The 215,584-nt window shown below is 41.5% G+C and overlaps 1 protein-coding gene across 5 annotated transcripts; it reads left to right on the top strand.

Moving 5' to 3' along the window:
* Positions 1-13,992: 13,992 nt before the first annotated feature.
* enox2 (ecto-NOX disulfide-thiol exchanger 2) lies at positions 13,993-211,534 on the top strand. 5 transcript variants are annotated; one of them, XM_086133080.1, is made up of 17 exons: positions 13,993-14,164; positions 44,669-44,750; positions 58,851-59,145; positions 104,904-105,050; positions 138,370-138,501; positions 156,840-156,995; positions 167,800-168,006; positions 173,166-173,399; positions 176,913-177,125; positions 180,021-180,127; positions 186,718-186,832; positions 193,557-193,744; positions 195,297-195,428; positions 204,444-204,500; positions 206,017-206,113; positions 206,996-207,081; positions 210,955-211,534. In XM_086133080.1, the coding sequence occupies exons 5-17, from the start codon at positions 138,384-138,386 to the stop codon at positions 211,084-211,086; spliced, it is 1,842 nt and encodes a 613-aa protein (XP_085989206.1). In that variant the 5' UTR covers positions 13,993-14,164; positions 44,669-44,750; positions 58,851-59,145; positions 104,904-105,050; positions 138,370-138,383; the 3' UTR covers positions 211,087-211,534. The 5 variants fall into 5 exon arrangements, with proteins under 5 accessions (XP_085989206.1, XP_085989181.1, XP_085989171.1 ...); XM_086133055.1 differs by having other exon boundaries at positions 58,851-59,020; XM_086133065.1 differs by lacking the exon at positions 13,993-14,164 and adding an exon at positions 58,210-58,324 and having other exon boundaries at positions 44,693-44,750; positions 58,851-59,020.
* The last annotated feature ends 4,050 nt before the right edge of the window (positions 211,535-215,584 follow it).

The following is a 215,584-nucleotide window of genomic DNA, read 5'->3' on the forward strand; positions in this document are numbered from 1 at the left end:
GAGATGCGGCTTCCCGAGTCTGCGCCTGCAGCGCATGACGTCACGGTAGAATTTTCAAATAAACAAATCGCATGTGCTTTTTTCCCCCTCAATGATAAGCAATGCCGGTCTTTTTACATGTGCATCTCGATAAATCTGAATATTGTTGGAGACTTTATTATTGTAGTTCAATTCAAACGAGTGAATCTATAATATGCATGTGCCGGTACTTTCTGATTGACCAAAATGATATTTTGCTGAATTCCTCCAATGGTGAACCCAAAATGCAGCACCGCAGGGGTTCATTCACAACTTCCAAGTACCATCATCATGAGTAATATTGAATATTTTCTGTAGTAGGGCAAAATGATAATCAAAAGCGAGACACATTCCATTTCTAAAAAGTACATCTAATATTTTTGCAAGCCACCCTAACACTGTACGTCATTACCCCTGTTCAAATAACAGATTTCTGTGACAAAGCTTTGACCTTGTTAAATGATTTCAAAATTGATCTCACCATTAACATGACCAAAAACGTGTTCAACTCAACTGGGGAAAAAATCTTTTGAGAGGAGATGTAAAAATAAACAGATATCATGTGGTTGCACAAGTGGGTACTCCCTTGGTAGAACTGGGGATGTAGCTGAGTTCAAAATTAACTAGTCACATACATTATTTATTTATGTATGTGTGTATTCATTTATATATTTTGTTATTTCACAGAAGCCTGACATGTTTTTGCTCACGATGACTGCTATTTGGAACTGTTCATAATTTCTTTGGTGTTGGCTGACGTCCCAGTTCCAGCCGAACAAAAACAGCCCCAAAGCATGACCCTGCCACTGCAGGTGTGAGGTTGTGGTGATGATGAGCACTGCCAGTAATTTGGTGATTTGGATTTTCTGTCAATTTCTTGGTGGCCTAATCTGCTTTGTGAGCCGATAATCCATCCTGCACATTAATTTCCTCCAGCCCGCCGATCCATTTGGGAGTCAGTAAATGATGTGCCTTGGCAAAACCTAAATTTATTATTGCCTCTTCATACAGGTGTACTATAGAACACTAATGCAGTCCATTATATTATACAGTATAGCACTGAGTGCACTAACTTTGTTCCCAAGGTTGTCGCCAAGTTGCAATAATTTAATACCAAAAGTAACAATAATATAATAAAAGAAAAAAACACCACTGCACTTATATTACACCTAGTCTGTACAAAATTAGATGTTAAAGAGATATAAGGTAATGGCTAAAAGCTTGCTGGGAAAGCCTCTGTGCAAAGGTAAAGTCAGCATCAGTCTGCCAAGTAGTGAATAAGTTCCAAATAAGAGCACTAACAGAAAGTACCATGGTAGCTGATTAAATGTTGCTAAGTTTCATAAATATTCCTTGGAAAGTGTCTTATCATGTACAGCTTATTTTTGTCTTCGTTGACCATTTTAACTCTTTATGTACACCTATGGGGTGAGACGGTGGTTGACTGGTTAGCATGTCTGCCTTCCAGTGCAGAGGTCATAGTTTTGAATCTGGCCCCGGCCTTCCTGTAAGGAGTTTGCATGTTCTCCCTGTGCCTGCGTGGGTTTTCTCCGGGAACTCCAGTTTCCTCCCACTTTCCAAACACTAACTACTCTATCTACAAGTTGTTGGAGTAGACAGTCAGGAATAAATATAGCACAGCAAAGTAATTGAAATCCGTGCCAATCATCGTTATGACACATTCAAGCCAGTGGTGACGCGTGTAGGATCTTTTGAAGGGTCGTTTGTCATCTTTAAATGTCAGAAAATGCTGTGTTGTAGCGTGTGTATGTACTTGATCGAGACAAAAACTTTAAACCCTTGGATTAACCAACAAATGTGAGCAATTTGCTGGCTTTTCCAGCTGCACGGTTAGCAACGAGTGACAGCTGCGGAGACACAGACGGCGGCAGAGTCATTTGTACAGTCAGCACTTCAACGGCAAGAGTAAGGGGAAATGTCTCTCACAGTTATTTAGGACATTAATCAATTTATTAGCAAATTCTTGATTTAAACTCTTACTGTGAAAATGATGAGTGTTTGTATGAATTACGATAGTTTCAATATGTTGTGCATATTGGGTTAAAGATGGGGGGGGGGGTTTTCAGAAGCTGATTCTTTATTATTTGTGTGTCAGCATGGGCTGAGGATGCTCTATATTTGTGCGCAGAATACACACAAATCAGTGGTGATGTGCGGTCAGGGCGGTGCTGTTAAGATGTTAACTATATTTTGTTCACTGAATTGATTTCTGCAATGATTCTGAGGGATTGTACCACGCAGGTGACATCGAAAACATCCACCACACACGTCCACAGAGCACTGAATCTGTCTGCACCTCGATCAAATCCACTAAAAACCTCTTACACCGATTACGGTTCCGGAAGAGTCCAGGTTATAGTTCCAGCCATGTCAACCCAATCGATGCTGCATGGGATGGCACGATGAAAAACCTCCTCTGTTCTCAATGGTTGTCTGATTGTCTTAATTGAGTTGGAGCACTAATACGCCTAACCTCCACCAGGAGATGCCCGTCTAGGTCACAAAACCTATTTGTAATAAGTAAATAAGAGTCGTAACTTAATTTTTTTCCCCCCATATCCTGACACCTTCCCCTGGAGTTCAAGTCTTCTCGGGTCTTTACATCCAACTTAAGGTTTCCGAGCTGGGCATACTGGTGGAGTTGGCACGAAGGCTCGATTACTGCAATGCCCTTTACTTTGGAGTCAGCCAGTCCTCCATTAAGCGCCTTCAGCTGGTCCAGAATGCCGCTGCTCGCCTCCTGACTGGTACTCGTAAGAGGAAGCACATAACTCCTACTTTGGCATCCCTTCACTGGCTCCCCATACATTTTAGAGTTATTTTCAAGATCCTCTTATTTGTTTTCAAATTTCTGAATAATCTTGCGCCACCTTACCTCTCTGAGCTCATCCGCCCTTACACACCTGTGGACCAGACATGATTAGAAGTACCAAGAACTAAAGTGAGGCTCAGAGGGGATCGAGCCTTTTCCGTTGCTTTGTCCCTCTCTCTGGAATGACCTCCCACTGAACATTCGGCAAGCCTCCTCGCTGCCCATCTTCAAAACTCACTTGTATTCTTTGGCATTCGACTCAGCATGACTTAGATTTGTTCTTGGTTTTACTGTTTGGTACTTTCTACCGTCTTTATTACCGATTTCTTTTACTGTTTATTGTATATGTTAAATTGCTCCATGTACAGCACTTTGTATGCAGCGATGGCTGTTTGAAAGTGCTCGAGAAATACAGTTGAGTTGAGTTGAGTTGAAGGTCTCGCAGGGCTACTCTGTGACCCATCTGGCCACCATCGAGGCAGGCCCCAGTTTGGAAAAGTCGCCGCCTCTCATCTGCGTGCAACCGACCTCCACCAAGCAGCAGTGGTTCTTCTTTCAATGGCTTGACTGGTTCTGTGGTCTTGATTGCAGGGTAAGTGGGTCTCGTTGAGCGATCGCCTCTTGCGATCGCTGAGGGTCTCGGATGACACTTGCCTGTGCTCCTGCCCGTGTTCCCGGCATCTCTCCCTCATGCGGTTGTCCAGACGAATGGCCAAACTAAAGAGTTACTCTAGGTTACTGGCGTTGTGAACCGCCAACTCATTCTTTAGGGAGGCACACACTGTCCGTGGCGTAAAATGCTGCGTGGCATGCAGTCGTCAAAATCACTTGCCGCAGCTAATATACAAAACTGATGGAGTAGTCAGCAACGGACTGCCTACCATGCTGACAAACTAACAATTGTCGTCTGGCCTGCTTTCCCCGAACCGGGTGGTGAAACATGTGACGAAACTCAGCAAGAAAATCGAGGGAAGGAGGACTGACAACTGGCTTGGCCAGTTAATAGATTACAGACAAATGCAACTTTTGACTATCATGGGAGTAGGTGGAGGGTTGCTGGTCAAAAATCAAACTACAATGATGAAATACAAGGCGAGAAGCTCTGAGGCAAAAAGTCAAAAACGTCTTGGATAAACAGTTACACTGGAAATAAAGTTGTGAGCGAAGGTGAATAATCCAACAGCCAGTTGTCAACGTAGCTCAGCTTTGAAAGGCAGCAAGATAATGATGTTTAGAGGCAGGTGTGGCTCCGGAGGGAACACACACCTGTCAACCTCGGCTAATAGCTGCAATTATAAATGATTACGATTCCCCTTACAAAGCAACAAAACCCCATACAACGGCTTAGCGCGCGTGCGCACATCATGCTTTATCAATCCGACCATACGCTGCGATGAAAAAAAAATATGATTGAGGATTACTTTTGCTGGTTTGCCGTGACAATAGTAGCGATCGATGACGGCATTGTCGTTGGCCACCAGCAGGTGAGACGATCTGGATTAGAGCCAAAATGGTCTTTGTGAGATCGGTTCACAATTTTTTATTTTTTCCCCCCGTATAAAAGTTGTAATACATGATTTGAAATGATTTTTTAAAAACGTATAAAATACAGGGAAAATGTACAGGTTGACAGGTATGGGAACACACTCCAGTTCCGCCAGAGACTGAAAAAACAAACAGGACAGGATCATGCGCCACACAATTGACCTCCTTTTATGTTGTCTAAAATGTTGTCATAGTTTTTGTCACGCTAGATTAGACTTGCCATGGCACTAAAATGAAGTTGTGCCTGTTTTTTTTGTTCAAACGCAGGGGCGCTAATCAACTAAAATGCAGCCCCAGTACTGAAAATGAGTCCCACACCGGCCCTGAGCAGTGCTGTGTTTGTGCCAAACCTACCTTTCGATATTGTGTTCAAAACAAAAGGTTTTGAACTTTGGACCAAAAAAATGGTTTCATCTCACCTTAAATATTCGCCCAAAAGTCATCTGGGGAAGGCGCCAGCCCTCCCACGACCCCCATTAGGACAAGCCCTACAGAAAGTGGATGGATGGATCTTTTTTCATCAACTCATTATGGCTTGATATGGCTCCTGATAGGTAAAAGGTTCCCCACGCATGATTTAAAGGGCACAAGCCGCTAATCAGACATTCTACCTTTAAAAGTTACACTGATGTACCTTTTATTTGTGACAAGCGCAACCCAGTAACACTTTCCTCTGGCATTCTTTCACACGAGCAATTATCTCCTTCTCAGCGGTTCGTGTTTTGTAACTTTGTCTTGCCGACAATTAGTCAGCTATCCCATAAAAAGCTTCTATCCTGGGAGCGCGAATGTGTTCATGGAATCATCTAGCAGCATATTCTGGTGCAACTGTGTGATCCACAGGTGGCCACATTCATCATGCTACTGACGTTTTTGTCGGAAATAAAGATGTAAAAAGCATATTGATTCAATCCACTGCATTCCTTGTGATCTTTGCAGACGCCCTCAAGGGTCAACGAGGCGTCTTCACTGATTGGATGTAGGATCAGCGGCAGTTAAAGGGCACAAAACAATCTGGGCCAATGCTGGTAATAAACGGCACTCTGTTGTTCAACACCTCTCACAATGGTGGGAAATGAACATTAGCGATGAAATTGATAAACATCTGCCATGAAAATTCCTGCTATATAAGGGAAATCTGCGGGGGGGTTTCGCGATCGTAATTTATGAGTTTTTTACAGTCAGTGTGCTTACTGTAAATGCCCTGGAATGGGGGAAAGAAGAGCCACAGCCGCCTAGGCGCTTGACGGCTGTTCATTCAATTCTGGGGCAACAGTAAAACTCACACATACAATGAGCATACTCATGCAAAAATTGCTGCCAACCACAGCTCAGAGCACAGCCACACACAGACCCGATGATGTCACATGGCACCCCACCAGGCCCCTCCTCTTAAAGGCACATGCATGTATCGAACAGACACCACAATAACCACAAGGTTTACTATGCATTTTAGACTTGCAATTGCTTTTGTTTTTTTGGTTTTCTGGGGGGGATCCAAACACATTTAAATATGTGTTTCAATAAAGGTAACTGTGTATTGCTGTTTAAAGGTGTTTAAAGTGTGTGGGAGGGGTAAAAATGTTGACATTTCAGACTACAAGAACTCCACTTGGAACTTGAGAAACATGCAAGAGTCTGTCTTGGTCTGCATTTGCAAAATGTAGTCTTCTGTGGAATCAAACCTGCAGTAACTCACATTTAAAGCCACCATGTATCAAAATTAAATGAAACCAAGGTTGTTTTTACAGCGATTTTCTTCTTTTACACTTGTATGCTTTTTATGAATACAAAACAGTCATTCATTCATTTTCCGATCCGCTTTATCCTCACAAGGGTCGCGGTGGGTGCTGGAGCCTATCCCAGCCGTCTTCGGGCAGTAGGCGGGGGACACCCTGAACCGGTTGTCAACCAATCGCAAATACAAAACATATTCAAAACAAAAAAAACATTACTTGGCTCTAGCAAGGCTGTATTATCAAGATTCTCTTACCATCATTTCCAACAGCCAAAAAGTAGTTCATGTTTCACTGCTATGAAAAGATGGTCTTTGTTTTCTTCCCGAACATTTTCTCATCTCCACATTTAATCTTTGGAGTATGTACGGTATTCATTTACATATGACTCGTGTATTTATTTCACAACGAGATTGAAGTAATCTCATTTTCTGAACAATTTAAGTATGAATAATGAATAACAAGTCAGATGAGCACAAAACTTGCTTATCGGATTCTTTTAATTTGCAAGATTTGTCACAGATGAGTCATGTCCTGCCCACCAAAAAAATGATTCAGTAAAATGAAAGCTTACGAGTGCAACTACAAAAATTGCCGCGAGAATGGAACAGACGCCAAAATGCACAGTAAAACAATAATTGCCTGCATGCTGCAGATGACCCCCACCCCCTTTCATTTATATGAAGTCCTAGGATATTATGCTGGCACTGCACATCCAAGTGCAGTCAGTGAATGCGGCAATATGACAACTTTATCATTGTTTTTTTAAAAAATGTTTTATGCATGCGTTCAGAGAGTGTAAATTGAATTCATAGTCTGAACCTGTTGTTGTGTCCACTTGTGTTTTCTGGTCACAGAGACAGCAAACAGTGCGGAGCACTGTGTTCTATTGCGCTGCAGGCTCATGACAAAGGATATAAGGAAACAATCTTTTGCCGGAATGCGTGCTGGCACAATCAGTACGAAGACTGCCCACACGCACGGTATAGAAATACGCACTGTACAGAACACTCACTTCCCATAACGTTCAGACGTTGGCGTCTTGAAAGGAAAACTGGATACATTTAATTCAGACTTACCGGTATATCTTGCGCTCTTATTGGTTTCTCTTTGTTGGTTTTGGACAAAGAACAAATCCGCACACATGCAGGCAAGAGGATATTTTAGAAGCCCCATTTACAATGGTTGGGAAAATATCCACCACCCTTCCACACACACACGCGCGCACACACATACACTCAATAGTTTGGTTAATCGACAGAATTTACGATATTTCCATCCGAGCCATTATCTCTCACTGTCACACAGCATTGTCAAATCCGTCCATAAATAACAAAAAACAGTTTTGTATCGTTTGAACCCACGTTGCAAACACTGATTTATGTAATAGCAACAAAAAACAGAATTTGAGGTTGTTTGCAACCTTTTGATTGGTACTGATCTCTCTCTCTCAATCTCTCTCTCTCTCTCTCTCTCTCTATATATATATATATATATACTGTATAGGGGTATAATTGGGATAATATATTTGGATCAGGAAATCAATTTGGATTTATAAATATTGAATCATCCTTTTTTTTTAGCGAAATGACATATCGACAGTCGAAATTAATTCATACGTGTGTACCCCACAAAATAAGAACAAGAAACTGATTGCTTCATACCCTCTCGAACTGAGCCGGACCATTTTGAATCAAATCGTCATCCCACTGAATCAAATTGAATCAAATCATGACACTTCGAGCCGTCCTTGAATCGCATCACACCCCATATATTAAGATACGTATTCCTGAATCACCGTTTATTGGAGAGATCCGCATCCGTCATATACAGTACATATAACCTTAAGGTCTTGTTCTTCAACTCAGAATCTGGATTGAATTATTGTGATGTTGCAGAAGGTCATTTTTCCACTGTGCATGGGGAATTTCAGTTTGGTGGGAGTTGAAGCTAATGCAAGTCGTATCATAACTTCATCTTGCACTCATTCCTGATCATTTTTGATACATATTATTATTGTTGTTTTTGTGGTTAACGTTTGTGCTGTGATTTTCCTGTGTTTTGAAACCGGTGCAGGCCTCCACAAAATGGTGCACGTCTTGTTTTACGTGCACGGAACGAAGGCGTTCCCGGAGAAGGAAGTGTTAAATGGGTGCCGCAGCCGTGATGCATTCTCCTGCCTGACGTTGGCCCTGAGGCGAGCGTTCAAAGGGAGCTGCGAGTGATGGGAATGCGACGCGAAGGCTGTGCAGTTACATGAACAACTGGAGCCATGCCGCAGTCAATTCATACACTCCCTGTACAATCAAATGGCTTTTCTTAGTTGAGCGTTCAATGCACACACAATACAGTTTGATCGCTGTTTGGGTCATATCTTTCTGTTTGAACAACAATTGCGAATATCTGGGGATACGCTGTACTTGGAGGCAGGGCTCCATTGGGATGAGTGTATTTTTTTTTCCCACGAAAATAGTTCAAGCTCCTGTCAGCGAGTGTCAGTTTCTTCATTTACACTTAAAATGCTTTTTCGAACATTGGCCTACATTTAGCATAGCGATGCTTTCCACGTTTGGGCAAAATGGAGCATACAGAAACACAATGCCTGCGATTGGCTGGCAAGCGGTTCAGGCTGTTCCCCGCCTCCTGCCTGAAGATGGCTGGGATCGGCTGAGGCACCCCCCGCGCGACCTTTGTGAGGATAAAACGGATCGGAAAATGGATGGATGGATGACAAAACACAATGTTCGCCATTGGTCTCATTCTTTTTTAGTACCAGCTCTTTTGGCTTTGGTGTACTTTTGTTGTTTGAAAAAAAATGTCTTTCCCATGTTCGCATTTATCAGCACATCGTCCACGATTACCCACATCGCCTAAAGACAGTCATAATCCTATGTTCTGGGACTTGGATGCCGCACATTCACTAATTTTACAGTAGCACAGTATCTGCCTGCTGCATTTTGTTCAAACATAGTCACTATGTAAAAAAAAAAAGAAACATTATCACTGGCAGATGAAAGCTACAATTGGGTCAAAAACTACTGCATTCACTCTTCATCTGTTTGAGAGAAACATTAAGTCCACTTTATAGTCTTGCCTTAACTATAAGCAATGTGGAAGTCAACAAAACAGGAGGATGCCAAGTTTGCCTGGCAACCGTTAGGTCTCCCTCCCTCCCCCACCCCAAATATGAATGCAAATGAAAGAATCAGCTCATATTTTTGATCTTATTTTAATTACTGCCAGTTTCACACGTTTGTTGTCTTGTATGCAAAGCAGGAAATCCTGATTCCTGGCAGATGAATAGTCACCTGCCAAAAGACGCAGCCATCTCTGCGAATGTGCTTGTGAATATTGAAGATGGAATCAAATGGTTTGATCAGCCGCCATACACGACCACATGAGTTTCATACATATGATCGGCTTCTCGGCCACGAAATGGTATATTTCACAATTATTCAACCTTGTCAATTACTGTATTCACTATCAGATTAGAAACCAGATGGCCTGTGAATAAAAGTAAATATATACCCCCAGATATAAAGGATTATTACTTTTTATCTTCTTAACAAAGTGGTGGCTTTATTATGCATCCATCCATCCATTATCTGAAACCACTTAATGCACACTAGGGTCGCGGGCGTGCTGGAATCTATCCCAGCCGTCTTCGGGCAGTAGGTGGGGGGGGAACAGGTTGCCAGTCAATCGCTGGGCACACATAGACAAACAACCATCCGCGCTCACACTCACACCATGGGACGATTTAAAGTGTTCCATTAACCTGCCACGCATGTTTTGGGATATTTGGGAGGAATCCAGAGTCCCTGGAGAAAACCCACGCAGGCACGGGGAGAAGATGCAAACTCCACACAGGAAAGACGCAGCCGGAATCGAACCCTGCACCTCTGCACTGTGAGACAGACATGCTAACCATTCAAGCACTGTGCCGCCCGTAGTTTTATTCATACAGCATATTTTTTATTTGGAAAAATATGACATGATTCCCTTAATTGTATATATACCCTATGTCTTTGTTGGATTTGTACTGGTTTGTTGCCTGTGCTGTTGGACAAAAGTAATAAGAATGAAGTTACAAAAAAAGTCTTAAAATTTGAAGCTTATTTTTTTATCCATGAAGGAAACCTTTTTAATATAAATACAAATATTTTGTGTCATGATTTTTTTTCTGTTGGAAAATATATAATATAAAATATTCATTATGCTTTTTTTTCTTGATTAGGTTATTTTACTATGAAATTATGACTTTATTGAATTTATCCAACATTACTTTTTGGAAATCCTTCCACTCAGACACTTTGCAAAACTAATCAAAGTACTTTTTTTTTTCGCTAGGAGAGATAGTCATCCCTATAGAATACTGGGCGCTGAGTCCAATACCTAATCAAAGCCACCTATTATAAGAGGTTGCTATGCTACCATACCTACCTTATGCGGCTCACCGACGACGTGATGAGATTCGAGTGGTTTTGACACTTGAATGCATTCCACAAATCCTCACAGTGTGCGCTTGAAAAAAAAAATACCGGTACTTGGGAAGCAAAAGAGTGGATTATCAAATGAGGGGTTGTGGTGAAAGAGACTGGCGGACAGCAAACAAGCATATTGGATGCCTGCAGAAGGGCTGATATTGAATTGACTGACATGTTTTCCCTGGTCCACAGCAACTTACAGTTTGGAGCTCATCTCCATTTTCATGTAGCGTGAGGAGTTTTCCCCTCCAGGCTGTGTGGCCGAAACCTGCTTTGACATAAGTTTGGAAACATGCTTCCAATCATGAGGGTCATATACTTTCATTTTTGGCACACATTAGGGAAACACGTGTTTTGCTATATTCACGCCGAGGAACAGTTATGATTTATAGTTGCTTAATTTGACACATTTTTTTCTGAAATTAGGAACAGGAACAAGTTGGGAGAAACTTGAGGAAGTAATGTGAACAGAATTAATCGTTCATCGTTAAACCTTTACTAACTGTACATGAAATGTATTTCAGATACAAGAATACAAGTGTTGAAAAAAAGTTAAACACTGTAATCTACAATAAAACTTGAAATAAAATTACTGAGCCTTTAATGAGATGTGACTGATGCAAATCCAGAGGCGAGCCAGAGAGATGACTATTTTCATAGAAAGGCTAAATGCAGCCAACTTTTATTTGTGTACACTAGTACTTTTACAAAATGTGACCATGTTGAATGTGACCAAGCAAATCTATTGCCCCAGGACTCAACTTGCCTCGGGGCTGAAGACCAGCATATCGACAAGCTCCACCAACATGGTTCTGTTAATAGGCTTGGAGAAATGACTTTTGTGTATTTTCAATTTATTTTGGCTACATGAGCATTATTTTGCACCTTTTGTGATCTTCAGAGGTCGGGATTTCGTCAATACAGACGGAGCGTCTGTCAATCTGGCACTGATGGACGCCTATTTTGCTGACGAATGAGTAATAATAACAAACTTGTCAGTCACTGGGTCAGTACCGAGGACCTTCCCATTTTGCTTACAACTGACCGAAACACCATTTCGTATTTCGCATGTTTGTTGGGGGGTGAATATGCATTTTAAGACCGCATTGGCCATATATGGAAACGTGTCATGTGCGGCTCGACGGCAGGCTGGACACCTCCGCAATTGCCCGCTTTCTGATCATTTCTATTCTGCTCTTATGTGTCCTTTGAAGCTGGAAAATCATGAAGCAAATTTCATGCTTCTCTGTTCTTGAAAGAAAAATGTCTTTACAGCCATTACCACAAATACTTTGTTCAAAAAATATTTTTTCAACAAAATGTAGGTATTCAGTGTTGCACATAAACACTGTTCCTGCCTCTTTGTGGCTCTCTTACCAGCAGGATTAGAAAACAGAGAAAACATTTTCTACTGTAGTTGTGTCAAAAGAAAAAGATAACTGTCTCTTATAGTTTTGCACCGAAAATGGGCAGGCATTTCTTTGCAGCCGCGAGCCTGATTGTATTGCAACTGTATCTTTGGCAAACTGTATCTCTCGTTTCTCTGAAAGTGCTTGTCCTCTCTCTCGTGTATTAAACGTTGGCATTTTTCCTGTTACAGCTTCCAAAAGGAAATTGTCATCACATCAGAAACAATGCCCAGTCCAATCGTTTTTTTTTTCTCACCCAGTAGCCACACAATCCTTTCCCCAATGTCCCCAATGTAACATGCTGACATGCCTTGTGAAAATGCTGACAGCGCTTAAACAAAAATAAGGAACCATCAGCAGCGTTTTTCATGAAGTATCATGTACAGTATTGCACTAATGTGCTTTTGTTGAAAAAGTCTGAAAAAGAAGCAAGCAAAACACAAGCATGTGATACAACTTGAGTCTCATGTTGCGTCAAGCATCTAATTTGGGGAAACCTGCTGTGAATCAGGTAATAGGACGTTCCCCCACCAACAGAGAGAGACACACTAACTAGGATAATAGCGCATTGGAGGATATTCATTTCTCATTATGTACTAGATCAGTTTAGTTTTTTGTTTAGTTTTTTTAACCCCCCCACCCCCACTACTTTCGCTGATTCTCTGATTCTGTTTTTGATATTGCACCCCAATAATGTGCATACAGTATAGCATTTGTCCTCAATATGGTGGCAGGTCAGCTGAATTTTTTATGATGGTAGGAGTCTGGAAAAGATTAATTTTATATCATACATATTGGAACAATAGTACGAATTTTATTTGACTGAAGACTTTTCCCGTACTCAACAAAATTACCCAAAATACTGTTAAACACAAGTATAAGACAAACCTGTAAAATACATGAATAAATAAATAAAATAAAAAGTACTTGATGTCGTTGTAATAATAAAATAAAACATTGACAAATAAAGAACAGCACATATAAATGCAACATTTTTGTATTTATTTTACTCGATAATTGGCTAATTGATTTGTAAATAATATGAGTGAAATAAACCATTTCACATAACCATGTGTCTTTTTGAAGTCACTGCTGATGTGGTACACTCGCTTGACTTGCCAGTGGGAAACATGGAAACAGCTCCCACTCAGTGATGGTGTGAATGGTGGTTTGTTTCTATGTGTGCCCTGCGACTGAATGGCGACCAGTCCCGAACTGGGATAGTCTGCCTGAAGTCAGCTGGGATAGGCTCCAGAAACCCTGTGACCCTGTACAGGATAAGCTGTGTTGAAAATGGATAGCTGTCTCTTTTTAAAAATAAAGTAATTGATTATTTGATATATTGTAAATAATCCATAAGAATATAGCAATACAAAACAATTTAACATGTACATTATTTAGCATAGTGTTTGTTTGATTAATTGATTTATTATTAATATTAAAACATGTAAAAACAGTATTACATTTACATTGTGAACATGTTTGTATTTATATATATGAAAGATTTGTTGGTTGATAAATTAGTAGTATTAAGTTAAAGATATTTGTACGATAAAAATAATTGACCATTATCACATGTACTTGATTAAATATTTGTGAAATGTAGTTCATATAAATTTGATACATAACGCTTTTACTGGTACAGTACATTAAATTGAATGTATATAAAAATAATTGGTTAATTATTTTTAATAAATATAGATAATTATTATGTTGTCAAAAATACCTATTTTAAATGCAATTTTTGTATTTTTATCTTGTGATTGAATGATTTGACCCATCTATCCGTTTTAATAACCAAAAGTTGACTTTGAACTCAAGTTTGCCCAGCCGTGCAAAAAGCCGGTCAAAATATGCTATACTCTTACTTTGAAAATGAACGGCTACTTTCTTATTTTGAAAGTAAACGGAATAGAAGAACGTCAACAGACGCACGTGTTCACCTCTCGCTTGCCGTATTTCCTTCCGCCGCTGTTGACACATGAATGATTGCTAACTGGACGCTTTGCCTTGGATACCCTTACAAATACATTTTAACAAGAGATCAAGTTAAAAAAATGTTCAGCCCTCGAATGGATACTTCTGAGGAGTCGTCACGGATTAGATAGCATCAAATACGGCGCCATTCGCCGCCAGGTACTTTGCAACTTATTTTCTTTGCACTCCAATCTAGTGCTACGTGATTAGCTTCTCGTACACTTGCAGTTGTTATGGAAGTTCACCATAAGGTTGACAGTTTCATCTGTGTACAGGGGTGCATTTATATTGCAAATAACACTGCTGGTGTTTTTTGTGTTCACTTTCGTTCAAATATAGTATTCCTTGTCGTTGCATTTTAAGTCACTCTGCGAGGGTTCAGGAACGACGCCGCTAAATTCAGTCAATATAAATAGCATGGAGTATCAAAACAGTGCATTTCTCCTTACCTTTAAATCTTAGCTGTCTAACAATAAAATGTTTCGAAATCCTTCATGAGGTTGCGGAACAAAAACAAAGTGAGATGACGTTAGGGACCGTCTGCAAAATGTTTGTACTGCATGAGTCGTTCAAATGTTTAACAGCCGTCTTTGTTTATGATTTTTACGGTTTCCATCAATCCAATCATCCATATTCTAGATCTCTTGTTCCCCTCATGTAGGTGGATAAACTGAAGCCTATTACTGCTGACTTTGGGTGAATGGCAGAGTATGCAGCAGAATGGTCGCCAGCCAATAGCAAGCCACATGAAGAAACAACCAAACAACACACTCACATTCACACCTGTGGATAGTTTAGAGCAGGGGTGTCAAACATACGGCCCAATAAAAAAATTCAAAGCACAATCCCAGTGCCCAAAATTCCCCATGTGTGGATAAAATCACTGCTAAACCTAGATCAGCGGGAATACACTTTGGACTATGAAAGCCATTTAACAAACTGTCCTGAGCACATTCAGAAGTTAATTGAGAAGTAACTGACGGTATCAATAAAAAGTGGCCGTTGTTGTCTTTCTACAGGCAATTTATTCGAAATAGCATATCGTCACTGGTCAATACGACCTCTTTTTGTCAATAATTTTGTCAAGAGTGGGCCCGTCTGTTGCGAAATGTTAATCTTTCATCGGCTGAATTCCCCTGAGCCCTCATTTGGCCTGCCTTTCACCTTTCATTCATTCAAACAGACAGGTGCACGGCCACAATTCCCACTGGGTGATCTGAATGTGACTCAGGCTGCTGTGGAGGTCACGGTACATTGACACGTGTCCATTTTGACTAGTTGCTCAAAAGGTAATTTATACGTATGCTTTCAACAATGAGGTGTTTTAGCACAAGTTTAGGACACTATTGTTATCACATAGTGTCACCTTCATGAGCGAACACTACCAACATATGTCTTGTTTGTCTGTTTCTTTGGTTTTTACCCCAGTATTGTACCAGTGAGATGAACCATGAAATTAATTAAATACAGTTACTTGCACATGAGGCTCACAAAGCAGACATTAATATGTAAATATGCTTAATTTGCAAGAAACCTTACGCAATATCTAGAAAATTAGATGACGGTGTCATTCTGCAAATATGTTTCTGTTGCGCCACATATGTGACTGTGAGGTGTCGTGGGTTGACTTTATTATAGTTTCATTTTAGTTTGGCTGGCGACCTGTTCAGGGTGTACCCCACCTGCCGCCCGAGGACATCTTTGTGAGGGTACGCGGTTTGGAAAATAGATGGGTAGTTTAGTTTCACAGTGAACCCCTTCATTTTGAGATTTACTCTGAGTTTTTGTTTTTGTCTGGGACACCTAATGCTACATTCATGCTGTATTAAGGGCAACCGTGGAAATTACGTTTCAGGCCCCCCGTCGATGAAACGGGATAGAACTGAGGCAATGTGGGGGGATGGGAATGGGCAAACATAACAGGCTGCGAATGCTGCGGAAGCCCGGACAAATTTCATTGTCCTTTACCGTTTTGTCACGGTTCTCTCAGCAAGCGAGGGCATATGGTCGCGAATCCTGGTGTGCTATTCTACAGTCTGACATGGTGTGCGCAGTCTTTGTATAAAGTCTTGCCAAGCAGGGGAGCTTGTATGTAGAAAGCCTTGAAAGAAATTGAAAACCAGCTCATCAACCCTTGATTAGAATGTGAGAAACGTGATGTACACTTTCAGAAAATGACAGCGCGGGAGAAAACGTATGGGCGTTTGTGGGAAAACGCAGTCCGAACTTTAGTGCGGTTCTAAGGCTTCAGAGACTCAGCAGCCCCTGCCCCCCATGGGCTACCGCAAATACCAAGATAGTGAGAAAACCTACCAAGCTTGAATACGAACGAATGCCAAAATACGACAAAAGTGCAAATGGGGCTGCTTTTGGCTGCCGGGAACATCGCGTACATGTAGTATAAAGCATGGTATCAAATATAGTATAAGTATTCACCAAGAAACTCACCCTATTCACACTTCCCAAGTTGCCGTCCAAAGTTCGGGATTGCATTTGGCTGTAGGAATTGACTGCTGATCAGCTATGTACTGTATGTAATGTGGAGTAAGTGACCATCTAAAGATAAGAGTCGTTTGCGATGATGAGAGTCTCTTGGAAAAGCCATGGTTTATATTTTGACAGCTTGTAGCATGTCAACGTCTTTGCTATGAATGCACTATTGGTAGTTATCAACATTTCTTTTGGCTGGGCCACCCATTCATTACTCACAAGTTTTGCTACTGGTGTTGTGGTGGTTCCCTCATCTATGTGGGTCGTAAATGTTTTCTGTATCGTGGTCGACTAAAATAAACGTAAAAACAACAATAAAGATATGTGAAAATATGTATTTGGGCTGGCAGGGTTTCATTTTGTGCTGAAACAAGCAGTGAACCTGCTGCTAGTGCTCTGTCAGTGTACTTTAGTTCCACTACTTGAATTAGAACACACTCTGTCAACAAGCTACTAACGTCATCATATGAACCAAAAAATTGTATCCTTTTATCTGAAGAATGTTTTCAATCAATCATTTTAATGAATTTGAGATACAACAGAGACACTTCCTTCGACTTGAGCTTGATTTAAGTCATGTAATAACGATATCAAGATTTGTCATGTCAGCAGGTATTGCTTCAGGAATCCGCTTGTTTGAATGATCCACCAGTTGTGCGCTTCCGTGACTTTGTGTATGGAGTCTGCCCATGCCAGCGTGCTCTTGAGCCGCTGCTCAATTGACTCCTTTGTCTTGTTCCGATTAAAGATGTGTGGCACAATTAGAAAAGTGGGTTGTTATGTCGCGGCATTGCAAACAAAAACTAAGTAAAAGCAAAATATGATTGGACATTAATTGCATTCCATCATAAAGGAATAATCAACTTCCTCTTGTGCTGGCGACGTGGTGCGGCAACTCCATCTGGATATTGAGTGGCTTGGATAAGGCTGTGTTAAACCAATTTTGCCAGCCAAAATAATGACTTTCCTGCATCCTTTTTCTGGTTCAATCCATCCGACTAAACTTTGGAGCTTGAGGCGTTTTGCTAAATGAGGCTTTTTTTCATTTGGGATGGCATTGAGAATATTTGTATTGTACACAACAAAATTATTTCTGCCCTCAATGCTGGTGAGGAAAGGTGACATTTCTCACTATGCGATGTTTTATTGAGCCTCCTGGGTTTTTGGACGGGTGGGGGTGATGCCGGATAAGAAAAGGCAGGCGGTGCCTGGATGGTGATTTTCGAGTGAAACAAACACAGTTTTGAGGAGTTGGATTCGACGCATTGAAAAGTTGTTTTTTTTTGTTATTTCTGAATTACAGTCATAGCTGACGCTGTGTTCTCTCAGCAAACTAATTGAGACAGACTGTGACGCAGAAACTCAGCTGGAGTCCATTTTGCCTCACTTGTTTCAAGACATTAATCAACAATCAATTACACACAACAATACTTTAAAAAAAAACACAGTGAATACTCTTTAGTGTTTTCCAGAGTCCAGTAATGTAAAAAAAAAAAGGTGCAACAATTAAAAAAGGTTGTCTTGTCAAGCCTTACCCCGTGGGACATGTTGTCTCATGCGTGAATAACTAGTTTGTGAAGATGTATGTTTGAGGGGGTTTTTTTTTTTTTTTGCTTTTAGTGGAGTGCCAGTTTGAGATCGAAACTGCTGTTCTATAAGATTGCATGCCACAGGCTGCGCTGATATGAAAGTTGTTGTTTTTTTTGTTTGTTTGTTTTTTACACGGAAGCATTTGAAACTTGTTTTATTGTATAACCTGCACAAAGTCCGCTCGCACAACACCACAGTTGAGGGTCTGTGGAGATAGCTGGTTACCCAGTGAATATATTAACTTCTGAAGAACTCGCCCAAACACACTTTAAGCCTTTTTGTCTTCATGAGACAATTGCTTGTCCAAAGCGAATTGAGGTCGATCTCATTTTGCAACTTTTAAAGTCCAGGGACATGTTCAATCCTGGTCAACCAGCCCCTTGTTCTTGTGATTACATAGCAATTTAGTCTGACCGAAACACTGCTGAAACAGCCATGCCCTGGGGTTGTCTTTTCCACGATGTGGCATTCAGTAGCAGCCTTGCCACCTTATCCCAGTGGACTCTAATCATATGTGATAGCTCCGATAGGTGTGAACTAAATTCATTTCATAGCCCAGTAATTTAGGGAACTACAATCACATTGACAAATATATGTGTGTGGGGGGGGGGGGGGGTGTACATCACTGAATCTCAGTGGGGGGGAAAAAATGATCGTAGACCCAATGTTAGATTTGAGACGTTTATGTATTTTAATGTTCTCGGGAAAGATAGCAGTGTGAGTTACTGCCTCTGAAATGATGTTATTACATTAACACATGTGAGGCTGTGCTCGGTGCTGTGCTATTTGGCAAATGGCCTCTCAAGGCTGTGCTTTAGTTGTCATCGGATTTTCGCTTTTGTTTTGTCAACTGGATCATTGTCTCATTGTGTTGCAGCCATTTAATCACCAGTCAAAACAACATGTGGACGCCATTTGAATGAGATCTCTGTTGCAGGAGGTTGCCACGTTTTCCGCACACTCTTATTTGGTTCGTATGATTCTTCTCAAAGCCACAAAAACAATAGCGCTTTATGAGCAACTACACAAGTGAAACACTGAAACATCACCCCCCCCCCCCCGCCCCCAACTGGCTAGATCCACCCTCGGTGCTGTCACTGTGACTTTTTGATGAAAGATAGCTTCTGAGTTGCTGCCAAGGCGTTTGAAAAGACTCCAAGCCCTAAAACCAGGATGGCTGCAGCGGGTGAGACATCTGGATAAATGTGTGAAAGGATTTGACTGCTTTTCCCGAATCAGAGGAAACGCTGGAATCAGATGAAGCACTGTAAAAACTTGAATCCATCTGCCAGGGCCCCCAAAAATGCTTCTTCGGAGATATATAATAAATAATATTTACTGAAGAACATTAGAATTATAAACTGCATGAAATTATAAATCAGAATCAGAATCATCTTTATTGGCCAAGTATGTAGAACACACAAGGAATTTGTCTCCGGTATAACACGCTGCATCATCGTAAACAACAAATCATTGAAAATGATCATGTGTGATTGCTTGCTGATTAAAGTCAAAGCGTTGAGTTGAGTCCATGTTTCATCACATTAACTGGCGCTAATGAGTTGGCTGTCATTGAAGGCTGTGACTGTTTTTTGATGATTATGAGGATTTTAATGAAAAACAATGTCTCCTTCACCAAGCCAAATAAAGCGGGGTACACACATACTGATAATCTGTCCGAATTTTCCCTGTCTTGCAAATCTGTTCCGAAAATGGTCAGAGTTCGACCAAGCCACTCACTCCGTGATCGTGACATGAAATGGAACAAGATCGTTTTGTTGCTGGACACAAACAGAGGAGCAACTCGCTGGCATCGGGCTGAATCCTTGTACCTCCAAAATCATCACTTTTTAAGAGACGCCCAAAATGGCATTTTTGGTTCATATTGCATCGACAAAGAGAGCACGCCATTTTCAACACTCTGCTTTCTGGGGTAGATTTGTGGGAAAAATTATGACATTTACCAGTCTGAGGTTTTGGCCGAGGCCAGCAAACTGTTTGCGTTGAGTGTTTGATTCACGTCTCTCAAAAGTTATTCATCCAAATAAAAATCACAAGGAGAAAAATACAATTGCTGTCTATCTTTGTATTGCGACAGACATCTGGTTGGTGGGCGGAGACTCAAGTTTTTTAGTCGCGGTATTGTATAATCTCCTTTTTTTTTCCTCCGTCACCTTGTTCATGGTCACTCACATTTTAAAATTTGGTGTGTGTCCCTTGCAGGTGTCGAGTTAGTCACATACAAATTAGTTCAATGTTCAAAATGCAGTTAGACACACTCTCGACAAGGCAATCTTGTCAGACTCCCTTGTCACTATCGAGTAGTACATCCATCTATCTTTTGTCTAGAGCATTTATAGTGTTCAGGGTCACTGAAAAATCTGTTGCCTATTCCAGCCGAGACGGGAAAAGTAAACCCTTGAGCGATGATCTGTCAATCACTGGACAGACACTAAAGCTGTGCCTACACTGTATGATTTAGAAGTGTTGTAAACCGCACGGCTTAGAAATCAACACTAGTGATTGAAGTGCTCACACTACATCCTGCAGGTGTCTGTAGCATGTGTTTCATAATTTTTATGGACCATAGAAGGGAGGTAGAGTACATATTTGGAAAGAACCCACCCAAGACCTTTTAAACTCTTGGGGCTGCTGCATTCTGCACATTGCTGCCGAAGCTTATCTGGACTATACCATTGAATCAATCATTGAAATTATGTCAAATCAAAATTACCGGTAATGTAAATTCTTCCAAACATAAACAGCAATGCAGGAAATATCATAAGTGTGTATACAGGATCATTCTGTCTAAGGACTACAAGTCCTTGAAGTATCACAGTTTTAACAGATAATTCAGAGCAATGCAAAGACGCAGCGAACGAATTACAATAAATGAAACAGAATTATATGTACTATCCTCTTGCATTGTGTTGGCGTAATCCTGTCAGCGATCAAACAACCCAAAGACAATGAAAAGCATGAACATTTTGGCAAATGCGTAACGTTATATTGTCACACACATCTGAATAATTTATAGACCCCGGCACCCCTCCTCCATCCCTCCCCAAAGTAACATTATCATGTTCTGGATATGTCAAATTGAAACATTTGGATACTTCAAATTCCGACGTAGCATCTGTTGTCAAAATAATTCAAGGTCTTTCAAACGTCATTGTTTGTGATGCTGGCCTTGGCCTCAACAGAGAAAGGATAGACAACTGTGAGGAGGAGAATTGCGAGTGACACGACGCATGAAAGGATCTGAATTCCATCTGGCCTGACCTTCTGATCAATTCACTTTCTTAGTGCCGCCGACCTAGAGAGAGCCGCACTCCTTTTCCACATTAATAAAGACGACACCAAAGCTGCTACTGCGCTGGACCGTCAATACCTTTAACACCCTCATCAATTTATACAGTTAATAGTTTCTTTGTTGAAGGGTTTCGGGGGGACAAATATTATAGTGGTTGTCGGTCTTTCAGAAATGTGGACAGACATTTGATGTTTGGTGACACCTGATCAGGTGAATGATGAAAGACAGCGCCTCTTTATGGAGTCCACTTATTGTATTCTTGCATAGATTTAGTCAACCGTAATCACATTAGATTACAGCATTTGGTCCCTCCATCACGAACTGTGCACCCTGCAATGTCAACTAAAATCCTTTTTACAACACCGGTCGCAAAAATGAAATCAACCAATAATTTAATGTAAAACCATAAAACACTGCGCACAAATAACACAGCAATATAGCAGCCAACCGCTTGGTGAATAGATGCTAAAGTACAAACTGCTCAAACATTAGATGGACTCAAATACATCAGCTGGGATGTGTTTCCGCTCCACTGCTGCCCATTAAAAAAAACCCAAAACAAACAAACAAAAAAATCAATTTTCTATCTATCGATCTATCAATCTATCGTTTGATAGATTGATAGAAAATTGATGGATGGATAAAATATTTTTTTCCATCATAAGGATTTGCCTAAGACATGTAGTCAAGTCAACAGTATTTATAGAGCACTTTCAAACAGCCATCGCTGCATACAAAGTGCTGTACATGAAGCAATTTAACATGCACAATAAACAGTAAGACAAATCGGTAATAAAGGCGTATGTAAGGTAATGTAGCTACTAGGTATTATTTCAAATGATGTACAATTTTTCAGAACATCCTTTTCATTAAATTGTTGGCAGTTTATGATGGTCTGCCAATCTTCTACTGTAGCCTGAAACTTGAGGTCGCCTATAGAGCTTCATTTATTCATTCTAATTAGTGATCGCCCCTGGAAGGCTTGTCTCTTTGGGGTTGATCGGATTCTATGTGGACTCCTCTTAAGACTTGTCTCCACGGACTACTGTTCTCCTCCGCCTCTGCTGTTTTTCCTCACTGACATGCTCTGCAATTACATCACCAGTATCTGCTCATCATTCCAGCAAATAGAAACAGCATTTAAAGGCATTTGCTGACAAAAGTGAGATAGAAAAACAATGCCAAGGAGTTCATGCTTTAGCGTGTGCTTTGTACTACAAGGTGAAAATCCCCAATTCCGAAAATGGGAAGCTGATCTTGGAGTTCATTATGTGGCTCCGGGGACTTGATCATTGCATCAATATTCACACTCCATCTCCATGTTGGAAATATTCTTGGACTATTTCAATGCTACAGAGATAATATTGCAGCGTATTCATCCATCCATCTATCCATTTTCTGATCATCTTTATCCTCACAATGGTCGCGGGGCGTGCTGGAGTCTATCCCATCTGTGTTCGGGCAGTAGGTGGGGTACACCCTGACCAGGTTGCCAGCCAATCGCAGCGCACACAGAGACAAACAACAATTCACGCTCACAATTTAGGACAATTTAGATCAACCTCAACCATCAACCACAGATGAATATCACAAAAAAGCCCGGTGGTCCAGTGGTTAGCGCGTCAACCTCACAGTGCAGAGGTACCGGGTTCAATTTCAGCTCCGGCCTCCCTGTGTGGAGTTTGCATGTTCTCCCTGGGCCTGCATGGGTTTTCTCCGGGTACTCTGGTTTCCTCCCACATTCCAAAAACATGCATGGCAGGCTGGTTGAACACTCTAAATTGTCCCTAGGTCTGAGTGTGAGCGTGGATGGTTGTTCGTCTCTGTGTGCCCTGTGATTGGCTGGCAAGCGGTTCAGGGTGTCCCCCAGCCTACTGCCCGGAGACGGCTGGGATAGGCTCCAGCACGCCCTGCGACCTTTGTGAGGATAAAGCGGTTCAGAAAATGGATGGATGGATGGCCACAGGGGCCCCCCAGAGTTGAGTAACTGATAGAGTATAGACAAACTCAAAGTTATCATGTTTAAAAGTTTCATTTACCGGTAGTTGTATGCTTGATTGACCTCGAACGCGTGTGTTCATACAACTTTAGAGCACACAGAAAAAGGGCCAACTTGAGCTGAGGCCTTGTTCACTGATAGTACAAACAGGAAGGTTCAACTTCGGGTGGGCAGCACGATAAGATGCCCTTGAGTATGTTACAGTGTCTCAATTCATGCGAAATATACCCATTGAATTCACAAGGTATCCATTGTTTGTACCGAGAGATGTTTTGGCCTCTGAGGGGAGTATCGGTGGGCTGGGCTGAGAGGCGTGACATGTAAATGAAGAAGGGAGTGTTTTTCCTGATATATCACTTGTAATTTGCATACACGATGAATAAAAAGCCGGCAGAGGCTGCAGAGGTCAGGTGTCAGTTGAGAAGCGCACACAGAGTGGCTTCAAAGGAAGCTGCGCCTCCTGCCGGCAGCAAAGACTCTTCCTGAGTCTGTTTGTTCAACTGTCAGAGCGAACCTCTCTGACAGTAACGCTTGTTGCAAAACCAGAGGCGACGCTGGGACACAAATTGTCAATATTCCTCCTCGGTTGAAAAGAAGAAAATGACTCGATGTCATTCCGATTGAAGGTCATTTTGTGAGGTTTGCTGTTTGTGGACTGGCTTTTCACATTCCTAATGACATTCGCCTGCCCACACACCTTGCCATGCAGTTAAGGCTGGATTCTTTTGTGGAAACGAAATTCCCAAAGGCGATCAAGTCAAAACTGTCCTTTGTTAAAGTGAAGGACAAGGGAGAAAACAACCTTTTTTAGTTGGAATATATTCCATCTGTTCCCAGAAGCTCTGCCGCTTCCCTCTCAGGCTGTTGTGGGATTCAGCAGCCGTGGTGTCATTTTAAATTGCCTGTTGCCTACAAACTAACTAAAGGGGGGGGAGGAAGATGTAAGCTGAATGTCAAATAGATCGCTCCAACTGGACCCAGTTCCTTCATGTGGGTGCAAGCGCAAATTGGTAGAACCCAGCTCATTTGATTTTTCTGCAGTGCAAGTGGCCTATTCCATCTCTTAAAACGACATTTTTTAGAAAGAAAAAACAAACCCTAAGCAAAAATGCAAGTCTCTACAGAGTAGATTCTTTGGATGAAAGTCTTGAGGCTATACCTCTTAATCAATGCTTTAATAAATGGGAGATTTCGCAAATTCCCCCCGATTTCCATTCGGCAAGACGTTTTAGACAATTCTATGCTTTGAACTTTTGCAATATTTTACCAAGTAGGGTGGTATCGGGATTCCCCAATCACATTTTTTTGCCCCTGAGTCCAAGTCACTTGATTTTGATAATCTGCAGATACCAAGTCCAAATCCAATACCTCTGAAATGGAATGAAGAAGAAAAAAGAAAAAAAATGTTCCACATACAGCACATTTGACAATAAAGTTTGTATCCAATCCAATCCAATCTAATCCAAAAGACTAAATCCAAAGATGATGCCTTTGTATATGGCTGTTGTTCAAAGCAAGTAAAGAACTCAAATATTTTATTCTTGACTTAAGAATTTAATAAAATCTAAAAATACTTTTCAGCCCACACCAATAAAGTACGTGATCCGCCCTGATTTCCAATCATGTCCATCAACCAGGACAACCCTACACTTCAGACAAATAAACTGTCATCAGGAGACCACTGTGAAGTGCCTAAATTGGGTTTTGAGAAATGATCCCTCTAATTTTACATGTTTCTGAGCATTCACACAGGATTCCAAAGCATTCTTTGGACCACCTTGAGCAACATCCTTTGACATATCTATGAATGTACTCGTAATGCCCCTTACTCGCCGCAGGCAAAGGCAAAGCTGCCAGTGGCCATCTTACATTGCCACTCGCTAAGAGCGCCTAACTTGAAAACATTTATTTTCTGTGGCGTTTACACATTATTTTCTGTGTTTTCAGTGGAAAAAACAAACAACAGAAGCTGACAACATAAAATGGCTTTGGCCGCGAGGGGCCAATTGCTTGTCCATTCATGTATGTCTGTGGCCGGCCTGTCAAAAACATGAGATCATAACATGTTAAATGATGTGAGTACTTACAAACTTCCATCCATCCATCCATTTTCTGATCCGCTTTATCCTCACAAGGGTTGCGGGGCGCACCGGAGCCTATCCCAGCCGTCTTCAGGCAGTAGGCGGGGGACACCCTGAACCGGTTGCCAGCCAATCGCAGGGCACACAGAGACGGACATCAGCGTTCACACTCACACCTAGGGACAATTTAGAGTGTTCAACCAGCCTGCCATGCAGGTTTTTGGAATGTGGGAGGAAACCAGAGTACCCGGAGAAAACCCATGCAGGCATGTAGAGAACATGCAAACTCCACACAGGAAGGCCGGATCGAACCCATGACCCCTGCACTGTGAGGTTGACGCGCTAACCACTGGACCACCGGGCCATACTTAAAAAATAATATATCAAAATAAAACATATTGAATAGATATTTGTGGCACAAATAACACCCCCCCCCCCCTCTAACTTTTACATTTTATTGTTGCACACAGGTCGTTTTAAGCATAATTAACTCATTACAATTTGGCCAGATATGGTCCCGCATTGTCGACTCATAAATAATGGAAAACGTGTTGTTTAATAAAACACCAACATTTTTAGTCACCTGAACTCTGAAACGCATGACAGAACTTCATTTAAGGGGATTGTAAAATACCTCCGTGTTTGAGCTTCTTGAATGGAGCGAGGTACGAGTTACTTTCAGCGTCTCAGTGGTGAATTTGAATGGATTCGTGTCAATGTATGGTAGAACAACTGAGTGTGCACCCTCAGTCACGTTACTGAAACTGTAGGAAGTGAAAATGGTGTCCTGTTTGTAGATTCAATCGAAGTGGAAGTGAAGGAATGAGTGTAGAAATGTAATGTATGTGCCCGCGCAAGCGTCACCGTGGCCTTGTGTTGCACAGACATTATTGACGTAGCCGCTTTGTCACACGACATGTGCCAAATACATTTTTCAGATTACTTACAGTATATGAGGAGAATATGAAAATACAAAATGTAAATACAGCACAGGTTGAATTTTTTCTTTCTTTCTGTGCTGCATACATTTGCTGTGTGCCGAGATGATGAGGGCAGTGCACAATTGCCCACATGCGTAGCTTTGAGGGACCGTTCATTTTGAACCCCATTTCATCCTTCCCAGTCGATTCATTCCATTTTCATATGGAAGAAGGCAGACAATTCTGTGACCGGCTGATAAGTTGGTTGATGGGTGGGTAGCAGTTATTTGTACACAAACAATGAAAACATCTATACTTCATGTGATTTCCCCTTTATGACTTGCTTAAATCCGGCCCGAACGGTCGAGAGCAGCTTTGACTGTACACGATAAAACACAGCAACAAAACACTTGAGAGCTGGAGAAATACTTTGGAGTGGAATGTTCATCAAGCTCCCAGGTTATTACCGGAAAAAGCTATTTGACAACTTGAGATTGGGCTTGCTTATGCGATCTGCTGGGAGTGAAGAGGATATGATCTGTTTTTGGGGTTTTTTTTGAGGGTGGGGGTCCCCCCTGTTAACCGTGAAGACGTTTTACAGTCCAAGACAAATTGCCGTCAATTTCTAATTCGGCGTAATAATGGTGCCATTTTCCGTCAAGTGCCGAGCGCATCACTCCGCTACTTTTCCTACCTCCCTGTTGGTATTTACTTGCCCTACCACTTGATTCCTGTACAAGGGGAAGAAAGCTTCCTCTCCATGTGCTGGGGCAATAGTAGGTTCATTGATTGGTGCACTAGATGTTGATTGCTTTTTTTGTGAAATTTGTTGAGGCTAGCAACCTCCTTGGAACAATTTCTGCATCTGTGTCGACTCCTCTGAACATCTGTCAAGAACGTGGAACTAAAAGCACAATATTTTTTGACGTGTCTTGAGAACACGTAACTTGAAAATATGTTTTTTGGGGGGTGGGAAATACCAATTAAGCTTGACACATGTAATATAATTCAGTAAATATTACTGTAAATTATACAGATGGTGCTTGCCCAATTTTCTCAAATACCTTACTTTTAGAATACTTTGCAATGCCGCCATGCGTCAACACTGACATTACAATTGATGGGTGAGGTGAATATCTTGTTTGAGAAGGATCTGACTGAATGTGTTAGATTTGGTAGATAGTGTGCTTTCTTCCTCTAAGTTTGACGTGTTGAAAGCAGGGAAAATTGGTAGTCTTGAGGCTAGATGTTAGAAGGGATGTAACAATAACAGCAATATTGTGATGTGGTGATATTAAAAGTGCCACAATTTACTTGTCATGTTACGATATTAAAAGCAGCACGGCGCTGACATCACTTTTCGACGATACCTTGCGCCGCTGAGCCACTTCGTCACTGCTTCAAAAAACACAATGTTGTGCTTTTTATTGATTTATGTATTATTATTATTATTATTTTTGCAATATCATGAACTTTTTTAGACAGTATCATGAGCTTTTTTATAATGTTGCCAACCTCCCCACAATATCATGATAATTATCGCATTGTGACGTTTGGACATCTTTACATCAGATGGTAGGTGGCTCGTAAGGATGTAACAAAATATATCAAATAGATGAATTGACATTCAAACCCTGCAACAGATCATTTCAGAGTCATCGTTTCCTATGGGAAAAAAAACAACAAAACATGTTTTGAAATGAGACCATGGGATTTCTTTATTCTCTGCTTAACTCAACAACATCATGCCCATTCAGACTGAGACTGGCCGAAAAAAAATGTTGGTTTAACTCGGACAGATTGCCAGTTCACTACAGGGCTAACACATTGGGAGCATGAACAGAAGCTCCCATCTTCTGAGGCGTGGGAAGCAAAAATTGCTCCTGACAGTATCTGAGTACCAGAACTTAAAATGCAAGCGATGAAAATGTCAGAATTTCTCTCTTTTTTTTTTCCTTTCTGTGATGTTAGTAGCTAATTACAACAGCTTCGGCTCCGATCACTGCCTCCATTCTCTTGTACATTGAAAAGAAGTACTGATGATTAGATAGCGGCTTGGCTCAGAGCGCCTACACGCACTCCAGCACTCACTGCAACACCAACACGTGGCAATCACATGTATTCGAGATTTCCAGCCACTTCAAACACAACAGGGAAATTATATATTTTTTGAACAGTGAGCTCATGTTAAATGAAAAAAAAACTATATCTCTCCGTTCTGTCCGTCATAAATTGTGTCCGTGCCAGCAAACTCCTAATTTCCTGATGTTGTTTGTGATAACCTGTCGTCACTTCTGAAATACAGCCCCCCATTTCCTCACTTGGACAGGAAAGTGAAGCCTCACTTTGGACTGACTTCAACCCTCGCGCCATATAACATCATAGCCCGTACCAAAGTGTAGCATCTCCATTTTGTGTTGTTTTCCACTCAGTCTGCTTCTATTGCTCGTTCCTAAAGTTCAAGCACGATGACTGACGTGCCAACGATGAAAAGCAATGATATGTAAACAATTATTCCCACATTGGTCCAAATTAATGATACGTGTCTCATTTGACACATGATCCTTCAAGGGGCATTTCAATCTACATCTTGCTGTATATTTTGGTTTTCCTCTCAGATAAATTACGGCCTTTCCCAAAGTGTGATTGTTTTACTGATAAATTGGACTATGACAATGCTTCGCAAGTACCTGCACTCTTTTATTGAGGGGCGAGGGGAGGGGCTGTTTAGTCCAGTGACACATTCATTTCAAATTGGTGACTTGTTCATTACTGTTAAACACTCTCTGAAATAAAATATTGCTGCCTTCAAACGACATTCCCGTGCCAGTAATGAGGGAAAGGCCATCAGTGGCTGGAGCTCTTTGAGTCTTATAATTGCACTGTCATTTACGGGGAACGTAATATCATTTAAAATTCCAAACTATTACACAGAGATCCCGCAAAAGGGCTGTATCAGAGATTTTGAGAGACCCCACTCAAACCAGCTTTGTTTTTTTACGCAGAGCCCAGAGCATGTGGGATATTGATGCAATTGTGTGTGCTGTGTCACTGCTGTATGACAATGGCAATTGCTTTTAACACAACCAAGTGGGAGGAGCGACTGTAAACAGGTGTTACCTAGGTGTTAAACTTCACATCCACAAACCACTACCCCATATTCACTATTTACACTGGCATTCTGCGGCTTTATTACAGCTCTATACTACCTCCGTTTTCTGCGTGTGCTGTTTGTACAGATCGATGACAAATGCCGATAAATTGAACTATGCCGCTCAGTCTTTATTTTAATGATGAATGATAAAATTCTTCGGGTAATTGAGTTGCATCGCAGATGTGCCCCACCGATTCCACGCATATGTAGGAAGGCCCTGCAAATATTATGAATTCATATTACAGAACCCAGTTGCGGATAGCAAAAAAAATACAAAAGTTAACTGACACTCCTCAATCCCAAATCACTTTTTTTTAACGTGTTTTAGCCTGCATCATTACCCTTAAAAATAAATGGCTTACAGGTTATTTGATTTAAAAACAAAAAACATCACTCGTGTACATGCTCATGCGGTGAAGACTCCCTGGAACTACTCAGTCAAGATGTATCGATTCAACAATATACCCTTGACTCCTTTTCCCATTAGCCAGTGCTTAGGCCGTTACAGCAGTCCTGGGTACGACGTTAAACTGCATCCAACTGGTCCTCCAGGTTGGGGGTTGGGCGTGAGGTTAACAACCTCACCCTGTAAAACAAAACCTGTTACAGAAACGACGAGAGGAAGCCATTCCGGTAAACCACGGCGAAGAAGAGACGGCACATCCTTGGATGTATCTATGACGGGGCCAGGTGAAATCCAGCAGGAAGCCCGACCCCTGATGACCCCGATCTTTGGAACCAAAACCAACACCAGAGTAGGCACCTGGAATGTGCGCACAATGTTCCAGTCTGGTCGCATGGACCAGGTGCTGAAGAATATGAGGGACTATCGCCTGGACATCTTAGGCGTTAGTGAAATGAGGTGGACGGGGCAAGGGCGTCTCGTGGTTGATGGAGCAACTTTTCTGTACTCTGGGAAGCAAGACCACCATTCCCATGGAGTCGGCATCATCCTCTCCAATAGTGCAGCAAAAGCATTGATTGGATGGAAGCCGGTGAATGAACGGATTATTACAGCAAGGCTCTACACCAGATATGCCAAAGTAACCATCGTACAAGTCTATGCCCCAACCGAAGCTGCCTCAGCGGACGATAAAGACACCTTCTACAACCAGCTCCAGACCGTGCTTGAGGAGATCCCCAGACATGACATCAAAATGCTGATTGGAGACTTCAACGCAAAACTTGATAATGACAGAAGGTGCCTGAATGCCACAGTTGGACCACATGGGTCTGCAGGCTCCACGAACGACAACGGGGAGAGACTGTTGATGCTAACCAGTACCAACGGCCTCAGCATTGGCAACACCTTTTTTGAGCACAAGCGGATCCACAAAGTAACCTGGGTTTCACCTGGTGGCGGGACCCAGAACGAACTGGACTACATCTGCATCAACACAAGGTGGCGCTCGTCATTGCTCGACGTTCGCTCCCACAGAGGTGCAGGTGGGTTCAGACCACTTCCTTGTGGTGAGTAAAATCAAGCTGAAGCTGAAGAAGGTGAAAAAGGTGCAGCCCAAGAGACCTTACGCAGTGGACAAGCTAAAGGATAACAACATCTCAGAAAGCTTCTGTGAGGAGTTGAGTAGGAAGCTCAAGGTATCACAACACCTTGCAAACATTGAGGAGCAGTGGAGTATGTTCTCTTGTGCCATTGCTGAAACTGCAGAAGCAGTTATCGGCAGAAAGAGGGGTACCAACAAAGAGAGATGGATAACAGACAACACCTGGAAGTTGATTGATGAAAGGAAAGTGGCCAAGATAAAAAGAGAACAAAAGAGGAGGCTCCGGAGCTGGAGGATGGAAGACGAGGAGTACAGGCGCTTGGACAGGGCAGTGAAGAAGAGTTGCAGGAAGGATAAAAGACAGTGGCTAGAAGAGAAAGCAAGAGAGGCACAGGAAGCAGCCGAGAACAACAACACGACGACCCTATACAAGATCGTGCGGGAGCTAACCAACTCCAGGAGCAGCTCTAACGTGCCAATCAGGAGCAAGGATGGCAGGACACTTCTAAGCGACGAGGAGCAAGAAGCAAGATGGCTGGAACACTTCAGGGAGGTTCTCAACCAACCAATGCCTCCCGTGCTCTTCAATTTCGATCAAGAGACACCAGCTCCAGCTCTAAATATTACATCGAAAGAGATATCCGAGACTGAGGTTGCCAGAGCAATCAAGGGCCTTAAGAACAACAAGGCACCGGGACTCGATGAGGTAGCTGCCGAGATGTTGAAACACGGCCAAGACGCTGTTGTGGAGAGCCTTACCCACCTGTTCAACCTGATTTGGCATGCTGAAGAGGTTCCTGCCGACTGGAGACGTGGGGTCATTGTCACGCTTCCTAAGAAGGGAAACCTCGCAGACTGCAATAACTGGCGGGGCATTACACTGCTGTCAATCCCCAGCAAGGTATTCTGCAGTGTCCTGCTACATCGCCTTAAAGATGAAGTGGATAACATCTTGAGGGAAGAGCAAGCCGGTTTCAGGAAGGGAAGGTCTTGCGCCGAACAGATCTTTACCCTTCGAAACATCATAGAGCAATGCCAAGAACTTCAGACACCACTCATGATCAACTATATCGATTTCAAGAAAGCCTTCGACAGCATCCACCGGGAGTCACTGTGGCAGATCGTCCAGCTGTATGGTGTACCCCTCAAGTACATCAACATATTCAGGTCATTGTACCACAACTCAACCTGTTGTGTCAAAACCAACAGTGGCACAACTGATGATTTTGACATTGTCACTGGTGTAAGACAGGGTTGCATTCTGTCACCCCTACTCTTCATCATCATAATTGACTTTGTGATGAGGAAGTCCATCACAGGGGAAAAAGTTGGTATCAAGTGGGGAGGGAGCAGACTAGCTGACCTGGAATTTGCAGATGATTTGGCTCTTTTAAGTCACACCCAGCCCGCACTCCAGGAGTTGACCAACAATCTGCATGAGCACGGAGTTAAGGTCGGTTTACGAATTAGCCAGGAAAAGACCAAGGCCATGGCCGTCGGACAGCACCAACACCTTCAACCACTCACTCTACACCAACATGACATAGAGTACATTGACAGCTTCACATATCTTGGGAGTAACATCTCAAATACAGGTGGTGTGGAGAAAGACGTCAACAGTAGACTTGGTAAAGCTGCGGGAGTGTTCCAACGCCTCCGCAACATCTGGTCATCGAAAGCCATCACTACGACCACCAAGCTACGCCTCTATATGTCAGTGGTTATCCCAACAGCGATTTACGCCTGTGAGACATGGATGAAGACAGCCAACATTACCAACAAGTTAGATGTCTTTCATCGGCGTTGCCTGAGATCCATCCTGAGGATCTCATGGAGAGACCACATCACCAACGAGGAGGTGATGAAGAGGGCAGGAGTGGCTGAACTGTCAGACATTGTCTCTGAAAGGAGAAGGAAAATGATCGGCCACGTACTCCGGCTGCCAAGAGAGAGACCGGCAAGTGTGGCCATGGACTGGATGCCAGAGGGTGGAAAGAGGAAGAGAGGTAGGCCAAAGAAGACGTGGAGACAGACTGCCAAAGAAGACCTCAGTGAGATGGGTGTCAGCTGGCATGGAGCAAGAAGGGTCGCCAGTGACCGGAACAAATGGAGGAGGCTCGTCGCCCAATGTTCCAAATAGGAGCGGGCGGAACTAACTAACTAACTAACTAACTAAGGCCGTTACAGACAGCACATGAAAATATGTGAATCGTTTTTGTTTTTCTTGACCTAAAAGCTGGAGACAAAAACAAAACAAAAAAAACCATGAAAACAAATTGCTTTTTTTTTTTCTTCTTCTTTGCGGCGGGGGTTGAATGTCAAGCCACAGAAAAAGCAAAACATACAGTCAATGCTTTGGCACTCTGAATTCCAGAAATTCTAGATGGGCATTCAAGTTTCCAGTGTACCTGTACATGAAGTATATAACACTTCATACCCATGATCATCCCTTTGAAACTACACGATATTGACATATGACATGAGTCACATTAGCATTCAAATATCAACTTCAAAACACCCGCAAGCACAGGCTCAAACAGCACTGCCATCCAGCCAGTGCTGCATTGCAGCACTGAGGCCACCGTGTTATTGTCGGCACTCGGTTCACTCGTATTTAGCAGGTCAACATTAATTTGATATGTTAGCCTTACAAGCAGTAAATGTTCCCGATGCCGAGCTGGTGGAGCCTGTCATTAGTTCCCTCCTCTGGGAGAGTCCGAAAAAGACTTGCTGTTCACCATGGGAACGTCGCTGTCTTTTTCCAAACTCTCGGGGGCTCTGCTGCTTCTGGGTAGCCCCTGTATTAATTATATAAATAGGCTGACAGTCGAGCAGTACTAGGGGGTCTAATGGGCCCGGCCTCTGTGTGGTGAGGTGCTGTGGCGGCTCGTTGTCCCCACAATTCACATTGGCCTCAGCAGATGGGCATGTGACCTGACAACAATGTTTGTACATTGATACGGAGGTGGCGTCGTTTTGTTAAGCCCCTCTTAATCCCAATAAGAGCTGAAGATGAGAGTTCAACATATCTATAATTCTTGTTCACCTTACACCCTTTGTTCATATGAAGTGAAAACAAAAACACAAAAGTTGGAGTTCAAATTATCATCATGTAAGGGAGGAGAGACTTCTACTCAGTTCGCATTACCAATGATGATGAAGAGTATGAAGAGAACTCGAAATTAAACTTAGTCAGGGTCAAATTGTGGTCAAAGGTGTTGGCTCACACAAGCACTTTTTAAAGGGAAGGTCGTGTCAAAAATGTTCTCTAACTCACCTGTTTAATGTTCTTTGCATTATGCATGTTTACATACGTCAGATGCTAAAATGCAAAATAAAACACAAATACTCTGTTCATTATGAAATATAACTAAATGTGCATGTGTGTCAAGTTGAACAGCAAGGTTAATTGAGCTTAATTTAGCTAGAAGTGTTATTTGATAGTGGAACATTGGCCTGAAACATTTCATCGACACGTTCACATCAAGAGGCAGAGCATGTAAACCTCTTGTTTTTCCATGTGCTAAAATGTCCTCATGCATTCCTTGTTGTGGAGTGCTGTCCTCCCTAAAAAAAACCCCAAAAAACAACATTATTTTTTTTTACCTAACTTGTAGAGTAGCTACCTGCTTTTATGCAGTGGTTCTTTACTTTCGCGGACTTATATGAATCGAAATCATCTCACAAAATTAAGTGATGGTAAAATCCTGGAATGTTTGACACCTTTACAGTAGGATTAGAAGTATGTCATGAATGATGGCTCTTCTTTCATGGTTTTAAGAGCAACTGTTTCAGATCCAGTGCCACCTGTTGGCGTAATATTGTAATTAGAGTTAAAAAAATAACACTAAACTTACTGAAATGATCCTCTGCTGCTCAAGACATTAACAGCAATTCAATTAATGAAATACAATAATAATAATAATAATAATAGATTTTATTTATAAGCGCCTTTCAAGACACCCAAGGACACTTTACAATAACAAAAAACACAAAACAATACGGGTTGAGCAGCGGCAGCCAAAACGCGCCAGCGTTCACTCAACCCGAAAGTCAGAAAGAAACAAGGGAGGGAGAGGGGGAGAAAAAAACCCCACGCTCGAACTACCCTCATTTGAGGATAATTTGAGTGAGGCAAAAAACTCCTGCACAAGCATATGACAGTTACAACAGGTCACAAGACATAAATAATTCGCGCATTAGTCAAGAAACGGCATCGTGAACAGATTTGAAATAGCCCGTAGTGTCTGCCCAAGTCTTTACGCGAAGATGGGTAAGCAGAATTGTTCTCTAGTTTTTGTTTGCGATGTGGAATGCTGCTGATCTCCAACAACGTATGCACGCGCCCTCTGGCATTCGGTCATCGGCACGGTATGTAAATTAAGTCCAACACACCCAATGCTGACTTCGTTAGCATGCCGTGGAAAGCATAAGAGCTCATGACCAGGTGACAGTGTTCCTCTGTAAAGAACTTCCTGTTCTCTATGTGTCTGTGAGACGTCTTCAAGGATTAAGTGTGTAATTTTACTATTCACTGTTATAATATTGTCAACTTCAACAATCAAGAATATTATCGTGACTTGACTGCAGTTAAAAAAGGCTTTTGATTGGCTCCTCAGTCTGTGAGTCAATCTGTATTAGTCTTTCCATCGTACTCATTTTCAAAGAGCAAAGTGGTCCATTTAACAATAAGTCTTTGTATCAATTGATCACTGTTAGAGGAATCTATGAACAGAATGATATCATGTTTAAAGTTGCATTTAATTTGGGCCTGTCTAGACGTCTTGTGTATTTAGCGCCCCTCAAATGTCTGTGCGCAAGGGTGTCGGGACCCGAGTATTCTACGAGGTCCACAGGGAGTCGTCTTACAGTTTGGGAGTAAACAGTTTAGGAAAGAAGTGTTTTAGACCATCAAAGGTCATCTGCGAAGTCTGCGACTTGTTTATTCATGGGAGAAGGTGTTATAGTATCTGTGGTTCAAAGCTTGACAAAACTTAATCACATCTCCGACCGAGGGGCCGGACTTGGGGTGTGGTGTGCAAATATCGGGGGCAGTGTCTTTCCTGGCTTTTGCATATGTAAACAATAAAAGACAGACGATGAACACAAGGGTCTTTGAGTGTGATTGCGGATCAACTGCCCGCCGTTCGCTCTGAGAGATCCGCTCCCATTGGGCTGCACCAACAACCTTCCCTGAGTCGAGTTTTTCTGTTTAAACTTGTCCGGGTATAACTCTGACAATCGCCCACCTCAAAAACCTTAAAGTTGAAAATATTACGCTTTGCCTACATCAGGCATGTCCAGCTCCAGTCCTCGTGGGCCGCTGTGGTACCCGTTTTCCATGGCTCCCTGCTGCAACACATCTGATCCCAAGGATCAGCTCATCAGCATGCTCTGAAGAAGCAGGAGACCGATCCTCATCATTGGAATCAGCTGTGTCGCAGCAGGGACAAATGGAAAACAGGCAGGACAGCAGTCCTCCAGGACCAACTTTGGACACCCTAGGTCTACATGATGGTTGTGGACCGGCAGTTATCATCACGGTGAGCAAACTATTGTCTTAGATTTTATCAAGTTTGGTTACCTGCACATATTTTTACCTTGATAACATGGTCAAGTGTGTCAATTTGTGAACGAAGCAACATTATTGATGAGTGTTTGCCGTGTCTTTTATTGTCTGCATTCATCCAACCTTGTCCCCAACCTGTCGTGTTCATGCAACCATTTCTTGTAGCCCAAAAAAAAAAAAATAAATAGGAGGAGGTTTATCTGGGTTGGCAGGCCGGGTCTCCATCACCATGCTAATGGAGACTGCAGCTCATAGCAGATAAGACGCCCCAAGACAAAAAAGCACCACACCTCGACCACCGCTCACAACAATGGGGAAAGGACTAATAATATTTGACAGTTTGCCCCAGTTTAATTTGAATTTTTGTCCCGGACTTAGGTATATTCCCTGCGAGTATCAAGAGCGCATCTGTCACGTTCCGCACGAAGCAGGAAAAGGGAACTGCTTCGTACGTAACGGAGAAAACGAGAATAAGTGGATCCCCAAAAGAGCAGACACCGACAAGGACTTCGTCAAAACAAAAATATTTATTACAAACAAAAATCCCGCCTAATAAACAACAGAAAACGCTGGTCAAAGAACGATAGCCAGGAAAGGAAAAACGCGACAACAGAAAACGCTGGTAAAAAACGAGAACCAGGAAAATAAGAAAACACGACAACAGAAAACGCTTGCAAAAACCGGCAAGGAACGTATGTTAATACAAAAACTAGATCAAGCACGATAATACAATGATTCCCTTGGGACGACGAAAATGTAACTAACCGCGAATGGTATCGAATAATAATTTGTGAAACATGGGCAACAGCAGTGGCACGGCATGTAATACTCCGGCAGTGATTTGACTGTCGGAGCGCCTAGATATAGCAGGTGCAATCTCTGGCAAATAGGCAGCAGGTGTGCAGGCGGCAGAAGTGAACGCGTGCCACCTGCTGCCGAATACGGATCATGACAGCATCTTTGGAGAATCAAACAGTGATAGGGTTAGCAAATAACAGGTACAATTTAGGCTAATGCCCCTTTTTTTGTCCTTTGTGGTTGCAGTAAATCGTTTGATGCAAGCTCAACTGAAATATGATGAGGTCTTGCAAGATTTCAAAGTCACTCACAGTATGATGACATCAACATGGGTTTTACATGTGACTTTAGTTTAGTTTAGCTTCTTGTTGCTTTCAAGCTTAACTTGTAGCAGACGTGTGCACATTTAAGCATGACGTCTTTGATCCACTGGTGAAAAGGACACTTTGATTCACTCCTCTTTCATCTATAACTGCTTCAGACAACAACGTGTATGCAGGAAAGTGGCCAAGATTGCACAATTGTCTCTGTCTAATGTGTTGTCTTGTATTATTTTGTCATTTTATGTTAACTTTTCTTTTGATGGCGGCGCGGGCACCCGCAGCGGCTCCTCTTGTTGTATGTTGTCTTGAGAGGGAAGAAATTACATAATTCACATTCGACAATAAAGTTGTACTTGATACTTGATAATGGCTTATTTTTCCACAAAATTGTGTTCGATTTCCAAATCGTGTGACCTTCAAATAATAATTATTATAATCTCAAGATGTCGGCTATCCACAGTAGGCAGTTTTGCATTGCACGGTGTTTAAGATGAGTCATCCAGGCCGTTGCCTCGAATATAAAGTTAAGATTTATTCATTTAATCTCAGGTAGGATCAGTAGTAATGTATATTTAACGCAGGAGGGGACTAGAGAGGCATCCTTTTGGTAGCAAATCATGATTTATAGAGCTGGTTCCGGGCTAGATGCTTATCTGTCCAATTGGACTGGGCTCAGGCATCTTCAGTAGTTCTTACTCTCTCCAGTATCTGAATTGCTCGAAAGATCGGTGCATAAGCATTAAAAGAACAGGCCATTTGCATTTCGACATCAAATGACAAAAACTGCTGCAGAAAAGAGAAGTGGTAAGAGAAACACTGAACTGTACTGCATGTTTTTTGTTTTGTTTATCCTTTTTCTTTCTTTTTTTTTACGTTTTTGTGTTTGCGCTTGTCTTGCAATAAATTAACTTTGACATAGTGGCCTGAGATAATAGCAAGAGGGAATTGCTGAGCCTGATGCTGTACTTTGGGAGCAGTACAAGTCATTTCATGCCAGCAGACCACTTAATAGCTCTGGCTGATGTAGACAGAGTTTGAAAATCCATGCGTCAATTGTGCCAGAAGTACAGAAGTCTTTTTAGCCACTGCAGGACAAGGAAGCTAATACAGCGCCAGCTCAATTGGCAAAGCCTTTTACAGAGAGTCAAATTTGGAGTTTGACCAAAAATGTCTTCAATGATATGCTGCCAATGTCATACACATTTTGGACCTCCAACTGTCATAGTACTGAGCACCTCACTTGAACCGCATTGCTGTCTGTATTATGGAGTCGACTAAGTTGGCACTAAGAGACGAATGTCCACTGCAAGATACCATAAACTAAATACTCATTTAAACCAGTAAGGACTGGTGGTGTCCAAGTATTTAGGCTTAATGTTTTTTTTAGTAAGTTTCCATTATGTTGAGATTTCCATGGGATTGTCAATCTGTGCCAGTTTAGAGCAGCTTTTTGTAAACAAAAAGACATTTGTTTGGAGATATGATTGGTGTTGTGCTTTTCTGTACTATATGTTTGGCGAGGAGTACTAAGTGATGATGTAGACAGCCAGATTCGCTGATCGCACTAGCCCACGACAGGTTTACTGCTGTACTGTATGCCTGGTGATAATGTGCTATTTAAATCAGGATATACTGTATTGTATTGTCACTTGTAAGAAAAAAGTAGAGTATTCTTTCTTATTTCTTCTTTCTACCCACAATCTTGCTGCTGTAGACTGTAAATTTCCCCAGTGTGGGACAAATAAAGGATATCTTATCTTATCTTAAAGGTTTTAACATTTACGGTAGTTGGGTTCGCTTAGCTGTTTTTCTATGCGCTCTGCAGTCGGCTGCCGACCCCTTGAAGTTAGCTGGATCGGCTCGAGCACAGCATTTTTTCCGTGTTGACTTCGCTTTTGTGAAGCACATTGAGTTGTCTTGTGTCGGAAATGTGCTCTATAAATAAGGCTGCCTTGCTTTGCCTTGCCGAATGAGGAAAAGCAGTAAAGAAAATAGATGGATGGATTTTCTGAGTGTTCACAAAAAAAAAAAAGGAGTCGTCCCGTGCCATTATTTCTGCAAAATTTTTAATAGATAGTCTTTACTTCTAAGCAGCTCATAGGGCTTATCGGGGTCGGAAGAGAAATGAGGTAATTAGCTGAAGTCTGAGGAATCTGCTTTGAAGATACTTCTGTGTTTCATGGCAGGGCTTGCACTCTGGTCAGGTCTTGGAGAGGTCACACTGGATTATCTGAATCATACCTGCTCATAACATGATAATGTTACAGTTGATGGCAATCAACTTTCAGGCTTCCACTTTGGATAGATCGCCATCGAAAACAGAGTTGTCTAAAGTAGCAGTACTTTACTATGCGCATTGTATTGTGCTCTCCCACCTGATTTAAGTACATCTGACAGCAAGAACTGAGCCCAATCGACAGCCATTTACAGTATTTTGATTTTACGCTACAGTCAAAGAGTTGCCACTAATTTCAACGGCATTAATGGTAATTAATAGATATAATAGGTTTGACTTTTTTGAGAAGGCGGAGGCTGATTTTAATCACCTTTCAGACTCAGACCTCTTTGTCCTACTTTGCTTAATGAACATTATACACATTAATGGCAGGAACGTGATTCTAATCCACTCTATTATAACAATTAGCACCAACGAGTCCATCCAAAATTCATTTTTCAACAGTACCCCTTCTCTCTGTCCACATGTGCAAAAGAGGAATTGATTCGTCAATTACAGATTTAGTATGTTATCCACAATGTACTTTGGTAATTTTAAATGTTGATATGGCTTTCATTTCTGCCGACTGCATGTGTTGTGGATCGCGACACTCCACCACAGAAAAAAGCATAACATCTTTGCAGTACAGTACTTCATTGACGGATGTAAAGAACAACTGCTAATGGTTTTAAAACCACTCAGCACTGTATTTTGTATACATTGTATTTTTAAAACGTTTTTTTTGTATTTACCTCTGTGGCCGTTGGCCATGGTATGGAGACTCATTTTTAATGGGGCAAAATGGACACTGGAGTCTAATTGCATCTTCAACTGCTAAGGCATAGCAACAGAATGAGCATCTCTAGCATCTGATGCTGTAGCATCTGTATTTATTTATGTATTTATTAAAGTTATTTTCAGCCGGATATGCTCAGTTGATATAATGACAAATCTAGTACTAAACCCAAAATTAGTAATTGTAACTTTGGGCAGTGTAAGTTTGAAAGCAAGTAAAGCTGAGAGGAAGTGTCAATTTTATCAGCCATTTTAAAATTTTGTCTGTTTTAGGCCCGTTTCTGTTGCGCTTGTTTTTTTTTTCATTTAATTTTTATTTTTTTTACATGTAATCAACCACATCTGATGTTTATTTAGTCAAGTTTTAGTTGACTGTAAATTGAGCATTTTAGTCATTAATTTACATTTACAGCAATTTACACTGGAGAACCCAAGAACCTTTTTCTTCTTTGGAAAATGATGAATTATGCATTAAATGACTGCTACAGGTTCAGTGAACACCAAAATATATGTTTTTTTCAAATATTCAATGCTTTCATCCTAATTTAGGATTAGGGCCAAATCTGACCCTTTGGGATTTAAGGGCAGCATTTGAGTAGCAGAATTTATAGGGGCCAAATATTACCCTGTGGGTTCTCCAGGGTTAAAAAAACTAAAACTAAAAATAAAAAACCTGCTGATTGGTGATCAGCTCCAAAATCCTGATCGTGTAGTCTAGTCTGCATTGGTTATTTTGTTGTACGTACTGTATGCATGTATTGATGTAATCCATTGCAGTTGCATCAAAAATTCTGAACCTTCTGTAAATAGCTTTTTCTCAATATATTCTTATTTCAAGATAGGAAATGGTACTCTATTCATCCTCGAGCTATGTAAAATTGTTTTTGTGCTCAGCATTTTTCAGCTGTGCTTACACGATGGGGGATGCACTCTTTGCCCTCACTCAGCCCCTCTGGCCTCCGTGTCCTTAATATGATACATTTTGAGTAGCATCGTTTGCGACATGTTGCTTTCCAGTTCCTTGATTTATAATATCCCCTACTCTTAAAGGGAGAAAAAAAGAGAAAATGTTGGTTCTGGTCACTCTATAAAAAAAGGTGTCTTGATAAGCTTATTTTGTTGAATGCAAGGAGGTGGACATTTATGACAAACAATTCGATGAGCTAATCTTGAAGAAATGCACATAGCAGGCACATGACTGCTACTAATTGTAGCGTTTGGCTTTATATGCAGCACAGATGCACTTGACTGTACTGTTGTGACCGTATAGTTACAGGACAGACCCAGTTGGACAAGGTGGTTTGAGTTTGCCCTTTTACATCACAAGCTAGATTGTGATGCATTGGAGAAGATTTAATTTGAGAGGTTTCACAAAAAAAAAAGATGGTGTTTGCCTGTCAATTAGTATCGCAGCCATCTCGTTTTGGTTGTTGTTGTTCTGGACCTAACTGTACAGTTTTACTGTACGCTATTAAATTGGCAGATTCCTGATGAAAGAGCTGTTTTAGAAATTGTAATTGTGGGCATAAAGATGGATGAAACATGTTTCTTCAAACTGAAGCCACCAAGCATATTGCGTGTTGAGTCCATGAATGTACGAAATGTAGAAATGTATCATCACATTACAGTCAGTCTGCGTTGAAATGCATGAGAAGGAATATGATACAGAGCAATTTAGTTGTCATGCATCCATGGGAATATGGCTGAGCAAGAACCGCAAGCTTTCTTTTCTTTGGCCCCGTGTGGGAGATAAGGCCCTTTATCACATAGATAAGTATGCAGGCTAAGGGAGCAAGCACTCCATGAAAGAAAAAGGTAGACAAGAGCTGCCTCTTAAGTCGCAATGACTTCTTGTGATGTTGCTATGATTAATCCAAGGCCGCACTATTTCTGGAGTTATGTGGATCCCGCTGTAGAGACGGAAAGATGAACAGGCCTACTGGGGCTACTATGCTAGGCTGTCATACTCCTCCGTCACTATAGGGGCTGCTTGACTCTGACAAATCTCGTTGAAACAGAGGTAGCGTTTCTCTAATCACAGCAAGACATGTGTGTCTGCTTGCATTCCACTCATCGAGATGACTAATGCAGACAAACGTTTGGGTAAATTCACACAAGAATGCATGCAAAACAAAATGAAGTTGGTGTGACCCCAAAAGAAAAATTACATCGACCGTCATCATGGTCTCGTTGCACCGCATCTTCGACGGTCCGTCAAAATACGCGAAAGCAGTCTGAAGTGTAGAAAGGATTTGGCACTGAACTACTTCCCTTAACTGTGCTAAATCACATAGAGGTCAGATGCGGTCTGATATTACAAGTCAAAGGTGGGCAATTCATTTTTCAAAATCTGCCATGTGGAAAAACTGAAAACCGTTGCAGAAGGCACGCCAGCATGCAAACAAAATTATGTTCATTTAATGGCTTTCCTTTTTTCTATGTATAAAGCAGTAAATTGGGGCACCACTTCTATAGCCCTGTTATAGCTTCTTGTAATTACAAAATTAAAATTGAAAACTGAGGAAAAAAATTACTTGACGTTTGACTTCCTAAATGCTGCAGAGACTGTGGACAGGCCGGATGTCACCCGCAGGCCCGACTTCGCAAGAAGTGCTGTAAATCTTTACATTCATCCATAAAAATGAGCTCCGTTGGAAAAAAAACTGAGGTGCTCATCTGGGAACCTCACCAACATATTTATGTGCACCCATTTATCACCCGTCATACTCTTTTTGTAGATTTTAGTTGTTTAGAATTAATTTCCCTCACATTCAACAGCTCTTAAATTTTACTTTCAAATGTAATTGTGCACTCTTCATAATACAGTAAATGTAACACACACATACAGGTTTTAGAATTGTCCTTGATACTGATTTCTGTATATAACGGTATTAAGTACAGCGTACACTTTTCATATTCAGACTGTCAAGTTCCATTTCTAGGAGCCGTTAAGACGAGACCATTTGAACCAAGATGGTGTTTTGCCTTGTTGAGGAGGCTGAACACAAACCTTTGTAATATTTTTAAAAGTTTTTTGTCAAATACAGCATATTTTAGAAAAAAAAAACCCCAATCACACTGAGGTCTTGCAAATGTTTGAGTACAGCTAGCCCTGACCCGGAAGATGGAAATCCGTGAGTGATGTTGGAGGATAGTTTCCTCCTAAAAAAAATGAGCACATTTGCGAATGCCGTACTACGACTATACCGGGGTTGAATGTACCATTCATTCATGAGTAGCAGAACACAGGGTTATTAACTTGGGACCAAAGTCTACAGTATCAAATTGTTAACCCAGTAGAATATTAAACATATGCTTTGGGTGAAGAGATAAAGCAGTGTGCAAAGGACATTTTTAGGGGTGGTCTGAGATTTTTTTTTTTGAAAGCATAAAGAACCTCCCAGTCGGTGTTACAGGCTGTAGGGCCGCTATGAGCATACTTGGGTGAGGTTTGGGGAGAAGTGTGACCTTCTTAGTGGTCCGAGAGCTGTGTTGGCAGGGTGTGACTGATGCAGATTATCATTGTCAGAGAAAGCCAATTACTGCGGTCATCATATCACCCTTCAGCGGCCCTCTCGGTGGAATGAAATGCATTACAGTATTCTTGTGCCAGCGTTTTTGTGTTTTCCCTGCGCTGATCCCCCAGTTGGAGTGCTAATAGCGCCGTCACTGGGACCCTCGGGGGGTCGTGCTTTACGGAGGAGTCGAAGAATTACATCCTCTTTTTTTTTTTTTTTTTTTTCCCTGTGAAGCTAGTCAAGACAAAGCCCGTTTATTGTGACACTCGAGCGTCCTTGGATGACTGAATAGCAAACACACGGCATTGCAGAGTTGTTGTGTACGAGAATATCTTTTCCGTCTTTTATGAAATGAACAAACGGCTGCTCATCAGAAGCTTTGCTTTCTTTCAGAAACAGGCCAAAGAAGCTGAAATCACACAAGACAACTGTGACCCAGCCATGTACGAAGACTACACAGCGAGCAGAGCCACAAGTAAGAGGCCAGGGTGCGTGTTTGTTCTCGGGGTTAGTTCTGCATGAAAACTGCAGCTTTTTCATGGGCAGCGGGGGTGCCGTATTGGGTATGCTGAGGTAAAACAGACGGTGCCGCTCTGGTTTAAAGCTTTTGTTAGCAAACTTCGCTGTTTCCCACACTGCTAGAAAAGTGTCTAATATCACCTCTGTCCAATGAAAAGCATCCATTCCCCAGTTATTTTGAAAGGTTCTTACTATAGAAGGAGTCTTTGTTTCTCCCCCGCAATTCAAGCAGTTCCCATTTGGGGTGTTGCAGCCATCTCGTTACGTTACCTCTGTGTACCGCGTCCTTGACGCATAACTTTCCCGCCAGACGCACAGTTCCAAATGATGTGCGTTTTTGGGACGCAAGGAAATTTCTCAGTCCAAAAAAAAAAAAAAACCTGCGGTGAATATTTTTTTCCAGCAACGATCGCAGTTTGATAATCGCCGCCATTGATGTTTTGATCTCGCGTCAAGTAATCTCGCGTGACGAGATTGGCGAGATCGGCCGTCACCTCATGGAAAGCAGACGATTGCCAAGTTGTGTAACGTTAAAACAAGCGTTGAGAAAGTTTAGAGAAGCAGCTAAAGTTAGATAGGTTTTTGCGACAATAAGTTGACTTTGAGAAAGTCTTGCATCATTGTAAGCAGAGTAAAGAGAGGAGAATTTATGAACTCAAAGACTTGAACCATGGGATGAAATAAGAACCTACTGCTCAACAAATCTTGTATGCCTGAATTATTTACATTTTTGCAGCATTTGTTTATAAGAAATAAACCTATTATCAATGAATATTGTTGTTTGTGTTATTATCAAATGCAATTGAATAAGTAAGTAGACCATTTCAGAATTCGAAAGAGCTTTGCATGGACAAGAGTAATGCTTTGCCGCCATTTTGTGGTATCTAGAGGAAATGAGAAACCTTTTTGGAGGCTTGTGGATTATGTTTGCAGGGCCCAGTGCCTATCCCTCGAGAATAGTGAGGGAACAGTGTACGTTTTTATTTTATATATTTTTTGGGACAGTAATGATCTGCTAATTGGGCCTACTTGACTGTTCAAAACAAGCAGTGTCAGAACAGATTTATTTTGCGATTGAATCGCCACTCTGCATTAAATACAAAATACTAAATAATTTGAGTGCAAACGGGATTTAGTAAAGTGTTAACGTGATCCTCATCAGAAAAAACAAAAACAAAAAAAAAACCGACAATGCAGTGCTTGATGTTTTCCAAGAAAAGAGAAGAAGGTGGTCTCAGACAGTGTGATGGATTTAAAAAAATGAGATGGGAAGCTTTTAAGGCGCCCTTTTTTGTTGGTCATTGCTCGATGACTGTGTCCTCTCCCATTACTCTTATGTAGCGCAATATGGTGGCGATAACGAGCGCTCAGCCTGATGCTCGGCCTTTCCTCCTCTCCTCCTCCCTTCTAGCCCGCTCGGTTCGCTCTCTTGCAGCCTGCTGCTTTCTTCTCACTTTTATGCCGCACACTTTCTCCACTGTTTGCCTTCACCGGGTCAGGTTTAATTAGCCGCCTGTCAGTTTGCTTTCCTCTGCTGCTGAAGGCATGAGGATTTTAGACTTATTTCAGGTCAGTCTGTGCAAAGCTATTGAGCATGTGTCTTTATAAATTATTCCTTGAATTTAGAAAAACAATTTTGCATCACAAGCCCGTTTTGTGAGGATTAAGCTTGCCATTAGTGATGCGTACGTTCAACATTTGACTCCATTTTCATGATCCATGAACATTTGAAGTTTAAGAATGTTTTTAATTGGATAGTATCGTTGTGTAAATGTTTTAAACTCTTGTTTGCATGCCAGTGTCATACGGCATATTGGACTACAAGAACAATGAACAATCACTTAATATATATATATATATATATATATATATATATATATATATATATATATCACTTATATTTGATATATTTAAACAAATAATACCAACAAAGAAGGTTTTTCATGTTCAGTGATGAACAATCCTGCATTCTTTAACTGCCAGATGGACATCTTTGTTCAGGTTACACTCTCGATTCAAATTAATCAGGTCAGTCAATAAATGATAATAATAATAATGCATTTTATTTGTATAGCGCTTTAAAAAAACACTCAAAGGCACTTTACATAGTAAAAGACAATAAATAAATAAAAAAAGAACAGGAACAACAAGACAATCATAATATTAAAAGCTATAAACATGCAACTGTGTGTAAAGAAATGATGAGAGATTATATTGAACAAATTATTGTGTATTACAGGTTAAAAGCAGAACTGAACAGGTGGGTTTTAATGCTTTTGAGTCCTTGAGTGTGTCTGAGGTGATGAGGGAGAGAATTCCAGAGGGAGGGGGCGGCTATAGAGAAGGCTCTGTCTCTCCAGGTCCGGTGCTTGGTTTGGATGGGAGGGGTGAGGAGGTTGGCACGGGCGGGTCTAAAATGGCAGGTAGGGGTGTGGTAGTGAAGCAGGTCAGTGAAGTAGGAGGGGGCAAGGTCGCAAAGGGTCTTGAAGGTGATGAGGAGAATTTTAAACTGGATCCGTTGTTGGATGGGGAGCCATGGGTATACGCGACGCTATTCTATGATGTGCTGTGCTATGCTATGCTATGCTCGAGTATGGTAAAATGCTTTCTTACTAAGGGCAGTCAACTCATAATTATGCACTATGAATTAGTGGTTCATGCGCTTGACTTGAGTGCAGGTGGGTGGTTTTAGTCCCAGGGTGTCATGGAGTTAAGGCCGGGGTGTCGTGGAGCGAATCCCGGGGCAGCGTGGAGCAAGCACCAGACAATTCAAATTCTATGATCGAATCTGATATCATTGTCATGCTGATGGGAGTGAACATTCAGCAGTGATTGTGATCCATAGACTGTAGGATAACGCATAAAGACTGTACAAAACATCGTTTCAAAGCTTTAAGATCATTGAACTCTTGTATGTAGAGCATGCATGGAATTGAAATGAAAAAAGAGGCTTCTTTGTAATAGTTGAAAGACTTTGCAAAACCCAATGACTTACTGTTTTTTTTAATAGAAATAAAATATTATGATCTTGTGATTATTGAACATATATCTCAATAGTATAGGTACTGTATTTTCCACACTATAAGGCACACCTAAAAACAAAAAGGAATTTTCTCAAAAGCCGACAGTCAATATTCTGATTTCTTGGACGTAGTACAGTGTCAGGCACAATGATCGGACACATTTGTAGGTTAAATAAAAGGCAAATAAAGTAAAGAAACAAAAAAGTGCTTTTATTTTCAAAAAGTACATATAATGCCATTTTTTCCCATACAATGCCATTTTGCTTTGTTTCTTTATAATGCGATTGGTTTTCATTTCTTTTTCAGTTGCTGCCATGAATTGGACTGGTGAGCATCGCACTTTCATTGTGGAAACGTTTATCAAAACACACGAATTTGTAACTGCAACACGAGCGTTCCGTTTTCACTTCAATCTTGGTAGACATGATCCCATACGAGCTCAAAACCCGATCTTGTTATCGGTTACCAACTTCGGAGCTACTGGATCTGGATTGAAACGAAAATCAATCGGTGGACCTCGCACCGCCAGAACTCCACTTAATTTTTAAAACATAATGAAACAGAATGGCATTAGAAGCGGGGGGATTACTTTCTCACATAGGGACAGGAAGGTTTGGATTTTTTTTTGTCGAAATCAAATGGCCATTTAGAAACTGTATTTTGTAATTGCTTGGGTTGTCTCTGTGTGATATTCAATTTGGTTGGATGTGCTGAAACCTTTGTGTGTGATAAATATGCTAAGAACACAGAGATCCGGAAGGGGGCAAATACTTTTTCACGACACTGTACAGTACAAGTAGCTATATATGCAGGTCTGTGTGTTGAGGTAAAGTAAGATACGGTGAATGAAGAAATGCAGTTAGAGTGTCACATTGTAATGGTTCAGTGAAGAGGAGCTGTCAATAGCCGAAGCACGTCCACAAATAGTCTTGTTCCTGTTATATTTCACTCTGTATTTGCAAAGGCTATACATGGCAGCCGTCTTGCCAAGATGATCTCCTTTTTTGCAAAGTCCAAAGTGTTTCCACAGAAACGAACGCATTGCTTCGTCTCAAAAATCTCCTCCCTCGCTGCCATGATCAATGTTGAACCATCATTTTGTATTCTACCACTGATCACTTTAGCTCTGCTTGATACTTTGCACATTGTCTCACAGTTGTCACTGGGTGGTACCGCACTACGGTTCAATTACATTACAAAATGTCCTTCCATACCTATTTGTCATGTCCTTGTTCATGATGATACTAATGCAGCGTGTTATACCGAAGACAAATTCCTTGTGTGTTCGACATACTTGGCCAATAAAGATGATTCTGATTCTGATTCTGATTATAATCTACGTTATGGCTTGACATAAATTTCAGACCGAAAAATGAACATAAAGTTTTTAAAATTAATATTCAAACCTGCATAAAAATTAAAAAGGCATTATGAATTGAGACTATATATATTTTAAATGGTGTTAATTATATCGACTCAGAGGATAAAAGTGGTGCAGAAAACAGATAGATGGATGGATATTGATTCAATCAATCAATAACAATGTGTCTGTGTGGCCAGCATCGATGTGCACTCCTCCGTTGCCTTATCGATGCAGCAAGATTGCGTGGCAGATACACCGATTAAATAGATGTGTCGTTGCACCCCTAATATATGTATATGTATAGATTAAAATATATATACGGTATATAAGTGTGTGTGTGTGTGTGTGTACCCCCATATATACAGTATATATTAGAGTTGTCAGTTTAGCGCGTTTTTATTGGCATTAATTTAAATGAATTTTAACGGGATTAAATTTTTTCTCACGAGATTAACGCGGGACACGTCACAGCGGATGTTACGTTGCTCTATAAATAAACCAGAAACAAAACAACAAGCGCGCTGCATAGGTCCACGCACTTTGTTTTGCCAGCCACGGCAGCGCGAGACACCGGAAACGGATACTTAAAGAGTTTATGAATGGAAAGTTTACTTTTAAAAAGTTGCCAGATTGCTCCACTGACAAGACCAAAGTTACCTGTATCATACAGGTATACGATGTATGCCACTGACGCGATTGTTACTTGTTTGGAACTATTTTGTGTGGAAGGTTACAGTGTTCCGTGTCCATATAAATAGAGCGGGTGGAGCTTCTCTGTGTTCGTCTGACAGTGACAGTGCGCTGAGGCACGTCGAGAGTTCAGCTCGTGGCAGCGGCCTAGCGAAAATAAAACGTCTCCAGTGTTGTCATCGAACCAAGTGTAGTCATCCGAAATGATGTCTACACAAAACCATAGAGAGACTTGCGCGCAAGAAGGACCAACAGAATCAACATAGCCTGACTGATGTGTTCAAAGCAAACTTGAGAAAAACTAATTATGCAACCATGGCTTAAATCCACTATAGGCTGAGTACTAGTTTACCGTAGATGTGCACTTTATAATGTTATATTGCTCTGTTTTGATTCCATAAAAAGAGCTGTTAAAGCAGCTGTTGTGTGACAAAATATTTTTTTCACTGTTTTTGATGGACAGTAATATTGTGTGAGAGATTATGTGCTCCAAGTGAAAAATGTTCATGTAAAATCGAAAATCGAAATTGTTATTTCAGTAAATATTTGCATTTTGCACATAGAAAGCTGATTCATGATTCCATGTTGATGAGAGCATTAAAATGGGGAAAAATAGGACAAAAAAATATAAAATGAAATTCAGAAACGATCAAAAATGCGTGAGTAATCACAATTAATTTTTTTGTGAATTTGAGTGAATTATGACAGTTGCATTTTTAATTAGATTAAATATTTTATATTTCAAGTTTTTCTTCATAGTCTCCTTTGTCATAGTCTCCTTCCACCCAATGCCCCCCCCCCCTCCATGAACTGGAATACTCTATCTGCTAATATTCGTTTGCCTCTGTCAAGTGCTATTGTATTTTTTAAATTGTATTTATTTTTAACTTTTTGTTTTTTTTAGCTGTTTATTTATTGTTTGTTTGTTGTGTTTTCTGTCTGTTGTGCAGTTCTGCATTGCTCTTTTGTATTTCCTCTGTGGGACCCAGTTGCAAACGAGATGTTCCATCTCATTCATGCGGGGGTTTATCCCACATGAATAAACAATTTTCATCATCCAATAATTTGTTTGTGTTTGTTTAAAAACAAACACATGTAGAGTCGACCTTGAAAAAATAATCACACTCTACATTGCAATATTGTGGGGAAAATAGTTGGAGTCATCTGACTTTTCAAAACAACTTTATGGTTTATAAAGGGCACTGTGACTGACTGTTGACCAGTCCAGGCTATAGTATGTATTTCACCTGAAGTCAGCTGTAACAGGCTCGAGCTCCTCGCAATCCTAAATGGCATAAATGGAGGAAAGAATTGAGTTTTTCAAGGTTTTAAGGCGTCAGCAGTTTGACCTTGGAATCGGTTGTTTCTGTTTCCATTTTTTCCCAATGAGAAAATATTCAATATATGAACCCCCCCATGAGCTTCTTGGATTGGACTGACACAACTGGTTTGTGGCATGGCCAAATCACACAGCTGCATGTTGTTTGTATGGCAATATTTGAATGCAGCTTGGTCATACGGTGACAATAAACAGTTTTCCACAAGGCAGTAATTGTGCTGTACATATCTATGGCTCTGACTGCTGAGGCAGCGTAGGTTGTTGTTGCTGTTGTTTTGCACTCTTGCTTGAGAGCCATTTGCCTCAATATTCAGGCTGAGGGGCAGCCTCTCTCGGAAGGGAGGGCCTCCTTTTAGGATTTTGCGTAATCCTGTTTCCAGGACAGAGATCCTGCTGTCACCAAAGAGCTGGAGCAACTCTCTGGTCTCTCACATCGCAAAAAGTGTGCCAAACATGGTGCCGCAGTTCAAAACACATTAGCTGCAGTTCCTTTTTATGGCGCCTTGTTATTGTGCCACAACTCATTAAATTTCACCCCGTCGGGCCTGCGTGCCGGACACTGCGAAGCCTGTTTAATGAGATGTGACTTAAGCCAGGGAGTCACCTCAACCTTTTCCCTGTCTGGATGATCTTCTATCTGCCATTCGTCAATATGCGGGGGACGCGACTAGGCATGGGTCTGTAATTACGTAAGGAAAGATTTAGGATAATAGAGGTCAAAATGGAACAGACGTGTATTTCTCCATGGCTCCAAGGGGAACAAATGTAATTTTTCACCTGAGCAACAAACACAGCAGTCATCGATCTGAAAACGGACGACAAATACCACTGCAGTCTGTTTCGAACCAGCAGAAGGTTCCCAAATTAACCCCTGCCTTCTTCCACTGGAAGGGGCATATTGATACAGCACTCCACACTTAATACGTTAAATGTGAGCTGTGTGATTTGGCAAAGGACTCTTCAAAAGGCAGGGGAAAAAAGACATCTTGGAGGGAAGGAAATGAATAAAAGTACATCCTAGTTAAGAAAGAGGCTTCCCTTTCACTCGTCAGCACGGCACTCACAGATGAGGCCGCGCTTCCATGTAATATGCAGTAATTCTTTCTGAATTATTCATTCACCCAGCATTCCCTGTTAAGGCAACAAATGGGTTAAGCACCAGATGAGATCCAAGTGGGTCAACTGTATATATGTTTCTGCTTTAAAGTGTAAAGTACAGTGTGTCAGCCCTCTCATCTGTTCGCATGCTTAAAACGTCAAAAATATGCTGTCCGCTTTATAAAACTCAAATAGAATAAAACAACTTACCCTTTGATGACACATTGCAGAGGCGATGTGTAAAAGGATGTCGAGAGGGAGGCTTGGTGAAAGCAATCCACCTCATGCGTCATGCTTTGTTAACTCTCAGAAACGTGTTCAAATAAGTTACAATGGAGTAATAATTTGAGTCCTCATCATTTAGTTTTAAGGCGTCCACTGCGTGATAGGATGCAGAACAGCTCAAGGACGACTGCAGCACATGACGAACTTGCCCATATTTTGCACTGGTTGCTAAGCGACTAAACAAGTAGCCTGGTGCCTCTTCCTGTGAATTTGGCAAAGTCGACTGCAACTGGGCAATATATATTTGTCACTCCTGGAGTAGAAAGCCCAGGCTTTGTTTATAATACGTCAGAGCAAGAGTTGTTAATCCTAGAGGTGTGTGTGTGTGTGTGTGTGTGTGTGTGTGGCTATGCTATAGTCTGTTTTAAGATAACATTATTATTGTTTGACATGCTAAAACGACACAATACAGTACTGTCATTTCCAATCAACCTGCTATCTTCAAATAGTCACAATGCGGTATTTTGTCCTGCGTACGAGAGTTGGAGACACTCCCTGAAGATTTCTGGGAGTTTTCAGTGCACGTAATACACTAAAATAACGTTTTTTGTGGTTGTCACTCAGAAATTAGACCATTTCTCTTATTCAATGCACTGAGATACCGTATTGACCCGAATATAAGACGGCCCTGATTATAAGACGACCCCCTCTTTTTCAAGACTCAAGTTTGAAAAAAGACTTTTTGAACACCAAATTAATTTTTATACAGAAAATAATTACAGTACATCTGAAACAAATGATTATAACAATATATTTGAGAGAAAAAGCGTGTTATTTTGCCTAATTCAAATCTAAAACGCAATCACATTCGTAAATGAATGGCTTCTGGGTTTTTTAAATGTAAATTACACCATAACTTCTCAGCTGCCAGTTAACCTGGCCAACCTTTGACCCTCTTTTCTCCAGATTGTCACTATGTTTCTCCATTTTCTGTTATCTCGTCTATTATTTTCTTCTCTTTTCCTTCTAACTGCTATTTTTTATTTTTCTTCTTCGTGCTACCGCTATTTTTATTTTTATTCTTATTCTTCGTGGCAGGGGTTCACTTTGGCCTCGGGAGTCAAGTTCAGCATTCGTTTCATTGATATCTGGCGCCACCCAGCGTCGTGAATAGGTATAATGTCTAGACCCCGAATATAAGATGACCCCCACTTTTATTATTTCAATGCAAAAAACACCGTCTTATATTCGGACCAAGACGGTATTGTCAAGTGATGCCACCAAAGTTAAACATTTTCATTTTGTTATACGCCTGCCAATTCATGTGCTGCCAGCCTCTGCAGCATTGATTCGTGCCGTTGCACGATAACAGTACATACACAATGAATTTGGTTGGTTGACGTCGCACTGCACATTGCAGTGTGAAAAGTCTACAAAGTCTAACTGCCAATTTTCAGCTCGCAAATGTAGCATCAAAGCCATGATTTTTCCTGTGTGGAAGGCAATGCCGGAAAGGCAGTATGGGATGTGACAACGTAAACACTTGATACTCACCTTTGCTGCTGCTGGTTGAAAGCACTTGTCCTTGTCCAATCGTATTTTTTACATCACATCAAATGCTGGCAGTGATTTAATTACCTGATTGCAGAAAGCTTGCTTTGCTGCGTTTTGTTTGAAAGTGAAAAGGCAGTTAAATGTTCAATCTTCTGTTACTGTGATGTGACTATTCCATGGAAGCTCTGTAAAAGATACTCTACATGTAGCCCAATTTTACTGAGCAGCCAGCACAAAGGACTAATGTCCTTTTCTCACAGTGAAACTTCATTTCTTCTTTTTGCCATCACTCGTATTATGTGTTGGCGTCACACAAATTAGTGGGGAGTCATAGGACACATACAGTAAGTAATTTTTCCCCATTGGTTAAAACCACAAAGGATGAATAAAAAAAAAAATACAGCATGCATTGCACCGAAATTGCTGGCTTTGTCGGCCATTTTCATGTAAACACCAAACACGTCTTTCATTATCCTAATGACCAGCGTGGAGCTAGGGCATGCCACAAAGCAAATAGCTACTCAACATTTGCGACATCGCCACTTAAAGCACATTTTTTAAGGCAACAGCAAGACAGCGAGTCATTTTTCTGTGCCGTTATTGGATACTTGTGGAGCGCTCTCCAGAAAAAGAGGTTACCCCTCTCTTTTCATATTACAAATGAATGGTGCCTGTGCAAAGCCACCACTTTTCCATTATCAGAAGCAAACGCCAGTAACACCGCAACCACCACTGGAACTGGTGGAATTTAAAAGTACATTTTCCATTATATGTCCCTTGTGGTTCTTTGGAGGTATATTTTTCATGATCAGTTTGTTCCCTTTGCAAATGTGTGACTTTTAAAATGTTTGAATTTGAAAATGTCACAGTAATGTTTACAATACAGTAAATCACTTGATCTACTGCTGCTTTTCTTTTGTTGTTGTTTATTGCTCATCCACGATGACGTATCCTCCCCACACTCAAGGCAAGCACTGTATTTGACCAAAAAAAAAAAAAAAAGGATAGTACGGAGTGGGGCGTGTAACCAGTCCAAGCACCCACAGATGAACCTCAAAGCAAGCTTTCATCTTCTGAGTCAAATTAGTGTTGTATTGGACTGCTTTTGCTACACTTAACAGGCCGCACAGAAGCGCCGTTGTCAAAAGAAAATCTAGACGTCATTCCCGAGGGCCCCGGGAATTGAATGAGTGCAGGCACAGACTGTTATTCGTTACTGCCGCCTGACAAGGGTAATTGAATTTTTGTTCCCCCCTGCAAAACAGTCAGTTTATTGATGACAAGTTTTTTTTTTCAGATTAAAACATGCACTGGCAATTGTTGGCGTTGCGTTTTTTTTTCCACCTTACTATGCAGATACAGTGGAACCTCCAAAATCACCCCCCCCCCCCCCCCCCTAAAAGTGGTACGAGTTTGGGTATCAAGATATCAGAGATGAACAACACCCTCTTTCCACAACATAGTTTTATTTATTTATTTTTTTACAGCTCTGTCAGTTAATTTCACTGCCTCGATAATGTTTCATGGCATTTTGAAATCTGGAAGTAATGGATTCGCTTAATTTCTTGAAAAGTTGTTAAATTAGAACAACTGGGAAGTTAATCAATTTTTTTTGCGATTTGATTGTGTTCCATTTGGTAGATACCACAACTACGCAGCGATGTGTGTTCCATGTTTCCTTTCTTCCCCCTCAGTTAATCCATTTAAGAGGGCATGTTAGAATGCACCCTTGTCCGTCGAAAATATTGCAAAAGCAAAAGATGTCATCCAAATGTGTCAGATGTGTTCCTCACGTTGTCGTGATAGCTCTGAAGTGTTTCCAGGCATTCTCTGCATAAACTTGCATGAAATGAGCCTGACAACCCTTGCTTTGATTCAGCCTATCCCGTGAGTGTGTCTATTTAAAAAAAACGTGCGGCTCATATGAAATATTTGTATTCAATAAGATGTCTGGGGGGCATGACTGAAGGGGTTAGCTTTACCGTCTCGAGCAAGGGGGATTGTTGGTTTGACCCTCACTTCCCCTTGGACTTTTTTCAAAAGTAGCCTTCGAAATCATACTCAACCGGCTGCTGGCGTTATGTGAATATCAACTTTGCCGCTGTGGAACTGAAAGGCAAACATATTTCTTTTGATTTTACACATTACAAAGTGGAGCATATCATCCCTTAGGTGTCTCTGTTGACTTGCGAGTTCTAAACTGTATTCACCCTTAAGGGAGTGTTGCAAAATGAATTAATTTGTTCTTGTACTCTCGCCAACTTTTATATAGCAGGCTAAAATTTTGTGTAACATTCTTATCTGTCATATATGTAAAAAAAAAAAAAAGACTGAATAATAATAAAATAAAGTCAAATTATTCCCCATTTAAAGACCTCTGACAGACACTTAATGGGGAGAGAACAGTTTCTCGGCATGCTTACATCCTCTGTTATTTTCATTGTAGTCATTAAGTGTTATGCTTCATTTGGGTACAGTTTATGCCATTTTAGTTAGCAGCTGCACTCGCAACGGCATCGCATTTTCTGAAGGTATGGCTGTTTCGACAACACTATCAGTCTTTGTTCTATGTAAGCGAGGACCCAATTATAAAACAGGCTCACATTTATCATTCAATGTATGATTTTCTCTTTGTCAAAACAGAGGGAAAAACATCGATGCTATCAACTATTGGAGGCTTGAGCTCACTTTTTTTTCTTTGTCTACATTGCAATCTCCAACCCATATTTCTCGCCGTTTTAACCGCCGATCACTTTGGTGGAGAGAAACACATTTTTGTTTGCCAAGCACATTTCATGATTTTTTTTGTGAAACTGTACTTTTTTGAAGTGGGAGCTCTTTTCCACTTTGGAGTGAGGTGTGGAAATCGCAGCAGTATTCTGGCCTTCAGCAAAAGTGTATATTTACCTTGGAAAATGAGTGCGCTATCTGGCATCAGTGGTAGGAGACCTTTTGGTGTGGCAGAGGGCAGAATAATTTGATTCTCAGTTTGTCCAAGGTTTTTTGACTTGAACTGTGGACCCTCCATTTGTACATTAATATTTATACGGTTTAGTGTTTTTCTCCTGTGTGTGTGCGTGTGTGTGTGTGTGTGTGTGTGTGCGCGCGCGTGTGTGTGTGCATTTTGAATAGTTCATTTGCAAGCGTCTGGACATTTTCATTCTAGTCGTTAGCCACTTTGCTTTCAGCTGCATTGTGTTATGTTAGCATCTAGCAGCCAGACAGTAAGCAAAAAAGAGCTTGTGTTGAAAAAAATAAATACCCGTACATGCAGCACCATTTCTTTGTACCTTTTGGTTGTGCTCGCGTGAATTAGTGAGTGTGGTCATACCAGGCGGGTAGAAGCTTGGAGCATTTTGCTACCTTAACTCTTTGTTTGCGTGATGTCAACATTGGAGCTAAATGCTTGCAATGAGAGCTTGCCGGTCAACCGTCGAATTGCAACACTGCTGAGGTCGTACCCGTTGGATTGCACCAATAGTTTCAGGGGGAAAAAATATTTTTGGAGTCAAAATTGTCCTGCAACTGGCTGGCGACTCGTTCATGGTGTGGATGTGTGGATTGACCAACAGTCTATCGATTTTTGAAAAGTATGAAATTTACCAAAATTGCAACCTATGACAAAATGTATTTTGTCAACAGTACATGTAAATTGAGTTACAAGCGTAGTCATGGAATAAATTAATACACGCAAGTCAAGCTCCCATTGTGATTTTATTTTTTTTTCCAAGTGCCAGTTCTTGTTTTGGTGTCAATATGTACAACAAAATTCCTTTCCAATGGCAAAACTTGATTGCAGTGTCCTAGCTCCATAGTACTTGCTCTCAAAAAAAGAACTTGGGTTAACCATTAATATAAAGTCATCTTTAGACTTCTACACAGTTTGTGTAGACTAACACAGTGATTCGCAGTTGGTATGCCTTGGAAAATCATGCAATTTCACTTAATTGGTCCCAAAATGATCTATTTGCCAATACTGTAATGGATCATTGTCGGTCTATCCATGATTAGAAACGTATAGTGACAGGGAGAACAATTAAATGCTCCCCCGTAGGATGTCAGAAGGTACATTATTGACTTGTGTATACACTTTTTGTAATTTGTTTTGTTGGGTGGAGTGCAGTGAGATTTTTCTCATCACAAAATGTGCCTTGGCTCCATAATGTTTGGGAAACACTGCTCTGACAGCGTTGAAGTGATCATCCGCAGGCTGCTGATCCCCCAGGTGGCAGCGCGAGGTACGACTGCCCCTTGATAGCATGTTAAAAGTTTGAAAATAATGTCGTCTTTTGTTTTTGTTTTCTTTTTTTCACCGTTTTACACGTACACATTGAGGTTGTTATTTTATTTTATTTTACTTTTTTCACGCTAGCGTCTTCTCGCCGGATGGAGGGATGCGAAGCTCTCTCTTTCTCCCTCTCGCTCTCTCTCACGCGCGCGTACACGTACACGTACACGCACACACATCCTATCCAGAGAGTTCAGTCTTTGAGGGGGAGGGCTTCCGCGCATCATTCTCTTCAGCCGCTTTAAGAGCCTCTGTCGCCGGCGTCTTGTCCTGCACTCGCTCACGCTCTCCCCACCCCCCGCCCGTGGATGTGGACGAACTGGAACCGAAGCACGTCGTTGTCGTGAGGGCGGGACGTGCGTTTAAAGACGAGAGAGAGAGAGAGAAAGAGAGAGAGGACGGGTCGGGGGGGGGGATGAAAAAATAAAAAGAAGTCTCTTTCTGTGTGCGGTGTGGCTGCTGTGCGGTCATTGCAGACCAGCCTGCGGAGCAGCGCGGACCGGAGCGAAGAGGGGACGACGAATCGCGTCTCCATCCCGGGATTTATTGACAGCAAGGGGACGGACGACCGCATACAGAAAGAGGGGTGGAAAACAAAATCGCATCTCGGAGCCGCTTTGGACAATGTTTCTGTTGCAGTACACAGGTACATGTTGACAACTTTTCAAATTTTTTTGTTCCAGTGTAGCCCCCAGGTGACTTATGCGGGGGTAGCCGCTCCGACTGCACCGCTTCTGGGCACGTTTGGTCGCTGTGATCTGCGATCGCCATGTGGGTCCTCTAACTGCTTGTCTTTATTTCTTAGTGTTTTGTTGTGTTCTATCGGCTGTTTAGCAGATGCGTTATGTTATGATAATCCTGTTTTTTGTGTGAACTACAGTATTATCTTGATTGACATTGCAGTCTTGGCTAATGCATGAACTGTAGATCCGTGGTGTGGGTTTGTTTTTCACACCTAGTATTAGATGTTGCCTGGTTGCATTGTGATGCTCAAATGTCTGACTCATATTTCCTATTCATGGATCGACCCGATTCTTGTTTGTGTTGTGTGGCCTCACAGGATCTAATTAGCGGCCTTACTGTTTTGAAGTGCTCCCATTAACCTGCTCAACTGTGTTCATCTTCCTGTGTTTATACTTTACTAGACTTCCTGCAGCGTTGTTGGCCGATGAGCGTTTAGGGAAAAAGTGCATCCCCTGCTATCTGTGCTTGGCTACCTCTTGAATGAAAATGTTGGCTGTGCTCATACCTTTTGAAATTAATCTACCTTCCTTAAACATCCCACAGCAAGTTCTGATGAAATTGTCTTGCTGTCCCTCTGTAGACATTTTTGACTTCTTTCTTGGTCTGTCGTTGGACAAAGCTCCCACTTGGATTCATTGCAGAGACGCATAAATATGTGGTTAAGTGGTTCTAGTTTCTATACTTTTTGACTTGATGTACCCGAGATTTCTCAGAAAAGTGATTCCCTTCTAGTTCTGGCATTGCAACAAAATTGCAAAAGTTGTCTTTTGAATATACATTTCACTTGTGTTTATACCTTTTGGGAGTTTATCTATCGCAGATGTACCACAGCAGTGTTCAGCTAAAACGGTGTGCGGTCTAGTCGTGGAATTGTTTTATTGGCTCACAATAGAAAAGTTTTCACTTTTTGGCAACATGCCACTCATTTTTATGAAATCATAACTGATGCAGGGGTTTATTGCTGTGACTCATAGAAATTGCTTGAAAAGTGGTTCACTGTTTATGCTTTTGGAGGTAATGTATGTCAGGCATCCCATTGCCCTAAAAGTGTTCAGGTTATCTGTGGTGTCGTGAAAAAATTAAAATAAAACTGATCTGATTGTGACTTCTTGAATGAACATCCTGTCTGTGTTTGTGCCTTTGGTGCTCATCAACCTGCGATGTCTCACAGCATTGTTGGTCGTTTGACTTTGATTGTCTTGGCAATGAGATTCTATCTTTCAAAGTTCACACTTTGGTTTATTGCTGTTACTCGCAGTGGTCGTGGTCTGAAAAGGGGTTCCTGTGTTTCTAATTTCAAAGTTAATCGACCCCAGACATCCCTGATTCTTGTTGGTTTGGATGAATGTGATGCTGTGTCACACCACTCCTTTTATCAATCTTTGCTTGAACTACAGCTTAAATTTCACTCACTTGTTTACTGTTTTGTTGCTCTTTTCAGTGTAATCAAAGTGCACAATTGACTTTATTGCCGTTATTCGCAGAAATGGCTTGAAATGTGCTTTCCTGCAATCTTGTGCGAGTGATAAAACTCATCCATTTCGTAATCAGCCTCACATGACCAACAGCATTGTTGGCCTACAAATATGGGAGGTCTGGTGGGCCTATTCAACTGTCCTTCAATGGCTATCCAGGGTCGAAACACTGGTTTTGTCCCCGGAGAAATTTTGTGAATCAATAACTTCATTTGTGGAGTAACTATTTTGCTATTTTGAGGAATATTTTATTATTATATATATATTTTTTAGGTTAATCCCAGGGACCTAAAAACGTTGTTTTATGAATAAAAATATGACAATATAACAACTGAACAATTGATTTACTTTTTTTTAATGTATTCAACTGTATGTATTTCTTAAATTCATGTTGTATATAGCAATAAAATGTATTTCATGTCTTGAAAAAAATTTGGTGGGCCCATTTCAAACACAAATATAAGTTTCAGTTCATTGTGTAATGTTGACAACCTTTATTGTGCAGAAGTCAAAATCAAAACTCAGGACTGTTGTGAAAAATTAATATCATTACTAGTATAAATATTTGATACTGTATTACCATATTGGCCCGAATATAAGACGGTGTTTTTTGCATTGAAATAAGACTGAAAAAGTGGGGGTCGTCTTATATTCGGGGTCTAGACATTATGCCTATTCACGATGCAAGATAGCGCCAGATATCATTGAAGCGAATGCTGAACTTGACTCCCCAGGCCAAAGCGAAACCCTGTCACGAAGAATAAAAATAAAAATACCGGTAGCACAAAGAAGAACATAAAAATAGCGGTAAGAAAGAAAAGAGAAGAAAATAATAGAAGAGATAACATAAAATGGAGAAACGTAGCGACAATCTGGAGAAAAGTGGGTCGAAGATCGACCAGGTTAACCGGCAGCTGAGGAGAAGTTATGATGTAATTTACATTTCAAAAATCAGAAGCCATTCATTTACAATAGTGTTTGCACTTTAGTTTACATATTTAAATCTTCAGATATTAAGATTTGAATGAGGCAAAATAACATGCTTTTTCTCTCAAATATATTGTTAGAATCATTTGTTTCAGATGTACTGTAATTATTTTCTGTATAAAAATTAATTTGGTGTTCAAAAAGTCTTTTTCAAACTTGAGTCTTGAAAAAGAGGGGGTCGTCTTACAATCAGGGCCGTCTTGTATTCGGGCCAATACGGTAATGTGCATTTATTGATCACTCGTTCTGGCTACCGTACACCATAACGGAACTTAATTTCTTTCTGGTTTCCGGTTCTGTTTAGCAAGTTGGATTTTCTCTCCAGAGTCCAAATACTTTTTAATAGCAACACCGCAAAGTGTTTAGCCACACTAGTTAACCAGCCGAGCCACTCATTGCTAGCTTGCTGATGCCACGTGAATAGCACTGAGCTTGCCTCGACCTCTGACTACTCACGTGTTGGTGACGTGAGCATGTCCACAATGAAGCTTTTTGGGAGTGTCTCAGCGGTTCATCTATTGGAAAACCTTCAAAGTCTGTGGTTCTCCGGTTTGCTACTTACTGTGTTTTGATGGGGCACAAAATGCAAATTATGACTTGCAAACCATGATGCAAAACCACTTACTTGGAGCTTTGAGATATGTACATTAGTTACACCTTAAATTTGACGTTAGTATGGTTGACTGTAGTGCCTTTGGCAGCATGCCTGTCTCCTTTCAAAGTAATCAAAGCTCCATGTTGAGTTTAATGCTGTTTCTGCCAAGAAGTCTCTCTTCTTCACTACCTCTCAAATAAAAGATTTCTCTGAGTGCCTTTGTGCGACCGACAGGAAGAGCAAAAGGCGAACGGCCCTCTATCCGGTTTGATCAATCAGCATCTATTAGCTGGCCTTTAATGGTATGAGGGAGCGAGTGGAAGGGGGTTGTTGCTTTTTAAAAGTTGCACTGTGCTTGTTCGAGAGGGAGCGCTTAAATATTTCATCTCTGGCAGAGAACGATAGCGCCGCAGAACAAATGAGTGCTGAATGCAGAGCGGATGACTGGCTGGAGCCTGCAATGTCAGGAGACTTGACAGCTTTGGGAAAATGTGCACATTGTAATGGGTTGATTCCTGACGACTTGTGTTTTCTAAAGTATAGTCTGTCAGTTGCGGCTGTCTAGAGGAATTATGAAAGCAACCGGCATGAAGACAACAACTATCATGGTTACCTCAGCGAGTTGACATCACTTGTTTTAAAGCTGGGTTGGGCAACCTAAGGCCGGTGGTCCAGCTGAAGTACTTAACCTGCACTGGTCACCAGCTAATCACAGGCAGTCTGACTTCATTACTGTGAAAACGTCAGACATTTTAATTGCCTTGGCACCATGTGAAGAGACCAGCAGATTCTGTACCAAAAAATAAAACAAATACATGTGGTGTCACATCATGTACAGAACAGACAGATGAAAAATTCTCCATGAATCACTAGTAATTTGACTTTACAGTGTCACTCGCCGTCATTAAAACCTCTTCATATTGGTTATTTGACGTTGAAACCAAGTATACTCTGCTGAAAATAAGCCTCAAGGGTAAATCAGCTTTTTGTTTTTACCCAGGTTGTTGATGTTAAAGGTGATTTGTGATCAAAATGGATGTATGTGTTTTAAAGGACTGTACAGACGCTGAATAGGAATACAGCGACTGTTATTAATGTTGGCTGTTTAGCTACTCACTTTTTCCAGGAGGTCGAAGACAACACAGGGAATGTGAATCTGGGAAAATAAAGTGAAGATACAAGGTTTCCATTTGGACAGCAACAATATGACAGAAACTAGTCCAATGTGTTGCTTTTCTAATTAAAGCAGTTTACCTCAAGCTGAGTCCATGGTCAGCAGTTCGGTGTTGACTCATGCAGGATCTGCAGTTTGTCTCAATGCCTCAGTCGCATAAATAAGACGTTTGATGTGGATGAGATTCGCCAAGTTGCTGGAAACATCATGACTCAGTTCAGTGTCTGTGACTTGAATTAATCAAAGGTAGACATTCATGACCTGGTGCACCTACAGAGGACTTTTTCTATTTGCTGAAATGGCACCACTGATGCACAGAAGCGCATTTTCTCATCAATCCCGGATAAGTTATAACAATCTATGTGAGGTAGCAAGTGAGCTAAGGACTCCACTTCCCTTCACACGCCAGCAGTCAAAGGCTCTTTAGGTAATAATTTGATTGTTTTCTTTTTGCCTCACCACTCTTGAATCTCCTTAGCATGCTAATGCAAAGTAATGATTGCTGTTTATTTCTGTACCTATTGCTCACTTGGATATGCCCCACAGCAAGTCTGCTGTACAATTGTTTTCTAATGAATAACACAGGCCGTGCCGATGTCTCACCAACATCAAATGGGAGACGAAGTATAATAGCCGGAGTTGGAAGATCCCTCTGAGGATCAGCGAGCTGGTTTGTGGCAGCTCTTTTCAACCTGCCATATGGAATCTGAGTCGCTAAGAGAGCTTGACAGCGCGCTGACAAGAACTGCAAAGTGTATCGGTGATACAGCTCAAACTCTTCATGCCTTAATCGTTTTCTTGATAAGCAACCAGGCAGGGAACCTTGAAATTGGAGCTAAGGACCCCGCAAGTTGAGGAGCTCCGCAAGAGACTTAGTCAGCCGTCAGCCTGATTCTGTGAAGCAGTGAGGTGGGGTGGCGGCCGCTTTCCTTGCCTGCTGAGTTAAACCCTTCTGACAGTCCCTTTGAGCCCAGCACAGTAAAGTGTTCTGAAGACAGCGGATTACACCGTTCATTGGGTTACAAGTGTCCAACATTTTATCACCAACTCCCCCGAAAAAGGCCAGTCCCAAACTCAAGGTCCGAGGGCCACATTCGGCCCTCCACACCATTCATTTTTGTTGGCCCGCAAAAGCTCACCAGAATTTTTCAAAAGTAACTGAACAAATTCTATTAATTATGGATACTAGTGTTTTATTAATCCAGTGTAGCTTAGCTTCTCCCTAGCAGATGTCCTGGCATCGTTGTATAAACACAACGGCAAGCTGAATCGATATAAGCTCCCTTGGGCTCTTAAAATGTCACAAAAGCCAAAATAAATGTCAATAAAAGGGTCTTTATAGAAGAATTCAGACTGGTGAAACTGTTACTGTTGTACTTATCTGTATCCTTTATTTCCTAAAAAGAAAGCTAGTCATGTTTCCCTTTCCTGAAAAGAAATCATTTGTTTAATATTGAACTACCGGAAAGTTATTAAATATGCTTGACTTCTCCTTTAAGACATTACATATACTATTAATTAAAGTTTTATGATGGTGACAGACTGTGCAGCGAATTATTCCAAATCAAGTTTGTCTGGCTGGGGAATTTTACGTAACAGATAAGATTTATACCATTTTTGTTTGGGCTGTTTGACAAAATGGTGCTCTATGGGATCACTTTTGTGTTATCTTGTTGCAGTGGCTAAAAAACAGTCTATGATGGATTGTGACCGATTCTCAAGGTACCGATGTGACTTGTTCTGAATGGGGAAATCCAGTTAAAGGCAGTGCTGTTTGGGTAATTTGGCATTTATGAGGCATTGATTTAGAGTAGTCACATTTTATGCTAAGCATTGCGATAAGAGTCGCCACACTTTATGCAAACCACTGCAGTCTAGTTCACAGGATTGTTTTTACAAAAACAATTCTTCACATTTAGCTGTAAATGAATACTTTGTAGCTTCTAAATCACGGCACCGCCTGCATATTAATGGTGTGTGAATACACATGGTTTGGATTTTGCTGTATTAGACATGTTGTCTGTAAAAAGTGTACAGCGTTCAGTGTGCTTCGGATAGAACACAGAGGATGACACTCCTCATGTTTGACTACTAATAAATCTCCCTTCTGCTCACTTGTGGGTGGCGATCAACTTTTATGGGCTGTAAACTAAAAGGACCCTTCAAAACATGAATGAATGTGGCAGGTATGTCAGGGAAGAATGGATGTACAGTACAACTATACGTTTATTTTGTTTTGTTTTTTCTTTATCGAACCGAATATATCTCGCAGAAGTCGTCCTTAACTCATTCACTCCCAAAGACGTTTTTAAACGTCTTTTCAGACTTGGTCCAGAATTGGCTGGTACTGAATGAGTTAATGGAGAACTGTGAATCTTCGCTTGTCAATCAAATTTAATCTAAAAGTTCACGTAAAAATAAATAAATAAACGACCTCACAGAAAAACGCATAGCGTCTTATCAATGAACCACTTTGTGCTTAGGATAGTGTTGTACTCGCTATCATCCATTGTGCAGGCATGTACTTGTATATGCGCTTCCCAGTGTGTCCCACTTTGGTAGTAATATTTTTTTTGTCTACCTGGCAGGGTTCCATTCCCAAGAGATGTTTTGTGCTATCGTATGCCAGCAACTTTAACCAAAGCAGTTGGACAAGAAATACTATGATGGATCACCGCGGGGATTCAGGACACCGCTGATGTACAATGGGGAAGTCACCGGTGCTTGCCACTGCTACAAATAATTCTTTAATGCTTTAATCTTGGGTGATGAATGGACCCACTGAGTTTTTATTCACCGTTTGAGCCCAGTTTTCGACTTTGAATATAACAACTAGACATTGCCCGTATTGTTGGCATTAGAGTGGACATTTATCAGTATTGCTGCACCCCTCATAACGGGTAATTATAACACCCAGGTGTCTGGTGTTCATAGCACCACACCCTTGAAATACACCAGACCTGGCTCTGGCTTTTACAACCAGCTCACTCCTTGCGCTTTCTAATGAGGTGTCTAACAGTGTTCTATCACCAGGCAATCTGAGCTGCGCTTCAGCCCACTTGACACCAAAGTCAGGTCTGTTTGGCAAGTGTGAGTGTGCGGTTGAGTGCTCAAGTTTGCATTTCTTCTCTGGCAGGCTTGGAAGAAGTGGGCTGTGGCCCAATGAGATTGGTCAAGCACATACTTGTGTGCGACATTCATGTGCCATCAAATTACTATTACGCGATTGTTTCTTGCAAGTTAAGATAATCGCCATCTTCCATTTTAGGAATAAACACTTATTGGAAATACGGGCAGTCATCTAATATAGATATGCCATGCAATTATTGTAACACGCTCTAGAAATAATCTGGTCAAGTCCATTGTATTTATAATCACGAACATATGTGATATCTCCTCTTGTCAGTTATTGATAAACGGCACCTTGCACAATAGAAATAAGGAGTAATCCAGGAGCAAAAAAAGTCCACAGCATTGCTGCCATGGGCACTTTCATGTGCTTGGCTTGTCCTATAATTAATGTGGTTCCTCCACACAGTTATTGATTTGTAGTTGTTTATTTTTGTTATGTATTTATTGGTACATACATAAACAATATAATAACATAACCAGTAACATAGGAAGAAAGTGTTCAGATGAGATCATAAATCCCAAAATAGAGTTGATAAAAATGGTTTGTGAGTATGTGTTGTTATTGATGATACAGTAACCGCCAATTTACACTATAGAAATAAACAGAGTGACCGCTTATAACCACTGCCTTGAACTATAGAAATAAACAGAACAAGAATTGATCTTTTCAAAAAGTCCACAACATGGTTGGCTCATGCACTTTCATATGCTTGGCTAAGTAATAATATAATTAGTGCTGTCAAGCGATTAAAAAAGTGTGTGATTAATTAATTAGGTCTGTAATTAATTAATGTAATTCATCTACCTGTATATTTTAATCTCATCTAAAAATTACTGAGAAAACCCCCATTTTCATTTTAAATTCGTTACATTATTGAGGCAGATCAAAAGGTAAAAGAAAAAGTGGCATTATAAAGTATCCATCCATCCATCCATTTTCCGAACCGCTTGATCCTCACTAGGGTCGCGGGGGGTGCTGGAGCCTATCCCAGCTGTCCTCGGGCAGTAGGCGGGGGACACCCTGAATCGGTTGCCAGCCAATCGCAGGGCACACAGAGACGAACAACCATCCACGCTCACATTCACACCTAGGGACAATCTAGAGCGTTCAATCAGCCTGCCATGCATGTTTTTGGAATGTGGGAGGAAACCGGAGTACCCGGAGAAAACCCACGCAGGCCCGGGGAGAACATGCAAACTCCACACAGGGAGGCCGGAGCTGGAATTGAACTCAGGGTGTCCCCCGCCTCTGCACTGTGAAGTCGACGTGCTAACCACTGGACTACCGGGCCGCCCGGCATTATAAAGTATTTTATTGTTTTTCAGCAGACTTGGACAGATGCAGTCCTAGCCATTTACTTTCTGCTGTATTTGAGACTAGCCAAAGTCCTACCTGCAACCTTTAGTTTCGACCACAAGGGGGAATATCACTGTTTTGTTTGTTTTTGTAAATCTCTAAAATACAAATAAAATAGAACATCAGGTCCTTAAAACGTGCTTTGGTTAACATCAAAAACGGTAAGAACAATTTTCTGAGCAATACAATTACTCAACACTGAACTTGCTTCAGATAATAAACAATAAATAAAACAGACCCTTAAATCACAGTGCTGTAAGTTAGCACTTCAGAAATAACACTGTTCATCATGACAAACTTAAAGTGCTGAAATAAACATCAATCACTTCTAGTAGCCTACAGAGGACCCATCAACTATGCCTCATACGTGGGGTGTTCTGGAGTTTAGTTTGCCGAAGAGATTTGCCATGTATGGCTCGCTCGCTATATCGCTAACACTTTCGGTGCTAACGTTAGCTGTGGCTCCACTCGCGACTGGGTGCTTTGCATTGATGTGGGAGGCTAAATTTGAGCTGCTTCGGTGGTAAGCAAACTCCTTCTTACAAATTAGGCACAACACTCTACCTTTATCAATTGTGTCGTCAGGGCGTTTTTGGAATGTACATTTTCCATTCATCGTGGCGAGAACTCTCACATGCTGTTCCATTTTCACCTCTCTACTGCTTCTGATACCTTGGGAAATCCTTGTCATAATATACAACTAGATCCTCCTGGCTTGAAGGACAAGTCCCCCCCAAAGGGTAATATACTCAACATTTCTTCCATGGAGAGAATTGCGAAAGCGGACACTGTGATCCTGCGGGCTGGACCGGCGAACATGGGGAGTCTGGAGATTTTGCTTGTTTGGAGAGCAGCCATCAGTCTGCTCCAACTGAGACCCAGAGCAGGCAGATTTCCGTCCCTTTTACAGTGGGCTGAAGAAATGGATCAGGCAGAAAACAAGACACGGAAACAAAATGGTATGGGAATGAATGGCTGTGGCTGTAACAAAGACTGCATTCTTAACAGAGGAGGGCGGTTGTGTATGCTGTCTGGTTTTTGGGGTAGTTTCAGGCCAAAACCGCAGCAGGGGGCCATTTTATTTTGTATTACAGCCTTCAAGGCCCATAAATACAGGGTGTCTGCTGATCCTTAAAACCGTCTGAAATTTAATTTTCCCAAATTTCCGTCTTCCTTTTTTTTAATTGTCACTTGAACCTCAAATCTGTTGTTGAGATGTCTTAAAAAGGCCGCGGACACAATAAAAAGGGTTGTTATCTTTTATTTGGAAAGATTTTGATGAAAGAGTTACAACTGTTTTGCAGTTGTAACAAAACCTTGATCAGAATGACCTCTACGTTTAGTGTATTTGTTTTTGGCAAAATGCTTGCTTTGGTTTTCCTTTTCAGACAGTATATATAGCATGCTATCGTTTTTTTCACTTTGTCACAGAGCCCAAATAGTTCGCTCCATTTTTTTTGTTCCACCTCCAGTTGTGTAACACCATGGCAGCAGTGTGCTACACAAAAAGATGAAAAAGAAACACAAAGTAAGAGAAAGAAGAACACACAGCCGAAGAGACGGTGATGGCTTTCACTTACATGATCGACTTCCTTAAACCTCACATACCACCCATATACTTGGTACGTAGAACATTTGGCTCGTTAAGTTTGTCTGTTCAAACACATCCCCTCATATTTTGAACCATCTGTTTGACCTTCGGGAGGAAGGAACATGGGAGGCAACCTTTCGCCTGACACATTCTGTGGAAAGTTTTTTTTTTTTTAAATAATTCCACAAACAAGATCATGACACTGTCAATGTGCAGAAACCTTCATAGCTATGGGGTGAGATAAATAAGCTCTGTGGAAGGTTCAAGCTCAAAAGAAGCTCTGTGCCACTTGCATGTTCATAGCAATGAGGTTTTGCTCACGTAACGCTCAGCAAATCTTACAGTTAGCCAGTGTTACCCCCCCTCCATGCCACTTCTTTGGAAAGTACTTAGGAGGAGATGATCCAGTGCCGGTTTGGAATGGGGGTGCAATTGAAGTGTTCTTTGAAATTATAGCTGTACTTTGGAGTGCTAGAATGCCGTCTGATGTCAACGTTTGGTTCAACTTACCAACCTCACGATGTTCTGCCTTGGTGGCTTTGAAGGAATGATATGTAATCGTCTGTAATGGTCCTTCACTTTTAATTCTCATGCATTTCCTATACCTTTTATCATGCGGAAGGTAATGCCTAGTTTTCCGAAAGCAAAGCAAGCAACGGAACAATTTGTAAATTCCACAACAAAAGGCGCAGTTGCCCCAGATTCAGAGTTTCTTGTCATGCTAACCACCACTGTGTTGCCCTAGTTCATATTGTGGAAAGTCTTTTTTGGAGTATAGTATTGCTCATCTTGACACTGTGAGATGACTTCATTCTGTCCGGTTCCAGCACAACGCACATTTTTCTTCCTATCCAATGTCTCGGACAGTATACAGTCGGTGTACAGTCATACCTTCAGAAAACCTTCAGTTTTAATTCGTTGTGTGAACACATTCAAAACTCTCTCCCCACTGAAATGAATACAAATGTCATTAATCTGTTCTTGACTACGCAAAAAAAAAAAAAGTTTGTAATGCTCAATAAGAAAAATGGCACTATATAATATTGTACTTTCTAAACGCATAGAGTAATTACATAATTGAGTATAAGAAATGAGAAAAGTTTTGCTGCTTTTTTTTTTCTTCAATTCAGACATTGTTCTGCTCCTCTTGGTGTGCGCGCCTCGACTACCTGGTGGCAGTAAAATCATCCTTAGATTAGATTTTACACATACCTGAACACCTTGATTGGATTAGTATATGATTTGCACTTTATGCAGAATCGATGACGGCTGTAATCTCATAATTTGCCGATCGATCAATGACATCATTAATCAAATCCGCCAAATAAGACATTACTGCAAACACCTCATACACTCCATGGATGTTGTGTGCTGCCATCCCTGATAAGACAATGTTTCTCAGCATTTTTCAGCAAAAATAGAAAAAAAATTGGCCAAGTGATAGCTAATATCTCGAAACCTTATCAATTCGGCCACTCGCATCTCAACGCGCCACTGCACCTGGTTTCATTTTCTCACCATAGTTCAAAGGAAACATAGAGAAGGAACTATGTACTTAGTGCATGAAGGGAAATTTACTCAAGCCCAGTGCATTATGAAGTGCATTATACACATACGCATTCATGTTATTCTTGCAACTAAATCTTTAATGTCATACTGGTCTTGGCTCGCTCCTTTGAACTGGTCAGTTTAATTATAGTGCACAAGTGCAGAGATAGCCAAGCTAATGCTACATAATATCAATAAGCAAATAGTTTGCTGTTAGAGTGGAACATCGAACGTCAAACCTAAGCCATATTGGAATACTGTTGTGTGGAAATAATGGAATTACAAGTAGTCTGTTCCACATTTAAACCGTTATAAAGAGTTGGTGAGGACAGTTTTGGTCAAATTCGATTTTGCTGAGTGTTGGGGTATTTGACTTGGAGGTTCCGTTGTATGAAAAAATGTAATTAAAATTAAATTAAATCATGAAAGTGATTTAGTAAAAGTTTAATCGGCTACTAATTATAGCTTAAAAACTGAGTTCCATCCAGAACCTTTGAGTCTAAATCCGGACTACTTTTTACATTTGACTGAGAATATGTTAAATAAAAAATAGAAATAAAAATCACAATACGTGTGGTTCATCTCACTTGCCAGGAATAGTTTCCCCCAGCACATTTCCATGTTTCACATTGCAGTGTTTATTCATCCACAGCCCACACCACTTCCACTTCCCTTTGGCCGCCGTTCACTTCAACGCAGTTCTTTCAAAGATCTGCCCTACAGGCTGAATGCCAGTCATCGGCGAGCCTGTGGCCTTAAGGACACACACTGACAACAGCTGAATTAACGTCATGGCACTGAACGCAGCCATTACAGACAGCAAGGTAATTGGATTTACAAATCAGCTGTGGCTCTGGATTTGCAGTGGCACTGGGCTGGATGGGTCATATTTCAGAGACTTGCGTGCATTTTGTCACAGGAGGCTTTTGTTGGTAATGAGAAAGTGGCGCATGGGTGTGTCTCCTTTTGTCCAGTGCCATCATCATATGACAGGAGATTTGTAAGGATGTTTTGGCCCCTTACAATCAGTGGCGGTTCTGGGGGGGGGGGGCAACGGGGGCCAGTGCCCCTGTAGCACCGATTCTGGCCCCCCCTGTGGCCCCCCCTCCGAGCGCAGATTACGCAGTCGTGCCCAGTCGCCGACGCGAAAGGTGGAACCAAAGTGCGTGATTTAACATTCTAGTCGGACCCTTTAGTGTGCTGCACCATTTAAAAATGAGCGGGAAAATGAGAAGCAGTCCGCAGAGAAGGAAATTACCACGACACGAGTGCTATTTGCGCGCGTGTGTGTGTGTGCGTGCGTGTGTGTGCGCGTGTGTGCGTGTGCGTGCGTGTGTGTGCGCGTGTGTGCACGCGTGTTTGTGTGTGTGTGTGTGTGTGTGTGTGTAAATTTTTTAGTCTCCCTTTTTATTTTTATTTTTATTTAACAGGATCAATATATAAGACATTGCCTTTTAAAATTTGGATAATTATATGCATGTAAAACATCTAGCTTCAGTGTATTTGCAATTTTTGTCCCCGGCAGGCTGGTACCATATCATCCCCTGGCTTGAATATTCTCAACAGACGTATTGTTACGCTTGCAGACATTTTAGCCCTCCTAATACTGTTTTTTTCTCATCACTGTAATGTTATGACTACAATTTCAAAGTCTGAAGAAATAAAAAGTCAAATAAGATTTCGAATTTGTCTTTTTAGCCCTGGGTTGAATGTGCCCCCCCCCCCCCCCCCCCCATCAAAACCCCTGGCCCCAGCCCGGCCCCCTCAGTGAAATTGATCCAGAACCGCCCCTGCTTACAATTGAGACTGCGTTAGTGATGACAATCCTTCATTATAACATATTGCTCTTTATTGTCAATGTGAGAATGACCATGTTCAGTATAACAAATGACAATCATACGAGGATTCATAGAGGTCGAGCTCTGCCTGGCATCGCAAAAGACCATGAGTAATTGAGGTGAAAATGTTTTGCCGATAGATGCTCCAATGTAGTGGCAAAGCATTATTTTTATCTAAATGAAGCTCCAGCATAGTTCTTTGCAACCAATTTGCCACAGACCGGCGGAAAACACCGTCAGTCTAAAATAAATGAAACTCCTCAGCTCACTTCAATCTGGTTCTTTGGCACCAAGGTGCTACAAGATGGCAGCAAAGCACTGCATTAGTCTAAATGTAGCTCACTAGCTCACCTCAGTATTGCTTTTTGGCATAGAGCTCCCATGAGAGGGCGATGGAACGCTGCTTTAGTCTAAATGAAGCTCTTCAACTCACTTCAACATAGTTCCTTGGCACCAAGATGGCGGTGAAGCAATCCTTTCATTGCTTTGGCTTGAGCACAAAAACGGAAGACTTTTAAGCAAATTAAAAAAAACATCATCTTTATTGGCCAAGTGTGTAAAACATGCAAGGAATATGTCTCCAGTAGTATAGGCTACACTAGTATTGCAATAACAAGCAGCTACGATAAACAAAGACACTAATGGGTAAGTATCAAGAGACTTTCAGTAATGTAAGGGTACCATTGTGCAGTCGTACCACCCAATGACAGCTGAGCGGCAATGTGCAGACTCATCGAGCAGAGATAAAGTGATCAGTGGTGCAATACAACGGCATGACCGTTGTGCAGTTGGTGCAGATATCTGTGATAATGTGAATTTGCCAATAGCGGGAAATATACTACAAATGAAACTAAACACACTACTTTCGCTTTAAGTATCCAGCAGCAATAGAAAATACCCTGCAGCATGGAAATCAAAGCTTGCTCAAGGTTCACAGGACATGAACCATACCGTGTTGAAGTGTTTTGAGTATGCGTCACATTTGGTTAATGTAATAAGACCTCTGGTGCGATTGCTCTGATAGTGACCGGTTCGAGTGAACAAATCTCCGAGTGAAAACCAAAAAAGTGAAGCCTAAATGAAGCCGCTTACACCTAATGTCCAGTGTCCACAGATGTAGTTGGGTTCAATTCAGCTCAAAATCATGCAAAGCACATGGAGAACATCCTAATAGGAAGATTGGGACCAAGATTCTGAACTGTGAGGCAGACGTACGAACCACTAAGGTAATCGCGCTGCCTCTTATCACCAATTGGAAAACTTGTGATGTGTCAAGCTCGGCGAGAACTTTTGTTGGGTTTTGATTTGGTGTATTGTGATTCGCTGTTGTTAGTTTAAAGACAGGAGTTAATCGGTCTCAAAGCTTAAATTTGATGTAGGTTGTGTTATGTTGTGTTTGACTAAATTTCCAATTCACAAGGGCGTGATATTGACACGAGAACAGTCATTCAATTCAGTTGAAGTTGCTCTTTTCCATGCAGTTTGTTTGTCATTGAAGTCAAAACAACGTAATAAATCAATGGTGTGGTGTGTATGCGCATGAGTGTAGTAGAAACAAGTCAATCCATTTCACCGACCTAATCTGTGAAAGTTGAAGCAAAGCACAGGTTATTTGTCATCCTCTCCAAGCTTGTCCCAGCAGAAGTCCTCGAGCTAGATCGATAGGAAGATTAATTATTGTCCAACTTGAGGGCTGCACCACCTCACCTCAATTTTTCCAAGCCTCCTGTGAATGCTTTCTCTTTTCCTGATGAGTGTTGAGCTCTGGCTTGTTAGTGCAGTCCTTGGACCGAAGCTGTGCTGTGAGAAAATTGGACGGGGGGGGGGGGGGGGGGGGGCTCCAGAGGCTGCATGCTGAGGCGCAGCGGCTTTGCAGCACAGCTCACCATCACCCAGAAATGGCCTCATTGCTCCCCAATTTAAGGTATTAGGTTAAGTGTTCTCCAAGTTATCAGCCCAATTTCTCTTGGTATGAACAATTGCTTTGTGTGGAGTGGCCACGCGTGTCGTATTGGTGTTGGGAGTCTTTACTCGTAATTAGTCAAAAGGCCGGTTGATTCATTTCACTTGCCATTTTCACTGAATGATAATAGCATTTTTGTGTCGCTGCTGTGACACCAAGTCAGGGCCTCAGTGAGCGCATTCCCCAATAATAGCCTACCAACCACAGCAAGCACTTTGTCACGGCAGCTACATTCCTCCCTCTTATTTGTGTTCAAATGTTTCTTCTTGGCTTTAGATCTCATCCTTGTGGACATTATCTTGAGACTATTATTCCCTGCAATTTTCTGGAGTGCCCCAGAACACCACTGTTGGCTGACTTCCAAGTTGCCCAAATTTCAAAGTGTTTTTTTTTTCTTTCACAAAGACAATAGTACACAGTACTGTATACACCGCGTTACAAATGATGCAAATTCTGGTTCTCTCTTATTTGTGGCATTTGTGAACTGCCTCGCTTACCCTCATAGACCATTTGCATAAGGATGCCTCAAAAGTTCTCAATTGGGTTGATCGTCCACAACATGTTGTTTAACCTTCAGGTTACTAGACTTTAGACTAAAGTTGTCTTTCTATTTCTGTGAAGTGCATTTAGAGCGTGTATAACTTCGTTAGAAGGGACATACATGGCTGACATGAGTATGGTAATTGTAGTTTAGTTTAGCTTTTGACCCGGATTATTTCCACTAAACCATTTTAGTGGCATTTGGCTGTGAAGGTTTCACTGAATAATGAATAAAAGAATGGAACTGACAGGTCTGTATCTAGCATTTGGATTAGAAGGCAACAATATAAAAAGAACAGCACACACCACTTGCACTAAGGGGCTGGGTTTGTTTTAGTGCTATTGCTATTTAAATAGGGGAGGCCCACTCTGTGGATCTCGTGTTTGGCATGTTTTCACTCCCCTAATCCTCAAATAGACCGCATAATTAACAGTGAAATGACTGGATAGGCCACAGTCCTGCTGCTAATGGAAAGGAGGCATTTTATTTACTCAATATAGTCCTTGTTTCCCGATGCTGGCCTTGGTCCGAATGTCAGTGTTACTCTAGCACTTTTCGTTGTCGAGGATGTGTCAGATGTCTACTGGCACTCCAGCAGATGCAAGCATTCTCAGGTGTGATTAATCCCTTGTCCTTCTCTTGTCGCTTAATCGTCATCGAGCGATCGGACAGAAGTGCTGAAAGTTCTGGCATTAGTCACCCACAACCTAACATATATCATCTGCTAAAGACTGAGTAATCCTCAAACTAAATGAATTTGAGTTTTTGTATGGTATGGCCTGTCAATCATTTCCAGGTTGACAAATCCTTGCCCAAGAAGTATGATTACCCTCCAAACTGGAACACAATAACGCTGATGCTGATTTTCTTCCAAGTTGTACTAATTTCTAACCAAAAGTGGTCATTTTCCTGCTCGTAATTAGCAATTATGCTTGGAAATAAAAGCAACTGTACACGTTGTACGATTTGTGTTCAAATATTTGTTGATGAAAGCGTACCTTAGATGCTATTCATTAGTCCATCTTTGGGGTATTCCATAATGAGTAAGCATTAAGCTAGCGAGACTTTCAGAAATTCACAATGTGTCATTCCCCTTTTTTCTGCTTAGCTTGACAAATGTCAACTGAGCGTTTCAATAAACAGCTTGAAGCCTCTTTTTTTTTAAACAGTTCCCGATCTGCCAATGTGCTGCTTGTTTCAAAGTGAGTTGAGTTCACTGCGACCAGACGACGCTCATATCTCAAAGTTTCAATCACAAGTCAAAGCAAAAAGAAAAAAAAAGCCAATTGACAGCTCGTATCTCAAGGCAATACAGAGGAACCTCAATTTACGAATGATGCGGTTGATGATCAATTCGGTTTTCAAACTTCCGACTTCCAAATTGCTCACTATTTTAGGTTCATACACACTCTTGGCCTGGCTGCGGAAGGCTCGATTCTGCTTTTTCCTATGCCTTGAATACATCATCGGCTGTTGAAAGCTCCTCAGGACAGTGTTCTTCCAAGACCTATTCGTGAAAGTGCTGCATGTTTCTTAGTGTGAAGCCTGGTCCTGTTTCGTTTAACACAAAAACTATTATCTGCTGGATGGATGGCAACAAGTGGATCTTCTTCTTCTCCTTTCGGCTTGTCCCTTTTCAGGGGTTGCCACAGCGAGTCATTAATTTCCATCTTTCCCTGTTCCCTGCATCTTCTACTCTGACTCCAACTACCTGCATGTCTTCCCTCACTGCATCCATGAATTTCCTCTTTGGCCTTCCTCTCTGTCTCCTACCTGGTAGCTCCAACTCTAACATTCTCCTACAAATATATCCGCTGTCCCTCCTCTGTACATGTCCAAACCATCTCAGTCTGGCCTCTGTATTTTTTTCTCCAAACTTTCCTGTCTGAGTTGTCCCTCTGATGACCTCATTTCTGATCCTGTCCATCCTTGTCACTCCTAAAGAGAATCTCAGCATCTTTAACTCAGCCACCTCTAACTTTGCCTCCTGTCTTTTGCCTATTGCCTATTCAGACAGATGGCAACAAGTGGATACACAGGTTAATTCTACTTCCTTCTATTGTTTGGGCAAAGCATATTTAATTGTTGCCTGTCACGCTACATCACCGGCATAGATAGATGGACCAAAAAAAAAAAACCCACAACAATTTTTACTCAAATAGCAATTTTCATATTTCAAATCACTGGGATTGGTTAGACCCTGAGTGAGATGAATGGACTCCTTCTTACAATGCGTCTGAGAATTGTACTGTTAAGTAAGCATTTTTATGAGCTATTCTCATCAAGGGAGGAATAAAAGTTTACCTATTCTGCAAGTATTTACAACAGCAGCACATTTTAATCATGACTTTACAAGCACCGTTGCCTTTGACCATGCAAACAATACACTGTCTGTGCTATGTGCACGTTACGTTCCTTTGTACTGGTTGTCTGATTGTCACATACATTATTTAGATGTCCCACGGTGCCTGCGGGTTAACAAAGCAGCGGGGAAATAACAGCCTAGCCCCATGGTAGATGTGTTACTGTGTACAGCCGGCTGCCCAAATCTCCCCTGGAGCAATATTTTGACAAAGGCTTTTTGAAGAGCTGTGCTGTCAGCCCCCTGACCAGACACTCATTAGCCAGCTCTGCCGCCCCAAAAATACGCTGGATGAAGACACAATACACTTGTGGCTTCATTCAGGGGGAAAAGTGTTTGTTCAGTGAGAGAAAACAATGTGACACTCCTACTTAACGTAATTCCTCCGTTGAGGCTGGCCACCAATTAGTTACAAGATACAAAATCCCTATATGGATGCCTCGCTTCCCATTCGAAAAGTATCTTGTCATTTCAATTGCTGCATTGTCTGGCTTCTTTTTATAGAAGTGCCGACATACGGTATTTCGAGATCAAAAACGACATCTGATTGTATTTTGTTTATGGCCTAGAAGTGTTTTGCAAATATTTACTGCAACGATGATTTGAATACTATGTTAGTATGTGTTAATGATCGACAACACTGCATTTTGACATCCGAATTCAAAGAAACACAGCTTTATCATGGATCGAGGACCACCCATTTCATTTTCCCTTGTGTAGACCAGGTGTGATGACATAAATGCTGCCTATTTACGGCAATTTTTTAACATTTTTATTTTACATACAGTTTGAAGTTTTGGTGTCGGGGTTATTGAATGCGTTCACTGGAGTGACAGTAACGTGTTCATCTGCTTGCAAGTGAGGTAATTGGTTTAGAGCAGTGGTGTCAAACATACGGCCCGCGGGCCGGAACCGGCCCGCAAGGAGGTTTGATCAGGAACGCAGTATAATTTTAAAGTGAAAAAATGCACAAAAGACTCGGAATTAATATTTTTAATAGGGTGAAATTCATGGAATATCCGCTAGGTGGACACACTGTTTTGATCAGAGGAAAAGACAACATTGTTTTGATCAGAGAAGTAGACAACAGCAGCCTCAATCTGTCACTGAGACAGACCCAACAAAGCAGACGCTATCAAGGACATGTGAATACTTTATTCTTTACACATATTACAGCACTCTCCTTAGTTTGTAAGGTGTAGGCCGGGATTTACATTTACATTTTTTATACTCGTGTAAATGGTTTAAAAATTCCTTTATTTATAAATCTCGTTTAATCTTAAAAATGCATCACTATATTTTTCAATACTAATTACTTGTTAAAGTTTTGTGCCTTTGTACAGTCAGTGGGATTAGTTGCAATGCATACATGTGAATGATGAAAGTAAATTGCACATTTGTCAAAGGAAATCTTAGGTGCTTCATGAAATGTTTTGTAAAAGATATGTTCATTAAATTTCAACATTTTCCACGTGTTCTTGTGCTTCTTTAGACCAAAATAAAGGAAACACATATTATGGTATAATTTTTAATGGCACTTGACATCTACCGAGGCCGTATGTGGCCCACAATGTGAAATGAGTTTGACACCCCTGGTTTAGTGTCGTGGACTGGGCGGCTGTCCAGCACTTGCACTTGGAAGACCGCTGGTTTCATTCCCACCTCCCTAACAAGGCTTGTGTCTCCTCGCTGTGGGGTCGTAATGGAATATCTTTTCTGTCTCTCCACTGCAGACATATTGTCTAAAAGCTGGTGCTTGTAAGGCACGAGGGCAAGCAGCAAAAAAAAAAAGCTCAAGCGAGGTGGCTCATGAGTAGTTTATAAATAGAGACTCATGGATGATTTATACTTCTTGCCTTGCTGGGAATTCACTGCATGTGACTCCATCAGTGCACATCTGAGAGATGAATCGAAGACAAAGTTGCCTCAGCATGACTTTTCCAATTTTAGACGCAATTGTTTATTCAGTTAAGGTTTTTTTTTTTTCTCCTCTCATGTCAAAAAGCATCCTGCCTGACAACCACAAGGCTTAAGGATATTGTGTTCAGCTTTCTTGTGTTATAATTCCAAAGGCTCTGATGAACACAGGTCATATTTAGCTTTAAAGTGGCACTTTGAGTTATGAAATGCTAAACTCACTTATTTTTCATGAAACGGGCTGTCATTCAGACATTTTTTCTTCTTGCTTTGAATTGTGAGCAAAAAATTACAAATATGATAGGCAGGCCTGAGGATTTCACGGTAACAATCGTTACCAGTAGCATGTTGTTTCCATGGGATCATTTTTACGGTATTGAAAAATCGTTTCCCATAAAAATTACCGCTCACTGGTTGACTGTACTCGATCGAATCTCTCCTGTGTGACCAATCACTGTGCCTGTATGTGTGTTTGTGGTGTGGTGTGAGTGTTTTTCTTCGATTTTACTGTTGTTTTGTTAAGTGTGTGTGTGGAGGGGGGGGGGGGCAGGAAACTTTATGTGCGCAAGCGGGTTGCTATTTTAGACCGCGCGCTCATAAAGCGCGCGGGTGTCTCAGCGCACCGATGACTGATTGAGATGGCGGCGAAAAAAACCGCCGAAAGGTGTTTACTTGTGACGTTTAAAAAAAATGTGACGTTTAAGAAATGGGACTGCCAGTCGGATTTTTCATACGAATCATCCAAAGAAAGGCATATCACTAAGCTCACCTGTGATGTACGCACAAAACAGGAAAGAGAGATTTGACGGGAGGCACGATTCCGAGGCAAGTACTTGAAGTTGGTCGTTCGCTCTAAAGGCTAATACCAAAAGGCGCAATGCAATGTCTGTTGAATTCAAGCAAAAATGTGGCAAAAATGGGATAGTTCTTTCACTTCTGTTCCATTATGTGATTACAGCATGTTATCGTAATGTAACATACAGGCCACATTGTAACATGAAAGAGTCCTTTTTTTACTTATTGAAAAAGACATTGCAGTAATTTTTTGTTGTTCCCGTTGGGAGGCCTGAATGAGTGACATTGTCGTTCAGTTCAGTGGGGAAAGATGATTTGAGAAGTGTCTTGAGGTAGGACAGTGATCACTGAACACAATCAACTTGTATCTGAAGGCACCACTGTATGTAGTTCTGTGTGTGTGTGTGTGTGTGTGTGTGTGTGTGTGTGTGTGTGTGTGTGTGTGTGTGTGTGTGTGTGTGTGCGTGCGTGTGTGTGTATACGTGTGTATATATTAAAAAAAAAAATCCTCGTCTCACCCCTCATTCAGCTCGGGTCCTCTACCAGAGGCCAGGAAGCTTGAGGGTTCTGCGCAATATCCTTGCTGTTCCCAGTACTGCACATTTCTGGACTGAGATGTCCGATGTTGTTCCCGGCATCTGTTGCAACCACTCATCTAGTTTGGGGGTCACTGCCCCGAGTGCTCCGACCACCACAGGCACGACTGTCACCTTTACCTTCCAGGCTCTCTCCAGCTCATCTCTGAGCCCTTGGTATTTCTCCAGTTTCTCGTGTTCCTTCTTTCTGATGTTTCCATCACTTGGGACCGCTACATCCACTACAACGGCTTTCCTCTGCCCTTTATCTATGATCACGATATCTGGTTGGTTCGCCATTACCATCTTGTCAGTCTGGATCTGGAAGTCCCACAGGATCTTCGCTCTGTCATTCTCCACCACCTTCGGAGGTGTTTCCCATTTTGTCCTTGGGGTTTCCAGTCCATACTCCGCACAGATGTTTCGGTAGACTATGCCAGCCACCTGGTTATGGCGTTCCATGTAGGCTTTCCCTGCCAGCATCTTACACCCTGCAGTTATGTGTTGGATCGTCTCAGGTGCCTCTTTGCACAACCTACACCTTGGGTCTTGTCTGGTGTGGTATATCTGGGCCTCAATGGCTCTGGTGCTCAGGGCCTGCTCCTGAGCAGCCAGGATGAGTGCCTCTGTGCTGTCCTTCAGGCCGGCCCTCTCGAGCCACTGATAGGACTTCTTGAGATCAGCCACTTCAGTTATGGTCCGGTGGTACATCCCGTGTAGGGGCTTGTCCTCCCATGATGGTCCCTCTTCCAGCTCTCTTCCCCATTGTCTGAGACATTCTCTGAGTACGTCATCCGTTGGAGCCTTCTCCTTGATGTATTCATGGAGCTTGGATGTTTCATTCTGGACAGTGGCTCTCACACTCACTAGTCCTCCGGCCTCCTTCCTTTCGGCATGCGTACAGTCTCAGGGTGCTGGATTTGCATGGTTAGGAGCTTTCGGGTCTTAACGTCCGTGGTGTGAATCTCTTCCTTTGGCCACCTTATTATTCCTGCAGGGTATCTGATCACTGGCAGGGCATAGCTGTTTATTGCCCGGGTCTTATTCTTGCCATTGAGCTGGCTTCTTAGGACTTGCCTCACTCGCTGGAGGTATTTGGCCGTAGCCGCTTTCCTTGTTGCCAGTTCGAGGTTGCCATTGGCTTGTGGTATACCGAGGTACTTGTAGCTGTCCTCAATGTCTGCTATTGTTCCTTCAGGGAGTGAGACCCCTTCAGTGCGGACTACCTTTCCTCTCTTAGTCACCATCCGACTACATTTCTCAAGCCCGAATGACATCCTGATGTCGCTGCTGTAGATCCTGGTTGTGTGGATCAGGGAATCTATGTCCCTATCGCATACAGCTTTATGTCATCCATGTAGAGGAGGTGACTGATCGTAGCTCCATTTCTGAGGCGGTATCCATAGCCTGTCTTGGTGAGTACTTGGCTATGGGGGTTCAGTCCTATGCAGAACAGCAGTGGGGAGAGTGCATCACCTTGGTATATGCCACATTTGATGGACACTTGGGTAAGTGGCTTTGGCTTCAAGTGTGGTTTTCCACATCCTCATCGAGTTCGCAACGAAGGCTCTTAGGGTCCTGTTCACCTTATACAACTCCAAGCATTCAGTGATCCATGTATGTGGCATCGAGTCATAGGCTTTCTTGTAATCAATTCAGGCTGTGCACAGGTTGGTATGGCGGGACCTGCAGTCTTGTGCAACTGTTCTGTCAACCAGGAGCTGATGTTTGGCTCCTCTGGTATCTCTACCAATGCCCTTCTGTGCTTCGCTCATGATATTGATCCATGTGTCCACTTATCTTAGCCGCAATGATGCCTGACATGAGCTTCCATGTTGTGGAGAGACAGGTTATTGGCCGATAGTTGGATGGTCCTGCACCCTTTGAGGGATCCTTCATGATCAGGATCGTTCACCCTTCCGTTTGCCATCCTGGGTGAGTCCCATCCCTCAGCAACTGGTTCATTTGTGCTGCTAGGCGCTCATGGAGTGTTGTGAGTTTCTTTAGCCAGTAGGTGTGGACCATGTCTGCATTCATTGGGGCTTGCCTCCCAATCTCTGGTATGACCTCCTCCTCTGATCTGGCAGCCTGGGGCCCTTCACCATGGAACCTGCATTGTACCTCATCAATTTCAAGTTGTGACAGCAGTTGCCGTTTGTGGATGTTGGAACACTGAGCTACTAGTTGTTTGGTGGTAAACCGTGACTGTGGGTTTCGAAGTAACCATTTAGCCCACATTCTCTGCATGTAACCCCTCTGACTAGGGTTGCTTGAGTAGTAGCATTCCAACAGAGCCATGTTATCGCATCTCGCCCATCTCCGCTTTGTTCCAGTAGCCCATGTTTCATCAAGGTGCTCTGGTTCCCCAGCACCTGAATCCAGGCGACGTCTGAGCCGGCATGTCGTTCTTTTTATTGTCTCTCATCATTGTATGAGGTAGGCATTAGCGTGAAGGATCTTGCCCAAGGACCCACACTGGATGGTGTTATGTGCTCATTTTTGCCCCAAGCGGGATTCGAACCACCATCCCCCGTATGCCAAACCGACGCCTTACCAACTGAGCTATCCAGCCGCTATATATACATACACACACACACACACATATATATATATATATTAGAGCTGTCAAACGATTGAAATATTTAATCTAATTAAAAACGCAACTGTCATAATTAGCTCAAATGAACTAAAAATTAATCGTGATTACTCATGTATTTTTTATCGTTTCTGAATTTCCTTTTATATTTTTTGTCCTATTTTTGACCCTTTTAATGTTCTCATCAACAAGGAATCATGAATCAGTTTTCTATGTGCAAAATGCAAATATTTACTGAAATAACAATTTCGATTTTCAATTTTACATGAACATTTTTCACTTTATTTACACATAATCTCTCACACAATATTACTGTCAATCAATAACAGTGAAAAAAATATTTTGTCACACAACAGCTGCTTTAACGGCTCTTTTTATGGAATCAAAACGGAGCAATATAAAATTATAAAGTGCACATCTAAGGTAAACTAGTACTCAGCCTATAGTGAGTGGATTTAAGGCATGGTTGCATACTTCATTTTTCTCAAGTTTGCTTTCAACACAGCAGTCAGGCTATGTTGATTCTGTTGGTCTCTCTATGGTTTTGTGTAGACATCATTTCGGATGACTACACTTGGTTCGATGACAACACTGGAGACGTTTTATTTTCAGTGTGGTCGCTACCACAGCACAGCTGAACTCTCGAATGCCTCAGCGCACCGTTGCTGTCAGACGAACACAGAGAAGCTCCACCTGCTTTCTTTATATGGACGTGGAACACGGTAACCTTCCACACAAAATAGTTCCAAACAAGTAACAATCGCGTCAGTGGCATACATCGAACTCAACGTAATGCCTGCTCTTTATTCACCAGAGGCTCATCAACCTAGTCTCTTATTTCTCTCCCGAAACAGTGTCCTCTCCCGCTTGGTGTAATTTAGCCTTCTCCGCAACGTACAATTTCTGTTCATAGCTTGTAATGGAGGCTCTCGCTGGCAATGCGTAGTGGAGTCATTAGACGCAATGCGAATGATTTCAGCTTGAGTCGAGCTGTGGACAATGTTGACAGGCTTGCATGTAGTAGCCATACATTTAGCTATGGCTTCAGCAAATTTGTTCTTCGTCGTGTTATCCATTTTTTTCGCTTTGAAATGATCCATAGCTGTCTGTCTGAGACGAGGGTGCGGAGTACTCACGTCAGCTGTGTGCTTGGCCATTAAGTGGTATTTCAGACTTGACGTGCTATGATGATAGCTCACTTTACGACTGCAAAACATACAGGTAACTTTGGTCTTGTAAGTGGGACTATCTGGCAACTTTTTAAAAGTAAACTTTTCATTCATTAACTCTTTAAATATCCGTTTTCGGTGTCTCTCGCTGCCGTGGCTGGCAAAACAAACATGTGTGTGGACCTGTGCAGCGCGCTTGTTGTTTTGTTTCTGGTTTATTTATAGAGCAACGTAACATCCACTGTGACGTGTGCCGCATTAATCTCGCGAGAAAAAATTTAATCCCGTTAAAATTAATTTAAATTAATGCCAATAAAAACGCGCTAAACTGATAGCCCTAATATATATATATATATATACACACATACAAATATGTAGTATGATTTTATATATTCTATTGAAGCCCTAACAAGCACATGTATTTAGTTACTTTTGAATTGATTAATTTAGTATGTTATAAAGCCGATTATTATTGCACTGGTATTAAATGTGAACATGTGTGTCACGATGTAGTGTGACCGCTCTTCTAAACTGCTCATTTTAAGTGCGCGTTTATTTGTAAACATTTTTTACTGTGTCGAGAAAATTGGGCTTTTTTTTTTTTCAAGAGAGTTCCTGGTGCACAGTCAGCTTGTTGACTGCATTGTTAGAAGAGGGTCATATTGATTGGAAAGGAGATTGAAATTGATTGAGATGGAAAGTGAAATCAGTGAATCACAGCCATAAAAATGATGTTCCCGCAGAGCAACGGTATGGTTAATGAATTCTGAGAGCTAATATCCTTTCATGGCAATATGGGGATATCTTTTCCCCTCATTTTGCTTGATGTAATAGTTCCAGTAGAAGATTTGCGGTGTGCTTTGTGCTTTACAAAAAGAAATGGGGCAGACTGGATGCCGAATCGCTTCCTGTTATGAAATTGTGGATGCTCACAACTAAATAAGGACTGTGATTGAAATTCTGAAGATATGATAAACATGAACAAAAATATTGTGGTTTGGTGGTAATGCAGTTCAAGCTCTAAAACAGGCGGGTCAAATTTACGGCCCACGGGTCAGAGGGAGGTTGGATCAGGCCTGCAGGATCATTTAAAAGTGAAAAAATGCATAAAAGACACTGAATGAATATTTTTAATCGGGTTACAATTCATGTAGTATCCGCGAGGGGACACACTGTTTTGATCAGAGTAGAAGATAACATTGTTTTCATCAGAGAAGAAGACAACAGCAGCCTCAGTCTGTCACTGAGACAGACCCAACACAGCAGACGCTATCAATGAATACTTTATTCTTTACACATTTAATACCACTCTCTTTAGTTTGTCAGGTGTAGGCAGGGATTAAATTTAGATTTTATATGCACATGTTGCAATGGTTTAAAAATTCCTTTCTTTATAAATCTCGTTTAATCTTAAAGTGCATTACTATATTTTTCAATACCAATTACTTGTTAAAGTTTTGCGCCTTTGTACAATCAGTGGGATCAGTTGCAATGCATATATGCGAATGATAAAAGTAAATTGCACATTTGTCAAAGGAAATCTTAGGTGCTTCATGAAATGTTTTGTAAAAGATATGTTCATTAAATTTGGACATTTTCCGAATGTTCTTGTGCTTCTTTAGACCAAAACAAAGGAAAGATGTGTTATTTTGGTTATTTATACCAGAGTATGGTATCATTTTAATGGTCCAGCCCACTTGACATCTACCAAGCCCCTATGTGGCCCACAATGTGAAATGAGTTTGACACCCCTGCTCTAAAATGTAAGACTGACATGTTTGGGTAGACAACATTTTTGTCTGGTGTCACACCGAAATTTCAAAAAAAAAAAAAAAAAGATTTCCTCAGAAAAAAAAAAAAGTTCAGGAGTACAAGTGCTTATTTCACTACCCTTCATACCACTGCGTTAGTTAGCTATTATCTGCCTCCGTAGCAAGAATATTTTACAGTCTACCAGTACATTACTTCATTACTATATTATTTTGTACATTACACTATATCCAATCTCTTTTTCGTCAATGGACGCTACAGCTTCGTGTTTGCTTTCAAAACTTAGCTTGTAGCAGACGTGTGCACATTTTCAGCATGACGTCTCTGATCCACTGGTGAAAGGACACTTTGATCCTCTCCTCTTTCATCTATAACTGCTTCAGACAACAAAGTGTATGCAGAAAAGTGGTGAAGATTGCACGACTGTCTGTGTCCTATGTGTTGTGTTGTGTTATTTTTGTTAATTTGACTTCAAAATGGCGCCGCGTGAGTGGCTGCCTTTCCAGCAGCTCCTATATTTTGTTGTTCTACTTCTTCCTTTCATAACTTTGCTGCTGTGAATCGGGAATTTCTCCATTGCGAGACTAATAAAGGTTTTCTTATCTTTTCTTATCTTATCTCCAATTGTAGATATGCTAACTGTTGTATCTGGTTGCAAACGTTCATTTCAAAGCAGCATTATACTAGTAAAACAGAATTTGTCGACAGTGGACTTGTTGTACAGTAAATGTGATATCATATCTCACTACTGTCTCTTTGTAACCATAATGTGCATATCCTTCCTCTCCTAAGATTAATAAATAAACAGATAAATAAATAAATAATGGCATCATTTTACCCAAGTGCTTGAAAAAAATCCCCAAAGAGCTGGCCTTTACAAAATGAGAAAAGTCGTCAGGGCCAAGACAGCCGAAACAGAAAAAATGGGAATTGGAGAAAACTTTGTTTTTGGAATTCAGCTCCATAAAAATAGTGCATATGTGCACGGAGAGCAGAGCTCTGACTTTTAATGCAGTTTTTAGCGAGTGTTACGGCTCTGGGCTAGTCAACCTGGCTGTAGCAGTGCCGTGTGTACGTGCATGGGCTTTGGCCTCTCTCCAAAAATGAGCAGCGCATTCGTCAATCAGCTATATTCCATCAACTTGATGTACTTAGCAGTGTCAATAATTTAGATCAACATCCAAGTGGGATCTTATATGAGTGTTGTGGCATTTGGGGTGAACAATGAGAATCGATTTGTGAGAGACCTGTTCATTTTTACAGCCTATTTGGAATGTTTTTTGGTAACATTGGCGCACTCTGGTTAAAGGTGCAAGATGTACGTTACAACTGTAGAAATAACACGTTTCCAAAGCATGGTGGTGGAATTTAATAGTGTGTGTTGCAGTAACTTGACTCGTACTGTATAACAGATGAAATTGTCCGAAACGTTCCTAGAAAATTATTTGAAGAGTGGGAACCCTGAGATGATAAGATAATGTTTAAAACTCCACAGGGGCCCCGTTTACAAATGTGGTGAGGCTCCACTTGTTTGTTCAACAGAGAGACTGTTTGCATGTCTTGGTATGAGCTGTCCCTTTGGTTCGCAACAGTGCAAAGGACAAGTGGGCCCAGTAGTTGACTCTAAACTATCCGTGTAAACAACTGGAAACTTTCCGCAAAATTGCCGATATATCCATTATTTTTTTTTTTGACAGGACAAACGAAGCATCTATTTTATCTGAGGAAATATGGTGATGTAGAATTGCCCCCAAAATTGAACAGTTTGGAGTTCACTGACAAATCGGTCATAAATAAGCCTCAAAATCTATCTGGTATTCTCATGTCCTCCACCTAATGTCATGTTGTGTTCTTTTGATAGTGAATCAATTTCAAGTGAGTCAACTGTGCCTCTGCTAGTCAAGTAGTTCACCCAATTTTGCCAACCATTCACACGATTGAAAAAATGAATTATACAAAACCTACATTTCATACTTATTAGTGCTTTTTTATTTCCTGCTTTTATTGATGAATGTTAAGACTTTTTTTTTCATTGTGTTGGTTGAGTGAGCTCCCCAGGGCATGGTCGCTTTCACTGTTGCTTTATAAGTGTGATCTACGAACTGACTAATTGCCTCGGTCCTGATGGCATCCATGACCGGGCCATTTACTCTGGAAAGGTCATTTCCTTTTCGTCGTGGTCCCCAAGTACCAATGAGTGTGAGTCACAGCTTCAGATGAGTTTCCATACTGCACATGATGAATTTCCCCAATATTAGCGTTACGTTTTGACTGTATATGGTAAATGGCGCTCGCTTGTCCCTTGGCAGAGAGTCTGGAATGCGCAAACAGCTGTGAATATACAATTGCTTTTAGGCGTAGGCCAGGTCACACTGGAAAGATTTGAACATGTTCGCCCAAGTGCTTACAGGAAGTGACTCGGAGCATTTTTGAGTTCTTATACTTAATTTGGATTCAAGTGGAGAAGAACTAGTTGACACGTGAATAAAATTGTTGGTAACCTTCTGTAAAAGATAGAATAAGCCCTCAATGGTCACTGAAATACTAAATAAGGGACTTGAGTATTTAGGCCCATTCGTCATGAACAAACTGCTCTGGCTATCTTGGGTGTGAAGCCTGCATTCACCACACTGTTTTTCTTCTTTCAGTTTATTCTGCGGACGTTCACTCTGCATTTAGACTTGATGTTTTCAGAATAGTCTGGTGTGTTTTATTCTTAGCCATTCTTTGATATATTTAGCTCTGTGCTTTCTCAGTCTATATCCTGTTGGATCACAAAATACCTTGAGGTTACTGACACCGGGGAGCTCAGTGCGCTCAAGAATGACTTGATAGACTTGAGAAGGCATTGAAGATTCAGGACACGCTGTGCCACGTCCAGTAAAGCAGGCCCTGAACATAATATCCGTGTTTCATCCGAGCTATATTCAGTTTGTCAACATGTGGATGTCATCTGAACTCATGAGGGTCAATAAGTGTGTACTCGTAACAGCTTAACTTGGACCTTTTTGAATGTCACGCACAGTTTCTTATGAAGGCACAGCAATATGATTTCCAGCCATTCGCAGTTCACCAAAGGACAACGTGATATGTCCTCAGTTTATTATTATTATTTTTAATACAGTCCAGATTTCTATTGCATACCATGAAAAATCATGTTTAATATGATATTTTATGTAATGTGGTACAAATTTATTTTTTCTTCACCAAGGTTGGCCCGTCAAACGATTCTGTTATGGAAATTTCCGAGGACAGGTTGCAAGGTGATCAGGTAATCATGCCCTTTTCTTTGGCAGCCTGCGGTTCATTCCTCGAGGCTATTCTCAAATGCTACTTTCTAAGTAACCGTAAACAACTATAAATTATGATCATGGGGCGGATCATGTTTAATAATGTGCCGTCAGTTGTCAGAAGACCATTTATACTGCATTCTGCACATCTGCTTGCTTACTTTATCCAGGCTTTATTCCATCCATCTGACTTGGGGCAAAAGGCAAAGTACACTTTGGATTGGTGGCCAGTCAATCGTCACTTGGAGACAAAAAAACGTTTACACTCGCATTCACACCTATTCACACCAATTTCGAGTCCTCATCGAACCCGTTTTTGGAGTGTGGGTGAAAGCAGGAGTACCTGGTGAAAGCCCACACAAGTGCGGGGGTAGTATGCCCACTCCAGGCTCAAACACAGAACCTCATAACTGTTAGTTTTACGTGCTGACCACTCGACAAAAATGCTGTCCACTATTATTATAATACTGTAGAAAATATTTCAAGACAACAGATTCATAGTTTGAACTTTTCATCCAGTCTGTTAACCTTTGCTAAGAACAGTAACGAATCAGCCGAAGGAAACGGCACACATTCAAGCACATTCCATCAAGACTTATTAGATATTGCCTGCCCCATTTTCCACATCCTAACATGTGGAGCTTTGCGTACAAAAGACAATCTTTAGTCATACATGAGTGAGCTAATGAAGCCGGTGGCAGAAAATGTCAAGCCTCATTGTTTGATGCTGCTTGTTGTTTTGTCACACACAGCAAAACATAGCGAAGGTGTTTGTGACAAAGAGGCTTCTCGACTGCCAGGAGTCATTATTCAGTCAAGCAAGTGACGCCACGCTATTCGAGTGACGAGTGAGAAAGTCGGCGGGAATCTATTCTATGAGCTGCCATTTTAAAATGTGCGGCATAAATAAGGCGAATCCCTACTGGGACAGCGGAGCACAACACAACATCTTTGTTTGACTTCAGGGAGGCCAGGGAGCGGTGGGGGTCACAATAGGTTATGCTCAGTCAAGTAAATACCCACTTAGGAACAAACTGATGTCTGTGATTTATTCATAAAAGCCTTGGTTTTTTTTCACTGATGCATGCTAAAGTGCAGCTCCGGCTCATCTAAGCAAAGAGAGAGCGCAGCCAAAAGGGTAAAGTCAATCACAATTTTAATGTGACCTTTGGTGTAAACTTTTCTTCCCAAGAAAGACATTTGAAGATGAATAATAGTGTGCTCAAAACTGCATACAGATCAAACATGACAACAAGGTGAAGTTGCTTTCACTCTTTATGGAATAGGCTGCCTTATTATGATGTGAGGCTAAACTATGTTGCCATTTTTTCTAATATGTTCTGTTTCGCAAAGGTCCACAGAACGGGTGGATGTAAAAAGTTACATTGATGAGATTGGTTAAACTAAGTTACTCATCAGCAATCTAATGTTTAGCCTAATATTACATAATTACCAAGTTATTAATGTCTAAGCTAACATAATTTGCCTTACCATAAAGGCTGAGAAGTAACTTTATTCTGAATGAGAGCTTTATGTCTCTGACACTTAAAATCTTTATTTTTGCTTTGAATGTGATTTGAAAGATTATCTCATATGCTTCGCAAGGGGATTTGATGGAGCCAATGACGGTGCTGTGGTTCATTTACTTGACTGCGGTGTTGGTTCTCTTCCCACTCATTGATCACGCAAATGCAAGTAAATAGTTGTGTGTATCTTTATGTGTCGTGTGGTTGAGTGGCGGCCAGTTCAGGGTGTCGTCTGCCTTGAATGGATGCAAAATATTCACATGGTAAGTCTTGGGATCATCCAAACCAGGAAGAAAAGTTCTGTAATGTCACATAGTGAACTTGTCTGATGATTCAGTCCAGAATGTAACATTGGACTTCCGTCCATCCATCCATTTTCTGATCGGCTTTATCCTCACGAGGGTCACGGGGCATGCTGGAGCCTATCCCAGCTGTCTTCAGGCAGTAGACCGGGGACACCCTGAACCGGTTGCCTGCCACTCGCAGGGCATACATAAACAAAACAAACATTTGCACTCACATTCACAACTATTTGGACAATATAGAGTATTCAATCGGCCTGCCGTGCATGTTTTTGGAATGTGGGAGGAAACCTGAGTACCCATAGAAAGCCCAAGCAGGCATGGGAAGAATATACAAACTCCACACAGGAAGGACGGTGCTGGAATCGAACCCGATACCTCTGCACTGTGATGTCGACGCGCGAACCACTTGACCAACATTTGTCAATTTATTTATTTATTTATTTATTTATTCATTCATTCATTCAAATTATTTGCAAAGTTTAATGGACTAGATGGAATTAACTCATTCGCTGCCAATTTATTATTTTTCAATGGGGAGAAGTGGGAGCGTGTCTAATCCTCCTCCTTTGTAAATTTAAAACTCGTAAACAACTTTACGGATGCACAAATACTAATAAATGACATTGATAGCGGACAATTTTAGACATGAGCTCAGCTTAGGTTGTGAATCCACTGGGAGAAACAGCTGCATTTTGCGCAACGTACCTGATTTTTACTGCTGATTAGAAAAAAAAAAAAAAGGCAGAATCTTTTTATTTTTCTCATGAAAGGAGAGAATTTATTCTTTCATTTGTTAGATTTAATGAATCATTTCACACAATAGCCTGTGGGTGTTGAAAATGTCCGAATTCTCTAAAATGGCTGGAAGAAGGTTCAAATTTTGGTTATATGAAGCCAAGTTATGCATATGAATATATGTCAAGTAGAATTTTTGTAAATTAACAATGCTGCTGCTGATGGTGGACTCATCTAGTAATTAAACAAATGTCTTTATTTCACCTAACTTCCAATATTTATTCTCCTGTTGTCGGGGCTAATGTATTGGGGGGTTAAAAATCAAAAGGAAAATTGACAAGCCATGCAACTGTAATCACCGAGATTTCCTATTCAAACTTCAATTTTTTTTAAAGTCCAGTTTTATAGTAGAAACCACCTTTTATACAGACTGTGGCTCGATTGCGATAATTTGATACACTGATACGTGAAAAGACTCACCTTCAAAGTAATTAACACTTATTTGCATTGTTGAAACTGCTGACAGCTCCCAGCTCATGACCTCCACCTCTCCTCTGGCCGATGTTTCCAGCAACAGCGGCAACATCTCATTTTGTGCTACACCACCCCACCCCCACCCGCGCCAAATATCTGACAGACACATTTGCATGCTAAATGTTGGCCATTGGCTGAGTATTAAGCTGCTGGAAAGCCAAGGACTTTGTAAATAAATAAAAGCATTAATGACAAGCATGTGTTTTTACTTCAAGTCGAGATATGTAACATGCCCAGAAAATGAAATTGCAGTCGAATGCTCGGAGGTGATAATTATGTGCCAAAAGTTTCAGCAAGAAGACTGATGGCGAGTAAAAACAGTCGTCGTCCAAACTAAATCTACAGTTGCTGACATTTACATCTGTCATGGCCTCTGAGCAGTCGTTTTAAATAACCGCATTAACAATGGAAAACAGTAGCATCACGTGTTTGATCATGCAGAGTGTGGCGTCGATCATCGCACATTATCATCCCACTTCAAAGCTTCCCGTAACACAATTCAGTCTGAAACGTCATGCAGAATGACAAATAGCCATCTGTTCATTATTTCCTCCTGATCCGTACGGGAAAATACAGCCCCAAAATAGCATCAAACGGGCCGAGCCAGCGTTTGAACGTGGGCGTCTGAAGCACTCACTTGTATCCTTACTCAGGGGGTCTGAGGCTTTTGGATACCGATCCAGACTGACTTCATTTCAAGGTGGGGAAGGCGAGGATGCCGCAAGCATGCCGCAAACAATACAGACAGCAAAGGAGTTCTTTTTTTTTTTAACGCATTAATTGACACACAAGGGAATAAAACGTCTCATCTGCTCTCCTTGAAGCTCTCCCTTGCTAAGGTGTGGGCCTGTTTTTTGAAGTCGGACTACAGCTTTGCAGCTCATGGTCAGGAAAAGACTGCTTCGAATAGATGCCGTACTCTATTTGGGCACCATTTAGAGCTAATTAAGACTAGAACTCCCCTTTACTTTGAGTACTTGAGGAATCAGATGGTTTTGGACTCCCAACGCCCCTTGATTGTTCCCCGAGAAAACAAAACCACAGATTAAATATAAAGCAACGTTTCCAAAGTTATTTTCCTAAAACGTTCAGTGCTATGCTGCATAACGACACAGTGATATAACCGTAGCCAACATAATCTTACTCCATCCAAATTGTTGGTTTTTGGATATGACTAAATATAGTGCATGGATTGAAGTGTCTTTCAAAGGCTTCTTAAGAAGAAGAGCACAGATGGTGAGGGCCGAGAACCACTCGGTTAATGACACCTCAGTTCTCTCCTGTGTGTTGTTTCGAAGAATTTATACGCCCAAACTATGACAATGAGCGTGACCGTGTAAGCTGACATGACCTTATCAACCGTTGTGCCATCTCATTAACACATAGCCACTTATTCACTTGCAGAAAGGGCACATGCCCCTGGCAGCTGAAAGCGGATTAAACTGCCACCGCAAAGATTTTGAGTACGTTTAGATGACTGGGGAGCATTGGAAATGAGATTTAAAAGAATTAACCTTCAGCGTTTCATCTGAGTTAATGACAGATGAAGTCTAAGGGGAAATTCTTTCTGTTTACATGTGGACATGGCAGGATGGCATTGCGCTAGTCGACTTACAAACGCGTCAACATGCAAATTACAGCAAAGGTATTGACCGTATTTACTGTTCGGCATTTCCTCAAATAGTTGCTAGGATGAGTCATTCACTTTTGATGTACAAATTAAAGTCCAGTGCAAGTTGACCAACCAGGAACAACATGGGTAGATAACACAAATTATGTCAACTCATAAACATTATTGTGCATATACAGACATTAAATAGTTGTAAACTATGTTATTAAAAAAAAAAATCCTCGTCTCACCCCTCGGGTGGTGTCCGTCCCTCATTCAGCTCGGGTCCTCTACCAGAGGCCAGGAAGCTTGAGGGTTCTGCGCAGTATCCTTGCTGTTCCCAGCACTGCACATTTCTGGACTGAGATGTCCGATGTTGTTCCCGGGATCTGTTGCAACCACTCATCTAGTTTGGGGGTCACTGCCCCGAGTGCTCCGAGCACCACAGGCACGACTGTCACCTTTACCTTCCAGCTCCTCTCTGAGCCCTTGGTATTTCTCGAGTTTCTCGTGTTCCTTCTTTCTGATGTTTCCATCACTCGGACCGCTACATCCACGACAACGGCTTTCCTCTGCCCTTGATCTATGATCACGATATCTGGTTGGTTCGCCGTTACTACACACATATACCTATATATATATATATATATCTATATATACTGTATATATACACACACAGTGATAATCTTACAGTTTACCCCCAGCGAGTCCCAGGGACTCGCTGATCAGAAAAGTATGAATCCCATTATGCATTTAGAGAATCCCAAATTTCGAATTCTGAAATGGTCTACTTATTCAATCGCATTTGATAATAACACAAACAACAACAATATACATTGATAATAGGTTTATTTCTTATAAAAAATGCTGCAAAAATTTAATGAATTCAGATTTGCTGAGAAATAGGTTCTTATTTCATCCCATGGTTCAGTCTTTAAGTTCATAAACTCTCCTCTCTTTACTCTGCTTCCAATGATGCAAGACTTTCTCAAAGTCAACTTATTATCGCAAAAAAACTATCCAACTTTAGCTGCTTCCTCAGTGATATCTCCGTAATAAACTTTCACAACACTTGTTCGCAACACTTGTTTTAACGTTACACAACTTGGCAATTGTCTGCTTTCCGCGAGGTTGAAGGCCGATCTCCCCAATCTCCCCTATGAGAACGGAAATCTCATCACGCGAGATTACTTAACGAGATCAAAACAACAATGGTGACGATTGTCGAACTGCGACACTGCGTTGCTGGAAAAAAAGATGTACCGTAGGTTGTTTTTTTTGTTTGTTTTGACTGAGAAATTTTCTTGCGTCCCAAAAACGCACGTAATTTGGAACTGTGTGTCCCGCGGGAAAATTATGCGTCTAGGACGCAGGACACTGATCAATATAAAAATTTGTTTTGTTTTTTTAAATGCATTAGAAAAATCTCAGCCTCCACTTTGATATATGCCTGACCGCATGTGTAGTCCCTCAGCCACTTGTAAAAATCCAGAATGTTATACATCAGAATTGCAAATGTTAATGTGCGAATTTGCATTGTGGGTTTGCATTTTGACCTTTGTCAGTTGCAATGTTCTGATTACTTATGCCAATATATTTATATATATATCTGGTGTTTGTGTACAATGTTGAGAAGCATTTACAACTACTAAATAAGATATTCAGATGCCATCATCTTTTCCAAATGTCACTATATCAGGGAATAGATTAACCTTTCGCCAAAAATATGAACAGAATTCTTTCGACATACTTAGCCTCCTATGAAAGACATCAGCAGCTGCTGCATTTTTTTTCCCCGTAGACCCAATAGTTAATTAGAATGTTCCTCTTCAATAACAATATTGGTGTGGGAGAGGTTTCATGTCCTGCATTTTATTGCATCGTTGAATCTTAATCTATCATATGTAGGTTGACTTTTACGGAGAACGATGATGCAGTATTTCCACCCATCCATCCAAGTCTGAAGACAAGATGGATGTAAACAACATTTTGGGGTGTCGATGTCAATGTCTGGTCTTCTTTAAAGACCTGACTCCACATAGATTCTCAGACAACATGTGGTCAGTCTCTATGCTTTAAATTTGGTCATGTGCCTCAGCTGCTGTTTTTAGGTAGCGATACAGTTAACGGTCAGGTGTCAAGTAAACCTAGCCAACCATCTTTTGAGTAATACTTGGGGCTAAAACTATTTCAAGAGTACCGTTGTTGTTGTTTTTTTTTTTAACACAACCCACCCGGGTTTATAGTCACCCATAGCGACACGCTTAACAACAAAAATGCTTTTGTTCATCAATCTCCGGCGAGTGACGTCATTTACAGATTGCCGAGTCGCCCATCAGCCATTGTAATGCATTGTTGATTGGCCAGTTAACTGCTGTTTGCGATTGTTATCGAGTTATTCGGCGAAATGCCTCGGTGCTGAGCGCTGATGCACTGTTTACATTCAGGCAAACCGTTGTTTGAGTGACCAAAAAGAAAAGAATAGGGCAAAATTGGAACAAAGCGAATGAAATTCACGCCGATGTCAACTAGCATTCTTTGTTGCCTGTTTTCTTAACCGAATTTGCAAAAAAAGGTAGGTGTGCTAATCAATGAATAACTCTGTCTGTTGTTTATGAAAACGTTTGATTCAAAGTATTAGTACATGGATGTAATCCTGTACGAAAACATTGAAACTATATGAGTCAATGGATGGAATCCTCTGTAACGGTTTTCAACAATGCTGCTGATATAATGTGAGTAGTGGCTGACAACGCAACAGCAACAGAACTACCTTCACAATGACAATGTAGGACACCAACCCACAATGACTTGTGCTCTCAGTGCTAGTTTGAATACATGGACCAAGTAGGTAATCCCATCGTACGCAATTTACAGCACGGCACAGCCTCGAATTGCAAACAATAATGCTTGGCTAATAACCGCAGGCTACAATAGCTTACTGTTCTTCCAATCCCGATGGGTCTCATCTTCACTCCATGTCCGGCCGTTCAGGCACAACATTTTCCACATCCTGAGCATCTGGCTCCTACATATATGATCCAACATCATCACATCTTGCCAACAGCTTCTTTGTCCTCCAACTCACGTTGATCCCCTCAGAGAAGTTTGAAACGTTGCTTTCTGAATCGATGTCTGGCTGGCTTTGTACACTTTCTAGAATGAGCCCCACGATTGTTGTCTTAAATTGACGCCACATCTCCGGGTTGGCACTCGTCAGGATCTCACTTCGCTAAAACAATTATCCATCCATCCATCCATTTTCCGAACCGCTTGATCCTCACTAGGGTCGCGGGGGGTGCTGGAGCCTATCCCAGCCATCTCCGGGCAGTAGGCGGGACACCCTGAATCAGTTGCCAGCCAATCGCAGGGCACACAGAGACGAACAACCATCCACGCCCACACTCACACCTAGGGACAATTTAGAGCGTCCAATCAGCCTGACATGCATGTTTTTTTTTTGTTTTTTTTTGGAATGTGGGAGGAAACCGGAGCACCCGGAGAAAACCCACGCAGGCCCGGGGAGAACATGCAAACTCCACACAGGGAGGCCGGAGCTGGAATCGAACCCGGTACCTCTGCACTGTGAAGCCGACGTGCTAACCACTGGACTACCGGGCCGCCCCTAAAGCAATTACTTTGTCTAATTTACAAAATAGAAAATGATTTTTTTCATGTACTGTATTATTAAAGGGATTTTGTTTAATTGCTTGTAACATAAAAATATTTCATTTAGGATTTTCTAGAATTTGTGAGGTCATTTAAAAAAAATCCCAAACGGAATATTTTTTACCTCTAACTATTCTTTGTGTCTTTGCACTCACGTAATTACAATAACTATTTTTTCCCCCTGATGGGAGACGTCTACAGTATCGAGGGAGGCATTCCTATGTCTTTAGTAAATGGCCTGTCTGCTGACGAACTGGTGGCAGAGCATCTTTATTTTAAGTAATATGGTATGCTGTTGCATACTCGCTCTCGTAATGGTTAAAATATTTTCAGCCTAGCCATGATCTTTATTTCATCGGTAATCTTTCAGGTGACTGGAGGCTAATTTTAGCGCTGCCAGCTGTCATCCGGCACGGACTGTCACTGTCACTGACTGTACTGTGATCCGTGGCAGCCGGTCTTCTTATCAGAGGAAGGCTTGTGACCCGCATTCCTAATGTATGTGAAATGCTTTGGCTTTTGAATCCGATACCAAAAGACTCGGATGCTACGCTGGACCACATGTAATGGAATCATGGCAGAAGTTGGAACCTGGAGTGACAATGAATCACAATACACTATGTTATCACAGTTTATTGTTCAATATGTTTGCGTTGACATACAGGATACATAAGTTCAGCTGTTCTAGCAGGCCTTTTCCTGCCATTCGTGTCGTCACATCTTACAACACAGCACAATAGTTTGCAGAAAGCTTCCACAGCACCAGATCTAATTGTTGAAAGTTATCACAGTCCAGAGGAGCGTACGAAAGAATTTCAGAGGGGTTAAATGTACCTTGGAACCCAGTGAACAATCATGACATTACCAAAATCTGAATGTCCCTCCAAAATTGAGGAAAGAACAAGAATACTGGTCAAGGAAGCTGCCAAGTGGACCACAGAAACATTGAATGAGCTGCAGGAATTTCCGGCAAGTAATGGCCGTTTCGTACAAGTGACAACAACTTCCCTTTCCCTTCGTAAATCTGATCAATGGGGCATTGTGGCAAGATTTTATCTCACAAGGAAATCGATCCAAAATTGGCTACATTTTGCAAGATACTCACTTGAAATCTCAAAAACATGTAAGAAAATGTGTTATGGTCCAATGAAACCTAAATGTAACTTTTTTGGCTGTAATCTCAGCAAGTATGTTTAGCACACACACAATACTACCCATCACCAATAGAACACCCACGCCACAGTGAAGCATGATGGTGGCAACACTGTTTTTCTTAAGATTAAACTGGGGTATTAGTCAAGGTGAGGGAAAACTGTTCCAAAGACTTGTCAGTGTTACCACAAAACTGCCAGCGTTCCGTTCGAAAACATAAGCACAGTCCTACTAGAACAGATGAACTTTATTTGGGGTTTATTTGAGGCGTTTTAAATGGAAGCAGTTGTGTGCTGACACCCATTTAACATTCAGTTCTGAACACAGCCACATCCTAAGTTATAAGTGTGCACAATTGTGCTAAGACATTATCTCAGTTTTTTAAAATTGCATTCTGCAGGTTTTGGGTAACATTGATGGTGGAAAAAAGCTTTGAAATGATTTCTCTAACAATTTTTTTTAATTATCATTCAAAAAAACAACTTGCATTTAACTTGGGGTGTGTAGACTTTTTATATCCACCCTCGTAATGCAAGATCTAGTCAGATGAGCAAATGTACTTCAGATGGTTAATATTTTAATGGTTTTCGTTCAAACCAATGACCCCACATGGCTTCTGATAACTTCTATAGTTTTATGTTCATCCCTACTGAACCACTTACCCTGTTTCCCTGTACGATCTGCATTATTCATGCCGTACAATTGAGTTTATAGGCTCTTAAGAGTACGATTCAAGTGTGGAAGGAAATAGAAAGGCGAAAGAATCTTAGCAGCACACTAAGTAAAGCTCCGGAAGGTTTCATCTACACCGGCAGCCAGTGTGCCATGAAGTCATTATTATTAAAGTGTAACTTCACCCGCAGGTTGGAGTGCTGCATGATTTTACAGAAAGGATGTGAGTGAGAAGGGAGGGTTCTGCATGCGCTGTTAATAGTTGTGGTTCCTAAGTCCTTGCCAGACACAAGAAACCTTCAGGACCTCTGACTGTTTGTCGTATATCATTGTTGAAAGGCTACATGCTGACCTCTAACGAGTTGCACTGTTTTCTCATTTGGTTCTGGCACGACCAATTACTTTAGATGTAGTGAATTTTGACCGGGCTTACACAAACACCTTCATTTTATTGTCTTTTTATTTTTATTTTTTAATCATCCGTTGGCATGTAGGGAATTGGTGGTCTTGCCTGTATTTTAAACCGTAAGTGTTAAAGACCAATTATTCACAACTATATTAGCGTGCCGTGAGAAATCATTATCCAGTTTTACACCAGTGGTCCAAATATTCTTTTTTTATTTACTGCAAATAATGTATCTATGCCTGCCGCATATAGTGACAGGCAGTACTATTAAATGGTCTTTTACTAGCTGGCAGAAGGTACAATTAACCTGTGTATTCACCTATACCTGTTACCACTCAGACAGCAGAGTAATAGTTTTGTGTTCAACTAAAAGAGAGAAAGAGAGAGAGAGAGATATCTCCAGGTCATATTAAATTAAAAAAAAAAAAAAGGTTGGCAGGTTGGCAAACGTGTATTATATTATTATTGCTATAGACAGCTGGCATCTTCCCTCTCTGGGGACCAGGCTGATTTTATACAAAATAATAATACTCTCCTTTCTAAACCGAACAACCTCAACTACCTCCCATTCCCTCTGATCCCCCACCACACACACACACACACACACACACGCTTGTTGAATGTGTTTATAGGCTCAATTTGTCATGGTGGATCAAAACATGACCCTTGCCTCTGCGACGTTTATACATTTTCTCTCCTGGAGAAAGCTTGTTGGTGAATTGACAGCAAAAATGAAAACTGCTGTGGCTTACACCAGGGTCTGTATGAAGTTATTATTATTTTCTTTTTACTGAGGTTGCAAATTGCTTCTTTTTTAAGTGGTTGATCAATCAAGGTCAAATTGAGTCCAAAGCAGGGATCTTTGTTTAATAATAAAGGAACTTGTCTGTACGGAATCGGATGTACTGATCAAATTTTACTTAACTCGATGTGGTATGAAGTTTGTGGTGAAAAAAAGAACGTTTTGAAGCTAGCATCTAACACATCTCTGGAAATGAAACAAATACAGCATATGAAAAAAAGATGTCAGTGTATGCTGCATTTTTTTACATAAACCACATTAGCAAAAAGTATTTCCAACATTAAACATTGAAATTTACATCCAACATTTTTTTCTCAATTCACATTGGGTTTTTTTTTTTTTTTTTTGTTTGTTTTTCAAACACCATCAGCCAAACTTGTTACAGCTTGCCGACCTAACACGCACCCACTTGTGCATACTGTATAACTTCTGCATTGACCCTAAAAGCAAGCAGGAAAGTCGCCATTGTTACTATGAAACTGCGCTGAGTCCTTCAAAAGTTGTGCAGGTTCGATGACAAGTTTTCTCAAACTAATCAGAGTTCTGTGTCAGCGCCTAGTTAACCGATAGTGCCTGTTTGGGTTGTTTCTGCGAGACCATCGAAGGAAGAACAACAAATGTGAGTGCGAAAAAAATGCCCATGAATTTTTCATGAGCCACTCTCTGCAGGACTTTGCTGTGAATTATGAAGGCTTACATTGAACTCAAAAGTGCTGATATATGGAAGCATTCACGACGCAAAGATTCATTAGTGATCTCCAAGTGGATCGCTTCACTCATTACTGAAGTAGGCTTTCTCATTTATTGCATGGCATGGATTTAGTTGGTGTAAAGAATGATTTAGTGAGCAAAATAAAAAAGCCTCAGAATAAATTGGGCTCGTTATTGTTTCAGGGAGCACTCTCCTCTTCCAATGCATCCACAATAATGAATATGTACTGTATAAGTTCATAACATATTCATGCGTTGACCTGTCATTTAAAATGGGATGAGGCCACCAAACATCACGTAGTGCTTTTATGCCGCCTCTTTTGATTTCAGAGCTCAAGGCGGTGTACCTTTTGTAACAGGAATGACATTTTTTTGCGCGGGGAAAAAAAATCATATAACAATAATAATTAAGGCAGAATGCAGCAATAAATCATCCCTCACACCCATTTCTTTTTCACTGTGAATCATTTAGCTGATCATTCAACAATCACACCATGCTCCACCCACATAAATATCTTGAATAGCTCCTTTTGATTGGTCTTATTTGGATGAATTTCCCAGTCGCTCTTGTCGTTCATCCAAGTGGGAGCCATGGAATTCGCAATTCATGACTGCTACAAACCAAAATGGCTTACTTCCCATTCAAATTTGGGCATACATCCTTGCGACTTTTCTATGGACCCTATTAAAACTCATTCAATACCAGCCATTTTCAGACCCGTATAAAAAAAAAAAAAGACTTTCAGTCTTGGAAAAAAAATATTGGAAAAAAGAAAACCTACGTTCATGGGATTGAATGTGTGAAGTCTGAAAATACATAAATAAATATGTCTTTGGGAGTGAATGAGTTAAGATAGACATGTCCTGTCAATTTAATGTTAATTGGTTGAATTGGTGCTGGGACACAGTGAATCATGGGGCCCAGCTCTAACCTTCTCCGAGTAAACATCACCACCACAGGCCTGAGGATTTTTCCTTGGATCACCTAATGGGAAACCACTGTAACTAATTTTGGGTTTCGTAAACGTTCACCTTGGGAACCCATTTTTCTATTTTGACTGATATTCATAATCAAGAATTCTGTTATCCAAAAGTATAATATTTAAAGGGTAACTGTTTGAAAACTAAGCACCGACAATGAACATACATCAGCAGCTGTGTACTCCAGGTTTATTCAATAAAATAAATGGATCAAAATGTTTTAACACTTTTATTGTGCTCATATTGCATCATGAATACAGCGTACCACAATATCAGAGTATTTTTTTCCAGTCTCACACTGCAAAGATTAATTTACTGGTAATCATTAATACATCTATTACTGTAAAATACTACGGCCATCAGAAACACATACAGGTATGTATACACAATACTTCAGTCCTGGCTATATATCATGGGCCACGAGTAAACCTGACACTGTTAACATGATTATACATGTGTGTTTGTGTGTGTACTATTTCTGTAAACATAAACATATCAATGGCTCCTGAGCACTTTTATTAATACAAAAGCATGTAATAGGAATTGAATGATTAAAATCATGTGATGAATCATGAAAAAACAAACAAACAACTTATTACTATATACAGTCATATCGTATTGACAAGGCTTGACGTCCTCTTTGCAACCCCAAGACGTTGTCACTGTGTAATCTACTATCAATTTGACCAAAGAATCCACCATACATCATCGTTAGGCCTTACCGACAGTTATTCGTACACCTTGTGACGAATGTTTTATTCATAAAGTCACCATGTCTACAACGAGTAAATTATAGAATAACTAAGACTGTTTCATAATGTTTTTTCATAGCGATGAGCTTTTAGATTTAATGCCCAACTTCAATACTTGCCTCAGAATCGTGCCTCCCTTCAAAACTCTTTCTTCCCATTTCTTAAATGTCATAAGTAAAGCACCTTTCGGTGTTTTTTTTTCGCCGCCATCTGAATCCGTCATCGGCGCGCTCAGACACCAGCGCGCTTTCTCAGCTCGCGGACTAAAATAGCAACCTGCATGCGCACATAAAACGCACATAAAAATCCAATCTATGAGAAAACATTGCAAAAAACAAAACAAAACTGGGTGCTGGAACGCAAAGCCGAACTGGGACTATGCAGAGGGCGACTGTCGTTTTAAATTGTAATATCACCAATCGACATTAGATGTCAGACATGTCTTAGTTGTGCTCATACTGCCTTACATTATGTGAGTTGGTATGATATATTTTGTATTCTTGGAATGGTATGCAGGACAAACATATTCCCTCAATAATGCCAACATTATAAGGGAGTTTATTTCTTTTTGTGAGGAAAAATTTACACAATGAGTTCTTGCACTTAATGTTGGTTTCTTGTTGAGCTGTATTCGTGCCGTCCTTGGATGGTCATTTTTATGCAAAAGATGACTAATCCAGCATTTCTCACAATCCGGCAGATCACACAGCTGTTCTGTGACATTTAATGTTGGCAAGAATGGCAGCTGCACTGAACAGCTAGCCAGCATTAATTACATGACACACGGGTGAAAAATATCCTGCAAACAGATAAAACGCAATAAAAGTGACATGAGATGTGTGGAGTTACCGACAGCACATTGTTTTCATCCATTTCCAAAAAGTAACGCTTTGCGCACACAGCTGGAGTGGCTCCTACCTGGAAGGTTGAACAATGTGTCAGTCTGGTGACATAGCATGGTACGTACAATATTGGAGAATACTTATGAGTACCGATACTGTACTGTATTGGTATTGTTGCATCTATAAGTGAAATTATGTGTTAAAAAAACAGAGAAAATCACCTTTGGTGAGTGCATCTGGAATGTATGACTATCACCAGTTTGTCAATCCCAAGATGAATCTCACCATTGCTTGTTTACTGTCGCAGTCAGTATATGGAAGTATCAATGTTTGAGTGGACTTCCCACGCTTGTCATTTTTCCATGTCGGCCTACATTTATTTATTAACGCGGTGCCTTTCTTTTGCTCTCGTAGGACTCAATGCTCTGCCCTTTGAAGCGGCCGCCAACAACGACCCCCTGCACTTCAACAGCTCCAGCGGCTCACTGGTGACTGAGTGTCCACCTTTAGAAAACACGTCCGAAAACAGCAAGAAGCGGAAGCGAGCCAGCCTGCCTGCAGGTATTGACACTGACTCAACCACGGCAGGTTTTTACATCAAATCTTGTGTGCTTGTTGAATTGCAAATGCAGCGTTGTCTTCCCCCCCGCATACTTCGCCAATGTTAAATCACCGGAATGGGAATTGTTACCTAATGCGATGATTTGTATCACTATGGCGGAAAAGAGCAGTTTAGTCTGCTCGTTGCTTGGTGTGTCCTCTGGCTCAGCTTGTCTATCCATCTCTGAGCGCTCTGTCAAGAGTGTGCCTGACTGACTGTCTGTTGCCATGCCAACTACGCCTGCCAATCAACACGGCGGCAACCGTTTTTGCTTTCCTCACACTAACACCAACTGACCTTGCATATGCTTGTTTGTGTGTCTACTCACATGGCGTTTGCGCCGCCATAATTATTTTGCATTTCAGATTAACCAAAGTTTGCCCCGCCTGCCCTCGCGTTAAAATGAGACTTTCTAATGACAAGTTAATGAACTGCTTTTGCGCATCCAAAAAAGTATCCTTGAGACTAGGAGGTGCCGATCCTTATTATTTCTCTGCTTTTCTTTCTCGTGGTAATTCCCTTTCCGTGGAATCCAAATAATTGGAAAATGTACCATAACAAAAAGACTCTAAGTGTCCTAATAGTTAATTTAAGTCAACAGCCGAGGTCAACAATGAAGCCACTTCTACATGAAATCACATTGACTCTTTAAACACCGGTGAAGATAAACAATTTCTATGTTTTTTGTAATGTCACCAAAGAAGAATAAATACAATGATAACCCTAGAAGAGGAAATAGAATTCATTACCGGCACATGGAAAAAGGTCTGGATGCTCAGTATAATCAATCCAACCCTGTTCAGAATCACTTATCCTCATTAGCAAAATTATATCTATCAATCTGAAACATTTTTTGTACAGTAATTAAACTCACAAAATAATTTTACCAAGTAGATGTAAATTGCATCCATCCATCCATTTTCAGTAGCATTTTCATCATTAGTATGGCAGGTAAGCTGGAGTTTGTTCCGGCCGATTTAAAGCGAGAGGCAGGCAACACTCTGGACTGGTTGGCAGGCAGGCTCAAGACACATTGAGAGAAGCAGCTATTCACGCTCACATTCACGCCTCTTATGGATCATTTTGAGTTTTGAATTAGTCTAACATGATTGTTTTTAGAATTTGGGAGGAATCCGGACTATCCAGAGAACATTTACACACAGAAGGCCTGAGCCGAGATTTAAACCCATAACCTCAGAACTGTGAGGTGGACGTGCCAACCATTGGTCCAACATGCTGCCAAACTGTTGATTTTCCTTAACAGGGGGTGGGGGGGGCTTGACCTTTTAACCTACTCTCTACTGTACTTGGCTATCCCTGCCCTTTAAATAACATGTTTAGTCTTAAAAAATTGGCTCAGCATAGAAATGACCTGAGAAGCTTTCCATGTCTCTCAGGCAGACGTAGGTCTGAGGGTCTTCAACATGTTTGTTTTTGCTGCGCTGAGTGTCTGTTAAAGGTCAAGAAGTTAAGGATGTTATAAAGCATTCCTACGAATGACGCATTCACTTTGCACCAAAAGTGTTCCACATTTGACACAATGTAACATATTCAAAGCATGACTTGTGTAGCTCGGCTGTCTCAATATGCTTTTCATAGTTTCAATGCATATGGAAATGTCAGTGTTGTTAAACAAGCAGCGACTTCTTCAGCACAACTGTTGTTTCTCTTCTGCTCTCACACATGCCAATCCAAACACTGTTGGCATAACCGCCCACATTTCTGTTACCCCTCAGCCTTTGTGAGGCAGCAAACGCCTGAATGTGTTTATCAATCTATCTTTGATGCACGGCGTCAGTCAAGGCAGCAGTATTTGTATAGTGCGCGCCAAGCGCAAAGGCAATTCACAGCGCTCAACAGCGATATGAAATATAAAGCATACATATGCTTATTTACACTAAAATACCTTAGATTAAGGATATAAAATATCAAATTGAATAAGAGGTTTAATTTGTCTGGAGAGAACTCAGAGACTCATACTAGAAGACTCAAAAAAAAAGGTAATTACAGTTGAAACATTTGTTTCAAATCCCTTCTGGTGTCCATCCATCACAAACCTGCTTTAACTGTACATCAGGTCATCACAGTGTTTTTTTTCTTCTTCTTTCCACAACAACAAGGCGCTCTCAAGAAACAACACTAAATCCCTGGTCCATACACTTGCTGTCACATTTTACTTTTCTCTTGTATTCCCCTCATTTTTCCTCCTTTGTTTCTATGGCATGTGCACACTCTGGGGAAACAATGAGGCACTCTAAAGCAGCCATGCCAACACGAAGCCCCGGTACACACACCGGCAGTCACATCAGATTTATTTATTTATTTTTATTAATGATTATTTCCTATGCTCTTCCACTGTTTCCTCCTTAATGTGCGCCTACTCATGGTCAACCACAAGGCGTTCTCAAGCGCCCACGCCAATGCACACACTCATGGTCAAAGCTCCAAAATCTTTGGTAAACTGAAATGATTTGAAACCATGTACAGTAATGCCTCGCTATTTCGTGGTTCGTTTATCGCGGCTTCAGTGCATCGCGGATTTAAAAAAAAAAATATATATATATATATATATATATATTTTTTTTTTTTTGGGGGGGGGGAGTACAGGACTGTATATGTTGCTCTATGTGACTCGCTGTTGTTTTGCAGCTTCTCGCGGGCCGTTTGCGGACTTAATTTTTTAAAAAAATTTTTAACCTGTATATGTTTATTGGTCGCTACGTCACGGATTTTCGTTTATTGCGGGTGGTTTTGGTCCTCATTAACCGCGATAAACGAGGCATTACTGTCATGCCATATCGCCAAAATTCAATATTGTCTGCAGGAGTTGTCAGTCTAGTCAATCTCACATGTCGAATATTATGAATATGTGGAATATAATGAACTTTGAAACACTAAGTTAAATGAGGATAACTTGGGCATGACTCCACCGACTGCCATTAACAATTATTTAGCTTGTTAAGGGATGGACACACCTCCATCCATCCAACCATTTTCAGGAGCACTTCACATTAGGGTTGCGGGTGAGTTGGATCCTATAACAACTTATTACTGGTAAGCAAGACATGAGGTACACCTCATACTGATTGTTAATGGCACAAAAACATGTAGCATACGCACATGATATTTACTTGGCTGTGATTTACCTCTGGTTTAGAGTTACAGCAGGTGTTTTTTTGAATGTGTTAATCTGTTGTCTGGTCAGATGCGGATCGTGGCATACATCAACCAACAAGTGTATTGTGATTGGCAGTGATGGGGTGCATTGCTTGCAGATATGAGGATCTGTAGGTGTCCCATTTCCCCTGTTCTTTTTTTCTGTTTTCACTGCCGTGACACATTTCTCAACTGTGGAAAAAAAACTTGGATTATATCACTTGAAGCATGCAGTGTAAATCCTGCCTAAGTGAGTTGGACAACTTTCCTCCTCCTCTTAAATAATGCACGTTGGCCAAATAGCTTTTAGGTATAATGCAATGAATCCCTCAGTAGTTTATACATCATCCTGTCACATCATGTTCAAGTCATGGCCTTCGTATAGTTACTTTTTACTGTCTGCCCTGGAATCTGATGAAGAGTGACATGTCGTTTCTTACGTAACGGTATTTGTCTCACGGGAGATGATATATTCCGAGTCTCCGAGGAGGTTTTATGCTAGTGTATTCCCCCCCTGTGGAGTATAAGGTCAGTCTTTTTTTTTTTAACATGTCATTTCTTCGATTTAACTCTATACAAGAATTTTAGGCGTAAGATAACCTATCACGTCTCGCATTTGACGATACTGCCTTCTCACAGGCTGCCTCGTGTGTCTGACACACACAAGCTGGGCGGTCTCAGCTGCTGATAGAGCTCATTAACATCCATGATGATTTCGTCTCCTTGAGGGACCCCTAATGGATAGATTTTTCTCATTACTCTTGATTTTGCGCTTCATAATCCGTGTTGCTTGTGTGTTTGTGTTTGCATGCGTGTACGCAAACATCCTTAACAGCGCACGCTTTTCGAAACAACATTGCTCAGCTGCAATTTCACTTCATTAAATTAGGGGTAAATTTAAGAGCGCAACAAAACAAACGACTTGTCTGATGCAGCCCTTGAGGAATTTGCCTCATTTCAGACGTAATGTTTCCCTGCTGATAGATTATTTACAGTGTTTCAGCGAGACAGCCAAGACAACACAAACACAGATGTCCTCACATCCTGCGAGTGGCAATGGTTTACGCCTTGACATCCAAAGTTGAACGCCTTGATTTAAGCTCATAAAATTTGCCGCACGTCACTAGACCTGATTTGAGCCAGCATCAAAGTATGACCGCTCCGCCCCCAGAAAAAAGAATGGTGGTGACAAAAGAAGTAAGCCAAAAAGACTCTTGTGGTACTGCATGGACGTTTCTTCAAAATTAAGCAGACTAAACACATTTTCATTTTTACTATATTAACTTTTAAATGTGATAGCCCACGCATAGCGAGGAAAAAAAAATCGGACTATTCTTATCGTGTGAGGTGGACTTGAGATGACCAACACAGCACCCCAAACACATGACGATATCTCGTGTCTGTCTGCCCTGTCCTATCAATTGATTGACGCATCCCTCGGTGACTTCTGTCTCTACAGTCTCTCACGGGCGAATAAGTTAAGAAGTAGGAATTCAAAAGTACAATAGAGGCACAAGATGGGGATGATTTTCCAAAAGTTACTTTAAAGTATCCTGTAGTTCTACTGTCAAGTCTTGCAGACACTTTAACACTTATGACAAAAAGGGTTTTGTTTAGTTTTTGTTGTTGTTTTTTTCTTTTATCACTGCAAACTCTACCTTCAAAAATTTGTAGCATGTTTAAAGAGTGATTTATTGTTTTTAATATATTTGCCGATTACCTTTTGCTTTTACATGTCTTCCAGTTAAAAATGCTCCAAGCGATTTTAGACATGGCACACACAATTAGCAAGCTGAAGCAAAGTGACAACTCAAAAGTTCTTGACCAGGTTATTTGGACATTTATGCACACAAATTCAATGTGTGTGTGCGTGTGTGTGTGTGTGTGGTTTGTGAAAGTGAAGCTTCTAGCTATTTTAAAAGTTCTATTTTAAAAGCCCCTTTTTTTTTTTGGTTTCTGAATTCATGCTCTTTCTGAATGTCCACAAAGCAAGGTTCACCTCGGGGGTTCGCGGGCACACGGCGAGGACCCTCCGCGTCTGATTTGATCATGCTTACTACGCAGCCAGAGATGCTCATTTTCCTTGCAGACCTGCTGAGCACTCACTGCAGGTGGTGAGCCAAGGCTGATTTCCAGACCCGCAGCAGACTGATAGATACAACTGAATACAAATCCGTCAATTTGCAAGTGTTCTTGTATATGTTCATGACCAAGTAATAGTTGCGCTGCTCAAGTCAGTGGAAGGAAAACGTAATTTAGTTATAATCATGCTGATTACAATCATGATCACGCGTAAACATAGCATGAAAATATTACATCTAAATATAGTAAGGGTGGGCAATATACATCGTTCTCAATATTATCGTCAGAGTTGATTTCACGATGTGCAATTTTACATTTTGGAAACGATTTATTGTCACTTCAGATGTATATGCAAAACGGCTACATTTATTTCTCTTACCGTCTGTGTTAAGGACTGTCCACAAATGACAAATCACCCATATAGCAAATAAAATATAGATACTTTTTCATTGTGACTAGACCTTTGCATGCTACACGTCAAACTTTCCAGATGTCTCTAACTGAGGTAAAACGGGATTAAATTGATCTGAATCTGAAATATTCACAAATTTCATTGGAAACACCCTATTCCTAAATATTGCCATAGAATATTGATAATCTTTTTAAACGCAAATGCAGATTAATAGTATTTTACCGTTATTGAGTTTTGGGGGGAAAATAAATAAATAAATCATATCGCCCACCCCTAAAACAGAGCGCAATATATATATATGTGTGTGTGTGCGTGTGTGTGTGTGTGTGTGTGTGAATGTGTATGCGTGCATGTGTGAGAATGTGTGTTTGCGTGTGCGCATATGTGTATGTGTCGTAAAGTGTGGAAGAAGGAATTGCGCAATGTCATAGGGATGTCGAGCCTTTTAGAGGAATGGAACACATACTAGAAATTACCCAGCAGAGACTGATGTTTAGAAATTAAAAATACATGTAAATCTAAATCCCTGATGTTGTATTTCACTACTATTTACTGGATTTCCTTTACGTGATAAAATAAATGCAGATTTTCACAAATAAGCAAATCTCGTCAAGTCATGCTGCAAACATAAGATGTCCGCAAATTTGTGCAAATGTTTGGTTGTATTTCCTTATCTTCTTGTTGCAACATATCGTGTACTTTCTTCCTGATCGTGAATTTTTTTGGGGGTTTTTTTGGGTGGTGATGTTAAAGCACACATCTTAAAGTCAAATTTCTTGACCTTCTAGCAGCATTTCATGAAATGTATTTTCATGACTATGACACCACTTGTCTTCTCATTTGTGCGCGGTTTGGGTCAAATGTCTTGGTTGTTCAACAGCAAGCAGTCACTGTCTTGAATTAAGAAGCTCAAATCCATCAAAGTATCACTGTACTGTTATGGAGCTTCTCATTTTTGTACATTTTGGGGCAAATGTCTACATTTTCCAGTAGCATATATCATGAGCAGTATTGATGAGAGAGAAATGTATTTTCATTGAGTGACATCAGATTTTTAACTGTGCTGCGATATAACTTATCACATATCGGGTCAAAATTATTCTCGGTTTCGCAAAATAAGACCACCACTCCCTGTCCCAAAACAGAACCAGTCTTTCAAGCCATATACCACAACGCTAGGCTCAGGAATGGAGAGAGCTGGCGTATTTCATGTTAGCCTGTCCACCTGTTGAGGTGAATTACGATGTTTGTCTGACTCCCGCTTTTTTTTTTTTGCACTGAATCAAACATAATCGACCATCACCATTGAATCCACAAATAACATGAATTATTATTATTAATATTTTCAACACGGACACCCACGTGATTATTGCTCTTTCCTGAACCCTCACGATAAAGACCCTTTAAAAAAAATAATAATAAAAACAATCGATCAATAAATGAATAGGCTGCCTTGCTGACAACTGACCCCGGGATGTCCGAAATGTTTGTATGCACATTCACAGCAACAGCAGACCAGACAACCAGTGATATACAGGCTCGGGGACCTTGAGACAACACTGGCTGCCGGGTTCAACAGTTCATATCCAGAAGAAAAACAAAGCATGAAAGGCTATCCAAAAGCTGCTTTTTTGCCTGGCGCAAAAGGCCACAATGAACTCAAGTCCACACTATGGGTTTGATAGATTGTACATATAAAATGGCACTTAGCACGCCGACTTCACAGTGCAGAGGTACCGGGTTCAATTCCAGCTCCGGCCTCCCTGTGTGGAGTTTGCATGTTCTCCCCGGGCCTGCGTGGGTTTTCTCCGGGTACTCCGGTTTCCTCCTACATTCTAAAGACATGCTTGTCAGGCTGATTGAACACTCCAAATTGTCCCTAGGTGTGAGTGTGGATGTGCATGGTTGTTCGTCTCTGTGTGCCCTGCGATTGGCTGGCAACCAATTCAGGGTGTCCCCCGCCTACTGCCCGAAGATGGCTGGGATAGGCTCCAGCACCCCCCCGCTACCCTAGTGAGGATGAAGTGGTTCGGAAGATGAATGAATGAATGAATGTTTTCTTTTGGCATCACTGTGAAAAAGTGGTTTGTACATTTGTCTCACAGTTCTGAGGTGCAGGGTTAGAATCTGGGTTCCTTGATACTTTGACTTCCTTCTACATTTCAAAAGTATGCAAACAAATTGGGGAAAAAAAGTGGACCGGTTTAACCAAATCGATAACAAGAATTGGTCGATGAGAAATTTTTACCCGAGGCATTGCACGCCATCCAGACCGACATTTCCACATGACCTTTTCACAGTCTATTCGTACCCTCACTTGACACTGCAGTCAGCAAGATCTTACCTGTTAGGGGCACATCTCGTTAGGTGGCATCACAGTGATTATGTTTGGTTCGTGTTTATATACTGGGCGCACTTCTTGTTGCACTTCTTGGTCCCCAATGAGTGGGATACTCATTGCGGACCAAGTTTGGCAACAATAGTGACTGGAAATTGGGATATAGGATGCCCGACAGGATTATTCAATGGCAAAGTCGTATAGGAAAATCAAATCTAAAATGATTTAATGGTGATAGTTCTCGATAGGACACCACATTGGCTCGGGCTGGCCCTGATTATTGGCCACGCGAGAAAAATGAATTACAGAAGCACAACTCACCCACCAGTGACACTGAAAGGAGACATTTGCAGATCATTACACTCCCACCTCTTTCTTCCTTTCTTCCTTTCTTTCTTTCTTTTTGTGCAGGTGATCCAAACAAAAGAGTTGTTGTCGGCGCTGATTGTTCATTGTTAGCACACTATTGTTGCAAGGTCAGAAATGCACCGAATGAAATGCCAGTTTAATAACATGATTTGCAACATCAACCAAGTGATATTTATAATGATAATATATAATTATGCAAATACAGTTGCACCCGGGAAACTGATTGTGACCCTCAACTCTGATATTATGAATCCACTTTTAAGTTTTGCATTCTGACTCCCTTTTAATCAAATATGCAGTATGCAAGAACCGGCCGCCGGCATCCTGAGTGCTGTCTTGATGGTGATGGAGGAGTGGAGGAGGGATTTAAAATGCATAGCAGACTGCATGTAGGGCTCTGCCTCTCGCCTCCTTATTCATTTGAGGATTCGTGTGTGCATATTTGTGTGTGCGCCATGACCCAAGAGTTAACTTGTCTGCACTTTTGCACTAACAGCGATTAAGAATGTACATTGACTGACTCGCCAGTGCGTGTAGTCAATCTCTTTTCACAACATTCAAATACTTGCTTTCCTTTGGATGTGTTGTCCCCCAACTGATAAATCCCCCCCCCCCAGTTGTGTTCGTCTGATTGTTGGTTAATCACATCATGAAGCAGTTGAGCGTAAATGGAGTGCACTAGTTATTTTGCAATCGATATTCGATGTCTGAAGAACATAACAGCGACATACACACCGGAGTTTTAAATCAACACCCACCAAATGTGGGTTAAAATTACTAGCCAGTCCGGCTGGTGGTGCTTGAGGCAATTGTTTTGGTATTTCTGCCTTATTTTTGTGAAGCCACTTGTACTGGTGTCTGGGAACATTTTTTTTTTTTGAATGTCAGTTCATTTTTATGAGTGTCAGGTTTCACAAGACATCCAAAAGAAACCCAACTTAACATACAGGGGAATAAACACTTTATTTGGCAACCCGAGCCAAGAACTACATAAAAAAACGATTATGAAGTTGTTCATTTTTGCAACAGTGAACTTTTATTTTGAACTTTGAAGTTGTGTTGCATTGAAAATGAACTTCCCCGAGCCACATGAATTGTAGAGCAGTGCAGAGCAATGTTGGGCAGTTACCGTATTTTCACGACCATTCGACGCACCGTATGGTTGGGCGCAGTCTCATTAATGGGTGCTATTTCTGTATTTTACACATAGACAAAACGCACTGTATTATTGGGCGCAATTTTAAAGTGGTAAAACATACGCCAGCTTAAACATACGGCATGCATGCGCGCACGCTAAAAACATGTTAGCTTGAAGCATACGGTAGCATGCCAAGACATACAGATACAAGCTAAAAACACGTTTTTAAAAAGGCAACGGAAAACTGAGTTCCGTTGTATTTTATTTAGCCATCGTACAATGTACTCACGTTTTTCGATCAATCATCACCCAGAAATTCATCAAAGTCCTCATCCTCTGTATCAGAATTGAACAATTGTGCAAGTACCGGTAATCCATCAAAAACGCCGTGTTCCCTCTCGTTGTCAGTCACTCTCATTGCCATGTGGCTCCACAGAAATGATGCCGGCTTTGCCAAAAACTCGAACAACAGTGCAAGCAGACACGTTCGTCCAAGCAGCCACAATCCATTCGCAAATTGTGGCGTAACTCGCCCGGCGCTGCCTCTCACTCTTTGTAAAGTTGTGTTTGCCATCGATCATTCATTGTTCCCATGCCGTTCGCAACTTTACTTTGAACGCCCGGTTGATGCCGATGTCCAGCGGTTGGAGTTCTTTAGTCAAGCCTCCGGGAATAACGGCAAGCTCAGAGTTCATTTGCTTGACTTGGTTTTTCACCGCTGCTGTGAGATGGGCACGCATGCCAAAATCATAACCGATGGCTTGAAGTTTGAACTGAGCTTCGTAGGCGTGTCTCTTTGTAGAATTTATTTTCGGGGGTTCTTAGAAACCAAAACCGAAGTTGTTTTGCAACAATGCACATAGCCACACTCTATACAGGTGTTGGTACCTGCTTGGGGCGTACCTTTAGCGTCCACATACACGCCGACCCTTCACTGATTGGCCGACTTCTTTGCCGCATGCCTGTCCACAGTCACTTCCGCCTTTTCTCTATATAAACAGCGTGTCGGCTGTCAGTCAGGTTTTGGAACTCAGCGCATAGACAAGACGCTCCGCAACATAAGGCGTCCTGTCCATTTTGGAGAAAATTTTAGACTTTTAATGGCGCCTTATAGTCGCGAAAATACGGTAATTTTGCAAGACTGTTGGGGGGCACCCGGGCTCTACTTTGCCCAGGTCTGGTCTAAAATGCAACCAGTGAGAGAAACGAACAGAGATGGTGCGAGGGATGGAGATAACAGCCGAGCTGAAGTTTAAAAGAAGAAAATAAATTGGCTTGTGGAAATTTTAATTGGCTGGAAATTTTAAAAGTCACCAGCCACAGAACAGAATTGGCTGGTGATCAGGAAAGTTAACTTAGAACATTGGGACACATACACATTCTTCTTCTTCTCAATTCATTTTTTACACCAAGCAGTACAGTTTGACATTTAATGGGGGTTTTTTCTCCATTTTCCACTGTATCGTAAGTGAAGGATCTGTGGTACCTTTTGGCACCCTTCTATTGGGTACACAACCCAAGTGATACCATACCTTAATGGGTATTACCTGTTGTTAACTCTGTTCACCCTCTGTGCGGCCTTTTACAGTATAGGGGTGTCTTAAAGCATGAGCAACCAAAGAAAACAAGCAGTTGTTAGGCTATTTTTTTTTTTGCATTGAGTTGCAAGGAAAAACTTGAGATGTGGTGGCCATGAGCAGCAGCCTGTACGTGGAAAAAAAATCTTCAAAACAGAGGCTATGAGTATTTTTATGCCTTTCCCACATGATGATTACTGTCAAAGTAAACATAAAACACAGAAAATTCCACATTGTGTTAAAACAACCACATATTTTTGCATTTAAGTCCACTAGTGTAATGCTAGTGCAAAATGGGACACACCATAGGCAGCCTAACAAATAACGGCTACGTGTCTGTGTTAGAACACTTTAAGATCAACTCAACTCAACTTTGTTTGCAGAGCACATGACAGCAACTGTCGCTGCATACAAAGTTCTGTAAATGGAAAAAAAAGAAAAGTCACACAACGGCAAACATGGACTGAGTCTCAATGCTGAGTCAGAAGCCTCCAAAATAAAAATGTGTTTTAAGATGAGTTTTAAAGATGGGCAGAGAGGGGCCTTGCTTAAAATTTAATGAGAGGTCATTCCAAACAGAGTGACCGGCAACGGAAAAGGCTCAATCCCCTCTGAGCCTCTGCTTAGTCCTCGATACCTGCAGTAGCATCTGGTACCCTGACCTGAGGCATTTGGCAGATGCTTCGGGGTGGAGGAGCTCAGAGGTAAACAATGCCTATTTGAACCCAAACGGTTCACCGACATGTCGACCGACAATGTAACAATACTAACAGGTATGTATTATTTGTCATTTGCGAAAACCCCGAAGATGACTGCAGTTTACTCAGTCGTCCAGTAGTTGAGAACCTCTTATTTATTCCACTTTCCCCCTTCAGCACTTGAGTAACTAAAAACCCCCGGCCACTTGTCGCTGCATTTTGTCATAGGAAACCTTTGTATTCAAATACTGTCAGCAACACGCAAAAGCATCCCGTTGTTATATCGAAGAGGCCAAACCAAAGCAACAAAAAAAATCAAGAGAGACAATGTAGTAAATGTTTGACTTTTATTTTCTTCTTCTTCCTTTGTCGCTTCTGTGTGCACTGCCGCGGTCAAAGATTTATTGCCACTTCACCCCATCTTGCAGCGCCTACAAACATGTGAGAGCTTAATAATGAATGGTGCCCGAAGGCACTGGGTGGACTCTCACTGAGGCTAATGGCGAAGCCTGCAGGCAGACCCCAGCTCTCCATGCTGTAACGTTAAAAAAGTGCATTTTGCCCCAAGTTGTTTGATTACAGCAGAACACGAGGATGTTGTTGTGCCTACATCCTATTATTACGGTACCTTGAGGCAAGCGCTGCTACAATGTTGAGGAGATGAGCAGAATAGAATAAAAAGTCCTTGAATATTTTTTCAAGTTTCCTCCTTCTGCCTTACAGACGCGACAAAGTAAACGGAATGGAAGTATAATCTTCCATTACGTTCTTCATCATTGCCGCTTCAAATTAACCTTATAAGGGCTTTTTACACGTCCAAATTTTCATCCCATCATCTTCAAACATTGAGAGTTGCAATGGAGAAAGTGCCAAAAGTCGAAGTTCACCTGTGACAAAAAAATATTGTGACAATATACAAAAACTACAAAGCCATAATCGTCCAAACGTTATCTGAAAGTCCTTTCCAGATCTTTCCGAAAGCCGTTCATTTGGCACAGGTTAATGTGATTGCTGTCCACTTCAGTTTTAAAAATTTAATTTAAAGCAACGCAAAACTATCTTCCTTTTTGGTGGGCGGGTTGAAAATATAAATGAGAGATTGCTCACTGATATTTTGTCCAAAGTTGGGTTTTCTCTGAGTACTCTGGCTTCTTCCTACAATCCAAAACCACACGTTAAGTTATTTGAATACTCCAAATCAGGAGTGCCCATCATGTAGATCATGAGCTACAGGTAGCCGGAAAGGGAGTCTTGGCAGTTGTCATGGCATTAACTCCATCACTGACGGCCTTCCCAGTTTTATACTATTGATAAAGCTGCCTGTCAATTACATGAAATGAAAAAGAAACCCACCTATCATTCATCGAAATTTGCTACTTGATTGACATGCAGGACAGCTCATCATACACCATACACTAATATAAATTGTTCGTAGAAAGAATGCTAAATACATTTTGAAATAAATAAATAGATGAAGTAGGTTGATCATTTGGACTTGGTCATTTTGTAAATCGCTCGCATGATGAAAAAGTGAGTGCACCCCTGCTCCAAATGATCTCTCGTTGTGAATCTGAATGTAGATTCTCTTGTGTCCCCCGCCATTGGCTGGCTGCGAAACCGAGATGTTTGTTCCCTTCCTCTTGCTCCAAATCTGCTGGATTAGGCTCCCGATCACCTGCCACCCTAATCAGAATAAGAGGCATAAAAAATGGGTACATTGATTATGTCAAATCTTACATTTTTATGGCCTTGCGGGTATTGGGAAATTGAAGTTTTACTCTAATTGATAATGACAATGACATGCAATCAATATTCGGTTACGGTCAAAATTATGGTTTCTCAAACAGTCAGGATAACCCGTTTACATGAATCACTCCCTTTTACATGGCGATTGGTATTTGCCAATTCAAACGGCGACGCACGGACAATATCATGACGCAAAACCAGTAGATGTCATTTTCGCTTCTTTCTTTCTACCGTCAACAAAAGACATTTTCTTCGTGTCACTCACCATAGTAATAAAGCATCGCTTTCCTCCTCCCTCCAAAAATGTGGTTCTGTGCTACGGCTGGTTTGAAGAAGAAAAAATGTCATGCATATTACCCTCAAAGTTTGACCAAAATCCAAATTTCATACTTTAATTAATTGATAGAGTCGTGTGTGTCCCAGTTGGGTTGTCTTCGTCTGAAGCCCATGACAACTAAATAGGGCACTAATTGTATTACTCTACGAAACTACTGACAGTGATTATTTTCATACAGCTTATGCCACTAAGTTCATACACCCAAACAAGGAAATGTTGTTCAACGTTTAATTGCAGATGGATTTTTATCTTTTGTTCACCGTATAATCATTTCAACGTCAAGAGGTGGCCTTTGATGGGTAGTTTGTCTACAGCACATCCCCGGGCATGTTTTAAAAGCTGGCATTTCGTCTCGTCGCAGGCACGTAGGAACAGAAACAACAAAATTAGAGCGACCCAGGCACAGTGGGTTCAATGACAGATGTAAAAAAAGAAAAAGATAAAAGCCAAGAAGTGGTCTCATCTAATGTCTGTATTTGTCAAACAGCATTAAGACACCAAGGGAAATGCTCGTTTCAAGGGTTGGCGTTTGATTTCTTTTCACAGCAGGCAAACAATGTTTTTCCTACCAAGCTTGAACAAAACATAACAACTACATCGACTTTTAAACTTGAGGCAATTTTAGAAAAGGCATTAAGCATTTTTTTTTTCACAATAGAATGTCTTAATTAAATGTTTGTGACATGCTATTGTCAAAATCATCCTATGGAAGGAATACATCCTCTGCCTCTCATTTTTGGACATCGTTGTTGTTTTCCGACGCAATGATTTATGAGAACTGCAACAATCTTTTCCCACCTAACCCTTTGACAAAGGTATGTGGTTTTAAGATTATTTCCCTGACAAAACTCAGCGTCTCCCCTGAATATACTTGCGAAATGTCTCTGCATTCCTGTTTCTTGTCAGTGTCTGTACTCAAAATCCCCAGTTTTTCTTTTTAACAACTTACCATTGATTCCTGTCTTTCCCTCTGTCAACTGTATCTCCTGATGGGCTTTAGCTGGACCACACTAGCTGCTTCTTTCTTCTTGCCTGATGCCCATGTCAGAAAATCTGTTATTCCCGCTTATGCCATCTTTGTCGTTCTGCAGCCATGCTTTAACACCCCCACATAGTAGTACAAACGTTCAAGATCCAAATCGTCTTTGAACCTTCTGTGTCTGGATTTGGATGCTGTTTATGCAAAATAGTGATCGGGAGTGGTTTATTCCAAATGTTGTATGCCATGTTAGAGTCGGTTACGGGCGTGCCGCATTCAAGCATCAACTCAAGGCCACCGCCTCATCCATTAAAGATTGTTCTGCAAGCAAAGCCCTGTCCAATTTGGCTCAAGCCGTGATGGGAAGAGGCTCACGGAAAGGGCCGTCAGCGCATGTGTACCTCATGGCTTTAGTCGACCGTGGCGCCATTAGGAACAGGATAACCTATTGAACACACTGCTATGACCTCAGCGCCGACAGATTTACGAGAGCCGCGATTCATTCAGTGACTGTAGAGGTCCGCGCCATATCTCACATGTGTTCAGTCAGATCTTGCATTAGAGAACATAAGCACTCATGCGATTTGGAATGACGTGACAGTGAATGTACCTGGATGTACTTACAACCATTAGAGCTCAGATACACAACTTCATGTCCTTCACATCCTATCTATTTTTTTTGTGCGTGTCCGAAATAAAAGACTGTACTGTGATTCTTGAACCGGCCTAAGAATCCCTTTGTCTTCCGTTTGCTCATGATTCAACAAAAATGACAAAGAACTACCGTATTTTCTGCACCATAAGACCTTCAATGAATGGCCTATTTTTAAATTGGTTTCATATATAGGGTGCACCGCATTATAAGGCACATAGAATAGAAGCTACAGTAGAAGCTGCGGTTGTGAATTGAATTGAATTGAATTGCTTTTATTGTCATTACACGTTCGTTGTGTTATGCATTCCCGAGATGCAGCTAGGCTGAAGGGAATACAATACAATACTGTTTTTTTATATAGCGGTTTCACAACCACTGCAGCTCTAACAAAGCACTTTCCAGAACATGTTGAATACTGTCTAAGAAATTATATTTATCCATATACGAAGCATATCGGATGAAAAGGCAAATTGTTGGCTTTTAGGTGCCCCTAAAAGCGGAAGATATGGTCATTGAAATTACTCTGAGAATATCCTTGATATAAAAAATAAATAAATAAACCAACAACAACAAAACACCAAAAAGTGTAAAATTGTAAGAGTTTTTCTATTATATTTTAAGCCTTGATATAAAGTGCTTGAAATTGTTAGTCATAGCGTGTCAAAAATCGTTATTTTAAGAAGTATAGATAAAACGAGATGAAACCACAAGTTTTTGTTGTTCTCTTAAGTGTGTGTATACCATTTTTTAATGTTAGCAAGTGAGAGTAATTTCTTTGTTTTACATTTTGAATAGGACTACAGTTTGAGAATCACTCTTTTTGTGACATGAATAGTTAATCAGGCCTTTGTTGACTTTCAGCAAAATCGCGAGGATACTCAAATGTGGGACGATCAAGGCGCTGGTACCCTGCTTTACTCTAGTTTGCACATCGTCATATACAATATAATGTTGTCGGACTGTGTTTTTTATAGTTTTATTTTAGCGCCAAAGATCTCAGCAGTTGCCCAAAAAAATGTTGCTGCTTCTTTAGTTTTTATGAATTTGTGACCAGTTGTCCTACAACTTCCCCACTCAGAACAGAAACTGCACTCAAATTGTGTGTCGGAAAGCACTAGAAATATTCATAAGCTGTCCCGTGGGATACATTTTGGTGATATATTAAAACTAGGGGTGGCTTGTTTCAACATAAACATGAACAAATACTGTAAGTCCCTTGCGGGCCAAACAGTACTTGTTTTAAAATGCAATGCAATGATCCAACAAATGTTTACTATTACATATGCTGATCATGTAAACTCCTTAATGCCTTGGTGTGGGTGAACTGAGTTAAAAATAGTTACCACCCGTGTGTCTGTGCTTTAGGCATGGTATTACTTGGGTTGTATACTCAATAATAGCAGGGTGAAAAAAAAACCCAGTACGGATCCTTCACTTCATTTGAGGTACTGTTCACAACATTTGACACTGGAAAATTGAAAACACAATGTGAAACTCTAGTGCTTAGTGTCAACTACTTTGGGACATTTGATTGCATTTTCTTGCTCATCTTGTTGGACTTTTTAAAATGGTTCATCCGACGTTTAATTCAGGTCTGAACATGCTGTGTGATGTAGTAGTAGTAGTTGTAGTAGGCATGCTAAAGTCTGTCGTGCCATTTCAGGATGAGCATTAAAAATCCATATTACGCACAGGTGACGCGTTTCTTTAGTCAGGCAAATAAGTCAGTCATACCTGAAGTCTTTTCATGTCACAACATTGCTCTGCAGCAGCCTTTCGTGTGACAGTCGAAAGTGGGCGCTCCAGATAAAGATGGCTGGTAAGTTCACTGAGCTGTTGACATTTCCTCACAGCAACTGCTCCACTTCTAATTGGTTTGTGAAGATAAGATGCCCGTATTGTAATTGGCAGCTGCTGATAAGATGCTGTCAGTGGCGTGGCGAGGTGACGACAGCTCGGGCGTCATTGGGCCGCCGGGGCTAAATCCATGGACTCAACCTTGTTCGACATTGACATTGTGGCAAGATTTTGGCACACCAATCTTTCCACACTAAAACCAAATCCTTTTTTGTTTTGGGGGCAGGGGATGGGCAGCAGAAGAGAATAGAATAATAGAGCATCACTGTCACAGGTGCAAATCAAAATCAGTCAGGTCGTTAAAACAAATATGATCGCATTTTATCATATTTGAAATTCAAGGGCAGACTGTTTTTTTTTCTTACTGTATAATACAGACCAATGTACAGCATAGACCAGTGGGGTTCTTAACCTCGTTAGATGTACCAAACCCAACCAGTTCATATGCACATTCACTGAAATATATATATATATTTCATATTTTCAAGACATTAAAAATGCATTTATTAAAAACAGAATTTTTTAATTGTGCACAAAATGAACGAGCCAGTGATGGCCAAGCGGGCATGTCATAACAAACTAACTAATTTCCCGCAGCACTGATTGGACAAGCAATGTAATGTGATCATCTGCAGCCATTGATGGCCAGGCGGGCGTGTCATAACTAATTGACATGTTGAGTCGGCTGTGTCTTAACCTCCATGGCAGAGGCTCTGTCGAACCCCTGAGGCTGAGTCACCAAACCCATAGGGTTCGATCGAACCCAGGTATCGATCTTTCATATAATTTATACAGTCAAACTCCGTTCAAACATTTTTCGCCGAAGGAAATAATGGGTCAAACCGTCAAACCTTTATTTAACAGTTTTAACTGTTAAACAATTGTAAAAGAATAAGTCAACCACTGTTCAGTTTAAGACAATAAAACAGACTTGACCTTCACGACGCAGATTTAATGCAGACGTGGCTTGCACATTCACACATCTAGCTGTACAAATTATTCCAACATTTTTTATGCTGCTTGTAATCATCGGGAGGATTGTGGGTGAGTGGGGAAAGTAGCCCGGCACAGAACTGTTAGGCAATTCAAATAACTAGTTCACCCTATTGCTGAAATGAAACATCCATCCATCCAGTTAGCACCCCTTGTCTGCGTCAAGAGAGACTTCATCCAGCTCTTCCGGGGAGCTCCTGAGGCGTTCCTTGGCCAATGGAGGCGTAGTCTCTCCTGCATGTCTTGTGTCGTCCTTGGGGCCTGCTCCCAGTGGGATGTCCCCGAACTTCTCATCAGGGAGTGGTCTTGGAGGCATCCTAACCAGATGCCTGTGCCGATACCTCATCTCCATGTAAAGGAGCTCTAGGCTCAGCCCTTACCAGATGACCAACCTTCTCACCCTATTTTTGAAGGAGGAAACTGAAATGAACTGCTTCGATCTGTGATCTTGTTCTTTCAGTCACACCCCAGAACAGAGATAAAACATGTTGAGGAAGACTCGAAATTATTTATGAGTGTGAATATGCATATGAATGATTGTTTGTCTAAATGCACCCTGCAAGTGATTGGCTGTGGACCAGTTCCCCGCCTGCTGCCTGAAGACAGCTGGGATAGCCTTCAGCATGCCTGCGACCTTAGTGAGGATAAGTGGATCAGATAATGGATTGATGTTGATCACGGAAAAATTTAATATGACGTCTTTCTCTTCGGGTATTCGCTTTAAAGTAATGGTACTCATTAAGTTTTGAAATTAATTAAGGCTGTCCACTTCCATAGTGTTTAAGTGACTGAGCCGTGATGTAATGTGTTGTTCCTGCCGCAGACTAATTCATTAACACTTTGCCATTAGACGTTTCCAGCTGCGACCATCAAAGACTCGATATGGTATTACCTAGCCGCTATGACAGCTATGCAAACAAGACAGAAAATCCGTCTCTTTTTTTTTCCCCATGTTCATATTGGGGAGAGCACAAGAGATAAAATACAGCTATTCCTCTCTCAGAATGTCAAGCTATCCTTAAGGCATTGATCGACGCGTTGAATTGGTGTGACTTGCATAGAGTGGTAGGTTGAGCTGTTGTCAGAGTTTTTTTACCCGGACAAAGTTAAACAAATGACTCGACACACAGGGAAGGTTGTCTTTCTTATCGACGGATGCGGATCTCGAAGAGCGAACGACGGTAGTTGCTCCGTGATCACATTTAGAGATCCTTGTGCTCCTGTCAGACTTTTATTGTTTACATATGCAAAATACTGTAGAAGAAATACACGGCCGTCGATATTTGCATACCACGCCCCTAGTTCGGCCCCTCGGTAGTGATTTGATTACCTTGGTTTAAGCTTTAAACCACATACAGGTATACGTTGACACCTTCCAATCTGGTCTTACAACGAATCAACAAGTTGTCGACTTCGCAGATGACAAATGTCCGCCTGGGCACGACACCCGTTCCCAAACCGTCTTTTGATGTTCTACAACCCTTGTTCCTAAATTGTTTATTCCCACTTCGTGACCGAGTTTAGCCTCCCTTCTTCCATCTGTTCGCCCCCTTGCTTTAGCATGATTACTGTGGACTTCAAAGAGCCCTCCGCCCAAACGGCCGACACCTTCGCGCACAGGCATTTGGGGGGCGCTAAATACGCACCCAAACGTCTAGACGTGCCCAAATTAAATGAAACTTTAAACATGATACCATTTTGCTCGTAGATTTCTCGATCAGCTGTATAGTGACATCTTGTTAAACAACGATTCCTATAAGAGTGAAGATGGACACAAGATGCCAAAGTTCCTGAAAATAGTGACAATAGCTGGAAGCTTCAAGCATTCTCTTTATTTCGTTTTTCATTGTTCAGACTTTTCTTGCTCTTGTCATAACCATGGATTTTAAAGCAATAATATGCATGTTTTCTCCTTCATATCCTCTTGCGGGGAGGGACAATGAAGGACATTATTACTGACAGCAGCCAGGAAGAAATTAATCAGACGCTTAGAATACTTCATACTTGGCCCCTCCGGAGAGAGGGAGCGGCAGGGTTTTTTTTTTTTTTTTTTTTTTTTTTTTGCCTGTAGATGACATTTTATTCCAGACTTTTTCAGACAGTGTTATGAACAAAGACACTTCTTTTAAAATGAAACCAGCGTCGGTTGGAATGTATAAAATACTTGTCGGACCATGACAAGTAGGCATTTCGTGTCACGACCTTTTCACACTGACTAGCAACCAGGTCTGAGCCAAGGTATAACATGGTTTTAAAAAGTAACGGTTTCAAAACCTCTAAAACCTTCCACCAGCTCCACTTCCAATTGTTTGTTTGATGAGTTTTGAGTCCCACAACCTTTGGGCTCTTTTGAGAAATGTTCATGGCTTGGTAAAAGAAGGAAATGCAAAGCGTGTTAATGAAGAGTGACTGCTTGTGCAGGCAATAATGTACTTCTAATATGAGTTAATATATCCCCAAGCGCCACCCTATCACTCTTCAACAAATTCTCTTCAACCAGCTATGAGTGTGAGCGTCTCTCCAATTGGTGAAACAAATACTATGGACTTGCTACCAAGGCAAGTTAACATGGCTAAGCAAGGCTTATAACATCAGCTCATTTCCGCGTTGACGATATTTCACAAAGTGGAGAAGAGCAGAAGAGTAGCGACTCATTTTCTGAGAAAAAAAAATGCTTTTACTGTTGTTTTACATTTCAAATAGTCCATTGTTTAGTTTCTTTTCATGTTTATGAATGTATCAAATATTCTTTGTTGTATCAAAATAGAATGGATTGCATTAATTGGGAAAAAAAAGAATACATTTTAGAACTGGTTGTTATCCAATCAGAAATCAGGTACTGGCCCATCACTGTTTGCAAAAAGGTGAAACAAGGCAGAAAAAGTAAGCGTGAAGCATAATTTTTAAATAGTTTATTTACGTGACCTTTATTTGTCCAGTAGCTCTTTTGAGAACAGTTTCTCATTTACCATGACCAGGCTAAGAGGCAGTCACATACCAGTGATAAGAGCAAAACAATAAAACCAACATCAAGTGTACCATAAAACATCATAAAGACATGAACACAATACACGACACAAGCTACACTTCGGGTCTTGCTTTCTGCTATTCACATTCTGATCGAGCATATCTCCAAGGCCAGGAAATTGCCAGGTCCATATCAGTATCTTTTCCACAGAACAACACCATGAAAAGAAGGACAGAAGAATTGATTGCAGTGTTGAACCTTCACACACCCAGTTCTGGCTTTCTGCTATTCCCTTTCACAAAGACACCGTCTTGCCTCTGATATCACTACGGAAGGCAGGAATTTGCCTGATCACAGTCTTCCCATTGGGTGTCATTACCTTTCACAGTGAACAGTGAAACGAAAAGCGCGGGAGAAATTTCTACAGGTACACTTCAGACCACTGTGGCAGCCTTCCACTATTACGTTTCACACTGGCAAATGTGCCACCTTGTCATTACTGTCTTGTTGAATGAAGGCTATCACCATCTAAAAGGTAAATGTTATGCTTTATGATATCCTTAGCCCCTTTTGGTAAATTTGCAATCTTACAGCCTTGTTCCTGCAGGAAAACACAGATCTCCTAGAAATAAGATTTTCTTGGACATATTGACTGTATCACACGTGGGATCAATTATATCGCACAGCTGTTCTGATTGCCGCTCTCTGTCGACATTGCCGCACTGTTCAGGATTAGCTGCATTATTTGGGCAGCAAATGTGAAATTCTTATCGTTTTCCCTATCTGACACGCTGCTGGCCAGCGATGCTCTCAACCTTAATCCTTTGTGTGGAAGAAAATAGTCAGGACATTTTGGGTGGGGATAGCTAAGGAAACACCAGGATGACCTCATGGTGATGTGTTTTGCTACTATAATGCATCACAGGCTTTTATGGAGACACTTGTTACTGTGAAGTAGAAAGCACGGTCCAAATGTATCTTCTAATTTCACCCAAAACACACACAAAATGTGTTATTGTTGTGTTTTAGAATAAAATGTAATTTCTCGCTTGTCATCGGGCTTATGCCCAGAATTGAATGAACGATGAAAGCAAATTTCATCAGTGGTATTTTTAACAGTTAGCTGTGCTGATTTCATGTGTTTTTTTGGGGGTTTTGTTTTATAACTTAATTTTGGAGATTTATTTTTGTCATTTTTAATGATATTTGTGGACTAAACAGTGATGGAATAATAATGATCTTAATATGCTAACTTTCCTTTAACGCTTTATACTGTTTCATTTAATCAGGCAGTTACCACAGATTTGAGATATACAGTGATCCCTCGCTATTTCGCGGTTGGTTTATGGCGGCGTCAGTGCATCGCAGATTTTTTCAAACATATTCTGTGTGCCTTGCGATTGGCTGGCAACCGATTCAGGGTGTCCCCCGCCTACTGCCCAGAGACAGCTGGGATAGGCTCCAGCACCCCCTGCGACCCTCGTGAGGATCAAACGGTTCAAAAGATGAATGAATGAATGAATATTAATAATATTTCTTTAAGTCCGCAAAAAGTCTGCAAAAGGTCCGCGAGAAGCAGCGAAAGTCAGCAAAACAACAGCGAGTCACATAGAGCAGTATATACACTACTACATGTATATGTTTACTGTATTTTGTTATTCATAAACTAACCTACCTTATACATCCTCTTGTTTCTTGTTTTATGTTGAGAGGGAAGAAATTTCATCCGTGCTGTATGCACATTTCACAATAAAGTTGTATCCAATCCAATCCAATGTTTAAATCTATTAGCATACTGTACAGCATTAAGTCATGTTAAGTACTTCAAAATGTACTTCTACATGCATGTATACCATTAAATTTGGCCTTATAAATATTATGTACTGTACATGTACCTATATGGAGGGGGGGGGGGGGGGGGGTGGTTGCTACTTCGCGGATTATCACAGGTGGTTTTGGTCCCCATTAACCGCGATAAATGAGGGATTGCTGTACTGTAAAATCTTGTGAATGAGACACATTTTTTTCCACGTAAAATGATCTACAATACTGTTTTTGTCCATCTTTTTTTACCCCTTGCTGTCTCCTGAACATTACATCACAGTTTCTCAGGGCTACGGTAACAACCAATCAGGGCTCAGCTTCAGGTGTTTCTTCACCTTTATCAAACTAGACTTCATTAAGTGCAACCTCAAGTGCGCTTTAACAACATGACGTGCCTTTTATGTACAAGTACATTTTGCTTTTATTGAAATGATTTTGAAGCTTGTCAGATATTGACCAAAAGCAATCATCCCAGCCAGTCTACTTGGACGACGGCGGCGGCGTACTGGTACAAATTGCTCATGATAAGTCAAGTTGCAGGCTAATGCATAATAGATGAGTGAGACTTGATGAATATAGAATGCGCGCGCACACGTCTCATTTCGTTAAGATTCATGTTTATCTAAATTCACTGCCATGTCAGGCCCACTTCTGCAGTGAGGTTTGAAGTCTCTATAGATATGAAAGTTTAACACTCCCAATAATTTTCCTTTTTCCATTAGTGCAAATGCAGTATGTCGTGTTTCAAATTCCCGCTGCTGTGGGATCGTTCAGCGCTCCGAGGAAACTTAGCAATTACTTTTTGGAAGTCACTTTCATTCCCGTTCTTATTAGACACGGTAATACTTTGCAGCCAGCAGTTGGACTTCAGTGAACATGTGCAAATGTTTGACAAGAAAAAATGTGAATTCCAAAATCAGACATGTTAACGTGCACATATATAAAAATGAACAGTTAATATTGTCAAAGAAAACATCCAACCAGCGTTTCTGTCAACTGTCAGCCTTAATCCAATAGATCAGTGGTTCTTAACCTTGTTAGAGGTACTGAACCCAACTAGTTCATATGCACATTCATCGAACCCTTCATCTGTGTAAAAATAAATAAAAATTAAATAAATTCACCATGTAAAAAATTTGTTCATTTAAAACTGAAAAAAAGTAAATACAATTTCGGGACATAAGTATACGTTTTTTTTAAATTGTGCACAAAATGAACCGTGCATGACGTACAATCACGATAGTCACACTTTGACTCCTGAGCAAACTAAATTTGCCACAGCACTGACTGGATAAGCAATGTTATGTGATCATCTGCCGCCAGTGATGGCCAAGCGGGCGTATCATAACTAATTGACATGTTGAGTTGGGTGTGCCTTAACCTTCACGGCAGAGGCTCCGTCGAACCCCTTAGACCGATTCACCGAACCCCTTGGGTTCAATCGAACCCAATTTAAGAACCACTGCCATCGACAAAGGTCACACGCTCACAGTCCTTTTCCACCTTCCACCGGCCTCACCCTGGTCTCACTCATCCAATCACAAACAAAAGATACCTTCGTCATACCACAGACAGTCGAATCTAATTTTTAAAAACAAAAACATTTTTTAAAAATCTCTTGAAACAATCAATGTTACACAACTGCAGGTTTGCTGAAAAACATTATTGCAAAACATTACGCCTCAATTTTTTTCTTTTTTGTTTGTTTACTACTGTTATGTTTTAGAGGCATTCTAACAGGGGGTTTGGCGATTGTTGAAAGCAATGTTCGTGACAGAATTTTTTTTTTTCGTTAGGTGAGGTGATGAATCATTGCAAGGCGTCTACTAGAGTAGAGACTACTATTGGAGAAATTACAGTATGTATGGTTATAGTACAGCTGCTGCGCGTTTAATATTTCAATACTGCCTTTGAATTACATCACTAATGAGACAAAAATGCTAGAAACAAAAAACAAATTAAATGGAATACTTGATTGATTCTTGGTTGGCTGGAAAGTAAATGAAGCCAAAGTGAAATGTCTGCTTGATGTCATATGATTCTATATGCAAGTGATTACATTTACCACATAAATTGTTTTCGCACAATCATTTCGCACCGTCGACTTGTAACGATGCAATTGCCTTATTAGCTCACGTCTCGCATCTCCCTGCTGTGTGTGTGTGCGCGCATGTGTGTGTGTGTGTGTCCCATTGCCCTTATTTACTAATACCATTAAACATATTTCAAATTCACTGCCACACCTCTTGCACATTTACCCACTCTACCAGAGTGAAATAGATACATTATTTGCACATTTCGAAAAAACGAGGAGGCATTTCTCCCGCTCGCCAAATGAAATTTGTGGGATCAGTCGTTGTTGTTTTTAAACATAAAACACAGACCCATTTGCTTTTATTGGGTTCATTTAATCTCATTTAAAGTAGGAAAGTCAGAAATATATCTGTTTCTCTCTTCACTTGTGTTGCCCCAATTGTTGAATTTTTCATCATAAAGTGCAGTTAACAGCATTGAAGTGGAGTTCACGTTTAAAGTATTTCACTATCGCACACTCGGTTCTGGAGGATTAACTTTTGAACGGAGGCACTGAGAAGTCTATTAGACTCTGTCTCTTTGAGGTGACATATTTAGATGCCACGTGTCGTGTTTGACAGCAGGCAAACCCCAAATGGTGTGGCATTTACTGCTGTGATGTTTGCTGAATCTTAATCCTTAGAAAAAATGGCTGCACTACAGGTGGCGGAATTAATCTGATCCACTGAAGGAATTTGTCAGTTTACCTTTTTAACACAAGTCCATTGTACAGAACATGGATGGATAGAAGGGAGGAAAGGATGGACAGATGGATGGATGGCAAGATAGATAGGCAGCCTTATGATGGGGCGGCCGCTGAAAGCCTACCATCGATGCGACAGTAAGAACATGCAGGAAGGTGGAACTTAAAGAGCAACTCATGCCACCGCCGCGTGTAAGAAGACAGATCAAGTGAAGTAACAATCCTGGAATGCGCTGATGACTGCATCGACGGTGACTATACGTGATGGCACGGTAAGGCCTTGCGGGAAGGCATGACTTAGAGAAGGGAAAGCCACCTCACAATGGAAGAATCCATATCGACTGAGGTTGTGATATTTGAAAAAAAAAATCTATGTAGAATCTAAAAATCAAATATCTAAACAATATTTTACTGACCTCAAACTCTACATTGCATTCGTCTTTTCGGGCTGCCAGTCCTTGAAATGGGCTGATCAAACGGTGATTGAAAGACAACCAATGATGCGACAGTACTACCATGCGGGAAGGCGAGATTGAAAGTGAAAAGAAAGCCAGACCACAGTTGAAAAAGAAAAAAACATCCGCTCGGCCTCCGTACCAAAAAAACGTGACTTGGCCAGTCATTTTCCGGAATCGAGCACCCACACAAGGTATCCTTTGTGTTCATGACTCAGACTACCTTTGCTTCTCGTGAAGCAAGCATCACCCTGTGCATTCATATCAAGTATTTCATAATCTACAGCATTGCTTGTTTTGTGTGTCTGTTGAGTGTGACTGCTAAAAAGGCTACCGGCACTTTGATAGAAGAAGGTGACATCCACGATAGAATTCAAGGAAGAACTCGACACTCGTGCAAGCATGGCCACTCATTTTCATTCTCGTTAAAAAAAATAAATAAATAAATCACGGAAGCTGAATGTGCTAACGAAACAGAAATCAACAGTGGGACATCAACCCGAACAGGGGGGATTCCCGTTCCAAAGAATTTACTTCCTCTCCCCTGCTCTCTGCTTTCCATACACCAATAAGTGTCTTCAGTAAAGCTAAAAGTGATGTTCGGTATTCATTCATCCCTTTCATTGGTCATTTAGATGTATTTCACATTATTTTCTATATGTAAAACTGTAGCTATTCTCTGTAAAGGTTTTTGGGAGTCTGGAAATGGATTCATTGGCTTTTCATTATTCCTCATAGAATCTGGTTTTCAGCAGTTTTTTTCAAATGTACGGTATGAATTACAAGAACTGAGGTTCTACTGTCATGTAAAAATATTTTGAGTTTCTGAGAAAAAAAACAACAACAAAACAAAACAACAAACACCAAATGCCCAACTCAAAGCATACTCGGCTTGTCTAATTAGGCAAATTTGTCAGCTTCTTTCTTAGGAATCACATCATTAGAGGTCACTTAATATCGTCTTTTTTTTAAATGCCTTAAAAAATCACGTAATAATGCAAGCGTATTTTTATTTTTCACACTTTTTCTCTCACACCTTGCAGCAAGCTCATCAAGCAGCTTGATTGCATTCAATAGGCACGCTGACAAGCGTTTCATTTTCCTCGCAGGTACAGCCCGCTTGTTATTTGTCACGACGGCATCACATTGTTTGTCTTTGTATCGACGCGACCAGGGTCACAGCTCTGTTTTTCCTTCTTTTCACACTCCTCCTTATCTCCTGTTTTTTTTTTCCCCTGGTCTGCCTCCTTCTATCACAGAATCACTTCCTGTCTGGCACCTCTCTCTAGCCTGATAAGAAGCCAAAGAGTCACACTCTTGTCCGGCAACGGATGTTCCTCCTTGACAACACTGGCATCTAACACTGTTCCAAGGCCATAATAATAAACCCTGATTAGGCAATCATTTTTCTTTGTAAAACTCATCACGGCTCAAATGGACAGTGTATCGTTTTAATCGTAAGGTTTAAACAATCAAGTCTCAAGTCCTAAAATTTGCAACTTAACTCTGATCAGGTCTTGTCTTTGAATTCCCGTCAACCTTTTTCATGGGAACAAATGCATTTCCATACATTGGATCAGAAAAAATGAGAAATAGGTGTTTTCAGTTATGAGCCACAGAAAAACTTAAACGTACAGTATGTATGAAATGTATTTCTCAAGGCCCCGCGGTGCATGCTTGTTATTGGACAGCGTTATGATAGTCTGTCTACTGAATTCATCGAAACAGTGGGAAGCATTGTCCTTTTTTTTCCAATTGGTGGCTTTTCAGCCTACAAAAGAACACAAAAAGTGAAGAAGTCCCCATTGTATGGCGGAATAATGACTCAGAATGCACCCAGCTACAATTAAAGTTGTTTTCCAGTTTTTCATTGTACACTCCATCTGTCTTCTCATCCGCTTCGTGTTCGGCGGCGGCGCTACGTTACGCACTAATTACAGATTTTTCTAGCATCTACTTAGCGGTAATGACTGTCATCAAGTCCCCGTACTCAAGCGGTGTTTTGAAATCCAATGCAAAGAGCTCTCATCCACTCGCTCTGACTATGTTTTGTGTCTTGTCTATTAACCTCGTCGACATCCTTTCCTCGCTGTCCCTCATCTTTCAATTGACCTCCTCAGGTGTATGAGTAAACCAGTAGTTAGCTATTTAAACCGTGTGAATCTTGCATTAATGGCCCATGGCGGCCATCTGCCTACATTTGGCGCTTTCAGCCAATGGGCCTGAAAATGACTCTCCAACTTCAACTGCCCGCCGTGGGAGCTTCCAGGCCATAACCCCGGAGAGCAGAACCAAACGCTTTTATTTGTTGTGGCGAGAATGTGCTCTAAGCGGTTTCATGACGGTGCCAACAAAGAGGCTCGCGCAGTAGGGATTCTCTCACATCAGGTTCCTTTACACACTTTCTGATCGAAGTTACATGTGTGCTATGAGTTCTGGGCTGCGTGTTTGCCATTCAGGCAGGCATCCTGCCTTAGTTCTACGTTTGATAACGCTCTTGTTGGTTAGTTCCTCTGCAATGGAACAAAGCCCTGACTCCTGCCCCCAAGGTCATTTCCAAACCCCCAGTGACTGACACTCCAAGCAGTCTGTATGAGTGTATGTGTGTGTGTGTGAGAGAGAGAGAGAGAGAGAGAGAATATATAATACAGTATTCCCCCGCTATATCACCATTCATTATTGGCATGCCTCTATTTCTCTCACATTTTTTTCAGTGATCATATTCTTGGTGGTTTGTCGCATTGTGAACACATGAACACAATGAACACTACAAGGACTTACTCAGTGTCATATTTTCTTTGTCTGAAGAATTGGTGGCTAGTATCGACACCCTCCACACCTTAAAATTAAGGCCGGTATCAGGCCGATACCGAAACCTGGTTTTGGTATTTGCCCATTCTTTTGTCTCATCTGTACATTTTCTGCTTGCAGGGTTTTTTTTCTTTTTTTGTCTCTTCAAACACATGATGGTTGTGTTTTCAAAATGTTTCAATAAGTTTGATTGATGTGAATGTGAGTGGGAATGGTTGTCTGTCTCTATGTGATTGACTCGCGACCAGTTCAGAGTGTAGTTGTTGTTAGCCCAAATTCAGTTGGGCTTGCTCCCCACGAATCTCAGCAGGATAAACGGGAAGTGAAAATGGATGAATAGATGCTTGCTATCGGACAGCGCTGTTAGATAGATGAGATTCAGTGTTTAATTTATTGAAGTATGTATTTTTTATGGCTGTATGATTCAGTGTTTTGTTTGATTTATTTATTTGATGTAGGCTTGTTATATTAGTAGAAATTGGATAACCGTCCCAGTACATTTGGTCTCTCTAAGCTTCTTCTATATCAATGCGACATCTGCTCATTGACAGTCTTGTAGCTTGTTAAATTCATGCTGTTGACTTGCCTTTGGCCACACTCCTCATTGAAGATCCAGTTGAACAAAGCATGGTTTCCCCTAAAAAAGATTTTGTTCCGTCATGGATTTTTGACCAACAGAAAAAACAGAAGTTGAGATCACTTCTTTCATTTGTTTTTTCTTGTATCACGGAACAATGACGATGAATGCATCCAGCATCTATCCAAGTTGTTTTCCATTTTGTTTTGTGGACCCCATCTGTCATCTCAACCACTTAATTGGCCCAAGGGCATTAGTGTCCCTAGGAGTGGAACATTTCCGGAAAAATCAATGGGGATTTTTGGAAACTTTCCTTATTAGAGAACAGCGAGTTTTGCAAAAATAATGAAAACAGTGAACATCAAAAGTATGAAGCAGGTCATATTAATTTCACCGTTAAAGGTTGCAGCGCATTTTAGGCTCATCCTGAAATGTCTTTCCAAAGGCAATTATCCTTAACTTTTTATGAGTAGGGTGTAGGTGGCAAATAAGAGCTCTCAGCTTGCTGAACGGCCAATCCGGGGTGTACGCTTTTTGCCTGAGTTACCAGTGCTTCAGAAAACGGATAAGAGGTCTTGGGTCCCAGTGGTCCAGAAGCCATCACCATTCCAAGCGTATTCACCCTCGCTGATGTGCAGCCAATTGATTGTGTGATTGTGAAGTGTGGTAAAAGCTGCCGGAAATAGTCTTGTGGCAATCCCCTTTTCCTCTTGATTTCCCTGCCACTACCAAATTGTCGTCTTTGTCATTATCCTCCTCATGGTGGCGAGAGAATGTTTTTCGACAAACGCGTTGTATGCACTGCATCCTGCCTCTGTTGAACACACATAGCTTTGGCTGTCCGTGTGTGGCCGCGGGGCGACCAGGGGCCACTTTGGCTCTCGCAGCGATTTGCGGCTCCATCAGCTGGACAGAGGGCGAACAGAGGAGATTGTGAAAGGTGCTTTCGAGCGGTGAAATGGACCGCGGTCGCCGGCTCAGCACACGTGATGCATTCACTGTGATGTAATTGCAGGCTTGCCGTTTCAGGGGACGTTATTTATACAAACCTTTGTGATTTCCCACAGTTTGAGCTGCCAATCCTCACTTGTGCCCAGCGCCTCGATAATCGCACTTTGACACCAGGTGAAAGTTGACTGTCAAGATTATCACCACATGTGAAACCAGTCCATGTTCATTTCCAGTGCCGGAAAATTATGTGTGCGGACCGCGGTGAGATGGATTTGAAAAAAAAGTGCGTTCTGAGTGAGGCGGTGGGTCCTTGGCAGCCTGCACTCACCTCTCCCCTAACAGAAGAGAATGTGATTTAAAATGCCATGACAACAACTTTCTACCTGTCGTGGTGCATACTGTCCTCCAGGGGAATTTAGTAAGACAAAAAACATCAGAATCAGAATCAGAATCATCTTTATTTGCCAAGTATGTAGAACATACAAGGAATTTGTCTCCGGTATAACACGCTGCATTAGTATCATCGTAAACAACAAATCATTGAACCATTTTAGAGTAACCAGTAGCAGTATTTGTAGTACAAGAAGAGTGACTACGTCAGTGACTGTTTAAGGAGTTAATGGCTAGAGGGAAGAAGCTGTTTAAGTGTCTACTGGATTTGGTGCGCATGGATCTGTAGCGTCTGCCTGAGGGGAGTAGCTGGAAAAGGTGGTGGGCAGGGTGCGGGGGATCCAGGAGGATTTTCCGTGCCCTTGTCTTGATTCTTGCAGTGTGCAAGTCCTCAAGAGTGGGTAGGGCGGTGCCAACGATTTTTTCCGCCGTCCTAACTGTCCGTTGAAGTCGGATTTTGTCCTTTTTTGTGGCGGCCCCAAACCAAACCGTGATGGAAGAACACAGGATTGATTCGATGTGAGATTACTTGCATCCTCAATGTGTTTTTAGTCTTCTTCTAGCCTTAATTTTTATTAATTGGTGAGAGAGATCGATTGATTGATCAATAGACAAAAATGGACAACATTTCTGTGCAACTGTCGTCACAGGAACATTGAGCTGGAGGGAGATGGTCTTAAAGCCTTGGCATTTAAGGTGCTTGTCGATCATGTTTTTTTTTTTCTAATCTAATGAGACAACTCTCTCCGTCGCTTCCTCCGGTCCACGTTTAGTGTGGTACCCACCATCGCACCAGACCGCACCGTGACTTCTTGTCACCCCTAAAATAGGCCAACAAAGTGATTACAAGTTTGAAGAAGCCTGTGATACTAATTATAGGGCACACCTTGATTGAACATGTCCGTTTTCTAGAATCACCGTCGTTTTTGACCAGGCGTGTTTCATGAGTTTGTTTTTCATATTTCTGTTGAACCACAATTCAACAGCAATATCTGATTAAGTAAATTTTCAAAACATTTTCATTTACCGTATTTTCCACACTAAAAGACGCACGAGATTATGAGGTGCACCTTCAGTGAATGGCCTATTTAGAATTTTTTTTATACATTGGGCGCACCGCATTATAAGACACAATCTATTACTTTTATCCGAGGTGTACCAAGAATTTTTATGACATGAGGAAAATCAAATTGAGTCAACAAGTTTGTTGAATTGATGTGTGACGGACGAATAATGTCCTGAAGCAAAATGGAGTGCATTACTAGGCTGCTTTTTGATTGAGTCTCAAAAGGTTTGCTCATGTCCAACATCCCGTCAGATATGGGAAGTTGAGCTACGTCCTCGGGGCAGAGTTATTCTGCTCCTTTCGACATTGGCATGGAAACTGCAGTTTCGAACAGTCAGAGCTTTTCCAATCTCTCAACACTTATTACCACAAAAACAATAAACTGTTCATTGTCACCATAGTCAAATATATTTTGTCTTGTTTTTTTAAATATAGCCTTTTCAAAGTGAAATATTGTAATGGCCCAGTGCAAATTTGGTATTAAACTTATCACATTTTGAAAACTATTTTTTTTTCCAGATAAAAATAGAATTGTGAAAGTTATAAATGTTTACTTACTTGATGTAGAATGGACTTCATGGCAAAATAATGCCGTTGCCCAATTAAAATTTTTGTTTTTCTTATTTAGAAATGTATTTTCTTTGTCATTTTTCAGATAATAATACATAGTAAAGAATAGACATTTGTGATTTTACTTTTAGAAACACAAAAAAGTATCGCCATTGTAAAACATGAACAGTGACTCCAAATTGTATTCTGTTTAAATGTGTCATTTATGCATGTTTTTCACAAAGTATAACCTGCATGGTGGATTTCATTACTACACAGTGAAAAGCACATGCATGGCTTGAGGGCATTTTTCTTATGTGGGGTGGGGGGGTGTCAAAGTTTTGTATATGCGCTTCTCAATGTATACTGTCATGTTTGCAGAAATTGTTGTGGTATGATTTATTACTTTTGTCTGACTATCAAGTTACAGTAAATGTAGTTGAAACTCAAGATGGTCACGTAGTAGTGCTTAAAATTTTCATCTGATTTCCCACTAAATTCCATTAGCATCATCCGGTAGGGTTGTAACATGTTCTCCTCGCACACTGACCTGTAGTGTTTGTGTCTCTCCTCAGAGGGGATTCATAACATGACCATGGAGTCCAACTCAATATCGATGCCCATGTCAGACCCCAACGCATGGGCCACCGCCATGAACAACCTGGGAATGCCTCCGATGGGTATCACCGGACAGCCTATCATGCCAGGTATGCGGCTTCATTTTGTTTTTTAAGGATTCCCAACTTGTGCTATTTGTTGGCATTTGTCAGTTAAATAAGCATGTGTCTTTCTTTAAAGTGGACAAAGCCGATTTTTAATGCAGGAGCTTTGCCTGAGCTGCTTCGTTCCCCGTCATCGAAGTTGCAATTATTTTTAATTGACTTGTCCCCAAGGCTATTTTCTATTGAAGATAAAGCACCAAAGAGTATTTAAAAACGGATTAGGGGACTCTAAAGAAGAAAATACAGCCTTAAAAATGAATGACTCGGCTGTCTTGTTTGTTGTGAGTTTGTGAACGACTACATTTTTTTTTAACAGTCTTGTAAAAAGAGCTGCTCTTCCTTGAGTTGCTCTCGAGGTCAGAGCACTTTCATTTTCCATCGTTGGGAGTGGAGTGAGTTCATTTCCTGTGTGGTTGCATTGGTCATGGTGTGAATGTTAACAAATTGCTGAGTCATCTAAAATGCTTTTGCCATCCTACAACGAAACCTTCCAAGGCTGCCAGTTTTGCTTTTAACGTTTAGGACATTCACACGTTTTACATAAACATGCATTTAATTCTTTAAGCACACCATGCATGTAAAACACTACTTTTTGATCAAGCATATGGCTGCTAGCTATTAACTGACTCCAGAAGCTAACAACAGTTAGAAACAACTGACATTGACAGGTTTCAAGATCACAGACAGTTTTTCTTTTCGCAAGGAAATTTTGAACATGCTCAAAATATCAAGCATATGGCTGCTAGCTATTAACTAACTCCAGAAGCTAACAACAGTTAGCAACAAAAGACATTGACAGGTTTAAAGGTCACAGACAGTTTTTCATGTCGCAAGGAATTTTTAACATGCTCAAAATTTCCTTGCAACAAGAAAAAAACTGTTCCTGAACGTTAAAACTGTTTGCGGCTGTAGGTGGCCTTCAACGAAGCCGAATTGAAAAACAACATAAATTGTAACTTAATTTAAGGCTCAATCGCCCAGCCCCAACATCGGTACAAAAACCTATCAAAATAAATGAAGAGCAGTGGGACCGAATGTCACATTTAATGTAAGCCAGCATGTTGACTTCCCTATACAGAAGACTCCTCTCAACTTCAAGGCCTTGTGTGTGTGTGTGTGTGTGTGTGTGTGTGTGTGTGTGTGTGTGTGTGTGTGTGTGTGTGTGTGTGTGTGTGTGTGTGTGTGTGTGTGTGTGTGTGTGTGGGTGGGTGTGGGTGTGTGCGTGTGTGTGCGTGTGTGTGCGTGTGTGTGCGCGTGTGTGCGCGTGTGTGCGCGTGTGTGTGCGTGTGTGTGCGCGTGTGTGCGCGTGTGTGTGCGTGTGTGTGTGTGCATGCAGGAAAACTTCCAAACTTGAAATTGTGGTCCAAACGCATGTTTGTGAATGACATTAGCGGTGACTCTAAACTACATCATTAAGCCTCGCCACTGCAGCAGCATGCTCAAGCACGATGCATGATCCTGCACACCTGAATGGAGTGGAGCAATTAGCAGTGTAATGAGCAACACCTGTTTTTTATTTATTTATTTTTTTGTGTGTTTTTAACAGCCAAATAAAAATGGCCACTAAAACTATTATGTGGACACCTGGCACGGCAGTGGGTTTCCTTTCAGGGGCTGTTTCAGTTTGTATGTAGTCAGGTGATCCAAATAAATTTCCTACACGTTTCCCATGTCCCATGCTGTCATTAGCTGAGTTTATTTTATGTTCCTAGTGGCCACGGCAGCCCGGTTTGGCCAAAATGTTTGGCCATTTTTTCTTCTGTAATCAGGTTTTGTAGCAAGACCTATAAATGGAGAATATGGGGGAAAAAAATGGATGTCCAAAATTCCACTTTCCTCTGTGTTTTGAGCAATGACGGGAGGAAACCGCTGGTGTCGGGAGAGTACTGTACATATTATTGGTTTCATAGTATAATTGCCAAAGTCATTGATCATTCATTATTGTTTCAGAGAGCAAGAACAAACCCAGTTCAACAAATAAGAAGAGTTATTTTTGTGGACTATCATATCTTGGATCATGGCAAATATACACCATCATAAATTTAGCAATGACAACAAATGCCTTAACGTGTGCTTTGTTGTCAACCAATGTGAGTTTACCCTCATAATGTGTCCCGTGAACCTTGGAAGACTCTAACAATGTATTGTTTTCAAAGTCTTGTTAAGAATAGCCAGGCACAAAGCCTCGATGTAAGCTAAGTAGCTACCGTGGTGCCTCAGTGTGCCCTCGGGGGGTCCTGCTAAAATGCCTTTTTTTTTTCTTAATTTGCGGCGCCGTAGGATGCAACTATTTCTTCTTGAAAAGGGATGAAAGTCGGAGCAAGAGTACATTCAAAGTATGCTTTTTATAAACACTACACAGATAATGGAAAGGAACATTTTTAATTTAATAAAATTTGGAATTTAGTGTTTATAGAGCCATTGCCAACTGTCAGCCTGTAAAAAACTTCTATGCATGCGTTTTGGTTGGCTGGTTGGCCAGCTCGCTGGATGGATGGATGGATACAAATTAAGGCCTCCCTCTTAATACACATTTATCCCAGTTTGCAGTTCAGTAAAAACAAAGTATTCGTTTGAATCAAGAGTCTTCTGGGAGAGGTTCTAGCTTTCATGTGTCCATGAATAGGCTGGATGGCTTTTCTAAGAATGGGTTTTATTGGGTTTCTCTTGTAAATCCAACTTGTCGCGGACACACGTCACAATTCAGAAAGGCGTAATTATGCTTGAGTACGAGCATATTATGTTCACACCCACACAATCCAGACAAGAGTGCTAATCAGGCAAAATTAGATGTCCTATTCTGGGATCTGCATGCATTCACGCAGTGTCGTGCAGCAAGTCAAGAAGACACAAATTGGCATATGAAACGTGAGCAGTGATGGATGTTCTCACCTGCTGAACATTCTGCGCACATACAAAAACAAATCAATATTTTCCCTACTGTGGGGTCTCAAAAAGATCTCCATTCATATCGACAAACTCTGGGCCCATTGTGGCTATTCAGAAGATAAAATGAGATGTATTTCAACCTATTTCAACCGTCGTCAAATAATAATGTCTTTATGCTTGGTGAAGCAGAATGTGTCTTATTATTTGCAATATTTTTGGTTCCGGTTCAATAATTGTATGGTACACTTCAGCTGTCAAATATTTTAAAAAATTGAATATTCTACCAATTATCCTATTGATTAATAGCGTAATCACATCACAATAGATTTTACATTATTAAATACAGTCACCTGCCCATGAGTTGCTGGTATTATTCTGTCCGCGTGGGATGACCATCCTCGCGTTGTACCGTAGTGTTTGTAAAATTGAGTGTGTATGGCTTTAAAAGGTTGGGCCTGGCCCAGTGAGTGACATGGGTATCAGTGGATGAGAGTGTAAAATTGGCTTGAGTTTTTCGATTAAACTTAGCAGCCCTAATTTTATGTTGTATGAGTCATTGTAAGTGTGACCTACAGTGTTTGTTCGCAGACCTTGTACAGTATTTGTCCCCCCAGGAATCTGCTGAAAAAAAGTGTTGTATACACAGAGAACAAATCTTGATTCCACGGCTTGAAAGTTGATTTTTTTGCAGGCATTAAAAAAATAAAAAATACCTGAAATGACTAGTTATAAAGAAAATAAACTATTTTCGGACATTTTGTGCAAAACCAAAAGACTGTGGAACATTGTGGTTATAAAATAATCAACATCGGTATTCTCTTTGTACCTCTCGGGCAGATTTATTGAATACTAATAACAATAATGAGAATAAAAATAATAATAGATTGTCTTTACTTATAAAGTGCAAAACATTGCACCAAACTGCGTTTGACGCACAGCAAGTGAGATTAGAGCAAATATTCAAAGTGTAAATTAGCCACTTGACCTGGATACTGCATACAGCATCATAATAAATGTAATTAATTCAACCACGGATAATTTATGATGTGCAGCAGTGATCTGACATAATCTTGAGGAGACATCTCCGTTCTGTGACGTCATCTTAACTGGATGTCTTGAAATGAAGAGAATGAAAAGAGTCGCCTCATTTCCCCATAATAATTCCACCACCTCCCACATCACTCCTCTGTCGTCATAAGCTGATGAGCCCCTGCACGTTGTATCGTATTTACTTCCGTCACCATTGCTGCGTGTCATCGTCCTTTTCCTTGTGCCGCTCAATGTTGTACTGTGTGCGCATGCGTGGCACATCAAGGATACCTTCAGTTAAAATTAGGGGGCATTTGATTTGTAATGTACATGAGAACAAAGAGCGGATTTAACAAAAAATCTGAAGTGGGAATCATATCCTGCCACAACCGAACCGCCACATTTCGTGTAAATCGAATATTCTGCACTTTGCCCTTATGTATTGTTTTGTGTTTTTTGTTATTGTAAAGTGTCCTTGGGTGTCTTGAAAGGCGCTTATAAATAAAATCTATTATTATTATTATTATTATTATTTTCACGGACCGCTTTCAATTCTGCGGAGAGCTTTGAAATCCACGATCGCAGGATTGCGTCTTCCAGTGGGGGCTATTAGATACTGCATTCTGTGCTTCTACTCAGTACATCTCTTCCTTGCAAGACAAGCAAGAAAGACCACTCTGTGTTTACTTGTGTTTAGCACAGTAATAATATAATATAATAGTAATACGTATTTTGCCACAATATAGAGGTCTATTTTAATGCTGGAGAAATTAACCTTGAACAAAGATTCTGCCATCCAAACACAAAATGGTACTTCCTCCTGTGCCTTTTAAAATCAATAAAGGCAAATCCACTTACAAATCACAACTTGTAATCAATCATTTATATTAGAGGCAATAATTCACCACCCATGTTGTTGTTTCTAGTATTGATCCCCAGGATGAAAATATAATTAAGAAAAGATTGATAATCCTACTTAATGTTATGTATATTGGATACCATACCTGCTGTCCGCACACTCCTGTGCGCCTACATTGCCGATAGACATTTTCTCAACCGCATCTCAACCCACATGCACACGCACGCACACACACCCATGCAATCCCAAACCACCGTTGTGACTTTGAACTAATCCAGGTGGATTGCCTATCGATTCTCTATGACTGAACATCATATTTTCTTTTCACCTCTAAACACCCGTGAGACAATTCACTGTTCTTTTCCATTTTCTCTCTTTAAAGTGTGTCTTGCGTTTACTGCTTTCATGTATACACCTTTCAAGTTGCTTTTCTCATTCATTACAGGACACCCAACTGCGTTCAATTTCATCCGCTGTGAGCTGAGAATTATACATATACAGTATATATATATATATATATTTTTTTTCTTGTTCTTCTTCTTCTTTAACGGCGCCTCCGGCCAAGCGCATGTGTCCAGTCAGACAGCTAAATAAACAGACCACCTTGGGCAAAGCCTCCAATACACTTCAGCTTTTACAAAGCAGGCAATGATGACAGTTTTATTCCTGAGGATGGGGTTCCCAGCATTTGTGTCTGTGAGGAGGTTTAGAGCACATGTTTTCATGACTGAAGTGTTTGGATAGAGGAGGAGACTGGAGTCAGGCCAGCGGCAGCAATGGATGAGGTGCAGCTCAGTAAATGTTGTTCTTCCATGTCAGGATTATGACGGTGGTGTAAATGTGAAGTCGGTTTGCTGTTTGGTGCTTGATTACCGGTGTTAGGAGTGATGAGGTCTTGGCAGATTTTTTTTTGTTTGGTGGTCCAGTGGTTAGCGCGTCAACCATACAGTGCGGAGGTCATGGGTTTGATCCCACCTCCCGCCTCCCCGTGTGGAGTTTGCATGTTCTCCCCGGGCCTGCGTGGGTTTTCTCCGGGTCCTCCGGTTTCCTCCCACGTTCCAAAAACATGCATGGCAGGCTGATTGGGCACTCAAAATTTGTCTGTGTGTGCCTCGCGATTGGCTGGCAACCGGTTCAGGGTGTCCCCCGACGGGAGAAAGCTGGTGTGTCTGAGGCAGGCAAGTGGTGAAAACAAGAAAAGAAGTGTGGAAAAAATATATAAGTGAATGTTATTCATTCATTTATTTAATTATTGAATGTGAGTGCAAGTATGGTGGCAGTAAAATTAACTCACCACACAAGCAGCAGCAGTTGGGCAGATAGTGAACAATTCTTCACAAAAGATGCTTCAAGCTCTGAATTGCCACTCTCAGTTCAAGTACACACACTTGTATTTAAAACAATGACGTACTTTAGCTTTACCTTACAACAATCGTTTAAACCTGATCCTGACATACACTGCAAAATACCATGGATAGGCTAACGAATTGCATTAATGTCATGATTTTCTAACAGTTGAAGCCATGGCTGTCCGAGCAATGGTGAAGCAACACATGTAGACAGACAATATAACAATACTCAGAGGCAGGTGTTCCCTATCCCTTTAAATGACTAATATTACTGCAGCTTACTGAATCAGTAGTCAAACTCTTCTTAGTATGCGTCTGTATCATACGAACAGAGTGTGGCTGAAGTGCATCCTTACAGGGCCCCAACACATACTTAATTATGTAATTACACTGCCTTCTTCACATTCTCTTTTAACTGATTTTTGGTCGGGCAGGAAAAGATTAATGGCATTTCACTTCATTTCAATTGGGAAAATTGATTTAATATTCAATTACACAGCAGTATATAATCACGAGTTTGGTAATGATCGTAATGATGGTAAGATATACTTGTACCAAACACAATGTTGAAACAATGACTCCGCAATTGCCTTTCCTTCTCTTTTGTGTAGTGCAGGGGTGCCCAAACTTTGTGGATTGGATAAACGTTATTGTCAAATGTACTGTATGTGTTTTGGACCGAAGGTCGACTTTTCGATCAACCAACCTCCCGCGATCATCCCGTTACCGCGCACACACATACACACGCACGCCAGTGGTGAGCAATAGCCTGACACGGAGGCATGCGATAAACTTTTGCGGCCTGTTAACTATCGTAGCTCCCACGTACCGTTTTAAAGTGCTTCCCTTGGCCCTCTAGATTCCTGTTCTTTGCCCGTGCCTTCGGTGAATTGTACACGAAACAAACTCTGAATGAGAATAATGATAACGATGAAAGAAAGCGCAACAGCTCTGATCACAAGCTGCAATTGCAGACTGCTGAGCGCTAACAACTTCCGGTGACGCGTAGGTTAAAAATTTACCTTCTTTATTTTTATTTTATTTTTTTTTATACTTTTTGTGAAAATTAGTTAGGGGACTGATAGGTTGATTAGGGTGCAGTCTACATGAACACAAAAAAAGATATTACTAACATGCACAAAGACACGCAAATGATTGTTTTTTTCTCCTCGACAACCCTAGAGATCGACTTGGGACCAGTCCGCAATCTACCAGTCGATCGCGATCGACGTAATGGGCACCCCTGGTGTAGTTAATGGAAGAAATGTGCTTTAAGTGCAGGTACATTACATGTCTAAAGCACTGTTAAGGCGGTGAATGGAAATCCTCGAATGTTATGCTCAAATGTCAAAACCTCACAAAGTAGAAGCAGGATTTTCATCAGACAGATATGTGATGTCGCTCCCAGTTGTATTCAAAATGTAGTCAATGTCGAGGCTTTTTAAAAACTCTTCTTGTTCAGCCGAGTGTCAGCACATGTAGTGAGGAAAACTTTTCAAAACGGAAAAAGAGAGTGGGTTGACGAGGTTGAAAGAGAAGCTGACAATCCACTAATAAAGGTGGCAGCAGAAGTCTTGTAGAAAGAGAACAGAATAATATAACACTCAAGGTCAAAATGGAAAATGCAAGGCTTGTCTGTGTCGTATTGTGTTCAGTAACATGGAATGGTTGAGGAGTCGTATTGATGTATGCCTTGTCGTCATCGTTGTTGCAGCTGCAATCTTCTGACTGTAGATAACTTTTTTTCTTTTCTTGTCAGAACCCGTTTGAGGAAATTGCTTTTATTTGACAAACTGTGTGTAGATTGAATACAAATGGTGGTTTATAGCATTTTGAGAAGCTACAAACAATAAAGTCGAGTGGCTCCTCGTAGAGCAGCTTTCTGCATTTATGCAATCTTTTAGAAAGTTCAAACTGTCAAGGTCAGGGGTCGGCAACCCAAAATGTTGAAAGAGCCATGTAGCACAAAAAAAACCCCAAAAAACAAATATGCACATACACTGCATACACTGCATACACTGGGGGGGACAATCTGGCTTTGTCGCCGTCAAGGCTATAGCAAGACCTGTTTAAGTTACGTGTTTGAAGTAACGTTTGTTTCCGTGTGTTGCATGCAAAACGTTTTTGTGGCCAAACTCACACTTGTGCTCATGTAGTCAAAGCAATCACTTTCAAATGTATTTGCTGGCACAGTAACCAGAAACATGGAATAGTGGCCTTGTCATTCTCAAAGCTGGAACGCAGGACTCTGACAAAGAGGTGACCTTGTAACTATTGTTCGTTGAAAACTGATGCTTAAAATAGAATTCAATTATGATTAAATTATGAACGAATCGAATCATAAATATTTTAATGTACCGTATTTTCCACGCTAGAAGGCGCACTGGATTATGAGGCGCACCTTCAATGAATGGCCTGTTTTGTAATTTTTTTTTCATACATTGGGCGCACCGGATTATAAGACGCAATCTACAATGCATCCACTAGATGGAGCTACGCTCGAGGAAACGCCAACAGAACGATCAGATGTCAGTCAAACTTTATTTAATAAAGCAGCTACACAGTTCACTTCACCAACAGCAAGTTATAACATTGACTCGTTAACGTTGAACTCTCTTGCCGCTGCTCTATTTCCGTGTTCAACTGCGTAACCGATCGCCTTAAGTTTGAACTCTGTGTTGTCAGCATGTCTTGAGCAAGGAGCCATTTTGGGGTCGAAATATTACCATAATGACCATACACAAGGCGCGCTGTGAGCTTTTAAGAAAATGGAAGGCTTTCAGGTGTGCCTTTTAGTGCGAGAAATACGGTAGTGAAAAATATCGTCAATTCCATGACAATGACACAAGTGGTTCACCGATAGAGAGATAAAGTCCATGGGAAAGTCAAGCTTCCAAACCGTTTGTATGCATAACTGGTTATAGGATCAGTGAGAGCCAACATCTGGTTCCAACATCTATGACATCTGACATCAAGAAGATATCCTCTTCCAGCAGCAGTCCTCATTATTCGCCCTTCCTTCACCCTGTGTCCACTGAGGCATATCCAGACGTCAAGTAGAACCAGATGTCCATCTATACTATAGATTGTGTTCTACAGTTCCACAGGCTTTGTACCCAAGGGTCATTTAAGTATTGCTTTGCTGGTCCGCTACCAGCAACTGAATCAGCTTCAAAGCATACGCGGACAACCAACCACATCTCTTTAACGCGGCTGGAGTTCTGGAACGCCATTCCTATTGATGGTTCTTCATTATATCTTCATTGTTTTATAGATGTACTTTGGTACACAAGCAAAGCTCTTTCAAAGTGACTGATATGGTCATACTTCTTGGTTCTAGTCAGGACCCAAGCAGCCGTGTTCTGGATGTACTTCAGATGTCTTCTAGTTCTTTTACAAAGTCATGGGAGATTGTAGTCTAACCCTCTATGTTTTGCAGTGAGAAATTCAAGTTTTCTCTTCATTTATTGCTTTGTTTGTTTGTTTTGGGAGGAAGCAAAGACAATAACATCAGTCTTGCCTGAGTTTCGAAAGACATTTATTTGGCATCCACACAGTGTTCGGTTGAAAGCAAAAACAGAGAGAGTTCAAAGGCCCATATTTATCTGCATCGTTGTTCATGCTTGTGGCAGCAGGCAAAGATTGAACAAAAGGAGTTCCGGATCGGACCCTTGTGGGATCTCACAAACCATTGTCATCAGGTATACAATTGGGAAGTCAACATTTAAATATCCAAACCATCTTGCACTGTATGCTATACAACATGTAGTGTCCGCTTTTACAGAAATTATTTGATATTTTCTAAGATGTGTGGGTTTAACAAAATTATACTGCACACACAAACTCCCGTTCCCCGTGGCAGAACTATTTTCATTTTTAGACAAATATATATTTGCAAGTTTATCAGGCTTCATTTAGATGCAGATGCGTATGCTCAAATGCACTGCGGAGACGAGATAAGCAGGCTCCAGGGATAAACGATTGTTCCTTGAATAAACAACTACTCCTTTGTCTTCTGCATCCTACTTGTCCTCATCCCCTCCCCGCCGTGCGCGCACACATATAAAAAAACACACTCACTCGTGCTGGAGTGAAATATATGTCAAGCCTCATAACGCATCAGCCAACTGCCATTCCTGAAAATGAATGTGGAGCACAATGTGGGGGTTTTTTGTCACTCACCTGGATTAACATCACACATTATCTGGGAGGTCATTGCTTTGCCGTAAGCACATTTCCCATCCTTGGATGGACTGCGGTGTCCCTTTCTGCTGACTGCCTGGGAGCAGCATTGGGATGGTGCCAAGAGGTTTAGGCAGAGTGTGGAGGCGGACAGAGTGGAGAGGCAAAGACTTCGCATATCAGGCGTGTGTATGCTTGAAAATAGAAATGGAGGGCTGGGTTTAGAGATGCTAAAATGAGATTCATGGCAACCCTTTCCTTTCATGAAGGGTGTTTTGGGGTTATTTCCATCAACCAGTAAGCACACTTCAATCCACTTCAGTCAATTGATTTGCGCATCTATTGTTAAAAGTGATGAGGACTCCAAAGTACTATAACAGGTTGTTGGCTCACCTCTGCTACCAGTACCAGCTGGCAAAGGGCAGTGATCTAAAACATGCAGTGACCAAGTCGTGAAGTGACTTAATTTTTTAATTCGACTCAAACTATCATCATCATGAAACCTGTATTACTTAAGGTCAAATGTAATCTTCTGGGGACATTGCTGGCCTCATAGTTATGCGGTCCTGGGCTCGAATCTGGAGTTAATTGTAGGCTCTACATCACAGGTGTCAAATTCCAGTCCTGCATGTTTTAGATGTTTCCCTGCTCCAATTTACCTGATTCAAATGATCAGCTCATCACCAAGCTGTCCAGGAACCTGATAACGACCATCATCATTTAAATCAGGTATGTTGGAGGAGGAAAGAAAAATCGGCGTGCCCAAGTGCGGTCCTCGAGAGCCTCTATCCAGTTTGTTTTAGATGTCTCCCTCGTCCAACACACCTGATTCAAATGATTAGGATCATTATCAGGCTCCGGCATGGCTTGCTGATGAGGTCACTGTCTGAGTCTGTTCCTCAAACAAGGGCTTCAGACTTTGAACGATGCCCTTCCGTGGGTCTTAGATCTGAGTCACCATTTTACTAACAGGCCTGTATCATAAAGACCTACGAGTTGATAGGGGTCAATATGTTAAAAGACGATCTGCTCAGTAAAAGAGACTGAGACGGGACGAGTTTTATGAATGAATAGAAACTACCTTAGAATCGATGCTGAAGCACACAGTGCCGATGCACAGCCTCTAAAACCATTGTAATGTGGTCTCTTTCTGGTTCTCGACAGCAAACGGGTTGCTGATTTTTGCATTCATTGTGAGTTATGAATAGTTTTTTGTTTTTGATTTTTTTTGGAAAACCCAAAAGGAGAGTCTTGCTTTAATCAATACTGCTGGAGATGAAAGCGTGCATTCACGCTCATATTTTCTCATGAGAGAGAAAAAGATGGACTCTGGCAATGTTTTGGGGTTGTGAAATATTAAGTTTTCACTGCCATTAACATCCATCCATCCATTGTCTAATCCGCTTATCCTCACAAGGGTCGCGTGCGTGCTGGAGCCTCTCCCAGCCAGCAGTAGACGGGGTTCACCCTGAACTGGTTGCCAGCCAATCGCAGGGCACACATGGACAAACAACCAATCACACCTGGCGATAATTTAGAGTGCTCCATTAACCTGCCATGCATGCTTTTGGAATGTAGGAGAAAACACACGCACGCACGCACGCACGCACAGGGAGAGCATGCAAACTCCACACAGGAAGGCCGTAGCCGGAATCGAACCCTGCACCTCTGCACTGTGAGGCGAATGCGCTAACTGGTCGACCACGTGCCACCTATCATTAACCTAAAGAATCAAATTCAGCTCAGATTCAAAGATAAAAGCCTAGTTTAACTTTGAATGATTGAGTTGAAGAAAGTTGTAATTTTGTTCTCTCAGAATTCATGGACCATGAACGAAAACATCAGTGTTGTCCTGGTTGTGCTGTAGGAAGTTGTCTGCCATCCAGGACATCAAATACCCTTTAAAGGAGAGTCAATTGGGCTGTGGTCATCTGGGGAAACGCAAATATAAAGATGAGTGTCATCGTAGTTTTCTGTATTTGAACACATTTAAAAACACATGTTCACAAAGTGCTATGCGAGTCCAATAATGCACAACAAGCACAATTAAGACAACAAAGAAAAAGTAAGACGCACGCGTGGAGTAAATCCCTGAGATGCTAACCGAGCAGAAGTCCCAAAAGGTTCAATTTTTTGGGTAAAAACACGATGCAGTACCAATGCATTTCTGTGGCGGACTACTCTGGAATCAAACATTAAGCTAAATCAGCTCACTTACTAAACGTAGCACTTGGTGGAAACATTGTATTTTATTCTTCTCAACTTGGAAGTAAAAGCTATGCGATCAAAAAGGTAAGAAAAAGGTCAACTGGTTTCCTTTTCGAGAAGATTGACACAATGGAATCGCTTTCTTTTGAGCGACTCGGCTGTTGCCTGCGAGCAGGAAGAGAGAAAAATGAAGACGGGCGTGTTGGTATAGAAACGTAGTGATCGTGTCAGAGATTGAGAGAAGCATATTACAAACCCTGCTGGTGGTCCAGGTGGCAGGGCCATCGCGCCTCATTACAGAATATTATACCGAAAGCGCCCGTGTCGTTCCCGACTGCCACCTGTTCCGAGGAGCATTTACATCAGGGACGGACAGACGAGGAGAAATGAGTGGGAGGTGCGAGAAACGTTTCTGGCCAGAAGCCTCGCACAAATCTTTTCATATTTCACGAATGATTGATGGTCTGCTCCCAATGTAATTATGTTGAACAAACCGCCAGTCAGTGGAGGAATGAGTGGTCGAAAGATGTGCAACGTCGAGCTCTTGATGAAACGCGGTCGATCGTGTGTGAGGAAGATGTTGTTGGCAGAGAACACGAGAAAGCGCAGTCTGAAGCGCAAAGATAAGACAAGTTAAAAGGATGATCAGACACATTTATGTTTTGCTGTGGGTGGACCCCTGGCTTCTTCTTCTGGTTCTTGTGGTTCCATAGGAAGACCTCCTCTGAATGTCCCTGTGGTCTTTCCACCAGCAAAAAGATGTCAAGCTTCTCTTATGAGTTATGAAAATGCATCATTGACAGTGCAGTGTTGAAGGAATACTGCCAACAACTAGTGGCCTCCTGTTCAGTTTAGTGTTGTGTATTTTGGAGTAATATTAAGTAGCGCTACAACTAATATTTTAATGATCGATTGGTCTGTAGATTATTTTGTTAATTAATCAATGACTCGGATTTTTTTTTAAAGTTTTAATTTCCATCCCTTGACTGAAAAAAGGACATTATTTCAAATTGGCATACATGAATTAAGATTACGCTAGTGGATTGGTTTGTAACATGTCAGAACAACTCAAATCGGGGCAGAAAAAATTTAACTTGGCAAAAGTGTTGATTTTTTTTTTTTCAAAGCAAGAGCAAACGTTTGTAAATGTTTTTTTTTAATATACTGTATATATTTTGATTCAACACAAAGACAGTAAGTCCTTACATGGGGTATTACAGAAATCTGAGATGTAATTCAACTGGGTCTTGCAATGAGTAATTAATTATCAAAGATATTATTTATTTGTTTGATCATCAGTTAATCGATTAAATGTTCCAGGTGTAATCTTAAACAATACTACATTTTATGCTAACACCTTTGTCCATGCTCAAATATGTTTACAATGTAGTAGGGCAGCGGCTATCAAATATTTTTAGAATGGATTATTCAGCCGATTATCCCATTGATTTATCGCGTGATCAGATAAACATGGATTTTGAATTATTCATCACCAAAATGTGTATGTGAGGTGCCCGTTTTACTGTTGTGCACTTGGGGCCGCAGTCCTCGCGTTCTCGCAGCAATAATATCGGTGACTTTGAGTGTGTGTGGCTTGAAAAGGTGGGGGCCGGTCTGGTGAATGTCATGGGAATCTGAAAATTAGCGTGCTGAATTGGCTATTGTGAGCCCAGGTTCGCAACTGGCTGTTAACTGGCTAACTGCATCGTGTTGAGTTCCTGAGAATGTCGCAGTTCTTGTATGGATGTGTTCATTACATGTTTAGTTTGTTGGGGGCATCCCAAAGCACAATTACTTCACATTGATTCCTTGTGTTGGCGATATAAATAGTCTTCAGTGTCTGTAGCGGACACATTGCACTTCATCTTTAGTGTGAAATGATCCCAAACATTGGACATGCTGTCTTCTACCTGACAGTGTATTTCGACACGAGGGGTGCGCGGGTGCACAAGGCTAAAGATCCATCTGGAAAACTGATCACTTCAAAGCTGTGAGCCTGAGTTGTTGCTTCACATTTTTTGTACCGTATTTTCACGACCATTCGGCGCACCGTGTTGTTGGGCGCAGTCTCAGTAAGGGGTGCTATTTCTGTATTTGACACATACACAAAGCGCACTGCATTATTGGGCGCAGCCAGGCATGGTAAAACATACGCCATCTTAAACGTACGGCATGCATGCACGCACGCTAAAAACACGTTTTTAAAAAGGCAATGGAAGCAAAACTGAGTTCGGTTGTACTTTATTTCGCCAATTTTACAATGTACTCACGCGACTGGTACCTGCTAGGGGCGTGCCTTTAGCGTCTTCTTACACGCCCACCCTTCACTCATTGGCGACTGGTACCTGCGAGGGGCGTGCCTTTAGCGTCCTCTTACACGCCCACCCTTCACTCATTAGCGACTGGTACCTGCTAGGGACGGGCCTTTAGCGTCCTCTTACACGCCCACTCTTCACTCATTGGCGGACTTCCGCATGCCTGTCGTCACTCACGCCGCCTTTTCTCTATATAAACAGCGTGTCGGGCAGACGTGCTCTCAGTCAGGCTTTGGAACTCGGCGCATACACTAGACGCTCCGCATTATAAGGCGTCCTGTCCATTCTGGAGAAAATTTAAGACTTTTAATGGCGCCTTATAGTCGTGAAAATACGGTAATTGAATTATTCGATGATCCTCTCCGCCCTGCACCGTGTTAACCAAATGTGTTTTGCTAAGTGTAAATGTGTTTCAAATATGTGGGAGTGGTGAAATTATGGATTGAAAAATCGACAGTGGTACATGGGAAAGCGGTTCGAACACTCGTGTGGCAATTATAGTTTTATTACACAATGTGTAGTGGCTTTTTTTTTGTACTTGACAACAACCCCTTAATATATTCAGAAATAAAAACTAAACTAAAACAAAGCATTTTATGATAATCCAATGAACACTAACAAGCACGCTCTAAAAACGAACACAAAAATTACTGAATTCCAAAAATGTCAAATAAAATAAATAAATAATGATACAATAAAAAACATTTATATAGTGCTTGCACACCAGCTGCAGCTCTTTACAGAACATCCATCCATTGTATAACATAAAACATCAACAATAATCCTTTTTGATTGACTTGATTGTCAAATGTAATAACGAAAGATCCAAAACTCGTCTCACCGTTGAGGTATTTACCTGATATTCCTATATTTTCTGAGCCGTCTATTTGAGGGAGGGAGACATTTCTTTTTGTAATATAAATGCATTCATCAATCTAATATACTTTTCTAAATTGCCTAATAAAAGGAGCCGCTATTTGGGAGACATCTGGTTTAAATGGCCAGTCTCAAACTGCTTCATTGCTATTTGTGTGCTCTGCGCTGACATCTGGGTATTGCTATGTACTCATTTGTCACATTTCTCAGCATTTCGGCTGAGTGACATGTCGGTTACAGAGGGAATAGCAATGGGTTTTGCTTGACATCCCATATTAGCATGAAAACTGAATAGTTTGACATGATTAATCCGTAAATTTCAGTAAATGACAACCCGCTTCGTCTGGTGAAAGGCTGTATAAACACAACTCTCCGATAAACAGTAAGTATGTGATGTGCACGTTTTGTCATTCAGTACGGCGTAATAAGTATGGAGGGAATAATAACAATTGTGATAATAGTATGCAAGTGATGAAACATATCCTGGAGCTGTACCACACAAATGGAAACGAGGGACCTTGTTGGGAGACAAATCAACGTTATTACCCGCTGCAGCGCACCGCACTTGATTGACACCAAATGTGGCGCACCTTCCTCAAGGTGGCGCGACGCATTGTCCCGATGCACTCTTGCTTTCTGTTCGATAATGTGTTGAAATATAATTTGCAGTCTTTCCTTCATGTTACTTGGGTCTCTTTCAAATCAATTCAAAGGGATTTATTGGCAAAGCGCCCTTGCCTGATGCAATTTGCGCACTACTCTATTTCTCTCCACTCATTATTGCAACTTGTTTTATAACTTGCGTATTTATTACATCCTCGCTGGCTCCAGGGATCTATTCCAAGTCTGCACCTTTAATGTGCTAATGCCTCTATTCTCCAACTCCCTTCATTTATAAGGAATTATAGGATCTATTTCCATTTAGTGCTGTATATGTAACTTGGCCTGCATGGGATTTACCGCACGTCCAAATGAGTCTGCTTGGAAATGGAAGCGATATATTTGCCATTGTTATCGTACAAATAGTAAAAATGTTATCGTTGAGTCCTTGAATATATCTGTCACAGTCCTGCTAAAGTCACGTCATGGAAAATACAGCATGCGTGAATACAATTATGAGACTTTGAGAAATGTGATGGGTTTTCCAAAGAATTTCAATTATTTTGTACAATAGGCTGTACTGTGTTAAATTCATACATTAATAAAATATGCATTTTTTTTCTAAAATACATTTTATGTAATAAGTGCTGTCAGGGCAGGCTGGAGGGGGTGGGAGGGACTGTCCATCATAGCTTTTAGCTTAGCTAGCATCCTCCTGTTGCCCACCTCCTCGAGAGTGTCTATGGAGCAGCCCAGGACAGAACTGGCCCTCCTGACCAGTCGCTCCACTCTCTTTCTGTCCCGGGCCGAGATACTGCCTGACCAGCAGACAATGCCATAATGGATGGCCGAAGCCACCACTGAGTTTTCGAAAGTCATAAGGAGTGAACCCCAATCGACCTCAGTTTCCTGAGTAGGAAGAGTCGGCTCTGTCCTTTCCTAATCAGGGCGTCCGTGTTAGTAGACCAGTGCAGTTTATTGTTTAGAAGAACACCTAGGTACTTGTAGGAGGTCACCCTCTCTATGTCCATACCCTGGATGTTCATCTGTGCAGGTGAGGACTGTTTCCTGCAGAAATTCACGACCAACTCCTTCGTTTTCCTAGGGTTGATGTGTGTGTGTGATGTTAGTTTCTCAAATATGATTAACCCAATTAATTGTAAATACATTCATAATTATGCTTTGTTTGAAGAAATATGTTTTAAATATGATGCTTTTTTCAAATATTGTGAATAATAATGTAGACATAATTGTATTTCTTAATGAGGCTGTTTTTGCCCTGGTGTTATCAAATATTTATGATTCAATAAAATGATCAAATATCACATCAAAGATCAAAAATGTATATGTTGCTTTCTATTTATAAGTATTGAATATAAAACTTAAAAGAAGGAAAGTAACTTTTATTCACAGTTTTTTTTTGTTCTTTTATGCCGCTCAAGGTCCCCTGATAAATCGTCGCAAGAAAGTCAATGATACAGTTTAGTATAAAATAAAATATACAGTAACTCTAAAATTTGCATTGACAATGAAGTGTCAAATTATAAACACAGATGACTGTTGGAAGTAGACGATGCAGCAAAAAAGCTTTCTTTGAAGAGGTACCCAAATAGCAGTTGCAAGCAGTTGGATTTCAACTCGATGCCAGTCATAGCATTAAGTGCACCTGCGTAATCGAATGAGCTGCATGAAAAATATTGCCTGCTGACACTGCTCCTTTTGTACTGACAATAGTGAAGAGTTTGTTATTGTGGTTGGAGTTTGTACCGGAAGAACTCAAAACTCCTAACAGCAGCAACAGCAGTGGAAGGTGTCATACAGGGGGACTCACCCGGCTAACGTTTTAATAATGAATATCATTTACGGCATTATTTAGTCATGAGTGGGACTAACCACACAATCAATTCACAATGATTTTTTTTAAACTGGAAGGAAAAATGTGATCAACATATGATGAAGTGTGACTGTGTGAGGAATTGCTGCAAGAGCTGATCCCAGCGTCTTCCTTCCTGCCAGACTTCGACCCCAGCCTCGGGATGATGGCCGGAATCACCCCCATTAATCCCTTGATGCCCGCCTTGGGCATGGTGCCCGCGCCCCTGTCGCACGACGTGCCCGTCGTCAAGGAGATTATCCACTGCAAGAGCTGCACTCTCTTCCCCCCCAACCCCAGTAAGTTCCGATTCTTGACGATGATTTGAATGTAACAATGTTCCAAAACACAAACTTTATATTGAACTTGCCAAATACATCACATTTACAAACATTTGACCTTGAAGCATTGCCTTGTGACTGACATGGTGCTTGTGGTTTTTTCGCCTCGGCCTCCAGAGGGCAGTGTGGTACACACATGCAATTAATGCATGTGCAGTAAATGATAGCAAGAGTACAATTACCTGTGATGGTTATTTCCGAAGCCCATCTACGGCTTTTCGCATGATGTGTCAGCTTTATGCCAGCCGACCTTTGTAAAATGAACACGCTACGTTTTTAATATCGCTGGGATCGGGCCGAAACCTTGAACCTCTAAAGTAGTCATTTTTAGGAGACCCCAAAAAGGGCATGTTTGCTCAATCATTCACATTGCATCATCAAAGAAAGTAAGCCGTTCTCAACACTTCAGAGTGCCCAATAATTTGTAAAAAAAAAAAAAAAAAAAAGACCCACATGTGTTTCCAATGAGACGCCAGTGATATACATGTGATTCTTGGTATTGTTGTTAGTTTTACAGTTGTATAGTAAACCTCAACTGGGAGTGTCACAAAGTAGTATAAGTCAGGCTTGTAAAGTGGTATCAGTGTCATGGTATCAGAGCAGGCCTTGTTTGTTCTTTAGTGCACATTTTTACCTTCCAAGTATAAGACTAGATCTAGATCTAGTCAAACTAAAAGGAACTACACACCCTTTAACAATACGTAACAGACAGGAAATCGTTTGTCAAGCTACTCTCAGTTTCATTCTAGTCAGTGTGTGAGTCACCTCTACAAAGTACATTGAAGTGAAAATAATTTGTGAATGTAAATTGAAACCGTTTTTCATCAAGACTGTTGCTGATGTCTGCGATTGGCTGGCAACCGATTCAGGGTCTCCCCCGCCTACTGCCCGAAGACAGCTGGGATAGGCTCCAGCAGCCCCCGCGACCCTAGTGAGGATCAAGCGGTTCGGAAAATGAATGAATGAATGAATGAATGTTGCTGATGTCCTATCAATGGCTAAAGAGGGCTGGCCTGAAGGACAGCACAGAGGCACTCATGCTCAGGAGCAGGCCCTGAGCACCAGAGCCATCGAGGCCCAGATATACCACACCAGACAGGACCCAAGGTGTAGGTTGTGCAAAGAGGCACCTGAGACGATCCAACACATAACTGCAGGGTGTAAGATGCTGGCAGGGAAAGCCTACATGGAACGCCATAACCAGGTGGCTGGCATAGTCTACCGAAACATCTGTGCGGAGTATGGACTGGAAACCCCAAGGTCAAAATGGGAAACACCTCCGAAGGTGGTGGAGAATGACAGAGCGAAGATCCTGTGGGACTTCCAGATCCAGACTGACAAGATGGTAATGGCGAACCAACCAGATATCGTGATCATAGATAAAGGTTAGAGGAAAGCCGTTGTAGTGGATGTAGCGGTCCCAAGTGATGGAAACATCAGAAAGAAGGAATACGAGAAACTCGAGAAATACCAAGGGCTCAGAGAGGAGCTGGAGAGAGCCTGGAAGGTAAAGGTGACAGTCGTGCCTGTGGTGGTCGGAGCACTCGGGGCAGTGACCCCCAAACTAGATGAGTGGTTGCAGTATATACACTGTATAAACGGTATATACTCATAACCAGAAATTTAATGTCAGTTACAATTTTTTTTAATAGTGTATTTTTAAGGGAAAACATTTTTCAAGCAAGTAACGTGCTCTTCCACAAAAACTGCCTGGTTTGAAAAAACATGCTTAACTTTTTTTTTTATATATATATAGTTAATGCAAATGCAGTTTTGTGAAGCCCCAGTACAAAAATATTTTGTGTGGATGTGAAGGACTATTTAGTCATCAAATGCACGAGAAAAAAAGATAATGGGTTGAGTTCCAACTTGAGCAGTTATTCTAAGAGATAAAATGTGTGAGCAGCAGGCTCTTTCAGCATCAAGTCAGCCCATAATGAGGGTTCACAGTCACACACAAAAGCAAGCTTGTAATACTTTTAGGTCACATTTGTTTATTCAGACTACAAGTGTGAAGCGCCATTTATCTCCCCCATTATTTCGAGTCACAACGGTGGCACTGTCACTGGTTAGCACCTTGGCTCCATTTTCAGAAGAAAATTTTGCTCATCGGGGCTTCTGATTGTGGTCTTCAAGGAGATAAAAGCTATTGATAGTGTCACATTTGAGAGATTAGCTCAGTCAACACAAATAGCGGCATCATGGTAAACTGCTTTTGGGAGGTTGCTGTAGTTTGGTGGGGGGAAAAAAGTGACTTATGAAAGTCTTGCTTCGCTTCTTTACAACAGCGATTATGCTCGGATCAGTTAAAAAACTCAAAAAATCTGCTTGTGCCTCAAGCCAGAGTCTTTTTCTGATCTATATGTGGTTTTATTTATGATCTTTGTTTTTTGGGTCCTATTTTCTGTTTTTCCTCCCACCTTGCTATTTTTTTTTCTGCCTCGCCTCACATCTCGCAAGATGTCACGTAAAGCACTTAATCTCCCGGCGAGCCGACGAAGAAGCCGACATCCGTAGAAACAGATGATAGGGTTGGTTTTCGACAAGAAAGCCAAGTTTCTGCTCTCAATTTGACTTTTAAGCCAGCACGGATGGTTTTTATACTTCAAATGATGTATGGTTCATCTTTTACTCTTCATTGTACCAATAATGTGGTAAAAAATAAAAATAAAAAAATTGCATGGTGTGTTTTGCAAGACTGTACAGTAGGAATGCGCATCCATCCAATAAAAGAGAACAATATCGCTTTTTTTGTTGTTGTTTTTGAATGATACAATGCGCTATGATAAATGCGATTGCGACATGGTATTTCGAGACACTAGCCAGTCTGTAAATAAACCTGTACTAGTTAAAGGTAACACCAAATAAACAAGAATGTTGTTTCATTGGAATTTATCTTACAACCAACTCAGCTTTACTGATTCCAAAACATAGACATTAAGTATGAAACATGTCTGTTTTCACATTAAAAACCTGCCGCTGTGATTGTTCCGTATAAAGAACAACTGTATGCACAACCGAAAGCTTTTGCCAAAGGCTTACATGTTCTTTTTCAAAAATATCAGCTGGTGTGCTTGTTGTATGGCAGCAAGACATTTCTCTGCATGCTCTCGATAATATATGAAATAGAATAGCGGGGGTTGCGCCTTTTGAATAAAGACTGATTCGATACATAGCTTGAAACATGGGGTGTGATACGATTCAAAGACGGTCCATTTTAAAATGGAACCATTCGTTTTGGTTAAGTCAAAACCAACTTTCCCTCCTTTGCTACAAGCAGCTCCAGAAGTCACTCCTAACCTGAGAGGCTACCAGGGCGGTCCGCAAATATCACAAAGCGTTAAAGTTAGTTGATCCGGGGTCACCTTGGCAAACTGCGCAGAACCCCCTTTTCTTGTTACAAGCATTTGTGTCAAGGTGAGACCGCAGCTTTTCCTTTCCCCTTGAATATCAATGAGTCCTATTTGCAAATCAGAAGCCTCCTGAAAATGCAAACACCCAACACAAATCAGCAGGAGCAGTATATTGATGATAATAAACTGTTACAGTCTTGTTGTATACGGTTCGTGGCTGGATTGTTGGAGATACGTAGATCTGTGCTTCTATATGCATGCCGCAGCGTCCGGGGGTTAAATTGGATCCTCAGACCTTTTGTTGTAAGCCATTCCCGTTTTCTCATCGCTGCACTCTCAGAGCTCATGATTGAGGGTCGCACCAGAGTCTGAGTTCATCTGGGGACATCCTGCGAGCCAGTGGCAGCTCTTTAACATTTAAACGAGCCGGTCGAGATGTATCTGTCGGAATGTGTCCTGGATTCCTCTTGGAAATCCCGGATGGATTGAACGTCCTACTGAAGATTAAAAAGCGGGAATTCTGAGAGGTTGAATTCAGAGAAGGCCCTCGATGCAAAGGAGTTCGACAGCCGCGCTGTAAATGTTAGATTTGAGGCTGCAATAAGTAACAGCAACACAGATGAAGGCGCCGTGTAATTATATCCTATGTATGTTGTCAAGAGAATTGTATGTGAGCACAAAATGAACTGAGGAAAATAAAATGTGAGCATAAAATAAGCTCAGCAGTTTGCTTTAACTGCAATAGCGGTCGGTCCCTTAATCGTAATATGAAGAATTTTCCACCGTGTTTTGATCTCCTTTTCAAAGATGGGTCTGTTTGCCCAAGCTGCCACGGTTTTCAGGTGTTTCATGTCCATGTAACAGTATTGTGTATGACTTCCACCAGAGGCCCCCCTTTGTCTTAACAACTCACACAGCGTCCCCTCTGACTGACCTTTAGCTGAGCGTTAAAACCTGCATCCCATGCCCCTTCCTCACCGACTCCCTTCGGGGATTCGTTTCCCTCCTCCTTCTCCTCGCTGTGAATAACTTCACCATCAGTGTGCATTACCTCCTTTCGCTTGACATCTCACTGTCCATCTCACCTTTGCCCCGTCGAGCTCAACACATGCAGACCTCTTCAGCTCCTCCATATTGGCCTGATTTGTGCAGTATAAAAGTGCATCAGTAGATTATAGTGGGGCAAAAAAGTACTTAGTCAGCTGTGCAAGTTCTCTCAATGAAAAGGCTGAAAGAGGCCTGTAATTTCTGTCATTGTTATACGTAAACAAAAAGAGATAAAATAAGGGGTAAAAAAAAATTCCAGAAAATCCCATTGTCTGACTTTAAAGAATTTCTGGTGGAAAATAAGTATTTGGTCACATACAAAGAAGAAAGGCTGTTACCAGTATTAAGATTAAGATATCCTTTATTTGTCCCGCAATGGGGAAATAACAATCAGACTTCAGAAAGGAAAACGCTGGGTAGGGAGAGGGAAAAAAAACCACGCTCAAACTATCCTCTTCTGAGGATAAGATAAGAAAAGAAAAGAAAACCTTTATTCGTCTCGCAATGGAGAAATTCCCAATTCACAGCAGCAAAGTTATCAAAGGAAGAAGAAGAACAACAAAATATAGGAGCTGCTGGAAAGGCAGCCACTCTCGCTGCGCCATTTTGAAGTCAAAATAACAAAAATAACACAACACAACACATAGGACACAGACAGTCGTGCAATCTTCGCCACTTTTCTGCATACACTTTGTTGTCTGAAGCAATAATTTAAGTCCAGGATAAAAAAAAGACCCTAGCACATAAATAAGCATATGACAGTTACAACAAGTCACAAGACATAACATGTAATAAGGGGGAGGATGAATGGGAAGGGGGGGTGACCGCGACGCGGCCGTCCTGACCAGCTGCACGGCACACGTGCGCTCTGCAGAAGATTAATGGCATCTGTTTGAACTTGTATTAAAAAAATGCCTGTCCACAACCTCAAACAGTCCTTTTCTAAACTCCACTGTGGCCAAAACCAGTCAAAGGACAGCAGAAACAAAATTGAAAAAAATCGACCTGCACCAGGTTGGGAAGACTGAATCTGCAATAGGTAAGCAGCTTGGTGTGAAGAAATCAACTGTGGGAGCAATAATTAGAAAATGGAAGATATGCAGTACAAGACCACCAATTGATCTGGGGCTCCAAGATCACATCACATGGGATCAAAATGAGCAAAAATCCCCGAACCACATGAGTGAATGGCCTGCAGAGAGCTGCGACCAAAACTAACAAAGGCCACTGTCAAGTCACCCACTACGCCGCCCAGGACTCAAATCCTGCAGTGCCAGACGTGTCCCCCTGTTTAAGCCAGTACATCCCAGAACCTCTCAGTTACACTTGTTGTCACACGAGGTCAATTTTGACGACGAGGTTCATCAGGTAGTGGTCCACAAAAGTCCGTTTGTTATGTGTTTGGGAGATGCAGGGGAAGTCGCCCTGTGGCCATCAATGCTGTCTTCCGTGGCTGGCCGTTAGCATTAGTGCCTCTCAGCGATGGTGAGAGTCCGTCGCCAAGCAAACAACAGAAGAGTTGAGGGGTTGCACTGCAGAGGCGGCTGTATTCACGGCACTCACTCCTGTGCTCATTAAACACTTTACCTTTTACCGCTTCACTGTATCCTCTGTATTTGTTCCTACATAGCTGCGTACACTACACAAACAGACTTCCGTGTTTCAGGTAGCCTACATGCAAACTCCAACCGCATATGGCTCACAAGTATTCAGTGTTATGGGCCGACCGACTCGGAACAGATTCGTTGGTCTACTGCGATGCGTTCGATAATATCTTTGGTCAGATGTGACGAGACTATGAGTACATCATTTGACAGCTTGAAGCTCGTTGTCAATTTAAAATCGGCACACAGCTGTGCCCTAGGGCCAGCTGCTTAGCTTAATGCTAACAAACATTGCAAAATGCCTGGACTAATGTCAATAGGTATTTTTGTGTTTGTGTGTCGGCATGTGCCTTTCAAGTGTGTGGCCTTGTGAGTGACATCAGGAGCTCTGACTCAATTTACCGTTGAGTTGAGTTCAGTGTTAGCATCCCCTCGGTGGTCCTTGCGCGTATTTCTATTTAGCGTTTGACTGTTTGTCCGGATCAGTAGCGGGCTACAAGCATTTTGGCGATTGTCACAGTCCAGCGCAACATTTGTTATAAAACACGGTTTTGACAGCTCAAACTCCAAGTGAAAAAGCCTGGTACACCTGCTTTTGACAGTGGAAAATAAATAATGAGTAAAGATGTACCAAGCTGAGTAGGTACCATACAGTGGAGAAAGTGGCCTGCGACATTTCCGTCCATCCATTTTCTACACCACATTAGTGTTGCGGGTAACCCGAGCCGATCCCAGCTGACATCAGCTGACAAGCGCGTTACACCCTGATTGATGGCCATTCTCCTTCCAGGGCGGCAGCATTCTCGCATCTGGCTTGTGAACGGTTCCACACCAAGTCAGTGATCGCAAATTTATTGAAATGGGAGACACCAGTGTGCTTTGAGAGAGCCAGGCTCCACCATTTATCTTTTTCACAGACAGATTCAACAGCTGGTTTGTTGTATCCGTGCCCTTAAGGGCTGAGCATATGCTTTGGATGCATTTCTCTAAAATGTCAAACATTTTTAGAAAAAAGGACCACTCAACAAAACAAAAGCAAAGCCTTAAAGGCAACCTACTTTTCCAAATATATCCACAACACAATACAATAACTCCTAAGAGTATTTAGTGGGCCATTAGAAACTTGATTGGCAAACTATATAGCTGTACTCAAAATATATAGATGCTTAATAAAGTGCAATAAATACCAAAAGTTGTAAACCATCTACTTTGTTATTTTCATTGATTCACTTAAAAATAGGAATGACATAATAATAATAATAATGCATTTTATTTAAAAGCGCCTTTCATGCCACCCAAGGACACTGTACAAACAATAAGAAAATACAATGTAAAAATTAGTAAACGAGATATTTTATAAAAACAGGACATAAAATCATAAAAACATAGGAAATGGAAGAGCTATGTGTTGTAGGCAATCCTGAACAGGTGTGTTTTTAGACGGGACTTGAAAGTGGAAAGAGGTGTGCAGTTTTGGAGGTCCGGAGGTAGGTTGTTCCAAAGCTTTGGAGCAGCGTGACTGAAGGCTCTGGCTCCCATGGTGCTCAGTCGGGCAGGGGGCACTGACAGGCGGAGGGAGGACGAGGATCTGAGGGAGCGAGAGGGGATATGCACCTGGAGAAGGTCGGATAGGTAAGGAGGGGCCAGGTTGTGGATGGCCATATATGTATATAGAAGCAGTTTGTAATTGATGCGATGTTGAACAGGGAGCCAGTGGAGCTGTTGGAGAACGGGGGTGATGTGCTGCTGGGAAGATGTTTTTGTGATGATGCGAGCAGAGGCGTTTTGAACCAGCTGGATTTTATGGAGGGACTTTTGAGGTAGGCCGAAGAGGAGAGCGTTGCAGTAATCAAGGCGGGATGTGACAAGACTGTGGACAAGAATAGCAGTGGTGCGGGGGGTGAGGGAAGGGCGAAGTCTGGTAATATTGCGGAGGTGGAAATAAGCAGTGCGGGTGATGGTGTTGATATGTGAGTGGAAGGTGAGCATGCTATCCAGGATGACACCCAGACTCTTAACCTGGGGGGAGGGGGACACTAGGGAGCTGTCAATGTTGAAGGAAAAACTGTTTACTTTGGATAAAGTGGATTTGGTGCCAAGAAGGAGGACTTCAGTTTTATTAGCATTTAATTTAAGAAAGTTTGTTGTGAACCATGTTTTGAGTTCGGAGAGGCAAGAGGTGAGGGAGGGGGTGGGAGTATGGAGTTTGGCTTGCAGGAGAGGTAGAGCTGGGTGTCATCAGCAAAGCAGTGAAAGTGGATATTAAATTTGCGGAGGATATGGCCAAGAGGCAGGAGGTAGATGATGAAGAGAAGGGGACCTAGGACAGATCCCTGTGGTACACCTGTGGTGACTGGGGAGGGCTTTGAGGTGAAGGATTTGAGCTGGACAAACTGAGTGCGGCCAGTGAGGTAGGAGTGGAACCAACTGAGGGGAGTGTGGGAGAGACCAATGGAGGAGAGTCTATTGAGGAGGATAGGGTGAGAGATTGTGTCAAAGGCGGCGCTCATGTACAGTAATACAAGGTAATTAATTAGTGGCTAGACTCACTTTGTGTATCTTTGTATCCAGTGTTTCTATTTAGTTTTACTAACAAGAACCACAGCTTGTGAATAACTCCAATCTCATGAAACCCGTCCTCAGCGGCACATGCCAGCTTGATTTATTGGTTTTATAGTACGCAGAGTTTAAAGCACTTTCTTGCGGTGAAAGTACTGTATTTACCAGTTGTCTGGAAGCTGTTTTCGCATCATTTCATGCTACATCAAGTTAAAAGCACTTACTGTTGAAACTTTAACGAATGACAAAAATACTTGAATTCCAGCCTACATTGTTGACCAGTTGTGGTTTAAAATCCAATAAATATTACCGTATTTTCCGGATTATAAATATCCGGAGTATAGGTCACACCAGCCATAAAATGCAAAGACATATCTAAGTCACACTGGAGTATACGTCGCATTTTGGGGGGAAATGTAATTGATAAAATTCAACACCAAGAACATATGTGTCATCTTGAAAGGCAATTTAAAATTAAAATAAAACAACAGGCTGAATAAGTGTGCAATATGCTAATGTTACATGACGCATAAACAACGAACTGAGAGCATGCCTGATATCTTCACTTGACATATTCATGAGTTATTCAGATAACTACAGCATAAAGAAATGCTAATAAGTTTACCAAACCATCAGTGTCACTCCAAATCACCAAATCCAATGAAATCTTCATCCTCGGTGTCAGTTTTAAATTAAACAACTCTGCCAACTCCGTCTGTAGGAGATGTGCCGCTTACTCTTTTAGGTCACTTATATCACTCATCATTGACTTATCAACACAGGCCTAGAGCGCCCTCTTGCGGTTTAATGTGAAAACAGCATGTGAAATGATATAATAATGTGTTAATAATTTAACTCAAGTCGCTCCAGAGTATAAATCGCACTCCCGGCCAAACGATGAAAAGAACTACACTTATAGTCCAGAAAATACGGTAAGTTCAATAAAGTACCTGCTGTCCAATGCTATTCTACTCTTTCAAAACCCTCTTGAAAATCCAAATTATTTTACATATTTGAAGGTTTTTCAGAACCCTAGTGTTGGAATTGATGACAAATTATTTGCTTTGGGCCTCAATCTCACACTTATTTGGTCCGCAACCTTCCAGGAAATTGACTCAGTGTGTATCTTGATGTCTATAAATTAGAACCAAGCAAGTGGGTGAGCTTCACCCTCTCAGTACAGTATTTGAAGCTACAGCTCCTCAAAGGTGTGCTAAGATCACACCAACTGGCAGAGCACCTTCATGTCTCACCCATCGGGTTGGTGCCTTTAAATTACAGACGTCGCACATTTAAAGTCTTTTAAATCCCTTTTGTCTTAGTCCAAAATGATGCAAATGAGGCCCGTCCCGACTGTGACCCAAAGGTTGCTGTTCTTCTTTTAAGTATCCAAGTCAGATTGTCTGGAAGCCCGCAGAGCTTCTCCAACAGCACGACAAGCATCCTTGGCATGCCTTGAATCATCTGATTCTCCCGTCGTCGACTCCTCCAATCATATCAACCGTGGCGGATCTATTGGAGATGAGATCAATCAACACTCGGCGACTTTTTATAAGTGATTGCAGCCAAGCAGAGGGGCTTCATTTTCATGCATGTGATGCTAAACTAGTTGCATTAATCTTACAAATACAATCAAGAAACCATTGCTCTCAAGTCATCCCTATTCATGTGTTCAGCTTTTGATGACGTGTTCCTTCCGGCGTCCCGTGAGAAGTGGATTATTTAGACCGTTTTTTGCTGTCTGCTGTGTCGTTCCCGCTTAGGAAATTTTCCTTTACATCTTAATGGATTTTTGCTATTCTTCAGGATAACAATGTCGGTTATCATCCCCCACCCTCCCCCTCCTCTTCAGTTTGATGTATTGCAGCGCTTAGATGTCTTTTTTTTATTGAGCCCGTTAGAACAGGCATTATTCAGATGTTGGTGTTTCAAGCGCGTATTAAATTATTTAGTATTTTTCAATTGTCGCTACTGCTCCCTTCTCTGCTCTTAATAGTAAAATACTGTTGTGACTTGGATTTTATTGCCATCCAAAACGTTGTCCCTCAACAGTTTAATCTTCACACAATGTTCTTGCGAGCAATAAATGATTCATTGGTTGGCACGCCAGTGAATGGGTAAAAAAAACAAAAAAAAAACATGTTTGTTTACTATCCCCATCTGCGGTTTTCAGTCCAGCCATTCTTTTTCAACCAACAGATCTCCCACCTCCAGCAACTAGAGAGCGCCCTCCAGGTTGTAAGACAGTGTTTGTCGGCGGCCTGCCTGAGAATGCCAACGAACAGCTCATCATGGAGGTGTTCGGACAGTGCGGCGATATCACGGCCATTCGTAAAAGCAAGAAGAACTTCTGCCATATTCGATTCGCCGAGGAGTTCACAGTGGACAAGGCCCTCTTCTTGTCCGGTAAGGAACATTTCTCAACCTTGCCACTATTCCTGGCGGCTATTCTTTCCACCATCGATTGATAGAATGGTTGCATGTCCCGACCTTTTGAAAATCCATAATGACGCCTTCAAGTGCGAACATCATCATTTCCTCCGAACTGATCTATTTTTGTTGACACATGAACATTGCCACTAATGCACTATTTTAGTTGACAGATGCATAGTGCATCCATCCATTTCACTGTGCTGTATTGGTACTGATGCCAGCACTTGCATCAATTAGCATTATTACTTATATCAGTAACAATGTGTCCCTAATTGGATTGGATTGGATTGGATACAACTTTATTGTCCAATGTGCATACAGCACAGATGAAATTTCTTCCCTCTCAACATAAAACAAGAAACAATGAATTGATTGATCGTTAATCACAATGGTTGTTCATGTCTTGAGCTACAATGGGGCGCACTACTTAAGGTATATACAATATAGACCTCCACGAAGTCACACATGGATGCTGTTTGTGTTTGGCTCTGTGTCCACTACATGCTGATCTTCTCCGCTAATTGACAAATGTAATTTGGAGGTTTGCCGATGAAGTCCTACTTGGTGCCAAAACCCAGTTTAACCCGCCTTTTTGCAGATTTGCATCACTGGTTACGCTGATTTTGCGCTGGTCACTAAGTAGAAATGACTAAAGTTGTTGTATAGAAACAAGAGAAGGGTATACAGTACTATACATGTGGGGTGTATAAAGTTGTAGTCTACTGGGTACACAGTGTGTGTTTGTACAGTGGATGCAGAGCGGCGTATTGAAGATGAACAGAGACTGTTTCGAAGGCGTACAGTGGATAAGCTTTCCAGAGGGTAAACAGTCGATTATTAGCAAGTGAACAGAGGTTTACAAAGGGAATATAGCGGGTGTACAGTATTCTGTACTTGTGTCAAGAAGGTGTTTGCAGGGTTTATTCAGTGGTGAATAGAATGTACAGTTCAGAGAGTGTATGGAGGGGCCACAGATCCTGTTCGAACGGGACGGGGTGGGGAATAGAGCTATGTATCGTGTAATGGTATTCAAAGGGTGTATACCAGGTGTACTCAAGCAAATCCAGAGTGTACAGTGGGAGTGCATAAGGTGTACCCTGCTTTTTATAACAATGACATGATGTTAGTGATGATATCACCTCCACATATTTTCATTTACATTCAATTTTTACTCAGGATGACTCATGGACTTTAAAAATCCATTTTATGAACTAATTATTGTGAAAAATAGTATATTTTTGTCCGGATGCCTTCCAACGTAACACTGCGACGGTGTCCAGTGTGTGTGAGACTCACTCAATTCTCATCACTGAAGACAGTGGCGGTGGCAGGGGCTTTTGATGGCACGGGAATGCACAAACGGGAAAAGAAATGAGCTGGGGGTCGGGGGCTTGAAGTTAGGTCTGCCGCGCAATATAGCAGCACTTCAATATTTCATGTCGGGAGATCTCAGAGTGTTCAGGCTGCGGTGTATGTGCAGCGACTGTGTGTGTCCAAACTACTGGCTAATACATGAACTGGAGCTCCGCTTCACACACATACACACACACAACCCCTCAGTCAGTTACATGACCACACCCACAAAGAGGCTTCGTGCTGCTTATTGCCACTCTCAGTTGGTGACCGTCAAACTAAATATATTAAGCAAAGCAAATTACATGTTGTGTATTTAACACAGGGCGGCCCGGTAGTCCAGTGGTTAGCACGTCGGCTTCACAGTGCAGAGGTACTGGGTTCGATTCCAGCTCCGGCCTCCCTGTGTGGAGTTTGCATGTTCTCCCCGGGCCTGCGTGGGTTTTCTCCGGGTGCTCCGGTTTCCTCCCACATTCCAAAAACATGCATGTCAGGCTGATTGGACGCTCTAAATTGTCCCTAGGTGTGAGTGTGGGCGTGGATGGTTGTTCGTCTCTGTGTGCCCTGCGATTGGCTGGCAACTGATTCAGGGTGTCCCCCGCCTACTGCCCGGAGATGGCTGGGATAGGCTCCAGCACCCCCCGCGACCCTAGTGAGGATCAAGTGGTTCGGAAAATGGATGGATGGATGTATTTAACACAACCATGTAGTTTCACTTTCGATAAGTCCATTCAGCATGATTCTAACAATAGAGCAGGCCATTCAAGGTCTTCAAAAAGCATTGTGTTGTGGTGTTATAATCCTTTCAGTAATACATGTTCAAAGACAAGTGGTGCAGCAACACATAGACAGAAAATATAACAATACTCTGAGCCATATATTCTTTATCCTCCACGAAAAACAACTACCGGTAATATTATTTCCGCTTACAGTCATTTAATGTGACTGTGGAACTCTTATTCATTGGTGTCCGCATGACTGTATTGTACTGCCACCTGGTGGCCACATCGCTGGATAATAGAAAAATAAAATTTGGCATCATGGAAGCATATTTAAGTGGTCCATCTTGATTCTTCTTCTAAGAATCAGTCTTTGGATGTTAGGGAGGAGCCAAGTTTCGTCTGAACACAAAAAAAAACAGCCATGTATGCTTTAGTTATGCTGAGCGGTTTTTCAAAGGGCACTTCATGTTTATTTATTTATTGATTCATTAAAATTCATTTCAATGAAATCATATGTAAGCCATTTATTTTTCAGGGTAATGCTGAAGTATGAAATTGAAATGACACTGACGCGGTTTATTTACAACTTGCTTTAAACTATTAATCTAGTTGAATTATAACATATCTGGGAGACATGAATCACTCACTTTCTTTGCTATTTGCTGGAGGGCATTCCTCTGTGAATAGTAATATTGCTACCAACATTTACCAACAATTCTTACAAATACAGACACCCCATCTGCGGTAATTACACCAGACAGAATGTTCTTTTTGCGATCTAAAGCAAGCTAAAGTGCTAAAAAGTGACGATCCCTTGGGTGACGCATTTGTAATCCTTTCAACTTCCTTCAGCCAACGCTCGATGAATCACACGTCAATAGTTTGGGAAGACAGATGGCGTGGGATACTACAATACCCATGAGCCTCAGCTAGCGTTGCTGTGCAGAGGCAGGTGTGAATCAGCATTGCGGCAAATAGGCTGTTTATGTCTCAGCTGGTAATTCAGGATCTGCAGTCAGTCACGCCAAGTAATTTGGGGTGTCATCTTTGCTGAATGTGTTCGACGTTGACCCACAATCTGAAGCAATTCTTATGAATGATTATTCTTGCAACAAATGACCTTGACAACAGCAGAGAGCACCAGTTGCCTATTAGATGGAAGGCGTTGACTTGATGGGAGGCCTTTATTTGTCCAAACTTATTTTTATCCATCCATCCATCCATCCATCCATTTTGTTTTGTACTTGTCCTTGTCCTCATTCATTCATTCATGTTAACATTGACATCTATCGAGCAGTGATTTTCAAAGTGTAGTACGAGTTCCAGAGGCGGTACGCCAAGAACTAAATTTACGAACTGCACATGTCAAAGTGGTTGAATACATTTGCAATCAATCACTCTGTTCCTTTTTCCGACATTTGGACACAATTCGTAATTTTCACATGTAATACATTTTGAATCGTTATTTAAGTGCTTTTTTTCCCTAATATTCATGAGTCGTTAGGTACCTCTTCAAGTGGTGTGTGTGTGTGTGTGTGTGGGGGGGTGTGTGTGTGTGGGTGGGTGGGTGTGTGTGTGTGTGTAAAATATCTATCTATAAAGTGTATATATATATATATATATATATATATATATATATATATATATATATACACACATATAAACATATAGTGTTGCATATTGACAAATAAGTATCCTAATTGTGTTCCGAAATCCATAACATGATCAGTGTCTTCACATCAACGAATATCACGAATAATTAACATATACTGTCAAGATAATTTGAGCAAATTTGTTATTTCAGAAGTAACTCGTAGCCCTTCACAATAATCACTACACAGGAAGTAGCTCTGTTTCAAAATGGCTGGTCAACCGTCCCATACATGATGTTAACCCATTACACACCACTTGCATACCTCTGATACTCTCTCTCTCTCACTCTCTCTCTCTCTCTCTCTCTCTCTCTCTCTCTCTCTCTCTCTCTCTCTCTTTTTATTTATATATATATATATATAGGGCGGCCCGGTAGTCCAGTGGTTAGCACGTCGGCTTCACAGTGCAGAGGTACCGGGTTCAATTCCAGCTCCGGCCTCCCTGTGTGGAGTTTGCATGTTCTCCCCGGGCCTGCGTGGGTTTTCTCCGGGTGCTCCGGTTTCCTCCCACATTCCAAAAACATGCATGGCAGGCTGATTGGACGCTCTAAATTGGCCCTAGGTGTGAGTGTGGGCGTGAATGGTTGTTCGTCTCTGTGTGCCCTGCGATTGGCTGGCAACTGATTCAGGGTGTCCCCGCCTACTGCCCGAAGACGGCTGGGATAGGCTCCAGCACCCCCCGCGACCCTAGTGAGGATCAAGCGGTTCGGAAAATGGATGGATGGATATATATATATATATATATACACACACACACACACACACACACACATACACATACACACACACTTACGTACCTTTATACTGCTGTGGACCATCCAGCCCAGTCTGTACAACTTCTGAAACAAAGGTAGCCAGCGAGCAACGAAGATGGTGGCTGGCGGTAAGAATCAATAGTCTCAAATGTCCCAAATACAATTTGTGGAAGATGATCTGAGCCATATTGGGTGAGGGGCAAGGCGTGCAAAATTTGGACTAAGTCTCCTTAGTGCTCACTTTCATGTCTCCTGTGTCATCCTACAACTCAGCGGATTGATATTTCTTCAATGGGGAGCTGAGCAGTTCCCCAAAATTCATGTATTTGAGGTGCAAGTATGAAGGCATCATTGAGAAAATGGTGAGTCTCCCTCATATGAATGGGCTATAAAAAGTCGATAGATATCAAAAAGAAGGCTTCCGTCGCCATCCATGTTTCACTTTCAATCAGTTTCGCTTTTTGAAACCCCGGCTCAGCACTGTCATTTTACTGTCAGATATCTGCTGAAAACCATAATGTGCATTTTTGTAAACATTTGAATATTTGACAGCCATTGGCGCCACTGCGCTACACACATCAAGTTGTCGGACCTTAAGATCCATGGTGTCGTATTTTGAGTTGCGCTGGTCTCGTCTGTTGTCTCTCAAGGTTATCGCATCCGTCTGGGCTCCAGTACAGACAAAAAAGACACGGGCCGCCTCCATGTAGACTTCGCCCAGGCCCGGGATGACCTCTATGAGTGGGAATGTCGCCAGCGCATGATGGCCAGAGAAGAGCGGCACCGGCGCAAGATGGAGGAAGACCGCTTACGGCCGCCCTCGCCTCCCCCCATCGTGCACTTCTCAGAGCACGAATGCAGCCAGTTGGGCGACAAGATTAAAGGTTAAGTATTAAATCGTAGTTTTGTGTCATGTCAAACACCAGTGGAACCTCCAAAGTCAAACATAATCAGTTTCATGACACTGGTTGATTTCAGTGTTGTTCTCATTTTAAAGCAACCTTTCCCAAAGAAAATAATGTTTATGGAACGAATCAGTTTCACGATCAATTTTCACCATTCTTAAACCTTTCCTGACTCTACAGTCACATTACCTTCTTAACCATCATACAAGAATAAATGTAGTCTGATGTCATCTGAGAAAATGGATTTGTGAACAATACAACTTTTATCAGATCAGATTTTTTAATGTAAAATAAATAGCAATTTATTGTCATAAATGTACCACTTTACCCTGCCCCCCCCCCCACTTTTTTTTTTCTTGCAAAGCCTTGGCCATTTAAGACCGCATTTCATACACAAACTCAGTGTGCTTCACCATTTAAAAAAAAAAACATTTACAAACAAAAGAATTTAATACATTTACAAGGACAGTAAAGAAATAAAAATGTCTTTACTGTCCTTTTGTATTGTCATTGATCACGTGTCCATCACGATACATATTGATATTGAATTAATGGCCAGTCCTACCTTGGAGCATACAAAAAAAGCAAAAAAGAATCCTCATGAAATCCACAATCTTAAAAAAAGGATGTCCTCATTAAAAAAAATAAAATAAATAAGTTTAATTAGGAAAATGCTACTTTTTCTTGAATAAATCAGAACTTCATTCCACTATCTATATTCCAAATAGATTTGCTTAGTATTCTGCCTTACTTTAAACAAGTCATTTTTTCCAAGATAAAATGTAAATGAATTCTCATATGATTACAAAATTCCTCCTAAAATGGAAAAGAAATGCTCTCCCCTCCCACCCCCCACCCCCATGCTACTTTTTATTGAATAAATCCAACTTAAATCACGTTAATATTTTCTTGGCTTTGTACTGCGCTTTTTTCCTCAAATAATGCAATTTTATCAAAGAAACACAAAAATCCTGAAGATAGAGGCTTCATTCGCATGGAGTTCCAAACAATTTTTTGCCCTGCGATTGTAATCACTTTTTATTCCCATAATATGACAATTTAATTCACTTGCAAAATATATTAAAAAAAGAGACCAAGATAAATCATTTCACATTTTCCGGCATTTTTTACAAAGATTGTAATTCTACTGTGACCAGTAACCCCGTACAACTCAAAGTATGTATTCATTTTATCTTCTTGACAGATGCAGTAAACGAAAGTGATCATGTGGTTGCACAAGTGTGCACGCCCTCTTTAACTGGGAGGTTTGAATCTGATCCAATTCAACCAACCATCCATTAAGTCAGCACAAAACTGCCACCATTTAAAGTTCCTTACATTAACCCCAAATAAAGTTCAGCTGTTCTAGTAGCCTTTTGCTGACTTTTCTTTCTCGCTAGCAGAAGCCTGAGGGTTTTGTGCGAACTCTGACTGGTCTTTGGAACCATTGACAATTTCCCCCACCTTGACACCCTCTTAAACTGGGTTATTGCTGTTCTCAGGGTCAACCAATCACAATCAGCTGAATGAACTCCACACCGTAGCACTTTTGTGAGTTGTTTCCCTTTGGAGCTTCCAATCTTGCAAGTTAAATCCATCAAGTTTGATCCCCCGACTGAAGTGAGCCGTTTCCAAGCCTGTCGCTTCCTCTCCACACTCCTGAAGTGTCCTCTCTGTGTTTCTGGCTGAACAAACCTGTTTCTCTAATGAGGGCAGACAAATTCAGGTCTCTTTCAGTCTCGAGCTACCTGATAACACAACGCCCCTTCACTTGAAAGCCGCTCTCCATCATTGTGTCTTTCTTGGCTCTCCTCTCTCGACCCAGGCCAAGGATTTATTTTTAATCGCTTGGCATTGGCTCTTGTGAAATGACGCTTTCCCTGAATCGGGGGGGGATCCCTCTTCCCTTTTCTCCCAAAGAACAATCCTTGCTATTTATTGATGGCAACAAGCTCACAGATGCACTTTACAAGCTGGCAGTCGATAAATGACCTCCCACCGCCCCCCTTTCTCTGTGTATGTCTGTGTAAGGCCATTTGTCATATGTCCGCTTGTGTTTTCCCTTTCATCCCGTAGGCCAGCGTTCCACTCACTCACCTGTGCTTTTTGTTTCATTTTTCATCTTTTCCGCAAGCCCGCCCTTCGCTCTTCTCGTTGAAGTTCCATCAAACTTCCAGGCCTCTATCAGAGCCAAGGACCTTGTTGATTTATTTTTTTACGTGCAAAAACTTTGAAGGAACTCAGGTTGCCCGACAGGTTTGTTTCGTAATTTCTGACAGAGCTCTTCACACCCTCAGGGAAGTTTTGTTTTGTATAAAAGTAAGATCACGACTGATTTTAAAACTCAGCATGGCCACTTGGACCCTTGTTGATTCCTAAAATACTTTGTCCATTTTAATTTCAGATGACAAAAATAGATAGAGTGCCTTGAAAAAGTATTTGTCCCCGATCTTAAGGTAAGATTTTTTTCCCCATGGAATTGTTTAGAAACATCAAAGCAACTGTAAAAACTCAATTGTAAATAAGCTGCGGTTTCTAAATATGATTTTATTTTTGAGGGGGGGGAAATTCTAACTCGTTTGGTACTGAAAAAGGAATTGTCCTTTGAACCTATAACCGTTTGAACTCAAGCACTTGTGATAATTAGTGGTGAGTCTCTTTGCAGACTCGTGTGCAACTCAGTCATTCTCGAGCTCTTGAGCAATGGCAATGGATTTAAATCAAGACCTTGACATGGCGTCTCCTTTTTTGAGCTATTTCGAGATGGACTTGCTCGCAGCACAAACTGATAGCCGGACATTCCCCCATAGAATGTTCTGCGACACAGCAGAATTTCTTGCTCCGTTAATCACAGCAAGTCATCCAGGTCCTGAAATCACGGGGAAAAAAAGCAGCACCGCCACTGCTCCAAACAGGTTTTTTGCTGATATGATCTTTTAATCAACCGCTGTTATTTTGTGTCCATTTTGACGATGCTGCGTGTCACATAGCATTGCCGTCAACAGCGCCTCTTCACGCTGAAGTCAGTCAGTGTGCTCCGTTTGCCCTCTGTTGCTTTCAGACATAACAAATTGACCTGTTGCACACAAACGATAGGATTCTTGTCAATCAATTCGTCAGCTAATCAGTTTCTACTTTCGTATTAGCCGTAGCTTTGGTGCCATTTTGTGACATCTAAAAGCCTGATAATCACAGGAGCGTATTTTCAGCAAACAGCAAAAGCAAATCATTGCCCCAGGAAAAAAAAAAATTGTGTGAATCGCAAACGGTGAAAAGGGGTTTAGTCCAATGTTATAGTGTGTTCCTCTATACTGTATATATACATAGTATATAGTATATCACCATTTCAATGAAGCAAATCATTAATTGTCCCAATTACTTTATGAAGGACATTCCATGAAAATCCCCCACCCTTCTGAACAGTGACAGTACAGTACTTTGCCATCTAACAATACCCGACTGACTACCTTGTCGTGTGCCTTTTTTAACCAGACGACAGCAAGTTCGCAGAGGCAGTGCGTGTACTTCTGACATGGCTGGAGCGTGGCGAAGTCAACCGCCGCAACGCCAACAACTTCTACTCCATGATCCAGTCGTCCAACAGCCACATTCGCCGCCTGATGACGGAGAAGAGTCAGCACGAGAAAGAGATGGAGGAGGCCAAAGACAAGTTCAAGACGGCGCTGTCGGGCATACTTGCTCAGTGTGAGTTTCAAACCTTTTTCACAGTCTTGATAGGGAGTGTATTGTTATTTATGTTATCATAATATACATGATATGCTACGAATGGAAAAGAAATGAAAAGAGGTCCAGTATGTTTCTTGGTTTTCCCATGATTGAAATATTGCACAGGGCAAACTGGTTCAAATGACTTAACACACAAGTTGTACAAGACATATCTGAAGCTCTGAATGCTGCACTAGAAGTAAGTACTTTTGTTTGTGTGTTATTGCTTGTTGATGGGAGACCGTGACTTGCAGGGAAATTGACCAGCAGCAGGTAATATCAAGATATTGCTATTCCAGAATCCTCAAAAATAGGAGGTTTTGGTTCAGTTTTGGCTACATCGTTTTAAGTAGAAGCCAGCCGGATAGAGAATATCAACGTACAAACCACTGCTATGAAAATAAGGAGGTTGCTGTTAATGATACAGCATTGTTTTGAACTATCACAATTGAACATCTGTTTTCAAGAAACCCATTTGCAGTCAAGATATTTGAAAACAGGTTCTCAGAGTGGGCACTGTTGAAAACCGTTCTTCTGGTTGTGTCCAAATACAAAACCTGTGTTGCCTAAATATGTGCGAGTACGGTACACCCAAAACAAAACCGGTGCTCTTCAAGCAGAGGAAACGCACCAGAGCAGGCTGATGTGTTCAGTACATGTCACCAGACGATGTTTGTGTGTGTATACTTGCTGAAGCACTTACTGTATGTCGTAATTGTAACAGTTAATCACGTTAGGTAACACGGCGCTGAGCTCGTATTGATAGTGCGGCACTAAAGCTCATAGTTATTGGAGATTATACAATGTGTGGTGCCAAACAAGCTGCGGAATAACAATTCAAAAAGATCTCCAAAGCAACTGGTGTTTCCGAGCAGATAAATAGTCCCAATCAACACCTGCGGAATAAGCGTGCCGTCCTCTCACTCGTCTCGCATGAAACTCACTCTGCCTTCCGTATTGATCAGCACCATCAAATTACAGAGCGCGCGGGACAACGCTATTGATCTCTCGCTCGCCACTCTCTGCGCACACGCGCCTCTGATGCGATGGTCGTATTGACTTCCCTCCTATATGCATTAGGACTTTGTGGGATGCCCAGACCACCCATACTGTCCCTCATGACCACCCCATATAAGAGCAAATTGTGTCCTCGCTGCGTCATTGAAATCCAACAGCCTATGCTGTTTTTTTTTTTGTTTGTTTTTTTTTTCTTCAAGATGTGTTTCGGTGCAGCATGATGAACAATATGCGTGTGGCACGTGGCCTTCGCAGTCTTGGCATTCTGTTCTCAGCTCCTTCCGGGTGAAGTTCATGTTCTCCCGTTCTTTCATTGTTTTTCTCTGGACGATTCTGGAGCAAGTAATAGTGCCAATTATTTTGATTGATATTGAAATCACGATGAATAAATGTGTTTACCTACAGAAATCCAACTTTTAAAATAACTTCAAAGAACCACCAGAAAATAAATTAAACATATTTAGCAAAATAATAGCAAGAAAAAAAATTAATACCTGCTGTGTGCACCTTGACCTCTTATGGACAGTGTGGTGCAACACATGCCCGGAAATACACGCTTACATTATCATAAACACAGTAGAAAAAGAAAGTAATGATTGTACGTCAATAATTTACCTTGTTTTTTTCTCAGATTAAGATGATATGACTGTGAATATCGTTATGCTGCATTACCAGTCTGTTGTGTTACAGCAGCATTTCTGTGTGACTATTCATTATTTGAGGGTAACTTTTTGCTCGCCCATCAATGTGGTTTTTCATTGACTGCTAGCAATAAGCTGCTGATGTTTCAAAAGCAAAGTACATTTTGTATTTAAATGTACAAGATGTGTCATTCTTTTTGTTGTGTGTTTTGTTTTACGGTAAACTCCAACGGGGGCATCAATAAACCTCTCAAAGCAACGCTCAGTGCCGCTAGAGTAACGGGCGTCACAATCGTGCTTTTTTTATGATTGAGAGAAACTAAAATTTCATTTTGATTAAACTCCCAGCCCCGCAGAAGACTCTAAATTCTCCTTAGTTGTGAATGTGGTTCTGACTGGTTGCTTGTCTATATGTCCCATGCGATTGGCTGGTGAGCAATCCAAGGAGCCATCATTTTGAGGAAGAGTTGCCACCATTATTGGAGGAAATCCTTTCCAGATTCTGGCCTCTATTAACTATTGAGGCAGTGTAACATTTTAACTCTTAAATGTCATAATTAAAAATAAATAAATGAATAAGTGAACTGCTGTGTAAATACCGGTAATCAAAAGTAGGCAAAACTCCTCCGAATTTTGTAATGATGATGATGTCAAAAAAACTGAATGAATCCATTTCAAGACATGTGGCAACTACACTCTTGGACAAAAGTACTGGGTTAATCACACTTATCAGGAAACGAAAATTCTCTTTTTACAACATTTTGGAATTTTCATCCAGGCAGGCTCCCTCATTTTCGACATCCCGGAGAGCTTGGCCCACAGTCCTTCCACGCCAAACTCATCCGAACAAGCATTTATGCACCGGCTAACAATCAGGCTGGAACAGGACAATGCCTTACTCCAAACTGTTCATATTGAAACCAGATGTACACAAATATGAAGAAATCAAGGAGAGCTAATGATGGTTAAGATGGTGTTCCGCTACTTTTGTCCATATAGTGTTTCTAGAAATCAAACTGCAAGATACTTTGGCATCCACAGGTAAAAAGACAACACACACACACACACACACAGAGTCAGTTCTTTTAGACCCCGATAGTTTGACTCCACTCTCTCGCTCCTCTGCTCCCTCCCACCTTGCCCTCTGTCTCTCTCTCTGATCTCTGGATGGTCTCTGCTATCCTCCCTCCGACCTCCTCTCTTCCTCCCGCCGCAGTTGAGCAGATTGTGTCTGTATTCCAAGCCGCTTCCAAACAAAAGGCATGGGACCATTTCTCCAAAGCGCAGCGCAAGAACCTGGATGTGTGGCGCAAGCAAGCTGAGGTTGGTACTGCATTTTTTTGGGGGAAATTTTACTAGATTGTTGCAAATGCTGTTTTTTGCATACAAAATGGGAAAGTTCTTTTTTTTTTTCAACCAAGTAAATGTTGAAGCACAACTCAGATCAGGCAAGCATTAGAGACTGCGTATGTGACAGTAAGTAGTTGAATGAAGCCAGAACATCCTGGAAAACAAGAGTTCCTCCATCACTTGCCTCCCACATGAAGGGAATGAGCGACATGGTAATCCAGATATGAGGTAACTTTGTACAAAGGGTTTTGTTTTGTTTTTTTAATCAACTTTTTTCTGTAACTCATCATTGCGGTATCAATAAATACGTGATTTTTACAACCTCATCAAATAGATCGGTTAGCATGATGCTATCTATTTTTTTTAACGGTAATATTTGGATTATGGTGCAGCCTGGACCGCGTAAAATCAAATCTATTTGGTAAGTGTCGTAGGATAATACAGTGATACCTTGACTTACAGGTGCTCCAAATTACAAGTTTTGCAGTGGAACAGAGAGGGGAGGGTAGTGTAATGCTCTGGATTATGGGCAAGGCGACACAGTTACAAATGCACTGTTTATTGAAAGGGACAGTAAATGACACACATTAAAAATGAGAGCACTCGCAAGGAGTTGCTGGAGGCTGATCTCTCTTGATATCACCCATTCAGACACGCCCAAAACACAGATACTGTAGTATGTACCGTTGGGGTCAACGACATGTTGCACCTAGATATGTTTCCCGTTATTTTGAGGAATTATTAACATGATCAGTGTCATCACATAAATGAATATCATTCATTATCAACATTATTAGTTACTTTGAGAAAATGTGTAATTATAGAAGTGTGTAACCAACTGCTAGCTCTTTGCATTAATCAGTAGCCAAGAAGAAAATGTTGGTGACCCATGATCCCTAATTACACAACCAGTTGATTCATTTTTTTCAGCCCTTTGCTCTTTTTACCCAATTTAGTATGTTTTTTTTTTTTTAACAAAATCTCCATTTTTGGCGGGGTGCTGGAACGAATTAAGGGCATTTCAATCCATTTAAATGGGAAAGAATGATTTGATCGCAAGGTAAGTTGCATTACAAAGTTATAAATGGACAAATTGTATTCACAAGTCAAGGTGCCACTGTATCAGGTTATAGTGGCAATAAAACAAACATGTACACATATACAGGTGCAAATCGCACAGCAAGGGCTTTTTAAAGGTAGGTGCCCTACACTGCCTGTAAAAAGCTGGCTGTAGTCTCTGTATGAAAGAGGCTTTGTGTCCAAGTGAGTGACCAATGATTGGTAATCGTTGTTTCGATGTAATCACACGCTTTGCTTGTATGCACACATGATGTCAAGACCATTCTTCTCATAAACCCTTCTTCCATCTGGCCATTGTGGTTTCTGGATGAGTAGTGCATCAGACTGGTATAATAAGACCATTTTGTTTTCATAGAGCCTCAGGGATTCGTGCCTTCTTCCTCTTCTAACGGGCTCGTTTAAAAAAAGGCTTTTACACTCGGGAAGGTGAAGCATGACCGTCAGTGCAAGCGGAAGAAAATACTGTGGGCGGATAAGGCCTCATTCATGCAAACGTTAACCGTGAGAAAGTCCTCAAAAATTTAAATGTGCTGCAAAACAACCTTTGTCGTCTTTCTCTTCCGACCACTGAGCAGTAAATAGCATATCAAATTAGGTTGGATTTATTGAGTGTGTGTTGAAGGAAAAGGCACTTGAATGTGCATATTCTTTTAACATTTTCTACCATAACATTAAAAAGTAAAAAAAATAAGTAAAAAGACATGCAAATAAATAAGCATTCAAGATACGATTTTAATATATTCCAAACCAGCTACTTACAGCAGCAGCATAACAAAGAAGGCCAGAGACATATATAGTGCAATACACAGTACGTACAAATCTGGTTCCTTGTTCTCCAAATGTTTACATGACAATTTTAACCACAGTGGTGCAGGTAAATTAATCAGCCCCCAGACCCCCCCCCCCCCCAACTCTCTCAAAAAGGTTTAAAACATGTTATTAATGAGAAAAATTTAATTCTACAGCAGTGTACTTTATAAAAAACAAAGAAATGTAAATACCACTGGTCAACAGAAAATTTCACCCAGAGATGGCTTTATGTGTCTCTAAACTTATTTTTGATGCTGATTAAAAATATATATATATTTCTTAGCACATCAGGTTATTTCCATTTTTTTCTTTTTAAGTTTTACCTTAAAATTCCACCTGTAGCTGAACCTAACCTTTCATTCATAAATATTACTAAATATATTAATTAAGTACATATTGTTGTTATTATCTTATTATTCTTATGAAAATCGGATGTGCTCGAGAAAAAGGGTGCATTCTCAATCACCGCGACAAAGCCATCGAGAAGAGTATATTTGCATCTCTGAATAAAAATATTTAAGAAAAAAAAGGTAAATGTTCACCAGCGTAATCACACAGATTGTGGTTGTGATTTTAATTAAAAGGGTTATGTGTTTATGGCGTGTGTGTGCCTTGGCCACCAGGGGGCAGTATATTGAACACATTCTACAAGTACATGTAGATTTTATAATGACACACAAAAGACTCTAAACTGTCAACCAGAACAATTTTAGTTGTTTTTCAGGGAGAATAAAGAAAATGTGAGTATTTTTGTCATGTTTTTCTACATGTGTGTGAGTGAGTCTTTGTGTTCAAATCTGACACTTCCTATTATGTTTTTATCATTAAGCTAGCCGACTTTTGTCGGGTAAATAATGTGCTTTGTTTTGATGCACCAGTGTGTTTTTCTCTTTATCTCGCTTAAGCAGCTATGCCATAAGCCAAAAGTAAAATCGCACGAAGACAAACCAGCCATGTTCCTGACATCACCAACGAGGCCATGCCCCTTAAAGGCACACAAACAACACATACCGTTGTTGTTGGGACTCAAATGTGCAGTATGTACGACATACCAAACTAGTTAGACAGTTTGTTCCGTTTGCTTTTAATCCCTAAAAAGAATTGCGATACAATGTGGTGGTGGTGGTGGTGGTGGTGTTATATAACAAGTACAAATGGTTTACTTTAAGCCACATGCGGTTCTGCCAGAGCTGTTTGTCACTTTTGTGGCTGACATTCCATCACAGATAAAATAAAAGGCGAGAAAATGACTGGCTTCTTCCTGCTAAGTAATGCATCGTTGGTGGTTTAGAAGCATTTAGCGGCGCCCGAGAGCCAAATAACTGCTAAGGGATTGGAGGCGTTTGACTGGATGGATACATTCTGTCAGGAACAGAGTGACCAGACAAGGTGAGTCGACCGATCATCACGCAGGCGGCCATCTTGTGTATGTTCTGTGTGATTGACTGGCCTTGAGGTGAAGCATGGAAGGCTGCACTTCATTCTCTCAGGCACAGCCGAGACTACAGCTGCCTCCCCCCACTAGCCTTTTTGTGTGTGTGTGTGTGTGTGTGTGTCTGTGTGATTTTGTGTGCGTGTGTGCGTGCGTGTGTATAGCATGTGGTCGTGTGTGTCTGCAGGTGTTTGTGTGTGACCTCTGCCATTGGGCTCCGTCTGAAAAATGTCAGCTGACAGATGGCTCAAAGTTTATTTACTCTCAGGCACTTGTTTTAAGCTCCCTTCGGCACTTTGGAGAGAAATATTTTATTCAGTCTCTTAGTTTTATGGTGATGGTTGCGTTTGAGTTCTATTATTAATCCTGAAAGGATGCGTGTGACAAAATGGGTGAAGGGAAGTGATGTTTTTTCATGACGGAATGGTGTCAGAGTTATCCCAAGACAACAACTTTGGGTATCAAACATGGCAGGCAGTCATTACCATCATTGGTGCTCCCACTGTATTGCAGACTAATAGATGCAATCCAAAATGAGCACACTCATGCAGGAGCTGCTATCGGCTATAGGATATTGCCAGACACTCAAACGCAAATGTGTTTTAAAAAAAAATAATAAATCAGTTTAAAGCAGGGGTGTCGAACTAATTTTTGTCGCGGGCCACTTTTGAGTTACGTCGTCCCTCGGAGGGCCGTTATGACAGTGAACCCACAAAAATGTTTAATCGCATTATTACTTGTAAGGGTCACAAAGGTATTGCACAATCTCAACGTAATTTATTACACATGATAATTTGACATTTTCTGTATTTTTTAGCAAGAATCATGCAAGTTGACACACGATTTTCTTTCAGGGGGCCTCATAAAATGATGTGGCGGGCCGGATATGGCCCCTGGGCCTTGAGTTTGACACATGTGGTTTAAAGTGTCTAAGAGGTACGACTCTAAAACAAAAATGACTTATATGGTCTCTATTATGCAGATTTTCACACGAGTGCTCACCGTGCAAATTAATTGGTCAGATACACATACAGTAGCAGAACGAATAGATCATCAAATTCATCGACAGCTACAGTGATCCCTCCGGAGGTGGTGGAGAATGACAGAGCGAAGATCCTGTGGGACTTCCAGATCCAGACTGACAAGATGGTAATGGCGAACCAACCAGATATCGTGATCATAGATAAAGGGCAGAGGAAAGCCGTTGTAGTGGATGTAGCGGTCCCAAGTGATGGAAACATCAGAAAGAAGGAACACGAGAAACTCGAGAAATACCAAGGGCTCAGAGAGGAGCTGGAAGGTAAAGGTGACAGTCGTGCCTGTGGTGGTCGGAGCACTCGGGGCAGTGACCCCCAAACTAGATGAGTGGTTGCAACAGATCCCGGGAACAACATCGGACATCTCAGTCCAGAAATGTGCAGTGCTGGGAACAGCAAGGATACTGCGCAGAACCCTCAAGCTTCCTGGCCTCTGGTAGAGGACCCGAGCTGAATGAGGGACGGACACCACCCGAGGGGTGAGACGAGGATATATACAGTATATATATATATATATATGTATATGTTTAGTTTTTTTTTTTTTTACATACAGTATACATGGAGTACAGTCCTGTATATGTTGCTCTATGTGACTCGCTGTTGTTTTGCGGCTTCTCGCTTGTTTGCGGACTTTTTTTTTTTTTTTACCTGTTTGTCAATTGGACGCTACTTCGCGGATTTTCGTTTATCGCGGGTGGTTTTGGTCCCCATTAACTGCGATAAACGAGGGATGACTGTATTTTGAGAATTGATTCGTTAAGTAGAGCTACTGTTTAACTGTGAATTGACCAAATCCTCTGATTTCAACTTCTCAAAAGTACGTGTCTGATTTCTGAAGTCTTTCAGAAATGTTTAATGAAAATAAATGATTTGTTCACATCTGCTTTGACTTTGGAAAACAACAATCAACAAGTTTGCCTATTTTCGGAAATGTTGACGGTGAACCACAAAAAAAAAACAATTTTGTTGAGACTGGATAAAGTTGCATCGATTAATGATGGTTTTGGTTTGCCTATTAAGTGATAAAGTTATGCTGAAAAATTAGGCTGATTTGGTGAAATGAAACCAACCTTGATTCGGATGTAGGCGGAATAGGGCACAGCACTTGGCATGGTAGATTCAATTTCACTTGCTGGGTGAGAAAGTACTACATGTGGAAAGTTAATATTCATCACCGAATATTACAGCGGGTCTACTCATGCGTGTAAGACTTTTCTAATGTGTTATGTTTTTCTTTTTGGATTTTGCCATACAGTACTTTTTGTTGCAGTCTTAAAAAATCTTGACAAAAACAAATTAGTTCATCATTGATGGCCCTTATGTGAGCAATTTTAGTTAAAGGGGAGGTCAAGTCAAAACAATATGTCAATACTCTGTTCACGTTAGGATGAACACTCTTGTATTGGCGTTGCTTTTCATTTACATTCTTTTTTTTTTTTTATTGTGTTTCATAAGAGAAACAGTGGACGGGAGTGGACGCTTTGTCTATGTGGAGACTCCGCGTAGAGAACAGAGAAAAGACAAACAACAGCACCAATACCCATGATCCGCTAGTTTCATTCTTGTTGTGCAGCCAGGCATCTCTGTCAAACCGTTTAAAGCTTCCCCTACTGGTCACTTGAGAACAGGAAACAGACCTAAAAAAAAACAGCGGGTGGGGGCAGGAGTTTGTAAAAGCGTGTGATATTTGTGTCAGATTTCAGGAAGAATGGATCCTTCCTGCCTCATGTCCTAATGATTCGGCCTCGATCGAGAGCCGCTTATCGCCTCAGTCCACCGCTGTCGCTGGCCATGTCCATCTTGTCATGTGAGGGGGGGGCACGGGAATCGTATGATCGTGTTTGTTGTCTCTTCTCATTGGTGCATTTGTTCCCCACAGAGCAGCCTGAACATTTAATATGCTAATAAATGTTTGGTAGTTGCCAACTTTTTCTTTGACTGAATTTTAGGACTTTCTATATACTGTATAATCAGCCATAAAGAAGATCAAGCAAGCTGATTATATCGCTGCTCTTCCCTGTGTTAAAAATAAAACTTGAGTCGCCATGGATGAAGTGATTTCTGTATGCCACAGTGAAACTGCAAGCAGCGGGAAAAAAAAAAATACAGCCGAAAAAGTGCACTCTCTCCCTTTATTTCCACTATTAGGGCCAGCACTGTGAAATCAAATCTTGACCTCGTCTTCCCTTTGTTCCATCTTCAAGGAAATTCGAAACATGCACAACGAGCAGCTGATGGGCATCCGGCGCGAGGAAGAGATGGAGATGTCTGACGACGACATGGAGGAATCAGCAGACAGCAAAGACTCTGAAGATTCGGGTACGCTTTTCATGAAAGTTTTTCTGGATGAATGTGACATACAGAGCCTGAAAGTCCCAATACTTTTGTCCATAATGTGGAGTAGACCGATTCCGAAAAATGGATCGTGGGCAGCTAGGAAAAAAAAAAAAAGACTTGTTTGGATTCAGATTTTTCATAACAGTAATGAGGTCTACCAAGTTCCCACATAGAACAAACAATATTGGCTCAGTGTCAGGAGGTGTCGGCATATGCTTTCAGCGCTATGCCAAACTCACGGAGAACTGCCTTGAAAAATGTTACATATTATCCATGTATTTTAAGGGCCAAACCCCAAAAATGCGTTATTGTTCTTAACTTCGATAAAACAGGTCACGACTTTGCATCAATAGGAAGTTGTGAGTCTAAGCGTGACAGCAATTGAGAAACAATTTCCTAAATTATCCGATTTTACTTTGTTTTGTCTTTAAAAAAATAAAATCATGCATCTTTGTTCATCTAAGGACATATTGTGACTATAGTTGGCTGGTTTGCCCATTTGAACAGCAGCACCCAAGCCCATGAACCGTCTTTTCAAATGACTGCATGCAAGATGATTGAACATTATGTGGAGATGCTCTTTTTAACATTCCAGTCAACTGTGACGTTTGGTCACCGTGCAGTGTTGTGTTGAGGGGACCTACGCGGCTTATTATTTCAGCCCAGTTTGCTTATGTTCTTGACTCCAATCTTATTTTAAACTACACTTTCTCTCGACACCAAATGGAATACTCCTGTTGTATTCATACAAATCAATAGCTTCTGTGTAAAATTAGCCTTGCTGCCGCCGTCTACCATCAAGTAAAGAAAAATCCCTGGTTACGAGTTGTGGAAGTATAAAGCACATTTTCCATGCAGATTTTTAGACCAACAAATACCGGTCGTTATCTTGAGGAAAAAGCAATCGCTGACAGAAACACTTTCAGTCCGCCATTACCTTTCAGGCTTGCAGATGCGCATTCATGGTGTGTGTGAATAGTGTGTGTAAGCGGGTGAAGCTGTTCAAAGCTGCCAGCAGCTGTCAGCCCAGGATAGAACAAGGCGGCTCTTTGCTGAAGTCACAAAAGTGGAACATGGCGCTAAATCTGCCGTCCTAACTTTAACTTCCCCCTGGCCTCATAATGGCGTTGATTTGCACTGTTTGCAAACAGGAAGTCTCGGCTAATCAACATGGTTGTTGCCACATTGTTGCATCTATTTTTTTTTTCAATTCTTTGAAAAACATCCTGAATTAGCTATGCCTTTTAGATGCTTAAACATAGTTAAATCACAGTTTTGTTCTGTTTTTATTTTAAAAATCTTCCACAAATATTTTTCCTGTTAAACTCTCAATATTGTCTTCTATGGCAGCCCGTCCAGGCAGCAAACTAGTTTGGCCTGAATTAATCTGCTGGTTTTGGCCACATGGAACAAAAATAAATAAATACAATACAATAAAATGTTTTTTTTCCCCCTTCTTCATCCCGCCGAAGCAGAAGACTACTTGGACCTGATTTAAATGCTTTAGTACATTCTCTGCTCCAATTTCTAATCAATGCAAATTTTGTTCACACCCTGATAACTCTCTCGTAAGATTTCTGTGGCAGCATGAAAATATTGCACCCTCTGATTGTCACATTATCCATTACGCAACAGAGACTTTTGATTTATTTTGTTTGTTATTTGAAAGTACTCCGAAAAACTCGTTTCTATCCATTTTCCGAACCGCTTGATCCTCACTAGGGTCGCGGGGGGTGCTGGAGCCTATCCCAGCCGTCTTCGGGCAGTAGGCGGCGGACACCCTAAATCGGTTGCCAGCCAATCGCAGGGCACACAGAGACAAACAACCATCCACGCTCACAATCACACCTAGGGACAATTTAGAGCGTTCAATCAGCCTGCCACGCATGTTTTTGGAATGTGGGAGGAAACCGGAGTACCCGGAGAAAACCCACGCAGGCCCGGGGAGAACATGCAAACTCCACACAGTGAGGCCGGAGCTGGAATTGAACCCGGTACCCCTGCACTGTGAAGTCGACGTGCTAACCACTGGACTACCGGGCCTCAACTCGTTTCTATTTACTCTCAATTCATTTTTTATGGCAGCCCCACTAGGCAACAGGCAATGTGCCCTCTGCTGGTTGCTGCCACACTGTTAACATACATCTGCCTTGTAACGGGATGAATGTCTGCTGTTGGCTAATTTGACAGCTTGGCTAATTGAGATGGAGGTGTATGCAAATGAAACCGTCGACTCCACTTATTGCAACACTTCTAGTCGGTCATCGTGGTAATGAAGACTTGTTTTCAAATATCTGGTCTTCTTGCTGGACGCCCGGGGATGACTGGTAAAATTTCCACCGTTTATGTTGACCTTTCGACACGTCACCCAGTCCCATGACGACCCCACCACCACTTGAGGCGCCGATCGATAAGAAGTAGAAAAGTGCAAGATCCGCCCGCGTGTGCATGTAGCGTGAACCCTATCATGGACGCCTGCGGGTCGACACCTGTTAAATAACAAATGTGCCGAATCCGGCCAAGTGTTTGACGGGTTTCAAATCAATACTTCTCACTTCCAAACCTGCCAGAAGACTACAATTATGCTCAGAGTGTTCATTAACGGTCTTTGAGGCAACACTCATAAATACACACAACAACCGAAGCACTCTCTCTCACGGAATGGCTCTTATCTCCTCTCGGCCTGTTGCACTTTCCCGAAGCGCTTTTCCCTCCCCGTCTTCCAGTTGACTTCCCCGGAGGCGGGCGTACCATAATCCATCCTTTGGCTCTCTGTTCAATAGGTCGGGTCATACTGGATGTCCGGTGAAGATCTGGCAGACAAAACGCTGTGGGATTATGACATTTTTTCAGTAGTCGCTAATCTGCCATTGATCTCGGGTTGCGAAGAATATTGAACTGAAGATGTCTGGGATCGGCTCCAGCTCACGATGAGCGCTTTAGCAAAGGAATGAATAGATGGATGAATTTTGCATTATTGTTGTCTGAAGCGTCTCGCAGGTGTTCGCTGCAAGCCTGGTCATTCCATCAGAAAGAAAATAACAAAATGATCTTTTTTACACACTTACACCATTGTTTAGTCATAGAGTATTCAAAAATGTCAGAAAATTTCAATACCGGCTGTTTTATTGAAACCGAAATGTGTAATTGCGAAATTGAAATGTTTCGGTATCAGGTGACTGCCAGCCTGTTGGATGTATTTCTATTTATAAAATCTCTCACAAATGTCCTTCCTGTCCTTTTTCTTCTCAATTTCCTTTTCTATGGCAGCAGGTAGCAGACCAGTTGGAATTGAATTAAATGCACTCTCTGTTGGCCACATTGTTAAGTCAATGCAAACTTTGTTCCTTTACTCTCTCTTCATAGTTCTGTGGCAGCCTGTCTAAGCAGCAAACTAGTTAAGCGTAAATGAATTGCACTCTCTGATGGTTTTTGCAACTTTGCTCCCCTTCTGCTCATTCTTGGTTGTAATTTCTATGGCAACCTGTCTGGGGAGCAGACTATTTGGGCCTTGAGCCCTCTGGGGGTGGTGGCCTCATTGTTAAATCAATGGAAATGTTCCTCTTTTCCTTTTTAACCCTTTTAAGATTTCTGTGGCAGCCTGTCTAAGCGCCAAACAAACTGAGCCTGAAAACCTTTGTTGTGATATCTTTTATGCCAGTCATTCCTAAAGTGTGGTACTTGGGCTCACTCTTGTGGAATTTGAAATTGAAACTTGAACAACGTTATTAGTTTATCACATTTAACTATTTACAATTTTCCTATATTCAGGCAATTGATGATGTTGAATGTTCCAGTTACTTGCAATGATATTCTTCCACCTCATATGCCACTGTATTTAAATGTTGGAGCTCAGAGTGCTCAGTATTTTTTTTTTTAGTTGGTACTTGGTTTGAAGGGCTTTGAGAACGACTATATTATGGAATTATGGAATGCGATATATGCAGTATATATATATATAAAAATTCCTCGTCTCACCCCCCCTCGGGTGGTGTCCGTCCCTCATTCAGCTCGGGTCCTCTACCAGAGGCCAGGAAGCTTGAGGGTTCTGCGCAGTATCCTTGCTGTACCCAGCACTGCACATTTCTGGACTGAGATGTCCGATGTTGTTCGCGGGATCTGTTGCAACCACTCATCTAGTTTGGGGGTCACTGCCCCGAGTGCTCCGACCACCACAGGCACGACTGTCACCTTTACCTTCCAGGCTCTCTCCAGCTCCTCTCTGAGCCCTTGGTATTTCTCCAGTTTCTCGTGTTCCTTCTTTCTGATGTTTCCATCACTTGGGACCGCTACATCCACTACAACGGCTTTCCTTTGCCCTTTATCTATGATCACGATATCTGGTTGGTTCGCCATTACCATCTTGTCAGTCTGGATCTGGAAGTCCCACAGGATCTTCGCTCGGTCATTCTCCACCACCTTTGGAGGTGTTTCCCATTTTGTCCTTGGGGTTTCCAGTCCATACTCCGCACAGATGTTTCAGTAGACTATGCCAGCCACCTGGTTATGGCGTTCCATGTAGGCTTTCCCTGCCAGCATCTTACACCCTGCAGTTATGTGTTGGATCGTCTCAGGTGCCTCTTTGCACAACCTACACCTTGGGTCTTGTCTGGTGTGGTATATCTGGGCCTCAATGGCTCTGGCGCTCAGGGCCTGCTCCTGAGCAGCTAGGATGAGTGCCTCTGTGCTGTCCTTCAGGCCAAAATTTTTTCGACGAAAAGAGCAGGCAGTGGGGAGCCTGCTTGCCCTCCGGGGACATTTGCTGCCGGATACGCCCTGGATCCATGGAGAAAGTGGAGACCGGTGTGCCTGGCAATACTGTCCATGGAGGATGTGGAAGGCATCTACATTATTGGCCTTTTGATAACAGGTATGCTGCTGTTTGGTGTTGGCAGCTTTCTGTTCTATCGCAAAATTCAACCGACGGGAGCGGCTTAATTGGAAGTGAAGAAGCTGCCGGTCATACTGGATGGTTTGGCGCGAATGTCCAACACTCAGACTCAAGCGGTGACTGAGCTCAACCGCAATATTGATGCGGTTTTGGAGCGACTCCGCGCGATCGACAACATCATGGAGAAGTTGGAATCCGCGCTGCGGAAAGAGTTTTCGGATTCGGCTGATCGGCGCCAGTGAAGAGATACAGAACGGACTCAAGGCTGTCTGAAATTGTTGGCGGCCGTCCCTCCAAAACAAACAACGCTATCTGGCCCTTTCCCCTGGATGGAAGTACGCATGGAATCTAGGGCCCCCACCATCACCCCCCTCCTTCTCGGCCATGGACTGATAAGCCGGGACTGTCTTCATGAGCAGACCTCGACGAAGCAGCTATGACCTGTACACGCATACACATACACAACTGGACAATCACACGCGCATACACATCCTTATTATCACCGTCTTCATCGCTCCGATTCTTTTTCCCCCGTGACGTGGTTCGATCTGCAGAGCGCACGTGTGTCCGTGCAGCTGGTCAGGACGGCCGCGTTGCGGTCACCCCCCCCCCCTTCCCATTCATCCTCCCCCTTATTACATGTTATGTCTTGTGACTTGTTGTAACTGTTATATGCTTATTTATGTGCTAGGGTCTTTTTTTTTATCCTGGACTTAAATTATCCTCAGAAGATGATAGTTCGAGCGTGTTTTTTTTTTTCCCTCTCCCTACCCAGCGTTTTCCTTTCTGAATTCTGATTGTAATTTCCCCATTGCGGGACAAATAAAGGATATCTTAATCTTAATAAATAAAAAATACGATAAGAAAACCATTTTATGTGTCTCACAATTGAGACAATCATAACACATTTTGTTTTGTAATTTTAATTAAATAATGTAATTAAATGTTTTATATATAAATATATATAATCTTTTTTTTTTTGTTCCGCCATTTAGTTTCTAATAGTTCCACAAAGCCATCGTACTGTAAGATTTTGTGACAGCACAACATAACTATAGTGTCAGGATGCCGAGCTTTCTTATGAAAGGTTAGTTCATCACTTTTGATGATGATGTTGGTGACCCACATTCACCCAGCTGTGAAGCCCTTTGATGGTAGCTTTTTTTTCCGTGCCTGAGGTTTAATTTTGAGCCTTTTGATGATACCTCAGGAAGTGATTAAATCTCGTCGATACTATTTTCATCCATCCATCCATTTTCCGAACCGCTTCATCCTCACTAGGGTCACGGGGGGTGCTGGAGCCTATCCCAGCTGTCTTCGGGCAGTAGGCCGGGGACACCCTGAACCGGTTGCCAGCCAATCGCAGGGCACACAGAGACGAACAACCACACGCGTTCACACTCACACCTAGGGACAATTTATTGTGTTCAATCAGCCTGCCATGCATGTTTTTGGAACGTGGGAGGAAACCGGAGCACCCGGAGAAAACCCACGCAGGCCCGGGGAGAACATGCAAACTCCACACAGGGAGGCCGGAGCTGGAATCGAACCCGGTACCTCTGCACTGTGAAGTCGGCGTGCTAACCACTGGACTACCGAGCCGCCGGTACTATTTTCTTTCCTTTTTTTTTTTTTTACCAGCAGACAGTTCTCAGGCAGTCTTGTCTCAGCCCATCCGAGATGATAGTATGGTTCCCGCAGGTGCTTGACATTCTTGAAAATATTAGAATTGTAACTGTTTGCTCACAGCGTTTGAAAATCACTTCAATGTGCCCCACTCGTCATCGTAACGGCTTCCTGTTGACGTTTGTGCAGGGGTGTTGCAAGCTGAGGCCTTGAAGGAAGAGAACGACTCGCTGCGCTGTCAGCTAGATGCGTACCGGAACGAGGTGGAGCTGCTCAAGCAGGAGCAGGGCAAGAACCAGCCAATCAGAAGCGAAGAGGACAGAATGCACACTCAGCAGCTCAGCTTTCTGCAGCAGGCGCTGCAAGGCATGCAAAAGGTAACAGCCCAAATTCAAACCCAGAACCTATTGACCGTGAGGTAGATGTGCGAACCACTACCCCACGGTTCTGAAGGAATTAACTGCTGTATTATGAAACTCTAATCAAGTAAAACTTCTCATGAAGGAACAAGAAGGGACTGGCATATACACACTGTTACCAAGTGGCCATTTATTGGTCCGTCATCTATCAAAAGCATATAGTACTGCCTTGAGATATGAGTTTGAGAAATGAGTTTAATTTGCTCCATAACCACCCTTGTAACTCAGAACGCTCATCTCAAATCACCTTTCTCCATGAGTAAAACTGGCAATGAAAAAGAAAAAGGTTTTCCATGCGCTTTTTAAAAAAGGAAAATAGCACACCATCGTTGTTCTTTGCAGAGGATAAATAATAGATGCCTGTGACTATTGCTGTATTGTCTGTCTGCATGTAGTAGTTGTAGCACTGTGACTATCGATGCCATTCATTGGTCAGTCTGTGATCGTTTTCATTGTGTGGTTGTTTTAAATAGGTTTAATTCTCTTCATTTCATGTTGGCTTTGACAGTAAATCATGTGCTAGTGTCAATAAACCATTTGATGTTTTCTTCTTTTTTCGAAGAATTGTTCACTAACTACTCATGGTGCAACAAAAATCAATTTGAATTCGAAGAATGTGTTTCGATTTCAAAGATGTGAGGGCATCAAATCGAAGTGAATCAAATTATTCCGAATGAAAAATGTGCCGTCTGTGAATCGTATAACACCTCTCTCTCTCTCTCTCTCTCTCTCTCTCTCTCTCTCTCTCTCTCTCTCTCTCTCTCTCTCTCTCCCCCTCTTTCTTTCTCTCTCTCGCGCTGTCTGTATACTTTCAGACTTGACTGTATACATTACAGAGAGATGCCATACAAAATAATAGATGAAATAACTATTGATGTTTCAATTTTTTTTCCAACCACATTGTTTTTGATGGTATTATGATACCGTCAAAAGAACATTGCCACTAATCTTGTAAAAGCCGAATCTTAATTTTGAAAGTGTGTTTTTCATCTTTCGACTTGCCTCGCATGTCTCTTTTCTCTCTCACGGTGTTATGCTTCAAGAGCAGACGCTCCATTCATGTCCTGCTGTTCATGTCTGCTCGCAGAGTAATTACCTTTTGTAATTTGAGCAGGTGAATGGATTAAATGACTGGGAAGGCTGTAAATTGGTCTCCATCGCCAGGGTGTCCACACGAATCACTGATGTTCCTCTCCCCGAATTAGCGAGAATGCAAAAAAAAAAAAAAAACGCTCGTCAAGACCCCCCACCACCTTTCTCGTGTCTCGAGAAACGTCTCCTCACCAGGGGAGCTCCTTCTTTTTCCTATGAACAGTTCGTTTGTTCACAAAGGGGCACAAATTATCCCGTTTTTGTATTTGTTTTCAATTTGCCGGGTTGCTCTTCTGCAAGGCAGACTTCTGTTGCTTTTCAATCATCACTTTTTGACTCAGTTGTGTTTGAAACTCTAAATATTGATCAAGGAAATGACATGCCACAATAAGCCTCTTCGTTCTTCTTCCCATCACAGCAATTACTGAAGATGCGCGAGGAGCTGAAGCAGCGGGGGTGCGAGCTGGAGAAGAGTCTGGAGGACAAACAGCAGCTCAAGCACCAAGTCCACACCCTGAAGGAAGGACTGCAAACCTTGCAGAAGTCACAAGTAACACAAACACACGCACGCATAGACACTCACACACACACACGGTCCACTTTCAAAGTAATACAAAAAAGGCGCTCTGCCATCATAATCGAAATTCGTTGTAGCTGTCACCTTAAATCCTTTAACTGTACGTACAATGATTAAGAAACATTTTGACATGAATTAACTGTCATACAAATGTGAACAAAAGTGAACCAATACAGTTTAATCACTCAGACAAGACTTTGGCATTCTTTTCACATTTTCCCTTATTGAAAACCGTCTCCTGGTGTTTGATAACAAATTTGTGACCTTCTTACATCAGAATTCCACAAGGACCGAGAATTAGAAAACATTTTACACACCTCATATCTTGTCTCGTTGACCTAAGCACATTTTTAGGGGCCAGCTCCGTCTCATGCAAATGAGCGATTGTGTAGCCCGAACCATATGCTGCTGGGCCAACAAAGACAATGAAAAACATTTTCACATGTAAGCGGCACAGGGACACAGCCCCAAACGTAAACACCGATCTGCCATTGCACGTCATCAAATTCACCAAGCAACCAAACAGGGACAGAGCCTGACATGCCCCTATAAATGTTTATATATCCCACATCAAAACTTGAAACCGTAAATATTCCCCACACAAATATACCAAAACAGTTGACTGTCATTTCAAACTCATCTGATGATGCCTCGCAGGTGATTCGATTATGAAAAAAGTATTGGAAGTTCACATGTGTTGCCTTCTCAGACCGTAAAAATACGAATGGTCAGCCACCATCCACACATTTGAACCCTGCAGGGACAGCGATTACAACAGTGCACAGTTTATCGTGTTACCAGGTCACAGGGTGCATGAAAGGGTTAACTTCTGCTAACAACCCCGGGCTAAATTTACCTCCTCTCCGGCATACAAAAGTTTTATTATTTTAGTCGACAGCATTTCAACATACTGCCTTGACACCATTTGCAACTTTCCGAGTAGACAGGTCTCTGGTGGCATCTTCGGGCGTTTGAGAAGGAGCAGGAAAAATGTCACTGGTTGTGTATCAGGTACACAACCAGTGTACCTGATACCAGTGATTAAAACTTGAATCTGTGAATTTGTGAATGGAAAACGGCAAATAAGCAGATATCCTTTCCACGTCCTGCTTATCAGACGCTAACACTGTTAGCTCACACTAATCTGTGCATCCAACAAAACTCAAAGCAGAAATGCTTATCTTTTGGCTTTGGCATGATAGCAGTTGGGACAGCGCGCGAGGGGGGTGCTCTGGCAGTTTCTGCAGATAGGCCTCTCCCATTATAACGTTCCAGACGGTGTAGTGCTTAAAATTCCCTCTGGATCTTCGTTTGGTCGTCTGAGGTGGTTATTTTATAAATTAGCTGCACTGTTTTGTAACAGTGAGCCATTATCAAAAATAGGCAGATAACAAAACACAGTGGTCCCTTGACTTATGAGTGCCCCAATTTGTGTTCATATATATAATTTAATAAAAAAAAAATTCCTCATCTCACCCCTCGGGTGGTGTCCGTCCCTCATTCAGCTCGGGTCCTCTACCAGAGGCCAGGAAGCTTGAGGGTTCTGCGCAGTATCCTTGCTGTTCCCAGCACTGCACATTTCTGGACTGAGATGTCCGATATTGTTCCCGGGATCTGTTGCAACCACTCATCGAGTTTGGGGGTCACTGCCCCGAGTGCTCCGACCACCACAGGCACGACTGTCACCTTTACAGCTCCTCTCTGGGCCCTTGGTATTTCTCGAGTTTCTCATGTTCCTTCTTTCTGATGTTTCCATCACTTGGGACCGCTACATCCACTACAACGGCTTTCCTTTGCCCTTTATCTATGATCACGATATCTGGTTGGTTCGCCATTACCATCTTGTCAGTCTGGATCTGGAAGTCCCACAGGATCTTCGCTCTGTCATTCTCCACCACCTTCGGAGGTGTTTCCCATTTTGACCTTGGGGTTTCCAGTCCATACTCCGCACAGATGTTTCGGTAGACTATGCCAGCCACCTGGTTATGACGTTCCATGTAGGCTTTCCCTGCCAGCATCTTACACCCTGCAGTTATGTGTTGGATCGTCTCAGGTGCCTCTTTGCACAACCTACACCTTGGGTCTTGTCTGGTGTGGTATATCTGGGCCTCAATGGCTCTGGTGCTCCTGAGCAGCCAGGATGAGTGCCTCTGTGCTGTCCTTCAGGCCAGCCCTCTCTAGCCACTGATAGGACTTCTTGAGATCAGCCACTTCAGTTATGGTCCGGTGGTACATCCCGTGTAGGGGCTTGTACTCCCATGATGGTCCTTCTTCCAGCTCCTCATCCTCTGTTCCCCATTGTCTGAGACATTCTCTGAGTACGTCATCCGTTGCAGCCTTCTCCTTGATGTATTCATGGAGCTTGGATGTTTCATCATGGACAGTGGCTCTCACACTCACTAGTCCCCGGCCTCCTTCCTTTCGGCTTGCGTAGAGTCTCAGGGTGCTGGATTTGGGATGGAACCCTCCTTGCATGGTTAGGAGCTTTCAGGTCTTAACGTCCGTGGTCTGAATCTCTTCCTTTGGCCACCTTATTATTCCTGCAGGGTATCCGATCACTGGCAGGGCATAGCTGTTTATTGCCCGGGTCTTATTCTTGCCATTGAGCTGGCTTCTTAGGACTTGCCTCACTCGCTGGAGGTATTTGGCCGTAGCCGATTTCCTTGTTGCCAGTTCGAGGTTGCCATTGGCTTGTGGTATACCGAGGTACTTGTAGCTGTCCTCAATGTCTGCTATTGTTCCTTCAGGCAGTGAGACCCCTTCAGTGCGGACTACCTTTCCTCTCTTAGTCACCATCCGACTACATTTCTCAAGCCCGAATGACATCCCGATGTCGCTGCTGTAGATCCTGGTTGTGTGGATCAGGGAGTCTATGTCCCTTTCGCTCTTAGCATACAGCTTTATGTCATCCATGTAGAGGAGGTGACTAATCGTAGCTCCATTTCTGAGGCGGTATCCATAGCCTGTCTCGGTGATTACTTGGCTTAGGGGGTTCAGTCCTATGCAGAACAGCAGTGGGGAGAGTGCATCACTTTGGTATATGACACATTTGATGGACACTTGGGTAAGTGGCTTGCCATTGGCTTCAAGTGTGGTTTTCCACATCCTCATCGAGTTCGCAACGAAGGCTCTTAGGGTCCTGTTCACCTTATACAACTCCAAGCATTCAGTGATCCATGTGTGTGGCATCGAGTCATAGGCTTTCTTGTAATCAATCCAGGCTGTGCACAGGTTGGTACGTCGGGACCTGCAGTCTTGTGCGACTGTTCTGTCAACCAGGAGCTGATGTTTGGCTCCTCTGGTATCTCTACCAATGCCCTCTGTGCTTCGCTCATTTATTGATCCATGTGTCCACTTATCTTAGCCGCAATGATGCCTGACATGAGCTTCCATGTTGTGGAGAGACAGGTTATTGGCCGATAGTTGGATGGGACTGCACCCTTTGAGGGATCCTTCATGATCAGGATCGTTCGCCCTTCGGTTAGCCATCCTGTGTGAGTCCCATCCTTCAGCAGCTGGTTCATTTGTGCTGCTAGGCGCTCATGGAGTGCTGTGAGTTTCTTTAGCCAGTAGGTGTGGACCATGTCCAGGCCTGGTGCTGTCCAGTTCTTCATATCTGAGACTCTTTCCTGTGTGTCTGCCACTGTTATGGTAACTGGGTTCTGTTCAGGGAGGTTGCTGTGCTCCTCTCTCAGGGTCACCAGCCATTGTGCACTGCTGTTATGTGCAACCTCCTTCTCCCATATGCCTTTCCAGTACCTTTCAGTTTCCAGTCTTGGTGGGTCAGCTCTGTTGTTAGGACCCTGCCACTGAGCGTACACTTTCGCAGGTTGTGTTGCGAACAGCCTGTTTAAGATATCCTTTATTTGTCACACACTGGGGAAATTTACAGCCTCCAGCAGCAAGAATGTGAGTAGAAAGAAGAAAAAACAAACAAACACCGTTCAATTAAGTGCAATATAAATACAAAATGTATAAATCGCAGTGCTATTTACAATTGTTTTTCACATCATTGTAAATTATTCGTCTGGCCTCATTCTCTTTCGTGTACCGCTTGGACAAGGCTTGGAGCCTTTGTTTGGCAGTTTCGAGTGCTTCAGGTATGGTCATCTGGATGTACCTCTCGGGTATCGGCCTTTTCACCACAATATATATATGTGTGTATATATATATATATATATAATATAGTTTCCATTTACCAATTATTCGGTGGTTCTTTTTTTGCGTTTTGTTGCGTGCCAAAATTTGAGTTTTAACCAAGCTCCAGACACATTGCTGCTGGAGTTAAAAAAAAAAAAAAGGTGGGTGGGTTTTAAATAAGTAAATAAAAATAGAGCAATGATGAGGCAGAGTAATGCCCTCACATGTAAGCAAGGACACCAGTTGCCGTTTTCTGTCTAGACTTGAAAAACATTGAAAAAGTGTGCAATTGCTTTTTTTTCTTTTCAATCAATTTTGCGATTTAATATGCAATTGTTTTTTCAAGGTGCTCGTCCCATGACACAAGTAATAAATTAGTCTGTATCCCAGTAGTCTATAACACATTTATTAAACAGAAATGTTTTGGTCTTATCGAGTAGTTCTGCGCTAGCATCAAGGTAAATGAACCATGAATTCATTTGAAAGAAAATGTATCCACTTCATTTACAGTTGTGAATTTAGAAATCACTATGACGACTTCACCAAATTTTCCCAAACACGTGTGGAATAAGATCAGCATAAGTCAAGTTTTCAACAATAATGCAACAAGCTTTATCACTTCAGCTTTTCAGGTTTCATGAAACAAATGTATGCATGCATGCATGTGGACTGCACTTCTCCAGCACCAGGATACCAAGACACGATATAAATAAATGAGTATAGAGGAATAAAAGCCAACTGGCCGACCGAAATGAAGCATTTAAACTTTTTTTGGAAACTGCTGTTGCGATTTGTAAATTGCAAAATTGCATTTTACTCCAATGCAAGATCCATTTCAATTTGATGAATTGTTAAGCCCTAGCCACGACTCAGGTAGATTAATGGCATTTCAAGGGGGGGTGAGGGGGGGACGACTGAAATATGACTAAAAGATTAAATAAGGGGGTCGCTGAAGATGTAGTCGTACACTCACCTGACTTGTGTGTAGACAGCATGGGATCAGTTCCCACTCAGTGACGGAGTGGATGTGAACGGTTGTTTGTCTCCATATGTGTGCCCTGCGACTGACTAGCGACCAGTTCAAGGCGTAGTCTCCCTTCTGCCCAAAGTCAGCTGGGATAGGCTCCAGCTACTCCCTGTGACCTTGTTCGGGTTAAGCGGTATTGAAAATGGATGGATGGATTCAATAAACCTGTAAATCAAGTTACCACTGTATTTACTTGGTTGTGTAATTTCACTGCCCAGACGCAATCAAGGCACTCAACTGTTTGTATGCAGACAATTAATAGAGACAATCAAAAGTCCTCTTTTAGGAATACATTCCTCCAAATCATCAAACTTGTTCATAAAAGGACAGCATGAGCTCCTTCTCTACCGAATAAAGTCATTCAGGCGCCATCAGACATCCCCAAAAATGTCTTTTTCTTTTGGCTTCATTTCCAGTGCCGCACAACTGAAGCGAGCACAGCGAGCGCGTCGATTTGCTGGTTGAGTCTTCTAATGTTCTTGTTTCCCTCCCGATGAGCTCCACTTGTGCTTTTTTTTTTTTCTTTTTTAAAGACGCTCGAAAATGGACTGTCATTTTCCTGCAGTTTGCTACCAAATGAGCCGATTCACTTGCCCACATCGCATCTTCTCACATGTAGCTTGCATAACCAAGTGAATGTTCCATATTGGAAACGATTAATATACCGAATTAAAGTGATCTTTTTTTTCCCTTTGTTTTTGGGCTACCGTTGCAGGCGGTGTTCTATATCATGGTAGAATTTATGTACATATTCACTTGGTATATATTAAAGATTATTATGTGTGTGTTTTGGGGGTTTGTGTGTGTATGGGGGGGTGGTACAAATATCAAATTAATGAGATCATGATGTAGTTATTGTTTATCATTTTTGAAAAGTTTGGTAAATCAGTAAAATTCAAACAACTTCAACAAACAAGAGCCCCGGTGCCTCGATTCCACCTTGGTGGATTACCATGACCTGGATGACTGAGATTCTACATAGAAAAATGAAGAAAAAAGCTCAAATTTAGCCAAATACACTGGTAATCTTTATTAATATGGTCGCAGGAAGTTAAAATGACTGAAGCAATTACCATATGCTATCGGTTTAACCTTGTTTTTTGACAAAAACAAAAAATTAGACTGAAAATCACTTGTGACTATGACGATTACCAACAAAGACAGCCATAACAAAACAATAGAGGAAGGAATGTACCAGTAATTGAAATTGAATTTCAATTTGGGATTGTTGAATGCCAGGCTAGCTTCTGCAAACCACCCTAACTAGTAAAATATCTAGCTTCAATTGCCGTTTGGTTGGGGAATTTTGCCTTTTTTACAATCAGGTTTGCGAGAACTGCTCCATTAGAGAGGTATCTACATTGTTTGCTTTTTAATATATGTACAATGGCGCATAATTCATTTTTAAATCAGGCTTGATTCAAAACACATTGCAAGGCTTTTAAGAAGTAATATTTTGTTGAGTTTTTTTGTGACTCACAGAGGAACTCACAATAATACTGCAGTATTTTACAAACTGTACTCTTACTACTGTGGCTACACTAATTAGCTAGCTAGTTAGTTGTTATGATATTCAATACTTAAGCTTGCCAATTTGTTACCTTGTCGTTTTTTTTTATAACTCTGAGGGCAGCAATCGTACAACTCAGTATTATAACATTTGTCAAACCATGTCAATCGTAGTTAGTTGTCAGCTAACTAGTCATTATGCTTGTTAGTTAGTTAACAAAAACTCCTGAAATAACAAACTTAGAGATAAAAAAAATATTTCGCGAACAAAGCAGCTGAGCTTTTATGATGTATCAACTTTCGAAGCGGTGTCACCCACTGCTCCAATTGTAATTGAAAATCTGTGGACTGTTACACACTTGATTTGTGACTGGATGGCTGTTTACATTTTTTTAAAGCTTGCACGCAATTAATAAACTTTTTTTCAAATGGAAACTAAAACTAATGAAAACTGAACTCAAACTAAGTATTTTTTTAAAAGTTAAAACTAATAAACATTACAGCTGCCCTGAAAACGAATTAAAACTAATTACATTTAAAAATCCAAACAAAATAAAAACAAACTGTCATAAGAATTCCCAAACGAATAAACTCTGCTTAGTTAGTTGGTTTGTGGAAAAGGAAAGCCACAGTCGCAGATGCGCTTGTCCATTTGCAGTTGTTGCAGCATTTTTTTGCCGCAGCTCACGGCGAGGCACTCAACACGCAACCTGACAAGGACCGACCTCTTAAAGGAACATGCAGACATCAAGGATATGTACATGGAACACATTTTTGTGTTCAAAGACATTGACGCTGTGTTTAAAAAGTGTGGTTAATAGGTTTTAGTGCTTTTAAGGTTAAGATGAAATGTATTTTCCAAGTGTGGGAGAACTACATTTTTTTTAAAAATGTTCTCTCTCTATTGCAGATTTGTTTTTATTTTGTGGGTGGGTGTGGAATGTATCCTCCACAATAAATGGGGGTTCACTGGAGGGGGTCACAGGTCAGATCTGTAAACCAGCTTTAAAATCTAGCATGAAGAAGATCATTAACTGTGTCAAAAGACTCATAATGTTCAAAGTTTCCTTCTTCATTGTCATCATTATTCATCCATTCAAGCCAGGATCACCTTTGTTACTCGAGCGTTCGCCCTTGAGACGCATTTCCCATCTAAAGGGCTCGATATCGATCAGCAACGGCCTGCATCGTTGCGCGAGGATGACACCCAATATTTTGTCCATCGACTCGAGTTTCAGGGTTTGCCGGCTCATATTCACAATGTTGCCCTTGCTAATGCATGTGAGAGGAACGGCCGCCATTGAAAGCGAGCCTGGGGACTGATATTATTGCAGTCCATATTTGGAACCATACATCCACTTGAAGGTAGATTTGAGTAGGTCGCCTCCTTCCGATCGAGCCCAGGGACAATCTTGTCAATACTGCATTAACACCAGTGGCATTTATAATAAATGCATACCCACCGTACTCGCAGCATGCTGGGAAATATGCTAATTAAATTCCAGCGTTGAGGCAAACATGAATCGCGAGAGGCACCCTCATTAATGGGAGACAGAAAAATCCATTTCTGGGTGTGAATTTCCCTCAAGATTAGCCACACTTGTTGGGTGATTTGTCATGTGGACGACATATTTTCCGACCATCGACTGACCGATCCCAACTCCCTTGCTATTCCCGCCATTAACTCATTCACTCCCAAAGACGTTTTTAAACGTCTTTTCAGACTTGGTCTAGAATTGGCTGGTACTGAATGAGTTAACCTTGGAGTTAGCTTCATGGTCTCACCAAATACTGTATATTCATATCCTAAATATTGATATCCTTCAGTAAATATTACATAGCAACTACCTGGATGGTGAAAAATCCTTCCCTTAGCATTGGAACAGTCAACTTAGTTAGTTAGTTAGCTGGCTCGCTGGCTAATTTCTCTGTTGATTCACGATTTCATCTGTCAGCTAACAAGTTAGTGACTCATCGAGATAGCCAGTGTCTTAATTTTGTCCCTTGTGTCCGCGATATCAATGATACAAGAGACTCTGACTCACTACAATGATGTGAATGCAGCAGTCCATCCCAGGATTCACCAGAAGAATATAAAAAAAAATAAGCACCAATTATGTTTAACCCTCCCCATCCAACTATAATAAAAACAACAAAAACAGATGAGCAACCTTATCTATAATTAGCACATCAGGGCAAAAGCTGCGTCAACGAAAGAGAGCCACTCGCCCCTCCAATAAAAGGGAAATACTGAGCGCTGTACTAAAAGTGCACGCCCTGATCCTCATGTGTGTTTACTTATTGTGTTGCAGCTGGAACAATCCAAACAAGACGACAGAGGTGGCGAAGAGGCTGCTAATCAACCTAATGTAAGTGGCTACCGTCTTCCCTTTGCTTCCCTTGTGTGACATGACACATCATTCTCAGCATTAGTCAGTCACCAGATAAAGTCACACACGTGTGTGTGAGGTGTGTGTGGGGATTATGGTTTGGGGGCTAAGACGACATGCACACCACTCTGCAGTGTTTGTAAGGTACGGAAAATTATGTAAGACACCAAACACAAACATTATTCCTGCTCTTTTTGTTTTTTGTTTGCCACCTGGCACAGCTCCCAACCACACATCATTCTTCTTCCAAGTTGACTTTCTGCGTGCGTGTGTGTGTGTCCGTGCGTGCGCGTGTGTGCGTCGTGTGTGTCACTCTTGCTCGCCTCATTCCCCGCCATTCTTCCTTCCACGTAAGATGTGTTTCCTACACTTATCCGCATGCTGATTTTCTCTGTCGTCTCCTGCAATTTGTTTTGCTTCACGCCTGCTGGTTGTTTATTGACCTTCCAAGCTAATATGATGCTAACCGAGACATACTGTGTGTTTATTTCACAATTTGAAACTGTTCCGAGGTCTCTCAATAACACCTGTTAGATGTTCAGGTCAAACTTAGGCATGAGAGCTTAGATACCTGTTCTATTCCTTTTGACATTCTCAAGAGTCCTGCAATATGTGTTGCATTCATTTTAAATTGTTACTTAAAATGCCTCCATTCATTGGTTTGTTGATTGCATTACAAAATGGTTACCGGTAATTATAATTGTGTCAGTGAGAAATAATGAGTGTGAACCATTTTATTGAAATAAATGTTTACATATTTTACATTTGTTCATTTTTTATTCATTATTATTTTGATTTTACAATGTATATTTTATGAAATAATTCGTGAATTATTAATTTTTTTCATTCATTTTCCGATCCGCTTATCCTCACAAGGGTCGCGGGGGTGCTAGAGCCTATCCCAGCTGTCTTTGGGCAGTAGGCGGGGGACACCCTGAACCGGTTGCCAGCCAATCGCAGGGCACACAGAGACAAACAACCATCCACGCCCACACGCACACCTAGGGACAATTTAGAGTGTTCAATCAGCCTGCCATGCACCTTTTTGGAATGTGGGAGGAAACCGAGGTACCCGGAGAAAACCCACACTGGCATAGGGAGAATATGCAAACTCCATTCTGGAATGCCAGGGCTGGAATCAAACCAGAATGTGTGTGTTTTGGAGGGAACGAAGTGAACCCCAGTGAAGATTGATTAAATGCATCATTTGTATTTTCACTCATGGAGGCAGCACTTCATGTACCGTTTCCCTTTTAAAAATGAGTATGCATCTCTGCACATCTAGCGGTGTGCAGGTAGTATTAATTATGTACCACTGTCACATTGAGACAAAATTCATAATTGCTCACTCCTTGGCACTTTTTTCTTTCCGAAATCGGTAGCTTACAATCAATTGACCTGGTTGTTGAATTTTAGTTAGTAGTAAGTCAATAAATTGTCACATCTATCCCTTTTAAAATGTGTAATTGTCTATACTGTATGTTTGCGTGTACAGGAAAGTGCACCGTTGTCCTGCAGTCAGGAAAGGGAAGGTCCTACAGAGCGGAGATCCCCAAGTCCCGTCCACTCAGAGAGAGAAGCCCTGCTTGTTGGTAAGATAAGATAAGATAACTTTTATTTGGCCCACAATGGGGAAATTTGCAGTCTACAGCAGGAAAATTGAGGGGGGGGGGGGGGGGGTAGACAGGAAAATGGGGGGGGGGGGGGGGGGACAGAAAGCGTTGCTTTCACCTGCCATGCATGTTTTTGGAATGTGGGAGGAACCCGGAGTGCCAAACTCCACACATGAAGGCCTCTGCACCGTGAGGCAGACATGCTAAACAGATGACCACCATCGCAAAAACATTTATTGCTTTATATCACAAAGAATAAATTAAGAAAAACACATGTGCATATTAATATATTTCCCCAGAGAGATGGAATTAAATCAATTCATAGGGGGGGGGGGGGTTCCCCAATGTTTTGAAACGTCTCAAAGTCTTATTTTGTACATCTACATCCACTCAGTAACATGCTGGAAAGGTTTACAAAACTCGATCTTTGAAGTGCTCAAATTGGAGCTTGTTTGGTGGTCACGGCACATTGCTTGTGTTCTTCCGGCTATTTGCTACAGGGGAGGTAATGTGTTTTCCTCACCAAAAAGCCTCAAAGCGTCAGCGGCCTGATGGACGCCACCACGGAAGGTCTCTTGATGATCCGCAGGTGGTTGGTATGAGCGGAGCGAGCGGGTGTATGACGGCTCCCTGGGAGCCCCGTGTGTGAGCAGGAAGCAGATGGTTACTTTCACTTGGGGGAGAGGTTCTCTTTGACGAGGCCTTGGCGACAAAGCTGTCATGAAACACTTTTTCAGCCGCAGTGTACAATGGATGGGAGGAGTTGGTTCCACCATTGTCTTATATCTTCTGAATTAATTTTATTTCTTTATTCATTTTTTTACAAATATTAACACACAACCTGTTTGTGACCTACCTCAGGGATCATCTCCACGTTCCTGCACGTACATCCCTTTGGAGCCAGCATCGAGTACATCTGCTCCTACCTGCAGCGCCTTGACACCAAGGTACCTCCACATCATCCAGAAGCAATGCTAGCATGCTAACAGTTGGGATGCTGACATTTACAAAGATAGCACAACATGAGTACAGAAAGTGCTGCTGTTTTCCCATTCATTTGAAAATGTGCTCATGGAAAATGGTGTTCCGAGCAGTCTGATCCTCACATGTAGCTAAAAAAGTAACCAAACTGTGAGCAGCAGTTAGTTTAAAGAATACCTTTCTGGGCACCATCAGTTCAAAGTTAAAGTGTCATACCCTCACCAAATACACAGTATTTTTTTAAGTGAGGAAAATAGCACTCTATAATATTGTTCTGTTGGAAAAGTATATTTCGAATGTAAAGAATTGAACAATTTATGCGTCATGATGAATGCATTGCAGCTCCTTTTGAATTGTGTGACTGTAGTAGCAGTAATTTTAGGGGTTTCTTCACAGTGGATAAAGAATATATGCCTCTCAGTTTCGTTATATTGTCTACCTCATGTGTTGGTGCACAATTTATGTTCAAATATGTGTTCCTCAAAGTGATAGAACATAAATATTATTAGTGAGCATATGGTCTTTCCTATGACTCGCATGGACAAAATTGTCGGTACCTCTCTCAACAAAAGGAAATCCAACAGTTTCTACAGAAGTAACTTGAATCTGACGAAAGTAATAAAGCAAACATTTATGAAAATTACACACATTTGTTTTGAGTTGTAGTGCAACATTATTTTAAAAAAAGCCAAAACAAAACAAAACAACAACTCATGAAATAAATCCTAACAACCAAGGTGTGTCTCAAGGCGTCTTCAAACTTGTAATCAGTCAGTCAACCTATTTACAGGGTGACAAGTAGTCACTGTGCTGTTTGGTGACATGGTGTTTGCCACACTAAACATGGAACAGAGAAAGCGAAGGAGGGAGTAGTATCGGCTGATGAGAAAGAAGATTATAAACAAGCATTTTGAAGGTAAAGGCCATAATACCTACAAGCATCTTGTAGTTCCTGTGACTACAGTTACTCAGAAATTAAAAATCCACAATAGCCAATGAAGTTGATGACAAAATGAAGACGTAGAATACGCATGTTTATGAGCTTTACCACCACCTACAGGACTGGAGTGGAACCCTTATTCTCATGCTTTGGCTATAATTATGTTGTCTCAAGGTGAAAATGAAGTCAAATAGACTTGCTCACAAAGCCAAAGGGTTATTGATCCCTTTAAGAAAGCAAATGCCCAATGCGGTTTCCCTATTCAGTAAAATGGTCATTAGGAAATGCCTTATAATTGCATTCAGGTTGTTTGTGTAAAATAGTCGATGGCTCAGCCCCAATCGCCATCTGTGAGTAGAGGTTGAAAAAGTTAAACTTCTTCAGACAGTTTGTCTCCGTTTCCCAAACTGAAATGTCATTGAGACGTGCGTCTTGCAAGATCTGGCCAGCTGGCCCATTTCCCTCGATGCCGGAACATATTAAAAGCACGTCCATCGCCGGTCCAGACGCCGCTAGCCAAATAGCAGCGTCAATCCTACGGACGCTCGCCGTTCCTTTCACTCACATCACGTCTACCCGGGTGCCCCTCTTTTATTTCTGTCTGTCTACTCGTGGCGTTTAAGACATGCTATTACTCCACTGCGCAGACTGGCCGTTCTTGCTTTTCATTTTTTTACGCCCAAATTCTTCCCACTTCAATCCTCTGAAAACCACTCACACAAAAAGTCAAAAGTCAGTGTCGTATGGTTGCCTTCAAGGGGTGCGTCCTTGTGAGTGATGTCAGGTGACAAATTTTTACACACAGAAACAAAAATCATGAGCTTTTGCAATTGCATGAAATTGGGTGGTTTTCGTCAGGCAAATGCAAAAATGTGTTTTGCCCAACTACAGGTAAATTCCCTACTAGTACACACACACACAAATGCTGAATAGTTTTCCTCACCCACTTGCTGGGTAGCTGTGGATTTTGAGAAGAGTTTTTCAGAGGACTTCTACCCAAGGTTTGGTAAATTGTTTTGAACCATCAGATTGGGTTGAATGTTGGATTTCCGGCTTGTCTTTGCGTTTGTATACTGGAGTTGAAGTGCAGTCTGAAGAAAGGTTGGTATTGGCTGCATTGAATCTCTGGGTATCACTCCTGACTTTGGAGACAGAGGCCGGGGTTCAAATCTCAGTGAGGGCAGAATTGGGATTCTTTTCAACCACAGCTATACTGATAATCTGGTACTTCTTTTGTTGGTAGCTTGAACTCATTAGTATGGGTAGTGTGTTGGAACAAAATTTTGACCCAACGCGCTGTGTCAAATCCTCAAACCAATGCGCTGGATCTATATAACTGTCAGAGATTTTCTCGGACAAAGTTAAAGAAATGACTCGGCACACAGGAGAATTGTCTTCAATATCGGCGGGTGCGGATCTCTGAGAGCGAACGACGGTTAGTTGCTCCGATGATACACACTCGAACTCCCTTCCCGCCAATTCAGACTTTTATTGTAACATACAAGGAAAACACTGCCCCCGATATTTGCATACCGCACCCCCGGTAAGGCCCCTCGGTAGTGATTGGTTACCTGTTTTAAACATTGAACCACCAGTACGTTGGCGCCTTTTCTGTCTGGTCTACATTGAATTAACATGTTGCAGACTTTGCGGATGGCCAATGTCGCCTGGGCGCGACGGGTGTTCTCAACTCGTCTTTTGTTGTTCAACCGCTGTTCCCGAATTATTCATTGCCCTTTTGTGACCGAGTTTCGCCCTCTCCCCCGTGATCGCCCACCTGCATTGACGTGCTAATTGTGGACTTCAACAGCCCACCGGCCAGGTAGCCGGCGCCTTTATGCACGGGCATTTGGGGGTGCTGGATACGCACCCAAACATTTCGATGTGTCCAAATTAAAATGAAACTTTAAACATGATACAATTTTGCTCATAGATTCCTCTAACAATAACCCAGCATTGACTTTGGTCCCTTTTGGACCCAACACTGGGTTAGCTATTTTAAAACCCCAATCTGGGCTACTTTTACCTAGAGGCAATAAATTCCTAATTCATTTTTTTTATTCCTATAAATACTCTCGCAACAATACGAGAAAAATATTCACTTTTTATTGATCAGTCATTAGTTTGTCTTGTGCATGCAGGTTCTCTCATTACCCCGAGAAACGATACAGTGCCAGCCTGTTCCTCCATTGCTGTGACGCATTGTGTCACACACACGTGTCCAAGAAAGAATACAAAAATACTTCCCCTGACTCGTTGTGTTCATTTGTTGCCGCGATGATGCGTTTGGCCGCCCACGTTTTCGTTTTGTCTGTTCTTCCCACACACACACTCCATCGCACAACGACTCATTAAGCAGCTGCGCACACATTTGTCAATATGCTCGGCTGGCCTCCGCCTACAACAACAACAACAACAACAAGAAGTAGAAGAAGAAAAAACCAAGTCCACTCCGCTAATCTATTGACATCGCACGCGGCACTGTCGTGTGAGCACGCCACCAGGCTTGAGCATTCTCGTTACACAAACTGCTTGGTCAAAAGAAATCCAAATTGGCTAAAATATCGAACCCAGCGCTGGGTCCAAAAGAGGCTGAGTCAATGCTGGGTAATTCATACCCGGTGCATTGGGCTACCAGGTTATCACTACACCTGCGCTGAAAAATAAATGGTGACCAGCTTCAGCTCTCCATCCCACCCAAATCCACCCTGATCAAAATAATTATCCCAACCCTTGGTAAAAGTGTCCCAATTTGCTTAATATGTACAGCTACCCAGTGAGTGGGTTCGCAAAACGACGCAGCATTGTTTAGCATGTATTCTCAAATGAAAATAAGAAACCAATATTTCGACTGCAGACCCTCACCTCTGATTTTGATTGCCTTCTCTTGACTTTGTAGATCAACCCAACCGAGGTGGAAGCGCTCCTCTCCCGGCTGCCCTGCACCTTCAGGCAGGAGCTGACGGGCGTCGGCGCCAGTCTGGAGAAACGTTGGAACTTCTGCGGATTCCAGGGCATCAAGAGCACGTAAGGGCGCGCTCGAGGGGGGAGCGCCAAAACCCTCCACGGGCGTCAATACGCCGTCTGCGCGGTTACAAGAATGTTTACTTGACACGGCCGCTACTCTTCGGGAGTCGGAGCTGAGGAGTCACTGGATTCGCACACAAGGGCGGCCCACGTGAGTTGGGCGTCAAAGCTTTCTGAGCCTTTTCGGCGGGTGCGAGCAGGACTACACAGGTGTTACCTGCCACGTCATCAGGGTCATACTCTGCAAACCTCCAAAACCCTAACGGCATCCACCCCGCCTTTTTTTTTTTCCTCCTCCTGGTTTGTAACATAGATTATGAAAAAAAAGAACAAAAGAAATCATATATTTCTTCATCTTCTGTAAAGGCTGTGAAGCGTTGCATTGAATTGTTGTTATATGCTGTACATGCTTGGATTGTATTTTTGATTATAAAAATGGAATTTTAATATGACACTGTTTTGGTGTGTTTTTCAGTTTCAACTTTCAGGGTTCCAACTTAGAATCTTTTTTTTTTTTAGGTTTTCATTTTAATGGCAGAGTTATGCATGCAGTGGGCAGGCTTGGAGGGATGTCACTCACACACTCACATCAAATGCTAATAGCCATGTCCACTAAGCGCACGGGTGCGCAACGCAATGTAAAATGTAATTATGTGTCAAAAAACATTCTGACTAAAATAGTTTCTGAATGTTTTTGTTTTAATGCTAAACATTTTACGTCGTGCAATTTTTATTTTGTAGTCATAAACATGCAGCATTTCTACATTAAAGAGCCTTTTTTTAGACAGTTACTGTGCAGTTGAATGACGAAATGCCGCGGCTCTCAGCTTCTCAGCATGACATTGCTATGATTTCACATGCACTGTATTTATCGTATTCATGAAACAGTTTGGCAACTTCTGGCCCTGACGGGACTCCACGCCTTTTCGTCACAGCTGTCGCCTCCTTGGCATAAAAAAAAAAAAAAGCGCACACTAATGATGTCTTCTCTTTTGCGTTGACGGACCGCGAAGCATTTATTTATTTATTTTGTAATGCTGGTGGTGTGCACAAAAGCAAAGCAAAGTATCACGAGAGAACGCAGCAAACGGACTAATTAAAATTCCCTGGAACACCGCTCTCTCCGGCCATTGATGTTTGTTCATTTAAAGGCATGAAAAAGGTGTGAAGCTGCAAACAATGTGCTCCAATGTCACAACGAAGGGCGCCCGCGTGCTGCTTCTCCCGTTTACAAACGCCCCCTCTCCATGCTGAAGATGACTAATTGGATGCGTGGGGTTTCTTTGGGTGATTTTGTGATGTGGGAGATAGCCTTAATTACCTCCCTGTCTCGTGCTGCTTCCTGACGGCCTCCTCATCTACTTCATTATGACCGTCTCCCTTCAGTGAGCGCATAATAGGATGCCGCCTATGCCTGGTGACATGACACCGAAAATACCAACAACAATCACTACGGATTGCAAATGACACAGGCACTTCGGTTAGGCAGAGATCCTGGAAAGCTACCCAAAAATGTATCCAATTGTGTCTTCTGCACAGAACCCAATGGCTTGGGCTGCAATTGTGTGCACTTCCGCACAGCGACAGCATCCTGCAACATTCGTTGTAACATATCAAACACTTGCTGCAACTATCGGCAATTTGCTCCAGCTACAGTACATGTCATCTTTTTAACACAACAGGACAGGAGAAGGAGTCAAACAAAAACAGAAACCCTACCTTTATTCAGAATAATTATTATTATAATATTTACAGTATATTTTTTTATTTTATTTATTAATTTATTTTATAAAAAGACTTCACAAAAATGTTTATTAAACCGTTATTATTTTCTTTTTTTTCTTTTTTTACGAAATGCACTAAGGAGTGGCACCCAAATTTTGTTGTATGCTATACAATGACAATAAAGGTGATTCTGATTCTGAATACCCCCCGCCGCCCCCCCCCCCCCCCAAAAAAATGCTTTAACATGTATGTAGCAGCTAAAAGGAAAGCTGTGAAAATGATACACGCTACCAACAGAAGCGACTGAGGGGCTCCTCTATTTTGGAGCGCATTTTACTCCCGAGGATGACAAGATGCAGCCCGGCGGAAACTTCTCGTATCGCAGTCAAGTATCCGGAGCAAAGGTGCACCAACAAGGTCAGCTAAGCACGTGTGTTTATTTTTGTCATCATTTCCAAGTATCGATTCCAAGTAGTGTTTGTTTTGATGATTTCCAAGTAGAGGTGTGTTGAGTGGGTGCTGTAGCACACTGGGAGAGGGATGGATGTGTTATTGTGGACTTGGTCGGAAAAGTCCAAATGGCCGGTTGGTGGCTCAACAGCTCCTCCAATTGAGTATAGGTTGAACTACAGCTAACGTATTCCGTTTCCTCCCTCCACGAGCAGCACCCTGGGGTGTTGTACAACGACTGCACAGCAAGGCCACATCTTGATGCAATCATCCTTTGTGGGAAAGATTTCATTATCCCTCACATAATCTTCATTGTCATCTCTCTTACACAAGACAAAAAAAAGTATGATCCAGTTCTTTGCCCATTTGCTGACATGTATATTTTCATGCCCAATGGAAAATAACCCAACGGTTTGTTTTCTCCTTTACGCAAAGAGATTTTGGCGACAAGGTTTCCATATATTTGAATGGATTCAGTCGGCAGTTAGCACCAGGGTTAGCATGTGGAGGTTTAACAAACAATATACAGTATTGCCGTTTAGTTGCGCTGCTAACAATGCGAATAAAAAAGTCAGGATATCATTCTGTGCACGATTTCGTAGCCGGATAGGCTACATGGCTGACGGTGCGAATGTTAATGACTACAAATGTTACCTGGTTGAATTTGTCCAAACACCTGGATAAAATAGATGCAAAAGAGCTATTACCGTTACATTTGTTGCCTAAGTTAACATGAATGCTCAAGCATACATTTACGGTACATATACAGCGTATGCACTCGGTACGTGATGACTGACTCGTTTCCACCATTTTTTGAGGCCATTTTCATGTGATCAGGTCTGTTTTGCACTCCTCTCCGAAAAAAAATGGCTCTAGCTTGTTTAAAATGTTTTCCATGTCCATTCACAGTAGAATCTCCTTTGCCGCCTCGTTTTCAATGTGATGATTTTCGTGCAGTATTTCCATGTTTATCGCACCCCCGCGAGGGTAACTTATCTATGACTGCCCAAAAAGTGTTGAAAGCTAGCAAGCACTTTTATATCAACTTATAGCACATTTTTAAGCATTTATAGGGGCATACACATGAAGTTAGATCAATTGCGTAAAATGCAGAAGAAAATTATAGTCTGCTAAAATGTGTGTCGCCGAACCTTGAATGTGGGGGATACTGAGGGGAACTCTCCACCGGGATAAGGGGGCCGTCCCTTCGCAGCGATGGCGTGGGAAGTTTCATTAGCCAAGCAAACAACAATTAGACGGGGCTGCACTGCAGAGATGGCTTTAATGGCAGCCACGGTCGTTCCCTATGATTAAATCGACTCACAATGCTTCTCTTTGTACTTACTTGTCCCTGAACAGCCGCACATCACTTCGCAGTCACATGATGACAACGGAAAACAGTTTGAGACGTTTTTTGCCCGCTTTTTGAAGCCTTTAAAAAAGTCAAAACTTCCTTAATCCCTAACATCTTGACAACATTTAAACACAGTGCTGTTCCTTTATTCCAGATGCCTTTGGTCTTGCTCCAAAATATAAAGACTTTAGTTTTGTTGTGACATACCTATAGACACCGTATTTTCAGTGGACAATTCTTTTTGTTTCAATTCTTCATTTTGCAGCTTGATTTTCTAGACCTGTTGTTTTTTGTTTTCTTAATTCTTTCAAATTTAAAAGTGATTTGCACTTTTCTGGGTTTTTTAATATTGTCTGGCTAAAATCACCAATTCTTACCGGGGTAACACTGGCTAACTGAGGCTAATAACACAAGTCTGCATGTGAGGTACTTTTACATTCAATTTGACACTCTTGCTTACAAATGACTACTTTGTGCGCATCCAAAATGTGAATAATACTTGTTGATGTTCGAGCACTCCATACAGGCAAGCTGAGCTAATTGCTTATTGGCTGACAGGTGACTGGGGGAGAGTGCACTTGCATTGAATCCTTGTGTTCTTGTGAAATTCTCTGAAACAAACAGCTGCTGTCAGTGGACGCGACATTCATTAAGCTGTGAAGAAATGCAAGCTGAGAAATAAAAATGCTCCAAGAAATAGAAATTGTGCCATCTGCAACAATTTGGCCTGAGAATAATACATTCAGATTTGAATGGCAGGCTACACAAACTAAAGGTAATGGTGACACACACACACACGTGAAAAAAATGGCATTGTTGCCATGGTGACATAAGATAAGTTGGTGGAGCCCAGGACACCTCTTTGATTGTTTTGAGTTGTGTACTATATTTTTAGGAAATTTGTCTCAAATTCAAATGAAATAATTTAAAAACTACATGCTCGCAAAAATAGTTCTTTTTACAGCAAATATTT

Source organism: Hippocampus guttulatus, chromosome 2 (genome assembly GCF_054856545.1).
Source record: "Hippocampus guttulatus isolate MCC_2025c chromosome 2, RoL_Hgut_1.0, whole genome shotgun sequence".
NCBI classification, from domain to species: Eukaryota; Metazoa; Chordata; class Actinopteri; order Syngnathiformes; family Syngnathidae; genus Hippocampus; species Hippocampus guttulatus.

Excerpts from the sequence above, each read along its gene's own strand:
- enox2 (XM_086133045.1), top strand. The coding sequence starts at position 44,717 with ATGTACGAAGACTACACAGCGAGCAGAGCCACAA. Across the intron at positions 168,007-173,165 it reads CAAGGCCCTCTTCTTGTCCG|GTTATCGCATCCGTCTGGGC; the intron begins GTAAGGAACATT and ends TTGTCTCTCAAG. Across the intron at positions 206,114-206,995 it reads GAGAGAAGCCCTGCTTGTTG|GGATCATCTCCACGTTCCTG; the intron begins GTAAGATAAGAT and ends GACCTACCTCAG.